This window comes from Pinus tabuliformis, chromosome 1_1 (assembly GCF_031772625.1).
Source record: "Pinus tabuliformis cultivar Carrire ecotype Pingquan chromosome 1_1, CPIR1, whole genome shotgun sequence".
Lineage (NCBI taxonomy): Eukaryota > Viridiplantae > Streptophyta > Pinopsida > Pinales > Pinaceae > Pinus > Pinus tabuliformis.
The window spans coordinates 593,360,928-593,649,285 of record NC_142297.1 but is presented as its reverse complement, the minus strand read 5'-3'; the positions used below and the strand labels follow the sequence as shown (position 1 = coordinate 593,649,285).

Sequence of the window (288,358 nt, the reverse complement as noted above, 5' to 3'; positions counted from 1 at the left end):
CTATCTCCTCTTACTCTGTTTCCTCTACCAATGGTATTTCAAAAAAAATAAATCTTCTTCTACTTCTTGTTCTTCATTAGGTACCTCTAACTCTTGTCCTATGTATTTTTCCCCTATTGAGGAAAGAAATATGACTCCTTCAGTTGGGGATGTAGGTTCTTTTACTGCAACTTTTGTAGATGAAGTTGGTGAGTCCCTAAGTTGAATTTTTGACCTATGCACTTTAAGAATTATTTTTCTACCTGCAAATGATGGAATGCATGTATCGAAAGGTGGTGCGGCACTACGTGGTCTTGTAGAGGTGGTTGGTTATGTTGGTATTGAACTACACCCTCTACTTACAAATCTACCCCTAAAATCTCATTCTCTATACATGTTTCCTAAATTATTTTAATATGAATTTAAATATGAATCTAAGGAATGAATGCAACTATTATGAAATGTAGTTGTGACAACTCTAGCTTAGAGAGAACCCCACAATCATGATCTGTAGGTTCTTATCTCTCATCTCACTGCTCACTCTAAATAAATTTATTTAAATGAAAATGAATTATATATTAAAAGTAGACACCTATGTATACTTCCCCGATAATGGTGCCAAAAATGTTGGGTAATTTAATTTTTTATTAAATTACTTACATTAAATCATCAATCTACGGTTCATGAACTTGCAAGTACAATTTTCACTATATATGCTAGGCAATCAACATTTAATTGAAAGAAAACTATTATAATTTCAAGATGAAAGTTAAACCTATTTATGACTAGAACTTAGTAAGCACACGTTCATGTTCTATCCCAAAGTCCAATATTAATTTCAAGACATGGAAATTAAATGAATTCAAAGAAAACTATGGTAATGTGACAGCTTCAAAATATATTTTATGAGACAAGGAAATGAAATATTATTCTATTGAAATTTGAAAGACAAAATTACTCTACTATGATTTGAAAATAAATCTAAACTATTGACTTTGGAAAAGAAACCTATTCTATGAAACCTTGAAGAAAATTTAATCTATGAGGCTTGAAATAAAGTCTAAACTATCAAACTTGTGAAAGAAGAACTAATCTACCAAACTTGAAATTGAAACTTTTCTAGAAAGTAGTAACCAAAAAGGCAAGGAAATATCTACAAAAAATTGAGCGCATAAGAGATTACTAGTGTGTGTGTGTGTTATGAACTTGAGCTACTCATCAGTACCTAAACATAAATATGATACTAAGCTTAAAAAAAAAAAAATCAAGGTAAATCTTTTGATGTTTTTGATTTATTATCAAGTGCTTGACCTGTAATGAAACAAAGAGAAATGAGTGCAATTCTAATTTAAAAACAAAGTATTGAAATGAAACAGAGCATCTACATAAAATGAACAACGAAGTAAAGTAGATTCTAATCTATTTGCAGAGCATAAAGAAAGTAAATAAAAATGACAAAAGACATGTATACTATCTCACACATCCTCAAGGGGGCCTCCTAATGAGTGTGAGAGGTTAAGAACTCATATCACGAGACTTGAATCGCCAAAACAATCACAAAGATACCATGAACGGAGCTTGTATTACTTGAAGTGTAAAAATAGAGTTCACAATAGGAAATGATAGTAAAATCAATTTTGAACTTAATTGACCATCTTTTGCTTCCAAAAAAAGTGTTTTTATAATCATTTCAAGGTAAACAACTTAAGGAGTTATTTCTTAGAATTGAGAACTGGAATTGACATCTAAGCTTCTAGATCAAAATAAGAGCTTCGCTTTGTTGGGTGTGGAGCCTGATTATCTTCTTGATTTAGAGGTCTTTATTTTAGCCAGATAATACCCCAATAACACTATACACCCCCTCCATCCAGGGGGGGCTTGCCTCCCCCCCCTGGCCGGGGGATCCGAGGGCCAGCAAGGGTTTGGGGGTAGCACCCTCAAAGCTAAAAATAGATAAAAAATTTCCTTGTAAAATATTATAATTTTGTAATTAATATGGGTCGTTCATTAGGTGGATGATATGACGGTAGAAGTTATGTTAATTTAGGGTTTTTTTCTCTGGAAGGCAACCCTCGGTTTATATGAGGGAATTGTATTGTAGTTGTGTATGATTATTCTGAGTGAGAAAGAAAGAGGGGACTGTATGAGAGCGAAGAGGAACTTACCATAGATCTATTGTAGGTTGTACCTCTTCATTTTTCTGGATAATATAAAATGAAGGATTGGTTGTTTCTTCATGGATGTAGCCCAAATTGGGTGAACCACGTATATCTGCGTCTCTCTTGTTTTATGTGTTTTATGTGTTTGTGTTTATGCAATATTTTATGTGTTCCATTGCTCTGTAATATATAATTTTCTAACAACTAGTATCAGATTCAAAGGTCTATTTGGTTGATAAACTCGCAGGAAAGAAGGGTTCCTAGTTCGAGTGGGGGTAATGGCAAAAGATGGTAGGATGGGGGTCGAAAATTTTAACAACCAAAACTACTAGCTGTGGAAGATGCAGATGGAAGATTATATGTATCAGAAAGATCTATACCTACCATTGGAAGGAAAATTGAAGAAGCTGAAAAGTATGACAAATGAAGAATGGGATATTCTCGACTGAAAGGCACTAAGAACAATACAGTTGTTCATAGCAGTGTTGCTAACATTCAACATTTCAAAGGAAACGACAACAAAGGGTTTAATGACGACATTGGCCAAATTATATGAAAAACCCTTAGCCTCAAAAAAGTTGTTATTATGAAGCGTTTATTTAATATGAATATTTCATAAGGTGGATTTTTTTTTAATCATGTAAATGAATTTAACACGGTTACCAAGAAGTTAAGCTATGTAGTGGTAAATTTCGACGATGAAGTTAGGGCTCTGTTATTTTTTTGCTCATTTCCAGAAAGTTGGAATGGCCTAGTTATGGATATTAGTAACTTTGTCTTTGTATCTAGTACTTTAAAGTTTGATGATGTTTTTGGTGTCATCCTTAGAGAGTAAATGCGATGGAAAACCTTTGATGAGACATCAGGTAATGCTTTGACTGCAAAGACTAGGGGAAGAAAAATGGAGAGATGAAGGAGCCCAAGAAATCATGGTAAGTCAAGAAAAGGCATATCCAAATTGAGATTATGGATAGTGTGTTGGAAATGTGGGAGGAAAGGACACCTAAAAAAAGACTGCAAATCTCAGAAGGGAAAAGAAGGAGATGGATAACAAGAGAAAAATAATGAAGCGAATGTGACAGGTGATGTGTTGCAAGGTGCTTTGATTCTTTCATTAGAAATTATTATTGATACTTGGGTGGTAGATTTAGGGGCTTGATTCCATGCCACACTTGATAGGAAACATTTATATGACTATGTTCAAGGAGATTTTGGACAGGTTCATCTGGGTGATGATAAACCCTGTAAAATCGTTGGAATTTGTAGGGTTTTTATAAAACAAAAAATGGAAACTAATGGTTATTAAAGGAGGTAAGGCATGTTCCAGATCTAAAGAAAAATCTAATTTCAATAAGGTAGTGTTGATGCCTCTAAAATTGTTGCACCAACATTGGGGATAACCACCCTGTCCGGCCCTTAATGAAATTGCTTTTTCATTTGGGATGGTGGCTCCGACTGGATAGTATGGGACCAGTTTCCCAATAAAGTGTGATTTGATGAATTGGTGTTTAATATATATAAAAAAATGATAGATGATTTGGACAATGAAATTATATATATATATAGATATATATATAACCCGGGTAATACAATATCAATGTGATTCATAATGATTTCTGGTAATCAAATGTTAATGAAAATCAATCACTTGGCTACAGAAAGTTAAGCATGAATAATGATCACTTTAAACAAAGTGATATAAGACATATCACATATCATAATAACATCAATTGTCAGCATATGTTCTTAAAAATATCAATTCCAAATTATTCAAAAGTGATATAATGCAAAATTGTATGAAAATTCACATATAACAACAATATCGAATCAAAAGGCTGTTTAATTGCATAACATGAAACAAAGAGACATTGATAAAAGTACTATATGTATTTGAATCCTCTTACGAAAGTAACAGTCCAGTTCGCTCTTCTTATTCTGAAAACTCCAAAAAGATACATAAATGAAAGTCCTCTTGAAATCCCCTTTACAACAAGTTTGAACCTTGATCCTTGTCTTCTACAAAAGTAAATTAAGAAGTGAAAAAATGCTATCTTCTTAAATCTAATTTAATACAATTTCAGGACCCTTTCTCAAATGAAATGAAAGGGTCTTTATAGTAAAAATAAAAACAAACTATTCGTAAAAAGCGCTAAAAGTGGTTGGAACAACCTTTCTCAAGATATGGGATTTCATGTTAAAAATAGAATTGCGATAACTCTTGAAAAGATGCATTGCATCTATCATTCCTCCTACAGCTTCAAGTTACAAATCTCGAGCATAGTTTGGATCTCTGGCGCATGACTCATCTTGGCATGCAATTGACTTGTATATACCGCATCCGAGAGTTCTGGCATCATGCGATCTGCTGCATCAGCAAGACATTTGATTGTCATTTGTTGGCTATGCGGTTTGACTAAATAGAACCAATATGTATCCCAATTGAGGCTTTCTAATTTTTTGAGTTGCTCCTCTTTGGTATTCAAATCTTGCTTCCATTGTTTTTCTAATACTTTTGCATTTGGAAGATTTTCTGGGGAACACTCAAAAATTAAATTTCCGTTGTGTAAGTTATTGTTTATCAGCTCAATGATATTATTTTTCACTACCTTGGCCCTTGAAGTTTCTCTTTCTGCTTTGATCAGCTGTGTCTCCCATTCTAAAAATAATATCTCTTTATGAGATGCTTCAATTACTGGCAATTTAGCAGCCCTTCCCTTTTTTGTGCTTTGCCAAGAGATATAACCTGTGATTTTGTCATCTGTATCCTCGAATTCCAACTTGGAATTGACCGCTTGATCTATCAGTGTGTTGGTTTTGATACATAGTGGATGAATGAGAGATATCTTTTGGTAGAGTTGGGTTAGCTGTTGAGATAGGAAATTATTTATTTCTAAGGCTTCCTTTATAAACTCTTCAACTTTAAGATTGTCTTTGAATTGCTCCATTGAGAGTTGTAGCTGCTTTATTTGCTCATCCATAGATTTAATTTCTTCATGATGTGCCAGTTTTAGCTGTTCAAACTCCTGAGATAACTATTGTTGCCTTTCAATAGCCTGCTGATCAATCCTCTGTTTTTATACCCTTAACTATTCTTCAAGCTATTTAATCTTTTGATCTTTTTCCTTGACCAATTGATTGACTTCGATTGCTTTACCTATCATGGCAGCTGTATACGCTCCTACAAATTGAGATAATTTGGTCAAGTCCTCAAAGGGATTGACATTTAAGTCTTTCTAGGAACTGTTGCTGATGCTTGGTCTATCTTTCTATTTTTCCATTTCCTTTTGACTATAGCTCTGTGTTTAGGGCTATAAAACACATCCAATGGTGGAATTTTTTCTATGCTCAGTGTAATCTCTGATGAAGGATACTCAGGGATTACCTCAATTTCTTTGGGAGTTGAGTCCTTGCTGGATGGTGTTTCAATCACAATATCATGAATTATGGGCTGTTGTCTTAAAGGGAATCCCGTTGCGATAACATTTTGGGTATCACTTTGTCCTTTAATCTGTTGATCAAACTGTTCCCCTTCTTTGATCAATATTGGATCAATGTGAACATCTGGATTCGTCTGTTCACTTTCCTTCTTGCTTGTCTCGGTTGCACCAGAAGTTTTCTCTATATCCTACTCCATGCTTTGCTCCGTTTGCTAGATGAACGGTGCAATATTCAATAGGTCCAGTGGTACTGTTTGAAGCCTTTACGTCCTGTATTGGATGAATTGGTCCATTTTTGCTAATCCCGGCTTGATTTTTTCCATGTGGCTCACTTGTGTGAATGTCTCTGCTGATGTAAATAAGTCATCGAATTCATCTTTCTCATGGATGAATTGTTTAACCTTTACCTGAGTAGTAAAATTAAAAGAAACTTTATTCGGGTCATATTGTCTTTTGGGAATAACAGCTAGGTTTAAACCCTTTGTTTTCTTGGCTTCAATTTGAGCATGTTTATAGACATGCAATGAATAGATGCGGCATCAAGCAGGAAAGGCAGGCCATAACTATTTCTTGGTGTCTTTGAGATTTTTCGTAAGCCCTTTTTCAACTGTCTGATAAACTATTTCCCTAGACAATAGTTTATCTGGGACATATAGAGGAAGGACATGCAGGTTGGTAATGCTACCAAAAACCCTAATATATGTGAATAGTTCTTCCCCAAACCAACTGCCAATTGAAATTAAATCAATACTAGCCTCCTCGAACAGCCGAGGAGTTGGTCTATTAAAAATGGCCTGATGAATGGGTAGGATGAAGCCATGACAAATGTTGTAGAAATGCTTCTTATATTGTTTATGCCACAGGAATTTATGGTAAACATGGATAGGGCTTGGGTCCTGGATAATCCATTTCCATCACATGATGGGAAAATCAGAATTGAAACAAATGGTATCAACTATGTAGGCACTCATATAAAATGGGGGAACAACTCGAGTGGCAACAAACCTATTTTTCCTATAATCAAGTATTTGAATGGCTATTTTGTCTGATAGGATAGTAGCCCAATCAATTACAAAAGAGTTCAATGCTGCTTCTATTAACGGAACCATTTCAATGGAAAACTTAGCAGAATCGGAGCTTCCAAATAATCTACACAACATTGCGGCAGCATAACAATATGGAGACACTAGGGAGTCCACAAAATACAGACCAGATGATTCATGCTTGTGTTTGATAGGGAAATTCATCCATTTCCTGATGGGGTCAGACTCTATTTGATTTTCCTTCAAGAAAGCTTCAAGGAATGCCTTATTGTAGTACTTCTGAGGCTCTGGAAAATGATACATTTTCTTCAATTCTTTAGGCTTGAAGGATCCAAACATTCTTCCTTCAACTGTGAAGAGCATCGTGTCCGTTATATTGATGCTTTAAATTACCCATTTTACCATGTCATTATATGGAAAAATATTTGGACGGGTTGCTATTCAATAAAGAAAAGATTCGGCTAAATCACTAAGTGTGTTTTCTGACTCTATAGGTCCATCAGTTGTTGCATGTCCCTCACTTACCTTTGGCTTTTCCATTTCTAACATATCATATATTCCTTCCCATTCAATTTTCCCACAATCTTGACATGTGGTATCCGAGATCAATACAATTTTTTCCTGCCCTTCCACCACTACAGGGGGAGATTTCGTCTTTTGAGATTTCTTTGACATTTTGGTTGGCTGCATACTCCCAGATTCAAACTGCGACAATGCAACAAAGGACAGTGATAGGATAAAACTTTCAGAGTAGCTAAATGCTTGTAAAGATAGTATTGAAATAAGTACAGACAAAAATCGAAATAGGAGCATTTGATGCGAAAGATTTCATATTATAACTTGATATTAACATGAAGGATGAAATCTTGAAGGACCACGGTCGTAACTATTCTTAATTCTTTGTCGTAAACAACGACGTGAAACTTTAATGCTCAATGAATGGATCGCATCGTAGATTTCCAAAGGTCTTATTAGAATGTGTGTCACGAAATTTCTGATTTTGCGATGACCGATTTCAATATATTATTTTAATATGTAAAGAGTGATCAGATATCACAAGTCGGGATTTATAGGTGTCATGTTTCAAGAGTCTTTTGAATTTCTGCTATTGCAATAAGTAATGACCTGGCATATAGAGTTGGGTAATTCCTCATTTAACTCGCCCAAATGGTGTTTTCCCTTTATTATTATTGAATCACTTTATTATATTTTGACATTGCATCGCGTGTTCCCAAGGTAAGTAACACTTGTCTCTACTGGTGTCGTGATATGCGATCAATGTATATCACATCGCAAGTTTTCGGGGCTAGCTTCCTTTGGTTTTCAGGGTATGCGAAATGCGAGAATCATATCACGTCGCAAAGTTTCAATGGACCGCTAAAACATATTCTTTGGAATCTGCGATATGCGATAATTTTATCGCATCACATGTTTGTTAATGGTTTGCTTAAGAGGCTCTACAATTGAGACTTTCGCATCTCAAAATGATTATTCAGATTGAATGTCCATTAACCTTAAGTGATTGCGATTTGCGATGTGTGTTGTTTTTAGAGGGTTATTTGAAGCACTTCTATTTAAAAAGAAAGAAACAGAGAAATTTATTTCTATGTAAAGATTTTATTGCTTTTTTAGAAACTAAAGGGACCCTATTTCCTATTTAGCATCTTAGAATACGATTAAGAATTTGAAATGGGGGGGTTGTTGTATAGCACAAAAATTGGCAATTCACTGAAGGAACTAGTTATCTATGAATAAAATGATGAAATTTCTAACACTTTCTCAAGTACAAACAATTGAGGCAAAGGAAACTATTTTGAAATTAGTTAGATAATTAAAATTACTCTGAATAAGAAAAATTGATCAATTTTGCAATCTCTTTTCCAAACCCTTATTATAAATCAAAACATTTTTGGTTTCTTCAAGTCTTGATTGGTTGTTAAAGATAAAGTAGGGGGCTCCTGCAACTTAGCTTTTTGAATTTACTCTTTTGTCACAGGTAGTGCCACTACTACCAGCAAACGTCTATAGTCTCGACAGGGTTACCTTTTAACCATCAATTATTCATTATCCCATCCATCTAAGAGTATAATCTTTTAAAGATAAATTCAAAAATATATTTCTATATATATTTTCATTGTTTATTTTTTTATTTTTTCTTTTTCTTTTCCGGATAAAAGGCATTGCCCTGGTTTGGGAGCAAGAAGATGACAACGACATTCACTAGTTGTAATTGAACTGAACAAGCTGGCTCGTGATGAGACCCCTTGTCTTATGATTATAAGCCATTACGCTGTTTTGGTATGCAGTATTGGTAATGTCAGTTTAATTAGTTCCATATGATCATGGTAAGCAGGCTCGTAATGAGACCTCTTATCTTTTGTATCATATATATTTTAGAATTACACTCTAAAAAATCATAAACCTGGTGGATGAGGTGAATCTTTGACTCCTTAAGAGTTATTGGATGACAATTATAGAGATGTAGATGCTTAGTTGTAGAAAGTCTTTACTTTTTTTCTTTTAAATAACCTTTCTCAACTGATAAAAATCAAAATGATTTACTATGTTTTCCAGGTTTGAAATATTTCACAATTTCAAAGAACATCTCAGAGTTTTATGATGTTTATCTAGTTTCCAAAACTGTAATCATTTCCTTGAAAGTTTCTACTTTTTGAAAGAAAATATTCACAATATATTTTCAACGAGATTTCAATAGTAAAAAGCAAATGGTATACCATTTACAACATTATTTCTGAAAGAACTCAAAATTTGCCTAAAAATATGTACAGATAAGAAGGGGTTACCTCCTTAGGGAAAGAATTTCTTTAGGATAAGCCCATTCACAGGAAGAGAATATCTCTTTCATGTTAAGTCTTGCAGTAGAAATGTTGATGAGCCTATATTTTTGACAATCTATAATGGTCCAAGCCACATCTTCTGAAATTTGGTATGCTTACCTTTGTCTTCATGTGCTTTGTCCCATTTCAAAACGAGATCACCAATCTGTAATGTTTTTGAGCCGGCTGAACTTGCATCAAAAGAGGATTTAATGACTTGCTGATGTTTAGCATGAGTAATCTTGGCTTTTTCTCTTTCCTCATCTAATTTAAGAATTTGATCAAACCTTAATTGAATAGAGGAAGAAGGAGTTTCTTCAATGAATTGTACTAGGGCTAGTGATGGGAGGGCTAGATTTGGTGGAATAACAACTTCTTTCCCATACACTAAGTTAAAAGGAGAAGTACCTATTGAGGCCTTCTGAGTTATACGATCTACCCATAGTGCAAATATTAAAGATTTATGCCAATTCTTTTGGCTTTGATCAACAGTTATTTTAATAATCCTTATGAGATTTTTGTTAGTTGACTCTGCTAAGCCATTTCCTTGGGGATAGTAATTTGCAGAGTATTTTAACTTAAAACCTCTCTTAAGAGCAAATTTGACTATACTATTTTGAAAAAAATAAGATGCATTGTCAAAGATAAGCGCATTAGGTAAACCAAACTTGGTGATGATGAAATGTTCAATAAATTCAATAATCGCATCAGAATTTTCTACCTTTAGTGGAATTTCTTCTACCCACTTAGTGAAGTAGTCTATGGCTGTAAGGATGTATCTGTGTTGCTTAGAAGAATGAGGAACAATCTCTCCTATAATATCAAGCCCCCACTTCTCAAATGGTTGCTCAATATTAATTGTTTATAAAGGAAAGGCTGGTTTCCTTTGTCTCCCATTAGTAGTTTGGCATACTTTACATTTCCTCACATAGTCATGGGTATATTTGAACAAAGTTTTCCAATAATACCCCACATGCTGTAGTGTTTCCTCCAAAGTGTCCACCAGCTAGGCCATCATGGAGTTCCTGTAAAACCATTTGCACTTCAGATTTTTCAAGGCATCTTAACATAACAGAATCATAGTTTCTTCTGAATAACACATCATCAATGATTTCATACTGTTTGGCTTTTAAACTTAGGGCACGTTTGTTTTTGTAGCTGAATTCAGGGGGTTCATATCCATTTTTCAAGTAAAAAATTGAATCAGCATATTGAGATTCAGAATCAATCATACTTATCTCATTCACTTGTGCAGTACTACATGAATCTTCATGATCTAGTATATTGGAAGCCCCTGCCAGCAACCTGCAAAAACCTTGTCCTCTAACAATTTTCATTGGTTTAATATCAATGGAATATTCTTGTAAAGTTGTTACCCAGTTAGCTCTTTTCTCTCCTACCTCTCTTTGAATTAGCAATTGCCTCACTGCAGAGAATGGGGCTATCACTTTTGTATGTGTTTTTAGGAGAAAAGGTCTAAAATGTTTAACAGACTTAAATGCAATGAATTCTTGTTTCTCGACTTCTGAATAATTAAGCTCAGCACCCTGCAAATTGGAACTAAAGAAAGATATGGGTTCTTCCACTTGTTGATCATTGATTTGTGTTAAAACAACAACATAAGATGATTGAGTGGCCAAAGTATACAAAATAAAATGACTAGAAAAATTTGGAGTATTCAATGCAAGAGCATTAATGATTGCTTGTTTGATTGAGTCAAAAGCTTCTCTTTCATTATGTCCCCATTTGAAGACTGAATTTTTCTTAATCATGGATTTCAAGGGTAGAACAATATGAGAAAAATCAAGAACAAATCTTTTTACAAAATTTATATGTCCCAAGAATGGTTGCATAGATTCCTTATTATGTGGTAAAGGGATATCAGAAATCTCCTTTATCCTATCAGGATCAATGTATATGCCATTTTTGGATACAATAAACCCTAAGAGTTTACCTTCATTAAGAGCAAAGAATGATTTTTTAGGATTTAGGGAGATCCCATACTTTTTGCAACATTCAAAGATTTGCTTTAAATCATGCAAATGGTTGCTCTTTTTCTTAGAATAGACAGTTATGTCATCCAAGTAAACAACGACCATTTTATTGATCAAACCTTTGAAAGCTATATCCATGGCTCATTGGAAAGTAGCTCCAGCATTTATCAAACCAAAAGTCATTTTCTGATAAGCGTATGTTCCCCATTTGGTTCTGAATGTAGTCTTTAATCTATCATCTGGATGTACCAAGATCTGATTATATCTTGAAAAACCATCAAGAAAAGACATTAATTTTGAGCCAGCTACTGATTGAAGTATTTGCTCCATTGTTGGTAATGGGAAATTATCCTTTTGACATGATTTGTTGAGATTTCTAAAATCTATGCAAATCCTAATATCGCCATTCTTTTTCCTGACAGGTACCAAATTTGAGACCCATTTCGAATGTCTGACAGGAAAAATTATTTTGGCTTTAAGGAGTTTATTCAACTCTACTTTGATTTGACTCTCAAGATTAGGGTGAATTTTCCTTAATTTCTGTTGTATAGGTTTCTCATCAGAAATCATTGGAATTGTATGTTGAATAATAGAGGTATCATAAGTCTTCAGATCCTCATAATTCCAAGCAAAAACATTTTTATATTTTTTCAATAATCGGATGAAAGAAAATCTTTCATCAGGTGAAAGTCCAAGTCCTAGATTGACATTTTGTGGTTTGGCATCGGTACCAAGGTTTACTAATTCAAACCTTAAAGTTGAACTTTGAAGCTTTGAATTAGTGACCTTTTTGAATCTATCCTTAATATCATAAATATCTTCCAATTTAACCATAGATTTAGGAATAGGATTTTCATTGAGTTTCTGCTTTAATTGAATATCATGATCGCTTTCATCGATGATTTGGTCATCATAAGATCCTTCAGATGTCAAGAAATTTAAGATATCCTCATCATGATTGAACACATGCCAATTGGTGACATTATCTGGGATGGATGGTCTAAAAATCTATCTGGACTATAATCCTCAGATGGAAGGAGCTTAGAAGCTACATTAGCCAGGTGATCTCTTGCTGCATTCTATGATTTTGGAATAGAAGAGATATCAAATGCCAGAAAATGAGATATAAGATCTTGAACAAGTGATTGATAATGTTTCAGATGTCCTGAAAGACAGTGAATAGTATTTCTCACTTGTTTAATGACAATTTCGGAATCACCAAATACTTTCAGATATTAGACATTCAAGCCTATTGCTTTATATAGACCTTGAATCAATGCTTCATATTCTGCAGTATTATTGGTACACTCAAATTCTAACCTACATGATAACATTTTCTTTTCTCCTTCAGGACTGACTAAATTACATCCTGCTCCTGCACCGTCATTAGATTTAGATCCATCAAAATACAAGGACCAAATTAAAGGCTTATCTACAGGTTTATCTACAATATTAACACATTTAGAAGTATTGGTCTGTGAAAAATTCTCAACTTGCAATGTGACATTACTAACTAAAAAAGGTGATTTCTGAGCATTGAAGTTCCCAAAAAATGATTCAACCGAATAGTTTCCAAGAATATTATTATTGAAGGCTACTGGTTCAATATCTTCAAATTCTGTTACTGTGTGAGTCAAGTGTTTTTCACAGTCAATTCTAATTTGATTTGGCTTCCCATTATAAGGAAGCCGCATGTGATACCAATCAGTTGAAATATAACCATGAAGTTTTTCAGACCAATCTCTGCTAAGAATTAAACCATAAAACTCAGGGATGTCAACAATCAATATGTCAATTATTTGAACAACCCTTGGATCAGCAGATAGTCTAATAGTGAGCGAATTTATTTATCCTAAAACTTGAACCTTATCTCGATCTAATTGGACAATATGAACTACAGACTTCTGGGGTTCAATATTTAATTTGGAGCAAACTGATGTTGGCATTATATTTGATGAAGCCCTTGAATCAATCAAGCAGTTATGCAAATTTCTATTGTAGATCTCATAAGTTAAAATAAAATGAGGGGTATGAGAATTTGATCTATCTATAATTAAAACGACATCGGTAGAATCTACCTTATCAGATGGTGGCCTACTCGATCCTTTGGCAGCCTTGGATAATACACTAGTTGGAAGAGGAGAAGAAGGTACTGCATTTAATTCCTTAAGTAACAACTTTTTTTGATGTTTGAGCTTGCTAAGTTCATGCAGAGAAATGTTTGCTCGAGTCTTCTTCATATCTTCAACTATGTTATAATCCATAGAATCTGTAACTACTAGAGGTTTTGATGATGATCCAGGATTGGATGAAGATGGTTTTGTTTGGGGAGATGAAATTGGATTTTTCTGGTGTTTACTGGTAGGGCTTCCTGTTCACTTTTGTTATTAGAGTTGGGTAGAATAAAATCCCACATTCCATGACATTCAACTATTTCTTCTTCCTCTATTTCTTCAGCTGATAAAACAGTACCTTCTTCTTCATCGTCATCTAAATCAGATTCTACATTTGATATAGCATTTGGGGGTTTAGCATCGGTTGGTTTATTTCTTTTAAAATTCCTAAATGGTTTTTTCGATGAAGTTTTAGCTACCTGCTTTTTAATCTCTACCATTTCATTGGACATGGTTTTAATAACTTTTTGCAGGCCTTCGATGTCATATGGATATTTGGTTACTTTATTCTTTGATTCATTTCTAAAAGTTACATTCTTGGATTTTCTTTTCTCTAATGCGTTTTTCTTTTCTACGACCAAGATACATTTTTCAACAGCTATTGCTTCTTTCATATTTTCTGCTAATGTTGGTTTGGCAGCTCTATCAACGAAGATGACTATGTTTGAAGGTAGATTAGAAATGTCCCATTCATTTCGGACCTCCTCGCTAGGCTTGGATGCCGCAGGTATTTTATTCAATAACTTATTGAAACGTGAGTTGAAGTCCGTAATGGGTTATTTTGGTTCAGCTTTCAAATTGGAGAGGTCATTTATCAAAGTTGTTGTAGACCTATCATCTCCAAATTTAGTTAGAAATTGCTCTTGAAAATCATCCAAACTATTAGTTGAGCCTAATGGTAACGAAAAGTACCATAAGCCAGCTACTCCTTATAGAGTATATGGGAATAATCTTACAATTGCATCCTCCTCCATTACTCCATTCAAATTAATGGACAACATGAAATTATTTATATGTTCTTCCGCTAACAAGCTGTTATCAGGATTGAAATTAGGTAACCATTTTTTTGGATGTGTTGGCAATTGGGTCAATGGTGCAGGCATTCTAACAACACTTGGGTTGGTCCATGGCCTTGGTTGAGGTTGATTATGTGCCATTGTTGGGATATTAGTAGAAGCGAGTGAAGCAGTGGGTGAAGGTGATCGGGTAGAGGATGGTGTAGCTCTTGTACCTGTGTGAATCACGATCTAGAGTTGGGAAGCGGGTGTGTGACCTTGCAATGATATGGATGGAATGGACGATGATGATGAAAGAAACTCACTGCTAGATTATGATGGTGTCTTCCTAGCCCTTTTACGACTTGGTAGAGGGAATTCAAATAGTGGGATTCCAAGTTTTTCACTCTTTGCTCTAGTCAACGATTGCAATGGGATATATTGAGAAGTGACACTACTCATTTTTAAAGACTTTCGGTTGTGAAGCCTTTTTCCACATTAATAAAGAAACGAGAGCAAAGATTGAGGAAAAATCAAATAAATGTACCTTTATCGGATATGGTGTTAATGTTTTTGGTTATCGATTATATGATTATGAAAATAATAAAATCATTAAAAGAAGAGATGTCATATTCAATGAAAAGTTCTTATATAAGGAACAAATGTAGGGAAAGAAACAAGAAAAGGAAAACAAAGAATACACAGTGCTTGATGAGATCACAGGAAAAGTAAAGGTGCCTGAAAATTATAATGATCAGCAACCACAAGAACAATAACAACCACAACAACAACAGGTACCTCAAACACCTAAAAGTGGAGTTAGAATATCTACAAGGATAAGTAAACCCCATGAATGATACTCTCTTGAATTATATTATGTATTGCTTACTGATTCCGGTGAACCGAAAAGATATGAAAAAACATGTAGGTTTTAACCCCGTACAGAAATTACCTACGTACGAATTCTAAAACACAGAAAATAAACAATGCGAGAGAATAACACATAAAACACATATACACAGAGTTTTTCCCTTGGATCCCAAAACCGGGACTACCAGATTGATTTTTCATTATGTTGCTTTCAATGTTACAATACATATTTATACATGCCGAAGCATCCAATACCATGGACCAAAAACCATCGCGTCCAAAAGCATGTGCGAAAAACCATGCATAAAACCATAGGTAGGTTCGCCCAACCTAATATAGGGTCCAAAAAAATTTCCCTAAGGCACTGCCCTGGACCCCGTAAAAGGGGGCTACCTGCCCCCCTCAAAACCCCCCTATGACTCCCCCGTTGCACAATCGGCACAACAAAAGGGGGGCTCCACCCCCCCCCCACTAACCCCTCGGCTGACTACGTAGGCTAGTCATGGAAGGAATATAACACAACCCAACATTCTCCCACTTGTTGTTTTCTTTCCACAGGGAGCCACAGGAGATCTTAGTCATTTATCCAGCCCCAAAACGCCCATTGTTTCTCTACACCAAGAGAACTTCTCAGAGCTCATAGATTTTTTCAATGCATCTGCAGTATTCTTCAAAGTGTCCACCTTTACCAGCAACACCTTTTTTCCTTCTATCACATCCCTCACAAAGTGATAATGAACATCAATGTGCTTTGTCTTTGAATGATAAGCAGGGTTCTTTGCCAAGAAAATTGAACTTTGGCTATCACAGTCAATCCTTATAGCTCCCTGTACTAACCCCATACTTGAACACAATCTCTGCAACCAAACTGCTTCCTTGTTTGCATGAGTGGTTGCCATGTATTCTGCCTCTATAGTTGATAATGCCACTACAAATTGTTTCTTACTCATCCAGCTGACTGTGCCTCCAAATAGGTTAAACACATACCCACTTGTAGATATTCTCTAATCCAAATCTCTACCCCAGTCCACATCAACAAAGCCATGGATATCCAAAACTCTATCCAAACCTAGTCTTCCTTGGTAGCACAAACCATAATTATTAGTGCCATGCAAATACCTGAAAACCTGCTTCACTACTGTCAAATGCTCCTTTCCTGGTTTTGACATAAACCTGCTCAATACTCCCACTTCATGTGCAATGTCTGGTCTAGTACAGACCATCACATACATCAGGCTATCGACTGCACTTGCATATGGAACACAAGACATGTCCTCTTCCTCTTCTTGTGTCTTGGGACACTATTTGGCAGATAAATTTACACCTACAAGAATAGGAACCTTCACCGGTTTACTATCCTTCATATTAAACCTCTACAATATTTTCTCGACATACTTCCTCTAGTTTAACCAGAGTTTCCTCTTTGCCCGATCTCTTTTAATTTCCATGCCCAAAATATAGCTTGCAGCACCAAGATCTTTCATGTCGAATTTGGAGGACAAATGGGTATTCAAATCCTGGATAATTTCTTTGTCATTTCCAACCAGCAACATATCATCCACATACAAGACCAGATAAATAACACGGTCACCAATTAATTTAAAATACACACAGTGATCTGCTTTGCTTTTGGTGAAGCCAAATCCCCATATAAATGTATCAAATTTATGATACCACATCCTTGGTCACTGTTTTAACCCATACAGAGACTTCTTTAACTTGCATACTAGTTCTTTCTTACCCTTCACCGTAAATCCTTCAGGTTGCTTCATGTAGATCTCCTCTTCCAGATCCCCGTGAAGAAATGTTGTCTTCACATCAATCTGTTCTACCTAAAAATCAAAAGAAGCAGCAACAGATAAAAGTAATCTAATAGAAGCTACCTTGGCAATAGGAGAAAAAATATCACCAAAATCAATTCCTTGTACCTGGGAATAACCTTTTGCTACCAACCGAGTTTTGTATTTCTCCACCTTTCCTTCTGCATTTGTCTTCTCCTTGAACACCCATTTTTTTTCCAATGGGTTTCCTTCCAGCCGGCAACTCCACCAGATCCCATGCCTCATTTTTGTGCAAAGATGCCATTTCATCAACCATGGCCTCTTTCCAAAGTTTTCCATCCTCTGAGTCTACTTCTTCCTTCACAGTTCTAGTATCATAAGCAAAATTTGAACAGAAATCAGATGGACTATGCCTTTCTGGTTGCCTTCTTTCTTGAACTGATATTCTCACACCCGAAGTTTGTGGCTCTTCATCTTCTGATTCCTCCTCTTTTGTAGAGTCTGATTCTTCCTCCTTAAGCTCAAACTCTATCTTCTCAGGTTCCTTTGGTTTGACTTCATGTTTAATAACATCTTTCACCTCTCTGAACACCACATCTCGGTTGTACACAACCTTCCTTTTTACTGGGTTCCAAAGCTTATAACCCTTTAAACCCTCCTTATACCCAATGAAGATGCACTTTTCAGATTTACTATCCAACTTAGTTCTTTTCTCCTTTGGAACATGTAGATATGCATCACATCCAAATACCCTCAGATGTCAAAGAGAGGGTTTCTTACCAGTGCATTCCTCTTGTGGAGTCGTATCCTCCAACGTTGATGAAGGTGATCTGTTGACCAGGTAACATGCTGTCTCCATCGCCTCTGCGCAGAATTCCTGTCCTAACCCGACACCACTAAGCATGCTTCTTGCCCTTTCCATCAACGTCTTGTTCATTCTTTCTGTAACTCCATTTTGCTCAGGTGTGTATGGAGTATTCTTCTGTCATGCTATACCACACTTCTTATAGAATTCCTCAAATTCCTCACTGCAAAACTCTCCACCGTTATCTGTCCTTAGCACCTTTATCTTCTTCTCTGTCTGGTTTTCCACCAGAGCCTTAAATTCTTTAAACCTATCAAAGACTTTAGATTTCTACTTAAGGAAATATATCCATGTATTCCTTGAGAAGTCATCTATAAATGATACATAGTACACAGACTTACCTAGTGATGGAACTTTCACAGGTCCAAACACATCACTGTGCACAAGCTCTAATATATGTTTCGCCCTCTTACCACTAGAGGGGAAACTCACCCGATTCTACTTCCCATATACACAATTTTCACAGAAATCAAAATCCAGAGAGCTATTACTCATACCTTCTACCATACCTTTACCATGAAGTATTCGAAGGCCCTTCTCTCTAATATGTCCAGGCCTTTGATGCCACAACATGTTCTTCTCTCTAGAGACCACTAGATTTTCTGCTCCACTTTCAGGAACCACAGAACTGTTGCACCCATCAATAACAATGCTACCTTGTAGATTGTACAGAGTTCCAATCCGAACTCCCCACATCAATACCAGTGCTCCCCGAACCATCTTGCAGGTATCCTTCTCGAACACTATTTTTACACCTCCATCATCCATCTTGCTTATAGAAATCAGATTTCTGTCCAATGCAGGAATATGCAGAACACCCGGAAATGTTGTAACCCTTCCACCTTGCAACTTCAACTTTACTTTTCCGCGACCCATGATTCTAGCCATCCTATCATCCCCTAAGAAGACATCACCACCATTGTATTTCTCATATTCGCATAACCACTCTTTATGGGGAGTGAAGTGAAAGGATGCACCTGATTCAATCAACCATGCCTCATGATCTACATGTGTACTTGAAGAGGCCAAATACACATCCCCACCTTCATTTGAGGTGGTTTTCGCCTCCGCAGAAGGAGCATCACCAGATCCCTTTCCTTTGTCAGGAGCTTTATATTTACAATCCCTTTTGTAGTGCCCTTCCTTTCCACATTTCTAGCAAACCACCTTTACAGGCTTTCCTGGAGATTTAGATCTCTCTCTAGATTTAGATCTCCCACTCGATGACTTATTTTTGTTTCTGTTCTGGGACCGTCCTCTTACAGACAAGGCATCACCATTATGGCTCTCCATATTTTTCCGTCTCATCTCCTCGTCAGCAAGGTTGAGACTATTTCATCAAACTGTAAGGTAGTTGCATTGCTACCTATTGCAATAACCAGACTATCCCACGAATCTGGTAGAGAACACAACAAACTGATGCACTTATATTCATCTGAAATTTTAATATCAATAGATAATAATTGACTTACCACAGTATTAAATGTGTTCAGATGCTCTGTTACCGAGTCTCCATCTTTCATCCTCAGGTTATACAACTTTTTTCGTAGGGACATTTTATTCACCAGAGACTTAGATTGGTACAAAGTCCCTAACTTGTCCCACAAAGCCTTCGCTGTAGCTTCCCCTGATACATTCAGCAATACTGAATCTGAGACACATAATCGTATTGTGCTCTTTTCCTTCTGATCCAACTTCTTTCATTCTTCATCAGACATTCCGATTGGTTTAGTACCCGGATCTACCACAATCCGTTGATCTTTATCCACCAACAAATCCTCCATCTTGAGTTTCCACAATTCAAAACTCTGACCATTAAATTTATCGATCTCTATCTTTCCACTACTCACCATCTTCTTTCACCACCAAAATTGATCCCATAGATCTCCCACTGAACAGGGTCTACCACAGGCTCGAGCGAAACCCCTCAACAACAAAGGCATCCCCTTGAAGCCAAAATAGCTCTGATACCAAATGTAGGTTTTAACCCTGTACAAAAATTACTTGCATACAAATTCTAAAACACAAAAAATAAACAATGCGAGAGCATAACACATAAAACACAAATACACAGAGATTTTCCCGTGGATCCCAAAAGTGGGACTACCAGATTGATTTTTCATTATGTTCCTTTCAATGTTACAATACATATTTATACATGCCGAAGCATCCAATACCATGGACCAAAAACCATTGCGTCCAAAACCATGCACCAAAAACCATCGCGTCCAAAACCATGCACAAAACCACAGGTAGGTTTGCCCAACCTAATATAGGGTCCAAAAAAATGCGAGTAGAAACCAGGAAGAAGTGGGAGAAAACCATGGAAGAAGAGATGGACTCCTTGATGCATAACCAGACTTGGGACTTAGTCAATTTTCCTACAGGTAAAACAACATTATATAATAAACGGGTTTATAGGTTGAAGGAAGAAGATGAAGGAAAACAAAGGTATAAGGCTAGACTTGTGGTGAAGGGGTTTGCACAAATGAAAGGTATGTACTTTGATGGAATTTTTCTCATGATGATAAAATGACTTCAATCAGGACTATTTTAATTGTAGTGGTAGTAGAAGATTTGCATCTTGAGCAGTTAGATTTAAAGACAACCTTTCTCCATGGGTATTTGGAGGAATAAATATATATGTAGCAATCACATGGTATGAGGTCAAAGGGAAGGAGAAATTAGTGTGAAAATTGAAGAAGAGATTGTATGGCTTAAAACATGCCCCAAGGTAGTGGTATCTAAAGTTTGACAGGTTTATGTCTGAACAAGGTTATACTAGATGTCACCTTGACCATTGTGTTTATCTTAAAAATCAAAATGATGGCAGCTATATTATAGTGCTATTGTATATAGATGACATTCTTGTTGTGGGGTCTAACATGCAAGAAATAAATGTGCTCAAGAGAAAATTGGCAAATTCATTTGCAATGAAGGATTTGGCTGCAACAAAACAAGTCCTTGGTATGAGAATAACTAGAGACAAGAAAAAACGAAAATTAACATTGTCTCAGAGTGAGTACATAGAAAAGGTGTTGGGAGGATTTAATATGCAGAATGAAAAACCAATTAGTACACCTTTGGCTATCCATTTAAAACTAAGTAAGGAGATGTGTCCTAAGACCTAGGAAGAGATGGATTATATGTGTAAAGTTCTATATACATCAACAGTTGGAAGCTTAATGTATGCAATGGTCTACACAAGGCTTGATATTTCACATGTAGTGGGAGTTGTAAGCAGGTATATGAACAATCCAGGAAAAGTGAATTTAATGGCAGTGAAGTGGATTCTTAGGTATTTGAGAGGTACCACAAATCAAGAATTATGCTTCAGTGGTTCAAACATTGTTCGACAGTGATATGTTAATGCAGCTATGGCAGGTGATAGAGATAATAAGAGAATCACCACAGGGTATTTGTTTACTGTAGGTGGAACAACTATTAGTTGGGTTTCAAAATTGAAAAACATTGTTGCACTTTCAACAACGGAAGTAGAGTATGTTGCTGCTACAAAGGCTAGTAAAAAAATGATTTGGTTACAAAGGTTTACGGATGAAATGAGAAAGAAGCAGGAGATGGGAAGGTTATACAGTGATAGCTAGAGTGCCATTCATGTTGCAAATAACTCATATTTTCATTCCAATACTAAACATATACATCTCAAGGACCATTTCATACGGTTAGTGTTGGAAGATGGATAATTGAAGCTAGAAAAGATACAAACTAACCAAAATCCTATAGATATGTTAAAAAAAGTTGTAATCAGGGAGAAACCGAGATCCTGCTCAATTTCAATTAGTATTGAAGTATGATGATGAAGATGAGAAAAAATTAGGTCCAAAGTGGAAGCATTTTCTAGTAAGTGAAGCAGCGATGGAGTTGCTATAATCAGTCTCCAGGGGGGAGATTATTGGGTGTGGAGTCTAATTATATTCCTGATTCGTAGGACTTTGTTTCACCTAGATGTATACCCCAGGAACACTGTAAACTCCTCCACGTGGGGGGAACATGTCTCCCCTGTCTGGAGGGTTTGGGGGCCAGTGGGCCCCGAAAGCTAAATATATATGAAAATTTTCCTTGTAAAATATTGTTATTTCATAGTCAATCTGTATCATTCATTTAGCAGATGATCTGATGGTAGAAGTTATGATAATTTAGGGTTTTTTCCCCTAGAAGGAAACCCTCAATTTATATGAGGGAATTGTATTACAGTTGTTTATGTTTATTCTGTGTGAGAAAGAAAGAGGGAATTGTGTGAGAGCGAAGAGGAAATTGCAACGGATCTATTGTAGGTTGTATCTCTTCATTTTGTTGGATACATAAAAGGAAGGATTGCTTGTTTCTCCATGGGCGTAGCCCAAATTTGGTGAACCATGTATATCTGTGTCTCTCTTGTTTTATGAGTTTTCAGTGTTTGTGTTTTTGCAATATTTTATGTGTTCCATCGCTCTATAATATACAATTTTATAAAACACTTCTCACGATTCACTACTAAAGGAGTGAATCATGAGAAGGCATTTATCGACACATCATCAACTCTAATTAAGGTCTTCATATTTCACTCACTCGTTATTGTCATTCTCACTTGATTGTAGAGTCAATATCTTGATACTCTCTGTGAAACAAGTATTCCATATCCATGTTGACCACAAGTTTGACCAATGAGCCACATTTATTTTGTGATCTTCCATATGCGAATAGTAGGTGGACATGCATGTAGGTAACATTTGGAAACTGATCATGTGTTTTGGTTATCCTGTAACATGTGTGAACCTGTAGAACTTAGGATTTGGCTACGAAAATTCAAGTTGGTTGTAGAAAGTGCACAATTCGATAGCTATAGTATAGTTTAAACTAATTTCATAAAGAAAAAATTAATTTTGAACTGTTGATGGGTGATTACCTTTTTAATGTAACTTGCATGACCTGGATGACCTTTAATTCATAAATTAGATCAAATGAAGTGGAAATGTGTAACAAAATGGGTGGAAAAAGGAAAAATGGATTTCCAAAAGGAGAAAAATTCGGAGATTCGACATTGACAAACCAAGGATGACCTTAGTTGACTAAGGTTGAAAATGTTTGACTTTGGTCAATCATGGTTGACTATAATTGAATATGGTTGACTGATGTTAGACTATGGTTGACCATGTGTGACTATTGTTAATCACAGATTATGTTTTGACTATGCTTAATGATTCTTTAACTATGGTTGACTATGGTTTTCCATGTTTACCCTATTTAAACAACATTAACTATGTTAATTTTGACTATAAATAATTATGTTTAACAATGGTTGACCACAATTGATTATAGTTCTCCATGTTTAAACATCGATATTTATGTTTTGACTATAAATGACTATGGTTAACAGTTTTATGACTATGGTTGACCATGGTTTGACTATGGTTGATCATGCTTGACTATGGTTGAACATGGTTTAATGGTGATTGACCAACATTTTACCATGGTTTGTCTATGTGCGACCACAATTGAATATGACTGACTATAGTTTAACATGATTTGAAAATGATTTGACCATAGTTGACCATATTTTGACTACGATTTTTCTATAGTTGACCATGACTTTCAATTATGGTTACCATTGAAATGTTGTTATTTGATGGTTAACCATGATTTGACTATGGTTAACCCTGACCATCCACTATAGGACTCCATAGTCAACTGTGGTCATCTAGTATGGTTCAATATAGTTCATTATGGTTTACTACAGGTCACCTATAGATACACCATGATGCTTCTGGTTAGTATGGTTCACCATGGTAGTCATGTTGACTGTAGTCCCCATGTGAATCAAAACCAAAGAACACCTTTTGAAATGTATTTTAAACATTTGATGATGTAAAATTATGACTAGAAAACATGTAACAAGTTTCTTGTATTCCTATGTTCCTATTTTCAATTATTTCAACAACAATTTTTTTTAAAGTATATAACAAAATTTATTTAGAAATCATTATATCTAAGAATTCTGATTAACATATTTTTTTAAAGGAACGATTAACTTTCTATTAATCAAACTACAATGTAGCCAACACCATTACATTAAGAAGCATTAGAATTTCCATGGTCCTCCAAAATCTCTCTGACCATTGTCATTGGATATTTTGAGATATATTTTCCAGATTGACTACAACATTTTTATTATAATTTCTCCAAAAAACCACATTAACCCTAACAAATTGACCTAACATATTATAACTATAGATATGAAGTTAACTACATAAATATCTCTTCGTTGTTCTTGTTGTATCCTTCCATTCCCTCCTTATCTTCTTCCTCCTATTGTGCTGAATCCACTAGCACATGCTAACCCTACACCTATTGCATCTCTTATTGGTCAAGGAACAAGGGAGGGAGAGCCCCACCGCTACCAATATCCATGTCTTTCTTAGCATGATCACTGAGGCCAGAGGATTCCTTCAAAACATTAATGACTTCGAACTCCACTCAAACCTCTGAATCCACTTTGAAGTCCAAGTTTTCTATCTTGGTTGCAATTAGCTCCACTGTTGCCTGAAATTTTCAACATCCTTTTTTAAGCTTCCAAGTTGGCCCGTGACAAGAGTGAAATGGGAATGAGCCTCATAGATAATATGCCCACCAATCCTGGAAATAATCTCCTCAAAATTCTGCTTTAATGCCCGCTCTTTCTTATATGGAGGGCCACCAACACCATTTCTTGAAGAAGAGGCCATACCATCAATACAGAGGAGCCGAATGGAGATCCACTTCACTTGAAGCCTACACAACCATCCTTTTATAACCAAACTTGGATCCAACTTAGCGAGGGAAGAGTCCCTTCATATTTAATGCCACCCTCATTTTATTGCTCTGTAGATAACTGATTTTTTATTGGTGCTTGGGTTGGACTGTAAAAACACACGATGGATAAAGATCAATCCTCCTCAGTGATGGTACTAGCAAATCCTACTCTGTTGGATGACTTTAAGACCTTTCTGATGCCATACCACCTGTCTCTATGGTTATCATTGCACCTCGCACTTCCCCACTTATTGGATAAAGGATCCAACAACTTGTAGGAACGTTCATCAAAGAACATATATACCTTGGAGTTATTGTCGTAATTATGTTGTCTGTCATATGTTAATTCCTCCTTAATGGCCTTCATCCAAATCAAGATCCTTGAATTAATTATGGTCATGGAATATGACATTTGATTATTCTACCATGTGCCTCCAGCAAATATCTTTATTCCAGATTAAACCCTATGTTAGCTTGGGTGTTTGCCAATATGTTATATTCACGCTTGATATGGTAGAACTCCAAGGCTTCAAATTTTTCCATAAGTAATTGAATTCTTTGTAAGGTTGGCCTTGAGTCATTCTCCTTGTGGTTATTCATTTTATATCATTTTTTAATAGTGATGAGAAAATATTCAAATACACTTAATTGATGGATTCCTTCAGTCACTGCAATCTTCAACCCTTGCCATGATCAAGTTCTTATGTCTGGTTGTTTGAGGCAAAATCCAACCTACATGCAAATTTTTTCTCAATTTCTCCATTGAGACGTAGGATAACCCCTCCCACTCCTGCCTCCCCCAAGATTTTTGTTAACATTTATTATTATCATTGTATGCCTTTTTAAAGTAGGGTTTGCAATTAAAATTACATAGTTCATAATAATAAAATTGTATTATGAATTTAAACTAATACTATTTTATGCAATTTATTTTCATTTTTATTTATAAAATATATTATATGATGAAATTTTATTAACACTACATCATATATATCATGAATCATGGTTAATAAGTTTTTAATAATTATGTATTCTGAATCAACGTTAATAAGCTTTTCATAATCACTAAGATAATTTGAAAAAATGACCATTATCTAATAACCAAGAGTCTTCCTGAACCAGGTGGATATTGGTGGCCACTTGCCTATTCAATTTGGACCCCCAATACTGTTTCTTTCATTTTTTCAATTTCCTTAATTGTAGCACAATTTACTATTTTTGGTAGTTTTTCGGGTCCTGAACTTCCAGAGCCATTTTGAGGCCCTAAATGACATTTTTTGGGGAAAATGAGCAAACATGAATCTTTCATTGATGTTTGCATTCGACAGATTTAGTCCTCGAATAGATATTTCTAACAAGGTATTTTGTGAGTCAAATGGAGATCGTATGCCAAAGTTACAACCCCGACAAGTTGTTGTACCAATTTACCCAAATGGGACCCGTAGGTTTCACACGTCATCTCCTAGGGTTAGGTTTTTGGATGTTTAGGGTTTTCCATTGTTTCTCAATAATAAATAGGCCTTCGAGCCTCATTGTAACACATTTCAAAGGTATGTAGCCGCCACATCTCTTCTTAGAGATAAGCTACCATCGCTCGAGCTAGTTTCCATTATATATGTAAGCATATTTCAGTTCTTTGATCTTAATGAAATGAATTTTTATTCCTGATGCATATTTGTGTTTATGTTTATATATATATTTTTTTGTGTTCCTGCATAATTCTAGATCAGTGGTATCAGAGCAGTCTGCTCTTTCTCTATTTTCTTTGCATGTCCTCGATGAGGTCAGGGTATAAGGAGTTAGGGCTTGAACTGGTTGAACCTTTGCAATACCAGCCTCGCAAACCTCGATGACCTCCCATGGTGGAGAAAAATAAATATGAGGTAGCATGAGATCCCTTCAAAATATTTCTCGAAGAAGCCCTCGAATGATAGAGGAACATGATGATGGACAACTTTGCCCAAATCTTTCGGTGGATGCCCACAGGCGATGCATCTTCATTTGGCAGCCACTCTAGAGGCACCACTCCCTTCAAGGTATAAGTCAAATTTGATATTCCCATATTTGAAGGCCAGATAGATACATATACCATAGATAGATGGTTAAATCTATTGGAAGGGTATTTTTTGGTTCATGATTTTTCCAGTAGGGAACATATTACTTTTGCACTCCTCAAATTTGCCCCCCACATCAAGGACTGGTGGGAAACCTACTGTGAGCAAAAGGATGAGAGGGAACCCTCACTGTTTTCAGCCACACCCACTTGGAACTCTTTCCGAGATGCCATCAAGGAGTAGTATTACCCTGTTGGGAGCTATGAAGATAAATACATAAATTGAACCACACTATGATAAGGAAGGGACCAAGATGTGCCAGAGTTCACAAATATTTTTCATACCCTTTGCACGAAGTTGGATATCAAGGATTCTGAGCAGCATCTGTTATTCAAGCACTGCGGTTTTCTACACAAATACATCCAAGACAAGATGGAGTTTCTGAACATCTCCTCACTTAGCGCTACCTATAGATACACTGTCAAGGTCGAGCATAAGTTAAAATAGAAGAAGCGAGACTTTGGATCTGCGAATCTAAAGCATGGGAAAGGGGCCCCCGAACCACAGAACAAGGGAAAAAGCCAAGGCAAGGTGACCCAATACAACCTGTCAAAGATGAAAGCAAAGAACAACACCACAAAGACAAAGAAGGACATCGGGAACTGGTGTGAGCTCCATAAGAGCCCCAATCACAACACAAGTGAGTGTCAAACCAAGCAGTCACTACTAGCCAAGTTGAAGGCTTCAGAATCAGATGCATGTTCTAAATCTAAGTCAAAACCCAACAAGGGGAATGATAAAGGGAATTAGATTATTGATGCGAAGCCCAGCGCCACTATTTCCACCAACAAGATCTAGAAGATTGAGCCTGAATATTTAGAGGAGGGGGAGCGCCTCTTCCACTCACAAATGTGGGTGAAGGGTTCATCGTTGCAATTCATTTTCGATAATAGGAGCCAAAAGAACCTCATTTCAGTAGAGGTCATGAAGAGGGTGGGCTTACCAAACACACCACACCCACAGTGGTACACCATGAGGTGGCTTCACCAAGGAAGACATCTTCCCGCCAGCCAGCAATGTCACATTCCATACAACAACAAGCCTTTCATGGATGAGGTATTGTGTGATGTTGGTCCTCTTGAATTTTGTGATGTATTATTAGGACAACCATACTTGTGGAAGCATCATGTTGTATATAAGTCGATGCCTCACACTATTATTATTTCCTTGGGTAATAAGTTATATAGGATACTGGAGGTATCCTTGCCTACCACCATCTCTTTGATCTCTGCTAAGAAATTCAGTAAGATCATCTCCTAGACTGGGATTTTTTTTCTTTCTGATTCACTCTCAAAGTAAGGGGAAGATCGTAGCCACATCCATGGCCCTCGGGAAGGGTTCCTCTACGAAGTAGAAGCAAGTGGATACGATCATGGAAGAATACATGGACATCTTCTCCTCACCCACAGGGGTACCCTTACACTGTCAAGTCAAGCATTCAACCGATTTGACTCCCGAAGCACCTCTACCCAATGTGCAGATATATCACCAGTCCATTCTAGAAAATGAAGAGATCAAGCGGAAAATCTAGGAGTTGCTACAAAAAGGGCACATCTAACCAAGTTCCTCACCTTGTGGGAGCTTGATTGTACTTGTACAGAAGAAGTATGCGACCTGAAGGATCTGCATTGATTATTGGGCACTAAACAAAATCACTGTCAGGAATAGGTATCCAATCCCATGGATTGATGACCTTCTATACCAACTCAAGGGGGCCAAGTATTTCAGCAAGATCGATTTGAAGTCTAGCTATCACCAGGTTCCAATAGAACCCATAGATGTATGGAATACCGTCTTCAAATCCAAGGAAGTCCTTTTTGAATGGTTGGTTATGCCCTTCGGATTGACAAATGCCCCTGCTACTTTTATGAGGCTAATGGATGACATCTTGCGGCCCTTCACCAACTCATTTGTGGTTGTTTATTTGGATGACATCCTCATCTTCAACAAGAGTTCGGAAGAACACTTGCAAGACATTCAATAGGTCCTTCAAACCCTTCGCCATCACAAACTATGTGCTAACATGGAGAAATGCACCTTTTTCATGAGCCAATTCCAATATCTAGGTTACATCATAGATGAGTGTGGCATGCATCTGGATCTGATTAAGATCCAAGTCATTTGAGATTGACCAACCCCAACCACTCTAACAGAGCTTCGCAACCTTTTGGACCTTGCAAATTTTTATCGAAGGTTCATGTTGGGATTCTCCCATATCACTTGGCCTTTGAATCATATTACCAAGGACAAAGTGAAAGTAAATTTTTTATGGTCCGAGTCCCAACATAAGGCATTCGTTGAGTTGAAGCGCCTCCTCTGCTCTGCACTAGTACTCACATTTCCAGACTTGCAACAACCATTTGAAATTGAGATAGACACCTTCGACTATGTTATTGGTGGAGTCCTCACCCAACACGGGCATCCAATGGTCTATAATAGTGAGACACTTTCTGATACAATTTAGAAGTACCCCAACTATGATAAAAATATGTATTCCATCATGCAGGCTTGCCGATAATGGAAGCATTACATTCCAGGGAAGGAAATTGTCATCCACACCGATCACTGACCTCTTCAGTTTATACAGACACAAGGGAAGTTGCAGAATGATCGCAATCAGAAGTGGTCTACATATCTGCAACAATTCCACTTGAACATTAAATACAAAAATGGAAGCACCAGTCATGTTGCAAACTGCCCCAGTTGGCCCCCAGTTGCAGCACAAACTACTGTTCTGAACTCTAGTTACCACGAGACCTCTGGATGGCCACAACTATACGAAAATAATCCGGAGTTCACCTCCACATACTATATGCTAGTAGATGGTAAGGAAGTTCATGATTTCCACCTCCAAGATGCATTATTATGCTACCTTGGACACCTTTGTGTTCCTTCAAGTGAGCGTTCCATGTTGATTTGGGAGGCACACTACAATCAGGTTGCAAGACACTTTGGTGTGGAGAAAATTGTGGTTGTACTACAAAAGTACTTTTATTGTCCAAAACTCCAACTAGATGTTGGGAAATATATCAGATCTTGCACTGTCGGTGCCATTGCCGAACCAAACATCAAGAAGCAAGGCATGTACACTCCTCTTCCTACTTCTAGCTAGCCTTGGGAATCCATCTCCATGGATGTCTAGCCTCCCTTCTACCAAGCATGGTAATGACTGTGTATTTGTGGTCATGGAAAAAAGAATTAAGATGACTATATTGGCAGCCTGCAAGAAGAGTATCACAATAAAGGAAACTGCCAAACTCTTCTTGGAATGAGTGTGGGTACATTTTGGGATCCCGTAGACCATTATATCAGATCAAGACAGCAGGTTCCTGAGCACATTCTGATCAAGCCTCTAGACACTATTGGACACCAATCTCACCAAGTTGACTGCATTCCATCCCCAGATTGATGATTAGACGGAGGTCTTCAATAGGATGATAGTGCACATACTCTGCATGTACAACTCCAAGCATCCATGAACCTGGGATGAAAGTCTTCCTTATGTGCAACACAGTTATAAAAGATATCTCCATAGCTATACTGGTCGCATTCCCTTTCAAGTGGGTGTAGGATTTCAACCATTGTGTCTGATTGATGTTGTCATGCCTCCTGCGACTACATAGAAAAAATCCACACATGTATTGTCCAACGTTGATAAAACAACCAGATTATTGAAAGCATCCAACACATCTACCAATAGTTTCACGACATCTTGAAGAAGTCAAATGCCAAGTATAAGCAATGACATGATCAACATTGGGTGCCACACAAGTTTTAGGTGGGTGAAAAAGTTTGGTTGCATTTGTAGAGAGAACACCTTATCGGAGCCCATCGGAAGCTCAAACCACTTCGATATGGGCCTTATACCATTACCAAGGTTGTGGGAGACAATTCTTTTGAGCTCAACATTCCCCCATTCCTTGGCCTCCACTCAGTGTTCAATGTGGACTGCCTTCGTCCATACTTTCCACCATTACTGGACACATCAGACATTGCAAAACATCTCACACCTACAGAGTTAAACCCAGATTGCATGGAACATGCCACAACTAATCAGATCATAGACACAAAGATCAAGAACACTCGCCAATAGAAGACCCCACTAAATCAGGTTGTCAAAGATGACCAACTCTTGCACCAAGGAAAGTGGCTCACCAGGGACCAAGTTCAGCAGAAGTTTCCCCATCAAATAGAGGTACTCAATGCAATGGGTATCATTGCTTCCTAAGGGGGGGAGACTAATCCAAGTGGATATTGGTGACCACCTACCTATTCCACTTGGGCCCCCACCACAGTATCTTTCAGTTTTTCAGTTCCTTAATTGTAGCACTGTTTACTATTTTTGGTAGTTTTTCGGGCCTTGAAATTTTGGAGCAGTTTTGAGGTCCTAAACAACGTTTTTTTGGGGGAAAACAAGAAAACATGATTCAAAGACTCACGTTTGCATTCAAAATTTGTAGTCCTATGATATATCTTTTTAACGAGGCATTGTGTGCGTCAAACGAAGATTGTATGTCAAAGTTACGACCCCAGGAAGTTCATATATCAATTTACTGAAACGGGACCCATATTTTTGGTGGTTCATCTCCCATGGTTAGGTTTTTGGATGTTTAGGCTTTTCCATTGTTTATCAATAATAAATAAGCCTTCGAGCCTCATTGTAACATAGTTCAAAGGCATGTAGTCGCCACATATCTTCTCAAAGATAAACTACCATCGTGTGAACTAGTTTCCATTATATATGTAAGCATATTTCAATTCTTTGATATTAATGAAATGAAATTTTATTCTTGTTGTATCTCTGTATTTATATTTATATCTATATTTTGTTGCATTCTCTAAATCACTTCCAATATATTAAATGAATTTTTATACTCATAATTATAATAAATATATATATTTTTCCATTTAATATTATTTTAGATATTAATATAAATAAATTATTTTATTTATGAATATTAAAAAATTTAATTTATAGAAATTTAGCAATTGCTTTTGTGCTTTCAGAACGTTGCATTGTTGTTTAATTGTGAGGATTGACAACCGTGGCCAAGCCCTCATCACCGCATCATTAGTCATTCATGATAATGACAATCATCACGTGGGTACCCATCATCATTATCAAGAGGATGACAATTGTTTCTCACTTTGGGATTTATATTTCATCGAGAGGCATCTGGCTCATCAACGGGCATATGGGAGTTGGCATCAGAGAAGGGAACTCGTCCCTTGGAATAGGAATCTTGTGGACATGAAATAATTTCTGATATTAGTTTCAATTTCAGGTTTGGAAAAATGTACGGCTGATTGGAAATTAAAGGAATGTTACGACTTAATGACACAATTGTGAGCTAATCACTCATAGATCTTATTTTTAAAGCTTAGTTTCACCCGTGTATGAACTGAATACTCACTAAATAATTATCCGTCTAAGAAATTCAAGATATGGCAGCTTTCTTGAGCTTTGATGGTGCCAAATTATTCAAACTTTTTAATCTCGTGGCATCAACAAGTTTTGAATAGAATATCGAAACTATACCATCCTTTTTCCAGTCATTCCAATCAATGGTTGGGCCACATTTAAGTAGAATGTTCAACAAAGTGATGTGGTTTGAGGTTGGATCTCGACCAAACGAAACCAACCAACCAAAAAGAACCAATTTGCTAATAGAGAATAAAGGTGGACGGGTTGAAATGGAAAAGGTTGAAAATCTCATAAAATTATGTGCATATTTTATATTTTTTAATTATCCATACATGTGTAAATATTTCTTTTTAATTATTTTATGAAATTTGTATGAAATATAAATCAAAATGATGTGTCATGGCTTATTTATGGGATTAAATAAATCTTCTTATCGTCGCCAATCTATAACCAAATTTTCATAGTGTACCTCTACCAACATAATGTTTCTTTTATGAAATTGATAAAAGAACACTTCTTTTACATGGAAAGTCAATAAGCGTGGAAGTCTACACATAAGGAGATAGAGGAAAAATTCACCAAAATAAAAATTAAGATTGTAGGTTACTTTCTTATTTTCAATGTTATTATATAATATAGATTCTTTGCAAGTCAATAAGCAAGTGTGGAAGTCTATACATAAAGAGATTAATTAATTTATTGCTATAAAAAGTAATATCCTCTCAATAAAATGTTAAAAGTAATATCCTCTCAATAAAATGTTAAATGTTTTTGTATAAAAGTTAGGTATTCTTTATGAGATTTATTTTTTCTCAAAAAGTTACTTCTTGTGATGGAATAATGGATACAAAACATGTGCAGTTGTAGCATTTCTAGGCATGTGACGACATACGACAACCTGTGTTTTGAGTGATTGGAGACTTTCACAGTGAATTATATTGTTAGAGATTTTCGGACTAACATTGTGTAATGAGTGTGATCAATCCATTACACTCATTACACAATGTTAGTCCAGAAATCTCTAACAACCTGTGTTTTATTATTGGATGGATATACATGCCACCTATGATATGGCATGTGATGAAATATGACAACCTACATTTTAGTTATTGGATGGAAGTACATGGCACTGAATTTTTGGGGAAGGGGATGAATATTTGAAAAAGTTAACGCAAAATATGTAACTTACCACACACGAGTAAAGTGTTTAGGTAGAGTTATCCAAACTATACATTCAACAGACAAAATCCCTCCTTGTGTGGCATAAATTCCACAAGTATTTGCCCCTTTTTGTTTCATTTCGTAGACATATATGGATTTTTTTCTCTGTTTGACAGTTTTTTTGATAGTTTTTTAATCTAAATCCATAGACATATATGTATTTTTTTTCTCTATTAACAATTCTTATGGCTTATTAGGGGTTGCGAACAAGTGTAGTGAGGATCCATTTAGCAATGGGATCTATTCTTGGTTAGAGAATCTTCTAAATCTTCTATTCCTTCAGTGTACCTTTGCACCTTTATGGGAAATTTCTAGTTTTAAATTTACCAGTCTAGATCTATCTTAACTCTGGATCGACCAAGCTCTGAGAGGGATCAAATCCCTTGAGATGCAAACATCTTTTAGAATGAAAATAGATCTTGGTAGATCTAGAGTTAAGATTAATCTAGGCTAGTTTAATTCCCCCATTTAAATAGGCTATATTCCTCATGAATACTATGGGTCAATACCATGGGTTCTCATACCATGATTCAATACCATGAAGTTATTTTTATTTAAATCCTATTTTTTTATTAATTTTATTTTATGTTAATCGAGCAAAAGTGTTTTCACGTAGTGTGTGTTAGCTCTGCTATACAACAATGATTTTCTAAGGTTAGAGACAAGCTTGGTCTGCTGGGTTGTGCTCAAAAGAAAGCTCATAATGATCATTGTCCCTTTTTCCTTCTAGCCCACTTTCCCTCCGCCACCTCCATTCCTCTATTTTCCTCCTAAACCCGAAAAATAACCCCTTTGGCCTTAGTTCCAATCGCCAAAAGCCCAAGCCCTCATAAAACCCTGCCATACGCCATCGCGGACTTGCTAAAAACCTTTCATCATTTCCCCATCATTGATTCCCTCCCGCAGATCCAACGGCTCCCATCGCGCCCGATAAAGCGACCCGCTCAACCTTTCCCAAGTGTCTGATCACTTCCAAAAAGATCCAATGACATTCGCTCTTATCGTGCCATCCACTCAATCGAACGTTAGCGCGCAATGAGAGTGGTTTTTCTCTCTCATCCACCGCTACGTGTCAATCGATGAGTGGAATCGCGCGGTCCTATCCTTTTACCACTCAGGGCCCGAAAGCGGTGCGATCAATACCATTACCGCCCAACCAAACTACTCCCGCCCGATAAGGAATGTGTAACTTCACCTCCTGATCACCATTCGATCTAGCTGCCTAAGATCTAATGGCCCAAATTCATCCCGCTCCCACCTTAGCCGACATCCTCCGCCGAGCCATCTCCACCATCCATTTCCCCGATCTGACGGCTATCCTTCCCACTCATCCATATCGTCCACTCGCCCATGTAGTCGACATCCTATGACCACTCTGTTTTCCCAAAGGAGGAAGGTGACTAGCTTACCATTACTAGTCATTGATAGACCCCCAACAACCATCTTTAACAGAAGGCATGGCCAAGGGAGAAAGGGACAGAGCATGACCCTGTAACTGCATTTATCAGTTATGGAACTTCACTGGTACGAGCACTCCAACTGCCTAAGAGGACAGTACAGCACCTGAGCAGATTAGATTCATCCACTGAAGCAAGAAAACAAAGTCAGAGACTTCATCAGGTAGTTAAATGCAGTTGGTGGTCAATTATGACCCCTCCATACCTAAATAGCCAAGTGCCTTTGTAATGTAAATCTATAAATACCCAAAAACAAGATGTAATCAGGGTTGGTGGTTGGCATTTTGATGTAAGGTTCAACTTCTGGAGACTATAGATATTTTGTCACTTGCAGCATCTCATCTTCATTTTTAGCTAATACAAGCTTCTTTTGTTGTTAACTGCTCACTTTCCATTTTCCTCTATTCTAAGTTTGTGCTTGATATACTGTATTCTTGATCTTTTGAGGTTTAGCACTAGGTAGCTATCATCCTATCTCTGTGTTAGATTGTTGAATGCATCACTAAATAAGTTACTCAGGTTTCTTTCTATCTGATGCAAGAGAGCTGTCATCCTGCCTGTGTATTAGTAGAACAGATTTACAAGTTTCTTTACTAGTTGCAGCCGACCATCACATGGTCTTGTGCATCTGCTGGTGTGGTTAGTATTCTCCATATTCACCCAATATCTAAACTGTGAGCATTTGGTGGTCTAAAGCCTTCTAGTTTGGGGGTGTTCATGCATGTCTAGAGTGAAACAAAGTAGAAGTGGTTATATGGCTTGAACAAGCATCAGTCCTTCCATTCAACCCACAACAATAGTTGAATTTATATGTTACCAGGCATCTCCAAGCTACAACCTAGGAGAGTTTCTTGGAGTGATAACATAATTGGCATCGTTGCCGGGGAGAGGAGATTGAAGCTCAGCTTCCTTGGGAGAACGACATAGATCCAGCTTTGATGATAGACAAAGTCTAGACACATTTTTCGTTGTAATCATCTATCTTGCGACTCTACTGGAGGACCAACCTTTGGCGACTCCACATTACAGTTCTAGCTTAGTTTGTGAGGCATACTCAGAGAAATCCCCAGAAATCACCTGTTGGCCCAGTGCCTAACCCTAAGAAGATTGTCAAGCAGAGAAAAACATCACAGAAAGGAGCATCAGGATAAGATAAGCCTAAACAATCTTATGTATCTCTGCAAGAAAGGCTTGTAGTTGAGCATGTACATGTTGAAAATATAGAGCCTAGCACTTTTAGTGAAGAAATATTCTCAGAGATTCGTAAAGCTCCTTGTCCATTAAGTTCCCCTTTGGATCTAAATGCAAAGAAAATCTCCCCTATAGTCCATCATTTTCTGTCTGCCCTATCATTCATTTCTCAGCCTTCTATCATCCAAACGACAGGTACCCATCCATCCATCCCAATCATAGTAGGCCAACAAGCACCTACCAAAATGGAAAGAACCATAGCTGCTAGGTATGGACCCTTGGTCCTGCCTGTTCCTTTGAAGGCCATGCCTGTAGGAGAATACCAGAAATACATTCCTAAGTTCACTGGTACAGAGGGAGTAACAGCCGAAGAGCAGCTTGAGTCTTTTTATAGCTATGCTGATAACCTAGATATCAGTGAGGATGATGTGTGGATGAGGGTATTTGTCCAAAATCTTGATGGAGAGGCTAGAAAGTGGTTCAGAGAGCTGACCCTTAGGTCTATAGAATACATTGAAGCATTAGATGCTGTGTTTTTAAAGCACTGGGGAGATAAGAAAGACCTGCTATATTACCATACTGAGTTTGGCAACATAAAAAGGGAAAATGGTGAATCATTGTCTGATTTTAATGAAAGATTCAATTATATGTATAGAAAGATACCAGCTGAAGTGAAGCCTACTCCCACCTCTGCCAAACTCACCTATGCTAATGCATTTGACTCTGATTTTTTCCTACTCTTAAGAGAAAGAAGATGTGCTACTCTAGCCAAAATGCAAGACGCGGCCCTAGAGGTGGAATCCAATATCATGGCTGCAGAAAAGCTCAAAGGTCATGCTAATAGAAGGAGGCAGAGAGGTGAGGCTTCTTCTTCCTCTGCTTCATCTTCAGAACCAAAATTGGATAAAATGACTAAGATGATAGAGTCATTGGCTGCTAAAATATCTAAACTGAAGGTTGAGCAGAATTCTGGGAAAGCAAGGCTTCCAAATACATTTTCTCCTAGAAATCCAAATCCATTCAGAAGAGCGAATGATCAATTGCAGATCATTCAGAGGGGCAAAGAAGCTAGTGAAGAACAAAGGGTTAAGCCTCCCTTCCAGAACGTATTCATGGAAGAGGAGCAGTTTGATGAAGAGGATGAGATTCACTGCATGGAAGATAAGGGCAGTGATGCCTTTTTGACATTATCTGCCTACGAAGAATCATTACTCCAGGACCAGACCAGTCAGGACTGGGGAAGAGAAGCTGTTCTACAATCTAAAGACCAACAAAGATATAATATGAGGTCAAGAATGAGTAATGTCAAAGAGAACGCTGCCCAAAGATTTGTTGTCCACACAGAACAATAGATTAGCAAACAGAAGAGACCAGCAGCTGATCCAGTCATCCTTAAAGTACCAGCTCAAGAGGTAAGAGGCCTTGATAAGTCCCCTTACCCTTTCAGTTTTGAATCAGAAGTCTAGAAGCTTAAAATATCTGTGCCTTTGATTGAACTTGTAAAGAGTGAGGTTTTTAGAAAACCTATCCTAGATGCCCTTGAGCTGAGAGCCACATAAGCCTCCACTGACTATGTCAATTTACAAGATGATAAACCTATAGTTGTGCTCAGCTCAATGACTAAACTTGCTGATGATAATTCTCCATCATTTTATGTCTCATTGACCATTCATGACAAAATCCTTCATAACTGCCTACTGGACACAGGAGCTAGTCATAATCTGATGCCCAAAGCTGTCATGGAGGAATTAGGCCTTGATATTCCCTGACCCTATCATGATTTATTCTCCATTGATTTAAGGAAGGTGAAATGTCTGGTGTTAATTAAAGACTTGGCTATCACCCTAACTCAGCTACCCATGAAAAGCATGATGATGGATATTGTGGTAGCAGATGTTCCCCCTAAGTTTGGAATGCTACCATCTAGGGAGTGGATTAAGAGATTGGGTGGGACATTACAAAATCATTTATATTTTGCCTCTGTCCTAGTTTAGAGGAGAAAACATAAGACTATACAGGGAAGCTTAGCTGGCCTATATCATCAGTGATGAGAAAAACCCCACTAATCATCCTATTTACGTTGTGGACACTGACTTTGGGGCATGTATTCTCCAAATTGAAGAATATCATAAGGCCCCAGTGCACCTCAAAAGACCAGTAGATCAGGGCATGGAGAAGGGGGAAACACAAGCTTGGGATATGTTCTCTGATGGAGCCTGTTCAAGAGAGACTGCAGGAGCAGGTGTCGTGCTAGTGTCTCCAAAACAAGAAAGCACACATCTGTCTTTCAAGCTGACTTTCTAGGTCACCAACAATATAGCAGAGTATGAGGCTCTGATATTGGATCTAAATGCTGCCAAAGACAGAGTAATTAGAAATATAAAAGTGTTTGGAGATCTTGATCTCATCATTCAGCAAGTGAACAAAACATTCCAAGCAAGGCACCCAAGGCTGAAAGCATATAGAGATGAGGTATGGAGACTCAAAGATGCTTTTAATAGTTTTTGTATCTCATATATCCCTAGAGTCAAAAATCAGCTTGTTGATTCCCTTGTTGTATCTGCTAGCATGTTCATCCCTCCCATGCCCCCTAAATTGGTTTATGAAGCCCGGATAAAATGTAGACCATCCTTGCCTGATAATGTCCGACATTGGAAGGTATTTGAGGATGATGATGAAGTAAATAGGTTTCTGCAAGTCATTGATGAATTCTCTGAAATGAAAATAGATCAAGAGAATGAAACCTTGGAAGAAATCCCCCAGTCCCAACTAAAGAACAAAATCAGCCGAGATAGCATTGTTCAGTTGCCTAGCAATCATATCCCTAGAGGCCTAGTTCCCCTAGAGAAGCTATTTGACCATAATGATGTACCTCATAAGGCTGCCCAAAAAGAAGATCAATCTGCAGTCAATAGGCATAACATAGGGAGTCCAGATCATCCAAAATATATAAATCTGTCCACTCATTTGTCTACTATCCAAAGTTCTGTTGGCATTATGATACAAGTGTTGTCCTTGATGGCAACTCACACAGATGACAGATCATAGTGCAGCAGGTCAGTAGCAAAGGATTGATGATTAGACAATAAAGAATGAAGAAAGAAGAGTATATACGCAGGTTCACTATATACCAAGTCGTGTACACACGCAGGTTCACTATATACCAAGTCGTGTATATACGCAGGTTCGCTATATACCAAGTAGTGTATACACGCAGGTTCAATATATACCAAGTCGTGTATATACACAGGTTTGCTATATACCAAGTAGTGTATACACACAGGTTCACTATATACAAAGGCACGTATACACGCGGGATTGCTGATCAAAAGTCGCGTATGCGTATGCACGCACTTTCATGCACAGAAAAGCGCGTACATGTGGGAAAGATTATTTTTGGGTTCATGGTATTTAGACCTATGGTTTTGGACCTTGGTATTGCGTCCGAAGTGTTGAACCCAGGTATTGGGTCCCTAGTATTGGTTCTAAATGGTTTTGGACCATGGTATTGAGTAAGGCCTAAGACTATAAAAGGAGAAGAAGATCATTAGGCAAAGGCATTGAGAAAGTCTTGAATATCTGATGAAGTATGAGATCTAGTATGCAGGTTATGGGTTCATGATGCTTTACTTGATCTAAGCTAAGGAGGAATCTCAGCTAAGGATAGATTGGGATATAATGGCTTGGAATGAATAATCTCTATAAGGTTTGATCTTGTTTAGTCTAGATTTGTATACTGACGCATGTAATGTTCTGTAAATGTTATGATCTAGGTATAACTCAAGTTTGGAATAGCTGCAAATCATGAATGAATATTTACAGACATATACGCTGGTTGACTATGATAAAAGCGCATACATACGTAGGTTAGATACATCTAAGTAGCGTATACCATATGAGCTATGATGTTTGAAGTTACAGGTGTTTCTAGTAGTTGATGAGTTCTGATGACTATTTACTAGTGTCAGTATTCTGCATATTTAGATTGGTTGATTGTGTTTAGATTCAGTGTTGATGAATGAGATCTAATAATGGATCAGGATCATAATGACTTATATTTATGTGATCTGATGGACTAGATCTGGTTGCTAACACACATATTATCCTTGTATATGTAATGATCTGGGTATGTCTAAAGTCAGGAAGCGCAACGAAGTTATAAGTAAGTATTTGATGACATATACACCGGTTCGCTTTGGTGAAGTTGTGTATACACGATGGTTCGGCTCTTCCAAGTAGCGTATGCACTTTGATGCATGATTTCTGATGATATAATTGGTTCTGAATATTGTTGCAGAGTTCTGTGTTCTGCTTTGTGTTCTGGTGACTGCATTTTTTTGACAGGGTTTCAGTGATTCAGTATTGGGTGATTCAGAGATTGATGATGTTAGTGTTGATTGATTGTGTGCTTCAATGATATTAATGGGTCCAGTATGAAAATTGGATGAAACGTGCCCTTCAGATTATGGTGTTGTGCTTCAGGAGTATCCAGTCTAGAAATGTATGAACGTGGTCCCTGAAAGAAAGAGAAGGTTGCAGCCTTCTGTAGGTCGACACCTACGTACTAGTACATAAGCTAGTACAAGAGCAAAGGGGGTGGTAGCTCCCTTCCAGAAGCAGCTGCAAAATGAGTGAGGGTTGGATCATTCAGTAGGTCGGCGCCTACGTACTAGTAAAAGGATCGGCTAGTACAAGAGCTAAGGGGGTTGTAGCTCCCTTCCAGGAGAAGCTGGAGAATGAGAGGAGGTTGTAACCTTCTGTAGGTAGAAGCCTGTGTACTGGTATAAGACTACACCAATACAAAAATATTGTAAAAATAAGTTTCTTATTAAAAGAAGATAGAGACGAATTGCAGCGGGTGGTTTTCTCCCACATTGGGTTTCCACCTTACATCTCGGTGTTCATGTGTGTTGCTTATGTGTGATGATCTGTTTTGTTTACTACTCTTGTTTACTATTCATATGATTAATAATGTTCTGATGCACTCATTAAGGATCAAGTAACTGAAACATAAGTTTACTGGATATACGTTTGTTGCTTGACACACAGTTGTGTATACACGTGGTTTCCTTAACTGAAGTAGCGTATATGAATCTCAATATGGAAATGAAAAAGTTATATTGATTTGATAATACTGATTCACCCCCCCCCCCCCCCCCCCCCCCTCTTAGTATTATTTCCAACAATTGGTTTCAAAGCAAGTCCTTTGGTAGAAGCTTGATCGCTTGAAGGAGATCTATAGAACAATGGGAAAGAAGCTTAAGAAGAAAGCGCCTAAGAAGAAGAAGACATCTCAGAAGATCTATGACAGTGGGAGAATCGATTGGGGAATATGTGGAGGAAATACTTCAGATTCAGAATCACTTCAGAATGAAGATGAACAAGCCAAAGAACTATTAGGTATGAATTGGTTATCCTTTGGTGCTACATTTATCCATCCATTTGAAGATGATGAAAGTGATAGCGAAACAACTGAATTTTCTCTTATGGGTGAGCAAGAAAGATATCAAATAGAGGTAGAATTTAAAAGACTCGCGGACAAAATTAGAGATCAACAAGATCTTTTGAGCAAAAGGGAATGTGCCTTCAAAGAAGAAGCTACCAAACTAAAAGCTCAACTAGAGGAAGGAAACAAGGTAAGGAAGTTATTCAAGGACAAGGAAGATCAATGTCAAAAGTTGCAGGATGAAGTGATATCATTGAGAAACGAAGTGAATGAAAGTGGCACAACAATCAAGAAACTCAGAGATAGATCCAGTTACTATGAGAGTCTTGAAGCTAAGATCCTCTCGCTAAAAGAAGATCTTGAAGAATCAAATAAGCAGAATAAAGAACTACTCCAAGCTCTTGAAAAGCAAGAAAACAAAGTTCTTCAATTAAGACATCAGTTGGAAGAAGAAAGAAAAGCTGAAGGAATCATGAAGAAGCAGTATCTTGAAAAGGAAGAGCAACATCAAGTTGAGGTATATATTCTAAAAGATAACTTAGAGGAAAAGGATAAGCTCTTACGATTTCAAGATAGTACTAAGATCTTGGATGATATTCTTAGTAGTCAAAGGTCTCCTACTATCAAAACTGGTCTTGGTTTTCATGAATCTGTTGAAAGTGAATCTAGTTCACAAAATAAGACAAGCAACTCTAATGCACAATCTGAAATACTCAACAAGGAGATGAGAGGTCAATCCTATCAACAACCAAGGAAAGAAATTCTTCAAAGAAAATATTTTAATCCTCTGATGAATAATGTTGAATGTTATGTATGTCATAATCTTGGACATGTTGCAGCCAGATGCAGAAGTAGAATGGTTCAAGACCATCACACAGAAAGATCATCACATTCCAGGTACTTTAAGGGATATTGTTTTTCTTGCAATATGTTTGGTCACAGAGAATTTGATTGCTATAGAAGGAATATGAAACATGTAAGATGTTATGCATGTAACAAGCTTGGACATACAACAAAGGAATGCAGGAACAAAGTACGGGCACCATACCAAAAGGAGAAAACATCATCACACTTGAAGATATGGAAGAAGAAGGAAGTAAAGTCAGAAAGATGTGGCACAACATAATATACAGACATAACAGACTCAGAGGGAGCTGAAAGTGTAAAACTTTAGTGTCCTAAATCTCATACACAAGTTTCATATAGGGAAGTCACGTATATAAGAGAGTTAATTACTACACAGTCGCGTATATGTTAATTTGAGGAAAAGCAGTAGGGACAGGCTCAGGAAAAAGGGTCTGATATGATTCAGTCCATTATTTGCTCTGATTGATAATGGTTACAATCTGCTGATGATGTGTGGAAATGTCTTGACACTTGTAGATGTTTAAAAGTGTTTTGATCCTAAATTAATGATGATGATGCCTTGATACTTCTTGCCGATATATGCATGATCAAATCTGACAGTAAGCAAGATGGCACAAGTTCAGGGGAGCGTATGCTTTTAATAATGCATTGTTGGAATTATGGTTAGTAGTCGTTGGTGATGATGATTATATGGCTAAATGATATATCTTGCAATGATATGGTTATGAGTTGTCCATGACAAAATCTCATATGATTCTTGGGGTTACATAGTTGATGTTCAGATCAGATTTGTGCTTGATTCTCTGATGATGCATATATGGTGCTTACATGGTGATCTTCATAAGGATAAGAAGAAGTACAAAGCTTGAATACACATCTTCATTACTTGATGATGAGTCACTCATATGTTGTTGTCGTCATATGCATAAAGATCATATAATGTAGTTATGATGCAGGATTCCTATAGTTCTTGGCACTCATGTGGATGAGGATTGTTGCTGTTGATGATATCAAGAAGTCTTGACAAATGATATTGAGCTCAAGATACATAGTGTTGATACATGGATGATTAATCAAAGTTGCATTGTTGGAGACATGATGATGATGAGTTCTTACCTATATGATGATAGGTTGATACTTACATATGTTGATTGATGTAGATGTTCCCAAGTGATGATACTTGGATCATGCAGATCTCGATGTTGATGAGATGGTTATGGTGTTTTTCACATATGATATAATGTGAATGATTTTGTATGTCATATGTAGAATTCTGTTCAGAAGGATGAGTTGATGCGGACATAACTTGATGACTTATACATAATGAACATATACAGGTTGCTGGTCTAGATGATATTAACAGATGCTTATGGAGCAGATCATACATTGTGTATGATAGTTGCTGATGACTATCATGATCTTATTTAGATGTTTGGTCTCTGTTATAATTGTCATATCAAGACTCATGATGTAATAGTTTGTCTCTATCTATTGTAGTCATTTGATGAATCCATTTTGGCCATATGATGTAATTTGTACCCCCACTATGCATGGGAAGGATGATGTAATATTTCAGTCATGTACAAACATTTGGTATCTGGTGTATCCCCACTTGGTTGGGTGGATGAGTCAATATTGGTATATCCCCACTGGGTTGGGAGATGGATGTATGTATGAGTCCTTGGTGAAAGGAAGGTCATTTATGATAGAGTCATGTTCTTCTTGTAGAACATATTTTTGTAGACCTTGCTTACAGTCAGGGGGAGCATGAACATCACACTTCAGCAAAGCAGAGATTTCAGCATGTACTCAAAGGGAGCATGGACAAATTGGTACACCTTGGCATATACAAAGGGGGATCTTATTCAGATATTTCAGCAAGTACTTAGGGGGAGTATGGACAGTAGAATGTTTATCAAGGAAAGAGAATATCTTGGACCGCCCTTTGCCCTTGATGTCAAAGGGGGAGAGTGATTTGGTGTTGTTGCCATCAAGTCCAAAGGGGGAGATTGTTGGCATTATGATACAAGTGTTTTCCTTAATGGCAACTCACACAGATGATGGATCATAATGCAGCAGGTCAGTAGCAAAGAATTGATGATTAGACTACAAAGAATGAAGAAAGAAGAGTATATATGCAGGTTCACTATATACCAAGTCGCATATATACGTAGGTTCACTATATACCAAGTAGTGTATACACACAGGTTCACTATATACAAAGGCGCGTATACACACGGGATTGCTGATCAAAAGTCGCGTATGCGTATGCACGCACTTTCATGCACGAAAAAGCGCATACATGTGGGAAAGCTTATTTTTGGGTCTGTGGTATTTAGACCTATGGTTTTGGACCTTGGTATTGCATCCGAAGTGTTGAACCCAGGTATTGGGTCCCTAGTATTGGTTCTAAATGGTTTTGGACCATGGTATTGAGTAAGGCCTAAGACTATAAAAGGAGAAGAAGATCATTAGGCAAAGGCATTGAGAAAGTCTTGAATATCTAATGAAGTATGAGATCCAGTATGCAGGTTATGGGTTTATGATGCTTTGCTTGATCTAAGCTAAGGAGGAATCTCAGTTAAGGATAGATTGGGATCTAATGGCTTGGAATGAATCATCTCTATATACTGACGCATGTAATGTTCTATAAATGTTATGATCTAGGTATAACTCAAGTTTGAAATAGCTGCAAATCATGAATGAATATTTACAGACATATACGCTGGTTGACTATGATAAAAGCGCGTACATACGTAAGTTAGATACATCTAAGTAGCGTATACCGTATGACCTATGATGTTTGAAGTTATAGGTGTTTCTGGTAGTTGATGAGTTCTGATGACTATTTACTGGTGTTAGTATTCTGCATATTCAGATTGGTTGATTCTGTTTAGCTTCAGTGTTGATGGATGAGATCTAATAATGGATCAGGATCATAATGACTTATATTTATGTGATCTAATGGACTAGATCTGGTTGCTAACACACATATTATCCTTGTATATATAATGATCTGGGTATGTCTAAAGTCAGGAAGTGCAGCAAAGTTCTAAGTAAGTATTTGATGACATATACGCTAGTTCGCTTTGGTGAAGTTGCGTATACACGCTGGTTTGGCTCTTCCAAGTAGCGTATGCACTCTGATGCATGATTTATGATGATACAATTGGTTCTGAATATTGTTGCAGAGTTCTACGTTTTGCTCTGTGCTCTGGTGACTGCATTTTGTTGACAGGGTTTTCGTGATTCAGTATTGGTGATTCAGAGATTGATGATGCTAGTGTTGATTGATTGTGTGCTTTAATGATATTAATGGGTCCAGTATGAAAATTGGATGAAATGTGGCCTTCAGATTATGGTGTTGTGCTTCAGGAGTATCCAGTTTGAAAATGTATGAAACGTGTTCCCTAAAAGAAGGAGAAGGTTGCAGCCTTCTGTAGGTCGGCACCTACGTACTAGCACATCAACTAGTACAAGAGCAAAGGGGGTAGCAGCTCCCTTCTAGTAGCAGCTGGAAAATGAGTGAGGGTTGGAGCATTCAGTAAGTCGGCACCTATGTACTAGTAAAAGGATTAGCTAGTACAAGAGCTAAGGGGGTTGTAGTTCCCTTCCAGGAGAATCTGGAGAATGAGAGGAGGTTGTAACCTTCTATAGGTAGAAGCCTATGTACTAGTATAAGACTGCACCAGTATAGAAATATTGTAAAAAGAAGTTTCTTATTATAAGAAGATAGAGACGAATTTCAGCAGGTGGTTTTCTCCCACATTGGGTTTCCACCTTACATCTCGGTGTTCATGTGTGTTGCTTATGTGTGATGATATGTTCTGTTTAATGCTATTGTTTACTATTCATATGGTTAATAATGTTCTGATGCACTCTTTAAGGATCAACTAACTGAAACATAAGTTTACTGGATATACGCTTGTTGCATTACACACAGTTGCGTAAACATGCTGTTTGCCTTAACTGAAGTAGCGTATATGAATCTTAATATGGAAATGAAAAAGTTATATTGATTTGATAATACTGATTCACACCCCCCCTCTCAGTATTATTTCCAACAATTGGTTTCAGAGCAGGTCCTTTGGTAGAAGCTTGATCGCTTCAAGGAGATCCGTAGAACAATGGGAAAGAAGCTTAAGAAGAAAGCGCCTAAGAAGAAGAATACATCTCAGAAGAGCTATGACAGTGGGAGAATTGAATGGGGAATATGTGGAGGAAATACTTCAGATTTAGAATCACTTCAAAATGAAGATGAACATGCCAAAGAACTATCAGGTATGAATTGGTTATCCTCTAGTGATACATTTATCCATCCATTTGAAGATGATGAAAGTGATAGTGAAACAACTAAATTCGCTCTTATGGGTGAGCAAGAAAGATATCAAATAGAGGCAGAATTTAAAAGGCTCATAGACAAAATTAGAGATCAACAAGATCTTTTGAGCAAAATGGAATGTGCCTTCAAAGAAGAAGCTACCAAACTAAAAGCTCAACAGGAGGAAGGAAACAAGGTAAGGAAGTTATTCAAGGACAAGGAAGATCAATGTCAAAAGTTGCAGGATGAAGTGATATCATTGAGAAACGAAGTGAATGAAAGGAGCACAACAATCAAGAAACTCAGAGATAGATCCAGTTACTATGAAAGTCTTGAAGCTAAGATCCTCTCGCTAAAAGAAGATCTTGAAGAATCAAATAAGCAGAATAAAGAACTACTCCAAGCTCTTGAAAAGCAAGAAAACGAAGTTCTTCAATTAAGACATCAGTTGGAAGTAGAAAGAAAAGTTGAACGAATCATGAAGAAGCAATATCTTGAAAAGAAAGAGCAACATCAGGTTGAGGTAAAAATTCTAAAAGACAACTTAGAAGAAAAGGATAAGCTCTTACGATTTCAAGATAGTACTAAGATCTTGGATGATATTCTTAGTAGTAAAAGGTATCCTGCTATCAAAACTGGTCTTGGTTTTCATGAATCTGTTGAAAGTGAATCTAGTTCACAAAATAAGACAAGCAACTCTAATGCACAATCTGAAATACTCAACAAGGAGATGAGAGGTCAATCCCATCAACAACCAAGGAAAGAAATTCTTCAAAGAAAATCTTTTACTCCTCTGATGAATAATGTTGAATGTTATGTATGTCATAATCTTGGACATGTTGTAGCCGGATGCAGAAGTAGAATGGTTCAAGACCATCACACAGAAAGATCATCCCGTTCTAGGTACTTTAAGGGATATTGTTTTTCTTGCAATATGTTTGGTGACAGAGCTGTTGATTGCTATAGAAGGAATATGAAACATGTAAGATGTTATGCATGTAACAAGCTTGCACATACAACAAAGGAATGCAGGAACAAAGTACGGGCACCATACCAAAAGGAGAAAACATCATCACACTTGAAGATATGGAAGAAGAAGGAAGTACAGTCAGAAAGATGTGGCACAACACAATATACAGACATAACAGACTCAGAGGGAGCTGAAAGTGTAAAACTTCAGTGTCCTAAATCTCATACGCAAGTTTCATAAAGGGAAGTCGTGTATATACACGAGTTAGTTACTGCACAGTCGCGTATATGTTAGTTTGAGGAAAAGCAGTAGGGACAGGCTCAAGAAAAAGGGTTTGATATGATTCAGTCCATTATTTGCTCTTATTGATAATGGTTACATTCTGCTGATGATGTGTGGAAATGTCTTGACACTTGTAAGATGTTTAAAAGTGTTTTGATCCTAAATTAATGATGATGATGCCTTGATACTTCTTGCTGATATATGCATGATCAGATCTGACAGTAAGCAAGATGGCACAGGTTCAGGGGGAGCATATGCTTTTAATAATGCATTGTTGGCATTATGGTTAGTAGTCCTTGGTGATGATGCTTATATGGCTAAATGATATATCTTGCTATGATATGGTTATGAGTTGTCCATGACAAAATCTCATATGATTCTTGGGGTTACATAGTTGATGTTCAGATCAAATTTGTGGTTGATTCTCTGATGATGCATATATGGTGCTTACATGGTGATCTTCATAAGGATAAGGAGAAGTAAAAAGCTTGAATACACATCTTCATTACTTGATGATGAGTCACTCATATGTTGTTGTCGTCATATGCATAAAGATCATATAATATAGTTATGATGCAGGATTCCTATAGTTCTTGGCACTCATGTGGATGAGGATTGTTGTTGTTGATGATATCAAGAAGTCTTGACAAATGATCTTGAGCTCAAGATACATAGTGTTGATACATGGATGATTACTCAAAGTTGCATTGTTGGAGACATGATGATGATGAGTTCTTACCTATATGATGATAGGTTGATACTTACATATGTTGATTGATGCAAATGTTCCCAAGTGATGATACTTGGATCATGCAGATCTCAATGTTGATGAGATGGTTATGGTGTTTTTCACATATGATATAATGTGAATGATTCTGTATGTCATATTCAGAATTCTGTTCAGAAGGATGAGTTGATAAGGACATACCTTGATGACTTATACACTAATGAACATATAGAGGTTGCTGGTCTAGATGTTGTTGACAGATGCCTATGGAGCAGATCATACATTGTGTATGATAGTTGTTGATGACTATCATGATCTTATTTAGATGTTTGGTCTCTATTATAAATGTCATATCAAGACTCATGATGTAATAGTTTGTCTCTATCTATTGTAGTCATTTGATGAATCCCTTTTGGTCATATGATTTAATTTGTACCCCCACGATGCATGGGAAGGATGATGTAATATTTTAGTCATGTACAAACATTTGGTATCTAGCGTATCCCCACTTGGTTGGGTGGATGAGTGAATATTGGTATATCCCCACTGGGTTGGGAGATGGATGTATGTATGAGTCCTTGGTGATAGGAAGGTCATTTATGATAGAGTCATGTTCTTCTTGTAGAACATCTTTTTGCAGACCTTGCTTACAGTCAGGGGGAGCATGAACATCACACTTCAGCAGAGCAGAGATTTCAGCATGTACTTAAAGGGAGCATGGACAGATTGGTACACCTTGGCATATACAAAGGGGGAGCTTATTCAGAGATTTCAGCAGGCACTCAGGGGGAGTATGGACAGCGGAATGTTTATCAAGGAAAGAGAATATCTTGGTCCACCCTTTTCCCTTGATGTCAAAGGGGGAGAGTGATTTGGTGTTGTTGCCATCAAGTCCAAAGTGGGAGATTGTTGGCATTATGATACAAGTGTTGTCATTGATGGAAACTCACACAAATGACGGATCATAATGCAGCAGGTCAGTAGCAAAGAATTGATGATCAGACTACAAAGAATGAAGAAAGAAGAGTATATACGCAGGTTCACTATATACCAAGTATATACCAAGTCGTGTACACACGCAGGTTCACTATATACAAAGTCACGTATATACGTAGGTTCGCTAGATACCAAGAAGTGTATACACGTAGGTTATACATGCACGTTCACTATATACAAAGGCACGTATACTGTCTAGTCAATTTAACGTCTTAAATTGCTCTACATAAATTATCAATCCGGGTATCGTAAACTGATGAAGTGTGGTGCACCATATGTGCTTAGTTAACCTTTTTCTTACTTCGTTGTTTTATAGATTTTATTTTGTTTTGGGGTTTTGTTTTTGTTGGTTTCCTAAAGTGTCTAATGCAAATGGAAATCCTATTTTAAGGTCTTAAGAATACTTTTAAAGGACAAGTATGGATAGAGATTTCAAGACAAGGCCTAAGGCCTAATTCCCTAATGGTAACTTCCAAAACTTTAGCACTTCAAAAAATCTCAAAACATGTTATTGGTGGAATTAGTACTTGAACAAAAGTGTAAATATGCAGCTACTTCAATCAAAATGGAATGCAACAACCAATCAATGAGCTAGTGACTATGAAACCCAATATCCTTGTTGCTGTATGAAAAAGAAAGTAAAAACTGAACTTAAAGCAACTCAAAGACTGAAAGCAAAACAACTAATTCATCACACTACTTCAACTCTTTTGATCCTTTACCCTTCAGCTCAATCTACCTTATGGGAAGCAATCATGAACAAGTTAAGCAATATGATATCTAAATTGCAAGAAATTAAATTGCATAAAGGAAACTAATCACACTACTTCAACTCTTCTGATCCTTTACCCTTCAGCTCAATCTACCTTATGGGAAGCAATCATGAACAAGTTAAGCAATATGATATCTAAATTGCAAGAAAGTAAATGAGCAAAACAAAACTGATTGAAATAACAATGCTGGAATTAGAACTCAAAAAAAATAAATCAGCAGAAGGACAAGATGATTCCGTCATGTCATTAGTCATTAAAAAGCTATGTGCATTACTAACCTACAATCAACCGGTTGAACACACTTGCATGAATTAAAATTGCATGAATGAAAAATCTAATCTATCAACTTGAAAGCAATCAAATGACATAATGAAATCAAAGCAAAATTACAAAATGAAATCTACTCTACCTTACATTCTAATGTGCTCCATGACATCTACTTCACATCTCCTTCCATGTTGAGAACATCAAAGCTTTATTCAAATTCTTCAAAATTACAAAGTACAACAAAGTTTTCCAAAGCTTTCAAAAGCCATCAAGGAAGAACTACAAACTCCAAGCTAAAGAACTCACAAGCTAAAAAGACTAATAAGCTATGCCCCCAAATGAAGAAGAGAGATCTCCTATTTATACAAAAAGATAAGAAGCCATCTCATTAATGAGAATCCATGAATCTCTCCCTCTACCTCTAGAGTCCTAATTAAAATAGGAACTAATAAGACACATGTCTTCTTAGAGTTACAATACAATTAGGGGATGTGACACATATCCTCATGATCCCATGATTCTTTCCACTCAAATTCGAATTTGGCCTTAGAGTGCCACATAAGAGTCTTCTAGAAGCCTCCTTTCAACCTACACATGTCAACAATCTCAACCCATTTGTTAGGTATAAGCATATGCACATTATTTTCTAATGTTTAACCACAAATTCACTTAAAAGGCTTAGAAATAATAAAGATTGGAAAAACATAAAGGTGGCCCAATGATAATGAAAGTGGGATGAATGTGGTGACATAGTAGTGAAATGGAGATGAAATGGAGGTGATATAATGGACATAATAGTGAAAGTGTAATGGAAATGAATGACATTTTCAAGACTCAACATATACACGCGAGATTGCTGATCAAAAGTCGCGTATGCGTATCCACGCACTTTCATGCACAAAAAAGTGCGTACATGTGGGAAAGCTTATTTTTGGGTTCGTGGTATTTAGACCTATGGTTTTGGACCTTGGTATTGCATCCGAAGTGTTGAACCCAGGTATTGGGTCCCTAGTATTGGTTCTAAATGGTTTTGGACCATGGTATTGAGTAAGGCCTAAGACTATAAAAGGAGAAGAAGATCATTAGGCAAAGGCATTGAGAAAGTCTTGAATATCTAATGAAGTATGAGATCCAGTATGCAGGTTATGGGTTTATGATGCTTTGCTTGATCTAAGCTAAGGAGGAATCTCAGTTAAGGATAGATTGGGATCTAATGGCTTGGAATGAATCATCTCTATATACTGACGCATGTAATGTTCTATAAATGTTATGATCTAGGTATAACTCAAGTTTGAAATAGCTGCAAATAATGAATGAATATTTACAGACATATACGCTGGTTGACTATGATAAAAGCATGTACATACGTAGGTTAGATACATCTAAGTAGCGTATACCATATGAACTATGATGTTTGAAGTTACAGGTGTTTATGGTAGTTGATGAGTTCTGATGACTGTTTATTGGTGTCAGTATTCTGCATATTCAGATTGGTTGATTGTGTTTAGCTTCAGTGTTAATGGATGAGATCTAATACTGGATCAAGATCATAATGACTTATATTTATGTGATCTGATGGACTAGATCTGGTTGCTAACACACATATTATCCTTGTATATGTAATGATCTGGGTATGTCTAAAGTCAAGAAGTGCAGCAAAGTTATAAGTAAGTATTTGATGACATATACGCTGCTTCGCTTTGGTGAAGTTGCGTATACACGCTGGTTTGGCTCTTCCAAGTAGCGTATGCACTCTGATGCATGATTTCTGATGATACAGTTGGTTCTGAATATTGTTGAAGAGTTCTGTGTTCTGCTCTGTGTTCCGGTGACTACATTTTGTTGACAGGGTTTCAGTGATTCAGTATTGGGTGATTCGGAGATTGATGATGCTAGTGTTGATTGATTATGTGCTTCAATGATATTAATGGGTCCAGTATGAAAATTGGATGAAACGTGGCCTTCAGATTATGTGTTGTGCTTCAGGAGTATCCAGTCTGAAAATGTATGAAATGTGGTCCCATAAAGAAAGACAAGGTTGCAACCTTCTGTAGGTCAGCACCTACGTACTAGTACATCAGTTAGTACAAGGGAAAAGGTGGTGGTAGCTCCCTTCCAGTAGCAGCTGGAAAACAAGTGAGGGTTGGAGCATTCAGTAGGTTGGCGCCTACGTACTAGTAAGAGGATCAGCTAGTACAAGAGCTAAGGGGGTTGTAGCTCCCTTCCAGGAGAAGCTGGAGAACGAGAGGAGGTTGTAACCTTTTGCAGGTAGAAGCATATGTACTAGTATAAGACTGCACCAGTACAGAAATATTGTAAAAGGAAGTTTCTTATTAAAAGAAGATAGAGACGAATTGCAGCAGGTGGTTTTCTCCTACATTGGGTTTCCACCTTACATCTCGGTGTTCATGTGTGTTGCTTATGCGTGATGATCTGTTCTATTTACTACTCTTGTTTACTGTTCATATGGTTAATAATGTTTTGATGCACTCATTAAGGATCAACTAACTAAAACATAAGTTTACTGGATATACGCTTGTTGCATTACACACAGTTGCGTATACATGCGGTTTGCCTTAACTGAAGTAGCATATATGAATCTTAATATGGAAATGAAAAAGTTATATTGATTTGATAATACTGATTCACCCCCCCTCTCAGTATTATTTCCAACAATTGGTTTCAGAGCAAGTCCTTTGGTAGAAGTTTGATCGCTTGAAGGAGCCGTAGAACAATGGAAAAGAAACTTAAGAGGAAAGCGCCTAAGAAGAAGAAGACATCTCAGAAGAGCTATGACAGTGGGAGAATCAATTGGGGAATATGTGGAGGAAATAATTCAGATTCAGAATCACTTCAGAATGAAGATGAACAAGCCAAAGAACTATCAAGTATGAATTGGTTATCCTCTGGTGATACATTTATCCATCCATTTGAAGATGATGAAATTGATAGCGAAGCAACTAAATTTTCTCTTATGGTTGAGCAAGAAAGATTTCAAATAGAGGCAGAATTTAAAAGGTTCACAGACAAAATTAGAGATCAACAAGATCTTTTGAACAAAAGGAAATGTGCCTTCAAAGAAGAAGCTACTAAACTAAAAGCTCAACTAGAGGAAGGAAACAAGGTAAGGATGTTATTCAAGGACAAGGAAGATCAATGTCAAAAGTTGCAGGATGAAGTGATATCATTGAGAAACGAAGTGAATGAAAGGAGCACAACAATCAAGAAACTTAGAGATAGATCCAATTACTATGAAAATCTTGAAGCTAAGATCATCTCACTAAAAGAAGATCTTGAAGAATCAAATAAGCAGAATAAAGAACTACTCCAAGCTCTTGAAAAGCAAGAAAACAAAGTTCTTCAATTAAGACATCAGTTGGAAGAAGAAAGAAAAGCTAAAGGAATCATGAAGAAGCAGTATCTTGAAAAGGAAGAGCAACATCAGGTTGAGGTAAATATTCTAAAAGATAACTTAGAAGAAAAGGATAAGCTCTAGGAAGTCGTGTTTGTTGCCTTGCAAACCGTAATGCACTGAACACAGCATTCAGGAAGATTGACTGTCGTACGGAAAGTCCTTGGTTTTCATATGATCGCCAAGGTGTATATGCAGTTTTACGGGTTGTTTGGTAAACCTTTTGCCTAGTTCTCTAGAGTAGTCACTTTCATTCCTTTTTGGACTCCTTAAAAGAAAAGGCCCATCTGAGCACTTGTTCTTTCAGTCTAATTAAACCTCGAAAGAGATAGAGTTACCTTTTCATCCTTTTCTCGACTCTTGAAACATGAAAATGTCAGGTTTTGTTCCTGTGTCATAAAATTTAATACCCAGGAAATATTCCTAGTAACAGTTAGAGTTCTTCATTACAGTTCGATTGTTTTTCAGGCTCGTTCCTGATGGCAACATTCCCCGAGTCTACCAGCCAAGGTCTTCCCCCAGATGGGAACCCTGGTCCATTTCTTTCTTTTGGAAATGTCGGCGCTCCGTATATGGCAACATTGTCTTTTCCTGGGTTAACCATCGGCTTGCCCATGTGGTTGTTTTCAACCTCGGTGGTCCCGAGCATCATGACTCCTGTTCCACCGTCTCCTTCGTCTAAACCATGACATGTTGATTCCAAGTTTGAGCCTGTGCCTTCTTCCCCTATTTCTCCACCTTCCTCTCCTCCTTCGCCTGGTGAAAGTTCCATATCTAGTAACCAGGAGACTAAGAAGAAGAAGAAGAAGACAAAGAAGAAGAAGAAGTCTAATAAGTGTGAGGCCACCTGTGCAACTATTTCTCCGAGTATATCTTAGTTCGTGACACCTTCTGCTCCTCCGCGGAAGGTTAAGTTTCCTTGTAAATTGTGCAAGGTTGACCATCTTCTTCGTGATTGTCCTGGCATTTCTAGGATCTTAGAAGTATGGTCTCATGATCTAGCTCGTCCTTCGTCATCCTCTGAAGCTCATGACAATGCTACCCTCTCAACTAGTAGTGGTAAGAAGAAAGGGAAGATTCGATTCCCCTGTAGACTGTGTGAAGGCAACCATCCCCTTCACCTTTGTCTGCTCATGGATAAAGCTTCAGCTGTTTTGGAAAGTCTTATAGCTTCTTCACCTCCACTTCCAGTTGGTTATCAGAGGCTCTCTTCAGACCCTCTCCCAGTTGACAAAGAGATTAACTTAGATTCTTCTCTTGTCCACCCTTCTCTTCCCGAACCTGGCTATGCTCAGCCCGTTCTTGACCAACCATTGGTCGGAAAGAGTGTCGACTTGGATTCACCACCAATGGTCCACTCTGTTCCCGATGAGCATCATGATTCTACTGCTCATGTTCTTCTCATCTCAATAGATTCTCTAGAGCCCAAGAATGACCCTCCTATCCTAACTGATTTAGAGAGTCATTCTTCGATTCCTGTAGAGCATGGGGGCAATCATACGATTCCCCCACTGAGTAGTTCAGTCGTTTCCTTCTACTGGAGTCATTTGACTACATTCCGCCTTCCATCCTACGTGCCTTTCCAGATCACAGTACATGCCTATGATAAGGTAGTACCTGGCACTGTCTTGGATGAAGGTGCGTCAGTTAGCCTCATGCCTTTCACTACTTGGAAAGATTTGGGCTCCCCACAGCTTGTGCCAGTCACACAGAATCTATTGGCATTTGACGAAGGAACTAGTCCACCTTTAGGGATCCTCCCGAAGTTTTCTGTTACTTTGGGAGGCAAAACCATCTATATAGACGTACTAGTTGTCCAAGGTGCTTTAGATTTTAGTCTTCTCCTTGGCCGTGACTATATTTATGCCATGGGGGTTCTTGTTTCTTCACTTTTCCGTGTGGTTTATTTTCCGCACGATGGAAGAATGGTGACTATTGATCAATTGTCATTCTTTAGTCACCTGGTGCCTCTTGTACCACCATCATCCCCCATCGGTTCTTATCCACAATTAGTACCTTCCTTGCCACAGGTCAATTATGTGGCTACCCTTTCCATCCCCACCTCTGCTGATGATCATGCAGATGGACTCGTACATCATATATTGGGGGCATTGGAACCCGATCTGTCATTAGTGCCTCATGACATGTATTCCTCCTAGAGTGCGGTTCTTCCATCCCGCGACGACCTCTTGGGAGCCATGTTCTTAGAAGGCCCATGAACAAGAGTCCTGAGGATAGTTCGTTCCTATGTTAACCTCGTTAAAAAATGAATCAAGGAGTCCTGAGGATAGTTTGTTCCTGTGTCAACCTCATTAAAAAATGAAACAAGGGTTATGAGGATAGTTCTTTTACCGTGTCAACCTCATTAAAAAAATGAAACATCTCCCTTTCCAAATCGAGTCTTTGATTAAGATCTTGTAAAATCCAAGTCAAGTCTTTCCAAGATCTCGAAAGTGAACATTCATTCCATCCACCTCGTTGAATGTAATGAAGCTTGGGGGGTATGTACCTTGATTTGCGTCATTATGCTGGGGGCATGCGAACTTATAACAAGCATATTTTTTCATTTCAAGCTTGTGTAAACATGAAACCAAATCCAAGCAGAGTTCTCCATGGTTCAAGCTTGTGAAAAAATGTACCCATACCTGATTTACATCTCGTGATTGCCGTTTTTATCTGCTAAATTCTGCTAGATGAGCCTTGGTTGTTTCATTCCATCACCACCATCTCTTTGGCCGATCATATGCTTTCACTTGGTTGTTTTTCCTTTCCTGAGGAATTGCAGTGATGAGTGGTTTTATTAGCTAGCCTCTTGACCATTACATGTTTTGAGTAGTTCCACCATCGTCGGAACCAATTGGTACCCTTTATACCACTTGTTCCTCTAGGACAAGTCTCCTTTAAGCTCTTTTCTGACTCGTAAAAGATGAAAAGATTGCTGAGTATTTTTCCCTTTTTGACTCATTAAAGAGAATAAAAATGGAGGTTTGCTTTCAGCTCTTTTCTGACCATTTAAAGACGAAAAGATTGCCAAGTTTTCCTTTTTCACTTGTTAAACGAAATAAAATGCAGTCTACTTTGAGCTCTTTTCCAACCGTATAAACATGAAAAGATCGCCGGACTTTTGTTGTTTCGAGTTCGATGCTGGTTACGAAACGACGTGTATTCGATCACTTTTTTACTTTTTCAGATCGATGTCACTAATTACGAAAAGTACTCCCTGATCGTAATGGTCTAGCGGTTCTCTCAAGTATTATTTTATACTTTTTTGGGCTCGAGGGACACAAATCTACAAAAAAGGACCTCCTAGAATTTTCTTTTCCGTGTCTTTTTCAAACTCTCTAAACATGAAAAAGACTCCGAGTTTTACCTATGTTGGACTCATTAAACCCCAACGACATTGGACTCGTCACTATGGCGAGACTCGAGCTTCTCCTCCCTAGGGCTCGTTAAACTATTACTAGGCTGGATTCAACCGAAGGTTGAACTTATATTACAAGCATATGATATCCCCTTCAAGCTTGTTTTCAAAAATAATTGGGGTACTCGCCAGTAATGGTGGGGGGAAATTTTAAAAATCATCATTGGTTATCTATGGCAGCTAATCACTCTTGAACATCGACACTTTTGCTTCTTGTCGAGTTGGGATATACATACATCATCATCTGGCCTTCTGCGGTTTTGGGTTGTCATTTTGCCTCATTCCATCTGATCCATGTTGCTTCCATCAAGCCTCCGATCCCTTGGTATCAAAATGCTGCCACGTTCCAGAGTCATGTCACCATTATGTTCAAGATTATAATCTTTCTGCAGTTTACACGCTTACCTCGTCCTCTGATCTTCTGTTTCACCATCTACTACTTGTTCCTTATCTTGTGTCATTGATGGGGGAACATCATGGCCCTCCTGTGATAGATCGTCTCCTATCAACACCAGCTCATTATCCAAGAGATTGATCTAGAGATCCCTTTCAATACCTTGGAGCTTGCATGCCTCAATGGCAAGTTCTTCATGCCTGACGACAGACTTTCCTCATTGGTCTTCAATTGGGTGATTCAACAAGTGTTCGACTTCAACTCATTTTTCACACTTAGTGGATTGTATTGGGAAGTACCTTGAGAACCATTGGCATTATTGGTGGTTTCTCTCGCGCTTGTTAACAATTTACATCATCGGTCGTGTTAGCACCTAAATCTGCCTCAGGATGAAGGAAGGAAAAAATTAGGGTAACCACAAACCATGCTCAGTCGGGTAGCTATCCCTACCAGAGCAGGAGAGGGCTCTCTCCGAGTCACGCTCAGTGAATAGATAATCGAAAACGGTCTGAGATGACTTACAATGAAATATTTACCTTAGGCTAGTAAGTGAATAGGGATTCTGGAAACAATTTTCATGAATGACCAAGCTTCTGGGATGGTATGGGACCAACGGTCAGCAAAGAACAGAGAATTTAATACAAAGGCACAAATTATTCCGTGAGGCAAGGTAGGCGGAAAATGTAACAATTTAGTTTGAGGTACCGCGACATGAATAGATTGCTAAAGAAAGTGAAAAGGGCATAGTGACATGAATCCTTTTCAATAGAAGAATAACACTGAACATGAAATTTTCCCACAGGCAGAGCAATAAAATTGAATTCTACCTAATCTCACTCAGAAAATTTCACTGGAAATGAACATGAATTGAATTATGAAACATAACATAATACATATGAAAACATAAGAGACACATTTGCTACACTCACAACCACAAGAATCTCATGAAACAGAGCCGCTGCCTTTCATTAATTCTCTGTCAAAAATAAACAGTGAAGAAACAAAGTTTCTTTCCCACAGTCTCCCAAAAGTTACAAGCCAACCAACTCTTTGAAAATAGCTTGCATATGATATATAGAATGTGTAAGGAAAAGATAGAATGCCCAAGGGTTGGGGAGTTACTCGAATCATTACAAAATGGAGATGGAGAGCCAACCATCAGCTACAGGTGCAACGCTACAAACATGACATTTGGCTTGGGGTAACCGTTTGCCTTCCTTTTCCACTTGGATAGAATCCAATCTGGAGAAAAAAACACTTTAAATGTCGCCTTTGGTGCCAAAAAACCAAAGTGTAGAGGAGCGGGCCCACTTGGAGAAGTCGCGAACCGAAATTTCGTGAAATGGAAGCAAATTGGCAATTTTTCCTCTCTGCGCCGTGCCATTTTCTCTGTGCATCACGCTATTTTGGGGCACTTTCAGGTGTCCAAAATGTGCCCAAGTGGGCTTTTTGGAAAGCCTGTCCTGTCTACTTTCTAACACCACTAGAATTTTTGAATTTGGTGCTCATTTGCCCCTCCAAATCTTCATTCTCCCAAGACTGCTTCCTATGTGTCAAAAAAGTGGCAGAGAGGCCATTTTTGGGTGTTTTTTGACCTTTTGAAGACTCATACCTTGCCCAAATTTCTTTCCCGGACACCAATAGTCGTAATTTTCCATGCTAAATCCAAAACTGCAAGCCATTCCTCATTTGGAGCTCTAGAATTTTAGCGTCGCGCCAGTGGCGGGCGCACAGGGAGAAAATCCCTGTTTTTTGCCCAAAAAATTCTAGGTCCACACTTTTTCTTCACATTACCTGCGGTCCCGCACCTAATGGTCATGGATCCTGTGGACCTAACCGCACCTTTTCTTTGTGATAGGTGCGGATCCTGTGCGCCGCACCTGTGCGCCGCGCCTTCTTGTAGACCAATTTTGGAGGCCTTCTCGGTGTCCAAATTGGGTGAAAGATAGCTCGTTGGAAAGTTCCTTGAGTCTAATTTCAAAATCAACTACAATTTTTCAATTTGGAGTTCATTTTCCCTATCAAAAGTCAAATCTCCCAAGACTGGTCAAAATGTGCAGAATGAGGCTACCTCAAGGCAGAGTGATGTTGTAGTCAACTTTTGAATGCCTTCCTCAACTCAAAATTGAGCTCATGATATCTCATTGGAAATATATTTGTGTCTAGTCATCATTTGAATTATCAAGCAAGTCATTTGGCCAACCAAGCTAGGAGAAAACTTGATTTTCGCAAGGTCACTCCAGAGGTGCATTCAATTCCCTGAGGCAACGGTATTTTTGACATTTCTCTTAAACCATGACACCTGAGTAAAACGTGAAGGAGGTTTTTCTTCCTTCATCTGTTTTGGACAAAAATCTCTCTCAGTTTTCAAAAATTCATCTTTTAGTGCTCAGAAACATCATTTGAGTGAAACCTATCCCGATGTGTGGAACAGGGGATTTGTCAAAATGAAGCGAAATGAAGGGGATAGGGAGCTTCTAAATTCTTGAGGAAATTTTTGGAAGTAGGGAGGGATGTTAGGAAGTAGGGGAAAGTGTAATCTATGAAATTGAGTGAGGGGAAGGGGTCCAAAAGGGCAAAACACAGGCCTAGCCTTGAAAATTGTCAAGTTGTAGCAAGAAACTAGGGTTTGTGTGAAAATGAGGAATTTGGGGGATCTCAGTGATGGGAAATGTTTAATAAGGTACATTAAGGATAGGGGAAGGTGGATGAACATCAGGATACAAGCTTTGCCAGTGATTTGACCATCCAAGAGAAATTGCCTTCAAAACCCTAGGAGAGGGAAATGAACCTTGCCTAGGCGCAACTGAAGCATGAACAAGGTGTAAAATGACCCAGTGGAACTTGACATGATAATGAAAACCCTCTGAATGATGGTACACTCATCTAAATAGTGACATAGACCGACATTTGGATGACTTTGGAAGGAGTGAAAGCAAACCCTAGACCTAATGCCTAGTGATCAAATTTTACTTGAAGACTCATTGAAATGACAAAATTTGACCTTGACACCTTAAAATCATTTTGTAAGAGCATGTTTGATCACTAGAGGAATGCTGCAAATATTGACACTAACATTGGCTCCAATAGGGATGGCAACTCCTTGGAGGTGCCAAGAACTGCAGATCTTTGGGTGAGCAGACAGTGCCTTCGTCCATTGGGCTATGGAGTCCATTATTCCGACAAACCAACATGACTCAATTTATTGACTGAAACTTGACTCAAACTGACTCAATGCGAACTGAAATGACTGAAAAACTTGACTCTATGCAAAAGGAAATGACTCATGATTGACTTAACTAAAACAAGAACTAACAAAACTTATTCAATGGCAGCAGTCCATCAAGATTCGAGGGTTTCAAATCATGATGACAGCCACCTGCGTACTAATGCAATATGTACAATCATGTGTAATGTGTCTTCCAATGTAACCAATCAAGTAGATGCCTCCTTGATTGATTCTCCGGATCAGATCTTCTGGTCAACAACAGATACTGGTAGCTGGGCCTCCAAAAACATAATTGACGATGATCTCCTTCATCACTGAATACTGCAATAATCACCTTCACTGCTGACTATAAAAAATCTGCCATTGGATCCTGAAAAACATGAAGATTCTCCTCCTGCTGAAGAAACAAGGTATCTTTTTCTCTTGATTCTGATCTTCCTTCATAATGTACTTCAGAAAAAGTATGGTCCTGGTCTTCAAAAAATTCTGAACAAGCAAATGAGTGGATTTCCTCTTCAAAGAACACTTCAAAACATGAAACATATGAGGAAGAGTCTGAAAGACAATCCTGAATGTTCTTCTCTTCGGTAGCTTGAATGTATTGTAGGTCACCTTCATATGATATGACAGCCATATTGTCTTTACATTCATCAATCATGAGAAAAGAAACTTCGAATGATTCTTGAAACTCAAGCATGACATTTCGGTCATCTATCATAAATTCATCCAGAGAAACTTGAACAAAGATATCCTCTTTCTATTCATGAATTGACTAGATTACCTTGTTAGGAAGGTTGTGTTCTGATGAGATGAGGAAAATTAGGTCTGTAACTCTGTCTTCTTCATTTGAGGCAGCCTCAACAATGCAATTCTCTTCTATGAGATCCAGAACAACATGTTTTTCCTCATCACAATCTGTCTCTTGATCTGGTTTATCATCATCATTTTCTGATATTGGAACATCATTTTCTTGCGTATCCTCATTTATTTCAACCGGATCTTAAATAAAACTCCTTCTTTCATCATTTTTAGCCATATGGAAATCTTCAACCTACTGATCTATAAAGCTATTCACCAGACTGTCATCCTTTTCAAAAGAGGAAGAAGTTTCACCAACACTTTCTTGACCATGTGTGCACTGCAAATCTGCTTTAGCTTGAGCTGGAACATAACCGTGCAAGAGTTGACCTATCTCGTCTTCAGACAAAGGACATAAGACCTTTTGTTTCCTTTCGCTCAAACAGTGATTGTCTTCATTAATTTCAAGTGAAAGAGTATACAAATTTTCATCATATAGCTAATCCATTTCATGTAATTCTTGTTGACTGTCAAGATGCAAAATTGTTTCCTCTTCCACCGTACTACAATCTTGATCATGCTGCAAATTTTCATGATCGTCTTTGCGCTGCTGAAAGGGATTTTCATCTAGGGCTTCCATGATCTCATCATCCATAAAATTATCATCCTCACAGTATTTTTCAAGGCTTTCAATAAAAGTAGAAGAATGCTTGCAACAATCATGAACTAGATTTAATGATGGATAAGAGTCTTTATATCTTTCAATGAACATGGCATGAAAATCCTTTAAACAGTAAATACAAGCAGGCAGAAAAATTTCATACCAAGATTGGGCTTCACCTTCTAGAGTGGCCATGAATATCTTCATTAAGCAATCTTCAGGAAAATCAACCTTCAACTTGCGAATATGCATGTGAAATTGAACTAGATGTAAAGCAGCGTCCTTCTTACCATCATCTTTAAACGTAGGAAAATTCCTTGACCAATCTACTTTCAGAATCTTATTTGGAAAGCCTGGAATGTGATCTCGGCTCATGGGAGCGTATCTTCTTGCAACCCGATCCATCTTGAAAATCTCAAAGCTACTAACCTCTCTGCAGTGGAGTCACCATGAAGCACCAATTGCTGGATTCTTTCAGTGAAAGGAGTCGCCAGGTGAATGATTTCAGCCATCTTCTTATGTCTGATCCTTTTCCACCATCAACCATCAGATCTGAGCTTGATAGGTGTACTAGGGCAAAACATTCTTCAAGCAAACCATTTTCCTTCCCCAATATGGTCGCCACGGGATCTTTCCAATACAGTGCAGAATTCAAAATACAAAACTTGGCAGCCTTCAATTTCAGTGTTCTCGGTTTGTTTCTAGTCATGCCGGGCGGTGGTGATAGATTTTTCAGCACATATATTATATCAGAATACCATGGGGACAAAGAAAACATTTTGGATACCTGAATTGACGTTCCTTCCTCATTCTCATCGAACATGGCAGCGATCAGATTTATGTCCAATGCATGCAAGTTTGATTCGCCCATCAGCTTTCCCAACCCCTGTCCTTTGACCAGCTTTGTAGGCTTTATCTCCACATCATATTCCAGCAAGGCTACAATCCATTTGCCTCTTCTCCCTTCCAGATTGGTCTGCACTAAAACATCCTTTACAACAGTATTAGGAACATAGGCCAGAATGTGAGAATGTAAGATATATACTCGGAAATCCTTCAATGCCTTCACCAATGCCAGGGCTTGCTTCTCAATGATGTTGTACTTTAAAGCTACATCCCTTATAGCCCTGCTAAAGAATGCAATGGGTCTTTCATGGTCATCTCTCTTCTGTAATAATACCGCTGCCATAGTGTGCTCAGAAGTAAATGAAAACAATATGAAATCCTGAGTGTAGTCCGGGCTGACTAGAACTGGAGCTGAAGAAAGGGTCAATTTGACCAAGTTGAAAGATTTTACAGCCTCATCTGTCCATTTCACCTCGTTGTCCTTCTTAAGCATGTTGGTCATTTCTCTTAAGTGCTCTGCAAGATTAGGCACAAAGCGACGCAGAAAATTCATCTTACCATTGAATGATTGTATCTCCTTTTTGTTCCTAAGCAGATTGATTTGCCGAATTACTTGCACACGTGCTAGGTCTATACGAATTCCATCCTTTGAAATGATGTGCCCAAGTAATTTGCCTTCATCCATGGTGAACAAGCTCTTCTTGGGATTCAGCGATAGACCATATTTCCTGCATTTTTGAAAGACAATTTTAGGTGATGCATGTGCTCTTCATCAGATTTGGAAAATACCGTCAAATCATCCAAGTACACCACCAAAAACACATCCTTCTCATTTGCAAAAGCCAAGTCCATTGCCCGCTGAAATGTGGCACCTACATTCTTTAAACCGAAGGGAATTTTGGCATAGTGAAAGGTTCCCCATGGAGTGGTGAATGTTGTCTTGTCTCTATCATCTTCATGGACGGAAATTTGGTTATATCCGAAATAACCATCAAGCAGCGACATACGAGATGCCCCCACTACTCGCTGAAGTATATGGTCCATCTTGGGCAGCGGATAGTTTTCCTTCAATGAGACCTTATTTAGATTTCTGAAATCAATGCATAGGCGAATCTCACCGGTCTTCTTGCGTACAGGTACTAAGTTAGATATCCAATCTGAAAATCTGATAGGCACAATGATACCTGACTTATACAACCTATTTACCTCCTTTTCGATAGATGGCAACAACTTTGGATTTATCCTTCTCAGCTTTTGTCTAAATGGTTTTTGATTGGGCTTGATAGGTATTGTGTGCTGAATAATATTTGTATCATAGGTCTTTAAATCAGAATAATCCCAAGCAAATACATCTGCAAATGAAGCCATCAAACTGATGTATTTGTCCTTGATCTTTGGCGGTAATGCTTTGGACAATTTTACCAACTTTGGATTGGCAGCGGTACCGATGTTGACTTCTTCTACACCCTTCTCTGTCGGCTGCAATGTTGGCTTGCGGGCTACATCATCCTGATCAAAAAGTTCCTCTAAGGGTATCAAGCCTTTAGGAATGATGTTATTCTTCAGCTGTAATATGTCCATTTGATTGATCTACACTTCATCTGTACCAATTCCTTTTCCCTCATCGTTTTCCACTTCAATCGAGGTTTCTTTGAACTTGCCTTTGTTGAGCAGAAAATCTTTAATCTCCTCATCATCTTGAAACACTTGCAAATATCGCTGATTGTCTGGAATGGTTGGACGGTGCTTGACATGGATTTCAAATTTATTGCTGGAGTTCATGGGGATCTTCAAGCTGCTCACTGCCTTAGAAAGAGCATCAGCAATACTATTTTGTATTCGAGGCACACATGTCAAGGTGTATTCTGAAAATAACTTCAAGATGTCTAAAACTGCGTTACGATAGGCCCGCATCCTAGGATGTTTTTCTTGATACTCACCTTTGACCTGTTTTATTACCAACTCGGAGTCGTTGTATACCGAAATCCTCTTTGCATTCAGCTTTCTAAGAATCTTCAGGCCAACAATCAGAGCTTCATACTCAGCTTCATTATTTGAACATTCAAAGGCCAGCTTGTAAGAGCAAACTCTCACGCTGCTAGGCACTTTGTTTGGGGCGGAGAAAGGACTGCGTACCCAAATACCAATACCAGCGCCATCATTCCCTACTGCTCCATCAAAATCCATGGTCCACAAGCCTTCTTCCTCCTCTTGTAAGTGCTGGAAATCTGTTTGTTGTGCCTTGTCTGCTTGCTGTCCATCGTTTTCAGCTGATTGCCCAATCTTTTGCTGCTTTTCTTGTCCTTCTTTCTTCAAGATTTCTCTGAAATTTTCTGTTATTTCCGGAATGTCGTCTGCTTCTACTATCTGACTATCTATCTCATTTAAACTATCTGAAAACAAAACAAAAGATTCTAAATCTGTATGTACATAGTTGATAGGATGATTCATAGGTTTCTCCTTGCTTGTGATCATATATTTCATTTTTTGTTCCCGATATAATTTCCTCATTTGTCCAAACACCAGGATTGTTGCATAGGAGAAATCCAGCTGTAGTGTCCCTTTCAATTTCACTACCCAAGACCTGGAAAGAAGAATGCCAAACCTTGGAGCAATATCTGCTACCACCACATCCATCATAACATTTTTCATAGGAAGCTGATCCAAACTCACAACCAAGTCTTTGATGAGTCCTATACATCTTACTCTGCTGGAATTGAATGAATAGAGATCATGATATTTCCGGATGATGTCCAGACCAAGCTTATCCATGATAGCCTTGGGAATGAGATTGTGAGAAGCTCCGGAATCGAACATGGCATTGTGTAACACAAAATCATGCAACCGTAAACTGATATAGAAGGGCGGCACATCGCTATCAGGAGACTCACCATTTGTTGCTAGTCAAAAAATCATTTCAAGCTGATCATCTTCTACATTTACCATGTCGGTCATTGGGTCCAAATTCAACATTTTAGAAATTTGTCCTCTATAACTGTTGTTCTTCATTATTTCAGTCAAGGGGATGGATACCTTTAACTTAGAAATCTCATTCTCTAGGCTAAAAGCGGGAGTTCTTTCTACCTCTTTGACTGAGATCTCTTTCCTTTCCTTCTCTTTTGACGTGGATGGTTGCTGTGATTGTTCTGCTGATTTTGATTTGCTGCTCTTCGGACCAACCACCTCCTTTCCTTTTCTTTGTGTAGCCGATGAATCATTATTTGTCGTCTCACCCTCCTTCTTCTTCTAAATTGGTTTGTCCGGCACATCTCTGTTTCTAAGAGAATATCACTGCTGTTGTGCAGACAAAGCATTCATATACCCCCTTTGATATTCTTCTGATTTTTCCTCCAACACGGTGTCGCTAGCTAGAATGAAATCAGTGTCTTGGTGTGTAGCTTAATTCACTGCACATTCTTCTTCTTCGGTAATGTAAGTAGGTAGCTCATCTAGAGTAAAGAGATGGTTTTCCTCGCCTATTACATTCCCATCCTCATCTGACTCTGGTCCATGTACAAAATTCTGCTGCAAAGGTGTTTGTATCGACTGTTGTGCTGTCTGCTCTTGAGTTCGCTGATCTCTCTGTCTTATCCTATATTGTGGTTGTTGTTGGCCACGAAAGTTAGGATTCCTAACTTGTGGCTCTGGCTTATCAAGTTTTACCCTTTCAAGCATCTGCTCTACCTTTTTAAGAAGTTGATCCATTGAAGAAGATTCTTCTTTCACCGTGGTTTTCTTCTCTGCTTTCGCTCTAGCTCTTTTGGACAACAGATTTTCCTCAATGCTGACTGCAATTTTTTGCATGTCTTCCATTGTAGCCGGTTCTCTCTCTCTTAATTGGTATGCCATGTCAGCATCAAAACCATCTGGAAACTTCATCATCGCTAGTCCCACAGGTGGCTTTAGATGGTTTGGAATTTCGTTGTAGACTGCATTAAATCTAACACAATAATCTTGGACTGACTCACCGGCATTCCGTTTGATTTGCTCGTATTCGGCCAGAATTTGAAGGGGATTCTTTTTCACTTCCCACCGGTTCAAAAATTGTCTTTGTAGCTCAGCCAAGGTAGTGATACTTGCAGCCGTCAAACCTCTGAACCATTTCCTCACATCACCTGCAAATGTTTGTACAAAGAGCCTCATTGCCACGTTCTCCGCATCGATCTCATGAAGTTCATAGAAGTCTACCATTTTGTATACATGCTGCTGAGCAGTAATGCTGTTAGAAGTGCCATAAAAAAATGAGATTTTACTTTGATAATCATTTGGCATGTCATCTAGGACTTGGGGCAGAACAAGGGGTGCGAAACGGGCAACCATCATTCTCGGTGGATTTGGCCTTGGAGGTGTTGGAGGAGTGTGCATAGTTTGCAAGGGGCTTGCAATTGGAGTTTGGGGCTATGTTGCAATGTAATTATCAATTAATCTATTGGCTCTTTCTGTTTCAAGGTCTACAAGAAATTGCAGATTGGGGACAGTATAGTCAACAACCCTTTCAGATTTAGACTCAAACAAAGATATTTCAAATCGTTCGTCAAACTCAAGCTCTTCAAGATACTCAAAAATGTCGGGACATGAATGGGATTTGAACACGGGAGTTATGGTGCTTTCTTGACGAAGGAGTCTTGGGATCAAATTGGGGTTTTCGTAAATATGAGGAGGGTCTGGGTCTGGATTCGCTCTGGTATATCGTCTTAAATCCATTGTGCTATTGAGAGAAATTACGGGACACCACCAACTTACTCAGCCTTTCCAATCCTAAGCTCATCATCTGAAAGCCTAGAATTATTATGAAACAAGGGGATTTGACTTTCAACTTTCTCCCCAGTGGAGTTGCCACTATGTTAGCACCTAAATCTGCCTCAGGCTGAAGGAAGGAAAAAATTAGGGTAACCACAAACCACGCTCAGTTTGGTAGCTAGCCCTACCAGAGCAGGAGAGGGCTCTCTCCGAGTCACGCTCAGTGAATAGATAATCGAAAACGGTCTGAGATGACTTACAATGAAATATTTACCTTAGGCTAGTAAGTGAATAGGGATTCTGGAAACAGTTTTCATGAATGACCGAGCTTATGGGATGGTATGGGACCAACGGTCAGCAAAGAACAGAGAATTTAATACAAAGACATAGATTATTCCGTGAGGCAAGGTAGGCGGAAAATGTAACAATTTAGTTTGAGGTACCGTAGCATGAATATATTGCTGAAGAAAGTGAAAAGGGCATAGTGACATGAATCCTTTTCAACAGAAGAATAACACTGAACATGAAATTTTCCCATAGGCAGAGCAATAAAATTGAATTCTACCTAATCTCACTCAGAAAATTTCACTCGAAATGAACATGAATTGAATTATGAAACATAATATAATACATATGAAAACATAAGAGACACATTTGCTACACTCACAACCACAAGAATCTCATGAAAAAGAGCCGCTGCCTTTCATTAATTCTTTGTCAAAAATACACAGTGAAGAAACAAATTTTCTTTCCCACAGTCTCCCAGAAGTTACAAGCCAACCAACCCTTTGCAAATAGCTTGCATACAATATATAGAATGTATAAGGAAAAGATAGAACACCCAAGGGTTGGGGAGTTACTCGAATCATTACAAAATGGAGATGGAGAGCCAACCATCAGCTATAGGTGCAGGGCTACAAACATGACATTTGGCTTGGGGTGACCGTTTGCCTTCCTTCGCCACTTGAATAGAAGCCAATCTGGAGAAAAAACACTTTAAATGCCGCCTTTGGTGCTGAAAAACCAAAGTGTAGAGGATCAGGCCCACTTGGAGAAGTCGCGAACCGAAATTTCGTGAAACGGAAGCAAATTGGCAATTTTTCCTCTGTGCGTCGCGCCATTTTCTCTGTGCATCGCGCTACTTTGGGGCTTGTTTTGGAGCACTTGCAGGTGTCCAAAATGTTCCCAAGTGGGCTTGTTGGAAAGCTTGTCCTGTCTACTTTCTAACCCCACTAGAATTTTTGAATTTGGTGCTCATTTGCCCCTCCAAATCTTCATTCTCTCAAGACTGCTTCGTGTGTGTCAAAAAAGTGGCAGAGAGGCCATTTTTGGGTGTTTTTTGACCTTTTGGAGACTCATACCTTGCCCAAATTTCTTGCCCGGACACCAGTAGTCGTAATTTTCCATGCTAAATCCAAAACTGCAAGCCATTCCTCATTTGGAGCTTTATAATTTTAGCGTCGCACCAGTGGTGCGGTGCACAGGGAGAAAATCCCTGTTTTTTGCCCAAAAAAGTCTAGGTCCGCACTTTTTCTTCATATTACCTGTGGTCCCGCACCTAATGGTCATGGATCCCACAGACCTGACCGCACCTTTTCTTTGTGACAGGTGCGTCGTGCCTTCTTGCAGACCAATTTTGGAGGCCTTCCCGGTGTCCAAATTGGGTGCAGGATAGCTCGTTGAAAAGGTCTTTGAGTTTAATTTCCAACCCAACTAGAATTGTTCAATTTGGAGTTCATTTTCCTTGTCAAAAGTAAAATCTCCCAAGACTGGTCAAAATGTGTAGAATGAGGCTGCCTCAAGGAAGAGTGATGTTGCAGTCAATGTTTGAATGCCTTCCTCAACTCCAAATTGAGCTCATGATAGCTCATTGGAAATATATTTGTGTCTAGTCATCATTTGACTCATCAAACAAGTCATTTGGCCAACCAATCTAGGAGAAAACTTGATTTTCCCAAGGTCACTCCAGAGGTGCATTCAATTCCCTGAGGCAACGATATTTTTGACATTTCTCTTAAACCATGACACCTGTGTAAAAAGTGAAGGAGGTTTTTCTTCCTTGGCATGGTTTGGACAAAAACCACTCTCAGGTTTCAAAAATTCATCTTTTATTGCTCAAAAACATCATTTGAGTGAAACCTATCCCGATGTGTGGAACAGGGGATTTGTCAAAATGAAGCGAAATGAAGGGGATATGGAGCTTCTAAATTCTTGAGGAAATTTTGGGAAGTAGGGAGGGATGGTAGGAAGGGGAAGGGGTCCAAAAGTGCAAAACACAGGCCTAGCCTTGGAAATTGTCAAGTTGTAGCAAGAAACTAGGGTTTGTGTGAAAATGAGGAATTTGGGGGATCTCAGTGATGGGAAATGTTTAATAAGGTACATTAAGGATAGGGGAAGGTGGATGAACATCAGGATACAATCTTTGTCAGTGATTTGACCATCCAAGAGAAATTGCCTTCAAAACCCTAGGAGAGGGAAATGAACCTTGCCTAGGCGCAACTGAAGCATGAACAAGGTGTAAAATGACCCAATGGAACTTGACATGATAATTACAACCCTCTGAATGATGGTACACTCAGCTGAATAGTGACATAGACCGACATTTGGATGACTTTGGAAGGAGTGAAAGCAAACCCTAGACCTAATGCCTAGTGATCAAATTTTACTTGAAGACTCATTGAAATGACAAAATTTGACCTTGACAACTTAAAATCACTTTGTAAGAGCATGTTTGATCACTGGAGGAAGGCTACAAAAACTGACACTAACAGGTCGGTAATCAAGCAACTTTCTATCATGCTCGACTTCAAGACATCTGTTCGCATGCTAGAATTTTACTATGATCAAATGGGTTTCAAGACCCCGAACTAAGATTACACATGTTCGGGCTGCGTCGATTGGTTCGTGATTACATGACTCTTTGATGGATGGATACGACCATACCTGAGTCTTCATGGATGGCTGCGACCATACCTTTATCATTGTCATGGTCTTATCAGCTGGGTGGCTACATCCATACCACAGACCAAGTTTTATATGTCCTATGGATGGCTGCGCCCATGCCTAGACTATATGTATTTCACTATTACAGATATCAGTTGTACTTGCACCTACAGGATCTTCGAGGTGGTTCCAGTTCAAACAGTTTCGTAAAGCATTTCACCCCTCCCACTCTCTCGGGCTTCACGCTTTAGGGGGCATCTGTTACACAATAATTTGTCACTGTCCTCATTTCAATCCTTCTACTGTGTCATGTGTCAAATCAACATGTTCATATCTTCCCACCAATGTAAGATGATTAAGCAAATGCTCTCTAACGCTGAAGATTGACCCTTTTTGACTAAGTTTTTGCATTATCGCTAGTAAACCCTTAAAATCCACGATGATTCTCTGTCATGCACTGTATCGTTGTGACGTCATTGCTAGTAACCAGTTCATGACCCGCAACGATCCAGATTTGGAAAATTAGTTCAAACAGTTGGCCTTTTGGATGTTTCTAGAGCTGGTTTTTGGGTCAGTTTGGGTCGCCTTTCCACCTCTGGGATGGTGGTTCCACCTTCTGTGCTACCTTCCTTGAGGATGAGCTCCTCCTTCCACATTTCATGGAGGCTCCTTCTCCTATAAAATCACTCACCATTGCTATGATCTGCTAGCTTTTTTAACTTGTTAGGAATTCCTTGAATTGAGTAGTGCTGTTAGTGCTTTCAAGTTTGATAGATAGCTGGTGTGGGTGTGGCAAGTGTGGGATTGTTGATAGCTTGTGGAAGGTTGTGGAGTGCCCTTAACTTTGTATTGAAGCTTATGAGTGAGAGAGAGAGACATTGTATGTTGGGAGATTCATCCTTGAAGAGTGAATGCTTGAGAAACATATTGGCTGGATCCTCTGAGAAGGCTTGCGACGTCAAGAATTTGGTTGTAAGCTTGCTCTTATTTCATTATTAATACAATCAATGATGTTTTCCTATGTCTTGTATGTAATGTACTTGATAGCTCATGACTTCTTGACTTTGTGAGTAAATAGATCATTGTTGTTTTCCGGCTACGTGCTTTGTTGTATTTCTTTTGCATTGTTTCAGGTTGATCACTCATTGAGGAGTAGGAAGCGGGAGCTGGAGCAGCGCAACGGAACTCCATCGACCATCGGTTGAGGTAGGCCTCCAACGATGATTGTTTAAGGAAATCAGTTGTTGATCTGTTTTTGCTGTGACTAGACCCACTCTAGGGCTAGAGGGGTTGCCTCTGTCCGCAGAGGGAACACTTTCCTACATCACACTTCCTAATGCTCAAAGAGGGCTCTCTCTTTATGTTTTAACTTTGTTTAGTTATTTGATTTTAGGCTAGTTATGATTGTACTTGGGTTTTGATTTGGATTTGGTGGTGGGATCACTTAGATGAAAAGAGAGGTGTCTTTTACGATTGGGCTATGGGGTCAAATGTCAAACAAACATGACTGGATCAAGTTCTAAAAACAATGTCTACAGGGCAAGATAACAGAGTTACTTCAGATCTCAAGGTTGGATGGTGAAGTGTTTTTAAATTGGATCCAAGGAGAAATTAAGGGTTCCTTAGGCCAGATTATGAAGAAAGTGAAAGAGGTCAACTGGGATGGGAGAGAAATTAAGGATTCTCAAATCTGGATATCAAAAGAAAACATGGAAATGATCAACTGTTCGAAACAGAGTGTACTTAAACAAATTCTAAGATAAAGTTCCAGTTAATTCATTCAACTTTAGATAACATTCAAGTTTGTGAAAAACATAAGAAAATAACAAATTTGATAAAGAAAATACTTCACTGTAATAGCTTAACACATGAATCTTGTAATGCAATCTCTTTATTACTTGGTCCAGTCTGCTGACTTGAAACATTGGTACAATAACCTTTAGGTTTATGATCAAAATAAATCTACAAATGTATAGAAATCCACCCTCAATACTTCGAATTATGAAGTATTTATACAAAAATAATTTACAAATTATCCCAAACTATCTTGGGAAATAATCTAGGAGAAAGAAATATCTTCATGCAAGAAGATATAGACAAATGTTCAAATGATGTATGCTATCCCTGTTTATTAGGTTGTGTTGTCTTTATGCTCTGATATTTTCCCTTTTATTCTCTGCTTTATTGTTGGTCTTCACACTGGATGCTCTTTTTACTCTGACCTTTCAACTGATACATTTTTACCTAATACTCTTTCATCTGGTTGGCCTATCATTATCCTATTACTGTGCTTTTTCACCCTTACTGTACATTTTTACATTGTGTATTTCTACAGTAAGTCATTCAATTTCTCCCATGTTTCTACATCTGGTAATTGGATATTTATCATTTTCCTATAAATTTCATCTACCTCTGTGTACTTGGAAAAAGTGGGCTTATTCACAAACAGGTATTTTACCTCATGCTGGAGGTAAAACAAGTTCTCAAAAGTCTGGTATAGGACCTTGCTAGTAGGCATCCCCTTCATAAATGAAGTATTTACCTGAGCTTTGGCCACTTCTCTAATTCTTTTGTTGTAGTCCTCTTGTGGCATTAATTTATCATTTATTACTAAGGGATTTGGCAGACCTCGTTGCCTCAAAACTTCAAATTTAACCATAAATCTGTTTATAGCCAGTTGCATGGTTTGGCACTTATCTTCCAGGTTTAGCATTAAGTTTCTTTTGGTGAGGACCCTTTTTACTTCTAATATTGTACCTGTCCTATCAGGTATCTCCAGCTCCTACAAGTCATGCTTATTTTTGGAGTTAAGGAAGTGAATGATCCTAGTGGCTTCCTCTGACATGTCTCCCAGTTCTGTTTTCATTCTTTGTATGGCTTTTGTAGCCTACATCACTAAGTCAAGTTGTTCAAAAATAACTTCAATGGATGGCCAAATATCATTGACAGAGTCAATGATATTGGCCCATAATTGTTCCTTAGCTTGGCCAAGGGGTTCCTCCAAAGTTAATTCCTTCTCCAAGTTTTTTATTCTCTCATTCATCCTGGTTGCTTTCTACACTCCTTCTTTGTCCATAATTTGTTGAAGCTTATAGTCAGTCTCTAGACTGGTTACCTTTTCCTTGAGCTTGTTCATTTCAGTGGTCTGAATGGACATGTCTTCCATTGCCTTGACCAATCTGCTAGCCTCATCACCTGGCTAAGCTGGTGTTGTTGACCTTGTTGCTGATTTAGATGTTGTAGACATTGGTAGTATTGTAGCCATTGGAGTCGTAGGAGCTAAGGATGCTGCCAAAGTGGAAGGTATTCCTATAGTAATTGTTGGGATAACAGTGGCAGGGGCAACCTCCATATCTTGTTTAATTGTATCAAGCTATCTAACTCCTTTTCCATTTCCTTTAGTTAATCATTCAATTGTAGCACTAGGTCCATCGTCTCCTCCTAATGTGTCTAGCTCTCCAGGACCTCTTTTGTTTGTGGGTGCTTTGAATGAGGAAGTTTCAGTTGTTTTTTGAGAGCTACAATCTCCTCATTCTTCTTCTTGATAAATTTCTCAACAACCTTGATGTCATTGGGATCATGTCCCAACTCAATTAGCAAGCCCTCCAATGACTTGATCTTGTTGTCCTTAGCCTGTGAGGAGGCCTTTTCAAATTTGTATTGAGTTGTAATGTTATCTAATGAACTCTGCAGCTTATGTGCAACCATGGCCTTTCCTGTCAAGGTGGAGTAGATCATCTCTCCTGCCTGCTTGTGGAATTCAATCTGGTCAATGGGATGAACATCCCTGGCTAACACCTCAAAGTATTTTTTTCTATAGTCAGCTGATGTCTTTGGCTGCTGGACAGTTGGATGCATGAAGGACACCTGCATTTTTCCTGCTTTGATGTCAAAAGCTGACATCAACCTGATTTTGTTTGCTGGTGTGTGCTTGAAGTATTCAACATATGTTTCAGCCTTCAACTTCTCATTTCTCAACTTGATCTCCTTGTATTTGTCCTTGATATCCTTTTCTTTATTTGCTGGTCTAGTGAAAGAACAAACCTCAACACCGAGTTGTCTCTCATTCAGTTGAGTGTTAGATGTTGAGGGTTGTTTTGCTTCTCCTGAAGATGTTGTACCTTTTCTTCTTTCCACCATTGTATCAGTGTCAGTTATTTCCATTGATTCAATGGTGTCCTCCTATTCAGTTACAGGATTCAGCTTGGGCCTCTTCTTGTAACTGATCTCGAACGGATCATCAGTGGTTTCCATAAAAGAACTGGAACCCTCCTCCCTATTTCTCTTTGGGTTTCTCTCCTTATTTGAAGGAGTCTATAAAATAGGAGGAATGTTCATTGGTTCTCCTAGTTCTTGAACCCGCAAGAAGGAACATTCATCAATCTATCTCTCTACATTAATCAATGTATTCTCTACATCCACTACAATGCTATCCATGTCAATTAGAGTGTTTTCCAACCATTTTTATTGGTTGGAAAACCTCTCAATGTCTAGTCTGGGATGTTGGATGAAAGGTCCCAATTTGACCTTAATCCTTAGTTTATTTATGACTCCATGAGGGACATACTGACACATAAAACTATTTTTGAACTTCATTTGTTGCAGAATCTTATCTGCCTCTGGTCCAGCTTCCATGGTGTTACAAATGAAGGGGCCCAATTGATTTTTCAGTTTGAATTAACTTTTATTCCTAGCTGCTAGGAAGTTGACTTCATCAGAATTGATAATCTGCTTAAAATATTCTAGTGCAAATAGCCTCATGGGGAGGTATTTGAGCAGTTTGTAAGGGGAAAGTTGGCATCCATAACTTCTTATCTATGTGTGGTTCTGGTATAGATACCAGTCTCCCACCTTACTGTTCTTGGCCGAGGGCTACTGGTTAGCATATTCATGACTGGATGGACAAATGAACCAATGAAGTCCTTATAAGTGAATGTAGTGGAGTACTTTTGGATCAAGGGTGTCCAATAAATAACTGATCTTTGACTTCCCTTGGTATCCAACTTCTGAATGATGATAGGGAATTTATCTGATTGATAATACAAGAACATATGAAATAATATAGAAGAGTACTTGAAGACTCTTTCAGTAGGTAATATGGTGAACTGTTCATGCATCCTTCCTGTAATGAACTCATCATAGTTGTAAATAATAGCAGGAGGCTTGCCTGGGCTAAAGATGGAAAGGGAGGCCAGGACAACCTCATCCACATGCTCATCTGTGGTGTATCCTAAGATGCAAGAGAGCATAGTAATAATTTGTCTGCCTCTCTTAGAAAAAATAGTGGCAGCATAAGGGGGACTATCTGTGGGAGTATGACATTCCTTAATGGTGAAAGTTTGGAAAATTTGGGCTATTCTGGGCAGGTCTAACTTGGTATAAAAGTCCAACAATTCTCCAATAGACAATGGGGTCTCATTAGGGCTTCGTTGGACCTGCAGCATTTGGTTAATGGATTCTGCAGTGATGGTAAACAATACTTTTTGGTTAGGGGTGACAATGGTCCTTTAGCTAGGATTGTAGCAAGCATGAAAAAATTGGTTAATATCTGGGAATGGATGTACTTTTGGAAACACATATTTGGGAAAATTAGACTCCCAAAGGTGGATGTCATCATTCCGGTTTAAGAATCTGTCCTTACTCAAGCAGTGGAGCTTTAGAAGGTAGGCAGGGGAGGCTGTGTCCTTTATTTGGAAATTTTTGTCTGCTAATGCAAGGTGGTCGATGTTTAGGTGAGGGGCTTGCAGAGGTCTCACGTCCAAAGAGATTTAGGAAGCCATAATTAGGTGTACATATGTGAATTAGCCTTTGAGGGGTTTTAGGATTGAGTATAGCAGTTTTGGTACAATGAGAGGGTAGTTATAGTCTTCAAAATAAGGGTTTTGGGGTATAAATAGGTTTCTTTGCAATTCAGGGAATTTTCTTTTATTAATTCGATTAATTAAGCTTCCAATTAGACTGTATGCTTTCAAATTCAAGGACCGTTTTGGTTTTCCAAAGAATACCAGGAAATCGATGGTCTGGCTTGCAAACTGGGTTCAGTGGCGATTGTAGAGGATACAGTGGCTTCAACTGTGAACTGGTTGCTTAAATTAGGTGTCCAGAGCTTCTTCAAGCGGCAGACAATGGTCAATTTGGTCGCAGAGGTCTCAGGGTGTCGCAATGGCTAAGCAGCAGCTGCAGTGAAAAATGAGCGAAAAGAGTGAATTGGGGCTTTTCTGGCCTTTTAACAGGTAATGGTCACATTTTGGCACGGAAATTATGAATGAACAATGGGCAGTTTTCGGCTTTGGTAGGGAGGTGGTTTTCTGGGCCATCGCACCGCTTTTGGAAGGTGGGCGGTATTTTTTGTGAGCACGCGATCTCACCTGGTGCCACAATGTAGCAGAATAGGGCTCAGGCAAAACCGCGAATCTCGCTTGCTCTCGGGCTGTTATCAGCCAGATAATGAACCCGCACGATATGGATGTGCATCATCGGATCCAGGGGCAAGAGATCAGACGAATGTCACGTGGTTAAGATGAACAGAGGGAATTGGGAAAGGGATTTGTAGGGCCCAGGGTTTAATTACACAGAAATGTAATTAATTAACTAACAAGGTCGAGATTTTTGACATAAGCAGCGGGTTAATAAAGTGGGACTAGGGGTTATATGGTGGGGTTTTTTAACAACACCAAGGGTTGGTGGGTTAAAAGAGGTTTGTAGGCGAAATATGAAATGGCTTGTTTAATTAGATAAAGCGGGGAGAGAAAAACTCAGGATATAGGGGTTTTTGTGGGTTGTGAAGGAAAATAGGGAAATTAATAAGGGGGGAAGGTAATATTTGCAATGGGAAATAGGTTTCACACTAGGGAAAAGGGGTTTTGGGTAAGGGGATGATTTTTGAAAGGTAATTACTAGGGAAATGTGTGAAACCAAGGGGTAAGGTTCAAAATGAGGGGAAAAAAGGGATTTATAAGTGATGAAGGGGTAATGGGGAAATTAGCAAATAAGCACGGGGGGTGAAATGAGGGGAAGTTAGTTAAACCAGCTTGTGAATATCCTTTCTTTCTCATGAATCCTCTTGCACATGAAACATAGGATTAAGCATGATAAATGTGCTCTTTGGCTTAGCAACCTTGTGCATTTGCAACCTTTCTTCTACCTACCCTTTATTTATCCTAACATTTTTTCTTCTTTTTATTGGGTGCATTTGAGCTTGCTGAGCCTTTATTTCCTTTTCTTTTGACAAGAAAACTATCTAATTCTAACCTTATAACTTCCAATGGCTCAGATTAAACTGATGAGCTCATTTTTATTCTCTACTTAACTACTGATCTGCCAAGGTTAGACAGTTTGGCCAGATGTTGATTCTCTATCTATCAACATAAAATTTAAAGCATGAATAAGTCAAGATTAAGCTATTTGACCATCATGGATTGTGGCATATCTGACAAGCTACACACAACCTTATTTTACAAAGTAAAGTAAAAAGTAGTGGCATTTGAATTTGCACACTTTCATGATCTGTTTTATTTCTTTTTGGGGTTCATATTTTTCACCTTTTTTCACTTTTTCTTTCTTTTTGTCCTTTGATTATTCTTTTAAGACATACCCTCTTTACATTTTTTAATTTTTAATATGGAAAACATTTTACAGAAAGAAAAAGTATGTACAATATTACAAGACTAACCAAAGCCAATTCAAAATTATGAATCCTATTATTATAGGACCCTAACAACATCCATCCTTGTTTGGCCTAGTGATTGGGTGGAGATAATGGTAAATCTTGTTATGATCTGTTCATTGTGCTTGCCTAGTGATCTATGATGGATTATGGTAAAGTCTGGTTTCTATTGATGAGGGTGAGGTGGTTTAACCTCGGTATGACCTGATTGGTTCTTTTGGTTTGAGTCCCACATTCATGCTTGGAATATGGCATGAGGGTGAATGGGTGAAGAGAGATTTGGCTCAACCATTCTATGGTCAGGTGGAATGTGGTAGTCACATCTTGAGTTGGTTTATTACATTCATTAATGAAAAATTCATTCACTTGATTTTCATGTGTAAATGTGTTGATGTATATGTGGAGTCTATGGCTGATATGTTTATGATATTTCTATCCCTATTATGCTGGTTAAATGTATGTTTTATGACAACATCTATGTATGGCTCTCAACATGTTTTTGCTTGTAAATGAATGGATAATGTATTTATGGCCTAATAGATGATAATGCAGCGAATGAAATGAGGGAACAATGGTTCATAGCGATTCTCAGATAAGTATGAGATCCCTACACTTAATTCTATTGTTTACACCTGTAGGTTACATGTTGAGGATATGTTTGACAAAATGTCCATCATGGCTAGTAGGGGTTTGGCTAAGGTATTGTTCAACTTATTACTTTGGCATCATTATGTCCCTATAATTTTACTGATTTTAAGATATCACTCCATTTTGGGCAGTGACCTAGGCTCTCAGCCTGAAAAAGCAGCTTAATCCCCAGGGTCACTGGCATATAACTGGCAATTTTAGTCTCTGGCAACTAGCAGGAAAACCTATGCGAGTGACTTTAGGTTTCTGGACACATTCTTACCCATAACATGGGAGTCATTGAGGCCTAAGATGTCCAGAACATCAGTGGGACCTAGGGACAAGTTGTCTGAGTGATTGACTTGCATCCTGAGGATTCTGAAGCTGATGATGGATGATTGTGTGTGATGTTTCCATTGATTCCACTTCGTTAAGGTCACATAGGAGGTTGAATCCAATCATAGTAGCCTCTTGTCTCATGCTTACCCCGGTTGGCTAGTTACTTGTGTAGATGTGGGAGGAGGGTGTTACAGTAGATGCTCCTGTACTTGGTGGGGAACCTAACAAGACCCCCAAAGTCTTGACTTGGACATGTGATATTTTATGCAAGTGGTACTATATTTGGTAGGGAACCTGGCAGACATCCAACATCTTGACTTGGGTAGGTGTTTCACTTTGCAAATGCTTGTAGTCTTGGTTGAGAACCTGGAAAGCATCTAACATCTTGAATTGGGTGGGAGCTCCATTTTGCAAACACTCTTAGACTTGATTAGGAACCTAGTGGGCCTTCAATATCTCGACTTGGGTGGGTGCTCCACTATGCATATGCTTCCAGACTTGGTTAGGAATCTAACAGACTTGGAACATCTTGACTTGGGTAGGTACTCCACTTTACATACTCTCCTAGACTTAGTCGAGTACTCGATGGCCCTCCAACTTCTTGACTTGCAAATGTGCTCCACTCTACAGACACTCCTCAACTCAGTTGTGGACTTGGCGGTCCTCCAACATGATGACTTGATTTGGTGCCCCAGTCTGCAATTTCTCCCAAATAGGGTTGGGAACCCTACGAGCCTTCAAAGTATTTCCTTGTATGGGTACTCCAATCTATAGATATTACCATACTAGACCAGGATGAACATATCAATGAAATTAATCGATGTAGGATGAACACATCGACCTAGGACGAAGAGATTGGGGCAACTAATCAAATTATTCATTCAGAGAAAGTAACAATTGTTATTCCATCGATTTCACTTTTTGTTTCATAGTCCGACGAGCCCATAAAATCATTCCATGGTGAATCATAAATACCAAAGGAACACAAGAAGGAAAAAGGAAGTGCAGTAAATGACAACAATATATTTAGCACCTTGAAGGGTTATAATTTTGCATCGATAAATATCCTGGTAACTAATAAAAATCAGAATGTCAATATGAGCCAAAGAGAACATGACTGGGAAATCATAATCACACAATTTGAGTTTGAGCCTCCATTTTGTCACACCAAAAGTGAGAAGGATACCATCATATTTTCTATACAAAGCTACAACAAATAGCAACATGAAATACATTGGTCATTTATGATTAGCTACAATTTCAACTTTTCCTTATCAATGAGAATTTAAAAATAACTGCATTTTGATAATGTTGTGCCTTTGGCTCTACAAAGTGTATGGTTATTCTATGCAATCCTATCATAACTTAATTTTCCGACAACCAGCGACCTTGCGAATACTTGGCCATGGACTGATTTTTATACTTTGTACACAATTACACAATACATGTGTTCTTTATCAACATACAAAAATAATAGGAAAAATGAAACTTTATTCATGGACAATCCCACATTTCCAATGCAACAATTAATTCATTTCAAAGATCAACTAAATCCATTATTGTTTAGTTGGCATTGAAGTGCAAGTAATTATTTTTTTCTTAATCAAAGTATGAAAATGAGAAAGGAGAAGAACTAGAGAAATATTTTTTATAAAATTAATTTTTTTATTGCCAGATGTGCACTTTAGCTTAGTATGATAGAGATGTTTTAATGCCATGTATTTTTTTGTTTAACATTGTTAATCAAATTATATAAAAATAATAATAATAAAAATTTAAATTATAAATTAAAATTAAATTAAAGTAAAATAGTGAATTTACCATCCACACTGTTATCACTCCAAGAAACTCTCCTAGGTTGTAGCTCGGAGATGCCTGGTAACATATAAATTCAACTATTGTTGTAGGTTGAATGGAAGGACTGATGCTTGTTCAAGCCAGATAACCACTTCTACTTTGTTTCACTCCAGACATGTGTGAACACCCCCAGACTACAAGGATTTAGACCACCAAATGCTCACAGTTTAGATATTGGGTGAATATGGAGAATACTAACCACACCAGCAGATGCACAAGACCATGTGATGGCTAGCTGCAACTAGTAAAGAAACTTGTAAATCTGTTCTACTAATACACAGATAGGATGACAGCTCTCTTGCATCAGATAGAAAGAAACCTGAGTAGCTTATTCATTGATGCATTCAACAATCTAACATAGAGATAGGATGACAACTACCTAGTGCTAAACCTCATAAGATCAAGAATACAGTATATCAAGCACAAGCTTAGAATAGAGGAAAATGGAAGGTGAGCAGTTAACAGCAGAAGAAGCTTGTATTAGCTGAAAATGAAGAAGAGACGCTGCAAGTGACAAAATATCTATAGTCTCCAAAAGTTGAACCTTACATCAAAATGCCAACCACCAGCCCTGATTACATCTTGTTTCTGGGTATTTATGGATTTACATTACAAAGGAACTTGGCCATTTAGGTATGGAGGGGTCATAATTGACCACCAACTACATTTAACTACCTGATGGAGTCTCTGACTTTGTTTGCTTGCTTCAGTGGATGAATCCGATCTGCTCAAGTGTTGTGTTGTCCTCTTAGGTAGTTGGAGTGCTCGTACCAGTGAAGTTCCATAACTGATAAATGTAGTTACAGGGTTATGCTCTGTCCTTTTCTCCCTTGGCCATGCCTTCTGTTAAATATGGTTTTTGGGGTCTGTCAGTGACTGGTAATGGTAAGCTGGTCACCTTCCTCCTTCGGGCAAATGGAGTGGTCAGAGGACATGGACTACATGGGCGAGTGGACGATATGGATGAGCGGGAAGGATAGCCGTTGGATCAAGGAAATGGACGGCGGAGATGGCTCGGCGGAGGATATCGGCCAAGGTGGGAGCGGGATGAATTTGGGCCGTTAGATCTTAGGTGGCCAGATCGAACGGTGATCAGGAGGCGAAGTTACACAGTCATTATTGGGCGGGAGCAGTTTGGTTGGGTGGTAATGGTATTGATCGCACCACTTTTGGGCCCTAAGTGGTAAAAGGACAGGACTGTGTGATTCCACTCATCAATCAACACATAGTGGAAAATGAGAGAGAAAAACCACTCTCATCGTGCACTAACGTTCGATTGAGTGGACGACACGATAAGAGCGAATGCCGTCGGATCTTTTCGGAAGTAATCAGATGGTTGGGAAAGATCGAGTGGGTTGCTTTATTGGGTGCGACAGGAGCCGTTGGATCTACGGGAGGGAATCAACAGCGGGGAAATGATGAAAGGTTTTTAGCAAGTGCGTGAGGGCGTATGGCAGGGTTTTATGAGGGGTTGGGCTTTTGGCACTTGGGGCTAAGGCCAAAGGGGTTATTTGTCGGGTTTAGGAGGAAAATAAAGGAATGGAGGTGGCGGAGGGAAAGCGGGGTAGAAGGAAAAAGGGACAATGACCATTATGAGCTTCTTTAATTGGTATTAGAGCCCTGTTCTAGTCCTGAGTTATAAACTACAGACAGAGTCTAAAGCCAGCCAGGAAGCCTTCGAAAAGCTTTTGTTTTACAATTGCTGAGTAGATAAACGCTGCTTTAGTCAATCTCTGGTATAGTTTGTAAACATGGCCAATCTGTTACGCTCTTTCTCTACTATTGATCGTAAAATCATTACTGAAGTGTCGTCTCGCACTCTTGAATCTGATATTGAAAATACTGAAACTCATGAGGCTGTTGAAAATCCCGAGAGTTGGAATCCTCCTGCTCTCCATGCTACTGATGTCTATAAAATGCCTCTGTCTTTTGTTTTCAAAAGAAAATCTTTTCTGAAAGAGGTAGAAGTTACTATAAAGATTTCTGGTCCCGCAGTCCAAATAATAGCTCTAAATTTATTTTCTGATGATGAGATCAAGAAATTTAGACAATATGTTAAGGATCAGAAGTATGCTTATCTTCATTTTGGTGGTATAAGAATTGGTCTTGCTCCTCTGTTCCGACATGGATTAAACACCCCCTGCATTGCTGAACTCTTTGATACCCGTCATCAAACTTATGACAATGCAAGAATAGGAACCATTATGGGTAATCTTTCTACTGGATGTCAATATGGTACAATATTTCCTGATTATTCTATCAGTTTGAATGATGTCCATCTTAAAGATTGTTGGAAACTCTTAGTGGGAGTTCAAGGTCTTCAAATGATAGAAGATAGTGAGTATCTTTCTACACTAGTTCAAGCTTCTTTTCAGCCAACCAACATAGCTTATCCTAAATTAAAACAACCTGTTTTAAAAGACTGTGTTACCATTGGTCTGTCTAATGCCCAAGTTGAAGGTGTCCTTTCTGACCCGACTGAATTGCCAAGCAACTGGTATTTTCAATACAAGTCACTTACAGATGAACGAAAGCCTAAGTCTAAGCTTAAACGAGTCTCTATTGATAATGGTCAAGTAAAGCTTATTCCTACAAAACCACAGATTCCTCAACCCATTGTCAGGCCTCGTCATTATGTAATTCATGTACCGTCAACTGAAGCATCGTCTTCCAGAAGCATTGAGCTTCCTCCACTCGAAGAAGTCCGTCTTGCCGAACCACAGTCGTCTTCAACTGATCTTTATATACCAAAATCAAAACCTTTTTTAGATGTAAATAAGATGCATCGTATCTCTCATACTCAATCTCCTCCCGTTGATGAATGGAAATATGCAAATCATTGTTTTGTCAAAGGTGGGAAATGGCCTCCCAAGACAAAGTTTTGTACTACCTCTTCTACTTCCAAACAAACAGCAACATGAGCTAACTGTGCTCCCCTGATAGAGCATAATGCTTTAAACACCACTGATTTAGATCAGACTTACCAAATCGGTAATTACCTTACAACATGGTGTGCACATGCAGAAGAAGTTCTGGATGATCTGGGATCCCAGAGTGAGTTAATCTTGGCTAATCTTAAGCTTCTACATGATGAACAACAAGAAGAAAAACACAGATGAGAAGCCAAAGAAAGAAAGAAAAAGGAAAGGAAAAGGAGAGAATCCAAGTCACCCAAGTTTGCTATATCAATGGATACTCCAAACTATTGGGATATAGATGAAAAACAAGAAGGAAGTGAAGCTAAGTCAAGTGCTCAAGCTGAACACAGAATAGAGCCAGTAAAGTCAATCAATTTTCAGAAGCCAAAAAGTGAAATAGCCACTTTGGAAAATGCTGCCTCTAAACTCCCCTCCTTCATTTTGCCATCTCTCCAAAAAGCCAATTTACTTCGTGAAGTTCATAAATACCTAAGGGTTGAAGAAGATTTGTTTGCAGCCAATTCCACTGGATATGTTCTCGATTTAGACAAATCCACAAATCCAGCTGAATCTATTAGAATTTGGATTGGTGCCCTCTATCAAATGCAAGTTGTCTCCAGATTAGATAATATTTCTATTTTTGCCTTAGCTGAGAAAAGAATGGCTGGAATTGTCCATGACTGGTGGATGGCACCATCAGAAGAAGAAAGAATGAATGTAGCTGCTGCAGGATTAGCTACATTAGAATTGCTACTCAAAACTCAGTTTGTTCCTGAACCAGCTGATGAAAGGAAACAAATCATAACAGATCTAACAAGAATGGAATTAAAAGATTTAAAGTTTTTAAATCAATTTGGTAATGATTACATGGCTAATATCTATAAAGCTAATCTTACCAATGATTCTACTCAAAATATTTCCTTCTTGTCAAAGTTGCCTGGAAATTTAGGTGACATGATAATGAAAGATCTGGAAGTTCAAGGAAAAAAGATTGACCAAACTTATTGGATAGATCTTTTATTCAGGTGTCACGAAAAAGTCAAATATCTTTGTTAGCAGAAGAAAGCCCAAGATTTTTCTCCCGGACTTGATGTTTGCCGATCTGTATTACCATGGACACCATTTAGAAAGAGAAAATCCAAAAGATATGGCAAGTTCAGACCCAAGAGAGTAGCCAATCCCAGAAGGCCATTCCGAAAATTCAAATATTTGAAAAATCACAGGCAACCCAAAAGAGACAATGCATGTTTTATATGCAAGCAAGAAGGTCACTTTGCTCGAAAATGTCCAAAATGCTCTTCGAACAAGTTGAAAGCATGTGTAGAAATTGATGATTTTGTAGATAACTGGTCCATTGTTGATTCTCAAGATGAAGTATCAGATGTATATATCTTAATTGATGCTTCCCTGTCCGATACTGAGTCAGTCCCAGACATTTGTCAGAAAATGAATATTTGCTATGATTGTTCTGAATCAGAAAATGAACCTGAATTGCACTTCAGTGATGAATATAGCTCAGATGACTATACAGATGAGATATCTGAAGATCTTTCAAATGATACTGTCTTTGCTACAACCTCTGTATCCACAGATCATGATACTAAGAATTCGATATCTATTTTAAATTCTCTGCCTCCACAATCCACGTTGAATTCTTTCTGCTCGTATCCAAAGATAGTTTCTCCCTCGTCCTCATCTTTTCCTGTTTCTACAGCTGTCAATACTGATGAAAGCTCGTTCCTCAAAAAGATTGTTAAAACTAACAATCTTCTTTATATTCCTGTTGAAATTCTCGTCAAAGGAGAATGGATCTCTGTGGATGCTTTCATTGACACATGTGGTTTTAATAATTTGGCTCGCCCATCCTTATTCAAAGGTTTATGGAAACCTTTACAGAATATTTTGATTTCAGAGACCATTGGTGGCTCCGTCAATCTCACCCATTATGTTGATAATGTCTCTTTAAAAGTTGGGGGGAGTATTGTAAAATTTTCTGCAATTCAACATTATGATGCCTCTGCAAGTTTGTTTCTTGGAATGCCATTTATTAATTCTGTATTTCCTGTTACCATCAGTGAAGATAAAATAATTTTGAATATAAAAAAGAAGGCAATTTCAGTTCCAAGATTAACCCTGGCTAATTCAGAAGCTAGACGAGAAAATAGCCAAAAGAAAGTAGGCATGAAAAGACCCCAAAATGAGTCTCATGATTGGCAAGAAGTTTTGCAGATCTATGAAAAAAGGAGTCAGAAAAAGTCCAAACAAAAAGAAAATAGAAATCCTGATTGGTCTCCTGCTCAAATGACCATTTTTGATGAATTGTTGAAATGTTGTTCTGAGAATCCTCAAGCATTCTGGAGTGTAGAGAGCCCCCAGCAAGACATAATCACTCTCCATGATAATGGGGTTAAAGGCAAATTGATACCCTGCACTCCAATAGATGAAAAGGAAATAAGAAAGCAGATTGAAGAATTATTAAATCTTCAGTTGATTGAACCTAGCTCTTCACATTATTCTTGTTCTGCTTTCCTGGTAAGAAACCACTCTGAAATAGTCAGAGGAAAAGATAGAATGGTCATTAATTATAAGCCTTTGAATGCAATCACAAAGAGCTTTAATTATCCTCTGCCATGCCAGGAAACAATTATGTAGAAGATCTAGAACAACAAGATCTTCAGTAAGTTCAACATGAAATCTGGTTATTACCAGATACAAATCAAGGAAGAAGATCGTCACAAAACTGCTTTTACATGTCCCGCAGGTTTTTACCAATGGAGAGTAGTTCCATTTGGTTTGAAGAATGCTCCAGCATTCCTTGAAAGACGCATGGATCATATCTTTGGTAAATATGATTTTATTGTTGTATATATTGATGATATTTTGATTCACAGTCAAGATCTTGAATCACATCTGAAGCATTTACAGATATTCCTTGAAGAAGCAAAATAGAATGGTATTGTTTTATCCGAAAAGAAAATGCTTCTGTTTCAAGACAGTATTGATTTTTTGGGCATTCATGTCATAGATGGAAAAAGTCAAATGCAGCCGCATGTGTTGACCAAGCTATCTGAATTTCCTGATCAATTGCATGATGTAAAAATGATCCAGCGATTTCTAGGAATTTTAAATTATGTACATAAATATATTCCTAGACTGTCAGAAAAAGCTACTCCCGTTCGCAATCATTTGCATTCTGGATTGTCACCAGAATCCACGAAAGCAGTTCAAATGCTAAAAGCTGAATGTCAAAATCTCCCAGAGCTTAAACTGCACGGTAATGGATTTCTTATCCTTCAGACTGATGCCTCTGATAATTTTTGGGCAGCAGTCCTTTTTGAATGAAAGGGAGAAAATGAAGAAATTTTATGTGCATATGCATCTAGAGAATTTTTAATTCACCAGAAAAAATATTTTCCAGCGGAAAAAGAAACTCTTGCCATTTTCAATGGCATACAGAAATTTGAGTTATACTTAGCCCTTGCCAAGTTCCTGATAAGAACAGACTCGATGAATTTCAAGTATTTCTTGTCAGCAAAAATATCCAAACAACTAGCAAGAGGACGACTCTTGGCATGGAGAATTTGGTTTCAAATGTATGATTTTGATGTTGAATGGGTTCCAGGTAATTCCAATTATTTGGCCGACGCTCTTACCAGAGAAATGAACAAAGTCCATGTTCATAAGCAAAGAACAGATATTTTTAATCTTCCTGGTAAGACTCCTGCAGATGACAATCTTGAAACCTTTGTAAAAAGATTTCAGATTCTTGAATTAATTCTTGGAGACATGGTTGATGAAATTAAAAAGGTTGTTGGACTGAGACTTCGAAGAAATTAGTGGATACAAATATGTCAATCCTGGCAGTCCAAAAATGTTGGTGTTTTGTTGGGTCTAGATGAAGAGCTGGTAAAGGTATATCCTCTACCTAGTATGAAAGTGAAGCTTTATTTTAAGACTCTTGATGATTACTGGACCAAAGAATACACTGAAGCCATGATCAAAGTTCTACAGACTTTGAATTATTATTAGATAATTGGAGGAATAGATTTCTCTTTTGTTGTTTACACATCTACTAAAATGTTAGATTTGGATAAAATTAATATGACTAAAAGAGTGGGAAGATTTTTAAAGTCTTTAAGAATTCCTGATCTCTTCGAGGAACTTGACGCTGCATTTGTTCAAAGAAATGATGAAAATTTTGCGGGAACAAATTCATTTCCCCAATATGAACTTTTTGAACCATTTGTAGGTTGGGAAATCAAAGATGGTCGTTGTCAAAAGAAGCCACAGACAAGAGCTTCTCAGTGTGTTGAAAGGACATTACAATATTTGAGAACTTTCTCTACACCATGGGATTACCAAAGTTTAGAATTCAAAAATCCTATTGTCCCAAATCTTTTTGCACAGTTATATGGCCCCGACAGAGCTGTTGCATCAGTAATAGCCAACAATCATGAAGAAATCAGGAAAATCACAATTTGGCTTAAAGAATTCCATACCCTCAGGTTGCCTGAAAAATTGTCAATGATCAGAACTCTAGAGAGCCTTCAAGGAAGATTTGGCGTAATTAAGTTGCTGATTAATGTAAAAGCATTAATTACTATTAGTGTTATGGCCAAAAATTGGAATGATGATGTAGTTTGTTTGATAAATTTATTATTGTCAACTAAGGTATGTTCATCCATGATTTTTGAATTAGGTTGGCAACAGCAAGAAAATATCAATCATAACTACAAGTTGTGGGTCCAATGCGCCATAGAACGCTCTGTCAGCATGTTTCAGATTTTCAAGTGGGAATTATTAGATGGAGTGGAAATGTCAGTCCAGACAATGCCCGACTTCCGTAAAAGAAAAAAGGATTCCTTCCTTGACATAGAAATAGACCCATTTGCCTATATTAACAGGTGGACAAAGGTTGATAATGAATACATCTTTCCACAAAAGAATCTCTATGTCACGACAGATACGATAAAGTTTGATACAAGACAATCCTCATAGGCACCACTAAAAGAAGAATCTTCTGTCATCTAGACAAAAGAAAAAGCAGCTACAACAAAAGGAAAAGAGAAGGTATCAAAGGAAAACGACACCATGTTCGTAGATCTATACCAAGATGCTCAAGAGTAACATGACCCCACATGGGAACACGAATATTTAAAGTGGCTAAATCAGTTTTGGTTAAATCAAAAGATTCCTTCTTCCTCATTCGAAGCACATGATCCCGGTTCAGATTATGATAGTGACCGAAGTCCAATGGGACCTTGGTAGTGCATTTTATTTTTAATTATTGCACTCGAGAATATTGAGCAGACACTATCTAGACTAAGCAATGTCAGACAAGGACTCTCAATAATTCTCATATGTTTCTAAACTTATAAGTATGAGTTTTGTGTGTATAGATAGACACCTAAGTGTGAGTGAGTGTTCGAAAGAGTGTTTGTATTCTGTGCTTTAAGAGAAAGCTCTACTCTCTGAGGCATAACTTGGTATGTAACATTTTTATTTGAATTAATTCTGAAGCCTGCTGAGCCGCCTGTCTGAGGACAGTTTGTTCCAAGATCACCTTGAGTCGAGACTGTAAAGCGAGTTGAAGAAGCGAAGGAGTTGTGTGTCCTCGTATTTCTCGAATGGTGTGAGGAATTTCAACATACTCTTCAGAGGTTCAAGTAAGTTTCCTTTTGAGCACAACCCAACAGACCAAGATTGTCTCTGACCTTAGAAAATCATTGTTGTATAGCAGAGCTAACATCGGATCCTTCTAGGGATGAGATCCTCCCTGTGAGGTCTCAAGAACTGTAGACCACTATCTTCATACAAAAACAAGATTAAAAACATTGCCTATCATTCCATTGGGTATGGAGTCTATTTAAGCCTACACTAAAACTTGGTAAAAATAATATATTTACAACCTTAAGGCCTGAAGACCTTAAACAATATAAACTTTCAAAAATCGCCCATTAACTGGGCCATAAAAAACTGTCTCTCCTTCCATACTTTGCAATATGAAATTGTTGTTCCCCTGGATCTGAGTGATGATAAAAGGTCCAGTCCACAGAGCATCGAACTTCTTATGGTTTCCTTTCTTCTCCTTCAGCGCATCCCACTTAAGAACCAAGTCTCCAACTTGAAAACTATCTCTTTTCACCTTTCTGTCAAAGGCTTCTTTGATCCTCTTTTGATGTGCTGCAGACCTTTCAACCAATTGATCTCTGATTTGATGCACTTTAGCCAGCTCACTAATCCTCCTAGCCATGTCATTTTCCTCATTCTTCTCTTCCTGCAAGAATTTTTCCACAGGGAGGGTTAACTGAATTGAGAATACAACCTCAGTGCCATATACCAGCTTGAATGGAGAATTCCCTGTGAATTTCTTAATGGTTACCCTGTCAGCCCACAATGCATACTTCAGCTTGGAATCCCAGTTCTTTTTATTTTCCTCCAGCAACTCTTTGACTATCCTTATTAGGCTTTTGTTGGAAGATTCTGCTAGACCATTGCCTTGATGGTAGTATGAGGTGGAATGAACTAGCTTAATGCCCATTGAGTCACACATGTCTACCAAATCTTTTTCCTTGAAGGCTTCTCAATTGTCTATAATCAATTTGTGTGGACAGCCAAACCTGGTGAAAATATTCTCTGTCAAGAATTTCATGACCACATGGTGATCAATTTTCCTAGTAGGGATGGCTTCAATCCATTTAGTGAAGTAATCAGTGGCTACTAAGATCCACCTATGCTGGCCACTAGAATGTGGGTTGATTTCCCCTATGAAATCCAAGCCCCATTGCTGGAAAGGGCCATTAGCATGTATTGGCTTCAAGGGAAAAGATTTCAACTACTGTTTTCCTTCAAACCTCTGGCACCTGTCACAAGATTTTACAAATGAAAAGACATCAGAAAACAAAGTGGGCCAGTAGTACCCAGCTCTGAGGATCTTGTGGGTTGTGGTTTTCCAATAGTGATGTCCTCCTCATGTGCTGGAATGAAACTGATGCATGACCTCCATGGATTGTTCTTTGTCCAGACACCTTGAAAGGATTCCAGATGGATCCTTCCAATACAGAAAGCTTTCATGAATGCAATACTTGGCTGCCCTAAGCTTAATAGTCTTGGCTTGGCTTGGACTAAGGTCTGGAGAAACTTCTAGCTTCAGCAAAAATTGAGCTATTGCAGAATACCATTCACAAGAAGCTATATTTTCGGCCAATGACTGGTCATGTCCTGGTTTAGTTGTTCCTTCTGTCTATCCATCTTTTGAATTTGTGCTTATCAAATTCATGTCCATCATCCTGCAATTTTCTTCAGCCATTAGCTTGGCAAGGCCCTGACCTTTGACCAGCTTGGTGGGCTTCAATTCTATGTTGAATTCAAGAAGCTCTGCAATCCATTTAGCCCTTCTTCCATCAACATCCGATTGTGTTAGGGAATATTTCATTGAATCAGAGGGAACATATGCAATTACCTTGGAGTGAAAAATGTACATTCTGAAAGCTTTCAAGGATTTGATAAGAGCATAAGCCTGTTTCTCAATGATATAATACCGCAATTCAGCATCCCTTAATGTTTTGCTGAAAAATGCCACTAGATGCTCTAAAACATCATCATCTTTCTGTAATAAAAATACTGCAAGGGTGTCACCTGAGGCAAATGAAAATATATGGAACTCCTTGTTGTAGTCTGGGTTGATTAAAGTGGGAGTTTCCATAATGGCTCTTTTGATGGCTTCAAAAGATCTTCTTGCTGCTTCAGTCCATTTGATCTCTGATCCCTTTTTCAGCATGGAGGTGATATGTTTTACCAGTTCTACAAAATTAGGAATGAACCTCCTTACAAAATTTATTTTGCCCAGTCCTTTTTTTATTTTGGTACAAACAGGGTTTGTATTGCTCTCGCTTTGTTTGGGTCAATTTTGACGCCTGCAACAGAAACAATGTGTCCTAATAGCTTGCCCTCCTCTAAAGAAAATTGAGATTTTTTAGGATTCACTGATATCCTAAACCTCCTGCACTTCAGAAACACCTTCTTAAAATGTTGCAAATGGTCTTGATGGCTGCTAGAGTATACGGTTATATCATCTAGATAGATAAGGACAAACTTATCCTTCCCTCCCACAAATGCTATATCCATAGCTCTCTAAAATGTGGCTCCAGCATTGATTAGCCCAAAAGGCATCTTGAAGTACATAAAAGTGCCCCAAGGAGTGGTGAATGTAGTCTTGTCTTGATCATCTGGATGCACAGCAACCTGGTTGTACCCTGAAAATCCGTCCAGGAAAGACATCACTTTGGTTCCTGAGACTTTCTACAACAAATGATCCATCTTGGGCAGGGGATAGTTGTCTTTCTTAGAGAATTTGTTTAGGTTTCTGAAATCAACACACAACCTGATTTCTCCACTTTTCTTCCTCACCACTACTAAGTTGGCTACCCATTTTGAGTATCTCAAGGGTACTATGATTTTGGCAGCCAACAACTTCTTGATTTCTTTTTCAATGAGGGGGAGGAGCAAAGGACTCATGGGTCTCAACTTCTATTTGAAAGGGATAGTGTCTTTCTCCAAGGGGATCTTATGCTAGATGATCTTCTTGTCATAAGTTTTGAGGTCACTATATTCGCAGGCAAAGACATCAGCAAACTACTTCATCAAGGTGCAGTACTCAGAACTTGTTGGAAATAATAATGAGAGGGGGGGTGAATCAGTATTATCAAATCAATATAACTTTTTCATTTCCATATTAAGATTCATATACGCTACTTCAGTTAAGGAAAACCGCATGTATACGCAACTGTGTGTAATGCAACAAGCGTATATACACTAAACTTATGTTTTAGTTAGTTGATCCTCAATGAGTGCATCAGAACATTATTAACCATATGAACAGTAAATAATAGCAGTAAATAGAACAGGTCATCACACATAAGCAACACACATGAACACTAAGATGTAAGGTGGAAACCCAATGTGGAAGAAAACCACCTACTGCAATTCGTCTCTATCTTCTTTTAATAAGAAACTTCTTTTTAAAATATTTCTGTACAGGTGCAGTCTTATACCAGTACACAGGCTTCTACCTGTAGAAGGTTACAACCTCATCTCATTCTCCAACTTCTCCTGGAAGGGAGCAACCCCCTTAGCTCTTGTACCAGCTGATCCTTTTACTAGTATGTAGGCGTCGGCCTACTGAATGCTCCAACCCTCACTCGTTTTCCAGCTGCTACTGGAAGGGAGCTACCACCCCCTTTGCTCTTGTACTATCTGATGTACTAGTACGTAGGTGCCGACCTACAGAAGGCTGCAACCTTCTCTTTCCTTCAGGGACCATGTTTCATACATTTTCAGACTTGATACTCCTAAAGCACAACACCATAATCTGAAGGCCACGTTTCAACCAATTTTCATACTGGACCCATTAATATCATTGAAGCACACAATCAATCAACACTAGCATCATCAATCTCTAAATCACCCAATACTGAATCACTGAAACCCTGTCAACAAAATGCAGTCACCAGAACACATAGCAGAACACAAAACTCTGCAACAATATTCAGAACAACCTGTATCATCAGAAATCATGCATCAGAGTGCATACGCTACTTGGAAGAGATGAACCAGCGTGTATACGCAACTTCACCAAAGTGAACCAGCGTATATGTCAACAAATACTTACTTATAACTTCGTTGCACTTCCTAACTTTAGAGATACCGAGATCATTACATATACAAGGATAATATGTGTGTTAGCAACCAGATCTAGTCCATCGGATCACATCAATATAAGTCATTATGATCCTGATCCATTATTAGATCTCATCCATCAACACTGAAGCTAAACACAATCAACCAATCTGAATATGCAGAATACTGACACTAGTAAACAACCATAAGAACTCATCAACTACAAGAAATACCTGTAACTTCAAACATCATAGTTCATATGGTATACGCTATTTAGATGTATCTAACCTACGTATGTACACGCTTTTATCATAGTCAACCAACGTATATGTATGTAAATATTCATTCATGATTTGTAGCTATTCCAAACTTGAGTTATACCTAGATCATAACATTTACAGAACATTACATGCGTCAGTATACAGATCTAGACTAAACAAGATCAAACTGTATAGAGATGATTCATTCCAAGCCATTAGATCCCAATCTATCCTTAGCTGAGATTCCTCCTTAGCTTAGATCAAGCAAAGCATCATGAACCCATAACCTGCATACTGGATCTCATACTTCATCAGATATTCAAGACTTACTCAATGCCTTTGCCTAATGATCTACTTCTCCTTTTATAGTCTTAGACCTTACTCAATACCATGGTCCAAAACCATTTAGAACCAATACTAGGGACCCAATACCTGGGTTCAACACTTCGGATGCAATACCAAGGTCCAAAACCATAGGTCTAAATACCACGGACCCAAAAAGAAGCTTTTCCACATGTACGTGCTTTTCCGTGCATGAAAGTGTGTGCATACGTATACGCGACTTTTGATCAGCAATCCCGCGTGTATACACGCCTTTGTATATAGTGAACCTGCATGTATAACCTGCGTGTATACACTACTTAGTATATAGCGAACCTGCGTATATACGTGACTTGGTATATAGTGAACCTACGTGTGTACACGACTTGGTATATAGTGAACCTGCGTATATACTCTTCTTTCTTCATTCTTTATAGTTTGATCATCAATTCTTTGCTACTGACCTGCTGCACTATGATCCGTCATCTGTGTTAGTTGCCATCAAGGACAACACTTGTATCATAATGCCAACAATCTTCCCCTTTGGACTTGATGGCAACAACACCAAATCACTCTCCCCCTTTGACATAAAGGGCAAAGGGTGGACCAAGATATTCTCTTTCCTTGATAAACATTCCGCTATCCATACTCCCCCTAAGTACCTACTGAAATATCTAAATAAGATCCCCCTTTGTATATGCCAAGGTGTACCAATCTGTCCATGCTCCCTCTGAGTACATGCTGAAATCTCTGCTCTGCTGAAGTGTGTTGTTCATGCTCCCTCTGACTGTAAGCAAGGTCTGCAAAAAGATGTTCTACAAGAAGAACATGACTCTATCATAAATGACCTTCCTATCACGAAGGACTCATACATACATCCATCTCCCAACCCAGTGGGGATATACCAATATTGACTCATCTACCCAACCAAGTGGGGATACGCTAGATACCAAATGTTTGTACATGACTTAAATATTACATCATCCTTCCCATGCATAGTGGGGGTACAAATTACATCATATGACCAAAAGGGATTCATCAAATTACTACAATAGATAGAGACAAAGTATTACATCATGAGTCTTGATATGACATTTATAACAGAGACCAAACATCTAAATAAGATCATGATAGTCATCAGCAACTATCATACACAATGTATGATCTGCTCCATAAGCATCTGTCAACAGCATCTAGACCAGCAACCTGTATATGTTCATTAGTGTATAAGTCATCAAGGTATGTCCGCATCAACTCATCCTTTTGAACAGAATTCTACATATGACATACAGAATCATTCACATTATATCATATGTGAAAAACACCATAACCATCTCATCAACATCGAGATCTGCATGATCCAAGTATCATCACTTGGGAACATCTGCATCAATCAACATATGTAAGTATCAACCTATCATCATATAGGTAAGAACTCATCATCATCATGTCTACAATAATGCAACTTTGAGTAATCATCCATGTATCAACACTATGTATCTTGAGCTCAAGATCATTTTTCAAGACTTCTTGATATCATCAACAACAACAATCCTCATCCACATGAGTGCCAAGAACTATAGGAATCCTGCATCATAACTATATTATATGATCTTTATGCACATGAAAACAACAACATATGAGTGACTCGTCATCAAGTAATGAAGATGTGTATTCAAGCTTTGTACCTCTTCTTATCCTTATGAAGATCACCATGTAAGCACCATATATGCATCATCAGAGAATCAAGCACAAATCCGATCTGAACATCAACAATGTAACCCCAAGAATCATATGAGATTTTGTCATGGACAACTCATAACCATATCATAACAAGATATATCATTTAGCCATATAATCATCATCACCAAGGACTACTAACCATAATGCCAACAATGCATTATTAAAAGCATATGCTCCCCCTGAACCTGTGCCATCTTGCTTACTGTCAGATATGATCATGCACATATCAGCAAGAAGTATCAAGGCATCATCATCATTAATTTAGTATCAAAACACTTTTAAACATCTTACAAGTGTCAAGACATTTCCACACATCATCAACAGATTGTAACCATTATCAATCAGAGCAAATGCTGGATTGAATCATATTAGACCCTTTTTCCTGAGCCTATCCCTACTGCTTTTCCTCAAACTAACATATACATGACTGTGTAGTACTAACTCGCGTATATATGCGACTTCCCTTTATGAAACTTGCGTATGAGATTTAGGACACTAAAGTTTTGCACTTTCAGCTCCCTCTGAGTCTGTTATGTCTGTATATTGTGTTGTGTCACATCTTTCTGATTGTACTTCCTTCTTCTTCCATATCTTCAAGTGTGATGATGTTTTCTCCTTTTGGTATGGTGCCCGTACTTTGTTCCTACATTCCTTTGCTATATGTCCAAGCTTGTTACATGCATAACATCTTACATGTTTCATATTCCTTCTATAGCAATCAACAACTCTGTGACCAAACATATTGCAAGAAAAACAATATCCCTTAAAGTACCTGGAACGTGATGATATTTCTGTGTGATGGTCTTGAATCATTCTACTTCTACATTTGGCTGCAACATGTCCAAGATCATGACATACATAACATTCAACATTATTCATCAGAGGAGTAAAACATTTTCTTTGAAGAATTTCTTTCCTTGGTTGTTGATGGGATTGACCTCTCATCTCCTTGTTGAGTATTTCAGATTGTGCATTAGAGTTGCTTGTCTTATTTTGTGAACTAGATTCACTTTCAACAGATTCATGAAAAACAAGACCAGTTTTAATAGCAGGAGACCTTTGACTACTAAGAATATCATCCAAGATCTTAGTACTGGATATAGGATGATAACCTAGTGGGGTCTCCCAACATATACTCGACGGTACTGGGAGCACAATTCTGTACTAGACCGCTATTGAGTCACAAAAGGAGGAATCACCCAACCTTGAGTGAAAACAATAGTGACTAGGTTTAATGATGCCGGAGCACGTCTCTAGCCTAGACCTCTAAATAATGTGCGTTATGTTCCAATGCGTTGTTAAGTTCATTCATTTCACTTTAGAGTTGATCTTGAATTATATTTCAATTTCCAGGCCCTACCGTATGTATATCAAAAACTCTAGGATGTAGCTAGAATGAGTTAAGCATCTTTCATTTCAATGAACGCCTACTTACAAAAAGGTAGAGAGTTCATTCCCAAACCAAGACAAGCGAATGCAAACACTAAGAAACACCATGCATTAACACACTAATCTCACGATGCATCGATACTACTAATGAAAGATTTAGAGTTCTCTTTTCAATTTCTCAAACACAAAAATTTGAAATGCACATATACTTTCACTTTCGTATATCAAATGAATGCAATCCTTGAAATTTTTTTTTTTTGAATTTAAAGAGACAAAAAAGCAAGTGTGAACTGATCGATCCAAACAATTGTGATCTATGCTTGGTAGTGAAGAAATTGAATCAACATAAAAAATTGGTTCAATAATCGACACTAAAAATCAACCAACAAGAAAACAAGCAGCGAAAAAGCCTCAAGCAAATCACAAGACGGTTGTGGATGAACCTTGAATAGACAAGTAACCCAAGCAAACGGTTTCTTGATGAAACTTCTAAAGGGCTGGGTCACATGGTCTAAAAACACAAGACTCACTCAATGAAATCAAAGAGACAATACCCTAACCAAAGCAATTAAAACAAGCTAATGAGAGATAAGAAATAACAGGGATAAACAAGATTGATGAATTCAGGAGGTAAAGTTGTAAAAACAACTTTACAGGGATCGTCACAGGTGTTACACTGACAACTAGAGACTATTCGCTAGTGTTACACTGACAACTAGAGACCGTCGCAAGTGTTACATTGACAACTAGAGACTAGTCGCTAGTGTTACACTAACAACTAGAGACCGTCGCTAAAGTACACCTATTTTCAGCGATGGTTCGATTTCAAGAGTCGTCGCGGGAATTAAACTAGAAACCCGAGACGAAAGCCAAATAGTCGTGGGTACAAAGATATAACATCAACGACGTCATCGCGACTGTTAGGTTATCTTCAGTGATGATCTTAAAAACAATGACAGATGAACAAGAAACTCCCAAACAAAAACCAGTCAATCCTTTAGACAATAGAGGGATTTTCCAAATTGACCCAGGTAATCGAAAAGACTAATAGTTTATCCCCAAAATTCAAAAGACACCAAATCAAAATCAAAACAAGAACAAACAAGAGAAGAAACATGCAAAGGACTCCCTAGCGGAGTCGCCAACTTGTGATGCAGGAAAGTGTTCCCTCTGCGAATAGAGGCAACCCCTCTAGCCATAGAGTGGGTCTAGTCACAGCAAAAATAGATCAACAACTGATTTCCTTAAACAGTCATCATTGGAGGCCTACCTCAACCAGTGGTCGATGGAGTTCCATTGCACTACTCTAGCTCCCGCTTCCTTCTCCTCAATGAGTGATCAACCTGAAACAATGCAAAGGAAATACAAAAAAGCACGTAATCGGAAAGCAACAATGATCTATTTACTCACAAAGTCAAGAAGTCATGAGCTATCAAATACATTACATACAAGACATAGGAAAACATCATTGATTGTATTAATAATGAAATAAGAGCAAGCTTACAACCAAATTCTTGACGTCGCAAGCCTTCTCAGAGGATCCAGCCAGTATGTTTCTCAAGCATTCACTCTTCAAGGATGAATCTCCCAACATACAATGTCTCTCTCTCATTCATAAGCTTCAACACAAAGTTAAGGGCACTCCACAACCTTCCACAAGCTATCAACAATCCCACACTTGTCACACCCACACCAGCTATCTATCAAACTTGAAAGCACTAACATCACTGCTCAATCCAAGGAATTCCTAACTAGTTAAAAAAGCTAGTAGATCATAGCAATGGTGAGTGATTTTATAGGAGAAGGAGCCTCCATGAAATGTGGAAGGAGGAGCTCATCCTTGAGGAAGGTAGCACAGAAGGCGAAACCACCATCCCAGAGGTGGAAAGGCGACCCAAACTGACCCAACAACTAGCTCTAGAAAAATCCAGAAGGTCAACTGTTTGAACTAATTCGCCAAATCTGGATCGTCGCGGGTCATGAACTAGTTACTAGTGACGACGTCACAATGATACAGTGCATGACAGAGAATCGTCGCGGATTTTAAGGGTTTACTAGCGACGATGCAGAAACTTAGTAAAAAAGGGTCAATCTTCAGCATTATAGAGCATTTGCTTAATCATCTTACATTGGTGGGAAGATATGAACATGTTGATTTGACACATGACACAGTAGAAGGACTGAAATGAGGACAGTGACAAATTACTGTGTAACAGGAAGGCTAGATCCTAATCTCCAAAGTAGGTTTGTGGTTACCTCCAATAATTTCTTTATAATCAACTCCACAGAAATATTGGAGTGATAATAGATGCCACTAGATTTTACCACCTACACCATGAGGAATTTTCCTGTCTCCTAGTCTCTTAGGATTTATCGCAATCCAAACCCAGATCACAATGCCCTAAACCAAAACCCACTCTCCATTATTTACCGCATATCCCAAACCTAGGATTACTAGGCCCAACAGAGAGCAAACCACCTCTTGGCTTTAACGTATATCTTTCCATTCACCAACAAGGATTCCTAGGCCCACGAAGGCAACACAATCCTAGATTTACCACAGCCCATGGTCTGGCTCAGGGTCACTAGGCCAGTGACTTTACCGTGATCCACAGTCTAGTTCAGGGACCACTAGGCCATGTGCTCTATCATTCGGAGATCCACCCCACTCAACTTCGAATCCATCCGAAATCCAACTCAACCAAAACATGAGAACCCCACCACACCATGGCTATCCGGAAATGGAAATGCTATGATGAAAAACACTGTTACACCTGGAAAAACTCATGCCATGATAAAAAATAACCACATGCAATGCCATGCATGCCAAATCTAGCAAGGAAAATACACATGAAATTCAATACCTGCAATGAAGCCAGTTGTAGTTACTTGATCCTGCCTTTCCCTGCTTGATCTTTGCTTCCTCTTGCCTTCTGTTCCTTTATTGCTCCAATTCCACAATTGCTCCAAGAAAACTCTAAGAGTCCAAAAGTGAGAGAGAGAGAGAGAGAGAGAGAGAGAGAATAATGAGAGAGCTCTAAAACACAATTGAAAAAAGGTTACCAACTCATCCTCAAAAGCCTTTTTATGAATAAGGCCTCTATTTTTTTCATTTTCCATCATTTTCGTTCAATTTCCTCCTCACATGCACTAGTACAAAATGGCTAGTTAATTACTAAAAAATGACTCAAATTTGTATATAAATGACAATTTTTCAGTCGGGTGACCAGTAGTAACTAATTTATAGTATCTTATAACATGACCAATTTTTAGTCATTTTTATTAATTGGTTGTCTCGATTTTATCGTCTAGTAGTATATTTAGTCATTAATTGCCACAATTAATGACGAAATATACAAAAGAATATATTACTATATGATCATCCGAGAAAACAATTTAATGACCAAAATGTTGGTCGTGTTATAAGATACTCTAAATTAGCTACTAATAGTAATATATATGCAAATTTTAGTTATCGTTTGAAACCAATTAATGACCAAAGAAATATGACTACATTTTGGTCGTGTTATAAGATACTGTAAATTAGCTACTAATAGTCATATATATGCAAATTTTAGTCATCATTTGTAATCACAAATCTATCGTTTGCAGTAGTCGGTTATCTTTTTTTGGTAGTTTCATATTCATTATATAAACAACTAATTTAGTAGTTTATATTTATTTCATTTACTTTAATTAATAATCATTGTAAATGACTAATTTAGTCGTTTATTCATTTTATTTGTGTTCATCATTAATCAATATAAACTACTAATTTAGTAGTTTCAGATTGATTTTATGTGTTCATTATTAATTGACTTAAATTAATTAGTATGATTTAAAAAATGTCTTACAATGTGCATGTTCATCTAATATGAAAATGCAAAGTTGCATATGTCAATTACAATACTAGACAATATGAAGGAGAACTATAAATGATTTCAACCACATAAATTATAGTATATGAAATGTTAAAGTATTACAATATACGTTTCCAACTTAACATTGGTTGGACTACAATTTACACAAGAAATTATATTTCATTATTTCAAAACTTTATCGTTGTGTTGTCAAGGCATTGCAGGTGAATTCACCAACTCTGAAGACTTGACCATCAATCTCTATGTGTGTTTCTTATGCGGGATATTGGCTCTAAGGGTATCACCAGACCAGTTCTCTTCTCTCTCTTTCTTTCCATTTGTCGCTCCAGTGTTATTTCTCTCCTCTTTCTTCAATCCTTGCTTCTTACCATCAATATTAAGTTCTTTTTCTGAAAACAAAAGAAGATACAATACATAGTGTAAGATACAAAAGAAAATGAACACTAAATTATAAACTAAAGTAGACTATAAAGAGTTTATACGACATATTCCTTGACATCAGCAATGTCAAAGCCATTTTTCCTCATACAAGTAAGAAACTCGAATAAGTTTTCTTCAGTTGGACAATAGTGGCCACTATAATGTGGCCAAATTCCCTGTATAAAAAAACAAATAAAATGTCAGCATAAAAAAGAACACCCTAGTAACTTGGTATTAAACCTTCAAGGAAACCTTAAGCACAATCATGTCAACTAAGTTACATGCTAAAAATCTCAAGTTGTAGATAACTTGTGAAAACAAATAACCTGAGGTGTGATTTTTAGTCCTAGTCATTTTATTCGCAACAAAATTTTATTTTCTAATGCATGAACTTGGTCAAATATATAAACAACATGTGCTCAAATAACAACATGAAAGTAAAATTTTTCTAATAGCCATGAAAATATTTTAACACAAACTAGCTACAAGGATTCCAATCAATATTGTGTAATACTAATTTCATCTTCAAGCTTTGGTTGTTGTTTAAATGGACACGATACCACGTATTTTCAATCTCATAGTTAAAATACAAAACAAAATCAAAAGAAACATCAAAAATACAATCAGACAACAAAAAGAGGATATCATGGAATGGACACTACAATTATAAAAATGTGTTTATCTGTCCACCGATGTCGTGTTTGGCATTCCTAAAACATTTGTTTTCCCAAAATAATCATGAGGTGAAATAATCACAACATTAAAAACCATAGGAATCCCTACTAGAAACATTTCCAAAGTCGGTGGTTCAGGTGCCTAAAGGATCTCTAACAACAAATGAATCATATCTAATACATGCTTTGCATTGTCTCCCCATCCTTTTTCCAGTCACGTTTCCTGAAACTTGCCCACAATAAATTCAAGGAACAATCAAACGAAGGCATTGACATTTTTTTTAATCTTTTATATCTATAAAATTTGAATCTGATTTGTTTCAGGAACATATTAATTCATATTTAAAGCCTTCCTGACATATGCGAATGTATCAATCAAGTAGGACATCAAAAAAATCGACATCAATGAGGTCCTCAAATAATTTTTACAATATCAATATTTTTCTTGTTGTGATATCTTGGGTAGAAAAAAAACATATCAACAAAAGAAAAATCCATATATTACTTATGTTCAAAGTTTGTATATTGTGTATTCTTATGCAAATTTTTAAGATGTTCCTCCACCTTTACCAAAGTGAACTGTAGCTTGGTTAAACTTTGTATCCTTTCATTCAGCATCAATTTCTGCAAGATAAATGTCGTACATTATTCTTTCCCATTTCTGAACATGCTACATATGATAAATTGAAAGTGACATAAAACCAAGAGCAAACCCTTTTCTAACCAAAAAGAACAAGCAAACAGTGCCTCTAATAAAACTTCATTTTAATATCAGCAGATGAAAAGGGAGTGGACCATTTTTGCTGCTTGACTTTATCTTTTTTTGTTATGAAAGTGATCGAGCTTCAAGAACCAAAAAATGTGAGGGAAGTTATAAATGTGAAAAAAAAAAATATGTTGACCTTTGTAGACTTATTCAAAATAATGTGAATGATGCCCTTTTTGGATGTGGTAAATCTCATAATAAGAAATGGCCACATTGGATGCAGCGATTAAATATAAAAACTTGTGGACGTGGCATGTATTCTAATAAATTACATTGCATTGACTACCATGGGTCTTCAGGAGTTACATGTCCTCAGTATGTTAGTATTGATGATGAAAAAGAGATGGAAACGATAAGTATGGGTGGTCCTAGTTTGTATGGTGGATATCTTCAAACCAAGGTCGTCACCTTAATGAACTTAGGTTCTGACATGGTAAACCTGGATCTAGTCCTCACCCAATTTCATTCCATCATACTTTGTCAAGACTCAAGAGGACATAATGGTCCTTCAGCTTATAATAGCGTTTCTTTTGAGGTTATAGATAAAGCTTATAAAAAGCAAATGGATTTTTTGGCTCCAAGAGATAGGGATAATTTAAATGATCACAATCATATGTTTTCTCCCCAAGATTCAAATGTAGGGATACATTTTATGGATTTTACTAATATATAGAATGAAATAAATAATCCATGAGGAGCATCTACTGGTCATTGTGATTAGGGAAATACTCAAAGATAATAAGACTCATGAATTATGATGTGATTTTCGCTGAAGACTCTTCTCATAAACCTGTTATGGATCACAGAAGCCTTAATTCAACAAGACTATTTAGATTCAAATAAAAGATGGTGTTGATTCTTGTAGCTCCTCAATTGTTGGTAGTTTTTAAGGTATGAATTTCGGTTCTTCAAGGGTAGGTTCCTTCAACTTAATTGCATCTACCTTGGTCCTATCACCCAAAAAAAAAACATAATCAACAAACAATAAATATGTTAGGTTTAGGGCTCTTCCTATTTTTATAGTTGTCAAGCTTATATTTCTTTTTTACTATGTTATAGCTCTGTTGAGAGCACCTACTCTACAGTAAAAAATAGTAGAGGATCCATTAGTCATACCTACGCATGGTCTCGTGTAGGCATGATGTTAGGTCCTTATAATACTAGTGATGCCCCCATTACTATTGTAGTTGTATCCCTTATTAATATTTTTGTGCCCCTATTGTCCCCATATTGTTATTACTGTACCCTATAGAATCCCTTTATTGTTATTTTTGTGCCTTTATATTATTATTGTTAGGTCGGCTTGGTTATATTATGACTCCTTAGACTACTATATATAGAAAGGAGGTTTTGTCATTTGTAGAATCCAAGAATTGTTCATTTGTGTAATGTAAAGGTGGTTGCCCCCTCGAAGAGGCTAAATTCTAAGGCATTCTTTTCTATCTTTTTGTGAGCTAGTTTCATAACATTTGGTATCAGAGCTTTGGATTCTAGGGTTTCACTGCTCCAAATAGGTCATCGTGGCATTTTCTCTATAATTTTTTTCTGCAACATTTTAGAAGCAAAACAAAAAACCCATTTGAGATGAAATCGCGCTAAACCTCAGGCCTGAATTTCATATATTTTCGCCTATATTTGCGGAGATAGTATCTGAGGAAGTTGGCCTTTCTGCAGATTCCTGAATTACATTCCAAATAGGTGACCTTGGGAAAATCGTCATAAATTTTGTTTTGAGCATCAGATTGAAATTTCGTAAGAAGTTGCAGAAAGAGGACAGACTGTAGTTTCTTGTATATATTTTTTAGATACTAAGGTCAAAAAATGACACGTGGCACTTCATACAAGTTCACTTCTGGAAAGGTCTATAATCAGGTCATCTTGGGAGATTGTGCATAACTCTGCGTTGGAGAATCCGAATTCAATCAGACTTGTGGCATTGGAAATAGGACACAGAGCGCTACTGTAGGTCACAATTTTAGAAATGGATGATTCGAAATTACAGAGATACATCAAATTCAATATTGAGCTCCTACAAAGTCAAAAAAGGAGTGTAGTTATTTTTTTTTTTTTTTTGCATAAGCTTGGTTTGAAAAATTAGTTTGAAGGAATTCAAAGGGCATAGTAAAGCATTATTATTGGTAATTAATGCCCCGAGGAAAGAAAATGCAAACACCTAGTAAGCAACCTGAAAGTTCTAGCATGACTCATGAAGAAGAGGAAGAAATGCAACATGATATATCAAAATTACGAGACCAAGTGCAACAAATGTCACTTGCACAAAAAGTAACAGAATCTAAGATGGATGGTTTAAAGAAAGATGTAGAAGCTAAGATGGATGGTTTAAAGAAAGGCGTAGAAGCTAAGATGGATTGTTTAAAGAAAGGTGTAGAAGCTAAGATGGATGGCATGGAAGCTAAGATGAATGGCATGGACGCTAAAATGGATGGCATGGATGATAAGATGGAAGAATTGAAGATAAATTTGAATAAGTTGCTACAAGAAATGGTCACTAATGGTGAAAGGGTAGTAAAAGAAACTCATGATGAGAACAAAAGAAATGTTAATCATGATTTCATAGACTCTAATATTGGATCGAAGACCCGCCATATTCCAAAAATCGATATGAGGAAGTTTGATGGCAAGGATCCCGCAACATGGATACTACAGATGGAGCAATTTTTCGATCTCAATAAAGTGCAAAACACACAAAAGGTACATATTGCAACTTTGTATTTGGAACCAAATCAGTTTGTATGGTATCAATGGCTTTGCTCTCGTAAACAAATTATCACTTGGGCAATTTTTACAGAAGAAATGACAATACATTATGAGGATACAAAAAGCAACACTTTTTTTAGCCAATTGATAAGTCTCAAACAAAAGGGTTAAATGATGGAGCACATTGAGGAGTTCCAAAAATTGAACATAAGGGTAAAAAATATTCCATAGGAGCATAGGATTGATGTGATGATAGGCACTTTAAAGGATAATATCCAACATGATGTTCGCCTTTGGGAACTTGATTCATTAGAGAAGGCATTCAGGTTAGCAAGAAAAATGGAAAGCAAAATTATGGAAACCAGGAAGCCTACCACTCACAACTATAAAGATGGAAGTGTTGTTGCCCCTAGCCTTCCACAACCTATAAGTTTGACACCACAAAAATTGGAAGAAAAAAGAGCAAAAGGGCTTTGCTACAATTGTGATAGCAAATACACTAAAGGTCATAAGTGTGCTGAGAAGAAATTATTCTACATAGATTGTGAAGAGGAAGAAGAAAAGGAACAAGAAAGGTCAAAAGAAGAGGATATACTCTAGGAACAAAGCCTAGATAAAGAAGAAATGAATCCGACCATATCTTGTAATGCATTGGCTGGAATTACAACTCCTCAAACCATCAAGATAGAAGGACATATCAAGAAGAGAAAGGTAATAGTGTTGATTGATTCAGGAAGTACCCACAATTTTATTCATTGTAAGATAGCAAAAGAATTGAATTGCTTCTTATATCCAGCACCAGAGTGTCAAGTGATGGTTGCAAATGGAGGAATGATAAATTGCTCTAGAAAGTGCCATAATATCAAGCTATCCATGGGAGAATATGTATTGAATAGCCCAATGCTTTCCATTCCAATGGAAGTTGCTAATGTTGTACTAGAAGTCCAATGGCTATAATCCTTGGGTAAAATAGCTTTTAACTTTCAAGAATTTTTCATGAAATTTTATGCCGAAGGAAAGGAAGTTGAATTAAGGGGTATTGTAGGGAAACCGGGAAAGATAATAAGCTCTAACGGTATGAAAAAGCTTCTAAAAAAGGAACAACGAGGTGTAATTGCACAATTATGTTCGCTAGATGTTTCCACATCGAAATCATCTATTTCTCCAGATCTCCAGAAAGTCTTGGACAATCATTCCAAGGTATTTGAGACTCCCAAAGGTCTCCCACCTATTCGTGATCATGATCATGCTATTCATTTGATTCCAGGAAGTGTTCCTCCAAACATCAGGCCATACAGATATCCCTATGCCCAAAAGAGTGAAATTGAACGTATGGTTGTAGAAATGCTTGAGGCTGGTATAATTCAACCTAGCCAAAGTTCTTTCTCTGCTCTAGTAGTATTGGTGCACAAGAAGGATGGATCATGGCGCATGTGTCTGGATTATAAGGAGCTCAACAAGCTCACTATTAAAGATAAGTTTCTCATTCCTGTCATTGATGAATTATTGGATCAATTGCATGGATCAATTTACTTCACCAAGTTAGATCTTCATTCAGGATATCATCAAATCAGAATGAAGACTCAAGACATTCCGAAAACAGCATTTAGAACTCATGATAGTCACTATGAGTTTTTGGTCATGCCTTTTGACCTTACCAATGCACCTTCTACATTTCAAGGTTTGATGAATTCCATTTTCAAACCCTTCCTTAGAAAATTTGTGTTAGTATTTTTTGATGATATACTAATCTACAGAAAATCTTGGAAGGATCATGTTGAACACATTGACAGGGTGCTACAACTATTGGAGGAGAAACAATTATATGCAAAAGGATCCAAATGTTTCTTTGGAGTACAAGAGGTGGAATATCTGGGTTATATTGTATCTCATGAAGGAGTTAAGGTAGACCCTAGCAAAATTAAAGCCATTAAGGAATGGGAAATCCCCACATCCATAAAGAATTTGCGAGGATTTCTCGGGTTGACAGGGTATTATCGCAAGTTTGTTAAGAATTATGGGAAAATAGCAGCACCTCTAACAACATTGTTGAAGAAAGATGCATTTTCATGGACTCCAGAAGCAACAAAGGCCTTCGAACATCTTAAAGAGGTAATGTGCCAAGCACCAGTCCTAGCTACACCAAACTTCACAAAAACCTTTATTGTGGAATGTGATGCTTCTGGAAATGGAATTGGTGTTGTTTTAATGCAAGATGAAAGACCCATTACTTTCTAAAGTCGTCCAATCAAGGGAAAGTATTTACACAAAGCTATTTATGAGAAGGAAATATTGGCAATACTACATGCACTTAAGAAATGGAGACCCTACCTAATGGGAAGACACTTCAAGGTAAAAACGGATCATGATAGCCTTAAATACTTTTTAGAACAAATATTATCCTCTGAAGAACAACAAAAATGGGTCACCAAGATGTTGGATTATGACTTTGAAATCATATACAAAAAAGGGAAGCAAAATGTTGTGGCAGATGCACTCTCAAGAAAGGATGAGGATGTGGAAGCATTTTTGTGTGCCATTTCTATTATCCAACCAGATTGGATAAACGAAGAAAGGGAGGAATGGAAGAATGACGAAGAAGTGTGGGAACTTATTCGAAAGTTACAACAAGATTCCAGTACATCTGATACATTTAGCTGGAAAAATGATTCGTTATGGTACAAAGATCATTTATACCTCTGTAAGAATTCCCAACTCAAACAAAATATACTTCTGGAATTGCATGCTTCTCCTTTAGGAGGGCACTCAGGATTTTTAAAAACTTACCACAGGGTTAAGAAGGAATTTTTTTGGTATGGCTTTAGATCAGATATTCAAAAGTTTGTGGCAGAATGTTTGGTATGCCAACAAAATAATGCTAAAACAATTAAGACACCGGGTCTATTACAACCTTTATCCATTCCAAGCCAACGTTGGGAGGAGGTTTTAATGGATTTTATCACAGGTTTACCCAAGTCTGAGGGAAAGAGTGTCATAATGGTGGTAGTTGGCAGACTTACCAACTATGCACACTTTTGTGCATTATCACATCCATTTAAAGCCAGTACAATTTCTACGACATTTATGGAAACAATTCAAAAGCTACATGGAAACCCAAAGATTATTGTAAGTGAAAGAGATCCCATTTTTACTGGAAATCTTTGGACAAAATTATTTTCTTGTCTTGTTACTCAGTTAGCTCATAGCTCATCATATCATCCTCAATTTGATGGGAAAACTAAGATAGTAAACAAATGTTTGGAAGGATATCTTCATTGCTTTGTATCTGCTAAACAGACACAATGGGTCAAATGGTTGCCTCTGGTTGAATGGTGGTATAACACTTCCTTCTATATTGTAACAAAAATGACCCCATTTATGGCACTTTATGGATATTAGCCACCATCCATCACATCATATTTAAGAGAAAATTCTAAGGTTCAAGCAGTGGAACATCACATCGAGGATCAACAACAAGTTCTCCAACTCTTAAAGGATAACCTCGTGTTGGCACATAATAGAATGAAACAAAAGGGAGATCAACATCGCAGCGAAAGAAGTTTTGATGTAGGTGACTGGGTATTCTTATGGCTACAACCATATAAACAAATGTCCCATAAGCAAGCTAAGAAGGATAATAAATTGTCACCAAAGTATTATGGTCCGTACAAGGTGTTGCAAAAGATTGGTACTATGGCATACAAATTGGAGCTTCCTGCAGCTTCTCGAGTGCACCCAGTTTTCCATGTTTCATGTTTAAAGAAGGTTATAGGTGACAAGATCCCAGTTCAAACAATATTGCCAGAACTTGATGAGGAAGGAAAAATTATATTGGAACCGGAAGCAGTCATAGAAAAAAGAACTCGACAGCTATGAAATCGATCCATTTCAGAGTATCTCATCAAGTGGAAGAACTTATCTGCTGAAGATTCCACATGAGAGGATGAGAATTTTATACAGAAGCATCTAGAACTACTCAAGCATTGAGGACAACACTTTTTTGAAGGAGAGGGGGATGTTAGATCCTTATAATACTAGTGATTCCCCCATTACTATTGTAGTTGTATCCCTTATTAATATTTTTGTGCCCCTATTGTTATTACTATGCCCCATAGAATCCCTCTATTGTTATTTTTGTGCATTTATATTATTATTGTTAGGTCGGCTTGGTTATATTGTTACCCCTTAGACTCCTATATATAGAAAGGAGGTTTTGTCATTTGTAGAATCCAAGAATTGTTCATTTGTGTAACGTAAAGGAGGTTGCCCCCTCAAAGAGGCTGAATTCTAAGGCATTCAACTATCTTTTCTATCTTTTTGTGAGCTAGTTTCATAACACATAATAGAAGAATAAGCTGAGCCATTAATTAGAATTGCAAAGATATTGAGGAAAGGCAATTCATTAGTTAACCAAGTGCACATTGAACCCTATATGGATGAGTAGCCCTAAATAAAGCCAAATTGTTATATCATGTGCCTTGGAAATACAAACTCACTAACATTGTTTGTAATTTCTTGGTTTGAAGTTATAAATTTCTTCTTGGGCTACTCATATTTCGTAATGGATTTGTTTCCCAGGAAGGATGCCAAATTGTTCTAAGGACATGGAATTAGCTTAGTGACTTTTGAACCTACATGTAATCATTTTTGCAATGATTTTGTAGATGCAATTACATAGTGATATGGGTCTAAAATCATCAAAAGTTTCATTCTTGTCTAATTTTTGGGATTAGTGTAGAATATTAAACAAAATTAACACGCATGAAAAATACCAGAGACATAGAAATGGTGGAAAAGGCCTCAGCTTTATTGTATTCCTCTCATAATGCAATGTACAAATAATGATAATAGTACAAATAAATACATGAGGAAGTTTGTCTCAAGATAGTATGTCTATCTTGGACACTATATTTGAGCAAATATCTCAACCAAACTGATGAGCCCCAATTTTTGGTACAATTTGGGCTCATTTGGCCTACTTGCTCTGCTCAAACCATTCATTTTTTATTGCTTATGCATTCATTTCTTGGTTTATTCGTGTTGTTTGTAGGAAGAAGGGTAGGCATTTTATCTACGTGACTAATGCATGATGCTTTCAGGTTTTTGACATTAAAAGGGAGAAAAGACCACGAGAAAGGGGACAAGGAGACAATGAGGTGGCACTGTTGGTTTTTAGGAGAGGATTTCCACGGTCTTGGGGACCTTCCTCATGATTCCCACCATAGCTCCGAGCTCCAATCCATCTCCCCACCGAGCTTAGAAGCAGCCAACTGTTCTAAAGGAACAGCAGTTATAACTGTTCTACAGGAACAGCAGTTATGACTGTCCTACAGGATCAGCAGTTTAAACTTCAGTTGGACAGCCGAGCTCCTAAAATCAAGGACACCTATTGGATGATCATTTTGCATAAATACTGAGGCCGTAGCCTTGGATAGAAGCTTTTTGAACTTTTGTATTGCTCTTGTAATTTGGAAGTACGAGCTACAGCTCGGTTTTGTAAGCCAATTTTGGCATGTCATCAGACTTTCGTTTATGAATAAAGGCAGGCAGATTTTGATCTCATTCTGAGTTTCTAAGGGAGATATAGCTCTCAGGTTAGGGTCCAACCTGAGAGCAATAGATCTCCTCGGTGTTGTAATGTGTTTGCATTTCGTTCCAGCACTTTGAGTTTTTACTTTCACATGCAATTCGAATTTACAGTTTGTTAATTTAGTCTTTTTCATGAGCTTAGATAGGATTAGTTTATGGTGAATTTGTTTCAGTTACTTAGATTCGATAGGAGGATAGTTATAAATTATTGGAGCTCCAGCAAAAGGTTGTTAAGGCTCACTGCCATCTCTCTTAGGGATTGGGGTGCAGCCCATAACCAACCACCAAAAAGAAACACAGTTCTTCTCATTTCCATTCAAGCTGCAACATAGACATTTTCGTTGAAGATCCATCCATGCACTGTTGACATTGAACCTTACTTCTACATTTCACTTCCATGCACGAGTTTCATTTCTTGGTTTTCCATTGCTGTTCATAGGTTTCATAGCACAGTTATCATAGGTTAATGAATTTCTCGTTTTTGGGTGCATAAGTCATTTGTTTCATTTACGCTGCTCCTCATCATTCCACCTTCTTCTTCTTCTTCTTGATCTCCCCTCAATCCATCTACTCAGCCTCTGTCCAAACTCATTTACCCTCCAACTCATCCATTATTCACTTAGCTCCATTTACTTCAACTTTCGTTGATCCCATCCTTCCAACCATCAAACCACTGCATGCACTCGTCCTTCCATCTGATTTCTCTACTCCTGAGCCATCACCAGCTCCATCTCCATCTCACCTATCCTCCCACACCACTCCAACACTTCACCATCTCCCAAAACTTCCACGGCCAAACATCCTGTAGAATTGCACAGACTTCCTGTAGAAACCCCTGAGTTTCCTGTAGGATCCCCTGCAGACTTCCTGTAGAAACCTGCAAACTCGGTTGCTGAGCATCCGAACGTGGTAGGCTTCTGTGGAATGATGCTGGAGACCCTCTGGGACCTCCCTTAGCCACCCTGACCTTGCCCATGCTTTCCTTCCATTCCAACCGCTCCTGCACAACCAAACCCTAATCAAAAGCATCATCACAATAAATCCAACCACTTAATGAAAAAGTACAAAAACATGACTTTCCAGATGCAAGTAGCTTAGATGCATGTATTTCAGTTCACTGCAAGTAATGGCATTAGTGGTAGTAGTTTCATTCACAGTTTTGCATTGTAAGGGTCTAGCTAGTCAAATTAGGGTTTACTAGGGTTTTCATGCTTTATTGGCTTTAAGTTTCTTTCTGCAAATCAGACTAGTCTCCTTTGAGTTAGCTTTCGTCCATCATTCATAAAGCTTCTTCTGTGAGCCTATATAAGTTGGCTTGAGCCCTAGTGGACTTGTGCCAGCTGACCAAGTGACGGCTGCGACAAGAGCTAGTACTTGTGCATACAGCACCGTCGCTTCCAAGTTTGTACGAACTACCGGGTTGATAAAATTAGAGATAGGAAGCTCCAGGAGTTGTAGCGTTATTGCTACAATACTGGAGCCCACCATATTTTTGGCGCCGTTTCCGGGGAAGCGTCAGAGTATTAGTAATTTTTGCTTTTCTTCTACTTCCTTACTCTTGCTTTCTGCTAAGTAGTTTACTTCATTTCCATTCTGAAAAAGTAGCATAGCATTTCCTGCTTTCATAGATTAGCATTTCCTGCTTTCATAGATTAGCATTTCCTGCTTTCATAGATTAGTATTTCCTGCTTTCATAGATTAATATTTCCTTTCTGCAAGCGTAGACTAGCATTTCCATTCTTGCAATTTCCTTTGAGCAACGTAGATTAGTTCTTTCCTGCTTTCAGTTTAATTTCGCATCTTTCATAGTTAGTTGTAGATCAATCTGTTTCAATTTTGCAGGTACCAAAAGAAAAGAAAAGAAAAAGCAATCAAAAGAAAAAGAAAGTCTTTTCCATTTCATGCCTCGTAGGAACCGAGATAGATCAGGCAAATTCCTACCAAACACCCCCACCACATCACTAAGTCACCCTTCTCTCTTCTTTGGTGACAGTGACCCAGAAGAACCTATAGGTGAACATCCTGAGATATCCAAAGACCCTATAGTCGAAGAAGAGTTAGAGACCACTCCATCTAGAGCTATGGCTGACAATAGAAGAGAATATGAGAGAATAGAATGTGCTTTCCCCATTCGAGAGACCAATGGAGAGATGAAAATGAAAAACATTAGCCCCTCCGCCTTACCTCACTTCCATGGGCTGACCACTGAAGATCCAGATACCTTCCTGTTTGAGTTTGTTGTCCTTTGTAGAACCTATGACTATACTGAAGATGAGCAAAAGTTGAAACTTTTCCCTTCCACTCTTAAGGATGCAGCACTACGCTGGTTCATGGGCTTACCTGGGAATAGTATCACCACTTGGGCTCAGATGCAGCAAGCTTTCAACACCAAGTACCGGGATTACTGTAGGTCCAAGGAAACAAAGGGGGAAATCTTTCGGATGTCCATGGGAAATGATGAGTCCTTAGAGGATTATGAGGAGAGGTTCCAACTAAGCTATAAGCGGGCCAGGTGCACACTTGACCCTGAATCCCTCAAGTTGGTCCTATTCCGAGGAGTCCCTGAAGACCTCTTAGATACCCTTCACATGTTAGCTGGGGGGTACATTTACCAACTGCCTTATGAGGACATCAAGACTGTGTTTAGAAACCACTCCAGGGCAGCTCGGAAACGAGGTAGAGGAAACCACCTCTCAACTAGTGTCCCTTTCTCCAAACATGAGCTTGCAAATCAATTAGAAGATCTTAAGAGTGAGCTGGACACATTCAGGATTCAGTAAAAGAAAGAACAGGCTGAGAGAGCCTTGGCTGTCTTCTGCCCTAGGTGCACAAGGAGGCACCCTAAGAACGAATGTCCATTGCATTCGGTTGAAGTGTGTTTCGTTTGTGAGGAGGACCATCCCACAAATCAGTGTCCAACCTTACCTGGGTTTAAAGCCATTTACCAAGGGACAGAAGCTCCCACAGAGCCTCTCTATTACCTCAACCAAAGGAGGCCACAGGGATCTAGACCTTATAAGCAGGGGATGCAAGGGGCATCTCAAGCTTATTATAGCCCCAACCAATCGACTCCTATGCCTTCCTAGGGTCCCCCTGCTCATCCTTCATGGTCCATGCCTCCTCCATGGTCTTATCCACCTCATTACCCCACTCAACCTACTTCTCACTCATATCACTCACATGCCCAGCCACAGCCTCAATGGAATGCACCTCAGTCGGGGTGGAGGCCCCAATACAACACTCCTCCTGCCATCTTGCCTCCACCACCAGTTCAACCTCAGCCATTACCTCCTGCTCCTCCAAGGCAACCTAAAATGCCTGCTCAACCGAACCCAAACCCCAACAATAGACAGGCCCAGCAGGTATACACTGGGGAAACCTCATGCCCTACCTATGCTGTGGAGATCCAGGAGATCAATCTTCGATCTGGAAAGACTCTACCAGATCGCCAACCTCCTCCCCCAGAGGATGAGGAAGATAAAAAGGAAAGTGAACCAAAGGCTATTCCACCCTTTCCTGAGAGACTAACAGCCACCACACAACCCAACCCAGAGGAGGATGAGCTTCTGGGTGAGCTCAAGCAGTTGTGTGTAAAAATACCACTTCTCCAAGCCATCAAGGATGTGCCAATATACAACAAACTAGTTAAGGAGAAGTGTTTCAAACACCCAGGCAGACGGAAGAAAGATGCCTCAACTATCAATGTCATAGGACAACTGTCTGACCTCATGTTAGGGCAAGTCATCTGCCCAAAGTACCTAGATCTTGGAAGTCCTGTAGTAGATGTTCACATCAATGGCACCATTATACCTCACACCTTGATCGATCTGGGGGCTGCCATTAATGTGATGACCAGGGATACCATGCTTAAGCTTAATCTTCAGGGTTCCTTGAGGAAGACCTCGACAGTACTACAATTAGCAGATCGCTCCACCGTGACTCCCGAAGGGATTGTGGAGGATGTCTTGGTCTCTATTGACTCTTGGGAATACCCTGCAGACTTCCTGGTTCTGCAACCAAAGGCCAAGCTTACTGGATATCCTCTCATTTTGGGAAGGCCTTGGTTAGCTACTGCAGATGCTTACATAAGTTGTCGTGCAGGAAACATGACCATCAAAAATGGTCCCATGTCCAAGCAGCTAGTCCTATACCCTCCTACCCAACCCTCCTTAGAGCATGACTTACCACTCTGGTTGGAAGAAGGAGAGGAAGATGAGGTGTACTCAGCACCTCTGTGCACCTTAGATACCACTAGAAGAGACCCGCCAACCGAGGATGACTTGATTGAGACCTTGATCCAGAATCCACCTTCTAGTGCATTACCCTTAGAGAAATTGGTGGAGGATGCCCAAGCTAGCACCCTAGTGGATCTTTGTACAACCAACCCTGTTACTCCCAGAGTCAAGAATGTGGAGTTCGGCCCTGAGAAAGCATTGAAGATCAGCTCCTCCCTATCTCCTTCCCAGGAAAAGGAGCTGTGTAGTCTGTTGGCCAACCACCTAGATGCTTTTGCCTGGAGCTATAAGGAGATGAAAGGAGTCCATCCTTCGGTCTGTACCCATCATATATACATCAAAGAGGACTGTAAACCAGTTAGGAAACCTCAGAGGAGAATGAATCCAGCCCTTAAGGACATTGTCAAGGAAGAATTGCAAAAACTGTTGGATGTTGGATTCATCTACCCCATCTCAGATAGTGAATGGGTGTCCCCTCTAGTGTTGGTTCCCAAGAAGAATGGGAAATGGAGGATCTGTGTGGACTACCGAGAACTGAACAAAGCTACCAAGAAGGACCATTTCCCTCTACCTTTCATAGATCAAGTGTTGGATGGACTGGCGGGAAAGAAGCTTAATCTTTCCTGGATGGGTTTAGCGGGTACAACCAAATCCAAATCAGCCTGGAAGACCAAGATAAGACCACCTTCACTTGTCCTTGGGGTACCTTTGCCTATCGAGTCCTTCCCTTTGGGCTATGCAATGCTCCTGCTACCTTTCAGAGAGCTGTTCTGAGCATCTTCTCGGAGCTGGTCCATGATGCAGTAGAAATCTATATGGATGACTTTACTCCTTATGGGGCCAACTTCCAGGAAGCATTGTCTGTTATGAAACTAGCTCACAAAAAGATAGAAAAGAGAGATCCACGCCTTAGAATTCAGCCTCTTCGAGGGGGCAACCTCCTTTACATTACATAAATGAACAATTCTTGGATGATACAAATGAAAATACCTCCTTTCTATATATAGGAGTCTAAGTGGTCCCAATACAATCAAAGCCTACATAACAATAATATTGTAGGGCACAAAAATAACAATAGTGGGCTTCTATGTGGCACAATAGTAACAATATGGGCACTACATGGGTACATCAATATAAATAAGGGGTATAACTACAATAGTAATGGGGTAATCACTAGTATTATAGGGACCCAACATGCCCCTCTCCTTCAAAAAAGTGTTGTCCTCAACGCTTGAGTAGTTCAGGATACTTCTGCATAAAATTCTCATCCTCCCATGTGGAATCTTCAGCGGATAAGTTCTTCCACTTGATAAGGTACTCTGAAATTGATCGATTTCGTAGCTGTCGAGTTCTTGTTTCTATAACTGCTTCCGGTTCCAATATAATTTTTCCTTCCTCGTCAAGTTCTGGCAATATTGTTTGAACTGGGAGCTTGTCGCCTATAACCTTCTTTAAACATGAAACATGGAAAACTGGGTGCAATCGAGAAGCTGCAGGAAGCTCCAATTTGTATGCCATAGTACCAATCTTTTGCAACACCTTGTACGGACCATAATACTTTGGTGATAATTTATTATCCTTCTTAGCTTGCTTGAGGGACATTTGCTTATATGGTTGTAGCCGTAGGAATACCCAATCACCTACATCAAAACTTCTTTCACTGCGATGTTGATCTGCCTGTTGTTTCATTCTATTCTGTGCCAACACAAGGTTATCCTTTAAGAGTTGGAGGACTTGTTGTTGATGTTCGATGTGATGTTCCACTGCCTGAACCTTAGAATTTTCTCTTAAATATGATGTGATGGATGGTGGTTGATACCCATAAAGTGCCATAAATGGGGTCATTTTTGTTGCTGTATGAAAGGAAGTGTTATACCACCATTCAGCCAGAGGCAACCATTTGACCCATTGTGTCTGTTTATCAGATACAAAGCAACGAAGATATCCTTCCAAACATTTGTTTACTATCTCAGTTTGCCCATCAGATTGAGGATGATAAGATGAGCTATGAGCTAACTGAGTACCAAGACAAGAAAATAATTCTGTCCAAAAATTTCCAGTGAAAATGGGATCTCTGTCACTTACAATAATCTTTGGGTTTCCATGTAGCTTTTGAATTGTTTCCATAAATGCAGTAGAAACTGTACTGGCTTTAAATGGATGTGATAATGCACAAAAGTGTGCATACTTGGTAAGTCTGTCAACTACCACCATGATGACACTCTTTCCCTCAGACTTGGGTAAACCTGTGATAAAATCCATTGAAACCTCCTCCCAACGTTGGCTTGGAATGGATAAAGGTTGTAATAGACCCGGTGTCTTAATTGTTTCAACTTTATTTTGCTGGCAAACCAAACATTCTGCCACAAACTTTTGAATATCTGATTTAAGGCCATCCCAAAAAAATTCCTTCTTAACCCTGTGGTAAGTTTTTAAAAATCCTGAGTGCCCTCCTAAGGGAGAAGTGTGCAATTCCATAAGAATCTTTTGTTTTAGCTGGGAATTCTTACAGAGGTATAAGCGATCTTTGTACCATAACGAATCATTTTTCCAGCTAAATGTATCAGACGTACTGGAATCTTGTTGTAGCTTTCGAATAAGTGCCCACACTTCTTCGTCATTCTTCCATTCCTCCCTTGCTTCATTTATCCAATCTGGTTGGATAATAGAAATATGCACAACAATGCTTCCACATCCTCATCCTTTCTTGAGAGTGCATCTGCCACCACATTTTGCTTCCCTTTTTGTAGATGATTTCAAAGTCATAACCCAACATCTTTGTGACCCACTTTTGTTGCTCTTCAGAGGATAATCTTTGTTCTAAAAAGTATTTAAGGCTATCATGATCTGTTTTTACCTTGAAGTGTCTTCCCATTAGGTAGGGTCGCCATTTCTTAAGTGCATGGAGTATTGCCAACATTTCCTTCTCATAAATAGCTTTGCTTAAAAACTTTCCCTTGATTGGACGACTTTCAAAAGCAATGGGTCTTTCATCTTGCATTAGAACAGCACCAATTCCATTTCCTGAAGCATCACATTCCACAATAAAGGTTTTTGTGAAGTCCGGTGTAGCTAAGACCGGTGCTTGGCACATTGCCTCTTTAAGATGTTCAAAGGCCTTTGTTGCTTCCGGAGTCCATGAAAATGCATCTTTCTTCAATAATGTTGTTAGAGGTGCTGCTATTCTCCCATAATTCTTAACAAACTTGCGATAATACCCTGTCAACCCAAGAAATCCTCGCAGATGCTTTATGGATGTGGGGATTTTCCATTCCTTAATGGCTTTAATTTTGCTAGGGTCTACCTTAACTCCTTCATGAGATACAATATGACCCAAATATTCCACCTCCTGGACTCCAAAGAAACATTTGGATCTTTTTGCATATAATTGTTTCTCCTCCAATAGTTGTAGCACCCTGTCAACATGTTCAACATGATCCTTCCAAGACTTGCTGTAGATTAGTATATCATCAAAAAATACTAACACAAATTTTCTAAGGAATGGTTTGAAAATTGAATTCATCAAACCTTGAAATGTTGAAGGTGCATTGGTAAGGCCAAAAGGCATGACCAAAAATTCATAATGACCCTCATGAGTTCTAAATGCTGTTTTCCGAATGTCTTCAATCTTCATTCTGATTTGATGATATCCCGAACGAAGATCCAACTTGGTGAAGTAAATTGATCCATGCAATTCATCCAGTAATTCATCAATAACAGGAATGGGGAACTTATCTTTAATAGTGAGCTTGTTGAGCTCCCTATAATCTGGACACATGCGCCATGATCCATCCTTCTTGTGCACCAATACTACTGGAGCTGAGAAAGAACTTTGACTCGGTTGAATTATACCAGCCTCTAGCATTTCTGCAACCATACGTTCAATTTCACTTTTTTGGACATATGGATATCTGTACGGCCTGATGTTTGGAGGAACACTTCCTGGAATCAGATGAATAGCATGATCATGATCACGCATAGGTGGGAGACCTTTGGGAGTCTCAAATACCTTGGAATGATTGTCCAAGACTTTTTGGAGATCTGGAGAAATAGATGATTCCAATGTGGAAACATCTAGCGAACATAATTGTGCAATTACACCTCTTTGCTCCTTTTTTAGAAGCTTTGTCATTCCATTAGAGCTGATTATCTTTCCTGGTTTCCCTGCAATACCCCTTAATTCAACTTCCTTTCCTTCCACAGAAAATTTCATGAAAAGTTCTTGAAAATTAAAAGCTATTGTACCCAAGGATTGTAGCCATTGGACTCCTAGTACAACATCAGCACCTCCCATTGGAATGGAAAGCATTGGGCTAGTCAATACATATTCTCCCATGGATAGCTTGATATTATGGCACTTTCCAGAACAATTTATTGTTCCTCCATTTGCAATCATCACTTGACACTCTGGTGCTGGATATAGGAAGCAATTCAATTCTTTTGCTACCCTACAATGAATAAAATTGTGGGTGCTTCCTGAATCAATCAACACTATTACCTTTTTCTTCTTGATTTGTCCTTCTATCTTGATGGTTTGAGGAGTGGTAATTCCCGCCAATGCATTACAAGATATGGTCGGATTTATTTGTTCTTCATCTAGGCTTTGTTCCTGGAATATATCCTCTTCTTTTGACCTTTCTTGCTCCTTTTCTTCTTCCTCTTCACAATCTATGTAGAATAATTTCTTCTCAGCACACTTATGACCTTTTGTGTATTTGCTATCACAATTGTAACAAAGCCCTTTTGCTCTTTTTTCTTCCAATTGTTGTGGTGTCAACCTTGTAGGTTGTGGAAGACTATGGGCAACAACACTTCCGTCTTTATAGTTGTGAATGGTATGCTTCCTAGTTGCCATAATTTTGCTTTCCATTTTTCTTGCTAACCTGAATGCCTTCTCTAATGAATCAGGTTCCCAAAGGCGCACATCATGTTGGATATTATCCTTTAAAGACCCTATGAACACATCAATCCTATGCTCCTCTGGAATATCTTTTACCCTTATGTTCAATTTTTGGAACTCCTCAATGTGCTCCATTATTGAACCCTTTTGTTTGAGACTTATCAATTGGCTAAAAAAAGTGTTGCTTTTTGTATCCTCATAATGTGCTATCAATTCTTCCGTAAAAATTGCCCAAGTGATAAATGGTTTACGAGAACAAAGCCATTGATACCATACAAACTGATTTGGTTCCAAATATAAAGTTGCCATACGTACCTTTTGTGTGTTTTGCACATTATTGAGATCAAAGAATTGCTCCATCTGTAATATCCATGTGGCGGGATCCTTGCCATCAAACTTCCTCATATCGATTTTTGGAACATGGTGAGTCTTTGATCCAACATTAGAGTCTATGGAATCATGATTAACATTTCTTTTGTTCTCATCATGAGTTTCCTTTACTACCTTTTCACCATTAGTGACCCTTTCTTGTAGCAACTTCTTCAATTCTTCCATGTTTGTATTCAAATCTATCTTCAAATTTTCCATCGAATCCTCCATCTTAGCTTCCATTCCCTTTATCTTAGATTCCACGCCATTTACCTTAGATTCCACGCCACTTATCTTAGCATCTGTTAGCTTTTGTGAGCGTGACATTTGTTGCACTTGTTCTTGTAATTTTGATATATCATGTAGCATTTCTTCCTCTTCTTCATGAGTCATGCTAGAGCTTTCAGGTTCCTTACTAGGTGTTTGCATTTTCTTTCCTCGGGGCATCAGTTACCGATAATAATGCTTTACTATGCCCTTTGAATTCCGTTAAACCAAGCTTACACAAAAATTAAAAAAAAACTACACACCTTTTTTTTTTACTTTATAGAAGCCTGATATTGAATCTGATGTATCTCTGTACTTTCGAATCATCCAATTCTGAGATTGCTACCTGTAGTAGCCTTCTGTGTCCTCTTTCCAATGCCACAAGTCTGAGCCAAATTGGATTCTCCAAGGAAGAGTTATGTGAAATCTCCCACAGTGACTTGCTTTTAGACTAGTTCAGTAGAGCGAAGTTGTACGACGTGCCACGAGTCCCTGTTTCAACCTTTGAATCTGAAACACACGTACAAGAAACTACAGTCCGTCCTCTTTCTGTACCTTCTTACGAAATTTCAATCCGATCCTCAGAGAGAAAGTTATGACGATTTTCCTCAGGTCACCTGTTTTGAATGTAATTCAGGAGTCTGCAAAAAGACCAACTTCCTCAGATCATATCTCCGCAAATATCACGCGAAAAGATCTGAAATTTGGACCCAAGGTTCAGCGTGATTTCTTCTCAAATGGGTTTTTTTTGCGACTTCTGAAACGTCACAGAAAAAAATTTATAGCGAAAATTCCACGATGACCTGTTTGGAGAAGCGAAACCCTAGAATCCAAAGCTCTGATACCAAATGTTATGAAACTAACTCACAAAAAGATAGAAAAGAGAGATCCACGCCTTAGAATTCAGCCTCTTCGAGGGGGAAACCTCCTTTACATTACATAAATGAACAATTCTTGGATGATACAAATGAAAATACCTCCTTTCTATATATAGGAGTCTAAGTGGTCCCAATACAATCAAAGCCTACATAACAATAATATTGTAGGGCACAACAATAACAATAGTGGGCTTCTATGTGGCACAATAGTAACAATATGGGCACTACATGGGTACATCAATATAAATAAGGGGTATAACTACAATAGTAATGGGGTAATCACTAGTATTATAGGGACCCAACATTGTCCAACCTGGGAAAAGTCCTAACCAAATGCACCGAGATGAACTTGTCCCTTAGTCTTGAAAAATGTGAATTCCTAATGACTGAAGGGACCGTGCTAGGCCATACCATTTCTTGCCAAGGATTGCAGGTGGATCTTAACAAAATTGCTCTCATCAAGAGGGTTCCACCTCCTCAAAAGGTCAGGGATGTCTGGAGTTTCTTGGGATTAGCAGGATACTACCGGAGGTTCATTAAAGATTTCAGCAAGCTAGCCTCGCCATTGTTTGGCCTGTTGGCAAAAGATGTGGAGTTTAATTGGACTGACGATTGTCAGAGGGCTTTAAACGAATTGAAGGACAGGTTGGTGTCAGCCCCAATCCTGAGAGGTCCAAACTGGGCCCTACCTTTCCACATCCACATTGATGCCTCGAACAAAGCCAAAGGTGCAGCTTTAGGACAAGTTGAGCAGAAACTTCCATATGCCATTTACTTTGTTAGCAAAAACTTGTCCAAAGCTGAGTTGGATTACACTGTAACCAAGAAAGAATTCTTGGCTGTGGTCCATGCATTGAACAAGTTCCGACATTATATTACTGGTTACCAGACCTTTGTACATACTGACCATGCTGCTATTAGATATTTAATGAATAAACCATATGTGAATGCTCGTATTATTAGATGGTTACTTTTATTGCAGCAGTTTGATTTGACCATTGTTGACAAACCAGGTAGAGAAAATGTTGTTGCTGACTTTTTATCTAGATTGGATTTGTCTGCAGATGAGGATGGAACAGTGGACGACCAGATGCCAGATGAACATCTTTTTGCTATTTTAGTACTCTCTCCATGGTTTGCTGATATAGCAAACTATCTTGTTTCAGCACAGTTCCCTCCACACCTATCTTCCAGAGAGAAGAGCAGAATCATCAGAAAAAGTGCCTCATTTACTTGGATCGGGGGCAATCTGTTCAAGCTTGGCCCCGATCAGATCTTAAGGCGTTGTGTAAGGGAGGAGGAAGTCTTTGATATCCTCCTCACTTGTCATGATGGGCCTTGTGGAGGACATTTTGCAGCAAAGAGAACTGCCTTCAAGATCCTGCAGGCGAGCTACTATTGGCCCACACTTCATCAATATGTCAAAATATATGTCAGTCAGTGTGACCAATGCCAAAGAATGGGGAAACCAACCCAAAGGGATGAGATGCCTCTCCAACCTCAAGTGACTCTTGAGCCATTTGAGAAGTGGGGCATGGACTTTGTGGGCCCAATCAACCCCTCTTCGAGGCAAAGGACTTACATCATTGTGTGTACTGACTATTTGACAAAGTGGGCAGAGACCAAAGCAATCAAAGCAGCAACAGAAGAAAAGGTGGCCAAGTTCCTAAGAGAAAACATCTTCTACAAGTTTGGCTATCCAAGAGAGCTGGTCACCGATCAAGGGAGCCAGTTCACCTCCAACCTGGTTGAAGATCTCCTAGCTCATCACAAGATCAAGCATAGGACTTCCACCCCTTATCACCCTCAAGAAAATGGGCAGGTGGAAGTCGCCAATAGAGCATTAGAAGGGATCTTGACTAAAGTAGTGAGCAGCAGCAGAAAGGACTGGGCAGATCGCCTGGTTGAAGCCACATGGGCTTACAACACCACTTGGAAGACCACCACCGGCTTCACACCGTATGAGCTGGTCTATGGGAAGAGAGCTTTGCTGTCCATTGAGTTTGAATACAACACTTTGAGGATGGCAGCTCAGCTGGATCTAGATCTTAGCCATGCACAACAAGAAAGGCTGCTGTAGCTGAATGGCCTGGATGAGCACCGAATGCAGGCCCTCCTTCACTCAGAAGTGGTTCAACTTCAGAGAAAGGTGTGGCATGACCAACATCTCCATGACAAGCAATTTCAGCCGGGAGATTGGGCTTTGCTGTATGACTCAAGATACAAAGATTTCAAGGGGAAGCTGAGAACCAGATGGCTAGGACCATATGCAGTGGAGAAATGCCATGACAATGGATTTGTCCTCATTCGAACCATTGATGAGGAAGCCATTCCCATGCTTGTCAATGGGCATCGTTTGAAGATCTACAGGAGACCTCTCTCAAGACAAGAGTTCATCAAAACTATGGAGAAATCTGTATTGGTCATAGAGAAGGGTTCTGCCTCTGCTTTTGGCATACCCTGAAGAAAAAATGAAAAAAATAAAAAATAAATAAAGATCCTTGGGTGAAAACCTCTCTGAGGCGCCCAAGGCAGGTAGTAGGGGTGAAAACCTCATTGAGGCGCCCCTATTGTCTTTCAAAAAAAAAGAAAGAAAAGGTGAAAAAGATCCTTGAGTGAAAACCTCTCTGAGGTGCTCAGGGCAGATGGCAAGGGTGAAAACCTCTTTGAGGTGCCCCTGTTATCTTTCAAAAAAAAAGAAAAAGAAAAAAACAATAAGCAAAATATGGTAAAATTGCATGCAGGTTGCAGATGTTCTATGGAGGAGAGGAAGCCCTTCAACTCATAGCCAAGGGTCCTTATCATGCTGTCAAGGAACCTCACCAGCACCTCCTCCAAGAGTACCCATGTTTTTTTTCAAGGAATGTGCAATTTTATCATGGTTTGAATCTTCTACAGGAAGATGCTGTCTTTCTACAGGAAGATGCAGTCTTTCTACAGGAAGGCGCGGATTTTCTACAGGAAAGTACGGATTGTCTACAGGAAGGCCGAACTTTCTACAGGAAGCTCTGTGTTCTACAGGAAACTTCCTGTAGGAGTTTTGGACGGCCAGAATTCATCTTAAAAGAAGATTTAGCGACTATGGATTGGTATGGATGCATGCAAGCCTCTGTTGGCACCCTTGCACATTGCTGTCACCTTGCTCCACCATCCTTGTCGACATGCGACCAAGTCCCTGCACAAACAAAGAAGATCGATGAGTTCTCGTGGGAAAAGCCATTTTCAAAGTTAAACAAATGTTGGGATCTCATACCACATGCATCAAGAGCTCCGGGATCGTGATTGAAAAGCCAGAACCTCCATTGTGCAGCATGCACCCAAGGAGAAAGTACTGTTACGAGACACCTCGCGGGAATCCTGTAACAGTTCAACCTGCTCGAGTGGATACCATTCACAGCACCGCCATCTGAAATGAAACGCGGGCGCATGCAAGCAAAACATCCACTCCATCGTTGGCAGCCTGTAACCACGAGCCTTCGGGTCTGTGTAAGTCGCATGCAGCAGGTAGATCCACTCACCATCGTCCAAGAACTGGAAAAATCGTGTGCAGCCACACAGGTAAGTGTCTCAACCCTTCCTTCCATCAAATCGCATGAATCTTACTTTGAAATTGTTTGCAAAGCATAAAATTGAATGGTTGAGCGGCCGTATGGCCAGTCGACTGGCCACGTCGGCTAGTTAAAGTGTAATTGGATGTTTGGGTGGCGGCCACGACAAGGAGAATGAACGGCACGCACGTGAGAACACTCTCATCAGAGCATGAGTTTAACAGGAAAAGGCGGCGGCAAATATGTGGGAATGGATGCGGCAGCAAGTGAATACGCAGGCGGATGATGGGTGACGTCGCCCAACGGTCCGGCGGGGATAGCTCATCCCCCGCGCCATGGATTGCGCCGATTCAAAATCTAATCTGCTAGATCATGCGCATGCATTTATCATCCAACACTTCAAACTCAGGTGGCTATTCTGATCTCCTCTGCACTTTGATACGCCGAGCTGTTGGCTACCAGAACGCTGGTAAAGCACACCTCAAGCGCGGGCCAACTACAGTCCTCCCCGAGAATTGCGCACTGCTTCTACAGGAACGCAGTTCTACAGGAACGCAGTCTACAGGAACGCAGTCTACAGGAACACAGTCATCTACAGGAAAGCGGGTGCCTCACGAAAAAGGTGGCCAATTAAAGAGGTAACCCTGAACTCTTCATGCAACTGGTTAGTAGAAGCGGCAAGACCATCGTCCACAGTCGGGTCATAAAGATATTAGTGAAATTGTTGTTTGATGTACCTATGCTGTCGTTCTACAGGATGTCAGTTTAGGTAGACTGTGTTGAATTTTGTGGATTATATGCATGCTCTGTCTTAATAGACCCATTCTCTTTTGCATTTGCCACCTTTAATTAAAACGACCGTGTTCATCATGCCGGGTGGGTTTATAAGACGGGAACCCACTGATTCAACTAAACTAAGGAGAAACCCGGCAGTGGTAGAGCTCTTCACCAGAGCACAATGGATGCCTTTTTGTGATAAGCTACAAGGCTACGATGATGAAGTGGCCGAAGAATTCTTGCAGGCTCTGAAGCCTAAATCTCAGACACTGGCCACAGTGAACTTCAGAGGTCTAAGCCTCAAGCTCACCCCAGAACATATCATTCGGATCACAGAACTTCCTATGGGTCTGCCGTGGGATAAAGAGGAGAGAAAGCTGAGTCAGCAGGCAAAGAAAGAATTCTTTCCACCTGAGGAAGAATTCTCGAAGGACAAAAATGGGGTGCGAAGAACGAGCCTGTTGCCACCTTGGAATGAAGTCAGTTTGCAAATCATGAAATATATTACTTGTGAAGGTCGTTTCAGCATCGTGTATGTATATCACTTTCGGCTGCTCACTGAGTTGAGGCACCGAACTGACCTTCCTGTAGAACAAAAACTGAGCATCCCTTATTACCTCCTACAGTCTCTAATGGAGTGTGCTACAAAGCTGAAAGAGGGAATACCAGATCAGATAGCCCACCATGGGTTGATCAAGCTTCTTGTGGAGGATGCATTGCATTCATATAAGGTTCCCCTCTCATGGGAATCCTTCCAGAATTTGACAAAAGATGGGGACATTAAAATGTTGATCGAAGAAACGGGTTCCTCCAGCAGTGAGGAACAAGAAGCAGTGGCCGAGAGACAGAGAGAAGAAGGCCAAGATACCCCGACAACAGTACAGAAGGAGGACAAAGGAAAAGGTGGCACACCTATCCTGTCAGCAAGGGAAAAGAGGATGAAGAGCAGAATGGACAAAGTTGAGGTGGTCCACGTCAGCCCAAGTACCCCAACAGCCCTTGCAACCAAAGCAAAAAGCAAAACTCAGGCAGGCAAGCAAGCAGAGCTAGAGACACCTGTGTCTACAGGAAAGCAAAAACAGGCTTCTACAGGAAGCCCGAAAACACAAACACGGGCTTCTACAGGAAGCCCGAAAATCATTGAAAAACAGGCTTCTACAGGAAGCCCAAAAACAAAAACAAAGGCTTCTACAGGAAGCCCGAAAGTCATTGAGAAATAGCCTCCTACAGGAAGTCTGAAGACAGAGAGAGGGCCTTCTACAGGAAGCCCGGAAGTGGCTAAAGTCGGGTCTTCTACAGGAAGCCCAAAAGCGGGAAAGAAAGAATCTCCTACAGGAGGCCCGGAAGTGGGCAAAGCAGGGTCTTCCACAGGAAGCCCAAAATCTGAAAAGGAGGGGCCCTCTACAAGGAGCTCTGAGAGAGCAAAATGCAAGAAAGAGAAGGCTGGCATTCTCGAAAAGGAGGCAGCAGCGGCGCTGGCCGCCCTTAGTACACCTCCAAAACTGAAGGAGAAAAGGGAGAGGGAGACCCCTCTACCATCTGAAGCCAGGAGAAGCAAGAGGATGACCACGGGCAAGCCACAGCCTCCACCCAGCAGCCAAACCATTTTAGGGGATGTCCCTACTTCACCCAGTGCAAGAACCCCCTCTAAAACATCAGTCACCCTTGAGAAGGGAAGCCCAAAAATAACTTCCTGGACACGAAAAATAGGTCAGTCGCCTTCCGAAGCCCGGCTCAAGGAAATAGGAAAGGGGGAAGAAGCACCACCTTCGTCACCACCAGGGGCAACAAAGGCAGGACCGCCAAAAACGGGAAAGAAAGAAGCGCCACCCTCGGTAGAAAAGGCAAGGCCACCAAAACCAGGAAAGGAAAAGCATGCTCCGGGCTCTAGTTCTCGGCCAAAGACGAGGAGCCAGGGAAAAGTTGCTCAAGGATGAGCAAATAGTTTAGCTGGGGGGTGATGATGAGCCCCAATTTTTGGTACAATTTGGGCTCATTTGGCCTACTTTCTCTGCTCAAACCATTCATTTTTTATTGCTTATGCATTCATTTCTTGGTTTATTCGTGTTGTTTGTAGGAAGAAGGGTAGGTATTTTATCTACGTGACTAATGCATGATGCTTTCAGGTTTTTGGCATTAAAAGGGAGAAAAGACCACGAGAAAGGGGACAAGGAGACAATGAGGTGGCACTGCTGGTTTTTAGGAGAGGATGTCCACGGTCTTGGGGACCTTCCTCGTGATTCCCACCATAGCTCCGAGCTCCAATCCATCTCCCCACCGAGCTTAGAAGCAGCCAACTGTTCTACAGGAACAGCAGTTATAACTGTTCTACAGGAACAACAGTTATGACTGTCCTACAGGATCAGCAGTTTAAACTTCAGTTGGACAGCCGAGCTCCTAAAATCAAGGACACCTGTTGGATGATCATTTTGCATAAATACTGAGGCCGTAGCCTTGGATAGAAGCTTTTTGAACTTTTGTATTGCTCTTGTAATTTGGAAGTACGAGCTACAGCTCGGTTTTGTAAGCCAATTTTGGCATGTCATCAGACTTTCGTTTATGAATAAAGGCAGGCAGATTTTGATCTCATTCTGAGTTTCTAAGGGAGCTATAGCTCTCAGTTTAGGGCCCAACCTGAGAGCAATAGATCTCCTCGGTGTTGTAATGTGTTTGCATTTCGTTCCAACACTTTGAGTTTTTACTTTCACATGCAATTCGAATTTACAGTTTGTTAATTTAGTCTTTTCATGAGCTTAGATAGGATTAGTTTATGGTGAATTTGTTTCAGTTACTTAGATTCGATAGGAGGATAGTTATAAATTATTGGAGCTCCAGCAAAAGGTTGTTAAGGCTCACTGCCATCTCTCTTAGGGATTGGGGTGCAGCCCATAACCAACCACCAAAAAGAAACGCAGTTCTTCTCATTTCCATGCAAGCTGCAACATAGACATTTTCGTTGAAGATCCATCCATGCACTGTTGACATTGAACCTTACTTCTACATTTCACTTCCATGCACGAGTTTCATTTCTTGGTTTTCCATTGCTGTTCATAGTTTTCATAGCACAGTTATCATAGGTTAATGGATTTCTCGTTTTTGGGTGCATAAGTCATTTGTTTCATTTACGCTGCTCCTCATCATTCTACCTTCTTCTTCTTCTTCTTGATCTCTCCTCAATCCACCTACTCAGCCTCTGTCCAACTCATTTACCCTCCAACTCATCCATTATTCACTTAGCTCCATTTACTTCAACTTTCGTTGATCCCATCCTTCCAACCATCAAACCACTGCATGCACTCGTCCTTCCATCTGATTTCTCTGCTCCTGAGCCATCACCAGCTCCATCTCCATCTCACCTATCCTCCCACACCACTCCAACACTTCACCATCTCCCAAAACTTCCACGGCCAAACATCCTGTAGAATTGCACAGACTTCCTGTAGAAACCCCTGAGTTTCCTGTAGGATCCCCTGCAGACTTCCTGTAGAAACCTGCAAACTCGGTTGCTGAGCATCCGAACGTGGTAGGCTTCTGTGGACTGATGTTGGAGACCCTCTGGGACCTCCCTTAGCCACCCTGACCTTGCCCATGCTTTCCTTCCATTCCAACCGCTCCTGCACAACCAAACCCTAATCAAAAGCATCATCACAATAAATCCAACCACTTAATGAAAAAGTACAAAAACATGACTTTCCAGATGCAAGTAGCTTAGATGCATGTATTTCAGTTCACTGCAAGTAATGGCATTAGTGGTAGTAGTTTCATTCACAGTTTTGCATTGTAAGGGTCTAGCTAGTCAAATTAGGGTTTACTAGGGTTTTCATGCTTTATTGGCTTTAAGTTTCTTTCTGCAGATCAGACTAGTCTCCTTTGAGTTAGCTTTCGTCCATCATTCATAAAGCTTCTTCTGTGAGCCTATATAAGTTGGCTTGAGCCCTAGCGGACTTGTGCCAGCTGACCAAGTGACAGCTGCGACAAGAGGTAGTACTTGTGCATACAGCACCGTCGCTTCCAAGTTTGTACGAACTACCGGGTTGATAAAATTAGAGATAGGAAGCTCCAGGAGTTGTAGCGTTATTGCTACAATACTAGAGCCCACCACAAACACTAATCTAGGAGCCTAACTAGTTGTAGAGAATCTCTCAACCAACTAGGCCTAAATTGACTCCTAACCATGAGGAACAAACTCAATCTAGAAAGGTAGGATTAAATCTAACTTTCTTGATTTTAATTAATTTAACTGTTTTGGACTTATAATTGTTTTCATCACAAGAAAGTGAGGCTAACATCCCCCCCTTGAATGATAAGTCCAAAATAAGAACTAGGAACCATCTTCCAAGTTCTCATGTTGAAACCGTTGATCTTGAAAAACGCTACCTAAAAAACTACCAAAGATGGATGCTAAAAAAACTCCAATCTAAAGAGAACTTGAATCAGCTGTAAGTCTGATACATATCTTGAAAACTACATCAGGTGCCAAGCTGCAAAATGATCCATATGTCCTTTTCTTTCAATCAACATCCTTTTTCCACTGAAAAAATGTTGATGATGCCCACTGGTGAATTTTCTTGTCCACTGACAAAATATTGAGAAAGCACACTAGCAAATTTGTTGATGTTGAAACTGCTCACTGTTGTTTGTTGAAAACTACTTACTGGCTACTTTGAGGAAGATGATGACTTCCCACTGGCTACTTGATGTTACTACTTCTTGTTGATGTTGTCGAAACTTTTAGTCTGACAACATTCAATTCCATTATTATCATTTTCCCCCCTTTGTCAGCTGAAAGGAGAGACAATCGACATTTGATTTTGGAACTCCCCCCCTTGAGATCTAAGAGAGTTTCACCATCTTCATTTTACTGTATAATTTTTCTTCATGTGAGGCTGAATCCTTCGGTAACACATAAACAACTATTTTACTATAGATGACCACTTCCAAGGATCAATCCATGAGTAATTGATCTTCACTCTAGGTGGTTGATTTCTCTTGCAACATCTTTCAGATGAATGATTTTTTTGCCACAATGGTGACAAGGATGGAGGTCAAAGGATTTACTGTCCATATGGCCATTTCATTTACAATGGTTACACTTAACCATATTCTGATCATTGTCGAGAAAACCAACACTTATAAACTGAACTAGCTTTGAGAAATATGGAACAAACAAAGTGTTTTCTTTGTTGTATCCTAGGCCATGACGGTCTTTGTTGAAGGAGATTTCTTCCCAAGGTCTAATCACTTTCTTGGAAAGACTATCCTATTGTTTTTCTTCATGCTTGTTGCTTCTGCTAACATTCTGTCCTTGATTTATTAAACCTTCTATGTCACATTGGGCATCAATCACTAACAGTTCATCGGTTTGACATGTTGCATCAAATTGATCAATTTGATCTTTGGTACTACTTGTTGCATCATTAAGTAGTACAACTGGTTGGTTGAGATCACTTGTGTCACAACTTATATCAACCTGATTGATTAGTTCATCTGTGTCACAATTTATATCAAATTTCTTGATTAGATCATTTGTGTTGCAACCTTCATTAATATGCTGAATAAGATCACTTGTATCACAACTTTCATTTGCTGTTGTGATGAGGTCTTCTGTGTCACAACTTCCATCTGTCTTCTCTACACATTTTGCATCAAGTACATCTTTCTTTTCACTTAACTTAATTTGAAGTGCATGAATGAGTTTTTCGTTCACTTTGAGCTCAATTTGAAAGTCTTTCATTGCTTCTAATGTACTGGTCATTTGATTGATTAAGGTTTGACTTTTCTTCAACTTCCATTCCATTATTTCAATTTTGTTTTGTAACTCATGATTTCAATCTTGCAAATCTTTAATCTCCAGTTTTGCACTTTGAAGACGTTTTCCTCCTTTACCCATTATGAGCTTTGACACGCTCGCTTGTACTCACTCCCTTGCTTGCTTGATTTTGCTTGATGGTTGCTTGTAACACTTGCGAGATTTGAAGATCTTGCTTGCTTGAATTCTTGACCTTGTGTGCCTAATTTAAATTATCAATGGAATGGTTGAACTCATGCTCGCTTGAACTTTGTGAATGCTTCAATCGGCTTGACGCTTGCTTTAAATTTATGTTAACAAATGAATGCATGCTTGCTTGAATTTTGTACTAGGATGAGGGTGTCGGATACCACCGAAAATGCACCCAATGTTTACAATGACAAGTTCAAATGATATTGACTCACTTATTTGACTCAGTTGAGGAGAATTGACTTACTTTACCTCCTATAAATTCACAAGTTGGGTGTCGGTTTTGATCGAAAATGCACCTTTACAATTCAACTCAATTTCATTTGAATTGTTTACAAGTTAACTTACAAATTATGATTTTTCAAGTTACACAATGATCAATTGTTGTTGAATGTTGATGTAGTCTTTTGAAATGCATGAGTTCGTAGCTGCATTAACTTGATTGCCTTGCATGAAGTTGCTTGTTGATGTAGAATGTTGATGTTGCCAACTTTGATTATGTGTTGTGGCTGCACAAATGCATGTGATTGTTTGTGCTTGATTGAATGCTCGTTGAAGCTTCTTAATTTCAAGTGCTTTTATTAATGTGCTTGTTTCATTCACTTGCTTTAGACTCCTTGTGTGTGTTAGATAAGATAATTGTAGTGTCAAAACTAGACACAAAACATGCATAATCAATCACTACACAGGGTGTACCTAAGATCCCCTTATTCAATTTTAGGCGGATATAGGACACATCAACACCACAAAAAATATGTTTTTATTAAATATTGAAGTACATCAACCTTTTATCTTTACAACATCGTCGTTGAAACTTCTCAAAATTCCAAAACTCCTTGAAAATTTTCAAAATTGCTTGGAAGCAAATTGTCTTCAAAACTGACTCACCCACTTTCTTCAACAAAATATTAAAATGACCTCCTTAACAAATACACCTTATCACTCCATTACAAGGAAATAAACACACACTTTATAAAAATCCCACTAATCACTCCGTACTAAAAAAAATGCACACTTATCTCTCCACTTTTAAAAATTGAACCTTCCTTTTACTTTAGAAACATAAACTAAATATGGGTCTCGAACCTTCCTTTCACTTTAGAAATGTTTATTACAATGCTATACACTTTCTCACTCTATTTATAAACTTAAAAAAATTTCTTTTAAATTCCCGTTTAAAAGAATTTTAATGAGTCGCTTTAATAAAGTGAGTTAAAAAGTGAATTTAGGTTTATGGATTTATTTGAAAAAATAACATGCATTCACAAAATTTGATCGAAAGCTACTATGGCACATGAAATTCTTCACTGAAAGCGCCGCCTCATTGACTGTTTACTGGAAATTCTTTGAAAGGATCAAGCACGTCCTCCATTACAACCAACGTCGTCTTCATCATTTTCTACGATTTTTATATTCTTGCCTATCAATGTAACTGCCTCCCTCGGGATTCGCTTCTTTCATATCGCTACAAGGTCTATGTGCTACAAGCATCTTCAAACTTGACCGGTGTACCTCAAATCTTCAAGAAAAGGTCTAAGTTTCCGCTCATTGAATTGGATGCTGGAAGGTCAGGAAAATTCCCATGTTAAGAAACACAACAGCGAAAATGTCCTGATCTAGTGGTTGGATCAACAATCTCTCGAATTTTTGTCTCTACAGCCTTGCCAATTCACACGCCATTTCCTATGCAATCATTAAATTGTTCGTTTGATTTCCTCCATCATTTTTCCACTAGTAATTGCACACAACTCCAAGCTCTGCACACAATGTGTCCATGCAACAACGTATTGAACTGGCCACACCATGCTACAATATCCTCACTCACATGCTGCTTTGTTCATACACAGAGTTTCATACACCTCCGTGCTCTAGCATTCCTCCCACACACAAAAGGAATTCACACAATAGGTTGCATGCTCCGTATATCTTTTTAGCTCTGATACCACATGTAGAATATTAAACAAAATTAACACACATGAAAAAATACCAGAGAAATAGAAATGGTGGAAAAGGCTTGAGCCTTACTGTATTCCTCTCATAATGCAATGTACAAATAATTATAATAGTAGAAATAAATACACGAGGAAGTTTGTCTCAAGATAGTATGTCTATCTTGGATAGTATGGTTGAGAAAATATCTCAACCAAAGACTAATCTAGGAGCCTAACTAGTTGGAAAGAATCTCTCAACCAACTAGGCCTAAACTGACTCCTAACCATGAGGAACAAACTCAATGTAGAAAAGTAGGATTAAATCCAACTTTCTTGATTTTAATTAATTTAATTGTTTTAGACTTATAATTGTTTTCATCACATGAGAGTGAGGCTAACAATTAAAGCCTAAAGTGTTGAATTGAAAGCTCCCAGATCACGCCTGTATATTTTAATTTGTCAACAATTCTTAGTTGGAATGTCTGAAGGAAGTCATAGAACCCCTAAAAGAATTATATTGTCCTATTAAGTGGTTAAGGGTTCTTATCCTTTTGGAAACGATGCATAATATTTTGTAATTATTCCTTTGATATTGGATCTATCAGTGCCTCATTACCCAGCTCACCTACAAAATTGGGGAAATATGAAGTCATCTTTAACTATCTCTCTGAAATTTATTCTATCATCTTCTTTATAAATTCCCTCAAAATGGCCTGCTGATGAGAAAATTTCTCCTCGAGATGAGACACCTTCTCATGAGGCAAATTTTGTTGATAAACAACATATTGAAGCAATTGCTAATTATAATTATGAGATGTTCTAAGAGAGAAAAGATCTTCTATTTAGTAAAGGCTATGCACGAATGTTAGTGATTTGGTATGAGGAAAGACATGAGCAGTGAGGGAATTGTGGAGATTCCCTTCAACACTTTTCTCAAATGTGACATGTGACGATGTATTCTTATTAAGCAACTATATTTGAGAACAAGCACCACTTTGAAGGCAAGATTGTTTTGGATATAAGCGCAGGAAGTGGTAATTTGGTAATCTAGTATGCACAAGATGGTGCAAGGAAAGTTTATGTTGTTGAAGAAACCAAAATGTTAGAGCATGTATGTCCACATGTAATAAAAAATGGTGCTAGCCACATTGTTGATGGAAATGAAGGATCTATGGAGGATGTCATGTTTCTTGAAAAGTTGATCTCAATTCCAAAGAAAAATAAATCCTAACTTGAATCCTCCATGTTAATGATGATTCTTACCAATAATATCATATGTTGTTAGACATATTATGTAACGTCAAGTACATTTGACGACATAATAGACAAAAAGAAAGCAGAAATACATTTGTAAAAGTCAAAATAGTTCATGAAAGACAAGATTCTAGACCAGAAATCTTCATCCCCATAAACATATTCATTCCCATGGACAACCAGTTTCTTCATGATCTAAGCACACTTTAGAAGAAAATGAGAAAAAGAAAATCATATATATGGTATTGCTAGACTTTGTCAAAATTTACAAGAAAAATATCATCGCTATCAAAACTATCAATTTTGAATACACTAAACTAGAAGAAAATAGTTTGAGGGATCTAGACTAAACCCAAAAGTTAAGGTGGAGAGAGTGTGTGATTCTTCTTAGCATGATAACTATTTGTGAGGTGTTTTCAATTTTATTCTTATTCCAATCTTCACTTATTATTATTACAGTGTATCTTCTTTAGTTCATCAAATAGCTATCAAAACAAAGAAACAAGAACACAATATGTTGGCATTATGCCAAGGCCAAAACCTCTCCCTCTTGGAGAGGAAAATCGGCACAAAATTCTTCTTATTGAGATTCCAATTGACAAATACCAAGACCATGGCCCTTGGCCTACTAAGCCACTCCAAGACCAATACACCAATCCTCTTCCTTGTCACTGATGAGATCATCATCATCATTACTATACCATGACTGCTCCTTTATCTAGATCACTGATGCACCATGACTACTCCTTCATTTAGACCTTCATCACTATTGTGCCAATGCTACACCTTAACTAAGAACTTGATGTGCCACTACTTTTCCTTCATCGAGAATCTTATGACATCAATGAGATCTCCACTTAGAGGAATATATATAGATATACCAAAATCTTCATCTTCATTAGGATAATGACTGTTATCATGCTCATAGTAATGTTGAGGACATGTTGTGTCTAGGATATATACTACACTGAGATCCTTTCTCTATCAAGAATGTCGAGATTATGATTGTATCTTTTTCTGTATTGTGATTTTCCCCGAGATTGTAACCATGTTCTCCTTGCACCGAGGTCAATTGCAACTATACCGAGATTGTATTACAATGACCTTGTAACTAGGCCAAGATTGCAGTGAGATCATTGTACTTATCATTGAGATTCTGTACCTTCTTGTAACCATATGATATTGCAGACCTGTCTGAGATTCTTGACTGTAATCATCACCGAGCACCTTTGAAGTTACAGATGAATCTGAAATTATGTCTTCTCGTTTTTTGTGCAGACCCTGACTGGGTATATATAGTGGTTTGCCCCTGTATTTGAGCCGACATGTCCACCAAAGAGATGTGTCTCCATATCTGAGTCGACTTGATGATAATATTCATTTTGAGGTCGACTTAATTGTTCTCTTCATCGTTTTGCTTATAGTCTTCTTCACTAGAGGACGATGCTTGTCTTGGAGGGCTACTTGACACTAGGTTGACCCATATTCATGCTCAAGAAGAGATATTTAACATGACTTTGATCCTTTGACTTTCCTAGACCTATGAATGAGCAAGAAACTCATTCAAATAATTTACAAAAATAATATTTCTTTTTCTTGACAAGTACAAAGATCAAAATTACATTTACAAATATGGAACCTTGTTACACTTTTGTTCAACACCAAGCTCCCCAAGATGAAAAATTTACTTTTTATTAATGATAATTACAAAGAAAAAGAATCCTTTTGATAGACCGAAAGGCTCTTCTTCTCCCAATGAGCTTTACAATAAGAGGTATCTTTACAAAGGTCTCCTCAAGAATCAAATGGGTCCACCTATGATTACAGTTTGAAAAACACTTCAAAAGAGTAGACCAGATCCTCCTTAACTCATAGTCTCCAAATAGAGATGATTTGACAACCAAGCTTGCTCACTATTTAGGAGACAAGAGCCTTTAAAAATCTGAAATCCTAGCTCAAGAATGAGTAATGAATCTCTGCAAGAGTGATGGCGTGAAACCAGTGAAGACCTTCCTGCAACAACCAAAGATTAGTAGTTAAATAAATTCACACTGGATAATAAAGATGCCCTCAAAGAAAATTGTTTTTAGGTCAGTAGGTATATTGTATCCTCTTTAATATAGCTCAAAATTTCTCCAAGGATGTGACCTCAACCGCTTTTTCTTTTCTGACAAAGTGATGACATTCATAGCAAAGATCGTTCTAGTGCCACTTTCTTCTTTTAAATATGTTGAATATCAGTCTTATAAGATGCTCAAAATTTCAATGATGATTATTTCTTCAAAACAGATATTTAGATCTTTGCAAAATATCTTTATATCAGTGATCTAGAGACTCTCACAGCCAGGGACGAAACAAGCTAGAGACACCCAGGAGAGAACCTACTACCAGCTCCAGAGATGAAATCAGACTTGAGTTAAATTTTAATTAAATGTTAAAGTTTTCAAGGATTGAAATCCTTTAGAATATTTTTGCAAATAATCAAGTGACCTCAGACCTTAGAGGCCTCTCGCAATAGGTAAAATAATGGGTCTTTAGGCTCACAATAAGGGTAAAAAATAGTGTAGTTTCCTCTAAGAAATTACAATGTAAACCCAACTTCAAAACCTGACAATTTTTTGCCTTAAAATTACAATAGAAAGCCTTCCAAAAGTTTGTTCAATTTCTGCCAATAAAACAATGTTGGTATATCAAATCCAATGCCAAAATCATATGTATAAATCCTCAAAAATATTGTTGAAAAACACCTGCAATGATCAAAGTTGGCAAGACTAATGAAATATGGAAATGAAACGATGTCCTAGAGGCTGAAAAAGGTCTCAAAAAATATATTGATGTTCAAACCCATGTGGATGTTAAAAAAAATCCTCTAAGGTAAGCGACTATGACAGAAAAACCTTCAGACTATCAAAACTATCAATTTTGAATACATTAAACTCCTAACACATCATACTCAAAATATATGACAGAAAGTACAAAGTTGAACTCTCAAACCTGAAACCTACCATTCATTAAATCTGGAAAACCAATACACTACTAAAGCTCAAAAATACCTCGCTAGTCACTAGCACATAATTCAATCTCTCACACACAAAATTTGCAAAAATATTCACCTCCACCCCACCTTCTTTATAGATAAGGAAGGCTAGGGGAGGAGACAAAAGTAGCCCATCCCTATGGGCACCAAAAGAAAAACCCCAACCTAATTCTATACAGGGAAGTGTGCCCAACTTTAACTGGAAGCTTCTCTAGCTCATACGCTTGAGCTAACATTAAAAAAAAAGCTCATTGAAAGGCCTATTTCTAAATCTAGAAGTCAAACTCCAAAAGAAGAAAAGCATCTATTATAAAGTTGGAATGCTAAGTTTGGCATAGTGATTATAAAACTGGAAGTGGACGAGACTGATGCATGCATGCTGGAGGCATGCATGTACCCTCTCAATCCTTCTCCTACATATCCGAAATGCATTATGCCAGACAACTTAGTGAATTACACCCTCATTCTCCTCATATACACCCTCATCATGATTGTACAACAACATTGCATAGGAATCCATATTGCAACACAGAATTTGTGCACTTATAAAAAGGATTTTGACTACTTATGAACAATCCAATCTTAGAAGGAAATTTCCTAGATTGGTGGCCCATGACACTTTCAAAATTTGGGCCAGTATTTCAACTAGTTGAACCCCAAGAAGTGTGCTTCCTGGGGTATTTCTAACCTAGGATATAGGCATGATCTTCTAGTGAAATTTTAGGTTCAAAGTATTATTTCTAACCTAGGGGAATGTTCTTCTACTGAAATTTCAGGCTCAAAGCATTTCTAAGTCAGTCATGATCTTTCCTTCTTTCAAAAATCTACGCATCTACGGTAGATAAAGGGAGAGTCAAAAGACTCATCTCCCATATCAGAAAAGGTCGAGAAAATGATTGTAGAAGATACACCCTCACTTCTCCTAAAATCTCAAGTTTTACTTCCTCTTCACATCGAACTAATAAGGTCCTAAAAAGGTCTTCACTATTTAAGCTACTGCTGCAAAGGGTTCAACCTAGTAACATCGGGTTAGGATCTTCAAAGCCATCTGAAACAAAAAACTGAATAAGACTAGCACAACCAAGGCCTTAACTGACTAAAAGATTGACCCTCCATTAGAAAGGGTTAATCATGACCTTATTGGATTGACTTCCCTGAGAAAATTTCAGGGGTTAATACTCACCATTTGGCTAGATTTTACAAATTCATCCAAAAAAAAATTCCAATTCAAAACAAATATTGGCCCAAATGTTTATAGTATCAAATTATTTTGCCAACATTTTTCTATAAAATAGACAGAATCTTTAAAATATTAATGAAAATTACAAAATCCTTTCTGAATATCAATACTTCAAACTTTGAGAAACATATATATAAGCTAAACTTTATACACTTACGAGCAAATTATGATTCATTAAGAACTTGACATGTGGTGATAGGAGACAGAGAAACAAGTCTTTGTGATTGTTTCCTTTGTGAGAATGAAACATTGTTCAATGATGGTGTGACAAGCGACATGAATTCAAAGCTTAGGGTATCAGAGCCAAGGGAAGATTCAAAATTTGCCCAATATTTTGGTGCCATTCCTAATGGAATTTCTGTACCTGCTGACCTAGAGATTGCTTGATACGATGAAAAACAAAATTTAGAGCATCGCAGGGAGATTTTTCACTTTGAAAACCATAACAGCTAAAGCAGAAAAAATTTCAGACTATCAAAACTATCAATTTTGAATACACTAAACTCCTAACACATCATACTCAAAATATAGGACAAAAAGTACAAAGCTGAACTCTCAAACCTGCAACCTACCTTTCATTAAATGTAGAAAACCAGTACACTAATAAAGCTCAAAAAATACCCCGCTAGTCACTAGCACATAATTCAATCTCACACTCACAAAATTTGCAAAAATATTCACCTCCACCCCATCTTCTTTACATATGAGGAAGGCTATATGAGGAGACAAAAGTAGCCCATTCCTTTGGGCACCAAAATCAAAACCCCAACCTAATTCTATCTAGGGAAGTGTGCCCTCCTTTAACTGGAAGTTTCTCTAGCTCATGCGCTTGAGCTAACTTTCAAAAAAAAAAGCTCATTGAAAAGCCTATTTCTAAATCTGGAAGTAAAACTCCAAAAGAAGAAAAACATCTATTATAAAATTGGAATGCTAAATCTAGCATAGTAATTATAAAACTGGAAGTGGATGAGACTAATGCATGCATGCTGGAGGCATGAATGTGCCCTCTCAATCTTTCTCCTACATAACTGCAGTGCAATATGCCAGACAACTTAGTGAATTGTACCCTCATTCTCCTCAGATACACCCTCATCATGACTATACAACAACCCTGCACAGGAATCCATACTACAACATGGAATTTGTGCACTTAGAAAAAGGATTTTGACCACTTATGAAGAATGATCCAATCTTAGAAGGAAACTGCCTAGATTGGTGAGCCATGACACTTTCAAAATTTGGGCCAGTATTTCAACTAGTTGAACCCCAAGAAGTGTGCTTCCTAGGGTATTTCCAACCTATGATATGGGCATGTTCTTCTACTGAAATTTCAGGCTCAAAGTATTTCTAAGTTAGCCATGATCTCTCCTTCTTTCAAAAATCTACGCATCTATGGTAGATAAAGGGAGAGTCAAAAGACTCATCTCCCAAATCAGGAAAGGTCGAGAAAGTGACTGTAGAAGATACACCCTCACTTCTCCTAAAACCTTAAGTTTTACTTCCTCTTCACATCAAACTAATAAGGTCCTAAAAAAGTCTTCACTTCTTGAGATACTGCTGCAAAGGGTTCAACCCAATAACATCGGGTTAGGATCTTCAAAGCCATCTGAAATAAGCAACCAAACCCCTAGTAAGTCAGAGTTAAGACCTTACCACCTGCTTGAAAGGACCAACTTAACTCAATAATACTGACATAACCAGGTCCTTAACTGACTAAAAGATTGACCCTCCATGAGAAAGGGTTAATCGTGACCTTATTAGATTGACTTCCCTGAGCAAATTTCAGGGGTTAATATTCACCATTTGTCTAGCTTTTACAAATTCATCCCAAAACATTAGCCAATTAAAAACAAATATTGGCCCAAATGTCTATAGTATTAAATCATTTTTCCTGCATTTTTCTATAAAATAGATAGAATCTTTAAAATATTAATGAAAATTACAAAATCCTTGTAGAATATCAATACTTCACACTTTGAGAAACAGAAATATAAGCTAAACTTTCTACAATTTCAAGCGAATTATGATTCATTAAAAAAATTTCCCTCCTACGTAGGGCCTTACCAAAGCTATGACCATTCAATTTGGTTTTGATTCCTTAGTCTTCCCAGATTTCAACATATTTTGTCCTGAAGTGGGAATGGGGAAATAGAACCAGCATTATCCATACCCAATGGAAGCTAAACTACTCCGTGATTAGTTTGAAAAACTCTAGTTTCTGACAACAAATAATGGTTATCAATTCAATGCAGATCGAACTTGAATTTTGTCCCCAGGAACAAAAACTTGAAGTATTCTCAACCTTGATTGTGAAGTTGGGCTATTATTTTGATGTAATTGGTGAGGAGGCTGACCCATTACAGGTCCATGTTCTAATGGATCTTGACTGCTTTGCAGCAAAGATGAGGTCTCATGGAAGAATCTCTAATATTTCAAGACAAAATACCTGATTACAGAAGAGAGGATGGATGGTTCTCTTTAGACTCATACATTAAGAAAAATATCATTATCCTAAATCATTTATCTTTACATGCTAAGGAAAACACTAAAAAGGCAACAATGAAAAAAAAGAAAATGGGTAATAATTTGTCATCAAACTAATTAGATCAAAAAAGAGAGCAGGTAGAAAGGAAGCATACCCTTCTAGGAGGTCGTCTCTCCTTCTCACTCATCATAGGTCTATCCACATGAGACAACGGTCCATGCATATGCCAATCACTGTTAGGAGTCTCTCTCTCTAAGGTTGACAACTTCTTTGGGTCACCAAGAAAAAAATCATCTTTCCTTGAGTTATCACTTCCTCTTCCATGATTTTCCAATCTTGGGCTCATATCTTCCCACAAGTATTCTTCTTCCTCATAATTTCACCAGTTTCTAGACACCATTCTATTTCCTATTATATCAATTTCTTGAGGTGTTTGTACAAGAGAAAGTAGCCCACGCAGAGATCTCTTGCCCTTGTAATTTTCATAAATGTCAAGGTCAAAGCACGAATTGTTAAAATAAATATCAAGCTTCACAATAGAGCACTTCATCATAAGAAATAGAGTAAGAAAAACAAAATTCAAATACTGTGGGAATGAAATTAGAATTATTTCCTTAATTAATGTTAAATGGCATTGACAACCAATATTTTTTCCTAATGCAAGTTAAATTAAACAAAATTCAGATAACAAAAATTGCAAGTGACATCCAACAACAAACCTTGTCAAGCATGACGTAAATGATCCCTATGTTACACCAAGTTTTGATGATGGGGAGCTAGGTTGACAGCTTTTGGACACATCTGGAAGTTACCCCTAGTTTCCAAGGGCAAAGAGGGATCTCTCTCTCTCTCTCTCTCTCTCTCTCTCTCTCTCTCTCTCTCTCTCTTATATATTACTAATTTTCAATTGGGTCTAGCCCAAGTTGTTCTCTTATATATATTACTAATTGTCAATTGGGTCTAGCCCAAGTTGTTCTCTTATATATATTACTAATTTTCAATTGGGTCTAGCCCAAGTTGTTGCAATGGAACATTATCCTTCACCCCACTTTCTATTCTCGTAAGTGACCTGTTGATCTCATAATATGTATTGTTGTAACAAATTTGAGCCCTGTTGTTGACCTGGATTTGGTTTCTAAGAAACATAGGGATTACCCTGCCGACCATGTTGGGAATGAGGGCAAGTGGCCCCAGGTTTTTCCCAGGATATATTACCTAGCATATATCTATATCTATATATATATATGTGTGTGTGTGTGTGTGTGTGTGTGTGTGTGTGTGTGTATCCTTCGAATGAGGGTAAGTGCCCCAAGGTTTTACCTAGGATATATTACCTGGAAAATAAATATATAAAAATTACACACACGATGAATTAAAGATGTAAAATTCTACATAAAAATGTTAAATACTAAAATTAGATAAAAGAAAATTTGTTGATATTCATAAGAGATAGAAAAATAATAGATCAAAACCAACACAAAATCCAAATTCCATAATAAAGAGAAACATACACTAGCACTTGGGCAGCGCAACTCTTGAAGAGAAAATGCCAAGATGGATGCATCCTTAAAGAGAGAGTGAGCCCAAGAACAACTGAGATAGATAGAAATAAACACAAGTACAAGAGAGTGAAACACTTGACAGGTACCATCAGGTAAAATACTTTATTAAGAATGAAAGGTAATCACAGAAGGATTAATCCCAAATGAGAGTTGTGTATTTATAATTTCATGTTGCCCCAAAACACATGATTTACTACCACTTAGACTACCCAAAAAATTGCTTGTTCATATAATGCATGTACAGATATGTTAATGAGTAGAAGACACACCTTCCTCCCCACGTGAATTAGAAATTTAACTAAAAACACATGCATGGCTTTAGAAAAATTAATTGTAATGAAACATCAGCTCACAACATCTTGCATAAGTCATCCTCAATATAGTGTTTCATTGCTTGTTAAGTTTCATGATTACTTCACCAGATGTTACTGATTAGTTATGGGTTGTGCCTCTTTCCAAACAAGGTAACCACATCCCGCTATTTATATTTGAATGTTGTGTTTGGGTACATGCATATCCCTACATATATCCTGCCATGCACCTCCTAAGTACTAAAAGAAAAAATCCACACCTAACTATGCATTTATTTTTATTTCATTCAATGCATGATCCACCCTTTGCTAGAAATATCACACCATGCATAGGTTAATTCGCTGGAGAGAAGATAAAACTATTCTAGGCACTGCAACCAACCTGTTAGAAACCTACAATAGGAACATCATTGTACTCATTCAAAGAATAATACCTATGGTAGCTTCCACCAGTATATATAAATATGCATTATTCTAACTATGCATAGGGCAGCCCCACATAATGACCAAAGAAGTTGGTTGCAGAATAATGACAAAAGGGTCAACTCCAAAATAATAACAAACAGGTCTAGCCCCTCACACTATGGAAATTCTTGACCACCCTTTGATAAAGATACTTCAAGGTTTGCTTCGGTTGACATAAATTTGACAAAGTAAATATTTTTGTTTGTGAGCCTTCAACCATCTTTCATTTGGCCAATTTTCCTCATTAAATCTAGACTGCACATTTCTTTGTTTTTAGCCTTGTAAAAGTCTTTATTGAAGGTAGTCTTCATAACTAAGTTTTACCACAGTAGAGATGCAATCCATTTTCAATCTCTTATTTTCAATAGGTATTTTGGAATAATCAAGAACGCGTACTTCATTCAGTGCCTTAACAAGCATTTCAATTAGACATTTGATTGCCATGTGTGCTGGAAAGGTGTTTTTGTCTAAATTTTCTATAGTTGGTTGTGTGCCTACATCTATCAAACACATCTCTGAAGATGCCTACAAAAACAATAATGCTTTTGGTTAAAATCAAGTAAAATGTTTCAAGCCCTAAATTTGAAATTGCTTAAACATAAACATCCAGGGGAATATTTTCTCACCCGAATTAGAACTTTTCCCATAGGTGTGGTATCAAAAAATGCCATGGGTGTCCTGAACAGTGAATATTGAATTGATCATTCCAAGGAAAAAGGCCTTTGAAGCTCACAAGATAAACAACACAACAAACTAAGCCCTAGCATAGAAAAAGGCTCCACTACATAATGAAACATTTGCATATGTTCCTATCAAAAAGAGCACCATCAATATTTGGATTTAGGATTATTGATGCAATCCAATAGTTTGATGATATTTGGACAACAGTAAATGTTCATTTTGATAGTACAATGCAGAAGAAGAGTTATTCCCTTCCTGTTACACGAATGTAATCACAATATGGTTGTCATCTTACACCTCCCATTTCCTTCTCTTCTTCTGCAATTAATTGTCTCGTGTTTCAATAAATATCTTCTACACTTTCTTCTCTAATCAGTGCATTTGCACTCTACATCCTCAGAAGTTCTAATGGGCTCATATGAGTTTGTTGAGATCACAATGAAGCAGGATAATTTATTAGATAATCAGAAAATTGGTTAAGAAATATGGACATTCAATCTAAGGGAAAGGACTCCTAGAATCAGAAACTAACTACCAAATAGGCGGAGAGTATTGGAAAAGGAAGCTCCATATTGCTACAAGTGACATTATGATAGGTATATTCAAAGGTGAGGTGGAACCAACAAGAAATGAGTACATTCAAATAATTCAAGTACAAAAATGTAAATATCTTCAATGCTCAGATTCGTGTGTCCTAAAGGTATTAAGATCACTTTCAAGACACAACGTTGGGTAAAGTGATTCTTTGAAGTTTGAAACTCCAACCCATAGGGCTCCAGATCGAAAAAATATTATAAGGGGGACATGGATGAGGTAGAAGAGACAATAGGCAGCAATAATATTATAAATCAACGCTTCAGATAGCAAAGGACCACACTATCTACAACTTTTTATGATAACATTAGCATATATATCCTTAAGGAAAGTTTGGGTGCCAAGTTTGAGTTCCAGAGGGATCCCTAGAATCTTACTGAACCTCACTTGAGAAAAGAACATTTTGCACCAACCATTTCACTGAGAAGGAAATCATGGAAAATTCATTCCCCCATTGCAGCAACAACACTAGTCTTAGATTTGCTTTATCTCTCATGCTGAAGGCTCACTGCAGATGCCCATCTAATCACATCACCCAAACTCCTTCAGATTAGAAAAGAATACTTGAGAGCCAGTTTAAAACAATCATGAAAGGACAAAGAAATAGAGTAGCGGCCAGACATCCTTTCACTGTCTTTGCCTACATGGTTTAGCAAAACACTACTTATCGAAATGGTACACCTGAGGCCTCCCAAGGCCATAAAAAGAACACTCCAAGCCCTCAACATAATAGCTCCAGCATTAAATCATACATTGAGATGTTCCAACAGCTCCATCTCTATGTCAAAAGCTGAGATGTCCCAACTGGACAAAATTGAGAAACCATTGCATGAGATCCATAGACAATTGATGATTCAATGAGGCAAGTTCTATGCCACCTGAACAATGTTAGACAAATATCATCTCAAAGTCAAGATAAAACTATCACCAAATGGGGTGCCATCCAGATTCCAGACTACCCCAGGACAGATAAAGCATGACTACAATCCCTGATAAATGGCATTAAGTGGCGAGGACAGATGGAATTGAGCAGGTTCAAGTTTGGGCATCCATTACACAGATTGATAAAGATAATTTGTACCAAATCCAAGGTAGCAGTGCTCAAATAGATCAAAGGGAGATAATCATATATAGGAGGCCAACGTAGATATTTTTAGGATGATAAAGTCATTGGAACTGTATTCCATATATAGGAACTAGCGGAGGCAATGTTTAACATATACGTGTAAGAAGTTGACATATACTGACAAATAAAAACAATGATGTGTAAGGTCCTACTTGAAAGGATCAAAGTGTAGCAAGAGATTTTGATGTATATAGACTCCATGCAGCTATAGGTGTAGAATTTGGACAACACGGTCACTCACCTCACAAAATAAGTAGCTAATCTAGGTTCACAAAGTCTCGAGAAGAGGATAAACCAAAGAAGGCTAGTGATGTCACAATATATGATTAGGCATGCACAGTATTTTCTTTTTTTGATATACTTCTATGTCATAGTATAAATGATATCTAAACTAGTATAGTTATGATGGATAGAACAAACTCTGATTATGAGAACAATTTGGAAATTATTTATTTTAGTTTAGCATCTAAATTAAATAAATCAAAGTTCAACTGTAACAAAATTCTGGAAGCTATGTTCTCTTGGACCAAAATACTTGTTTAGTTTCCCTAGTACAAGAGTAGTAGACAGGCATGTATTTTTAATCATCCCTTGGATTAATATACAATATCAAAAAGGAACTTACACCCTTAAAAAAGACAAGAAAGAAAAAATAGTCAAGATAAAATTCTATACACCTCCATTTTATTAAATTTGAATACATAATACACAAATTTGTAATTCTATGAACCAAACTATAGAGCTACAAATCTGAAAACCATCTAAACAGTTCTCAAAATAGTAGATTGTATAAACTCAATATTCTGATTTGCATATTCAAAGGTATAGACACCGCATAATACAAAAAATTAGAACACGGTAGAGAACTAAATCTGTAAAATATTGTTTTGGGAATAATGGACAACAAACAAAATGTGCAGGAACTTAATCACATAATTTTCCATTACTTGCAAAAAACAATTATAAAGCAATTGTTCATAACCCTCACTATTTCACTACTCTGTTGAAACACCTTGTCATTCTTTTGTAGATAAATAAGGCTTTAGATTACAAGGAAATTCCATCATTGTTGTGGTGCATCTTCTATACAAGATGCAAAAACACTAACTCTAGATACCTGGAAAGAGTGCACCCAACTTGCAAGAGAAGATTCCCTGTAATAGAGTGCTTCTTTACCTAGTAAAGTGTGCCCTCATCTAAATCTAACTACATTCTCTTCCATGCACTTTTCCTAGAGATGGAAACAATGCCCAAAAGGCTGAAAAAGAACTAAAGTGACACTTCTAAAAATGGAATTCCAATGCCTAACTAAACTCAGAGACATGCTAAATATGACTCTGTCAAATTTTGAAACAACACCTCACTCAAGATAGAATGGATCTGAGCATGCATGTATACATCATCCACAAGATTCCTACAAAAGTAATGTGCCTACTCTAGTGTGCATAATTAATTCACTTCAACCATCCACAAAAAACACTAATGCACAGTAACCAAGTGAACATAACTTGTTGGATATGATTCATTGGATCCTAAAGGAGAATGCCTTCTAATCTATAGGCAAACAAACACATTGCTAAAGTCAAGGACCCCTCAAAGCTCAACCACCCTTACTTTCTTTGCCTCCTTACCTGCCTTCAGAAAATGCAATAGCTAAAAATTTTCATCCAGGTTCTTCTATAATTGATGACCAGTTTCAAACCCTATTAGGCTTGCTACTGCATGTTACCGCAGACCAATGTTAATGTGGAGCAAGTGGAATGGGCAGGTGCAAGTCCTATGTGAGCCGCAATTGCTTATTAGCCCAAACAGTTCTCTAAATTTGATAGTGTGCTACCAATAGTGTTCTCCCTATTTATGGATGCCAAAGAAAATAAAATCTGAGTCCAGCCACCTATTCCTACTCATTAATACAGAGATATACACTTATTGGCCCAAAATTTATGTTGATTTCTTTTCTTTGTCCATGGTCTTGTTTGTCAAATTGATTCAACTATGTTGAAAAGATTGGATGCAACTATTATTGTAAAACATATCCGTTGTGCCAACTTCGCTAAAATACTTTTCCCAAAATTTGACAGGAGTTATGGTGCCCTGGTACTTTACAGTCCACTAAAAATGAGAAAGGACAAAGGGGGTTTCCTATATAGTTTTACTTGCCAATGGGATGTTGATTTAGTAGTGAGAAAACAATAGTTGGTTATGTCATAAGCCATACACCAAGTCTCCTATGAAGGGAAAGTCCTCCCATCACCGACTATGTAATTAGGATTGGATGAAACTTCCAAGTGACTTTGATGGAACAACTCCCCCTAATTTTTTTGAGATCTTAGATAAATATAAGTTTGACCCTTTCCCAAAGGTTGTTGATTTCAGGGTAGCTTTCATAAGATCTTTAAATTCTAAAGCTCAATTGACACAATAGAAACTTTAAAATACACAGTTTACCAGAAGTTTTCAACAACAATAGAAACTATAACCTAACTTACTACTCTAGTAGATAAATAGCTTGAATCTCAACTCAATTACACCAATTTTTAAGATCTATGAAAATAGTACCCTGAAATCTAGACTTTTCTACAGAGTTGAAGCATAAACTTAAGAAAAATGGAGCAGAACCTTTATTGCGCATTGTGCAACAAAGGAAAACAATCTTTAGTGATGCCTGCATATCCTCACACACAACATTTTACCAAACAGACGGATGATGAGTCAGTCAAACAGGATGAGATCACATAGATTAACTTTGTCATACATAACCATAATGGATACAGAACAACTGCAAGATCTGCATCCTTCAACTTTGTTGTTTACAACGTTTACATAAGGTAGTGGAGTGATGCATTGTTGAATAGTAACTATGGGTCATTCATCTGCTCTTTCTTGTAGCTTTGCAAGCCAAGAGGAGATTTTCCCTAACATCTGTAGGTTAGTCTAATATTACTTCCCTAGATTCTGAAGAATGAAATAATACACAGAATAACTGAGAAACATATTCCCCAACGAAGTGATAATATTTCAAAGGAAAATGGAGTTTCCCAAAGCCTAGCAACTTTTATCAAAGTTATATCTCTCAAGCTACTATTATAAATATACGCAGATCCAAAAATTTATTCACATTCCTGTGCACTGTGATGTTCTCCATACAAAACCCTATAGAGGCTAAGATAACATAACACCAATGACATGTAATCATACTCAGTTTTTCAATAGAGCCCATTAGGTTCGAGCGTTGAACCTAGGAGCTCTAATACCACTTGTAACACACCATCACCCTTTGTTTTTTTAGGGGGATCTTCCATAAGTGTTCAAGATGTTTCCTCACCTCTAATCTAGTGTTCTTCTCTCACATGAGTTAAAATAACAATGCTTTCTGATCCTTTAGGGTTTGTAACAATCACAAGTTTTCTTACCTCCTTTAGATCAAATATTATCCCTAGTATAATTGTGCACTACTCTAAGACCTAGTACTCCAGGACATGGAGATAAGGTGATGAAGAGTCTCAAGAGAAGGAGCAAGTCCAACGTGCTACCCATCTCTAAGATAATATGGTCAAAACAGTGTATAAGAGGTCCCTCTCCTTCCCCTATTTATATAAGAGGACAAGAAATCCAACGATGTAAGGTAAGGCTAAGCCTCTGCAGGCAACCCAGTCTTGTACAAAATCGTATGCCCTCAATAAAAAAAAGGGCTGCAGATTTCTAGGATAAATAAGGAGAATATTAAAGTACTGAGCATCAACACCCCCATCTCCGAGTAGCCATGACTCATGATAGCCACTTGTCCTCACTCTAGATTCATTCTGTAATAGTTTGTTTTAGACAATCTCTGCATTTCTTGCACATATTCCAAGGGAAACCATTATTTGTGATTGTTAAATATGTTTGATTAGCTCTTCCCCAAGAAATGAATGGAAATAGGTAAAGAGACTCGTTGCAATAGAAAAAGGTCCATTTTGGGTATTTTTCTTGGCAGCAGAAAGCCTAGAGGTGAAGATATTTGTTAAGATATTCCCTTGTTGTATTCATTAGTATGGGACCATATCTTGAGTATGGGGTGCCCATGTCTCTTTAAGGGAAATCATTTGTTTTCATGTTAAAAGAATGATGATTAGGAGCTCTTTGGAAAAGGGAACTAGATTCATTGCTACTCCAAGAATTTGGTTGGATTGATATGGAACACAAGCACTAGATTTTCAACATGGTACGATTCGTGTCCTTGGCTAGGGATCAACTGTATACATTTTGGAAGCCACTGAGGTAGCTTTAAGAAAACAAGTTTTGCATGTAGAGCACACTTTTATCTCTCTGACTGTGAAGAGTAAATCAGGCACTGTTTGCAACCCTCCCCTCAGCATCAGGAAACCATTGTCCCTTAGAATTTGAGCATTCAGAATCCCCATCTACAGTTGGCCTCTCAAAGCTTATATCATTACTGCTACGTGAGCTAGATTTGGGATCATCATCATGAAAATCACTATTGTTACAGCTCCAATCAATGTAGTAGATTTCACCTAATCTCTATAGCAGGAAACATGTTTATTAACCAGACATATATTATTATGTTCAAATTTGCTTTACAATCTAGGTAAGAGAGGGAACAATGATTTGTTTTCTATGTCTTCACATTAGAATTAAGTTATCAATGCCTTTCACATAGCACATGCTCTAGTGGTGCTATAATCTTGGTAATGCAATCTAGTGTTAATATGATACAAACAATCAACAAAGAGAAAAACTGCTACCCCTAACTTTATCAACCCTACCACAATTCATCAACTATTGAGAAGTTAATTCTACAATTGATAAAAAAACTCAAAACTAAATGGGAAACCAAGTTTGAAATGAATGCTCGTTTGTTCATTTATGTAATTCTTCTAGTTACGATGCAATTTCTGGCAATAGTTCCTCATGTTTGAAATTGAACGCATAAAAATTCCAACCCGGCTAAACCCAACAGACTCCAAAATCTAAAACAACAAACCGAGCAAACTTCATCCCATTGGAGCTTGGTTGGGTAGTAAACTAGCATCTCAATTTAAAGCTAAAGTGGGGTGTTTCATATCTAAAAAATGCGGTCTAGGGAAAATTGATTTCGGCCTTTTGATAGTTGTTGGCCCTTGGTCCTGAGAGTGGACCGGAGGAGAGCCAATGGCAACTCGAAAAAGGGCTCGACACATTAAACATCAATGTTATTGGCAAGGAGGTCTATGCGCCCATATTTGTTAATCACAGTCCACACTGTGTTGGCTACACTCTAGTCTGAGTGTTCAACACCATCCAACAAGTGCCCACCAGGATGCTTGTTAATGCCAAGGATCAAGTCATGGCTATGGTTCAGCATTTGTGCTAAGCAACCCAAGGGCCAACATGTAGTTAATACCTCCAATTGTGCATCTTGTGACTATCATCACATTGGGTTGCTCTGCCATGGAGAGAAAAGATTTAGGTTTGGTTTTTTAGTGCTATGTATATTTGAATCGCAATCAAGGGAGGAGTTTGTTATCCCCTTACTACTCTTCATTGATGCCCTCATATGGTGTTACTGATAGCTAGATCTGGTATATAAAATTCCTAACAGAGTTAACAGGGCCTTGATTCGCTAGTGAGATTGACAGAGTGTTCAATTATTTACTAGCATTCCATTCTCGTTGTGCTCTACCTTGTTCAAATGGCATGCTCAAAAGAGATGCAACCAGATTGAAGCCCTGCATGAAAATTGTGGAATAGATTTTCCTCAGATCTGGAATATAAATCAATGGAAGTATGTGTTATTTAGTGCAATGCCTTGGGGTGTGTTTTGGGAAGCAATTCTAACAAAGAAAAATAAGCCAAAAAACTTGAATCCTAACAAGGTTCCCTACCCATTAATAATTAGAGATTTGATCCTAGAAATAACATTAAATGCAAGAGTGCAAGAGGAATAATTCACCAAAAAAGTATTCTTGTTAAACCATAAAAAATGGCTATTTGTCTAACTCAACATTCATTGTTTATTCTAAAGTTGGTCCTTATAATCAATCTATTTTCAATATTCAAAGAAGACATTGAACGATGATAGAAGATTGAAACAAAAGTTGTTTTTACTTACCATGTTAGAGTTTAAAGCAGTGCCCTTGCATATAATCAATGACCGAAGAATTTCCATTGCGACATTCCCAACATTTGTGTTCATGATTACTATTGTTCCTCTCCCCAATCATTCAAACTTTGTTCCCAGGAATTCATGATAATTGGTTAGAAAGTGACACTAAACTTGTATTATAAACTTGTAAATGCAACTCGAAGTAGATATTATAAATCATAACAAAGGAGAACTATCAAATCTTCTAGGGTCCTTCAAGCCAAAGACCACAAAGGAACGAGATGACAACCAGGACTATTGAACCTTAAAGAATCATTTTCATCGAAGAAAAAAACCAAATAACATTGGATGTGGAGGTGAAATCCTTAGGATAAATGTGCAAGTCACTCTCCTTTATGAGATTAGACTAGGAAAATAATTGAACAATGTATAGTTTATGGCACTTCTATAGTACCTAAAACTCTATTTAGACAAAGAAATTTAAAAGGTGGAGGTCTATATAATTCAATATTTGGAAAGAAAAAATTATTATGAGTGAAATGTTTGCTTATTGAGGCAAAAACATTCAAATGTATTTTTTATTTGAAGTGATGTTGGGTCATTCCAGCTTTGAGGAAGAATGATTTTTCACTATGATATTGCAAGTTCGACTTTTAAACTGTCAAGATCTCTGAAAATATTATTGTGGCCATGTGCTTTTCAAATAATCTCCATTTCCCCCTTTTTTCACCTCACAAAGCAAGTGCACCCATGAGGTCAGTCTATACCCCCTACTTCACATCCAAATAATTCTTTACCGTTTTCACTTTATAAAACAAATGACGATTAAACTGCTGCAACAAATTCATTTATAAGGATGATCATGACAACAGATCTCCAACATAGAAACCCTTTCCTATATCATTAGTTTTTAGTGCAAGAAAACAAACGAAGGACAAATGGTTTGATTCTTCATAGTACCTGAACAAGACCTAACTACGAACAAAGTGTGTTCAAGAACTAATCTGCCATTTCTCCACATGTTCCATCACCTCAATCAATGTGTGGACTAGATTTAAATTTGATGCATTCCTCCTAAAAAAATTATCGAATTATACATGTAGCTCATCAATTATCCTTGACCATTTTCCGTACCAAAGACCACTTACCTTTATCTCAGTTTAAATTAACTAGTAATAATATTTTTTATAAATCAATCATAGAGCAATGATACCGAATTTGCTTGCATATTGACCAAATCCAAGGGGAAAGCATGGCTAAGGGAAGCCAGAAAGAAAACGATAAAGAATATGCAAGTGAAGAAGACTTTTTAATCTCAAAATTCCTACTGATTCGAAGTCAGAGAAACAATGCTGAAATTTTGTCCAATATTTTATCGAAGTAAACCAGAAAGTCTCAGTAGTTGCAGATCAATTCCTTAGAAATAAATGCACTTCCCACATCAAATCCATTGCAGAGTAGATTAACCATCAACAACACCAAAAGATCAAGTAATCGATCAACATTTCAACTAATTCCATCAAATAGTCTTAATATTTCCACTAATTTCACCAAATCATGTCAAGATTCTAACCAATTTATTCAAACCAGATCAAATACAGATCATCTCAAGCACAAGAAAACCAAAACAACAGTTTCCCCAACACTAAATTTGATCAAAGCATTTTCATTAGTTTCACCAAACTCCCTGAAACAACAACAAAAAGAAGCAAAATCCCTATGCACATCTCGTTAAATTCACTGCATCTTCATTTTCCCCTTGCTCCAAAGCTCAATAAACATTTTAGAGTTAGCACGCTTATTCTTTCTCTATGCATTGACTCAATTTCATATTTCAACTACATGGCGCCTAAATATGAAAAAGTTTTATTTTGTAAAAAATCATTTTAAAATAATATTTTAAAATGTTTAATTAACAGAATGAATATATATGTAATATAATTGAAAACCTTCATTATATAGCATTTTTTTTACATTACAAGGTATAATGTCATAAAGGTAGAGAGTTTGGATGTCAAACATAATATAATAGTTGAAATTGGGAATATTTTTTTCTCTAGTAGTTTATACCTTTTTTAACTCAAGATCTACTAAGTGCTAAGAAGGAACTAATTTCTTGAGGTGTAAGTTTTATTTATAGTGAAAAGATATTTGATCCTTCTAAATATTTGGTAAATCCAGAATTCAGATGGATCTAGGCTAAGATGGATCAAAATTATTTAGTAATGCATAAAATTTCTAGTAACTTGTTAACAAAAACAAAATTTACATTAGGTACCAAATTAATTTTTAAATTGTGTTGTTGATAAGCCCTTCTTGTCCTCTCATCCTTTCTTCATACAGTAAAGTCTGGGAGCATAGATAAACCTCCATGTATCTTATGCTTTTGAGCATAATGATATTCTAGTTTTTTAAGTAATCAAACATTTTATTTTATTTTGGTAACTAGGTAACGCCTAGGCTGGGGTCAGCCTACTTATTGGTTGTAAGAAGATTGGTACACCCAGAATGGGATGCTTATCACCAAGATTGTGTGAGGCTTTAGTCAAGCCCGAACACCGTTTGGAAGTTTAATTCCCCCAAAGTGGCTTCCACTCCTCAACCCCTCCCCATGAGGTTTAAAACTGTGACCAAGTGCGGACTAAACCCCACATAAACCTATTAGTTTATACCACTTGTTAGTTGGTCATATTTTTATTCTTGGACTATAGTAGTCATTTACATTAATAATTTTTAATTTTTAATTATGCGGCTTATTATCTAGTCATATATTTTAGTCCTAGACTAAATTAGTCATTTAAGTTAGCCATTTTTAGTTGGGTCACTTAATATCTAGTCATATATCTTATCCCTAGACTAAATTAGTCGTTTAAGTTAGTCACTTTTAGTTCAATCACTTAAAATTGCCCAAATTTAATAATAATTCACTTGAAATAATTGTGGTGACTAACTTTTTTAGTCGCGTAGTCACTAATCTCCCATTTTGTACTAGTGATGCAACCTGTGACCTTTCACCTCCCTTTTCTCCTAATTTCCATTATTTTCATAAATAAATGTGCCAAAAATGCCATATTGTCATTCCAAAGCCTTAGCCATTGTCTTTTCCAATTTCCTTAGCCATAAACAATCAAATGAAAACCCACTAGGATGTCTTGCCCAACATTCAACTTGGAATAAGTGTCCCATCAATCATGGTTATTATTTTTTCCTTTATTAACTTTTATTACATGGAATTTTCAACAGATTTGCTACAGAACCCTCCCCCTTGGGGAACACCATCCTCGGTGTTATACCACACCAAAACCTTAGCAAAACTATTGAAAAGAAAACATACTACCCATGGAACTTTATAACATAGCTCGATGCAATATTTAAAATGATCACCCTGTTGAAAGAAAACCATCATGACAACATAATAACATGACACCCATACCGCTAATTGGAGCTTTATAACTTAGCTCATGGTAGTATATACAACCATATACATATGTGCATATAGAAAAATCATCAAAACATATACCAGAACATATACCAAAATCACACCAAAACATTAAGCCAAAATTGTTTTGCCTCAACCAGAAAACAAGGAAGGATACATAGCCTGCATCTGATCTGTCATCTCCCATCTAGCTTCATTGGGCCCAAAGTGCTTCCATTGCACTTTAACTTGCTTAATTGCTCAGTTCCTGAGCATGAACACATTTTTTTGCAATATACACTAAAACTATGGATGGAATTCTTCATCTAGTTCCATCTCCAATACAGACCGGTCAATCACATGATCAACATCCTTAAAATTCTTCTTAAGAGAAGATACATGGAAAAAATCATGGACTTTCACTATCGAAGGCAGTGCAAGGCTATAGGATACTAGCCCAATCCTCTTAATGATATTGAAGGGTCCACAAAACTATGGTGTCTGCTTGGCACATGATCCAATCCGCAAGGAGCTCTTCTTCAGTTTGATGTGCAAGTACACCTATTCACCGACCTAAAACTCCTTGAACAACATGTTCCTATTTGCATAACTCTTCTACCTATCCTATGTTGCCTTTAGATTCTTCTTGATCACCTGCATTTCCCATTCCATGTCTACCAACATATTTGGTCCGATCAATACCCTGCTAATCGAATCACTCCAATTGATAGGAGTGTTACAACTCTACCCATACAATGCCTCAAAAGGAATCATCCTCAATGAACCCTGATAATTGTTGTTGTATGTGAACTCTACCAAAGGAAGATACTCCTCCCACTTTCATTGTTGATGCATCACATACATCCTCAACATGTCATCCAATATCCATTCGACCCTCTCTGTCTGTCCATCTATCTGCGAATGATAAGTTGTACTAAAGGCCAACTCTATGCCCAAACCTACAAATAACTCCTTGCAAAACTTGGAAGTGAACTTTGCATCCCTGTCTAACATAATCCTCTTTGGAACACCATGCAATCTAACCACATCTCTAATGAATACCTATGCTACATCGTTATCTGAGAATGCATACTTCACTGGAATGAAGTGTGCAATCTTCGTCAACCTATCCATAATAGCCATGATGTAATCATGTTGTCTCACTGTCTTCGGAAAAATTGTAATGAAGTCCATGGAAATAACTTCCCATTTAGACTCTGGAATCACAATCAATTGTAGAAGTCCATCTGGATGTTTACATTCTGCTTTCACTCGCTGACAATCAAAACATCTAGCCATGAACTCTGCTACATCTCTCTTTAGATTCAGCCAATGATAGAAATTTTTCACCGTAGTCAATATCTTTTGATAACCTGGGTGACCTGAATAAGGTTTCACATGAAACTCTCTCAAGATCACCTTCTTGAGCTCATTGCTATCTAACACATATATCCTATCTCTGAATCTGATGAATCCATTCGTTGTAAGACAATAATCCATACCCTATACACATGCACCTGTACCTATACCTATACCACTACCTGTACCTATACCTGCACCTGTACTTGTACGTGTACTACCACTTGTACCTCTACCAGTACCCTGTTGCAACGTGTGCACAATCTCCATATACCTGACATCATGTTGACTTTCTTGCAAGATCCTATCCTATAGATTTGTCCCATATGAGCTCATATCTGCCAAGTGATTTACCTGTACCCACCTATTGAGAGCATCTGCCACCATGTTCTCTTTACCTTTGATGTACCTAATCTCAAAATCAAGCTCACTGATCGTGGCCAACCATCTAGCCTGCCTGGAATTCAAATTCGATTGGTCAAACAAATACCTCAACCCAATGTTGTCACTCATAAGTACAAACCTCCTGCCAAGAAGATAGTGCCTCCACATATTCAATGCATGTATGATCGCTACTAACTCAAGATCATGTGTTGGGTAGTTCTGCTCATGGTCATTTAGTTTTCGGGACTCATAACACATCACCTGTCCATCCTACATAAGGAATCCACCAAGTCCTCTCTTGCAAGCATCTGTGCATACCACAAACTCTTTGTCTGGATATGAAATCTATAGCACTGGTGCATGTGTCAACAACTGCTTAAGCTACTCAAAGCTAGCCTCACACTCATCTGTCCATTCAAACTTCTTACCTTTCCTTTGCAATGATGTGATAGGATAAGAAATCTACGAGAATTTATTGATGAACCTCCTGTAATATCCTGCCAGACCCATGAAATATCTCACCTCATCCACACTCTTAGGAGCTACCCACTCTATGATGGCCCTTATCTTCTATGGATCGACTGCAAAGCCTTCCTTGGAGACAACATGCCCCAAGTAGTGCACCAGAGTCTGAAAGAAATTGCACTTGCTGAGCTTAGCATACAATTGATTCTCTCTCAACAACCTCAACACTGTTGCTAAATACTCAGCATGCTCTTCCTCATTTTTAGAATATACTAGTATATCATCAATGAACACAATAACAAACTTATCCAAATATGGACACAACATAATATTAATCAAGCACATAAATGTAGCTAGAGCATTAATTAAGCCAAATGGAATGACAACAAACTTGTAATGCGTCCTAAACGCAGTCTTGTAAATGTCATCCTCTTTTATGCATACCTGACGGTATCCCGATCTCAAGTTGATCTTGGAGAACATTGCTGCTCCCTTTAGCTGATCGAACAAGTCATCAAACCTCGACAAAGGGTACCTGCTCTTGATTGTCACTTTGTTCAACTCTTTGCAGTCAATGCATAATTTGATAGTACCATCTTTCTTCCTTACAAACAATACCGGTGCACCCCATGGTGATACACCTGGCCTAATGTATCCCTTGTCCAAAATTTCCTTCAATTGCAACTTCAACTCAACCAACTCAGATGTGCTCATCTTGTAAGGTTGTTTTGATGCTAGAGCTACCCCTGGCACTAACTCATAGAAATTTATACTTCCTTGTGAAGTGGAAACTATGTAATGTCCTCAGGAAATACATCCTTGAATTATTGTAAAATTGGGTACTTTTTCAACACATCCATATCCCCAACTTCCTTACCCTTATCACTAGAAATGTGCACTATGAATAACTTACACACTTTCCTACAGCTACGCTTTTCTTGCATAGTTGTCACCTTCCTAACTGCTGTGACTTTCTTCTTGTCCTGCAAGACTCTTGGTTCCCTATTGTCATCAACACACTCAATGGCTTTGTCATAACAGTCTACCTTGGTTCTATGAAGATACAACTAATCCATTCCCAACAACATACTATATGATCCCAATGGTAATATATTTAGATGTGTTGTAGTAGGCATACCATTCAAATCAAATGCACAAGCTCTTACCCAATGATGAACTCGCTTCTTTGTACCTGTAGCTAACTGCACTAACCAAGACTCTACATGCAAGTCCTTACTCAAACCACACTTATGCACCAATTCAGGACTAACATTGCTATAATTAGATCCAGGGTTAATCAAAATAGAAATAAATTGATCACAAATCTTACCATCCATCTCAATGATAGATGCATGTTTTTTTGCCTACCTGTTGTCAACTGTTGTAGAGATACGTGGAATACTCTGACCAACATCCCAAACAGTTTCCGCCTCCTATGCACTTTATATCTTAGGCCTACCACTCTAATTTTTTGGACAATATCTCTTAATTTGTTCCTTTCTACATGTCATATACTCCAACCAACCAATGCCCTCACCTCTATGCTTTTGTTGTTGTGACCCGTGTCCATGTCTAGATGCATTAAACTTATTTTGTGGTGACACGTTCTCTTTCTCATCTACATGTGGTAGAATTGTCCTCTTAGGCTACCATTTACCTTTACCTTTGTCTTTTCCCTTCCATCCTTGCTGAGATTCATTCTTACGATTTGATTGCTCATAGCAATGCTTCAATTTCCTAATAAATTCCTCAAGTGACCAAGGCTCATCATACTTGATCCGATCTCTAAATTATAATGGAAAAACACTAACGAATCACTGAACTTTAGCCTTCTCATCAGTAACATACGGTACATACCTCAATAGCTCCAGAAACTTGGTCGTGTACTCTTCATCTGTCATTGATCCCATCTTTAGCTCATAGAATTCTTTGGCCTTACTTTTGTAGTACCTCTCTGATAAGTACTTCTTCCTGAAAAGCCTCTTGAACTCTCGCCAACTCAATTCTTCTGTCATGATGTCTCTGACCCACTTAACATCTTCCCACCATATGTTTTTTCTACCTTTTCAACTGAAGATCGCTTCACTGGCCTTCATGTTATCTTTGTACTCATGAAACTCAAAGAATTTGTTCATCCCAATTATCCAAGCCTTTGCATCTTTTGACTTCTTCACATATCCATCAAAAGTAGATGGTTTTCTTTCTTGAATTGATCTAGTAAGTATCCCCTATCATTATTCCTATAAGGATGATAGCAATGATGATCATGATGTCTATCAGAACCAGAACTAGAATAGTACATGTACTCATCGCCCCTTCTATCTAGAGTGTCCAATAATATTCCATCTCTCACTGTATCAAATCTATCTGACCTATGTCTACCAGGAGACCTACTGCCATATGCCTCGTTAGTTCTATCCTCATGTCCATGGATGATCTGAAGTAACCCTTATCACCTCAAGTCTGACAAACTTTGAAGAAGTATAGCATTAACCTATGTTTGTTTCTTTTGTGCCTGTATGATTTGATCATTATCTTCCTTACAACTCCCTATCTCTTCCTTCAAGCTTCTCAGTGTATCTGTCGAATCAGAAATGTGCTCCACACCACAATGCTCATCTGATGCATAGGGAGATTCTATGTAGTCTACCACCTTGCTAGCCATTTGATATTTTTACTACAATGCATAATATGTCAGATAAACCAAATCACAATAAATCAATGCACCTTAGCATAATTCGGGGAGGATACCTCGTCTTTTTTATCAACAAATCAGCGTGATACATGTATAACATAGTCATAACATCATATAGCCATATAACAAGTAAGTGCATCAACACATAAATATCATTCTAGCTAGGTTCCAGTCATCAATGCAAGGCCATATCAACAATGCATGTTATGACCTCATGCATGACAACCATTAATCCATTGTACACATTGCCACATGCAACCATCAACATGCATAAGCAATGCATAATCAACTACACGTACGCATAAATCCATGTAGTCAAGCATAAGCGATCAATTCTTGTAATCAACCTACAAGCTGACACATGTAATCAAAACATTCAAGAATGCACTTGACATACAAGGATGTAAGTAGGTGACATACAATGAACATGTAAGTGACATCTAAAAATATGTAACCAGTCATATACTTATGATGATGCATTCCACAAAATAAATCATCAAATTCTCCATGAAAACCTTACTTTGACCATAATCAATCATCAAGAAAATATAACAAGCACATGGAATGCAAGTGTAAGAGACACACATGCAACTTGCATGCATGCATGACCAACGCACACTGCTCATCCAGTCCGAGGGGTGAACCATGCTCCGATACCACTCTGTAACACCCTCCTCCCACATTTACCCAATTAACTAGCCAATTGGGGTAAACATGAGACGAGAGGCTACTATGATTGGATTCAAGCTCCTATGTGACCTTAAGGAAGTGGAATCAATGAAAACATCACACACAGTCATCCAACATCAGCTTTAGAATCCTCAGGAGACAAGGCATCCACTCAGACAGGTTGTCACTGGGTCCCACTACTGTTATGGACATCTTAGGCCTCAGTCGCTCCCATGCTATGGGAAAAAGAGTGTCTAGAAACCCAAAGTCGCTCACAAAAGCTTGCCTGCCAGTGACTAGAGACTAAAATTGTCAGTTTTGTGCCAGTGACCCCAGGATTTAAGCCACTTTTTCAGGCCCAGATCCCAGGTCACTACCCAAAATGGAGTGATAGCTTAAAATCATTAAAAGTATAGTAAAACAATGATTCCAAAGAAATAAGTTGAACAAGACCTTAACCAGACCCCTACTAGCTATGATAGGCATTTCGCCAAACATATCATCAACATGTAACCTACAGGTGTAAACAACAAAATTAAGTGTATGGATCTCATACTTATCTGATAATCGCTATGAACCATTGTTGCCTCATGTCATTTGTTGAATTATCATCTATTAGGCCTTAGATACATTATCCATTTATTTACAAGTAAAATCATATTGAGAGCCATACATAGCTGTTGTCATAAAACATACATATACCCAACATAATATGGACAAAAATATCATAAACATATCAACCATAGAATCCACATATACATCAATACATTTACATATGAAAATCAAGGGAATGAATTTCTCATTAATGAATGCAATAAACCAACCGAAGATGGGACTACCACGATCCACCTGACCATAGAATGGTTGAGCCAAATCTCTCTTCAACCATTCACCCCTGTGCCATATTCCAATCATGAATATGGGAATCAAACCAAAAGAACCAACCAGGTCATACCGAGGCTAAACCACCTCACCCTCATCAATAGAAACCAGGCTTTACTGTAATGCATTTCGTATCACTAGGCCAACACAATGAACACATCATAATAGGCTTTACCGTGAACTCCACCTGGTCACTAGGCAAAAGAAGCATGGATGCCACCGGATTTATCCACCTACACCGTGAGGAATTTTCCTGTTTCCTTGTCTCTCAAGCTTTACTGCAATCCAAACCTGGATTGCTAGGCCCTATATCGAGACCCACTCTCTAGGCTTTACCACATATCCCAAACCCAAGATTACTAGGCCCAATGGAGAGAAAACCACCTCTTGGCTTTACTGTATATCCTGTCATTAAACGGAAAGGATTCCTAAACCCATCGAGGCAACATAATCCTAGCTTTATCGCAAACCAGAGTCTGGCTCGGGGGTCACTAGGCCAATGGATTTACCGTGATCCACAGTCTAGTTCAAGGACCACTAGGCCATGTTCTCTATCATTCGAAGATCCACCCCACTCAACTTCGAATCCATCCAGTAATCCAGCTCAACCAAAACATGAGAACCCCATCACACCATGGCTATTCGGAAATGGAAAGGCTAGGCTGAAAAACATTGTTACACTTGACAAAACCCGTGCCATGATAGAAAAGAACCACATGCATTGTCATGCATGCCAATTCTAGCAAGGAAAATACACATGCAATTCGATACCTACAATGAAGCCTGTTGTAGTTTCTTGATCCTACCTTTCCCTGCTCAATCTTTGCTTCCTCTTTCCTTCTTTTCCTTTCTTGCTCCAATGCCAAAATCGCTCCAAGAAAACTCTAAGTGTCCAAGAGTGAGAGAGAGAGAATAATGAGAGAGCTCCAAAACTCAACTGACAAAAAGTTACCAACTGATTCTCATAAGCCTTTTTATGAATGAGGCCTTTATTTTCTTCATTTTCCATTATTTTCCTTCAATTTCCTCCTCACATGCAACATGTGACCTTTCACCTCCCTTTTCTCCTAATTTCCATTATTTTCATAAATAAATGTGCCAAAAATGCCATTTTCCATTTCCAAATCCTTAGCCATTTCCTTTGCCAATTTCCTTAGCCATAAAAAATCAAATGAACACCCACTAGTATGCCTTGCCCAACATTCAACTTGGAATAAGTGTCCCGTCAACCATGTTTATTATTTCTTCCTTTATTAACTTTTATTACATGGAATTTTCACCACGACTGTTACATCTACAAAGTGGAGTTCCCATCTAGTTCAAGTGTCTAGAGGCATGTCAAGCTCTTGATTGAGTTTGGGAGTGTCTTCAAAGTGGATCACTGAACCAATTCAAGACATTGAAGGCCCCTCAAGTTCCCCAAAAATTCTAGGAGAATTTTCAAAGTGGAGCACCAACCCAATTGAAGATGTTGGAGGCATGTCAAGATCTATGAAGGCTCCTCAAGTTCCCAAAAAATTCTGGGAGAATTTTCAATGTGGAGCACCAACCCAATTGAAGATGTTGGAGGCATGTCAAGATCTATGAAGGCTCCTCAAGTTCCAAAAAAATTCTGGGAGAATTTTCAATGTGGAGCACCAACCCAATTGAAGATGTTGGAGGCATGCCAGGATCTAGACTAAGTCTAGGAGCATCTATAGAGTGGAGCACATGCTCAAGTCAAGACGATGAAGACATTGGAGACGTTGGAGGCCTGTCAGGTTCTAGACTAAGTTTGGGATTGTCTATAGAGTGGATGACATGCCCAAGCCAAGACTTCGAAGGCCCATCAGGTTCCCCACGAAGTCATTGCATGTTTTTTTATATTTGAAGTTGTCTTATAGTTTATTTGTTCTAGATATAAGGTACACATTGGAAGTTCTATGGTTATGGCCATATCCAATTCAAATCATTTTTGCTTATATGCATGGTTACATGTCAAATGCCAATATGGAGCACATTACATTGAATATGCCTTCAAATTTTTTAATTTTGAATATTGTCTAAAGTCTTTTCACCAACTTTGGGGTCATTTTGTTTCCGTTGAAGGTGTTCTCCAAATAAGCACTATAAGCCTCATTATATTGAAATTCGAAGTACTCACTTCAAATAAGGCCAATGATATTTGTTTTTTAGGATCCTATTACCTTATTTAATCCAATTGAGTGATACATTGAAATCAGGTGATATAATTTTTCAAAGTAGGTTTGATGGCTTGTTCCATCTTTCAAAATGGCCTAATCACATCTTCAAAGAAGCTCAATGTAGAGGGCCAAGTTTTCAAAAGCATTTAATGAGCAATATTTCAAAACAACCAAATGACCTATTTCCTTGTGTCAAGGAGAGATGTTGAAATCATCTAATGAGGGATCTTTCAAAATGGCTTGGCAGTCCATTTCCTCCATCATGGGGATAATCTTTTGAAATGGTGTGATGGTTTATTTCCTCGCATTTTGTAGACCTTTAGAAAATGCCCAATGGATGATTTTTCAAAATGGCCTCTTTCAAAAGTGTTTGATGGACAATCTTTCAAATGACCTAGTGACCTTTCATTTAGGGAATTTTGAAGTCTAAAATCGACCTCCTAAGAAAAATGTACGACCAAAATAAACTTTATAACAACCAATAGGATTCAATATGATGATGTCAACCATGGGGGATGATTCACCATTTTTGGAGTAAAAAATAAAAATATTAAAAAATAATAAACTAATAAAACTATTTTTTTCGACTCGTATTTTCAACTTATTTCCCTAAGGTTTTTCTCAAATTTTGAGCAGGAGTACTCGTTGTATTCAAAATTTAATTCCTCATCCAAGGAGTACCCAAGTTGCATACTTTTGATGGACATTGCTACACGAAAAATGAGAAATACATGAACAATCGTGATTGCAATCACGTTTTTAATGTATTTCTCATTTTTTGTTTAGCAGAGTCTATTGAAAGTATGGAACATGGGTACTCCTTGAATGAGGAATCAAATTATGCATCCAATGAGTGTTTCTCCCCAAAATTTGAGTAAACCCCTAGGGATATAAATCGAAAATACGAGTTGAAAAAATAGTTTTTTTCTTTTTTCTCTCTAAAAGTTGATGTAATCTAATATTATTTTATTAATTCTACTATTATTTTATAATTTCTTTAGGAGGGCCATTTTAGACCTCAAAATTCTCGTATTGTTCCTTACATTGGGTTGATCTTTCAAATATCCTTATAGAAATATTTTAAAGTAGCTCAATGACCTATTTCCTTCAATTAGACAAATATTTCGAAAGTGCCCAATTATTGATCCTTAAAAACAACCCAATGGCCTATTTCCTTTCTATCCAAAAGAACTTTCAAAAGAGTTCTTTGGATCAATCATTCAAAGGGAGGAGTCACAACTTTGTGTTATTGAAGTAATTCCTCAAATGTACCCAATGTAAGCATGACAAGGGAGTTGTGCGTAAACTTTGACCCACATAATGCGATTTAATTTGAACGGAAATGTGTATGAAACCCAAAAAATCAAATCTACAAAGAAGTGAATTTTTTTTACTATTACTCAAGTGTGATGATGAAGAGAGATGGTTACATTAAAATTTTGTAACATTGTAAAGTTGGTATAATATATATATATATATATATATATATATATATATATATATATATATATATATATTATTTTTATATTCAATTTGTTCTAATTGTGATTCAAAGGACAAATTGTTCCTCTCTACTAAGCTCAAATCTTAAACTCTTTTTGAGTTATGAGTAATACCACAACTTGGAGAGTGGGTATATATATATATATATATATATATATATATATGAAAAATTACATGTAGTTTCTATTCCACAAAGAGTGAAATGCCTACATGAAAATCTAGCTCTCACTAATTTAATTGTTAAATATAAAATCAGTTTTTGTTAAATATTTTTCAATATAATACAACACACATAATGAGTTTATTTTTCCAAATAAATATAAATTCACCATCAATATTACTAATTGGGACATTTTTATCTCTAGTAGATGGTTTTCAGGGTCAACTTCTCCCAATAAAATTTGAACTAATCAATTATTAGAAACTAAATCCCACACAAACTAATTAATCTACACCTCATAAATATCTATTTAATTAATTACATATACATATATTTATATATTTTAAAATTTTAAAATTACACTAATTTTAATAGATGGAAATACCATACTTAATATAAACCATACAAATTTTTTAATTAAAACGTTTAAAAAGAAAAGCTTTATATAATATTATAAAGTTTTTTACATTATTTATGCTCAAGATAAATTAATAATAAAAAATATAAATATACATTAAAAAATAATTAAAAATTAAAAATTAAAATAAAACTAATTCACTATTAAAGAAATTGTACAGAAATATATGTTTAAAATAAAAATTAATTTAAACATGTTAAATAGAAAAATAAATATCCATATCGAAAGCTTAAAAAAAAAAAAAAAAAATTGAACATGTTAAATAGGAAAATAAATATCCATATCGAAAGCTTTTGATTTTATGTCTTTATACGTTTGAAAAATGTATATATTAAAATGGAAATTTGTTAAAATGATAAGTCCTTAAATATAAATGGAGAGTTTCAAAGTTTGAAAATTAAAATATAAATATAATTTTTTATTTAAATTTTTTAAAATAATAATGAGTTTAGAGTTATAGATAAAGAATTAAAAAATAAAGAAAATCTTCTGAGTTAAAAATATAATTTTTAATATTTTTAATTAAACAAGTAATTGAAAAAAAATATTAAAATTCACATAAATAAATTATGGGCTGAATTTTTATTATTAGATGGATTTTTAATAATAAATTTATTTTTTTGGTACAATTAAATATCAATCTAATAAATTTATAAAACAATTCCAATAAAATCAATTATCAGATTTTATGTCGACGGTTTGAACGACTTATAGTTGTACTTACGCATCATAAAATGAACCATCTTAACATTAATAAATGAAATATTTGAAAACAATCTTAACTGCAGGACCATGTTCGGGGTCGCATCCACATATTTCAAAATGTACCTTCTCTTCTGCATCATATAATTACACCGCTAAACGCATCGTGCATTGAGCATTTGACCACTTTATGACCACCTTTCTTCACTTAGTTGCTCGGCTCCTTTAATTCACCAATTGAGCATTTGACTACTTTCTTCACTGGCCGGGTCTTCTTGCCGTTCTGATAGTTCGCGTTTGCTACTCCCGCATCTAGCATCTCCAAAGGCTGAATTTAGTCACGTTTCCGAATCTAGCAGTGCTGCAAGTAAGGGCGACTCCTATTTTCAATTTTACAGAAAAGTTAATAGTCAGATATAATACGGGTGTGGTGATGACTAGAGGAAAAAAATGACTTGTTATATCGGGCTATGGAGAGCGCATGTCAGGACTCATTAACTTTTCTATAGAGTTGGAAATAAGAGTCGCTCAAGTCAACACGTTGGAGGCCCGACAGGTTCTCCAGTGACTCTGGGAGTGTCTGTAGACTGGAGCACCAGCTCAAGTCAAGACTTTGGAGGCCCGACAGGTTCCCCACTGAGTCTGGGAGTCTCTGCAAACTGGAGCACCCTTGCAAGTAAAGGCTTTGGAGCCCCGACAGGTTCCCCATTGAGTCTGGGAGTGTCTGCAGACTAGAGCAGCAGCCCAAGTCAAGACTTTGGAGGCCACACAGGTTCCCCACTGAGTCTGGGAGTGTCTGCAGACTGGAGCACCAGCCCAAGTCAAGACTTTGGAGGCCCGACAGGTTCCCCACTGAGTCTGGGAGTGTCTGCAGACTGGAGCACCACCTCAAGTCAAGACATTGGAGGCCCGACAGGTTCCCCACTGAGTCTGGGAGTGTCTGCAGACTGGAGCACCACCTCAAGTCAAGACGTTGGAGGCCCGACAGGTTCCCCGCTGAGTTTGGGAGTGTCTGCAGACTGGAGCACTGGCTCAAGTCAAGACGTTGGAGGCCCGACAGGTTCCCCACTGAGTCTGGAAGCATCTTCAGATCGCGGCACACGGACAAGACAAGACTTTGGAGGCCCGACAGGTTCCCCACTGAGTCTGGCAGCATCTTCAGATATCGGCACCCGTACAAGTCAAGACTTTGGAGGCCCGACAGGTTCCCCACTGAGTCTGGCAGCATCTTCAGATATTGGCACCCGTTCAAGTCAAGACTTTGGAGGCCCGACAGTTTCCCAATCGACTCTGGTAGCGTCTGCAGCTGCTCGCACTTCAAGCGAAGACTTTGGAGTCCTGATAAGTTGCAAAATTCATTTGAAATAGTTTTAAGATAACGAGTGTTCAGAAAAACTTTTTCAAGGTGCTTCAGTTTTCCAATGGACGTTGGAACCTTCGAAAGGGGAGCATCAATATGCAACTCCCTCAATTGCAGAGGTGCCTGCAATGTTCACATGCATTATTAAAGTGAGTTTCAGCCTCTACAGCTTTTTCGCATTGTGGCATACGATAACAACACGCTAGTACAACAATTCATACACTATTAAAAAAGGTAAATAGATCTGTTAAGAAAACAAATGACTACCTGAAATTTATGTCGCCAGTTATGTCGCCAGAGTGTTTTCAGTCGTTTCCCGTCTATATGTAACACTCTTAAATTCTTTAATGGAATCGAGCGAGGTAAAGAGGAATTAGTACAGCGCTCCCAACGGAGATATAATAGTGGTGGTGACTGTTCACTGCTCAATACTCGTTCAACAGAATGACTTTCAGCCCTAAGCAGCTGCAACCTGCTTAGATTGAAGCTGCCGGCAAAGTTTTCAAAAGATTGTTCGGAGTCATTTTCGTCAACCATGCTAATTCCACGCACCTGAATTGTGCAACCCCAGCTGTTAGTTTTAAGAATTAAAAATTGCCAGACAATTTTGATAACACAAAGCTATTTTGAAAGTCCGTCGAAAGCTTCAGAATACTTACAAATGATTGGCCAGACATATTATGATTCTCTATGAAATGCCAAAGACGACGGGGATATTCTGGATCTTCAGCTATATCTCTGCCCAGGTCTCGAAGGTGGTCATGCATTCTGAGACAGTTTTCACCGTCCACCTCCACGAGGCATCTGTTTTCCAGCTTCCAAAGACCCAGCAACCCTTCCCAGTTGGATCCATCCCATACCCTTATAGCGGTATCCCTGTACTCCCCTATAAAGAAACAGGCGATATCTAAAAATATTTGCTTTTCCTCCTTATCTAGAGCATCATAGCTAATTCTAAGTGTGCTCCGTATATCTTCGGGAAGTACTTTGGAGGTTTTGCGCAATTGCGCATTCCAAAGCTTCAAATCGTCTTTTCCATGAAGAAGCGCCCCAAGCACCTTAAGCGACAGGGGCAAACCATCGCAGACATTCAAAAACTCCTCAACAACTTTTTCAAATCCTACAACAGGACTGGGTTGACCGAAGGCATGCCAGCAAAAGAGCTCTTGCGAGTGCTTTACATTGAGACCTTTCAGTGTGTAAATGGATGACTCTCCAATACCTGCGCTTATAAGTACATCCTTATTGCGAGATGTAATTAAAATTAAGCTACCTACATCAATAGTATCTGTAACCGGTGCACATAATGCATCCAGTTGATCAATATGATCAATATCATCTAAAATGATAAGAGACCGTTCAGAAACTGCTTTGAGCCTCTCTATCCCTTCAGCGACGCTATTTACGCTATTTATCTGTTCATTCGACTGATCCAGATCGTTAAGAAGGCTACTCTGCAGGAAAGGTAAAGATTTGGATCTGATATCAAATAAGAAGCAAGATCGATTGTATTTTAATCTCTCTCGGTTGAAGAATTGTTTAGCCAGGGTAGATTTCCCGACCCCGGCAAGACCTACAATTCCCAAAACTGTAACCTTCTCGTTTTTCCGCTGCAGTGACAATTTCCGGTCCACATCTTCAATTTTTTCATCGAGGCCAGTAGGATATTTGGCGACGTTGAGAGGCCGTTTGCCAAACTTTTTCGCAACTTGTTGGACGACCTCCTGGACGAGCTGCGACTCTTCCCTGGACAATATTCAAATCACAGTTAATCGACTAACGAGAAATATCTACATAAATAATCTGTTATATACTTATGAAGCCAGCAAAGTACAAAACTCAAATAATAGGGAGAGTTGGAGGGTCTTACTTGTCCTTCAGCTCAAAACCGACTATATCCGCCACAGCAGAAAGAGCATTCCTCCATTTTTCTATGGTCTTGGGGTCGTACCGTGGTTCCTGAGAATCAGATGCTCTCTTCCTTTCAAGCTCGCCCAAATCTCTAGCATAAACTCGATCTCCGCCGCGCGTCCACCGAAGATCTGCGGGCTCGACTTTGTAGAAGATCGGAATTATTGTGGACCTCGACAGCAACATCTGTTCCCTCATCAGTACGAGCTCGTGCAGACACCATTTTGATTGAGCATAAGTTGGTGAAAATATCGCTACATGAACAGAGGCTGTTCGAATAGCCCCTTCGATTTGGGGATCTAACTTCTCTCCTCGTTCCAGTACTTTCTGGTCCAGAAAAACTGATAATCCTAGAGATTTAAGGCGACGGTAGATTTGGGCAGCGAGTCCTTGCTTGACATCAGGACCGCGGTGATTTAGAAACACTTCATACACATAGCTGTTGGTATTGCCCTGGGAGGTGGATGCGGAGGATGTTCCGTCATGGGCGGGAGGAAAGTTAACGTTTGCCATTGGATACAGTAACAGAAAAGTAAGATCGAAGATATTTTGCAGAGATCGAGAAAGTGCGGTGAGACTGAGAAGAAGTATAGCAACTTACCAGTTATATCGTAATCTGAACGGTGGAATTTGGAAGCATGAAGTTTCGGGCCAATTTTCCCTTCGTTCAGTCACAGCAATTTCCCCTTCGTCGTGTCACAGCATTATTGACCATTGCCATCTATCAGTTCCTGTACGCGTAAAGCGTTTGAAAGGCCTGCGTTCATTTCCTTGCGCAAATTTGCTTTACCAAAGATAAGATTCCTTCAGTTGGGACCCAATAGTTTATGCAGACAAGCTTGCATCCACCAACCCATGATATGATTCGTTGCATTTGATATACATCGTGTTGAATTTGATTTAATATTTCGGGCCAATTTTCCCTTCGTCCTGTCACAGCAAGCATCAAGCTTCCTTTCAATTTCGTTACAGCAAGCGTCAAGTTTCCTGGCAATTTCCCCTTCGTCGTGTCACAGCATTATTGACCATTGCCTGTACGCGTAAAGCGTTTGTAAGGCCTGCGTTCATTTCCTTGCGCAAATCTGCTTGACCAAAGATAAGATTCCTTCAGTTGGGACCCAATCGTTTATGCAAACCAGCTTGCATCCACCAACCCATTTAATATTTAATATTTCCCCTCGTCACACCAAGTATTTAATATTTCCCCTCGTCACAGCAAGTATCAAGTTTCCTGGCAAATCTGCTTGACCAAAGATAAGATTCCTTCAGTTGGGACCCAATCGTTTATGCAAACCAGGTTGCATCCACCCACCCATGATATGATTTTTTGTGATGAGACGTTAAGTCTCCGACCAAAACAGGTGGCATCCACCGACATAAAAAGCAAGTTCATGGTAATTTCGTGGTGTAGCCATTCCGCATTTCACGCGTTTCTCCGTCGACCAAATGCTTTGGATACACCATTCATCTCTTTTGACTGCGACGAGATATTTTCTGTTCGATTCACTGTCCACGACACTTGGCATTGCCAGACTTAAATTTTCTATTTCCATAGACAACACTAGGCATGGATTTCAAATAAATGTTACGACAACTTCACATCCTAATTTAATCAATCATTAAATTATAGAGTTTAGGCTTCTGTGATCCATATTAATTTAGAGAAAGATTTTGGCGAAAATCACATGGAATGACATTTGTCACGCGTTTCGAACCAACCAGTGTGGTTCATCGTCAGAACAAGTTGAAGAACAGATATAGACCGATTAGAGCCTCCAACGGCTAGTTTGACCAGCCGCTAATAATGACCAATAGTCAAAACAAATAAATTAATTAATTAATTAATAAAAATTAAAGTTTAGTAATTAAAAATAATAAAAGAGAATAAAATAAAATAATCAAATCAAACCCAACTGAATGACCAAAGGTAAAGAATAAATACCTAAATGAAAAATAAATAATAAGAATAGAAATATAAATAAAATAATTAATAAAAAGTAATATTTGATTATTTTATTTTATTCTCTTTTATTATTTTTAGGGTTTATTATTATTTTTAATTACTAAACTTTAATTTTTATTAATTAATTAATTTATTTATTTGTTTTGACTATTGGTCATTATTAGCGGCTGGTCAAACTAGCCGTTGGAGGCTCTACTCGGTCTATATAACATGCTACGCTAGATCTGTTCTTCAACTTGTCATGACGATGAACCACACTGGTTGGTTCGAAACGCGTCGACAAATGTCATTCCATGTGACAATCATTAAATTGTTAATTTGTTTTTTAACTTAATGCTCTTACCAGCATAATTGTCGGATAAATTTCATTTCCAATATTTATAAAAAAAATAAAAAAAATTATTAGATATACATCATGTTGAATTTGATTTAATATTTTAAATATTATTATTATTATTATTATATATATTATTTAAGTTTAGAGATACTATTGTTTTACATAGATTTGATATAATTTTATGATATATAATTATAGTTTGGACATATTTTAATAATTGGTATTTATATAATTAACACAATTGCATTAATAAATATGGTTGATATACTATAAATATACATGGAGAAGTTTCGTAAAAAGGTATGGGGAAAAGAGTTGGGTAGAAAGAAGAAATATTACATTGAGGAATTCAACCTTACTTGTGATTTACAAGAAAAAGAGTTCATTGGAGCTAGCATTTCGTGGAGGGCAAAGGTTCTTGCTCAATTAAGGACCAACTTACTGGGGCTGTGGAATCGGAAAACATTTCATTTTGGAATGTGATGCATTCAAGGATATTAGAGAAAGTTATGAGAATATTTTAGTATCAGTTTCTTGGCATTGTCTTTTTAGCGAGAGAATCGTTGGAAGGTTGGGTCAACTCATCATCAATTTGAATCGGAAAAGGATTGAATTGTAAAAAGCGAAAAACAGGGATCTAATGGTCTCATAGACTATTTTTAGTCTCGTGGACCTTAAAATATCATTTCATTTTATATTAATTACATCCACAACCGCATTATTAAATTTGGTTGATATATGCAAATAAGTGTATATCATATCACATTAATAATTATTAATAATTATTAGATGTATGGTAAGGATTTAACATTAATACTAATTATTATATAATTATAATAATTATATAAGTAATAATTACGTTTTATAATATTAAAATATTGAATTTTAATATTAAAGTTTTAGTAATGAGTTTAGTATTAAGGTTTTAGTATAGGGTTTTAATATAAGTAAGTATAAGTTAAGTGTTCAACTAAGTGAGTAAGTTTTCAATTAACATTGAAACCTAATATTATAAACCTTATATATTAATATTATAATCATGTTGTGGTGTTGGACCTGTCAACATGTGAAGGGATCTCCTGGGTAAGAAGTCCCAACCAGGCCTCAGAACGTTTGGAGTAGGAGTCCTAGCAGTGGGTAGTACGATGTCCTTGTTGGAAGCAAGGGTGTGGCCTTGCACCAAATCAAGGAATGTGCATGAAAGGCTCTAACACACGGAAGGGGAGAAGAGTGTGCCCCTTAGAAGCATGTGATGGCACGCAGCTTGAAAGGGAACACACGAGCTGAAAGACATCACGATACGGAAAGCAGGATAGCCGACAATCCAAAGTGATGAGTTATACCAACAAGACACTTCGATAAGATTCATATAAACACATACAGAATAGTCCATACATACATGCATAAATTATAACTACATACATCGTTAGAGTAACCAGGATAGCCGAACTACAATAACAATATATGCATGAAACGCGTTGGATCTGTTATATTAGAAGAGTGAAAGATCCAATCACACATACAACCATTACAACCACTAGCCCCAATAGTGGAACATTAAATTCACTAATGTCTGCTCCTCCAAAGAAACGTACTCGCTCTGCACTATGGAGAAGCCAAGGCTTGTTACAATACACTCCAAGCTTTCTCTAAGTTATACCTATCAGAAGATTAGCTCCTAAAAGGTCGTACAATGAGTTATGAGGTTCTATATATAGCAAAGGGTGGGGTGACCCTTCACATTCCCCTTTGTGACTCTTACCTACCCTCATGACTCTTCAACTTACACATGATTGTTTACATTCTACTATTGACACTTGGTCTTTCACTTTACAACATGTTTACAATACAATCTACACATTTACCCATGTGAGACAAAAATGGCCTTGAGTAACCCATGCAAAACATCACTAGGACTCACACAACTATGAGAATACTAGCTCGTCGACATCCTCTTGGTGATCGATGGTGGCGAACTGATGCCAAGCTTGGTAGTTTGTTATGGTGTCCATGTACTATGTGGTGACATCCTTCTAAAAGCAAACTCTTGCCTCTATTGCATCCGAGTACACTAATTTGGCACCTCTTTCAAACTCATCATATAGCATGCGCATCATGGCCTTGAGTGCAACCGGACTAGCGACATACTAGTGCATTTTTTCCGCGCTCATCTGCAAATCTGCGTTGGTGGCTATGCACATCAACTGCTCGAAGTACATGTCCATCTCCAGTCGGACTTGCTTCTTTGCTTTTGCCTCGGTGAGTGTGTCAATGGATGGGATCACATGGGTGCGAACAATGACATCCATGCTCTTGAAAACTCGTGCATGTGAAGCCTATAAGCTGGTGATGAGCTATGAGAGTTCCTCATAATTCCATATCTGACTCTAGATGTGTGCCTTCAACTCCTAGCACAGCGCTGCTACCAACCATTAAGATGGACAACTGACTTATGCACGGTGACAAACTTGAAGTACAAATTCCACATGATTATCTCGAGAAACGATACATCATCAAGTATTTCTTTCTTCAACTCTGCTCTGGCAGATGTTGTAGCTTGCTTTTCTTTCTTCTTGGCTGCTTGCAACTCCTTAGCCATGCGCTCGTTCTCAACTATCAAGAATCTCACACTTAATCTAGTGGCTTTGGCATATGTCTTTATAGCATCAGCCAATGTAGCTGGATATTTGCGCACATCAGACACGATCACTCATTCCTGAAAATGCGCAGGAGATACATGGACATTCGGAGTGGGCACTTTGTACGACTGCACAACTTTGTGTTGTGACTCGTCGAATGATATGTTGTGCACATTTGCTTTCGGATTGTCCTCGAGGATTTCAGTGTCTCCTTCCTTGATCACTTGGGACTTGCTCTGCTCCCAGATTTGGTGAAGCCGGTGGAGTGACCTCTTGGTCCTTGGGCATAAGGTCCGTATCCTGATCTTGCTTTGGCTGAACCACATCCATGCCCATCTATTCAATCTCTTAAACAAAGTCCTGCTCCTGCGACTGCTCACCCTATTTGTGATCTGCCAGTTGTTCTGATGAATGAATACCCTGTATTGGCTTAGTTTCATCAATGTGTGCATGTTGCACCTCCTGTTGTTCCTGTTCATGTTGCGCTTCCTTTTCTCTTCTACGCGGCTCTTGTTCTTCCCTTAGTTGTTTCTTCAAATCCTACAATTTCTTCTCTGCCTCCAATTTTTTCTTCTCCCTCTACCCAACTCATCATATAGCATGCACATCATGGTCTTGAGTGCAACCAAACCAACGACACACTAGTGCATAGTGTCTATGCTCATCTACAAATCTGCACTGGTGGCTATGCACATCAATTGCTCGAAGTACATGTCCAACTCCAATCGGACTTGGTTCTTCACTTTTGCCTCGGTGAATGTGTCAAAGGATGGGATCACATGGGTGTGCACAATGACATCCATGCTCCTGAACACTCATGCATGTGAAGCTTGTAAGCTGGTGATGAGCTGTGGGAGTTCCTCATAGTTTTGTATCTGACTCTAGATGTGTGCCTTCAACTCCATTGCATTTGTCTTCATCATCTTTGGCAAGAAAAATGGGGCTCCCTTGTACCTTATTGTCTGTATCTGCATGTGATCGACAACAGTGTGTATGTCTGTCAAGATGCATGCTCTCCTAGCACAGTGCTGCTACGAACCATTAAGATGGACAACTGACCTATGCAAGGTGATGAACTTGAAGTACAACTTCCGCATGATTGTCATGAGAGACAATACGTCTTCAAGTATTGCTTTCTTCAACTCTACTCTAATAAATGTTGTAGCTTGCTTTTCTTTCTTCTTGGCCACTTGCAACTCCTTAGCCATGTGCTTGTTCTCAGCTATCAAGAATCTCACAATTTAGCTAGTGGCTTTGGCATATTCATTTGTACCATCAGCCAATGTGGATGGATGTTTGTGCACATCAAACATGATCACTCATTCCTGAAAATGCGCAGGAGATACATGGACATCTGGAGTGGGCACTCTATGTGACTGCACAACTTTGTGTTGTGACTCATCGAAGGATATGTTGTGCACGTCTACTTACGAATTGTCCTCAAGGATTTTATTGTCTCCTTGATCACTTAGGACTTGCTCTGCTCGCGAATCTGGTGAAGCCGATGGATTGACCTCGTAGTCCTTGGGAACGAGGTCCATATCCTGATCTTTCTTTGGTTGAACGACATCCGTGTCCATCTATTCCAACATCTGTACAATCTCCTAAAAAAAGTCCTGCTCCTGTGACTTCCCACCCTGTTTGCTATTTTTCAGTTTTTTGGAGTAGCATGATCTGGGTTATCCACAGTATCATGTTCATTATGTCGATGTTTCAAACCCCAAAGGGGGTCCATCATCAGGAATAATTTTTAGAATATGATTGATAGTTCCTTGAGAGAAGAATCTTGCGATTGCAGGTCCACAGTTCTCCTCTCAATTTTTATCCTTAAGATTTCGAGAAAACGGATCTCATTCCATGTATCCCCTCCGTATAGGGAAGTTATGTTAGATTTTAAGCTTCTGTGGTTGTTTTTTGGAGTAGCATGATCCGGATTATCCACAGTATCATGTTCATTCTGTCGATGTTTCAAACCCCAAAGGGGCTCCATAATCAGGACTAATTTTTAGAATATGATTGATAGTTCCTTGAGAGAAGAATCTTGCGATTGCTTCTCCACTCAATTTTTATCCTTAAGATTTCAAGAAAACAGATCTCATTCCATGTATCCCCTCCGTATAGGGAAGTTATGTTAGATTTTAAGCTTCTGTGGTTGTTTTGATGAATGAATAACCTGTATTCGTGCAATTTCATCAATGTGTGCATGTTGCGCCTCCTATTGTTCTTGTTCCTGTTGTGTTTCCTTCTCTCTTTTGTGCATCTCTTGTTCTTTCCTTAGTTGTTTCTTCAACTCCTATAACTTCTTCTCTACTTCCTCCAATTTTTTCTTCTCCCTTTGTCTTTGTGCAATCCTTCTTTTGCACTGTTGGCTTGTTGGGGCCTGACCCAGGTTTGGAGTGATTTATCCAAACAAATCCTAGTACTACTGGCCCTTTCGGCAATAGTCCATGAAGCATAGACTGAGGTCTCACCTGAAGTAGTATGGGATGGTGCAAGAACCAGGTTTCCACACCCTGGAGATGTTTGATGAGTTCAAGTGGTCTGCGGTTTGACCCTGCGTGCAGCACTACACGCACTTTCCCGTACCTCGCAGCCTAAGATGTTTCCTTCGCGCAACCCTACTCGGGGGTCGAACGCTATTATTACCCCAGTCCTTACTAGTATTCCAATGTTAGTTGATCATTTTAGCCTACTTGTGTGCTTTAAGTTATACTTAACAACATAAATTGTTCATACAGGTGCGCGCAGTAAATAACTAGTATATTTGTAATTTACATAAAACATGCATTAACCCCATAAAAAATACACGGAATTAAGATAAAAATTATCTTTATTAATCTCTTTTTCGGTTACAAACTCGACTCCGCCCTGCGCACTCAGCTACACAGGCCCGCACACTCAGCTGCGGACTACTAGGCCTCTGCACACTCAGCTGTAGAGCCTTCTCCTAATCTACGACTCAAAGACACACTTAATCACTTAGAATCTTTCTTCTCTCTATTACTCCGCTATCTCCATTGCCTTCTTTTACAATTAGAACCTCGCTCTATTTATACAATCCCATGGTCCGCGGACCATGGGCAGGTCGACATTACATTACAAAAATAGTGCAGACGACCCTGTGACTCTATCATACATTTTGCGCTCCACGCCCACAATTCCCGTAGTCTTTACAATAATATCGGGTCAAAACTTGGGCTTTGAGCCCCAAAACATGCCATGGGGGGATTCCATGCCAAACAGACCCCCAACACAAACATCATGACTCGCCCTCGAGTCACTCTATCGCCGCGGCGATGTTTGCACGGAGTCCTTCCAACTATTCGCGAACTGTGTTGAGGTCAGCAGCACACTGAGATGCTACTTGCTAGATCTGCTGCATTCACTGTTCTGAGACCTCTGTGTCCGGAGTGCTTCTATGCATCAGTGCGTACATCCCCTATATATATGCGTGAGCTTTCCTTCGATGGTTGTCGTGATAGTGAAAGCCTCGTCAATCCAAGGCTGGACATGCGCTTTTAGAACTACCTCCTTATGTCGAGCCGCGTCCACCTGCTCCTTTAGTGCCTTAGCCCGCTGCATCCTCGCAAGACGTTGGGTGAGGACCACTGTCTGCGTAGTTCCTCAGACACTGTCATATTGCTATTGGAGTTCTCGCGCTTCTATTTCCAAGTGCTAGATGTTGGGGTCCTCTTGCAGAGTCGTGAGAACCTCAAGTGCTTCTTCCAACATGCTAGTGTAGTCTCGCACTACACCTCCCATTTCCTCCAATCCCACTGAGATAGTGCCAACGCGCTATTCTCTAACTTCCGGGGGAGTGGATGGCTGTGCCTTTAGCCGCAACTTGGCGATCTAAAGATTCAGCTCCAGCTGAACCTTGGTCGTTTCTTCCCTGGCCTCATGTACTCCTCTCACTAACCTATGGATCCGCACCTCCACTAGTAGATCTGCTGGAATGGCCAACTCCAAGACGCTTTGGCAAGTGTCTTCTACCACTTGCACCAATCATTGATATTATGACACCAATTCGTCGTGCTGCAAGCTGAATTGTTCCATGTTTATCTTTTTCTCACTAAGGACTTGGATCGCGCGACTCTCCCTAGCGCGCAGCTCTGCCGTTATCCCCTCCTGTAATAGATATAGTGTCTCACACAGAAGCGCAACCAGATTAAGACCACGGCCTTTCATTATGCTAACCGAAAATCTATCGGCCTCTTTCGCTGTCACTAGGGCCCCTTTAGGCACTTGTCCATACTAATATATGTGGTCCAACTAGGAAGAGGTCACCTCGAGGACAAGAGTACTTCATATTGTTCATTGAAGACTTTTCAAGGATGTGTTGGATAGGACTCATGAAGTATAAAGATGAAGCTTTCGAAAAGTTCAAATCATTCAAAGCATTGGTGGAAAACTAATCAGATCATAAAATCAAATGCCTCATGTCTGATCGAGGAGGGGAATTTACCTCAGATGAATTTTTCGATTTTTGTGAAGAACATGGGATAAGAAGGGAATTTTCTGCTGCAAGGAATCCTCAACAAAATGGAGTAGTGGAAAGGATGAATAGAACAGCTCAACAAATGGCTCGGGCTATGCTTGATGAATCAGGAACTCCCGCAACCTTCTAGGGTGAAGCCGCATTTGCCGTTGTTACTATTATCAACAAGACAAACGTCTGGGTAAATAGCACTCAGACTCCTCATGAACTTTGGTATGGTAAGACTCCCATGGTAAAATACTTCAAAAATTTTGGAAGAAAATGCTACATTAAGAGGACTGATGAAAATCTTGGCAAGTTTGAACCTAGAGCAGATGAAGGCATTCTCCTTGGTTACTCTCCTCACAGCAAAGCATATAAGTGTTACAATAAAAGACTTGGAAAAATCATTGAAAGTAATGATGTAGTGGTTGATGAAGAAGGAAATACCCCTAGGCAGGAAAAATCTGAAGTTTTCGAAGATGATGAGGACTCTCCTTCAACGTCTAATCATATTCATGATGAAGAAGAAACCCATGAGGCACTAGAAGAACAAATAATAATAGAAGAAAAGACCCCATCCAGATACGTTCAGAAGAATCATCCAAAATCTCAAATTTTGGGGTAGAAAGAGGCAGGTGTACAAACAAGGAGAACCATTTCAGAAGCTTCAAGCTATCTATCATTGCTCTCCTCCACCAACCCACAAAATGTAAAAGAGGCATGCAAAGATGAATGCTGGGTCAAGGCCATGGAGGAAGAACTTGAACAGATTGAAAGGAATAACACTTGGGAGCTGGTTCCTAGACCAAAAGATAAGAATGTCATAGGGACAAAATGGATTTTCAAAAATAAGCTGAATGAAAATGGAGATGTGGTTAGAAACAAGGCAAGACTTGTTTGTAAAGGGTATGCGCAACAAGAAGGCATAGAATTTGAAGAAACTTTTGCACCAGTTGCTAAACTTGAGGCTATAAGAATGTTCCTTGCTCTCTCTAGCTTTCAGAAGTTCAAAGTATTTCAGATGGATGTAAAATCTGCCTTTCTGAATGGAGACTTGAATGAAGAAGTGTACATTGAGCAACCATATGGGTTTATCCTTGGAAATGATCCAAATCTTGTATGCAGACTCAAAAAGGCTCTCTATGGCCTTAAACAGGCTCCAAGGGCTTGGTATTTTTGGTTGGATGAGTACCTTCATCAATAAGGTTTTGCAAAAGGATCAACAGACAACAATCTATATATAAAATTTGACAATGATAAATTGCTAATACTTGTTGTATATGTTGATGATATCATCTTTCGCAGCAATGAAGAAGCCATGAGTCAAAAATTTACTTTGGTGATGCAGAAATAATTTGGAATGTCCCTGCTTGGTGAGCTCACATATTTTCTTGGTTTACAAGTTCAACAAAACAAATATGGTATCTTTCTATCACAAACCAAGTATCTCAAGCAGATCTTGAAGAAATATGGGATGGAGGATTCGAAACCAGTATGTACTCCTATGGTAACAGGATGCAGCCTCAGCGCAAATGATGAATCAGCAACTGTACATCAACCAACCTATAGATCCATGGTTGGTAGTCTACTCTATCTAACAGGTACCCGACCAGACATTATGCATGCAATAGGGATAGTTGGAAGGTTTTAGGAAAATCCAAAGGAAACTCATCTTCAGGCAGTCAAGAGAATTTTCAAGTATCTTCAAGGGACTCAAAACTATGGTTTATGGTATCCTAGAGATACAGATCTCACACTTCATGCATATACAGATGCAGATTGGGCAAGCAGTGTGGATGACAGGAAAAGCACTAGTGGTGGTGCATTCTTCATGGGTCCTAGATTAGTATCATGGTTCAGCAAGAAACAAAGTTCCATTGCATTATCTACAGCTGAAGCAGAATATGTAGCTGTTGCATCTTGCTACACACAACTCCTTTGGATGATGCAAACATTGCAATATCTTCAAATCACTTGTACTCCACCTATTTCCATTTTTGTGATAATACAAGTGCAATCAGTATTTCAAAGAATCCTGTCATGCATTCAAAGACTAAGCACATACCTATCAAGTATCATTTTCTCCGGGAACAAGTGATTGAACAAAAGGTTAAGTTGGAGTATGTTCCATCTAAGGTACAAGTCGCTGATATACTCACCAAACCACTGCCCAGGGAGACATTTGAATACCTCAGAAAGAAGCTCGGGGTAGTCGATGCATCACCTTGCTATTGAATCTTGTCTTTTTTCAGAGATTAATGGCTGTACGCGAGTTTCGAGTGGATAATCCATGTACATACGCCTGTTTCTATGGGTACAGTCATGTATATGCTGGTTTGAAGAAAAGCATTGGGGCCAGACTCAGGATGAAAACAATCTGCTATGGGTCTGACAGAGATCATCTAGCACAGGTTCAAGGGGAGCATATATTCTTCTAATAATGCATTTTTGGCATTATCTTAGAAGTTCTTGGTTCATTTTCACAGTTGTTTTGGTTTCAGGAGGAGCAGGTGCAGAACGAAATCGTGGTTGCTGGTCTGATTGATGATTGATAGATGCTGCTGATATTGGTTGTTGATAACTGTCTTAGTCTTGTTGTAGATATTTCATCTCTATGTCATGTATTTCTTTTCTTATCAAGGTCATGTAATGACCTATCTTGGTTTCCCCACTATGCCTGGGATGGATGAAGTAATTTTCTTGTTCTATCATGTGTAAATTCTTGGTGTATCCCCACTTGGTTGGGTTGATGAGTCAAATTCTCACTTGGTTGGAAATGGATGTATGTATGAGTCTTTGGTGGTAGGAAGGTCATCTATATTATAAAGTCATGTTTCTTGCAGACTTTGCCTACAGTCAGGGGGAGCTTGGACATCACAACAGAACAGAAAATTCAGCATGTACTCAGGGGGAGCATAACCCTTTGCCCTTGATGTCAAAGGGGGAGAATGACTTGAGTGACTTGGGGTTGCCATCAAGTCCAAAGGGGGAGATTGTTGGCATTATGACACAGGTCTGGTACTCTGGCACAGGTGTTGTCCTTGATGGCAACTCACTTAAAGGGCAGATCACCGTTCAGGTTCTCAGAAAGGAAGAAAATAAGGTATATGCAGGTTCATCTTAGCAAATACGCGTATATACGTGGGATCACCGATTAAAAGGCACGTATACGTATGCATGCACTTTCATGTAGAGAAAAGTGCGTACATGTGGGAAAGTTTATGTTTGGTCCATGGTATTTAGTCCGACATATTTGAACCTATGGTTTTGGTCGTTGGTATTGCATACAAAGTGTTGAACCCTGGTATTGGGTCCCTAGTATTGGTTTCCAATGGTTTTGGACCATGGTTAAGAAAGGCCTAAGACTATAAAAAGGGAAGGAGATCATTTGGCAAGGGCATTGATGGAAGTATTGAATATTTGAAGAAGAGCAAGATCGGGAACACTGTGATTAGTTTATGGTGCATTGCTAAATCTGATCCAAGGAGGAACCTGAGCGCTACAAGATGGATAAGTTCTATTGATGAATCAAGACCTTAAGGCTTAAATAGGAATATCATTGTATGGTTTAGATCTGTTATATTTGGCGCATGTTTAGATCTCTAAATCTGATAAACTAGGTATATTTGATGTCTGAAACTTGAAAAGAGAAAATTGCCTTGTATAGATTTGTACGCAAGTTCCGCACATCAGAGGCACGTATACACACAGGTTCAGCGAGAGAAGACGGTGTATTATCTGGTTGGAAATAATACAGATGCATATATACACATGTTTCTACAGAGTGAAGTAGCGTACATTTTATGAAATATGCTTTAGCTGCTTTTGCTTATTACTACAGTGTTCTGGGTTTAGAATTGGTGTCTGGTTACTGTTACTATTTTCTGGTTGCAACATTCTAAGAAGTGTTTGGTTGATTCTATATTGGGTTGTACAAAGGAGATTGATTGTTGCAGACATACTTGATGTATGATTGATATTATTCATGGATCCAGTCTGAAAATTTATGAAACGTGGTCCCTGGAAGAAAAGAGAAGGTTGTAGCCTTCTGCAGGTAACAGCCTACGTACTAGTACCTCAGCTAGTACAAGAGCTAAGGGGGTTGTAGCTCCCTTCCACGTGACGCTGGAGAATGAGAGAAGGTTGTAGCCTTCTGCAGGTAGTAGCCTGCGTACTGGTATAAGACTACACCGGTACAGAATCATTGTAAAAATAAGTTTCTAATTGAAAGAAGATAGAGACATATTGCAGCAGGTGGTTTCACCCACATTGGGTTTCCACCTTATATCTTGTGTTCTTGTGTGTGACTGTCTGCACTATTTTTCTGTTCCTGGTTGATCTCTATATGGTTCTGCACACACAGATTTAAGATTAACATCTGAAGAATAATTAAATTACAAGTCTGTGAGTTACACGCTGTTTTCCTTAACTGAAGTTGCGTATATACGATGATTTCTCTAACTAAAGTAGCGTATACAAATCTGTGGTTGAATTGAAAAATAATTGACTTGATAATACTGATTCACCCCCCCCTCTCAGTATTATTTCCAACAACCCGTACCTCAACTGTTGTTGTTCCCTTCCGCCTTTTATCGGTCAATTGTGTGACGTGCAGCTTGGCATCATCCTTCTTCTTTTGCGTTGCCACCCTCTCGAGTTCTGCAAGATCTGGGGCGTGCCATTCCGGGGGCCATGCCTCCAAGACAGTGAAAATGGCGTCGTCAGTGGCTACAAATGGTAGCTTCATCCACTACTTTTCCAGATCCTTGCATGCCCTGATAAAGATGTTGTGCATATCAGCCTTAAAGTCTACAAAAATCTACAAACTATTGTACACCATGGGTGACAAGCGTGGCTTCTAATTGATCCACATTCGGATGTTCATCTCCATGAGCACCCAAAAGATCTTGTTGTCGCGTATCCTTTTCGCATCCTTCATGGCCTAAAGCGAAGCGTACTTTAGGGCCTCCGATAATTCTCTGTCAATTATGGGGAATTGACTATCCTCTGGCAATTCCCCCGCTACGAGCACTATGGATAGCAAAAACCATTCATATTGGAAGGTTTTACACTGCTCTTGGGCTTCAGGATAATTTTCCAAAAATTCTATGCAGAGGAATTCGAACCAGTTAAACTGGACCCCCTCCGCACACTACTCGGCCAGTGCGATCACCGGTGCAGGTACCTCATCCGCGCGGCACTTTCGCACAACTTTTTTGACCAGGATTTGGGTTGCCATGCATACCGCTTTATCCTTGATGCTAGAGATGGCGTAGCCCCTATTCTTCTTCTCCAACTTGTACTTCGTCTTCATGGCCTCCGCGAGGGCGAAATCACTACCCTTTCTTTCTGATATGGTCGCGGGGTCCTTTCCTTTGTAGGGGAGTAGGGAAATGCAGTGAATTAGGTCTTCCATGATGGGGATAGGCTCCTCCAGCCATAGATACCCATCATGCACCAAGCAGAGCAGCTTCCTAATGATGAAAATGGTTATTGGTGCACAGTGGAAATGCGAAAACCATAGTAAGTTCAACAGCCTGACCTTTTCCACTCCGCGCAGCCACTTCTGCGGCTTTAACGTTGTCACCATCCCTAAGGTGTTTTGCTTCATGAGGTTCTCGGTCTCACGGTGAGGGAACTTCTCACAGTCAGCGAGGTCCCAATCTTCAAACTTCATGGTTGGCATGCGGCCTAGGTGCATGCCTTCAAACATAATGTCATCTGGGAGGAGCGGGATCTGGAGTGAACTCTTAGTTTCATCCAGGTCCTTGGGCACTTTGGCCTTCCCTTTCCGCTAGGTAGTTCGCGAAGACTGGATAATGGTCCTTGTCATGTTCCTAGACTTTGCACTTTATGCAGCATACCTCCTCGTGCGCTTTTGGGCGAGCTGTCCTGTCTTGTTTTAGGCTCTACATCTCAAGACACAAGTTATTCAACTACACTGGATCTGTTGGACTCCAAAATTAGGATCTTGTATCGTGGTCTCGTGCAATCTCATTGCGATCTCCAAGGCCTTGGCCTGAGTTGATAGCTTTTGTTGTGATAACGCGTTCCTTAGATGCAATGTTAGCGACGCTACAAACCATGCGCGGTGTTGCCCATCCGTCAAGGTCATGTTGGATTCACGAATCAAACACTTCAGTCTCTAATCCAGCTCCCAAGGGGTTTCACCTGGAAGCATTGCGATTAAGTCTCTTTTAATATTAAGTCTCTTTTAATATTAATTCACACTAGACCAATATTATTAGTAATTAAGCCTCTTTTAGTAATTAAGTCTCTTTTAGTTGGAAATAATAGTTGATCTAATAGGATCGCCAGGATTCTTAAGAAGCACAATATTCCCTTGACCTTTAGACCTCTTAACACCATCCATAGCTCTCTTAGATCTGTTAAAGATCATGTCGACTCTAAAGACATGAAAGGGGTCTATGTCATTCCCTGTTCCTGTGGGGCCCCATACGTTGGTGAAACTGGTCATTCTATTAATCAGAGGATTAGTGAGCACTCAGCGAACTTAAAGCATGGAAGGGCCAAGTCTTCAACCCTTGCAGAGCATGCCAAGAAAACTAAACATCATGTCTGTATCGAAGAGGCTCAAGTTATTGCAAGAGTTGCGCAGTTTCACCATCATAAATTTAGGGAAGCCCTTAAGATCGAGAAAAGACATATGAATCTCAATAGGGATGACGGCTGGAAGATTAGTAGGTGTTGGATCCCAGCCCTTTTACCTTAGCCTCTTCTTCACCTGACCCCTCTCTATTTGTTTAGCTGTACGTTGTTTTCTTATGATAACATTGGTTTAGTAATAATAATTTCGCTCTTTTAATAACATTAGTCTCTTTATTAATTAATAATCTTTAATTATTCACACTAGACCAGTATTATTAGTAATTAAGTCTCTTTTAATATAGCGAGTATCATCAAATGACCAAGTAGCAATTGTAATATTATTCATATTACTCATATATTAGAAAATTTACCCTAGGCTAATATTATTAATAATATTAATTTGAAGTCCGCATGGGGTAGCTCAAGTGGCAGTGGCCGTGGAAATGAACTCTCACCAAACCGGAAGTCTTGGGTTCAAATCTTGGGCTACCCTTCCCCCGTAGTGGCGTATGTAATGGACATGAAAATCAGAGAGTCCTACCAAAGTTTACAAAAAAAAATATTATTAATTTGAAATTAATATAATAATATTACTATTAGCTTGAAGTTAATATAATAATATTACTAAAAGTTAATACATAACAATATTTTGTAGGAATTTACAGGGTAAGTTCCTCAGACAGAACACCAAAGGACACCGCTCACACACAGATCACAGATCAATACACCAATATTTTGACATGATTAAAACCCTCAAAGAGGGAAACAGTCCACAGCCTGAGCCAACGCAACCACTTCAGGCAATTTATTAATAAAAGAATGAAAATTTACATAAGCTTCTCTCATGGACGGTTAACCTACAAACGACCCTCCATGCTCTTTAAATAGAGATCATGGACCAATCGGGTGTTAAGCCACGAATCAAGTGTCAGTAATACCGAGGAGAGAATGAACCGTCGGATCACTACATATCATGACCGTCGGATTGTAAGTTACAAAATGTACATAGTAAAGAAACACACTTTACCTAACTCTACACTAGACCAAGTTATACTTAACTATTTCCTATGTGTCGGAATATCCTAACATCCCCCCTTAAGAACAACTAGGGATAGGATTGAAGGATTTACAAATATGACATAATAGGAGAAGGAAGGAGGCACTAGAGCCTATCCCCCCTTAGTGACAACTTCCTGAACTCCAACCATAAATCGAAGTTTAGTGAACTTCGCCTCTGTGAGAGCCTTTGTAAAGATGTCCGCAACTTGATCATCTGTTGAACAATATTGCACTTCAAGAACATGGTCGTGGATGAGCTTTCTGATGAAGTGCATGTGCAGTTCAATGTGTTTGCTACGCTGATGTTGGACTGGATCTTTGCATAGTTGAATGGCACTTTGATTATCACACCAAAGTGTAGTCGGATGTTGCTGCTGAAAGCCAAGCTCTAACAGGATCTAACGAAGCCACAAGGCTTCCTTACTAGCTTCTACGGCACCACGATACTCTGCTTCTGCTGAAGAAAGAGAAATGGCACCTTGTTTCTTGCAAGCCCATGTAATAGGTCCTAAACCAAGAGTGAACACATAACCTGCAGTAGGCTTCCGATCATCAGGGTCACCAGCCCAATCGAAATCAGTGAAACCAACCAATAGAGGAGCTGCTTTGGCATTGTAATGAATCCCAAATTGAACTGTACCTCAAACATATCGAAGTATTCTTTTAGCTGCTTTCCAATGACTTTCATGTGGGTTTTGCATAAACCGAGCAACAAGGCCAACGGCAAAGGAAATATCAGGACGAGTATGGGTTAGATAAAAAAGTTTTCCTACAAGTTGACGGTATAAGGTAGCATCAATTTCAGGAGAAGTACAAGTGACTGAAAGTTTGACTCCATACTGAAAGGGAGAAGGGGCTGGCTTACAGTCTTCCATGTGAAAATGGTGTAGAATGTCACAGGCATACTTGGACTGGGAAAGGGAAATACCTTCCTTGGATTGCAAGACTTGAAGACCAAGAAAATAATGTAAGTGTCCTAAGTCTGTCATTTCAAACTTCCTTTTAAGGCTAGTCTTCACATGGTTTATAAGGTTGGGATCACTACTAGTCAGGATAAGATCATCAACATAAAGAACAAGAATGATAAGAGACTTGCCCACTTTCTTGGTGTAGATAGTATTGTTAGAATGACACCTAGAAAAGCCATTTTCTAAAATAAAGTTATCCATTTTGGCATACCAAGCTCGAGGAGCTTGCTTGAGACCATAAAGGGATTTCTTAAGCCGACATACAAGGCTGGAGTCTGTTTGTATAAAGCCAATAGGTTGTTCCATATAGATTTCTTCATGCAAGTCCCCGTGCAAGAAGGCAGATTTAACATCCATCTGATGGACTTCCCATTTGAAAGAGGCAGCAAGGGAAAGAACAAGGTGGATAGAGTTCATTTTGGCAACATGGGAGAAGGTTTCAGTGTAGTCAATGCCTTCAACTTGTGAAAAACCCTTAGCAACAAGACGAGCTTTATGTTTATCAACTTTCCCATCTGGTCCATACTTGGTTCTCTAAACCCATTTGCATCTAACAAGTTTTCGTCCCTTTGGTAGAGGAACAAGATCCCATGTATCATTTGCCAATAATGAATGATATTCTTCATTCATAGCTACTTCCCAATCTGGATGGCCTGAAGCTTCTGCAAAGGTGTCAGGATCATAATTCACTGAAGCTTGAGCCAAAAAAGAAGAGGCTCTATCAAACTAAGAACGTGTACGTCGCTGATCTGTAGGATCACCGGCAAGATCACTTACTGCATCCCGAGTAGCACGGACCCATTTTGGAAGCTGAGGAGCTGAAGGAGGATCCTGAGAAGGTGGGGGAGGATTTTCATCCTTGCTTTCATCATCTGAAGAAGAAATATTTTCAAAAGTAGAAGAGATAGGGAGAGGTGGCACATCCGCCGAACTAGGCTCGTAGGTCGATATATTTTCAGCAAACTTTACATCTCTTCTAATGATAACATTTTTGGACTTAAGTGGAATAAGTCTATATCCTTTGACTTCAGAATATCGAACAAAAATACATTTTTCACTCTTAGGTTCTAAAGCTTTATGTTTATCATCTGGAATACGGGCCCATGCTTTACTTCCAAAAACACGAAAGTGACTTACATCTGGTTTAATTGAGCTCCATGCTTCTTCTGGAGTGATATTCTTTAAAACCTTAGTAGGAGTGCGATTTATTATGTAATTTGCACAGTTAATTTCTTCTGCCCAATAATTAAGACTAACTCCTTTAGATTGAAGCATACAATTAGCCATTTCCTTTAAGGTGCGATTCTTCCTTTCAGCTACACCATTTTGTTGTGGAGTATATGGAATAGTATGTTGCATTTGAATTCCATTCTCAGTGCAAAAGTTGATGAATTTGTTGTTAACATATTCTCCGCCATTATTAGATCTTAGCTTAAGAATTTGATGTCTAGATTGTTTTTCAACAAAGGCCTTAAAGGCCAAGAACATGTTAAATACTTCACTCTTGAATTTTAAGAAGTATACCCAAGTGCATCTGGAGAAATCATCAATGAAAGTTAAGAAATACTTGTAGCCAGAGAATGAAACAACTGGAAGTGGACCACATAAATCACTATGCACAAGCTGTAAAGGAGTTGAGGCGTGCCAAGAGGTACGTTTTTCAAAACTGTCCCGATGATGTTTTCCGAGTACACATCTGGAACAAACACCATCTCTGTAAGATACCATTGGAAGACCTGTCACCATATTTTCTTTACATAGATTCTGAAGAGAGTGATAGTTTAAGTGACCAAATCGCTCATGCCAAAGTTTGCTCACTTCATCATTATGAGCAACAAATACCGAGGGAATATTTGATGACCCAAAGTTGTGAAACTTATACAACCTTGTAGAATCATCAGCAATGCTAGTAGCTAAAATCTGTCTAGGATCTCTTAGGTCCTTAATTACAACATCGTGAGGTGAAAATTCAACGATTTTACCTTCACCTGAATGAGTTATCTGATATACAGATAGAAGGTTGCAGGATAAGGTTGGAACACATAATGCATCATTAAACTGACCATTGTCTATATGAACAGTTCCAGTCCGTACAACACTAAGAGATATATCATCACCAACATATATATTTTTGGTGTTACAATCATTTAAAGAAGAAAACATGGCTTTGTTTTTGGCCATGTGATAAGAAGCTCCAGAATCAATGAGCCACTCATGAGAATGAGAAGAAGAAGATACATTTAGTGCATATCCAGACCGAGATGCTTGACAGCCACATGCAGAAAGTGCCATTCCTGAAGATGAAGTTGAAGTTGAAGAGTGCTCCAAATGGATGTTATGCTTCTTCATTGCTGCTTCCAAGGCTTCCATATTCTTAAAGCATTTGGATTCTAAGTGGCCATCTTGATTACAAAAGTTGCAATGTCTATCAGTCTTCTTCCCTTTGTTTTTATTTGTCTTATCATTTTGTTGAAATGATTTTTCATTTTGAGGCTGAAATTGCTTAGGACCCTTGTTTGGTTTAGGACCATTCCTTTTAGGATACAACTTCTTAGGATTCTTTGAATTTGGTTGCTGCTGGGCGGCTAACGCTTTCTTAGAAGAGTTTCCAAGATTAAGAAGACCAAGGTGTAAGAGTTTTTCTTGTTCTCTTATTAAAAAATCACAAAAAGAATCAAAGGAAGGGGACTTGTAGTCTTGTCCTTGAGAAATGAAGGCTTCTCTTGTAGAATGGAAGGTGGAAGCAAACACAGAGTAGGCTGGTCCCAACTTAGTAAGAATGGAATAGATAAGGTTACTATCTTCTTTCTTAACCTTAACACCTTCCAAGAGAAGTCTAAGGGTCTTGAACTTGGACAAAAATTCTTCAATGCAAGAAAAATTATTGGGGTCCAATGTAAGCAACTCATTTTCAAGTTGATGGGCTCCAAGCTCATTTTTTATTCTAAAAACTTTAGTAATCTGTTTCAATGCTTCATCAGGAGTATCAAGTTCTGCAATATGGAATCTAAGATCTGGAGAAATAGACATCCCTATCAACCCACATGCTTGATCTTGCCTATTTTCCCATTTAGCTGCCTTATCTTCATCTTTTGGTTTGGTTTCTTGGTGAGGCTATTCTGTAGAGACCTTTACTTCTAAGTAAATCCACAATTTAGGACCACCATTGGAAGTAGTTGGTGCTGTCAAGAATAACTTGGCATGGACTTTCCATTTTAACATAAATTGAAGCTATAGATGTTGAAACTAAGTGTTTCAATGGAAAGATCTCGAAAAATTAGGCTGGTTAAAAAAAAGCGGCTCTGAAAACGGCTTCCGGATGAAGAAGTTATGGCTTTTTGAAGAAAATTTGATGAAGATGCCGACGAAGTACGGGAATGTGCGGAAATGAAAAATCCACCCCCACAAAAAGGAGACTTGAACTAAAGACCTCTACTCTCATAAATTAGCTTTGGACCAAGTGAGCTAAACAAAAAGTTTGAGAGAGAGAGAGAGGGGGGGTGGAGCTTTGGGTTGCGTGCTTGCTTTGAGAAAGCTCTTTTTCCCTACAAAACAAAAAACAAAAAACCCAACACGGAAATACAAAAAAAAAAACGAACCTTGCGGCTCGAAGTTAGCTTTAGCCGGAAACTAAATATTTTCCTCAATGTTTCTGATTTTTCGAGATCACACTAAGGCGCAGCGGAAAAGAGCATACGCATGAGAAAAATCCTTCCTTTCTGTTTCTGATTTGCCCAAATCGCACAGAGTCGTGGGGCAAAGAGCATACGCAGAAATGAAAGGTATAGATCCGGTAATAAAAAAAGGCTAAATAAACCGAAACCGAAATAAACAGAGAGAAAATAACTGTAAACTGCAAATAAACACTGTATACCTCCAGATCTTAAAAATGACGTAGCTAGGGCTACCAAAAACCTTTTCGCATGAAACAAAAGGGGTTCCTCACTGGAAAAGATGCTCCCAACACAATAGAGCAGTTCTCTCGGCTCGAAAGTAGTTAGAAATAGTAGATCTAGGAAACGATAGTCGGATGCAGTTCTACTGGCTTCAGATTTGGATCACCAACGGACGCGACCCTCAAATAGCTCTGATACCATGTAGGAATTTATAGGGTAAGTTCCTTAGACAGAACACCAAAGGACACCGCTCACACATAGATCACAGATCAATACACCAGTATTTTGATGTGGTTAAAACCCTCAAAGAGGGAAACAGTCCACGGCCTGAGCCAACGCGGCCACTTCAGGCAATTTATTAATAAAAGAATGAAAATTTACATAAGCTTCTCTCATGGACGGTTAACCTACAAATGACCCTCCATGCTCTTTAAATAGAGATCATGGACCAATCGGGTGTTAAGCCACGGATCAAGTGTCGGTAATACCGAGGAGAGAATGAACCGTCGGATCACTACATATCGTGACCGTCGGATTATAAGTTACAAAATGTACATAGTAAAGAAACAAACTTTACCTAACTCTATACTAGACCAAGTTATACTTAACTATTTCCTATGTGTCGGAATATCCTAACATATTTTAATAAAAATTTGATGTTAATAGAATAATATTGCATATATATATAATTATTAATAAATAAATAAATAAAATAGAATAAAATAAGATAAAATTTACCCTAGTCTATTATTAAATTAATAATATTTATTTTAGAAGTTAATAATTGTGGTAATAAATTGAACCATGGTCTCTTTAATTATGATTAGAAATTATTATATTATTTGAATAATTTAACGAACCTTGACCCTTTCCCCTAGGCCCTGGTCTAATCTAGATGTTAAGGGTCTTTTTAACCGTTGCCCGTTCATATAGCCATTGAAGGACCTGCATGCACTATTTAACTGATTGCTCAGAATTGTTCCTCAACTTCTCCTGACGATGAACCACACTAATTGGTTCGAAACACATCGACAAATGATTCTCTATGTGATTTTGCTAAAATCATTCTCACAATCAAAGTATGGATCACAGAAGTCTAAACTCTTTAATATTTTTTCTATAGTAGTTTATATCGTTTTTAACTCAAGATCTACTAAGTGCTATGAAGGATCTAATTTCTTGAGGTGTAAATTTTATTTAGAGTGAAAAGAGATTTGATCCTTCTAAATATTTGGTAAATCTAGAGTTAAGATGGATCTAAGCTAAGATGGATCAAAAGTATTTAGTAATGCATAAAATTTCTAGTAACTTGTTAACAAAAACAAAATTTACATCAGGTACCAGATTAATTTTTAAATTTTGTTGTTGATAAGCCCTTCTTGTCCTGTCATCCTTTCTTCGCAAAGTGAGGTCTAGGAGCATAGATACACCTCCATGTATCTTATGCTTTTGAGCATGATGATATTCTAGTTTTTTAAGTAATCAAACATTTTTTTTTGGTAACTAGGTAACGCCTAGGCTGGGGTCAACCTACTTATTGGTTGTAAGAAGATCGGTACACCCAGAACGGGATGCTTATCACTAGGATTGTTCGAGGCTTTAGTCAAGCCTGGACACCGTTGGGAAGTTTAATTCCCCGAAAGTGGGTTCCACTCCTCTGCCCCTCCCCATGAGGTTTAAAAATATGACCAAGCGGGGACTAAACCCCATGTAAACCTACTGGTCTATACCACTTGTTAGTTTGTCATATTTTTATTCTTGGACTATAGTAGTCATTTACATTAATCATTTTTAATTTTTAATTATGTCGCTTATTATCCAGTCATATATTTTAGTCCTCGACTAAATTAGTCATTTAAGTTAGTCGCTTTTAGTTGAATCACTTAATATCTAGTCATATATCTTATCCCTAGACTAAATTAGTCATTTAAGTTAGTCATTTTTGGTTCAGTCACTTTAAATTGCTCAAATTTATTAGTAATTCACTTGAAATAATTGTGGTGACTAACTTTTTTAGTCGCGTAGTCACTAATCTCTCATTTTATACTAGTGATGCAACCTGTGACCTTTCACCTCCCTTTTCTCCTAATTTCCATTATTTTCATAAATAAATGTGCCAAAAATGCCATATTGTCATTCCAAAGCCTTAGCCATTTCCTTTTCCAATTTCCTTAGCCATAAACAATCAAATGAAAACCCACTAGGATGTCTTGCCCAACATTCAACTTGGAATAAGTGTCCCATCAGTCATGGTTATTATTTTTTCCTTTATTAACTTTTATTACATGGAATTTTCACCAGAGTTGTTACGAACCCTACCCCTTGGGGAACGCCATCCTCGATGTTATACCACACCAAGACCTTAGCAAAACCACTGAAAAGAAAACATACTACCCATGGAACTTTATAACATAGCTCGATGCAATATTTACAATGATCACCCTGTTGAAAGAAAACCATTATGACAACATAATAACATGACATCATAATAACATGACACCCATACCGCTAATTGGAGCTTTATAACTTAGCTCATGGAAGTATTTACATCCATATACATATGTGCATATAGCAATATCATCAAAACATATATATGAACATATACCAATATCACACCAAAAAATTAAGCCAAAACTGCTTTGCCTCAACTAGCAAAAAAGGAAGGATACATAGCCCGCATCTGATCTGCCATCTCCCATGTAGCTTCATCAGGCCCAAAGTGCTTCCATTGCACTTTAACTTACTTGATTTCTCAGTTCCTGAGCATGAACACCTTTTTTTGCAATATACACTAAAGCTATGGCTGGAATTCTCCATTCGGTTCCATCTGCAATACAGACCGGTCAATCACATGATCAACATACTTCTTAAGCAAAGATACCTGGAAAAAATCATGGACTTTCACTATCGAAGGCAGTGCAAGGTTATAGGCTACTGGCCTGTTGTAGGGAAAAGTATCCGACTCGGATGACCCTATCCCACTCTAAGGGTGATAGTACCTTAGCAACAACTGTAAAACAAACTACTTAAGGTTTACTTCTTTATGAAAGCAAAAGAGAATGGAGGAATGCACTAACCGTTGCCTTGCGCTTAATGTCGAATCCAAACTCTTCTTTATGGTTGCTTGCTCCCAGCTCCTTGCTCTATTGCTAGCCCAGCTACAGTGAGATCCTGCAAAATAGCAAAGAAGGAAACTACAAGCAACATGCAATCATAACTGATTCATAGATTAGTGTAAATCAAATATACAATCATCACAATATATCATTGAAACAAGAGCATATAGAAGAACCTCAATAGCTTTTATTAATGAAGAAGTAAAGGTTCTGAGAGTGTTACAACCATTGAAGGTCCTAATCCAGCAACACCTCCCAGCAGGAAGAATTTCTCCTCTTCACCTCTCTCAAGCAATCACCCAATAGCTCTATAGTGAAACCAACAGCATATCATTACTTTGCACAAAATTCCAGCCCCCTGAGCTCATAGGAGAGAGCTCAATATATAGATGAATTGAGAAAGGATGAGTCAGCTTGCAACTGATGTGTAGCTGCCTTGTGTCCTCTCTCTCTTCAGTTAATCTTTAGTTGATCTTCAGTTCTTGAGTCCACTTGGAGAACCTTGCTTCCACTTGGAGAAACAGAGCCTCTGACTCATCACAAGGCGAAATCCCTGATCCAAGTGTCATTTTTGGAAGATTCAAGAGCAATGACTCATTGTGCCACTTGTCCCATCTCGCTCAGCGCAGGTGGCCTTTGTTCCACTTGCTTTGCAACGCAGGTACACCATGGAGCAACTGAGTTTCAGCGCAGAAACCTAGTGGAGCACCTGCTTTGATTTCAGGATTGCTTGTTTTTGAGTGTTTTCAGGTGGAGAACTGATCTGAGAGCTGTTGGTTTGCTGACCTTGTTCCTCTAGGGGTAGGAACATCATGTTTAGGGAACTTTGGATCCCTTGGATTATTGACAATTCATGCTTGTTGCTGTAAGGCACAAAATTGTCTATAACAGATGCCCCCTAAAGTATGAGGTCGTTTATCGGGTGAAATGCTTTATTGAGAGGATCCGAAGTTCATTCAATCTGCTGAGAAGTGTCCTGTAATAAGATACAATACAATTCATTATTTTTCATACATTTTCATGATCTAGCTAAGGCGGGCATTCCCATGCTCAGCTTTATAAATACATTTTGGTACATAGAACAGACGATCGTCTGATTGTAGACTGATAATTCTCTGCTGAAATTATCATCCTTTGAGAAGGATGATCATCTGCTGTAATGATGTACATATCAAATGTCTTTATGTCCTGAATATATATCGCAGCCCGGATGGATGAAACTAGATCCGGGGTCTTCAATCTCTTTTGATCTTCACTCGATGTACAAGTCGATCCATGTGAGAATTTTTTGAAGTCGAACATGGAAAGACATCGCTTGATTACCGGTCAATGATGTAAACCGTTAACAAGCGCGAGAGGAATCACCGATAAGGATGATGACCCTCAAGGTACGGCAGTACAATTCACATGGTGGGAATAAAGGACTTGGCGTCGACCACCATGCAAAATCTTCTGGTCAAAGGTCATTGATGTATACCTGTCGCCGGAAGTGAGAAACTTGCCATTGAGGCATGAAAGCTTCAAAGTACTGAAGGGGGTGTTCCTAGATCAACTCCTTGGATAATGAGCTGATGTCGACAAGGAGCGATCTGTCAAAGGAGGGCCTTAACGAATCCCACATCAGTGACACGGAACGGAGCTAGTGATTGTGATGAGGTGAAAACAAACTGTGATGTATGATTCAGGGTGGCGGTCATGAAATGGATGAAGGACAATTTATGGCAGTGGATGGGACACGGTTGACTCTTTGCAGAACCACATCTCTTGAACATATAACGACACTGATGTGATGGATTGGTAGCATTACCCCAATTGTGGATGGTGTGGCGAGGACCATGGTTATGAGACCGGTGAATGAAACAACCCAACCCGATGTGATGCGGAGGACAAAGTGTCATGTTCAAGAGCGACTTGCTACCATTAATGCTGTGAGGTTCTCCCAATTTTTCCCCAGTCATTGCTGACCAGTACCTCTTTATTTTTGTCAAGCTTGAGGAGGATAACATATGCTTGTTCTATAACCTGCCCTTCGGGCAAGCCCATCGCTATGTTTTAACGAGCCTAGCGATAGGGAAACTCGTTCTCGTCTAAAGACAAGTTTGTCGCTATTTAATCATTTTAACGAGTCTAACGACAAGGAAAACTCGGTCCTTTTCATTTTTAGAGAGTCTGAAAAGGTACGGAAAGTTAACTCCAAAATTCCTTTTTCGTCTTCTAATCCCTTAAGTCCGAAAAAGTATAAAACAATACAGAAGGGATGGATTTTCGATTTCTTTAACGAGCCGAACAAAACAAGCGCTCGATCTTTTTGTGCAATAATCCCTCAGGTCCAAAAAGATTAAAATCTAGAGGAGGGATAGCTCTTCCGGTCCTTTTAACGAGCTGGAAGGCCAAAACTCGGCAAACTTTTCATATTTTACGAGTCAGTGAAAAGAGCTCAAAGAAGACTCGTCTTTCGAGGAACGAGTGATAAACAGGGATAGCAGCAGATTCCAGGTACAGGTTGGAATTTTCCAATCACGGCAGTGTCACAAGGATGGCTAAGTGAAATCACTCTTCGCAGCTGTTCCTCAAAATGGGTAAACACACATATGGAGATGAAAGATTGGCCAAATGAACGGATGGAGGTGAGACTGCAAGAACACGACCAAAGGTTTTTAAAACGGCTTTCAAAGGTTACATTTCTCCAGGTTATTTACCGGTTCATTTTTCTGGATGAGCTTGAACTGTAGGGGAAGATTGCTCACAACTTATGTTTATTTTTTTTAACGAGCATGAACTATGTATCAAAACTGCTCGGATCTTGCGTTTATTTTTTAACGAGCATGAACATTGCTAAAACTGCTCGAAGATACGCTTGCATGCCCCCAGCATAATAACGCAAATCGAGGTGCATGCCCCCCAAGCTTCATTGCATTCAACTTTGTTGGTTGGAATGAAGGTTTACCATTGAGATCTGGAAAGGGGATTGTTTCATTTTTTAATGAGGTTGACATAGTAAAAGAACTATCCTCATAGCCCACTGTATTTACAGTATTCGATAGAAAATCGAAAACTGAAGGATGATAAAGGTCATCTTGAGTATCTTCTCCACAACCCGGGAGAAGGGAACAATGGTGGGGATCATTCCATGGTGCCCCGTCAATTACCATTGATTGGACTATTCCTTTGTCGGTTTCATGCACTCGCGACCAAGGACATGAAGGGGTGCCATATTCTCTAGACCTATCTATCCAAACGCTTGATGAGCGTTGATTTGGGGTTGCCCCCCAGGCCAAGAAAATTGATTGCTACAATACTTCCATTAGGCTTGGGGACAAAACCTTTGCATGATCCATGCTGATATCGTTTTCTGACATCTTTTGTGCGGAAGATATCATATTGCAGGTTCCTACTGTCGCCACTTCTCCCACAATGAACGTTGGCGGAAGGGTGAAAGTTCCCATTAATGTAGGATCTTTTAGTAGGCCTACTCCGATATTTTGAAACGAATGGTCGCTTCCATGGATCAGAGGAACGCTTCCTGTAACTTGTGAACCATTAGGGAGGAAATTTTGTTGGTCAATGATCGTAATCTCTCCTTGAAAGGGGAATGCGATTTTCCTAAAATAGGTCGACACAACAGCTTCCATGGCATAAATCCATGGTCTTCCCAGTAGGATGTTATAGTCAAGATTGCCATCGATGACTTCAACATCTATTTCTACTGTTTTGCCCCCTAGTTCAACTTTCAAGTTACTAAGGATACCGTAAGGGGTATATGTCCTTCCGTCGAATGCTTTTAATGTTGTCGATGATCGCGACAAGGTTGTAGATCCTAAAGTTTTCCAGCAACTCATCGACATAATACATGTCGATGCCCCCTCATCGATAATCGTTCTATGAACTGTTTTGTTGAGGGCTTTCACTTGGACGAGGAAAGCTAGTTGAGCTGGTAACTGAGGATCATAACCTTTGTGATCAAAGGACACTAGATTGGAATCTTTAGGATCCACCCCACCAATTGCTGATAACAATGCCTGCCTTTGGGATGGGCAATGTTGTAGTACCTCAAGAGTCGACACAGCAGATGGCGATTACGCCAAATCTTCCACTATGTTATAATGTTGTGCCGCTCTTGCACGAGGATTAAAGGTCGACTTGTGCACTACTCCCTTTGGCGGTTTTATTGTTAATTCATGCGTGATGGGGGGTACGACTTCTGTCGAAGTTGTTGTTGAACTGCTAGGTTGATCTTTACCTTTATCGTTCGACACCTGTGGGTTCCCGTAATCTTTGTTCCTTGTCGAAATCAAAGCATCATTTTGCTGTTTTGAAACCGACAACATAAGCATTTGAGATGGGGAAGCGTTTCCACTATCAACCAGATTTTGACCTGGGTTAGGAAATTGATCACTTGACACAGTTGAGGTATGAGGACTTTTAAAGAACCTCTTTAGCTCAGCTTTGAATGGGCAATCCTTAGTGTTGTGATCTTTGTCATCGCATATTTGACATGGATACCGTTTCCTATTCCCAGGAGGGTTTGAAGAATTTTTCTTAGGAGATGACTCACCTTGTTTATTCTTCTTCCCTTGGTTTTGTTTCTTCTTACTTCCTGGTTGATTGGTTTCTTTGCCCTTATCTGTCGATATGGAATTTACTTCCGAAGCAAGAACTTCTTCATGCGCATTTTGATTCGAATCCTTACGGGCCTTCTTTTGATGGGTCTTTTTCGGATTCGTGTTTTCCGTGCCAATCACGCCATCACCGGCATGAGAGTCACTATTTGATTTAGGAGGAGGAGGGATTGAAAACTCTGGTCTAGGGGCGTCTGGTATTTTGTCATAGAGCGTGCCGGACTGAGTATATACTAAGTCCAAATATTGTGCACGAGCGATAACCTGCTCTTCTGTTACGACTCCTCCCTTTGCCACATCTTCCGTTATGGCCGGAAGTAACGACTTTATAAACCACTCAGCTAAAAGCTGATCAGGAACGTATGTTTTAACCATTCTTCGTCGACGTTGCCACTCATGTATATGATCTGATATATGAGTTGCGGTTGTCTGTTTGAAGTTGGTCAATATCTCTGTTCCTGTTTCATACCTTATTGGTAATTGAAAGTGGGTTAAGAATGTCGTGGCAAGGGAGCTAAAATTGTCGAACGAAGCTCTAGGCAATTCTATATACCATTTTTCTGCTGGACCTGTCAATGTCCTCTGAAAGAGGCGAAGCCTTATCGAATCGTCATTTAAAGTGTTCGACGAACACCATAGATGAAATGTCATCACATGATTCGACGGGTCTTCGCCTGGATTTCCATTGAATTTAGGAATGTCGGATGGAAGTTTGTGCGGAATCACTAGCCACCATGGGGCGTAAGTAATTGGATCATTGGTTAACCGATGTAAATCAGGAAACTCTAAAGTCGCCACGAATGGTAACTGTTGATTTAAGTTAGGTGAAGCGTAACCAGGATACAATGGAATCGCCTGAACAGTTGGTCTTTGCATACCAGCATAATGGAGTTGATGTTGGTATGATTGATACGGTTGATGGACTTGACCACTATAAAGTGGTTGATTTTGACCATTTTGAATATATGGTTGTCCCGTATTCGCAAAGATTTGCTGTTCAGAACCTTGGTACACTTGTTGGAATTGCGGTTGTTGGTATTGCACCATCCACGGTTGCGACACCATGGGTTGTTGCGTTATACTAACCATTGGACCAAGATGTGGGGTAGTTGTACCCGACTGTACTTGTTTTGCCCCACCAGTAGGCGATTGTGGTTGGGTCGCAGGGTCAAAGGGTTGTTGCATGGGAACCTGAGAAACCTGAGGTTGACATACAACAGGCATTGTTTGAACTTGCGACATGGTCACAATAGCCGGTGTAGTTGGGATGTTTGTCACAGGTACACACTGTTGCATAGAATATACAACTCTTGGTGGCTGGGATAGCATAGGTACCCAACTACTCGTTGCAATTCCACCATAACTTGAATAAGGTTGAGAACTCCCGTATGGGTACCCTCCCGGAGGGGGTAATGAAAGGGCATACTGCCCCCCATACGGTAGCAATCCAGAACTCAAGGCAATTGATTGTCCTGGAGGACTGGATGGCCTAATTAGATTCCCAAAAGGGTCAATTTGATGAGTCTCACCATGAGAGTTACCAGACATTACTCCGGAACAAACAGGAACAGACCATACTGTCGAGATAGTCTCTTGGTGGACTCCTTCTAGCGATTGAGAGCTAGTTGGGACAGATGGTATGCCGGCGAACATTGTTGGATTTGCAGCAGGTAATTCTGTCGTCGCCATGTCATTTGACACAGTCCTAGATGTTGACGGTTGTTCAGACATTTTTAGTCTATCCAATTGATCACCTAGTGATTCTACAGGAACTTCCACTGGTGATGGACAAACTTTTGTTGTAGCAGGAAATACAGTGACCCCTACTCCAAACTGAATTGGAGTGGATACTTGCGGTTCCTCTATAATTTCCTCTATCGCAATCAGACCAGGTGGAAGAGGAAGACCGTCAGGTCCGTAAAAAATTTCCGGTGCCGAAGAAGGGGTTGTATTAAAAGCGACAGATGTTTGAGGAACAAAACTCTCTGGACCAGTTACAGATGGAACTGGTTCAGTCATACAAGTATTTGCCCCCAGACTAGGATCAGTATTACTGTCCCTCTGTGACGGTTGAACTTCTTCTATGGAGGCAGGGTTTCCGGAAATGTTTGGAGTGACCAGAATCTCAGATGTTGTTGGAACACTTGTTCTAACTTTTAAAGGAGATTTTGAACTGGTTCGACGAGTTCGCTTTGCCCGAATTGTTTTCGATTCCGGAGACAAAGACGGTTGACTCGCAAGCCTCCGAGAACGACGGATATTCAATTGACTTTCTTCCACGATTGCGGATTACTCGATCAACTAAAATATAAAGGGGAAAATTTGTGTTTCCGATTTGAATGAATTTTATTAGACGCTTTTAGACATAACTTTGCTTTTTCATGTTTTAAGAGTCGAGAAAAAGCTAAAGATGACTCTAGTCTCCTTCGATGTATTAATGAGCCCGAAGTGACAAATGCTCGGTTGGACCTTTTCAGTTATAGAGTTTGAAAAGGACCAAAAGAAACTGCTCTGGAGATCTAGGCAGAGGGTGTGCCAAACCTTTCGCGAAACCACAGAATACGTTTTACGGTATGGGTGGTCGATCTTCGTGAATGTTGTGTTCACTGCATCGCGATCAGTAGGGCGGCCGACACGGCTTCCTATGGATAAAGGATAATTGCCTATAGGGGTCTCCCAATATATACGTGACGGTACGTTGGAGCACAAGTCCGTATTAGTGCCACCGACTCTCAGGAGGAATCACCCACCTTCGTAGAGATCGACAGTCACTATGTTTAACGACGCCGGAACACGTCTCTACCTAGACCTCTAGATGTTTGCGTTATGTTTCAAATGCGTTGTTAGGTTCATTCAGTATATTTTAAGTTGATCTTTTTAAAGTTTGCCTTTCAAGGTTCACCACGAGATGTATATGACAAATTCCTAAATGCAGCCTAAGATGAGAAGCAAGCTTTTTTCAAATCTTTTTGACTGATGAAAACCTTAACTACTGAGGGAGAAGAAAGGCAAATTCTTTTCACACAGTTCATACAGCACAAACTAATGCACTTTCTCCTAAATCATCATGCAAACTTTTTCAAATGCAAAATGCACAATGCATGTATTTTCTTTTCCCTTTCTTAATGTCGATGGATTACAAAAAGAAAGTGGTTATATAACTTTGATTTCGATTTAGAGCGAAAACAAACAAGTTTGTCCAAAATCAAAAGACACCTTAAGATTCACTTGTTTAATCACTGGAAATACATGAAATCAAACCATAATGACGAAAGTAAAATGACTAATCAGCTATGGACAGCAAACAAGCTAACTCTTTAGACCAGCAAAATGCCTAACACAGGTTCAGATCTAAGAGGCCAAAAGCAAGACTAGTTTACTCTTCGTTATGGGAAATTGTAAATGAGTAAGAAATACAAAGAACAAGTACAATTTCGTTATATAACAGAGGCAGAATGATGGCAAGTAATATTGGTTTCAGAACAGGTACAAGACTAACACCTAGCAGCAAAATCTAAGTGAAAACAGGCAAGAGAAAGTGAGGAAACCCCAAATGCACTAGGCAAATTTGGGCCAACGCAGGTTCTGCACAGCCAATCTGGCTCTCAGCGCAGGTAGTCCCTTCGGGACCTGCGTTGCAAAGCAGGTAGCCTGTGTACTACCTGCTTTGGAAAACGAAACTTGCGTTTTTCACAGTTTCCGGGTCATAATTTTCTCAAAAATGCACAGTTTTTGTTCAAATTAGAAGCAATCAGTCAAGCACACTCAAAGGGATGATTAGGAAGGTGAAAAGCTATCACTAAGAGCTTACAAGGATCCTTGTAGATCAGCTCTTCAAATCATGAACTTGCTCAGAAATGAGCTGGAGTAGCTGCCCTCTACTTCGCTTTTGATATAGTCAAAAGCTTTTCGATTTGGTACTCTTTTGTTCAGGAAATGAGTAGCAAAATACTACAAACACAATCAAACGGATATGTTCCCCAGCGGAGTCGCCATTTTGTTGTAGGGAAAAGTATCCGACTCGGATGACCCTATCCCACTCTAAGGGTGATAGTACCTTAGCAACAACTGTAAAACAAACTACTTAAGGTTTACTTCTTTATGAAAGCAAAAGAGAATAGAGGAATGCACTAACCGTTGCCTTGCGCTTAATGTCGAATCCAAACTCTTCTTTATGGCTGCTTGCTCCCAGCTCCTTGCTCTATTGCTAGCCCAGCTACAGTGAGATCCTGCAAAATAGCAAAGAAGGAAACTACAAGCAACATGCAATCATAACTGATTCATAGATTAGTGTAAATCAAATATACAATCATCACAATATATCATTGAAACAAGAGCATATAGAAGAACCTCAATAGCTTTTATTAATGAAGAAGTAAAGGTTCTGAGAGTGTTACAACCATTGAAGGTCCTAATCCAGCAACACCTCCCAGCAGGAAGAATTTCTCCTCTTCACCTCTCTCAAGCAATCACCCAATAGCTCTATAGTGAAACCAACAGCATATCATTACTTTGCACAAAATTCCAGCCCCCTGAGCTCATAGGAGAGAGCTCAATATATAGATGAATTGAGAAAGGATGAGTCAGCTTGCAACTGATGTGTAGCTGCCTTGTGTCCTCTCTCTCTTCAGTTAATCTTTAGTTGATCTTCAGTTCTTGAGTCCACTTGGAGAACCTTGCTTCCACTTGGAGAAACAGAGCCTCTGACTCATCACAAGGCGAAATCCCTGATCCAAGTGTCATTTTTGGAAGATTCCAGAGCAATGACTCATTGTGCCACTTGTCCCATCCCGCTCAGCGCAGGTGGCCTTTGTTCCACTTGCTTTGCAACGCAGGTACACCATGGAGCAACTGAGTTTCAGCGCAGAAACCTCGTGGAGCACCTGCTTTGATTTCAGGATTGCTTGTTTTTGAGTGTTTTCAGGTGGAGAACTGATCTGAGAGTTGTTGGTTTGCTGACCTTGTTCCTCTAGGGGTAGGAACATCATGTTTAGGGAACTTTGGATCCCTTGGATTATTGACAATTCATGCTTGTTGCTGTAAGGCACAAAATTTTCTATAACATGGCCCAATCCTCTCAATGATACTGAAGGGTCTACAAAACTATGGTGTCAGCTTGGCACATGATCCAATCCGTAAGGTGCTCTTCTTTGGTTTGATGCGCAAGTACACCTATTCCCCGACCTAAAACTCCTTGAACAACTTGTTCCTATCTTCATAACTCTTCTGCCTATCCTATGTTGACTTTAGATTCTTCTTGATCACCTGCATTTCCCATTCCATGTCTACCAACATATTTGGTCCAATCAATACCCTGCTAATCAGATCACTCCAACTAATAGGAGTGTTACAACTCTACCCATACAATGCCTCAAAAGGACTCACCTTCAATGAACCCTAATAATTGTTGTTGTATGCGAACTCTACCAAACGATGATACTCCTCCCACTTTCATTGTTGGTGCATCACATACATCCTCAACATGTCCTCCAATATCTAGTTGACCCTCTCTGTCTGTCCATCTTTCTGTAAATGATAAGTTGTACTAAAGGCCAACTCTATGCCCAAACCTAAAAATAACTCCTTCCAAAACTTGGAAGTGAACTTTTCATCCCTGTCTGACACAATCCTCTTTGGAACACCATGCAATCTAACCACATCTCTAATGAATACTTATGCTACATCGCTAGCTAAGAATTTATACTTCACTGGAATAAAGTGTGCAACCTTCATCAACCTGTCCATAATAACCATGATGGAATTGGTTGTAGAAGTCCATATGGATGTTTACATTCTGCTTTCACTCACTGACAATCAAAACATCTAGCCATGAACTCTACTACATCTCTCTTCAGATTCATCCAATAATAGAATTTTTTCACTGTAGTCAATGTCTTATGATAACCTGGGCGACTTGAATAAGGTTTCGCATGAAACTCTCTCAATATCACCTTCTTGAGCTCATTGTTATCTAACACATATATCCTGTCTTTGAATCTGAAAAATCCATTCGTTGTAAGACAATAATCCATACCATGTACACATGCACGTATACCTATACCTGTACCTATACCTGCACATGTACCTGTATGTGTACTACCACTTGTACCTCCACCAATACCCTATTGCAACCCATGCACAATCTCCATATACCTGACATCATGTTGACTTTCCTGCAAGATCCTATCCTATAGATTTGTCCCATATGAGCTCATATCTACCAAGTGATTTACCTGTACCCACCTGCTGAGAGCATATGCCACCCTATTCTCTTTACCTTTGATGTACCTAATCTCGAAATCAAGCTCACTGATCGTGGCCAACCATCTAGCCTGCCTGGAGTTCAGATTCGGTTGGTCAAACAAATACCTAAACCCAATGTTGTCACTCATAAGTACAAACCTCCTGCCAAGAAGATAGTGCCTCCACATATTCAATGCATGTATGATCGCTACTAAATCAAGATCATGTGTTGGGTAGTTCTACTCGTGCTCATTTAGTTTTTAGTACTCATAACACATCACCTGTCCATCCTACATAAGGAATCCACCAAGTCCTCTCCTGCAAGCATCTATGCATACCACAAACTCTTTGTCTGGATATGAAATCTGTAGCACTGGTGCATGTGTCAACAATTGCTTAAGCTACTCAAAGTTAGCCTCACACTCCTCTGTCCATTCAAACTTCTTACCTTTCCTTTACAATGATGTGATAGGATAAGAAATCTACGAGAACTTCTTGATGAACCTCTTGTAATATCCTGCTAGACCCATGAAAGGTCTCACCTCATCCACACTCTTAGGAGCTACGCATTCCATTATGGCCCTTATCTTCTCTAGATCTATTGCAAAGCCTTCCTTGGAGACAACATGCCCCAAGTAGTGCACCAGAGTCTGAAAGAAATTGCACTTGTTGAGATTAGCATACAACTTATTCTCTCTCAACAACCTCAACATTGCTGCTAAATACTCGACATGCTCTTCCTCATTTTTAGAATATACCAATATATCATCAATGAACACAATAACAAACTTATCCAAATATGGATGCAACACACTATTAATCAAGCACATAAATGTAGCTAGAGCACTAGTTAAGACAAATGGAGTGACAACAGACTTGTAATGCGTCCTGAACGCAGTCTTGTAAATGTCATCCTCTTTTATGCGTACCTGACGGTATCCTGGTCTCAAGTCGATCTTGGAGAATATTTCTGCTCACTTCAGCTGATCGAACAAGTCATCAATCCTCAACAAAGGGTACCTACTCTTGATAGTCACTTTTTTCAACTGCCTACAGTTAATGCATAATCTGATAGTACCATATTTCTTCCTTACAAACAATACCGATGCGCCCCATGGTGATACACTTGGCCTAATGTATCCCTTGTCCAAAATTTCCTTCAATTGCAACTTCAACTCAACCAACTCAGATGTGCTCATCTTGTAAGGTTCTTTTGATGCTAGAGCTACCCTAGGCACTAACTCAATAGAAATTTATACCTCTCTGTGAAGTGGCAACTCTGTAATATCCTCAGAGAATACATCCTTGAACTATTGTAAAATTGGGTACTTTCTCAACACATCCATATCCCCAACTTCCTTACCCTTAGCACTAGAAAAGTGCACTGCGAATAACTTACACCCTTTCCTATGGCTACACTTTTTTTGCATAGTTGTCACCATCCTAACTGATATGGCTTTCTTCTTGCCCTGCAAGACTCTTGGTTCCCCATTGTCATCAACACACTCAGTGGCTTTGTCATAACAGTCTACCTTGGTTCTATGAAGATACAACTAATCCATTCCCAACAACATACTATATGATCCAAACGGTAATACATTTAGATGTGTTGCAGTAGGTATACCATTCAAATAAAATGCACAAGCTCTTACCCAATGATGAACTCGCTTATTTGTACCTATAGCCAACTGCACTAACCAAGACTCTGCATGCAAGTCCTTACTCAAACCACAATTATGCACTAAGTCAGGACTAACATAGCTATAATTAGATCCAGGGTCAATCAAAATAGAAATAAATTGATCACAAATCTTATCATCCATCGCAATGATAGATGTGTGTTTTTCTTCCTACCTATTGTCAACTGTTGTATAGATACATGGAATACTCTTACCAACATCCCCAACAGTTTCCGCCTCCTATGCACTTTATATCTTAGGCCTACCACCCTAGTTTTGTGGACAATATCTCTTAATTTTTTCTTTGCTACATGTTGTATACTCCAACCAACCAGTGCCCTCACCTCTATGCTTTTGCTGTTGTGACCCGTGTCCATGTCTAGCTGCATTCAACTTATTTTTCGGCACCACATTCTCTTTCTCATCTACATGCTGTAGCCTTGTCCTCTTAGGCTGCCATTTACCTTTACCTTTGTCTTTTCCCTTCCATCCTTGCTGAGATTCATTCTTATGATTTGATTGTTCATAGCAATGCTTCAATTTCCTAATAAATTCCTCAAGTGGTCTTGGCCACTTGCAACTCCTTAGCCATGTGCTTGTTCTCAGCTATCAACAATCTCACAATTTAGCTAGTGGCTTTGGCATATTCCTTTGTAGCATCAGCCAATGCGTATGGATGTTTACGCACATCAAACACGATCACTCATTCCTAAAAATGCGCAGGAGATACATGGACATCTGGAGTGGGCACTTTGTTCGACTGCACAACTTTGTGTTGTGACTCGTCGAAGGATATGTTATGCACGTCTACTTACGAATTGTCCTCAAGGATTTCAGTGTCTCCTTGATCACTTAGGACTTGTTCTGCTCCCGAATATGGTGAAGTCGGTGGATTGACCTCTTGGTCCTTGGGAATGAGATCCATATCCTGATCTTTCTCTGGTTGAACCACATCTGTGTCCATCTGTTCCAACATCTATACAATCTCCTAAAAAAAGTTCTGCTCCTATGACTTCCCACCCTGTTTGCTATTTGTCAGTTGTTCTGATGAATGAATAACTTGTATTCGTGCAATTTCATCAATGTATGCATGTTGCACCTCCTATTGTTCTTGGTCCTATTGCGTTTCCTTCTCTCTTTTTCGCAACTCTTGTTCTTCCCTTAGTTGTTTCTTCAACTCCTACAACTTCCTCTCTGCTTCATCCAATTTTTTCTTCTCCCTTTGTCTTTGTGCAATCTTTCTGTTACACTGTTGGCTTGTTGGGGCCTAACCCAGGTTTGGAGTGATTTATCCAAACAAATCCCGATACTACTTGCCCTTTCGGCAATAGTCCGCGGAGCGCAGACTAAGGTCTCACCCAAAGTAGTATGGGATGGTGCAAGAACCAGGTTTCCACACCCTGGATATGTCTGATGAGTTCAAGTGGTCTGCGGTTCGACCGTGTGCGCATGTCGTTACACACACTTTCCTGTACCTCGTAGCCTAAGATGTTTCCTTCGCACAGCCCTACTCATGGGTCGAACACTGTTATTACCCCAGTCCTTACTAGTATTCCAATGTTAGTTGATCATTTTAGCCTACTTGTGTGCTTTAAGTTATACTTAATAACATAAATCATTCATACAGGTGCGCGCAGTAAATAACCAGTGTATTTGTAATTTACATAAAACATGCATTAACCCCATAAAAAATACATATAATTAAGATAAAAATTATCTTTATTAATCTCTTTTTCGGTTACAAACTCGACTCTGCCCTATGCACTCAACTGCACGGGCCCGCACACTCAGCTGTGGACTACTAGACCTCTGTGCACTCAACTGCAGAGCCTTCTCCTACTCTACGACTCAAAGACACACTTAGTCACTTAGAATCTTTCTTCTCTCTACTACTCCGCTATCTCCATTACCTTCTATTACACTTATAGCCTCGCTCTATTTATACAATCCCATGGTCCGTGGACCATGGGCAGGCTAACATTACATTACAAAACTAGGGAAAACAACCATGTGACTCTATCATACATTTTACGCTCCATGCCCACAATTCCCATAGTCTTTACAATAATATCGAGTCAAAACTTGGGCTTTGAGCCCTAAAACATGCCTAGGGGGGATTCCATGCCCAACAAACCCCCAACACAAACATCATGACTCGCCCTCGAGTCACTTTCTTGCTGCAGCGATCTTTTCACGGAGTCCGTCCAACTATTCGCGAACTGTGCTGAGGTCAGCAGCGCACTAAGATGTTGCTTGCTAGATCTGTTGCATCCACTGTTCTGAGACCTCTGTGTCTAGAGTGCTTCTCTACATCATTGCGTACATCCCCTGTATATATGCATGAGCTTTCCTTTGATGGCTGTCGTGATAGTGAAAGCCTCGTCAATCCAAGGCTGGACATGCACTTTTAAACTACCTCCTTATGTCAAGCCGCGTCAACCTGCTCCTTTAGTGCCTCAGCCCACTGCATCCTCACAAGACGCTGGGTGAGGACCACTGTCTATGCAGTTCCTCAGACACTATCATATCGCTATTGGAGTTCTCACGCTTCTATTTCCAATTGCTAGATGTTGGGGTCCTCTTGCAAGGTTGTGAGAACCTCAAGTGCTTCTTCCAACATGCTGGTGTAGTCTCGCACTGCACCTCCCATTTCCTCCAATCCTGCTGAGATAGCGCCAGCGTGCTATTCTCTAACTTCCAGGGGAGTGGATGGTTGTGCCTTTAACCACAAATCGATGATCTAAAGATTCAACTCCAGCTGAACCTTGGTCGTTTCTTCCCTGGCCTCATGTACTCTTTTCACTAACCTATGGATCCACACCTCCACTAGTAGATCTGTTGGGATGGCCAACTCCAGGACGCTTTGGCAAGCGTCTTCTACCACTTGCACCAAGTGTTGATTTTATGACACCAATTCGTCGCGCTGCAAGCTGACTTGTTCCATGTTTATCTTTTTCTCGCTGAGGACTTGGATCGCGCGACTCTCCCTAGTGCGCAGCTCTGCCGTTATCCCCTCCTGTAACAGATATAGTGTCTCACACAGAAGGGCAGCCAGATTAAGGCCAAGGCCTTTCATTATGCTAACTGAAAATCTATCGGCCTCTTTTTCTGTCACTATGGCCCCTTCGAGAAACACTATTGTGTTTTCCATCCGTGCGCACAGCATCTCCTCTGCCGCTAAGGATCCTACTGCGAGGTGGGCTGAAAGGGTACCCACTTGAGGGGGACGCACCTGTAACTCCTGCAACTGCACTCTGAGGGTCCGCAACACAATCTGGTGCACCTACATAAAATCTTGAAGGGCCTTATTGGTGACATCGGGCACCGTCTCACTGATTTCATGCAGATCACTCTCAGTTACGGTGATCAGGTCAATGGCCAATTTCGAGGCTTTGACCTTCCTCCTTGACCCTGCTCGTTCTATTGTGTATGGGTGATTCAACTGTGTGGGTGCGGTCCCTGGCTCTGTGCTTCCTTTTACCGTTTCTGCTTCCTCTGCCTCTTGCCCCTGTGAGGGCGTTGTTTGGCCCTCGTCTGCCTTCGCAGTTGCTTCCTCTACCTCCTGTGCTACTGCTACTACTTCTGTAGCCTTTTCTGCTCGGCGGCTTTCTGTGCCGCTTCCTACGTTTCCCGTACCTCAGATGTTGTTGCTTCCTTCTGCCTTTTATGGGCCAATTGTGGGACGCACAGCTTGGCATCATCCTTCTTCTTCTGCGTTGCTACCCTCTCGAGTTCTGCAAGATCCGGGGCACGCCATTCTGGGGGCCATGCCTCAAAGACAATGAAAATGGCATCGTCAATGGCTACAAAAGGTAGCTTCATCCACTTCTTTTTAAGATCCTTGCTTGCCTTGATAAAGATGTTGTGCATGTCAGCCTTAAAGTCTGCAAAAATCTACAGACTATTGTACACCATGGGTGACAAGCACGACTTTCGGTTGATCCACATCCGGATGTTCATCTCCATGAGCACCAAAAAGATCTTGCCATCGCGTATCCTTTTCGCATCCTTCATGGCCTAGAGCAAAGTGTACTTTGGGGCCTCCAATAATTCTCTATCAATTATGGGGAATTGACTATCCTCCGGCAATTCCCCCACTACGAGCACTATGGATAGCAACAACCATGCATAGTGGAAGGTTTTACCCTGCTCTTGAGCTTCGTGACAATTTTCCAAAAATTCTATGCAGATGAATTCAAACCACTTAAACTGGACCCCCTTCGCGCACTGCTCGGCCAGTGAGATCACCGGTGTAGGTACCTTGTCTGCGAGGCACTTTCGCATAACTTTGTCAACTAGGATTTGGGTTGCCACGCATACCGCTTTGTTCTTGATGCTAGAGATGGTGTAGCCCCTCTTCTTCTTCTCCAGCTTGTACTTCGTCTTCATGGCCTCCGCGAGGGCCAAATCACTACCCTTTCTTTCCAATATGGTCGCGAGGTCCTTTCCTTTGTAGGGGAGCTGGGAAACATGGTGAATTAGGTCTTCAATGATGGGGATAGGCTCCTCTAGCCATAGATACCCATCATGCACCAGGCAGAGCAGCTTCCTAATGACAAAAATGGTTATTGGCGCACGGTGGAAATGCGGCAACCATAGTAAGTTTTGCAGCCCGAACTTTTCCACTCTGCGCAACCACTTCCGCGGCTCTAACGTTGTCACCATCCCTGTGGTGTTTGCTTCATGAGGTTCCCGGTCTCATGGTGAGGGAACTTCTTGATGAGCCCCAATTTTTGGTACAATTTGGGCTCATTTGGCCTACTTGCTTTGCTCAAACCATTCACTTTTTACTGCTTATGCATGCATTTCTTAGTTTATTCGTGTTGTTTGTAGGAAGAAGGGTAGACACTTTATCTACGTGACTAATGCATGATGCTTTCAAGTTTTTGGCATTAGAAGGGAGAAAAAGACAACGAAAAAGGAGACAAGGAGACAATGAGGTGGCACTACTGGTTTTTAGGAGAGGATGTCCACAGTCTTGGGGACCTTCCTCGTGATTCCCACCAAGAACTCCGAGCTCCAATCCATCTCCCCACCGAGCTTAGAAGCAGCCAGCTGTTCTACAGGAACATCAGTTATAACTGTTCTACAGGAATAGTAGTTATGACTGTCCTACAGGATCAGTAGTTAAACTTCAGTTGGACAGCCGAGCTCCTAAAATCAAGGACACTTGTTGGATGATCGTTTTTGCATAAATACTGAGGTCGTAGCCTTGCAGAGAAGCTTTTTGAACCTTGGCATTACTCTTGTAATTAGAAAGTACGAGCTAGAGCTCAGTCTTTTTTCCTTTTTGTAAGCCAATTTGGCATGACATCAGATTATGAATAAAGAAGGTAGATTTTGATCTAGTTCTGAGTTTTCTCAAGGAGCTATAGCTCTCAGGTTAGGGCCCAACCTGAGAGCAATAGATCTCCTCAGTGTTGTAATGTGTTTTCATTTCGTTCCAGCACTTTGAGTTTGTTTATTTTCACATGCAATTCGAATTCACAGTTTGGTAATTTAGTCGTTTTCATGAGCATAGATAGGACTAGTTTATGGTGATTTGCTTTCAGTTGCTTAAGTTTGATAGGAGGATAGATATAATCTCTTGGAGCTCCAGCAAAAAGGTTGAGGAAGTCTCCATTGCCATCTCTGTTTGGAGATTGGAGTGCAGCCTATACCAGCCACAAAAATACGCAGTTCTTCACTTTATACATGCTGCAACATAGTCTCGTTTATGATAGATCTTTCCATGCACTTCACTCTTGCACCATACACCTTCATCACCGCTTCATGCACATTCCTCTACACGCTTTATATTGCTGTTCATTGAGTTCAGGTAGCTTAGGTTAATGAATTTTCATCTTGGTGACAGTCATAAGCCATTTGTTTTATTTACACTGCTTTTCATCGTTCTATTACCTTCTTCTTCGTCTTGATCATGCATACAACCACATCCTTGACCTCTGCTCCGCTCTGTTATCTCCCAAACTCCTCCACTCCTCACGTAACTTCATTCTTTAGACATTTCGTTGTTATAACCCTCCATCCATCAACCCACTTCATACACTCGTTCTCCATCCTACTTCTCCACTCCTGAGCCATCACCAGCTTTATTCCTACCTTACACATCTCCCCCTACCATTCCATCACTCCACCATCACTTCAAACACCCACGGTAGGTCATCTTGTAGCAATTTGTAGACTTCCTGTAGAAACCCCTGCGTTTCCTGTAGAATCCCCTGCAGACATCCTGTAGGAGACCACTCACTCGGTTGCTGAGCCTCTGAACGTGAGGAACCTCTGTGGACTGATGCTAAGGATGTCTGGGGACCTCTCCTAGCCTCCCCAACCTTTCCCAAGCTTTCCTTCCTTCCGCATCACATCTGCACAACCAAACCCTAATAAGCACAAAGTCACAATCACTCCATCCACTTAAAAAAAAAATACAAAAACATGTCTTTTAAGATGCAAGTAGATTAGATTCATGCATTTTCACTTATTAGAAGTAATGGCATCATTGGTAGAAGTTTCCTTCACATTCTTTGCATCATAGAGGTTAGACTAGTTAAATTAGGGTTTCCTAGGGTTTCCATGTTTTTATTTGCTTTCAGTTCATTTTTGCCAAGTAGATTAGTCTTCTTTGAGCTAGCTTTTGTCCATCATTTAACAAGCTTCTTCTGAGAGCCTATAGAAGTTGGCTTGAGCCCTAGCGGACTTGTGCCAGCTGACCAAGTGACAGCTGCGACAAGAGCTAGTACTTGTGCATACAGCACCATCGCTTCCAAGTTTGTACGAACTACCGGGTTGATAAAAGTAAGAGACAGGAAGCCCCAGGAGTTGTAGCATTATTGCTACAATACTGGAGCTCACCATCTTTTTGGCACCGTTGCCGGGGAAGCGTCAGAGTATTAGCAATTGTTGCTTTTCTTCTACTTTCTTACTCTTACCTTCTGCTAGGTAGTTTACTTCATTTCCATTCTGCAAAAGTAGCATAGCATTTCCTGCTTTCATAGATTAGCATTTCCTGCTTTCATAGATTAGCATTTCCTGCTTTCATAAGATTAGCATTTCCTTTCTGCAAGAGTAGACTAGCATTTCCATTCCTGCAATTTCATTTGAGCAAAGTAGATTAGTCCTTTCCTGCTTTCAATTAATTTTGCATCTTTCATAGATAGTTGTAGATCAATCTGTCTCAGTTTTGCAGGTACCAAAAGAAAAGCAAAGCAAAAGCAATCAAAGAGAAAAAAGAAAGTCTTTTCCATTTCATGCCTCGTAGGAACCGAGATAGATCAAGCAAATTCCTACCAAACACCCCCACCACATCACTGAGTCACCCTTCTCTCCTCTTCGGTGACAGTGACCCAGAAGAACCTATAGGTGAACATCCTGAGATATCCAAAGATCCTATAGTAGAAGAAGAGTTAGAGACTACTCCATTTGAAGCTATGGCTGATAATAGAAGAGAAGATGAGAGAATAGAAGGTGCCTTCCCCATCCGAGAGACCAATGGAGAGATGAAAATGAAAAACATTAGCCCCTCCGCCTTACCTCACTTCCATGGGTTGACCACTGAAGATCCAAATACCTTCCTGTTTGAGTTTGCTGTCCTTTGTAGAACCTATGACTATACTGAAGATGAGAAAAAGTTGAAACTTTTCCCTTCCACTCTCAAGGATGCAGCACTACGCTGGTTCATGGGTTTACCTGGGAATAGTATCACTACTTGGGCTCAGATGCAGCAAGCTTTCAACACCAAGTACCGGGATTACTGTAGGTCCAAGGAAACAAAGGGGGAAATCTTTCGGATGTCTATGGGAAATGATGAGTCCTTAGAGGATTATGAGGAGAGGTTCCAACTAAGCTATAAGCGGGCCAGGTGCACACTTGACCCTGAATCCCTCAAGTTGGTCCTACTCCGAGGAGTCCCTGAAGACCTCTTAGATACCCTTCACATGTTAGCTGGGGGGGACATTTACCAACTGCCTTATGAGGACATCAAGAATGTGTTTAGAAACCACTCCAGGGCAGCTCGGAAACGAGGTAGAGGAAACCACCTCTCAACTAGTGTCCCTTTCTCCAAACATGAGCTTGCAAACCAATTAGAAGATCTTAAGAGTGAGGTGAGATAAACCATTGCCATGCAGCTTGATACATTCAGGATTCAGCAAAAGAAAGAAGAGGCTGAGAGAGCCTTGGCTGTCTTCTATCCTAGGTGCACAAGGAGGCACCCTAAGAACGAATGTCCATTGCATTCGGTTGAAGTGTGTTTCGTTTGTGAGGAGGACCATCCCACAAATCAGTGTCCAACCTTACCTGGGTTTAAAGCCATGTACCAAGGGACCGAAGCTCCCACAGAGCCTCTCTATTACCTCAACCAAAGGAGGCCACAAGGATCTAGACCTTATTAGCAGGGGATGCAAGGGGCATCTCAAGCTTATTACAACCCCAACCAGTCAACTCCTATGCCTTCCTGGGGTCCCCCTGCTCATCCTTCATGGTCCATGCCTCCTCCATGGTCTTATCCACCTCAGTACCCCACTCAACCTACTTCTCATCCATATCACTCACATACCCAGCCACAGCCTCAATGGAATGCACCTCAGTCGGGGTGGAGGCCCCAATACAACACTCCTCCTGCCATTTTGCCTCCACCACCAGTGCAACCTCAACCATTACCTCCTGCTCCTCCAAGGCAACCTCAAATGCCTACTCAACCGAACCCGAACCCCAACAATAGACAGGCCCAGCAGGTATACACTGGGGAAACCTCATGCCCTACCTATGCTGTGGAGATCCAGGAGATCAACCTTCGATCTGGAAAGACTCTACCAGATCGCCAACCTCCTCCCCCAGAGGATGAGGAAGATAAACAGGAAAGTGAACCAAAGGCTATTCCACCCTTTCCTGAGAGACTAACAGCCACCACACAACCTAACCCAGAAGAAGATGAGCTTTTGGGTCAGCTCAAGCAGTTGTGTGTAAAAATCCCACTTCTCCAAGCCATCAAGGATGTGCCAATATATAACAAGCTTATTAAGGAGAAGTGTTTCAAACACCCAGGAAGACGGAAGAAAGATGCCTCAACTATCAATGTCATAGGACAACTGTCTGACGTTATGCTAGGACAAGTCATCTGCCCAAAGTACCTAGATCCTGGAAGTCCTGTAGTAGATGTTCACATCAATGGCACCATTATCCCCCACACCTTGATTTATCTGGGGGCGGCCATCAATGTGATGACCAGGGATACCATGCTTAAACTCAATCTTCAGGGTTCCTTGAGGAAGACCTCGACAGTACTGCAATTAGCAAATCGCTCCACCGTGACTCCCGAAGGGATTGTGGAGGATGTCATGGTCTCCATTGATTCTTGGGAATACCCTGCAGACTTCCTGGTTCTGCAACCAAAGGCCAAGCTTACTGGATACCCTCTCATTTTGGGAAGGCCTTGGTTAGCTACTGCAAATGCTTACATAAGTTGTCGGGCAGGAAACATGACCATCAAAAATGGTCCCATGTCCAAGCAGCTAGTCCTATACCCTCTTGCCCAACCTTCTTTAGAGCATGATTTACCACTCTGGTTGGAAGAAGGAGAAGAAGACGAGGTGTACTCAGCACCTCTGTGCACCTTAGATACCACTAGAAAAGACCCCCAAACCGAGGATGACTTGATCGAGACCTTGATCCATAATCCACCTTCCAGTGCACTACCCTTAGAGGAATTGGTGGAGGATGCCCAAGCTAGCACCTTAGTGGATCTCTGTACAACCAACCCTGTTACTCCCAGAGTCAAGAATGTGGAGTTCGGCCCTGAGAAAGCATTGAAGATCAGCTCCTCCCTATCTCCTTCCCAGGAAAAGGAGCTGTGTAGTCTGTTGGCCAACCACCTAGATGCTTTTGCTTGGAGCTATAAGGAAATGAAAGGAGTCCATCCTTCGGTCTGTACCCATCATATATACATCAAAGAGGATTGTAAACCGGTTAGGCAACCTCAGAGGAGAATGAATCCAGCCCTTAAAGACATCGTCAAGGAAGAATTGCAGAAACTGTTGGATGCCGGATTCATCTACCCCATCTCAGATAGTGAATGGGTGTCCCCTCTAGTGTTGGTTCCCAAGAAAAATGGGAAATGGAGGATTTGTGTGGACTACCGAGAACTGAACAAAGCTACCAAGAAGGACCATTTCCCTCTACCTTTCATAGATCAAGTGTTGGATGGACTGGCAGGAAAGAAGTTCTTCTCTTTCCTGGATGGGTTTAGCGGGTACAATCAAATACAAATCAGCCCGGAAGACCAAGATAAGACCACCTTCACTTGTCCTTGGGGTACCTTTGCCTATCGAGTCCTTCCCTTTGGGCTATGCAATGCTCCTGCTACCTTTCAGAGAGCTGTCTTGAGCATCTTCTCGGAGCTGGTCCATGATGCAGTGGAAATATACATGGATGACTTTACTCCTTATGGGGCCAACTTCCAGGAATCATTGTCCAACCTGGGGAAAGTCCTAACCAAATGCACCGAGATGAACTTGTCCCTTAGTCCTGAAAAATGTGAATTCCTAATGACTGAGGGGACCGTGCTAGGCCATACCATTTCTTCCCAAGGATTGCAGGTGGATCCTAACAAAATTGCTCTCATCAAGAGGGTTCCACCTCCTCAAAAGGTAAGGGATGTCCGGAGTTTCTTGGGATTAGCAGGATACTACCGGAGATTCATTAAAGATTTCAGCAAGCTAGCCTCGCCATTGTTTGGTCTGTTGGCAAAAGATGTGGAGTTTAAATGGACTGACGATTGTCAGAGGGCTTTAAATGAATTGAAGGACAAGTTGGTGTCAGCACCAATCCTAAGAGGTCCAAACTGGGCCCTACCTTTCCACATCCACACTGATGCCTCGAACAAAGCCATAGGTGCAGCTTTAGGACAAGTTGAACAGAAACTTCCATATGCCATTTACTTTGTTAGCAAAAACTTGTCCAAAGCTGAGCTGAATTACACTGTAACCGAGAAAGAATTCTTGGCTGTGGTCCATGCATTGAACAAGTTCCGACATTATATTACTGGTTACCAGACCTTTGTACATACTGACCATGCTGCTATTAGATATTTGATGAATAAACCAGATGTGAATGCTCGTATTATTAGATGGTTACTTTTATTGCAGCAGTTTGATCTAATCATTGTTGATAAACCAGGTAGAGAAAATGTTGTTGCTAACTTTTTATCTAGATTGGATTTGTCTGTAGATGAGGATAGAACAGTGGACGACCAGATGCCTGATGAACATCTGTTTGCTATTTCAGTACTCTCTCCATGGTTTGCTGATATAGCAAACTATCTTGTTTCAGCACAGTTCCCTCCACACCTATCTTCCAGAGAGAAGAGCAGAATCATCGGAAAAAGTGCCTCATTCACTTGGATCGGGGGAAATCTGTTCAAGCTTGGCCCCGATCAGATCTTAAGGCGTTGTGTAAGGGAGGAGGAAGTCTTTGATATCCTCCTCACTTGTCATGATGGGCCTTGTGGAGGGCATTTTGCAGCAAAGAGAATTGCCTTCAAGATCCCGCAGGCAGGCTACTATTGGCCCACACTTCATCAAGATGTCAGAAGATATGTCAGTCAGTGTGACCAATGCCAAAGAATGGGGAAACCGACCCAAAGGGATGAGATGCCTCTCCAACCTCAAGTGACTCTTGAGCCATTTGAGAAGTGGGGCATGGACTTTGTGGGCCCAATCAACCCCTCTTCGAGGCAAAGGACTTACATCATTATGTGTACTGACTATTTGACAAAGTGTGCAGAGACCAAAGCAATCAAAGCAGCAACAGAAGAAAAGGTGGCCGAGTTCCTAAGAGAGAACATCTTCTATAAGTTTGGCTATCCAAGAGAGCTGGTCACCGATCAAGGGAGCCAGTTCACCTCCAACCTGGTTGAAGATCTCCTAGCTCATCACAAGATCAAGCACAAGACTTCCACCCCTTATCACCCTCAAGCAAATGGGCAGGTGGAAGTCACCAATAGAGCTTTAGAAGGGATCTTGACTAAAGTGGTGAGCAGCAGCAGAAAGGACTGGGCAGATCGCCTGGTAGAAGCCACATGGGCCTACAACACCACTTGGAAGACCACCACCGGTTTCACACCATATGAGCTGGTCTATGGGAAGAAAGCTTTGCTGTCCATTGAGTTTGAATACAACACCTTGAGGATGGCAGCTCAGCTGGACCTAGATCTCAGCCATGCACAACAAGAAAGGCTGCTGCAGCTGAATGGCCTGGACGAGCACCGCATGAAGGCCCTCCTTCACTCAGAAGTGGTTCAACTTCAGAGGAAGGTGTGGCATGACCAACATCTCCATGACAAGCAATTTCAGCCGGGAGATTGGGCTTTGTTGTATGACTCCAGATACAAAGATTTCAAGGGGAAGTTGAGAACCAGATGGCTAGGACCATATACAGTGGAGAAATGCCATGACAATGGATCTGTCCTCATTCGAACCATTGATGAGGAAGCCATTCCCATGCTTGTCAATGGATATCGGTTGAAGATCTACAGGAGACCTCTCTCAAGACAAGAGTTTATCAAAACTATGGAGAAATCTATATTGGTCATAGAGAAGGGTTCTGCCTCTGCCTCTGGCACACCCTGAAAGAATATCTGAAAAAAAAAAAAAAGAAAAAAAAATAAAGATCCTTGGGTGAAAACCTCTCTGAGGCGCCCAAGGCAGGTAGTAGGGGTGAAAACCTCCTTGAGGCGCTCCTATTGCTTTTGTTTAAAAAAAAAAAAGAGAAAAGGTTGAAAAAGATCCTTGATTGAAAACCTCTCTGAGGCACTCAGGGTAGATGGCACGGGTGAAAACCTCCTTGAGGCACCCCTGCTATCTTTCAAAAAAAAAGAAGAAGAAAAAAGAGAAAAGAAAAAAAAGAAAACACAATAAGCAAAATATGGTAAAAATTGCAGGTTGCAGATGCTCTATGGAGAAGAGAAAGCCCTTCAACTCACAGCCAAGGGTCCTTATCATGCTGTCAAGGAACCTCATCAGTACCTCCTCCAAGAGCACCCATGTTTTTCAAGGTATGTGCAATTTTATCATGGTTTGAATCTTCTACAGGAAGCTGCTGTCTTTCTACAGGAAGGCGCAGTCTTTCTACAGGAGGGTGCAGTCTTTCTACAAGAAAGTGCAGACTTTCTACAGGAAGGCTGAACTTTCTACAGGAAGCTCTGTGTCTACAGGAAACTTCCTGTAGGAGTTTTGGACGGCCAGAATTCATCTTAAAAAAAGATTTCGCGACCATGGATTGGTTTGGATGCATGCAAGCCTCTGTTGGCATCCTTGCACGTTGCTGTCACCATGCTCCACCACCCGTGTCGACATGCGGCCAAGTCCCTGCATAAACAAAGAAAATCAATGAGTTCTCGCGGAAAAGCCATTTCCAAAGATTAACAAATGATGGAATCTCATACCACATGCATCAAGAGCTTCGGGATTGTGATCGAGAAGCCAGAACCGCCATCGTGCAGCATGCACCCAAGGAGAAAGGACTGTTACGAGAACCCTGCGGGGATCCTATAACAGTTTAACCTGCTCGAGTGGATACCATTCACAGCACCGCCATCCGAAATAAAACGCGGGCGCATGCAAGCAAAACCACCCACTCCAGCGTTGGCAGCCTGTAACCACGAGCTTCCGGGTCTGTGTAAGTCGCACGCAACAGGTAAATCCGCTCACCATCGTCCGAGAACTGGAAAAATCGTGTACAGCCGCACAGGTAAGTGTCTCCACCCTTCCTTCCATCAAATCGCATGAATCTAACTTTGAAATTGTTTGCAAAGCGTAAAATTGAATGGTTGAGCGGCCGTATGGCCAGTCGACAGGCCACGTCGGCTAGTTAAAGTGTAACTGGATGTTTGGGTGGCGGCCACGACAAAGAGAATGAACGGCATGCACGTGGGAACACTCTCGTCAGAAGCATAAGTTTAACAGGAAAGGCGGCGGCAAATCTGTGGGAATGAATGCAACAGCAAGTGAATACGCAGGTGGAGGATGGATGACGTCGCCCAACGGTCCGGCGGGGACAGCTCATCCCCCGCGCCACGGATTGCTCCGATTCAAAATCCAATCGGCTAAATCATGTGCATGCATTTATCATCCAACACTTCAACTCGGATAGCTATTCTGATCTCCTCTACACTTTGATACGCCGAGTTGTTGGCTACCAGAACACTGGTCAAGCACACCATGAGCGCGGCCAACTACAGTCCTCCCCGAGAATTGCGCACGGCTTCTACAGGAACGCAGTTCTACAGGAGCGCAGTCTACAGGAACGCAGTCATCTACAGGAAAGCGGGTGCCTCGCGAAAAAGGTGGCCAATTAAGGAGGTAACCCTGAACTCTTAATGTAACTGGTTATTAGAAGTGGCAAGACCATCGTCCACGGTCGGGTTATAAAGATATTGGTGGAATTGTTGTTTGTTGTGCCGTTGCTACCATTCTACAGGATGTTGGTATAAGTAGTCTGTGTTGAAATTTTGTATGTGCATGCTCTGTCTCCATAGACCAAATCCCTTTTGCATCTGCCACCTTTTGTTAAAACGACCGTGTTCATCATGCCGGGTGGGTTTATAAGACGAGAGCCCATGAATTCAACTAAACTAAGGAGAAACCCGACAGTGGTAGAGCTCTTCACCAGAGCACAATGGATGCCTTTTTGTGATAAGCTGCAGGGCTACGATGATGAAGTAGCCGAGGAATTCTTGCAGGCTTTGAAGCCTAAATCCCAGACACTGGCCACAGTAAACTTCAGAGGTCTAAGCCTCAAACTCACCCCAGAACATATTAGTCAGATCACAGAACTTCCTATGGGTCTGCCATGGGATAAAGAGGAGAGAAAGCTGAGTCAGCAGGCAAAGAAGGAATTCTTTCCACCTGAGGAAGAATTCTCGGAGGATAAAAACGGGGTGAGAAGAACGAGTCTATCACCACCTTGGAATGAAGTCAGTTTGCAAATCATGAAATATATTACTTGTGAAGGCCGGTTCAGCATCGTGTATGCATATCACTTTCGGCTACTCACTGAGTTGAGGCACCGAATTGACCTTCCTATAGAGCAAAAACTGAGCATCCCTTATTATCTCCTGCAGTCCCTAATGGAGTGTGCTACAAAGCTAAGAGAGGGCATACCTGATCAGATAGCCCACCATGGGTTAATAAAGCTGCTTGTGGAAGATGCATTGCACTCATATAAGGTCCCCCTCTCATGGGAATCCTTCTGCAATTTGACCAAAGATGGGGATATTAAAATGTTGATCGAAGAAACGGATTCCTCCAGCAGTGAGGAACATGAAGCAGTGGCCGAAGAACAAAGGAAGAAGCATGAGGAAAAGAAGGACCAAGAAAAAGGTGGCACGCCTATCCTGTCAGCAAGGGAAAAGAGGATGAAGAGCAGAATGGACAAAGCAGAGGTGGCCCACGTCAGCCCAAGTACCTCAACAGTACCTGCACCCAAAGCAAAAAGCAAAACTCAAGCAGGCAAGCAGGCGGAAGTGGAGACACCTGTATCTACAGGAAAGCAAAAGCAGGCTTCTACAGGAAGCCCGAAAACACAAACTCAGGCTTCTACAGGAAGCCCAAAAATCATTGAAAAGCAGGCTTCTACAGGAAGCCCAAAAGCAAAGACCAAGGCTTCTACAGGAAGCCCACAAACCATTAAGACACAGGCTTCTACAGGAAGCCCAAAATTGCAGAAACAGGCTTCTACAGGAAGCCCGAAATTGCAAAAACAGGCTTCTACAGGAAGCCCCACAAAGGTAAAACCCAAAGAGAAGAAGGTGGATATTCTGGCACGGGAAGCAGCAACGATATTAGCTGGCCTCAGCACGCCACCTAAGCAAAAAGACAAGAGGAAGAGGGAGACCCCTCTGTACTTTAAAGTTCGGAGAAGCGTTAGGATAAAAACGGGCAAGCCACCACCTCAATCCAGCAGCCTGATTGTCATCGAAGATACACCTGCTTCTCCCAAGGAAAAATCACCCTCCAGGATCACAGTTACCTACGAGAAGGGGAGTCCAAAGAAGAATACATGGCAAGAGAAGTTAGAACAAACTCAGCTACAGGAAGTTGAAAATGTTCTACAGGATACTCTGGCCCGGCTACAGGAAACAGAAAAGAGGGAAGGAGAAGGGCCCTCATCACCAAGGGAGGATGAGGCAGAACCGCCTGAAGAAACAACAAGAGAACATATACCAGAACCTAGCCCTTCGCCCAATCTGAATTCATATTACACCTTTTTAGAGGCAGGCAAAATCATACCACAAAAATTTACTTTACCTCTATTTTTTGAACTAGAGAAAGAAAGAGTCTGTTCCCACACATGGATGCAAATCGCCAGATCAAAGGGGGTGGCGGACATAGGCCCTCTACAGGATCAACTCAGGGAGGTCAGGAGTGAATTCACCATGGCTAAACATGTGGCTAGTTGCCAGCAGGCGCTTCTACAGGAAGAAAATCAGAAGTTATGGTTACAGCTACAAGAACTAAAGGCAGGGGCAGGAACATCCTCCAAAGACATCACAAATGAACAAGAAGGAAAAAAGGAGCTGACCATCAGTCTTGAAGAGCCAATGACACTTCTACAGGAAGCAGAACAACAGACAAGAATTGAAGTGCAAGCCTTAAAGGAACAACTGCAACAAAAGGAAGCACAATTGGCCTGCATGGCCAGTTGGGCCATGGAAGAAATTTAGTGCAGAACGCCCGCAAAATCCTATGGATTGTTTTTAAAGGATCAATGGCTTCAGTTGCAAATAAACACCTTGGCCCAAAGAGGTATTGCACACATCCAAAACCCACAACAATTTTCTGAATTATGCACTGATAGTTCGGCAGAAGACAAAGCCAAATTGGCAGAGTTTTACCTCCACAACTTGGCTTTGCCTAATGAAGTCTCATGGGATCCCAACATTGCCTTGGGTGATATGCAATTGATGGCCCTTGCCTCATGGTTAAACCATGAAGATCAAAGAGTAGCTGAAGCAAAATCGGTCATGAACCGAGAAGTGAGCGAACCACTGTTCATTAGGCCGGAACTAGAGGACCCGGTGGCACTCATCTCAACCCACCAACAGTTGGCTACGGATCCCACAACTTCCTTGAGGTTTATGGACCAACAAGCCCAGGCCATAGCTCACTTTGACGACATGGAAAGGTTGTTGGGAGAAAGTGCTGCCCAGGCTTGTGCACGCAGATGGAATACCATGGCCCACAGCTTGAAAATCCGAGAGTACCATACCCCCATCCGGACGAGAGAAGCTTTGGCAAGGGTTGACCTTTACAAGAAGTCCATGCAAAAGCCTCCAGGCCAGCTGGATTGGCCTTAAACTCAGCCCACCACTATTGCTGGGATTGACTGAAGGAAATACAAAGGAAGATGACAATCAACAATGGGAAGAGGTAAACAGAAAAGCAGGGTTTCACATCTACAGAGAGGACCCTACCACAGAGCCTTGGGATGCAAGAGAAGCAGTGAAAGCAATGAAAGATGAGGACTTGGACTAAGTTGCTCAAGGATGAGCAAATAGTTTAGCTGGGGGGTGATGATGAACCCCAATTTTTGGTACAATTTGGGTTCATTTGGCCTACTTGCTTTGCTCAAACCATTCAATTTTTACTGCTTATGCATGCATTTCTTAGTTTATTCGTGTTGTTTGTAGGAAGAAGGGTAGACACTTTATCTACGTGACTAATACATGATGCTTTCAGGTTTTTGGCATTAGAAGGGAGAAAAAGACAACGAAAAAGGAGACAAGGAGACAATGAGGTGGCACTGCTGGTTTTTAGGAGAGGATGTCCACGGTCTTGGGGACCTTCCTCATGAATCCCACCAAGAACTCCGAGCTCCAATCCATCTCCCCACCGAGCTTAGAAGCAGCCAGCTGTTCTACAGGAACAGCAGTTATAACTGTTCTACAGGAACAGTAGTTATGACTGTCCTACAGGATCAGCAGTTAAACTTCAGTTGGACAGCCGAGCTCCTAAAATCAAGGACACTTGTTGGATGATCGTTTTTGCATAAATACTGAGGCCGTAGCCTTGCAGAGAAGCTTTTTGAACCTTGGCATTACTCTTGTAATTAGAAAGTACGAGCTAGAGCTCAGTCTTTGTTCCTTTTTGTAAGCCAATTTGGCATGACATCAGATTATGAATAAAGAAGGCAGATTTTGATCTAGTTCTGAGTTTTCTCAAGGAGCTATAGCTCTCAGGTTAGGGCCCAACCTGAGAGCAATAGATCTCCTCAGTGTTGTAATGTGTTTGCATTTCGTTCCAGCACTTTGAGTTTGTTTATTTTCACATGCAATTCAAATTCACAGTTTGGTAATTTAGTCGTTTTCATGAGCATAGATAGGACTAGTTTATGGTGATTTGCTTTCAGTTGCTTAAGTTTGATAGGAGGATAGATATAATCTCTTGGAGCTCCAGCAAAAAGGTTGAGGAAGTCTCCACTGCCATCTCTGTTTGGAGATTGGAGTGCAGCCTATACCAGCCACAAAAATACGCAGTTCTTCACTTTATACATGCTGCAACATAGTCTCGTTTATGATAGATCTTTCCATGCACTTCACTCTTGAACCATACACCTTCATCACCGCTTCATGCACATTCCTCTACACGCTTTATATTGCTGTTCATTGAGTTCAGGTAGCTTAGGTTAATGAATTTTCATCTTGGTGACAGTCATAAGCCATTTGTTTTATTTACACTGCTTTTCATCGTTCTATTACCTTCTTCTTCATCTTGATCACACATACAACCACATCCTTGACCTCTGCTCCGCTCTATTATCTCCCAAACTCCTCCACTCCTCACGTAAATTCATTCTTTAGACATTTCGTTGTTATAACCCTCCATCCATCAACCCACTTCATACACTCGTTCTCCATCCTACTTCTCCACTCCTGAGCCATCACCAGCTTTATTCCTACCTTGCACATCTCCCCCTACCATTCCATCACTCCACCATCACTTCAAACACCCACGGTAGGTCATCCTGTAGCAATTTGTAGACTTCCTGTAGAAACCCCTGCGTTTTCTGTAGAATTCCCTGCAAACATCCTGTAGGAGGCCACTCACTCGGTTGCTGAGCCTCTGAACGTGAGGAACCTCTGTGGACTGATGCTAAGGATCTCTGGGGACCTCTCCTAGCCTCCCCAACCTTTCCCAAGCTTTCCTTCCTTCCGCATCACATCTGCACAACCAAACCCTAATAAGCACAAAGTCACAATCACTCCATCCACTTAAAGAAAAAATAAAAAAACATGTCTTTTAAGATGCAAGTAGATTAGATTCATGCATTTTCACTTATTAGAAGTAATGGCATCATTGGTAGAAGTTTCCTTCACATTCTTTGCATCATAGAGGTTAGACTAGTTAAATTAGGGTTTCCTAGGGTTTCCATGTTTTTATTTGCTTTCAGTTCATTTTCGCCAAGTAGATTAGTCTTCTTTGAGCTAGCTTTCGTCCATCATTTAACAAGATTCTTCTAAGAGCCTATAGAAGTTGGCTTGAGCCCTAGCGGACTTGTGCCAGCTGACCAAGTGCCAGCTGCGACAAGAGCTAGTACTTGTGCATACAGCACCGTCGCTTCCAAGTTTGTACGAACTACCGGGTTGATAAAAGTAAGAGACAGGAAGCCCCAGGAGTTGTAGCATTATTGCTACAATACTGGAGCTCACCACTTCTCATGGTTAGCGAGGTCCCAATATTCAAACTTCATGGTTGGCACGCAGCCCAGGTGCGTGCCTTCAAACACAATGCCGTTCCGGAGGAGCAGGATCTAGAGTGAACTCTTAGTTTCATCTAGGTCCTTAGGCACTTTGGCCTTCCCTTTCCGCTAGGTAGTTCGCGAACACTGGATAATGGTCCTTGTCATGTCCTTGGAATTTTCACTTTATGCAGCATACCTCTTCGCGTGCTTTTGGGCGAGCTGTCTTGTCTTGTTTCAGGCTCTGCATCTCAAGACACAAGTTCTTCAACTACGCGTGGATCTGTTGGAATCCCAAATTAGGATCTTGTATCGTGGTCTCATGCAGTCTCATTGCGATCTCCAAGGCCTCGGCCTGAGTTGATAGCTTCTGTTGTGATAACGCGTTCCTTAGATGCAGCATTAGCGATGCTACAAACCATGCGCGGTGTTGCCCATCCGTCAAGGTCATGTTGGATTCACGAATCATACACTTCAGTCTCTAATCCAACTCCCAGGGGGTTTCACCTGGAATCATTTTGATTTCCTTAAATCTAATAATCAACTGTGTCTTTCATTTTGGCCTACTAAATTCTCTGTTTAGCGCAGCTTGGATATCCGTGATTCCTACATTTGGATTGTCATTGGAATGCTTAATGTACCATGTCAGTGTGCGATCTTGCAAAGCGTTAGCCATTGTTGCCTTCTTTATATTATCATTTGTGACTCCTTGCGCTTCCCATATAGCCTTTACCACAAACCAAAATTGGTCTGGGTCTTCATTCCCTACTCCTTTGAAAACCACAACTTTATTGTGCTCGCCATATTGAACTGTGGTGGTGGCGGAGGTGGTGTGGGTGAAGATGGGGGTGAGGATGGTGAAACTGGTGGTGGTGTGGGTGGGGGTGGTATGTACGGAATTCGCTGTCTTATCAGATTGATCGCACTTCTTGGTGAAACTTTCGCAAGCTCCTCCTTGCTTTCCTGTGGAGGTGAAATCAATGGACTAGTCTTTAATTCTTCACTACCTTCGTTTCTGTAGATCCTCCCACTTTGCGTAGCCCCAAACATCGATTTATTTGCATAAATTGCTTTTCACACAGTAGAATTTTAATCCAAGTGTTCAAAGATTTAATGTACTTACCTCACGGTCCTTTGAGGAAGCGTCGTCCCGCCTCGCTGTAGCTAACTGACGTATCTACCGTGAACTTGGTCATAAACCCTCCTATAATTCGATCGAGCCCATGGTCCATAGTGTGCATGATCTTATCTCCTGATGCTTCTAGTCTGTGCACCAACTCTAGAGTCCAGACAATAGGTTTTTCTAGCCTACACCTTCCTTGATTGTCTGCTAGCTTCGTGATCCACTCGTACAACTCAGAGGGGAAAGATGGAAATAAAATTTTGTGAATTTCTATATATAAGTAGTGCTCTAACCACTATTCCTTCGATACTCATGGATTCCTGTTTTCTTGCACCACGAACTCGTGAATCTTTCTGTCCAACCACTCTTCAATTTATTTCTTTTTCAGATTCCAGTGAACGACATCAGACATCTTTTATGCAGATCCTGGTCCTAGCAATGGAACCATTTGTTGGCTTGTTGGGGCCTGACATATGTTCAAAGGTGATTTAGCCAAAAAAATCCTGGTACTACTAGCCCTTTCGACAACATTCCGTGGAGCGCAGACTGAGGTCACACCCAAAGTAGTATGGGAGGGTGCTAGAACTAGGTTTCTGCACCCTGTAGCTATCTGATGAGTTCAAGTGGTCCACGGTTCGACCCTGCGCACATGTCGCTACACGCAATTTCCCGTACCTCGCAGCATAAGATGCTGCCTTCTCAGGGGTTGAACGCTGTTATTACCCCATTCCTTACCAGTATTCCAATGTTAGTTGATTATTTTAGCTTACTTGTGTGCTTTATATTATACTTAACAACATAAATCGTTCACACAGGTGCGCGCAGTAAATAACCAGTATATTTGCAATTTACATAAAACATGCATTAACCCAAGAAAAAATACACAGAATTATGATAAAACTTCTCTTTATTAATCTCTTCTTTGGTTACAGACTCGACTCCGTCCTGTGCACTCAGCTGCAGGGGTCTGCACACTCAGCTGCGGACTACTAGGCCTCTGCGCACTTAGCTGCAAAGCCTTCTCCTACTCTACGACCCAAAGACACACTTAGTCACTTAGACTCTTTCTTCTCTCTACTACTCTGCTATCTCCATTGCCTTCTCTTACATTTAGAGCCTCACTCTATTTATACAATCCCATGGTCCGCAGACCATGGGCAGGCTGACATTACATTACAAAACTAGGTGTACAACCCTATGACTCTATCATATATTTCACACTCCACGCCCACAATTCGCAGAGTCTTTACAATAATATTCGATCGAAACTTGGGAATTGAGCCCCAAAACAAGCCTTGGGGAGATTCCATGCCCGACATGCACTGTCACATCTTTGCCTTAATCTCCAAATTTTCTCCTAATAAAAGTGGATATGCTTTGAACTTGCAGCTTTTCTCTGCCTTTGCACTGTCGACAACCTTTCTCTTGCCTTTGTCATGCACAATTCTGGTGCCCTCTGTGGTTGTTGATGTTGCTGCCCTCTAAGATGTTGTTTCCCATTACACTGCTAACCATTCTACAGCCACTTTGAATGGTTCATTGAGCCTTGAGGAGTTATAGAAGTATCTCCACGGGGCCTCCCTTAGGCTAATGGAATGCCCTGTGGATCCATGGATGATACACTCTCACGCAATAGTCTTCCACAAAGCGATGCGAGTCATATGGATTGAAACTTATGGTGTCTAAGGTGAACTTCTTGAATTCCTCCATCTCGGCCTTGCATGCTTGAGATTCTAGATCTCATACAACATGATCCACAATGGAAGATCGGGCCAAGATGTCTTCTTCTTCATGTGCAGTTTCGCTAACAACCCTCTCGAGAAGTGGTATGCAACCACTTGCATGGCCAAATTTTCCATGGAAAAATTCGATTAAACATGCGGAGCCTTCTCCGCAATGTACATCTGGATGAAGGTGCTAAGGGGTGAGGCATACTAATCTGTTATGTTAACCAATGCCTCCATCATTGCTTGTGACATGCAAGGCGGATCCTGCTCAAAGATCATCCTATACACCGGGGTGACAAAGTGGTCTAATAGCTATAGTATAACTCCACGGAAGCTGCACTCGAAGAACAACCTGCAATATGTGTGCACAGAGGTTTCTGAAGGTGTCCATGCCAAACCCAAGCCAGGGAATTACTAATGGGCATCAAGAATGTAGGCGAACATAAATAGCTTTGCTTGCTAACACTTGGGTGGATTCCAGGCATCTATTACTGGCCCCTTTAGTTGGAGAGCCAACATATTGGACCAATTGAAAGGTCTTGCTTCATTCGCCAGTTGATCCAATACAATCACCCAAATTTGTGGGAATGTATCTGTACTTTCTTGGTCATATAAGCGACATGAAAAGATGACCAAGAACTAATAAGCCTTTTGTAGTATATTTGTCTTGTATACCTGGTTGGGTGTTATCCTAAACTTACATGGATATCTCACCCAGCTCTTCAAGATGTCTCTTGAGTTTGCAATGTTGTTTGGATTGGTGAAGGGTGCATCCATTGTGTTCACCGACTATGGAAAGTGATATATCTCCTGAAATTTCTCTTCCCTGAAGATAGAAATTTTTTTTCCACTGGCACTGCTCAACACCATTGCCTCTGGATCAGTTTGCGATACAATCCAATGGATCATGTCTGCGCATGGAAATGCGGGATACCACATGCAACCCAATACAAGCCAGACTTGTGTACGTTGACATAGACTCTGCGGTCCTCCAAATTCTCCTCAAAGGTGCCTGAAAAGATGTCATTGATGTCCTACCATTTGATCTTGATCTCCTACCATTACAAGATATGGTCGGATTCATTTCTTCTTTATCTAGGCTTTGTTCCTGGAGTATATCCTCTTCTTTTGACCTTTCTTTCTCCTTTTCTTCTTCCTCTTCACAATCTATGTAGAATAATTTCTTCTCAGCACACTTATGACCTTTAGTGTATTTGCTATCACAACTATAACAAAGCCCTTTTGCTCTTTTTTCTTCCAATTGTTGTGGTGTCAACCTTATAGTTTGTGGAAGGCTAGGGGCAACAACACTTCCATCTTTATAATTGTGAGTGGTATGCTTCCTGGTTACCATAATTTTGCTTTCCGTTTTTCTTGCTAACCTTAATGCCTTCTCTAATGAGTCAGGTTCCCAAAGGCAAACATCATTTTGGATATTATCCTTTAAAGTCCCTATGAACACATCAATCCTATGCTCCTATGGAATATTTTTTACCCTTATGTTCAATTTTTGGAACTCCTCAATGTGCTCCATTATTGAACCCTTTTGTTTGAGACTTATCAATTGGCTAAAAAAAGTGTTGCTTTTTGTATCCTCATAATGTGCTGTCAATTCTTTCATAAAAATTGCCCAAGTGATAATTTGTTTACGAGAGCAAAGCCATTGATACCATACAAACTAATTTGGTTCCAAATATAAAGTTGCAATACGTACCTTTTGTGTGTTTTGCACATTATTGAGATCAAAAAATTGCTCCATCTTTAATATCCATGTTGCGGGATCCTTGCCATCAAACTTCCTCATATCGATTTTTGGAATATGGTGGGTCTTCGATCCAACATTAGAGTCTATGAAATCATGATTAACATTTCTTTTGTTCGCATCATGAGTTTCCTTTGCTACCCTTTCACCATTAGTAAGTATTTCTTGTAGAAAATTTGTCAAATTTGTCTTCAAATCTATCTTCAAATCATCAATCTTAGCTTCCACGCCATTCATCTTAGCTTCCATGCCCTTTATCTTAGATTCCACGCCATTTATCTTAGCTTCTGTTAGCTTTTGTGAGAGTGAAATTTGTTGCACTTGGTCTTGTAATTTTGATATATCATGTAGCATTTATTCGTCTTCTTCATGAATCATGCTAGAGCTTTCAGGTTGCTTACTAGGTGTTTGCATTTTCTTTACTCGGGGCATCAGTTACCAATAATAATGCTCTACTATGCCCTTTGAATTCCTTCAAAATAAATTTTCACTTTGTGGGAGCTCAATATTGCCTTTGATGTATCTCTGTAATTTTAGATCATCCAGTTTTGAAATTGTGACCTGTAGGTGACCTGTAGTAGCTCTCTTTGTCCTCTTTCCAATGCCACTAGTTTGATCCCAATTGGATTCTCCAAGGAAGAGTTATGTGAAATCTTCCACAGTGACTTGATTATAGATTAGTTCAGTAGAGCAAACTTGTATGACATGCCACGTGTCCTTGTTTTGACCTTTGGCTCTAAAAAAGATATACAAGAAACTACAGTCCGTCCTCTTTCTGTAAATTCTTACAAAATTTCAATATTATGCTCAAAGATAAAGTTATGACGATTTTCCCCAGGTCACCTATTTGGAATGTAATTCAAGAGTCTACAAGAAGACCAAATTCCTCAGATCATATCTCCGCCAATATAGCACGAAAAGCTCTGAAATTCAGACCCGAGGTTCAATGCGATCTTGTCTCAAATGGGTTTTTTTTTTCGCTTCTGAAACATCACAAAAAAATGTTATAGTAAAAATTCCACGATGACCTATTTGGAGCAGTGAAACCCTAGAATCCAAAGCTCTGATACCAAATGTTATGAAACTATCTCACAAAAAGATAGAAAAGATAGATCAACGCCTTAGAATTTAGCCTCTTCGAGGGGACAACCTCCTTTACATTACACAAATGAATGATTCTCTGATGATTCAAATGAAAAAACCTCCTTTATATATATAGGAGTCTAAGGAGTCACAATATAACCCAACCGACCTAACAATAATAATATAAAGGCACAAAAATAACAATAGAGGGATTCTATGGGGCACAGTAATAACATGATGGGGACAATAGGGGCATAACAATATTAATAAGGGGTACAAATACAATAGTAATTGGGTAATCACTAGCATTATAGGGACCTAACATTCTCAGCTATCAAGAATCTCACAATTTAGCTAGTGGCTTTGGCATATTCCTTTGTAGCATCAGCCAATGCGGATGGATGTTTGCGCACATCAAACATGATCACTCATTCCTGAAAATGTGCAAGAGATACATGGACATCTGGAGTGGTCACTCTGTGTGACTACATAACTTTGTGTTGTGACTCGTCGAAGGATATGTTGTGCATGTCCACTTACGAATTGTCCTCACGGATTTCAGTGTCTCCTTGATCACTTAGGACTTGCTCTGCTCCCGAATCTTGTGAAGCCGATGGATTGACCTCTTGGTCCTTGCGAATGAGATCCATATCTTGATCTTTCTCTGGTTGAACCACATATGTGTCCATCTGTTCCAACATCTGTACAATCTCCTAAAAAAAGTCCTACTCCTGTGACTTCCCACCCTGTTTGCTATTTGTCAGTTGTTCTGATGAATGAATAACCTATATTCATGCAATTTCATCAATGTGTGCATGTTGTGCCTCCTATTGTTCTTGTTCCTGTTGCGTTTCCTTCTCTCTTTTGCGTAGCTCTTGTTCTTCCCTTAGTTGTTTCTTCAACTCCTACAACTTCCTCTCTACTTCCTCCAATTTTTGCTTCTCCCTTTGTCTTTGTGCAATCCTTCTGTTACATTGTTGGCTTGTTGGGGCCTGACCCAGGTTTGGAGTGATTTATCCAAACAAATCCTGGTACTACTGGCCCTTTCGGCAATATTCTGCAGAGCGCAGACTGAGGTCTCACCCAAAGTAGTATGGGATGGTGCAAGAACCAGGTTTCCACACCTTGGAGATGTCTGATGATTTCAAGTGGTCCAGGCTAGACATGTGCTTTTAGAATTACCTCCTTATGTCAAGCCGCATCCACCTGCTCCTTTAGTGCCTTAGCCCGCTGCATCCTCACAAGACGCTGGGTGAGGACCACTGTCTGCGCAGTTCCTTAGACACTATCATATTGCTATTAGAGTTCTCGCACTTCTATTTCCAATTGCTAGATGTTGGGGTCCTCTTGCAGAGTCGTGAGAACCTGAAGTGCTTCTTCCAACATGTTGGTGTAGTCTCGCACTGCACCTCCCATTTCCTCCAATCCCGCTAAGATAGCACTAGCGCGCTATTCTATAACTTTTGGGGGAGTGGATGGCTATGCCTTTAAGCGCAAATCGGTGATCTAAAGATTCAGCTCCAGCTGAACCTTGGTCATTTCTTCCCTGGCTTCACGTACTCCTGTCACTAACCTATGGATCCGTACCTCCATTAGTAGATCTGTTGGGATGGCCAACTCCAGGACGCTTTGGCAAGCGTCTTCTACCACCTACACCAAGTTTTGATATTATGACACCAATTCGTCATGCTGCAAGCTGACTTGTTCCATGTTTATCTTTTTCTCGCTGAGCACTTGGATCGTGCAACTCTCCCTAGTGCGCAGCTCTAGTGTTATCCCCTCCTGTAACAGATATAGTGTCTCACGCAGAAGGGCAGCTAGATTAAGGCCAAGCCCTTTCATTATGCTAACCGAAAATCTATCGGCCTCTTTTGCTGTCACTATGGCCCCTTCAGGAAACACTATTGTGTTTTCCATCTGTGCGTGCAACATCTGCTCTGCTGCTGAGGATCCTGCTGCGAGGTGGGTTGAAAGGGTACCTACTTGAGGGGTATGCACCTGTAACTCCTGCAACTGCGCTCTGAGGGCCCGCAACACAGTCTGGTGCTCCTACATAAAATCCTGAAGGGCCTCATTGGTGACATCGGGCACCATCTCGCTAATGTCATGCAAATCACCCTCAGTTAGGGTGATCGGGTCAATGGCCAATTTTGAGGCCTTAACCTTCCTCCTTTATCCTACTCGTTCTATCATGTATGGGCACTTCAACTGTGTGGGTGCGGTCCCTCGCTCTGCGCTTCCTTCTACTGTTTTTGCTTCCTTTGCCTCTTGCCCCTGCGAGGGCGTTGTTTGGCCCTCGTCCACCTTCGTAGTTGCTTCCTCTGCCTCCTGTGCTGCTACTGCTACTTCTGCAACCTTTTCTGCTTGGTGGCTTTCTGTGCCGCTTCCTGCGCTATCTATACATCAGCTGTTGTTGTTTCCTTCTGCCTTTTATGGGCCAATTGTGTGACGCGTAGCTTGGCATCGACCTTCTTCTTCTCCATTGCCACCCTCTCAAGTTCTACAAGATCTGGGGAATGCCATTCCAGGGGCCATGCCTCCAAGACAGTGAAAATGGTGTCGTCAGTGGCTACAAAAGTTAGCTTCATCCACTTATTTTTTAGATCCTTGCATGCCTTGATAAAGATGTTGTGCATATTGTTAGAGTCGGTCTAGTCATCCCTCCGTCAGAGATCAAAACTCTTTTTTGCATTTCATGTTTAGGCGTCTCGCTCGACTCACTTCGTTGCATTTCGCTAGGGGCATGCCATTGTCTGACAGAAGGGTTTGGTGTTATTGTTTCCCTCATGCTTGTACCTGCCCGGGCTAGTCAAAATTTCTCTATGTTCATCAAAGTTCATTTCAGTCATTCATAGTCATTATGTTATTTTGGTCAAAAAGTGTTAGGATATTCCGACACATAGGAAATAGTTAAGTACAACTTGGTCTAGTTTAGAGTTAGGTATAGAGTTAGGTAAAGTGTGTTTCTTTACCGTTGTACATATTGTAACTTACAATCCGACGGTCACGATATGTAGTGATCTGACGGTTCATTCTCTCCTCGGTATTACCGACACTTGATCCGTGGCTTGACACCCGATTGGTCCATGAGTTCTATTTAAAGCGCATGGAGGGTCATTGTTCGGGTAATCCGTGCATGAGAGAAGCTTATGTAAATTTGCATTCTTTGATTAATAAATTGCCTGTAGTATCCACGTTGGCGCAGGTCGTGGACTGTTTCCCTCTTTGAGGGTTTTAACCACGTCAAAAATACTGGTGTATTGATCTGTGATCTGGTTGTGAGCGGTGTCCTTTTGGTGTTCTTTCTGAGGAACTTACCCTGTAAATTCCTACATGGTATCAGAGCTTGGACCCAGGTTCGATTCCCCCAAGTTGCGTTTGAGGGGGGTGTTGGAAGAATCACTGCACCTCTATAGAATTCGTAATTTCCACCCTAGAGATCCTAGTTACTGACTTGTAATGTTTACCAACACCTGCGGGTTTTGGTGTAACGACAAACCTCCACATGGATGATAATCCTCCCCCACCTTCTCAGGATCCTCAACTTCCAAGAGGGGTCCGTGCTACTCGGGATGCAGCAGGTGATCTTGCCGGTGATCCTATAGATCAGCGACGTACACGTTCTCAGTTTGAAAGAGCCTCTTCTTTACTAGCTCAAGCTCCAGTAAATCATGATCCTGACACTTTTGCAGAAGCTTCAGGCCATCCACATTGGGAAGTAGCTATGAATGAAGAATATCATTCATTGTTGGCAAATGATACATGGGATCTTGTTCCTCTACCAAAGGGATGCAAACTTGTTAGATGTAAATGGGTTTACAGAACCAAGTATGGACCAGATGGGAAAGTTGATAAACATAAAGCTCGTCTTGTTGCTAAGGGCTTTTCACAGGTTGAAGGCATTGACTACACTGAAACCTTCTCCCCTGTTGCCAAAATGAACTCTATCCGCCTTGTTCTTTCCCTTGCTGCCTCTTTAAAATTGGAAGTCCATCAGATGGATGTTAAATCTGCCTTCTTGCATGGAGACTTGCAGGAAGAAATCTATATGGAACAACCCATTGGCTTCATACAAACAGACTCCAGCCTTGTTTGTCAACTTAAGAAATCCCTTTATGGTCTCAAGCAAGCTCCTCTGGCTTGGTATGCCAAAATGGATAGCTTTCTTTTAGAATCTGGCTTTTCTAGGTGTTATTCTGACAATACTGTCTACACCAAGAAAGTGGGCAACTCCCTTATCATCCTTGTACTTTATGTTGATGATATTATTCTTACTGGTAGTGATCCCAACCTTATAAACCATGTGAAGTCCAGCCTTAAAAAGAAATTTGAAATGACAGACTTAGGACACTTACACTATTTTCTCGGTCTTCAAGTCTTGCAATCCAAGGAGGGTATTTTCCTTTCCCAGTCCAAGTATGCTTGTGATATTCTTCGTCATTTTCACATGGAATACTGTAAGCCAGCCCCTTCTCCCTTTCAGTCTGGAGTCAAAATTTCAGTCTCTTGTACTTCTCCTGAATTTGATGCTACCTTATACCGTCAACTTGTAGGAAAAATCTTGTATTTAACCCATACTCGTCCTGACCTTTCCTTTGCTGTTGGCCTTGTTGCTCGTTTTATGTAAAACCACCGTGAAAGTCATTGGAAAGCAGCTAAAAGAATACTTCGTTATGTTCGAGGTACAGTACAGTTTGGGATTCATTACAGTGCCAAAGCAGCTCCTCTATTAGTCGGTTTCACTGATTCTGATTGGGCTGGTGACCCTGATGATCGAAAGTCTACTGCCGGTTATGTCTTCATTCTTGGTTCAGGACCTATTACATGGGCTTGTAAGAAACAGGCTGCCATTTCTCTTTCTTCAGCAGAAGCAGAGTATCGTGGTGCCGTGGAAGCTAGTAAGGAAGCCTTGTGGCTTCGTCAGATCCTATCAGAGTTTGGCTTTGAGCAGTAGCATCCAACCACACTTTGGTGTGATAATCAAAGTGCCATTCAGCTATGCAAAGATCCAGTCCAGCATCAGCGCAGCAAACACATTGAACTACACATGCACTTCATCAGAAAGCTCATTCATGACCATGTTCTTGAAGTGCAATATTGTTCAACAGATGATCAGGTTGCAGACATCTTCACAAAGGCTCTCACAGAGGCGAAGTTCACTAAACTTCGATATATGCTTGGAGTTCAGGAAGTTGTCACTAAGGGGGATAGGTTCTAGTGCCTCCTTCCTTCTCCTATTGTGTCATATTTGTAAATCCTTCAATCCTATCCCAAGTTGTTCTTAAGGGGGATGTTAGGATATTCCGACACATAGGAAAATTTGACCATTAAGTTTAAAGGATAAAATTTGATTTACCAATATTATTGGTTATACTATTATGAATTAACTTGGACTTTACCCTTAATTATGGCATTTACCTAGGATAACAAAACTCTAGGAATAATAATGTTTTAACAATTTGTTTGGGATTAGAAATTATTAAGTAGTTATAGAGTATTCAATAAACATATATTATTTTATATAACTTATTATTTTAATGACCATTATATTTAAATAATGAATATGATATATTTTAAAGAACTAAATAATGAAAATCTAACTTACCAATGGACCATTAAGTAATTATTACATAATTACCTAATGTAACTAAATTATAAAAATAGTAGTGATTTATTACCATTCACTTGTATTTAAATAATAATTGAATAATAATAAATCATTTAATATATATTATATAAGGACCATTATAATTAAAATATTAATATTATACTATTTGAAATAATATTAATAATATATCTATTTATTTTTTAACAAATGAATTCCTTTATTTACCAATTTTAACTATTTCTAGAAATATTAATTAACTATTTTAGTAGTTTGACCGGGTTCATTAGGTCAAATTAGCCGTTAGCATTATAGCTGTTGGAGTCTCTGCACACTCTATTTAATCTAGCTAAACTGGATTGGTTCTTCAACTTGTCCTGACGATGAACCACACTGGTTGGTTCGAAACGCGTCGACAAAAGATTGGTTATGTGATTTTGCCGAAGACTATCTTAACAATGTTATGGATCACAGAAGTCTAAATTCCTTAACATAGGAAATAGTTAAGTACAACTTGGTCTAGTTTAGAGTTAGGTATAGAGTTAGGTAAAGTGTGTTTCTTTACCGTTGTACATATTGTAACTTACAATCCAACGGTCACGATATGTAGTGATCTGACGGTTCATTCTCTCCTCGGTATTACCGACACTTGATCCGTGGCTTGACACCCGATTGGTCCATGAGTTATATTTAAAGCACATGGAGGGTCATTGTTCGGGTAATCCGTGCATGAGAGAAGCTTATGTAAATTTTCATTCTTTGATTAATAAATTGCCTGTAGTAGCCACGTTGGCGCAGGCCGTGGACTGTTTCCCTCTTTGAGGGTTTTAACCACGTCAAAAATACTGGTGTATTGATCTGTGATATGGTTGTGAGCGGTGTCCTTTTGGTGTTCTTTCTGAGGAACTTACCCTGTAAATTCCTACAAAAAGAGTTATTTTAAGAGTCTAGGTCTAGTAGTTGGTCTTCAAACATGTTGAATAATGCCCGCAGGCCATGAGGATATTTTTCGAAGAGGTTCTTAGTTCAAAAGTTCATCATCAAACACATTTGAGGACATTTCTTGTTCAAAACTCTGTTTTGAATAAGAAATTGTCGAATTCATTTTTTGTAATAATCATGTATTTTTTCCGCCATGGAGTTTTCAAAGCGGGCTCTGGGTTTCCCTTGCCAAACATCAACGCCTATATCCCTACAAAAAAAAATCAACCAATATCATCATTTTGAGTCCAGAAAATCAATGAGAAAGCCAAAAGACAGAGTTTCATTAAATGACAAAGTGTCATAGTCAAAAACATTATGGAGGGAGTTTCTTGAAGAAGTAAAACTTTAAACCATCTCTTGTCAAGATATTTCAAAACTATTTATCCCTTTGCAACAAGTGTCTTTCATAATCCAAGGGAGAAATTGTGTTTTGAAAGTGCAAGAGAAAAACAGTGAGTGGAAGAGGCCTATTGTGTGACTTGGAGGCAACGTGGCGCATATAGCAGGTCGCGCGACATACATAGAGCACGCGGCGCACTGGGAGTTTTCACCCAGTGTAATTTATAATGGGCGCAGCGCATATAAAGAGCTTGACGCATTGGGTTTTGAGCGCGGGGCGTATAGCCTCAAGCCTGAAACATGCTTAGAATTTCACCAATTGGCCCATACCTTGCATGAATTCGTCAGGTAGGCCCTCATTCTTGCTATTGCTTTGAATTTGGTGATAAGTGTGAGTGGTTTATGGGTGGCAGCATTTGGAACAAAATCTAAACCCTCCCTTTAAAATACATTCAAAGGAAATTTGCTGTGGGGTCTTGAATTATTGATTGGTCACCAAGGACTCCCCCCTTTCCCCATTTCCCTTTTGTTTCATCATTTCCTACCCCCCCCCCCCCCCCCCCCCATCAAGCTCATCAATCCAACATTGCATTCAAATCCCAAAACTACTAAACCCCTATTCCCTATCCCTCCACACATTTGTCAACTATAAAACCCCAAAACCCTACCTTATAAAATCCCCAAACCCTCCTACATATCCTTGAACAAAATTTCCCCAATAACCCCTATTCCCATCATATTATTCCCCTTCCTAACACTCCCTTTTTACATTGTTCCCCTTGGTGGCAGATATCACAACAACACCTAGTTTCACTACCATCATCAAAGGATGACAAATTTTTGGGCACAACACAGGTTTTTTCTCCCTGTGCAGCGCTTAGGATTGGGAGCTCCAAATCACAAATGGTTTGTATTTTTGGATTCAACATGGAAAATAATGACTGTTGGTACTTGGACAAGAAATTTGGGCAAGTATTGAGTCCTCAGGAGGTCAAAAACACCCTAAAAATGACCTCTTTGCCCCTAATTTGACACACAGGAAGCAATCTTGGGAGATTGAAGTTTTGGAGGGGCAAATGGGCACCAAATTAAAAAATTCCACTTGGGTTGGAAAGTAGACAGGTAGGGATTTCCAACAAGTACACTTGGGCTCAATTTGGACTTCAGAAAGTGGCTCAAAATCAGCACCAAAGTAGCGAGGCGCATATAGAAATTGGCGCGGCGCACAGAGGTTTTTTGCCCAATTTTTCATCTTCGAGCTCAGAAATTCAGCCAGTTTGATGTAATTTTTGACTTATCTTGATGTAATTGAGTGAAAATGATGTAATTTTGACACTTAGTTACTTTTTCTAGAGGATTCATTCACCAAAGAGTGAAAATTTAATGAATGAATCAGTTTCCTACCTTATAGAGGCAAGTTGCTTTGATTGCCTAGATTTTAGTGCTTTGTTTAGAATTGGTTGAAACAGCTCCTAGAAGGATGAGCTCGACCCCTAGAGGCAAGGGAAGAGGGTGGCTTGTCTATATTATGTATTTTCTAAGTCATTTTCAGGGTTGGACTCTTGGGAAAAGCTTGGCACTCTATTGTACATTGTATCTCTGCATTTTTGGTAAAGGAAAGACCAGGGTTTTGCAGTACTGTTTGGGATCCATGTGGCTTTATGTTTTGATGGTGTGCCTCTCTGAGTAATTATAAGTTTATCTAGTGTTATGTGTATCATTTTCTTGTTTCTTCTTCTGAATTTGAAACAAATGAGTGATTAAGGTGGAATCCATAACTGTTATGCTCTGCCTTTGAATTTGTTTGAATTTTCATGTTTTCTTCAGTTTAAGGAGAATTCTTGAGACTCTCTTGCTCTCCTTAGCTCCTCACCTGTCTGATCTACCCATCTCACTTGCTTTAAAGCATCAAAATGATCACCTTCCTTGCCCCAATCAAACCTCTGCAGAAACTGTGCCTCATCCCCGAGCCCAAAATTTCCTTTCCATCTTTTCAACAAAACTCACAAAAAACCAAATCAAATCCCTGCACTTAATACCTAACCTAAGATCAATTGAAAATTTAGTCATCTCGAGCCTCATTGATTACCTTTTTCCGAGATTGACCTAGAGAGAGCCCTCTCCTGTCCTCGTAGGGCTAGCTACGAGGCTGAGCGTGGTTTGATGTGGACCTATAACCTTGTCTTTTCAGCCTGAGACAAATCTACGCTCTAACATAGTGGCGACCATACTGGGGATTGAACCCAGAATCTCTAGTTTCACAGACCAGGCGACTCCACTGGGGAGTCTAACATTGGCTCCAGTGTGAAGACAGATCAGAATCAAAGGAGAAAGACACCTTGCTCTTTCAGCAGGAGGAAAGACTTCATGTTTTTCAGGATCCAATGGCAGATTTGTTGCAGTCAGCAGTAAAAGTCATTATTGCAGTATTCAGTGATGAAGAAGATCATGGTTGACTATATTTTTGGATGCCCAATTACAAGTATCTACTGTTGACCAGAAGATATTTTCAGGAGAATCAATCAAGAAGGCATCTGCTTGATTGGTTGCATTGGAATTTTGATATAGTTTGATGGTATATTGTCTTGTAAGAAACACAGGTGGTAATGTACTACCACCAAGCTTTAAGTTTTAAGTTTAGGTATTAGTATTTTGAGTTAGTTTGTTAGAGTCAAGTTTTTTCAGTCATGTCAGTTTGCATTGAGTCAGTTTGAGTCAAGTTTCAGTCAAATAAATTGAGTCAAAAGTCTTGTATTGTTTGTCGAAATAATGACTCCATTGCCCAATGGATAAGGCACTGGTCTGCTCTCCCGGAGATCTGTCATTCTTGGCACCTCCAAGGAGCTACCATCCCCATTGGAGCCAATGTTAGAGTCGGTCTAGTCATCCCTCCGTCAGAGATCAAAACTCTTTTTTTCATTTCATGTTTAGGCGTCTCGCTCGACTCACTTCGTTGCATTTCGCTAGGGGCATGCCATTGTCTTACGGAAGGGTTTGGTGTTCTTTTTTCCCTCATGCTTGTACCTGCCCAGGCTACTCAAAATTTCTTTATGTTCATCAAAGTTCATTTCAATCATTCATAGTTATTATGCTATTTTGGTCAAAAAGAGTTATTTTAAGAGTCTAGGTCTAGTAGTTGGTCTTCAAACATGTCGAATAATGCCCGCAGGCCATGAGGATAGTTTTCGGAGAGGTTCTTAGTTCAAAAGTTCATCATCAAACACATTTGAGGACATTTCTTGTTCAAAACTCTGTTTTGAATAAGAAATTGTCGAATTCATTTTTTTGTAATAATCATGTATTTTTTCCGCCATGGAGTTTTCAAAGCGGGCTCTGGTTTTCCTTTGCCAAGCATCAACGCCTATATCCCTACAAAAAAAAATCAACCAATTTCATCATTTTGAGTCCAAAAAAGCAATGAGAAAGCTAAAAGATAGAGTTTCATTAAATGACAAAGTGCCATAGTCAAAAACATTATGGAGGGAGTTTTTTGAAGAAGTAAAACCTTAAACCATCTATTGTCAAGATATTTCAAAACTATTTATCCCTTTGCAACAAGTGTCTTTCATAATCCAAGGGAGAAATTGTGTTTTGAAAGTGCAAGGGAAAAACAGTGAGTGGAAGAGGCCAATTGTGTGACTTGGAGGCAGCGCGGCGCATATAGCAAGTCGCACGGCGCATATAGCAGGTCGCACGACACACATAGAGCACGCGGCGCATTGGGAGTTTTCACCCAGTGTAATTTATAACGGGCGCGACGCATATAAAGAGCGCAGCGCACTGGGTTTTGAGCGCGGCGCGTATAGCGTCAAGCTTGAAACTTGCTTGGAATTTCACCAATTCGCCCATACCTTGCATGAATTCGCTAGGTAGGCCCTCATTCTTGCTGTTGTTTTAAATTTGGTGATAAGTGTGAGTGCTTTATGGGTGGTAGCATTTGGAACAAAATCTAAACCCTCCCTTTAAAATACATTCAAAGGAAATTTGTTGTGGGGCCTTGAATTATTGATTGGTCGCCAAGGACTCTTCCCTTTCCCCATTTCCATTTTGTTTCCTCATTTCCTACCCCCCCCATCAAGCTCATCAATCCAACATTGCATTCAAATCCCAAAACTAATAAACCCCTATTCCCTATCCCTCCACACATTTGTCACTATAAAACCCCAAAACCCTACCTTATAAAATCCCCAAACCCTCCTACATATCCTTGAACAAAATTTCCCCCATAACCCCTATTCCCATCATATTATTCCCCTTCCTAACACTCCATTTTTACATTGTTCCCCTTGGTGGCAGATATCACAACAACACCTAGTTTCACTACCATCATCAAAGGATGACAAATTTTCGAGCACAACATAGGTTTTTCTCCCTGTGCACCGCGCCAGTGGGAGCTCCAAATCACAAATGGTTTGCATTTTTGGATTCAGCATGGAAAATCATGACTGTTGGTACTTGGACAAGAAATTTGGGCAAGTTTTGAGTCCTCGGGAAGTCAAAAACACCCTAAAAATGACCTCTCTACCCCTAATTTGAGACACAGGAAGCAGTCTTGGGAGATTGAGGTTTTGGAGGGGCAAATGAGCACCAAATTCAGAAATTCCACTTGGGTTGGAAAGTAGATAGGTAGGGTTTTCCAACAAGTAAACTTGGGCTCAATTTTGACTTCAGAAAGTACCTCAAAATCAGCACCAAAGTAGCGCGGCGCATATAGAAATTGGCGCAACGCACAGAGGTTTTTTGCCCAATTTTTCATCTTCCAGCTCAGAAATTCGGCCAATTTGACTAGTTTTGCTTTGTGATGTAATTTTTGACTTATATTGATGTAATTGAGTAAACATGATGTAATTTTGACACTTAGTTACTTGTTATAGAGGATTCATTCACCAAAGAGTGAAAATTTAATGAATGAATTAGTTTCCTACCTTATAGAGGCAAGTTGTTTTGATTGCCTAGATTTTAGTGCTTTGTTTAGAATTGGTTGAAACAGCTCCTAGAAGGATGAGCTCGACCCCTAGAGGCAAGGGAAGAGGGTGGCTTGTCTATATTATGTAATTTCTAAGTCATTTTCAGGGTTGGACTCTGTTGTGGCCACCAACAACCCCCCTCCTTATTTAGTATTAGCAATAACACTAGATAAGTGGGGACCCTTAGTAAAAAATTCAAAAATTCATTTAAAACTCATGTATTAAACTCCATAAGAAAATATCGCATCGCGCGAAGAAGATAGGACATTTCCTTGTGAGTAGAATGATAAACTGCGAGAATGCGATGCAAAATCCATCGCATCGCATGCATTAAGAAACGATCATAAACGAAAACTTTAAGAAATCGTCGACGGCCAATATGCAACATCGCATATTGCAACATCGCAAAAATAGCACATAACTATTTAACAAATTGTAATAATCTGCGATCTTGCGATAATGCGATAATGCGATCGGCGATCCTGCGATCGCGCGAAACAGCAACCTACAATCCTGCGATTGGCGTGATCGGCTAACCCTGCGATAACACATATTGAGAAAATGCGATAATGCGATGATGCGATGTTGCGATGCGAATCGCAGAAATCGTCCATCGCAGATTTTCCCCGGCTCAACATTCAAGAAAAATTGAATACGCGCATTAATGAAAATTAATGAATGTACGCCAAGTGTTAATGAAAGACAGTTTTGTGTTTTTCGAAGAGTTAGTTCACGTCAAATGGCATGTTTTTGTACATCTGTAGAGCTTAGAGCTTTCTTGTCAATTTTTATTATCATTACGCTCTCCTTATGTGTGAACTGCAAGAAGGAAAGACAGAAACAATATGAAGCAATGTGCAGGTAGCGATTAAGGAAAAAGGTAAAGCACCAACGCTCGGAAGCAAAGAAGAAATGCCCTCATGAATAGATGCCACATGCAACAAAGCCGCAAATTTCAGACCGCTACTGAGCTATTCATTACAGATCTATCAGTCAGAGCCATGGTTCAGTGAATGGTTGAACAATGCTGCTATCAACATGCGATTTAACGCTCAAGGGTAGAAGTTCACAAAAGCAATATGTTTGCAAAATTTTAAAGCTTATACCCAATAAAGGAAAGGCGCTAAAGGCGAAAAACGCACCAGAAAGGCCTGGATCAAAAAACGGAGTCATTTTTCAATGCGCGATTAGCGCTAGCGCTAATCGTGCATCGCTGAGAAAATTGCCCAAAAAGCAAAGTCCTTAACTGCTTAGTCACTCGTAAGCCTAGAAACGGAAGAAAGCAAAGGCAGAGGCAATTTAAGGGTTAACCAAGTGGAATTTGGGTTATTACTAAGCATACACAGTAAATCCACATAGCCAGAGATGATTCTAAAGCATATCTGCTATTTTGCTGGAAAAAATGGTGCCAGCACTTGCCATTTTTGTTTGTTTAGCTCAACCAAAAGTGGAAGACAGTCAGCCGACTCTACCCAGGAAAATATTGAATGCTCGCAACATTAAGGAGCAAATACAGAAATAGTTAGATATTATATTTAATTTTTAGAAATAATTTTGCTTAGAAGAAGGGCGGTCATTTAAACCGTATCCTGAATATGTGTAATTAAGTTATTTAGTTAGTAGTATTTAAACCCTTCTCATGCATTTAGAGAAGGGACCAGAAATTTATCAAAAACTTGTCCTCAAAACATGCACTTTTGCACCCTCAGGGGAGGTTTTGGTGAATGAATGGATCAAGATTTGTTGATGTTTGCATTTGATATCTGCTACTGACGTTTCACTTCTGTACTCTTAGTAGATGTTAGAGCAAGCAGAAATAAATCATTATTGCTTAAAGCTTATGAGTAGGACCAATCATAAATTGTACTTTTATTTCTTGACCATTTCTGTTTATATGTTAAAGTGATATACAGATTTTAGTTGTTTATATGTTATTGCATGAATGCTTGAGTTACCATTTGGCACTTTTGTACGGTGGAGCTATTTATTTATGTTTAATGTATGAATAGCTTATTATGCGATATGTTGTTCACAACTGTTTTGCCTAACTTTTTATGCGAAATAGTTCATCTTAATTGATTTCCTTTCTTATAATTACTGAATGATCTTTATTACCAATTGTTATATGAAATCTCTTTAGATCGCATAATAGAAGAGTTACATCCCAGGTTAGCATAGATTAGATGTGTTGTTTTCATTAGATTACCATAGCATAGAATTAGATTAAAGTTTGAATTAGAATAGCTTAGATAGTTACTGTTAGATCAGCAACATCCAATTCTACACACACACACCCATAGATTGGGAAACTGGTCCCATTTTCCCCAGTCGGACCCGCTATACCAATTGATAAGGAGCTGCCAACCAAGGTCCGGACCGGGCGGGTATCCCCCTTGTTGTCGACCCGATTTTCGGGGCTTCAACATATTTAGCGCTAGAAGGAGGGCCTGAACTATGAATGGCAAGTAAATCCAAATCTGAATACCATTTTGAGAGTAAATCACCCTCATCATCTCCCCCGACTTCCCCATTACATTTAAATCCAGAGTCAGAAGTCGCTCGAGTATCAACCGCTGCTACCCACCCTGATATTTCAGACCAATTTACCATTGAACCTCCTGAAGTTGAATCCCTCATTCACAAACTTCAGCGATTTTCCATCTCCCCTCAGAGGTCTGATAAATCTCAAGGTAGCGTGACTTCATAGTACAACCCTGCTCATCCCCTGACTAGGTTAAAGAGTGAAAAGTTTGGCGCTAAGCCAACCGAATTACCTCTTCCCACCGAGAAAAGAGCAAGGAAATCACCGCAAGAGTCTGACAGTGAGACTCTTTTGTCCGCGTCATCCATCTCAACTACTTCACCACGAAGTCAACCATCCACACCTCCACTCCAGATCATCGTTCATCCATCCACTGGAACTCCCACAACCCCTCTTCAATCATCTACGATCATAGTATCCTCATCCTCCTAGCCACAGGCATCATCTTCTACACTTTCCTCTATTAGCAGTTCAACGATGGCCCAGTCTCCATGGAACAACCCTGGGGCAGTCTTAATGCCTGCACCCTTGAGTCAAATACCAGCCCATCCTGAGAAATGGTTGCCCAAATTCAATCCCGAGGCAGGTATGCTATCAAAAGAGCACATAAATAACTTCATGCTTTCCATTAATCTCAATGGGGTTACTAATGAAGATGCTATTGTTCGGCTTTTTCCCTATACACTGCAAGGGACAGTGGGGTCATGGTACTTTTCATTACCCTCCGGATCCATTACAAGTTGGGATATCTTCCAGGACCAATTCCTAACCAAGTTTGGTGATGATAGATCAACGGAAACGTTAATCAATGACCTATCCAATCTTAAAGTCGAAGCTAGAGAGCCTATCAAGGATTTCAATTTACGGTTCAACAAAATTTTCAACAAAATTCCTACTGCTTCTCAGCCCAGCGAAGAAGTACGATGTGAATGGTATATTACTGCTCTGCCATCGAACATAGCCATCTTCGTGGACAGGGAAAATAAAACAACCTTAGCTGAAAACATGAAAGAGGCGATAGCAATAGAAAAACAAATAATAGCCCTGGAAAAGAGATCCGCGATAGAGGAACGTGAGTCCAAAAAAGTCACCTTCAAGGAAGACTCCAAGAAGAAACAGCCAAAAGATCCTTTTGATTTAGAAGGACTGCAGAAAGTTCTAAAGACCATGTCCAATGAGATGGTTGACATAAAAAAGAAAGTAGCGGAAACTTCTTCGAAAAAGCCCTACAGAGCTTTTAAAAGAGGTCCTTCAACGGATGCAAAGCCACCCAATGCCATTTCAAATGTTGAATCCGAGGAAGAGGAAGAGGAAATTGCTACTGAAGGGCAGACCAATGATGAAGAAGTTGTGGAATTACAAGGAATGTGGGACTTCATCCTCCCACAAGAGGAAGATCAAGAAGTATTTCCAGTTAGCACACGAAGTAAAAATCAGCTTGATCCTCCCCAAACTACCCCTAAGCAAAAGAGTGCAAGCTCTACAACAAAAGATAAAGTCGCAACAAAGAAAACGACATCCAAAGCGACTCAAACTAGCCCAGTCCAAGCAGATGAGACGACTCCATCAAAAACACTGATAGTGTCGGATGAAATGGAGTACAATATTATTGATGACATGAAAAAGACTAGGGCTAATATCACCCTTTACGAACTGAGCAAATTGAAACATCAACAGAAGATAATGATGAAAGAATTACATGCCGTGCCAGTTGCACCTTTGCCTGCCACTGTACTTTCTCAAGCTTCCCACAACATGGGAAGACCTCCAACGAATGCGATCAGTAAGATTGACCCAAATGACATCGCCTTGATTGGAGGAAGATCAAGATCTCACACTCCCCCGTTTCTCCTTATGAAATCTCCAATAAAAATGTTAAAAATTTTTTAGTAGATTCTGTTGCTTCATCGAATATTTTACCCAAATATATATGTGCCAAATTAAATGTTCAACCGCAGAAATCCGCAGTGCGCATAGTTCAGCTCGATCGATCTCAAGTCGAAGTGATCGGAAAACTAAATCAAGTAACCATAAGATTGTCATCCAACTCGAAGGTATGTCAGGTTATTGACATTCTAGTTGCTGACATCCCAGAATTCTATGGCTTAATCCTTAGCAGAGATTGGTCAGAGAAACTCCATGGATACTTCGCAACTGATTAGCCGCACATGTGGTTGCCCTACAACAGTAAACTGAATCAAATAAAAGTTGAACGAGAGCTACACCAGAAGTACATAGTAACAGAGTTAGAGGGAGAAAATGAACCGGTAGCATATAACAACAGTATCATTGGCAATTACTCGGTAGATTCCTTCCTCGGCAATTTCAATGCTCATGCGTCACCTTATTTAGAAAATTTTGTTTTGTCCCAAGTTGAGAATTTTTCTCGAACTGATAGTTCGAAATGTATTAATTTTTTAGATAAACCTGTAAATACATCTTTGTTTTGGAAATTATTTTTTGATGGCTCTAGATCTAACAAAGGAGCAGGAGCAGGATGTGTTTTGATTAGTCCAGAAGGAGAAAAGATCATGCTCACATGCAGACTCGAATTTGATTGCACAAACAATACAGCAGAATACGAGGCTTTGGTTCAAGGCCTGTACAAGGCAATCGGGTTAGATGTCAAGTATCTTCAAGTCTTTGGAGACTCTGAGATTGTGGTTAAGCAGGTACGTAACACTATACATTGCTTATCAGGTCACTTAAAACACTATCAATCTTTAGTACAAGATCTGACTGAGCATTTCATAGCGTTTAATATTTCTTCAATCCCCAGACTCCAAAACACAAGTGCAGACCTTTTGGTTAACGTAGCTTCTAAGATTATTCCCTCCGAAGATTTTAGTCCAAATAGATTCTCAATAGAATTAATCTTTAGACCATCCATTCCTGACAACATCACAAATTGGAGAGTATTCAATGATGATCCAGATATCATAAATTTCCTCACATCTGAAGGATCCTACTCCAATCAAATAATCGACGAAGACCAACACGATCGACAATTGCAACAAAATAGCACTAATAATGCTATACCAAAGTCGGTGGTTAAGTTAGAAGACTTATACGATTTGAAAGATCGGTTTAAAAGGTCTACCAATTCAAAACTCTACAGTTCAACTTTGAACTACGAATTAGTAAACCTAGGGACCGATGCTAAACCACAAAACATTAATCTAGGCCTCGACCTAGCCCCTGAAGAGAAACTAGCGTATATTCGTCTTTTGAGACAATATAAAAATGTTTTTGCCTGGAATTATGATGAGCTGAAAACATACGACACTTCTATCATCCAGCATACTATTCCTATGATTGATAACGAAAAACCTGTCCAACAAAAACTGAGAAAAATCCACCCCAATTTAGAAAATCAGATAAAAACCAAGCTCAACAAGTTACTGAAAGCCAGGATAATCTTCCCCGTCAGACATTCCAAATGTGTCTCCAATATGGTACCCGTTAGAAAGAAAAACGGAGACATTAGTACTTGCATTGACTTTCGGAATCTTAACAAAGCGTGTCAAAAAGACAATTTTCCTCTTCCACCTATGGAGCAAATACTGCAGGCGGTGGCAGGTTCAGAGCTAATGTCTTTCTTGGATGGATTTTCAGGGTACAATCAAGTGTTGGTACATCCTGATGATCAGTTGAAAACCACATTCAAAACTAAATGGGGCACATATGCATATCGGAAGATGCCATTTGGTTTGATTAATGCTGGTGCTACATTTCAGAGAGCCATGGACATCGCATTCAAAGTTTTAGTCAATAAATCTGTAGTAATTTATTTGGATGATATAACAATGTACTCCAAGAAGCGAAGCAACCATCTCAAAGACTTGAAACAAATCTTTCAACGGTGTCTAAGGTATGGAATTTCACTTAACCCAAAGAATTTTTTTTTTCGCATTAAGTGAAGGGAAACTTCTAGGATTCATAGTGTTAAAGTCTGGTATTCACATTGATCCCGACAGAATCAAAGAAATTTCTGAAATATCCCTACCTCATAACAAAAAAACCATGCAATCTTTCCTTGGTCAAATCAATTTTGTAAAGAGATTCGTTCCAGATTTTTCGCGAATTGTGTCTCCTTTGCAGACCATGATTAAAAATAATTCAAATTTTAAATGGGGTCAAGATGAACATGAAGCATTCAACCTGATTAAGCAAGCTATTATTAATGCTCCATCTTTAGCAACCCCGAATTTTTCAGAATCTTTTATTTTATACACATTTGCCTCAGATAAGTCATATGCCGCGATACTAACTCAAGCAAATCAAGAAAAAGCGGAAGCTCCAATTGCGTTTTTTAGCTCAAATTTACAAGGTGCTGAACTCAATTATTCTGACGTGGAGAAATAGGCTTATGCTGTTTTCAAAGCGGTCAAATACTTCAGACCTTTCTTACTTAAAACCCATACTAAGATCATAGTACCGTTTCCAGCGGTAAGGAATCTTCTAGTACAGAAGAATGTGGGTGAGAAAAGGGCCAATTGGGTTACTGCCTTACAGGAATACAACCTTGAGATAAAACCAACAAACATTGTAAGAGGTCAAGGCTTTTGCAAAATGTTGGCCAGAGCATCGCAAATTTCTGAAACTCCATCTGAAGAGGTACAAATGGGTGAGGTAAGCCTAAACGAAGCAGAATCATTATATGTTGATACCATTTATTATCTTAAGAACGGGTGTGCTCCTTCACACCTTGATCATACTAAGAAAAGAGCTCTAAGATTGAAAGCTAAACAATATCAGCTCATAAATGATTTTCTTTTTAGAAAAAATTATGATTATGTTCTTCTTAGGTGTCTTAAAAAAACTGAAGCTGAAAAAATTTTGCAGGAACTCCATGATGGGCCAGCAGGCGGACACTATGCTGGAAATGCTACTGCACATAAAATCTTACGCATAGGATATTACTAGCCCACGCTGTTCAAAGACTCACACAGTTACATGAGAAGATGTCAAGTCTGCCAAACTACTGCTGGGAGACAAAAGAAGCCGTCCCTGCCACTACAGCCGGTAAACATCGACCAACCTTTTAGTCAGTGGGGCTTGGACATGATAGGTGAGATCGTTCCTCACTCTTCTAAGCAGCATAGATACATCCTCACGGCAACATATTATTTCACAAAATGGGTAGAAGCAGTTCCGCTCAAGACAGCTAATTCTGAAAATATTATTGAATTCATAGATCAATTTATAATCACTAGGTTTGGATTGCCATCTGCTTTAATGTTTGACTATGCATCATACTTTTCTGGAAATGCAATTACTGATTTTGCACTTAAAAGAGGATTCAAACTTAAATATTTGGCCAATTACTATCCGCAAGGTAATGGGTTAGCTGAGTCAACAAATAAAAACCTAATTAGGATTATTAAAAGAACAGTTGACCAGAATCAAAAGAATTGGCACAAATCTTTGGTATATTCTTTATGGGTAGATAGGATAACGCAAAAAGCTCCAATCAGCACTTCTCCCTTTAATTTAGTTTATGGGAAAGAAGTGGTTCTTCCAACTCACTTAGCCATTCCCTCTTTGTCTTTAGTACAATACATTGATGAAGTACCCACTTCCTCCTTATAGCTGAGACAAATGGAAATAATTAAATTAGAAGAACAATGAGAACAAGCTAAGAAAACACATGCTCATCATCAATCGCTTGTAAAATCTTCTTTTTATTCAAACATAATGACCAGAAAAGATTTTCAAATGGGAGATTTAGTTTTAAAATGGGATAAGGCTCATGAAGAAAAGGGCAAACACAAAAAATTTCAAAGGATGTGGCTTGGTCCTTTTCAGATTGTTGAAGTCATACGTCCATCAACATTTGTGTTACAGGATTTAGCAGGTAGGAGGGATCCTTTGCCTGTTAATGGACAAATTCTCAAGAAATATTTTCCATAGACGATTATTCTTCTATTTTTTGTAGAATATTTTTTCTTTTCATAATAAAACCAGTTGTGAGTGGTTACATTAGGTATTTACGAAAAAGACACCAATTCTCTTTCAGATTTTGAGCTTTTCGCTTGTATAAATAGCAAATCTTTTGGAAAATTGGTCTTTATTATTGACAGATATAGTTAAAAACTTTAGCCTAGATATGATACGAGTTTCAGCTTCAAGGAATTTGATGAAAGCAATCTTTAGTGAAGAAATTGTTTTATATCAGCATAATGAAAGGTATCAATAACAAAATGAAGATTCTCTGTAGAACAGTTGTTTCCAAAAACTCTATTATTGTCGTCCAGGGCCATCTTAAGGAAACAATGACTTCCTCCCTGCTAAAGGAGAATCGCAGCTTCTAGAGGGATAATCCAAGGATACACTATATCTTGAAGAATAAGAGGTCTCATCACGAGCCGGCTTATCATGATCACAAATATCATAACTTGCTGACTTTGCCAATACTGTCTACCACAACAGGGAAATGACTCAAGATTGTTGCAATCAAAAGACAAGGGGTCTCATCACGAGCCAGCTTGTTCAACAAAGTTATGAATCAAGTGAGTGACTGTGTCATAATTTGGCTACCAAACCAAGACATTGTTCTTTAAGAATAAAAAGAAAATCAAAGCAATAAGTGTAAATATGGATTTTTCTTTGAAAGTTGTAGGTCACCTTAAGTAGGATACAGGATCATTGCTGGGTAACAGGTAACCCTGTCGAGGCTATAAACGCCTGCTGGCAGCAGAGGCTCTACCTATGACAAATGAGCATATTTAAAAACTGGTTTACAGAGGAGACTTTATTTTATCTTTACAAGACCAACTAATGACTGATGTAAATACAAGGACTAGCCTAAGGAAGCAAATAATTAGAATGAAAAGAGGTTGAAACAAAATATCATTGACAGTTTAAAGCATAATGTACTCTATCTGTCCATAACAAAGTTTAATCTTTTGGAAAATTTTCTGTTTTGGAAGTTTGAAAAATTCAATAGGAAAACAAAGATAACTGGTTCTTCCAAGTGAATCACCAATTTTTGTGGCCACCAACAACCCCCCTCCTTATTTAGTATTAGAAATAACACTAGATAAGTGGGGACCCTTAGTAAAAAATTCAAAAATTCAATTAAAACTCATGTATTATACTCCTTAAGAAAATATCGCATCGCGCGAAGAAGATAGGACATTTCCTTGTGAGAAGAATGATAAACTGCGAGAATGCGACACGAAATCCATCGCATGGCATGCATTAAGAAACACTCATAAACGAAAACTTTAAGAAATTGCCGACGGCCGATATGCGACATCGCATATCGCAACATCGCAAAAACAACACATAACTATTTAACAAATTGTAATAATCTGCGATCTTGCGATAATGCGATCGGCGATCCTGTGATCACGCGAAACAGCAACCTGCAATCCTGCGATCGGCGTGATCGGCTAACACTGCGATAACACATATTGAGAAAATGCAATAACGCGATGATGCGATGCTGTGATGTGAATCGCAGAAATCGTCCATCGCAGATTTTCCCTGGCTCAACATTCAAGAAAAATTGAATACGCGCGTTAATGAAAATTAATGAATGTACGCCAAGTGTTAATGAAAGATAGTTTTGTGTTTTTCGAAGAGTTAGTTCACGTCAGATGGCATGTTTTTGTACATCCGTAGAGCTCAGAGCTTTCATGTCAACTTTTATTATCATTACGCTCTCCTTATGTGTGAACTGCAGGAAGGAAAGACAGAAACAATATGAAGCAATGTGCAGGTAGCGATTAAGGAAAAAGGTAAAGCTCCGATGCTCGGAAGCAGAGAAGAAATTCCCTCATAAACGGATGTCGTATGCAACAGAGCCGAAAATTTCAGACTGCTACTGAGCTATTCATTATAGATCTATCAGTCAGAGCCATGGTTCAGTGAATGGTTGAACAATGCTGATATCAACATGCGATTTAACGCTCAAGGGTAGAAGTTCACAAAAGCAGTATGTTTGCAAAATTTTAAAGCTTATACCTGATAAAGGAAAGGCGCTAAAGGCGAAAAACGCACCAGAAAGGCCCGGATCAAAAAATGGAGGCAGTTTTCGATGCGCGATTAGCGCTTAGCGCTAATCGCGCATCGCTGAGAAAATTGCTCAAAAAGCAAAGTCCTTAACTGCTTAGTCACTCGTAAGCCCGGAAACGCAAGAAAGCAAAGGCAGAGGCAATTTAAGGGTTAACCAAGTGGAATTTGGGTTATTACTGAGCATACACAGTAAATCCACATAGCCAGAGATGATTCTAAAGCATATCTGCTATTTTGCTGGAAAAAATGGTGCCAGCACTTGCCATTTCTGTTTGTTTAGCTCAACCAAAAGCGGAAGACAGTCAGCCGACTCTACCCAGGCAAATATTGAATGCTCGCAACATTAAGGAGCAAATACAGAAATAGTTAGATATTAGATTTAATTTTTAGAAATAATTTTTCTTAGAAGAAGGGTGGTCATTTAAACTGTATCCTGAATATGTGTAATTAAGTTATTTAGTTAGTAGTATTTAAACCCTTCTCATGCATTTAGAGAAGGGTCCAGAAATTTATCAAAAACTTGTCCTCAGAACATGCACTTTTGCACCCTCAGAGGAGGTTTTGGTGAATGAATGGATCAAGATTTGTTGATGTTTGCATTTGATATCTGCTACTGATGTTGCACTTCTGTACTCTTAGTAGATGTTAGAGCAAGGAGAAATAAATCATTATTGCTTGAAGCTTATGAGTAGGACCAATCATAAATGGTACTTTTATCTCTTGACCATTTTTGCTTATATGTTAAAGTGATATACAGATTTTAGTTGTTTATATGTTATTGCATGAATGCTTGAGTTACCATTTGGCACTTTTGTATGGTGGAGCTATTTATTTATGTTTAATGTATGAATAGCTTATTATGCGATATGCTGTTCACAACTGTTTTGCCTAACTTTTTATGCGAAATAGTTCATCTTAATTGATTTCCTTTCTTATAATTACTGAATGATCTTTATTACCAGTTGTTATATAAAATCTCTTTAGATCACATAATAGAAGAGTTACATCCCGGGTTAGCATAGATTAGATGTGCTATTTTCATTAGATTACCATAGCATAGAATTAGATTAAGGTTTGAATTAGAATAGCTTAGATAGTTACTGTTAGATCAGCAACATCCAATTCTACACACACACACCCATAGATTGGGAAACTGGTCCCATTATCCCCAGTCAGACCAGTTATACCAAATGGATAAGGAGCTGCCAACCAAGGTCCGGACCGGGCGGGTATCCCCCTTGTTTTCGACCCAATTTTCGGGGCTTCAACAGACTCTTGGGAAAAGCTTGGCACTCTATTGTACATTGTATCTCTGCATTTTTGGCAAAGGAAAGACCAGGGTTTTGCAGCACTGTTTGGGATCCATGTGGCTTTATGTTTTGATGGTGTGCCTCTCTGAGTAATTGTAAGTTTATCTAGTGTTATGTGTATCATTTTCTTGTTTCTTCTTCTGAATTTGAAACAAATGAGTGATTAAGGTGGAATCCATAACTGTTATGCTCTACCTTTGAATTTGTTTAAATTTTCATGTTTTCTTCAGTTTAAGGAGAATTCTTGAGACTCTCTTGCTCTCCTTAGCTCCTCACCTGTCTAATCTACCCATCTCACTTGCTTTAAAGCATCAAAATGATCGCCTTCCTTGCCCCAATCAGACCTCTGCAGAAACTGTGCCTCATCCCTGAGCCCAAAATTGCCTTTCCCATCTTTTCAACAAAACTCACAAAAAACCAAATCAAATCCCTGCACTTAATACCTAACCTAAGATCAGTTGCAAATTTAGTCATCTCTAGCCTCATCGATTAACTTTTGCCGAGATTGACCTGGAGAGAGCCCTCTCCTTTCCTCGTAGGGCTAGCTACGAGGCTGAGCGTGGTTTGATGTGGACCTAGAACCTTGTCTTTTCAGCCTAAGACAAATCTAGGCTCTAACACATATCAAACTTAAAGTCTGCAAAAATCTATAGACTATTGTACACCGTGGGTGACAAGCGCAACTTCCGGTTGATCCACATTCGGATGTTCGTCTCCATGAGCACCAAAAAGATCTTGCCGTCGTGTATCCTTTTCACTTCCTTCATGGCCTAGAGTGAAGGGTACTTCGGGGCCTCCGATAATTCTCTATCAATTATGGGGAATTGACTATCCTCTGACAATTCCCCCGCTACGAGCACTATGGATAGCAACAACCATGCATAGTGGAAGGTTTTACCCTGCTCTTGGGCTTCGCAACAGTTTTCCAAAAATTCTATGCAGAGGAATTCGAACCACTTAAATTGGACCCCCTCCACGTATTGCTCGGCCAGTGCAATCACCAGTGCAGGTACCTCGTTTGCGTGGCACTTTCGCATAACTTTGTTAGCAAGGATTTGGGTTTCCATTCGTACCACTTTGTGCTTGATGCTAGAGATGTTGTAGCCCCTCTTCTTCTTCTCCAGCTTGTACTTCGTCTTCATGGCCTCCACAAGGGCCAAATCACTACCCTTTCTTTCCAATATGGTCACGGGGTACTTTGCTTTGTAGGGGAGTTGGGAAACATGGTGAATTAGGTCTTCCATGATGGGGATAGGCTCCTCCAGCCATAGATACCCATCATGCACCAGGCAGAGCAGCTTCCTAATGATAAAAATGGTTATTGGCGGACGGTGGAAATGCGGCAACCATAGTAAGTTCAGCAGCCCGACCTTTTCCACTCCGCACAACCACTTCCGTGGCTCTAACGTTGTCACCATCCTCACGGTGTTTTGCTTCATGAGGTTCCCGGTCTCACGGTGAGGGAACTTTTCATGGTTAGTGATGTCCCAATCTTCAAACTTCATGGTTGGCACGTGGCCCAGGTGCGTGCCTTCAAACACAATGCCGTCCGGGAGGAGTGGGATCTGGAGTGAACTCTTAGTTTCATCCAGCTCCTTGGGCACTTTGGCCTTCCCTTTCCACTAGGTAGTTCACGAACACTAGACAATGGTCCTTGTCATGTCCCTGGACTTTGCACTTTATGTAGCATACCTCCTCGCGTGCTTCTAGGCGAGCTGTCCTGTCTTGTTTCAGGCTTTGCATCTCAAGACACAAGTTCTTCAACTACATGTGGATCTGTTGGACTCCCAAATTAGGATCTTGTATCATGGTCTCATGCAGTCTCATTTTGATCTCCAAGGCCTTGGCCTGAGTAGATAGCTTCTGTTGTGATAACGCGTTCCTTAGATGTAGTGTTAGCGATGCTACAAACCATGCGTGGTGTTGCCCATCCGTCAAGGTCATGTTGTATTCACGAATCATACACTTCAGTCTCTAATCCAGCTCCTAGGGGGTTTCACCTGGAAGCATCGTGATTTCCTTAAATCCGATAATCAACTGTGTCTTTGATTTTGGCCTGCTAAATTCTCTGTTTAGCGCAGCTTGGATATCTGCGATTCCTACGTTTGGATTGTCATTGGAATGCTTAATGTACCACGTCAGTGCGCGATCTTGCAAAGCATTGGCCAGTTTTGCCTTCTTTATATTATCATTCATGACTCCTTGCGCTTCCCATACAGCCTTTACCACAAACCAAAATTGGTCTGGGTCTTCATTCCCTACTCCTTTGAAAACCACAACTTTATTGCGCTCGCCATATTGAACTGTGGTGGTGGCGGAGGTGGTGTGGGTGAAGATGGGGGTGAGGATGGTGAAACTGGTGGTGGTGTGGGTGGGGGTGGTATGTGTGGAATTCACTGTCTTATCAGATTGATCACACTTCTTGGTGAAACTTTCGTGAGCTCCTCCTCGCTCTCCCGTGGAGGTGAAATCAAGGGACTAGTCTTTAATTCTTCGCTACCTTTGTTTCTGTAAATCCTCCCACTTCACGTAGCCCCAAACATTGATTTATTTGCATAACCCGCTTTTCACACAGTAGAATTTTAATCCAAGTGTTCAAAGATTTAATGTACTTACCTCACGGTCTTTTGAGGAAGCGTCATTCCGTCTCGCTGTAGCTAAATGATTTATCTACCGTGAATTCAGTCATAAACCCTCCTATAATTCGATCGAGCCAATGGTCCACAGTGTGCATGATCTTATTTCCTGATGCTTCTATTTTGTGCACCAAAACTGGAGTCCACACAATAGGTTTTTCGAGCCTACACCTTCCCTGATTGTCTGCTAGCTTCGTGATCCACTCGTACAACTTAGAGGGGAAAGATGCAAAGAAAATTTTGTGAATTTCCGTATATAAGTAGTGCTCTAACCACTGTTCCTTTGATACTCGCGGATTCCTGTTTTCCTGCGCCGTGAACTCATGAATCTTTCTGTCTAGCCACTCTTCAATTTATTTCTTTGTCAGATTCTAGTGAACGACATCAGACATCTCTTATGCAGATCCTGGTCCTAGCAATGGAACCATTTGTTGGCTTGTTGGAGCCTGACGCAGGTTCGAAGGTGATTTAGCCAAAAAAATCCTGGTACTATTAGCCCTTTCGACAAAATTTCGCGGAGCGCGGACTGAGGTCTCACCCGAAGTAGTTTGGGAGGGTTCTAGAACTAGGTTTCTGCACCCTGGAGATGTCTAATGAGTTCAAGTGGTCTGCGGTTCGACCCTGCACACACGTCAGTACACGCAATTTCCCCTACCGCGCAGCATAAGATTCTGCCTTCTGAGGGGTCGAACACCATTATTACCCCAGTCCTTACTAGTATTCCAATTTTAGTTGATTATTTTATCTTACTTGTGCGCTTTAGAATATACTTAACAACATAAATCGTTCACACAGGTGCGCGCAGTAAATAACCAGTATATTTGTAATTTACATAAAACATGCATTAACCCAACAACAAATACACAGAATTATGATAAAACTTCTCTTTGTTAATCTCTTCTTTGGTTACAGACTCGACTCCATCCTGCACACTCAGTTGTAGGGGTCTGCACACTCAGCTGCAGACTACTAGGCCTCTGCACACTTGGCTGCAAAGCCTTCTTCTACTCTATGACCCAAAGACACACTTAGTCACTTAGACTCTTTCTTCTCTCTACTACTCTGTTATCTCCATTGCCTTCTTTTACATTTAGAGCCTCGCTCTATTTATACAATCCCATGGTATGCAGAACATGGGCAAGCCAACATTACATTACAAAACTAGGTGTACAACCTTGTGACTCTATCATATATTTCACGCTCCATGCCCACAATTCGCGGAGTCTTTACAATAATATTGGATCAAAACTTGGGAATTGAGCCCCAAAACATGCCTTGGGGGGATTCCATGCGCGACATGCACTTTCACATCTTTGCCTTAATCTCCAAATTTTCTCCTAATACAAGTGGATATGCTTTGAACTTGCAGCTTTGCTCTGCCTTTACACTGTCAGCAACCTTTCTCTTGCCTTTATCATGCACAATTCTGGTTCCCTCTATGGTTGCTGATGTTGCTGCCCTCTAAGATGTTGTTTCCCATTGCACTGCTAACCATTCTACAGCCACTCTGACTGGTTCATTGAGCCTTGAGGAGTTATAGCAGTATCTCCATGGGTCTCCCTTAGGCTAATGGAATGCCTTGTGGATCCATGGATGATACACTCTTACACAATAGTCTTCCACTAAGCGATGCGAGTCATATGGATTGAAACTTATGGTGTCGAAGGTGAAATTCTCCAATTCCTCCGTCTCGGCCTCAACATGATTGAGATTCTAGATCTCATACAACATGATCCGCAAAGGAATATCGGGCCAAGATGTCTTCTTCTTCATGTGCAGTTTCATTGACAACCCTCTCAAGAAGTGGTATGAAACCTCTTGCATGGCCAATTTTTCCATGGAAACATTCGGTTAAACAGGTGGAGCCTTCTCCGCAGTGTACATCTGGATGAAGGTGCTAAGGGGTGATACATACTAATCTGTTATGTTAACCAGTGCCTCCATCGTTGCTTGTGACATGCAAGGCGGATCCTGCTCAAAGATCATCCTATACACCAGGGTGACGAAGTGGTCTAATAGCTATAGTATAACTCCACGGAATTTGCAATCGAAGAACAACTTGCAATAGGTGTGCACAGAGGTTTCTGAAGGTGTCCATGCCAAACCCAAGCAAAGGAATTGCTAATGGGCATCAAGAATGTAGGCGAACATAAATAGCTTTGCTTGCTGGCATTTGGGTGGATTCCAGGAATCTATTACTTGCCCCTTCAGTTGGAGAGCCAACATATTGGACCAATTGAAAGGTCTTGCTTCATTCGCCAGTTGATCCAACACAATCACCCAAATTTGTGGGAATGTCTCTGTACTTTCTTGGTCGTATAAGCGACATGCAAAGATGACCAAGAACTGATAAGCCTTTCGTAGTATATTTGTCTTGTATACCTGGTTGGGTGTTATCCTAAACTTAGATGGATATCTCACCCAACTCTTCAAGATGTCTCTTGAGTTTGCAATGTTGTTGGGATTGGTGAAGGGTGCATCCATTGTGTTCACCGACTACAGAAAGTGATACATCTCCTAAAAGTTCTCTTCCCTGAAGATTGCAAGTTTTTTCCCACTGACACTGCTCAACACCATTGCCTCTGGATCAGTTTGTGATACAATCCAATGGATCATGTCTGCGCATGGAAATGCAGGATACCACATGCATCCCAATACAAGGCAGACTTGTGTATGTTGACATAGACTCTGCGGTCCTCCAAATTCTCCTCAAAGGTGCCTGAAAAGATGTCATTGATGTCCTACCATTTGATCTTGATCTCCTTGTCTATGAACAACTTAGAGTCTTCGTAGATGGGCAAGCTCATAGAAACTTGCTCGACCACATCTCTAGTTGTGCTCTCAACCGTGTCCTTTGACTCTTCTCTCTTTAAAGCCATAGTACTTGTATTGCTGAGAGACCGATGAACACCTGTGATACCTGGAGATAGAGAAACACTCATGGCAAGAAAACTATCGTGAAAACCAAAAGCAACTTGAGGGCTAACATGCAACACACTTGGGTGACTGACTGGAAAGTTTACAAAATTTTCTCTAAGAGGATGTGAGACTGACTACCAAAACTGTATAGAGCACAGTCCCAACTGTTAGTGAGCTGATTGACTTCTGAAACTGCGAAGAGCACAATCCAACTTGGCCTACTGATGACTAGAACTATGCAATGCACAGTTTCAGTTAGCATGACTGCAACCTGGGAAAATTGCATTGTGTAATTATGGGAGCCACTTGAGGCACTACCTCTCAGAATTGTGTAGAGAACATCCTGGCATGCCAATGTGAGGTAGGCTCTACGTAATTTCTGGGAGCACGCAGTGCAAGCCCGGCAAGGCAAGGTCCAGGCCAAGGCAGCTCAAACCTACCAACGGGTGACTGAAAATAGTAAGGACTGAATGCATGTGCAAAGTTGGGTGAAAGAATGAGTGAATGAACATGCATGCAATCAGTGAGTGCAGGATTCAGTAAAATGGGAAAACGATGACGTGTGTGAAGCGAGTCGCCTCAACGACGACCATAAGTGCAGAAACAATGTTATGCGTGTTACAACAAGGAAATGCAATGAAAAACTTGAAAAAATGCTTATACAAACTAGCATGCATTAAAATGACAGCAAGCATTCAAAAAAACCAAGCAAACAACACTCACACAAACCGAAATACAAAAAGTGACAGAAAAGTAGCAAAAGACATGAAAAGTAGAGTAACCCAGAAAAATGTGCAATAAGTGTGTCGAAGGTTCCTAAATGCATTGGGAATGCCAGAGCTCAAAGAACGAAGTGAATAATGAGTTTTAAAGCATCGAATAAATAGTTTTGACAAGATCGAGGCTTATGAAATGCATGCCATAATTCTAGGAAAAAGTGACACTTGGTGGGAGGTTTCTAAAATGACTTTTGCATGTAACCTCCAACTGTTAAAAATAGATCCCTAAAATCTAAGGATTCTTTTTTCTTTTTTAGGAAAAAGCTACCCATGCATGCAAGGCAAGTGTTATAATCATATTTTCCACTCCATTGTAGTGAGAGAAACCCAATATCAACTTACCTCGGTTGTTTGGCTTAAATGCATCCCCTTTTCACCTTTTCTTTTACTTATGTGAGATTTATCCCATGTTAAAAGGGTTAAATTATATAATTAAGCAATTTCTCATAATTATTTTGCCAAAATATTATAATTATGATATAATATTTATTTATAATTGAGAAAAAACTCATAATTGTGCAAAAGGTTTCTAGAGTTTGTCATTCCCAAGGAGATCAAATTGACCCACTTGTGTATGAGTTGGCTAGGGGCCCATTATTGTAGAAGTTTCCTAACTTCTCAATCCCCTAGGTATCTAGATACATTCTCCTGGAGGATGGAATGAGCCTTTATAATCTCACCAAAAGGGAATAGGGGGGAGGACCAAAAATAACAGTGCGAGAGCTCTGCTACCTTGGGAGAGGAGGTCATACTGCAAGTTGGAGGAGATGATTTTCTTTGTGTTGATGGTATACATTTTATGTAGCTCCATTTATATGGTTAATAAAAATTTGTGTTCCCTTCCTTACATGAATTTGTGGTCAATATATTATATGATAGTATCTATTGCTTTTGATCTAACAATCTTCCAAGGAAGATCAACTATTTTCCTTGTTTAGTTGTGTTTGTGTGCATGGATAAAGATCTCGTGCATACATGTTGGATCGCTCAAGTGGAGTGCAAGATCTGCATCGAACTCAAAACCCTTCCCCGACATGCAAGGATTCCAGGTGTGATCTCTTATCTATAACATAGATCTGATTACTTGCTGCATGCATGACCTTTTGGATTGAGGGGCCATTATTAGATCACGTTAGCCATTATATTTATTGTCTAGTGATTTTAATTGAGCATGAGATCACAGAGTAATAGCTCCTTGCAGATCTAGTTGCAATAGAACTGGTGCTTTCAATGAGATCATTTTTATTTTTCCCTCTTTGTTTGAGATCTCCTCTTCTTCTTTATGTTTTTTGGTTTTCCCTTGTTCCCATTGAGTTCTCTATAATCTTTTGGATTCATTTTGATCTCCTTTCATTTTACTTGCTTCAGATCTAAGCTGATGTTATATCTAGAGTTTTATTTTTGTTTTTTGTATGAGGGAATAACAAATCCGAGAATTGAAATCAAATTCTTGAATGTTCTGTATATAATTTGATTTAAATAACCACAGATCTGAATTCCTCTTAGATTTTTACCCCCCTAAAATAAATCACAAAAAACGGACTCTGTATGAGGAAGTTATGGCCAATTGAAAATTGGGCAATTTGTTTTTCTTCCGCCCTCGCGTGCAACTGATTTTTTCTATTCATTTATGTTCTTTTCTATACATAATTAAGTGAAAATAACGACATATTTGTAATCCTCTTGATTTTTTACCTAAAAAAAAATCCATCTGAAACAGAAGACTTTGTATGAGGAAGATATGGCTGGTTGAAAAATCAGCCTGTTTTCTATCCGTTTTCCCCAATTTTTGGGTTCTCTTTGAACTTATTTTCTTGATTTTTCAAGTGTGTTCTTCAAAACTTGATGCTATTTGTTGGATCTATTTATTTTTGTTTCTATTCACTGCTAATCTCTATCAGATATGAGCCATTTCTTATTTATTGGTTGGGATCATCCATTGCTTATGTTCTTCAAGGTTTCTCTTAAAGAATTCTTTGGTTCAGGACTAGTGTTCTCATCTTTGGATATTTGTTTCAGATCTGTTTGGCTACTTTTGGTAACCACTTAGATCTCTTTGATATCCCACTTTGGTCTCTCTTTACCTTTGTGTGGCTTGGTCACTTGTTTTTAAGTTACCTATTCTTTCTCTTGTTTGTGTTCATCACAATTAGTGGTGTTGTGATTGGTTGTGCAATTGTCATCTAGGAAATTTATTTTGAGTGTGTTTTCATTGTTTTGTATCACTGTCATATGATATTTTTTACGCCTTCCTATATCTAGGGTCTGGTTTTGATCCTTGTAGAACATAGGTCTTTCTTGAGCCATTATACTATAGCCCTAGCTTGATGACATTTCCCCCCTTTCTTCACTTTTTTCTTTCGATTTGATTTCTTTCAGTGTTTTTCTTTGACTGGGCTTTGTTTTTCCTAGTTGTGACACTTCTATAGTGCTTTTGCATTCTTTCTTGGGAGTCTTTTCCTTTGGTTTTTTTTCAGATTGTTTTGGTTTGCCTTCCTAGTTTGTTTTAGGTCATTAATTCACAAAATTTGGGATAATTTGCTTTCAAGAAGATTTAGAGGTGCATCATAATAGCCACTGGTGTGTTAGAAGGATCTTACCCTCCTATTGTTAGCATTCATCGAATTGAAAATTGAAAATTGCATATAGTTGCACTAGGGTGACTAACTAAGATTCATTCACACCATCTTAGTTTCACGCCGCATCCCACTTGTGTAAACAACAATGACTAAAATCAACGTGATAATAAAATTAACTAAATTTGTCTTTTATTTTCACTGGTAGTACACCAACACTAGCTTGGGCTAGGGTCTTGGAGATAGGAGTGTGAGTTAACTACTCCAAGACTACAAAATTAACTTAGCATCTTGCAGTAGGGAGTTAAATCCATTTGCAGTAGTGCAGTCTGGGAAGCCCTCCTCACAAAAGGGTCAAGCATGAGGTAACACTTGGGCTAGGCGAATTGGCACAACCCCTTTCGCTTAGTTTTGGGTGGCGCAGTATAGCGGAATCTCCATGCATACAAACAGTGTCATCTCACTTGGGGACAAATTGGGAGGAAACTCTCAAGGGGATTTTGGTCTTAGCTCCTTTTGGGGTTAATTTTCCTACCCTTGCGTGTGGATTTGTCCTTCGACTGGCCCCCCAGGTCGTGTTATTGTACATGGTGAACATAGTGACCTATCCTCTTAGGGATTATACATTGGTCCAGGGTCGGGTTCGTTTTCTCTATACCTGAGACATATATTAGTCATACTCTCTCAGTCCTCTCAGAGGGTGCCCCATGGAAAATAAGGGCACTTGTATCGAGTTCGTAGATATAAGGACTAGGAAGCTGGTCGCTAGTATCACTGTTCCACCACCAACTTCTTTGTATTTTGGTTTGCATGTGCTATCTTCTAGGATGTTTCTAGTGTTTGCTCTTTGGTCTGAATCAGTAGTTTTAGCCTTAGGGTGTTTGTACTAACATAATTGTACCCAAATCATAAGTTACCACCCAGGCTAAATTTGTTCATCGACGGTCACGTCGTATTCATTGTTTGCCTCCTGAACGAGGTTGAATTGTTACCCCTACATAGAGAGTACCCATCGGTTCTCAAGACTTAGACCACCACATTGTCATGGATTTTATACATGGTCCTTCTAGTACTGATTTAGTTTCTATCAAGATTTTGGCAGACGACTCCGATGCTCCTGCCAACACACATTTGACTGATCCATTGGGACCTGATTTATTGTGATTGAACCCTGACAGTTCCACACCTACCTAGATTCACGTGCCTTTTTCTGTACTTTACGCTATGGTGGATTCTGGGATGTCCTTACCCTTCTGCATCAGCAGTATCAGCTGCCATGACATCATTGCCACCTCTTAGTGTGCCTATACCCACTCCTCCGTCCACACCTCTTACTTCTTCTTGGGGCAATCCACCAGTTTCTTCTATGAATCTTGGAAATTTCTCGAATGTTTCCATGTCCAAACCATCTCCTATGTTGACCATGGCAGCCCAGACTAGTCAACTGGTAGGTTAAGGAATCTTTACACACGTTTTGCCCAACTAATTGTTCTTGTCCCTCAGTTAAGCATGGTTACATCCAATAATATGTGGGGAGGATCATCCATTGTCCTTACTCATCTTGGGGGCAATTCCACTTCTATTATGTCACAAGCTTGGTACAGTTCTCTTTTTGGAGGGGCACCACCTACCAGTACTTCTACTGGGGGGCTAGTTTACCTAGGGGCAACCCTGTTGCTAGTACCGTTTCTCACACAGGGTATCCTCCTTATGTCGGTCATACTGCATAGATTGGTCCTTTTCCCATACTTGGGTACAACCCCATTAGCATCCATGCTTTTAGGGGTCATTTTCTCTCTAGTAGTACTTACCCTGGGGGGAAACCTCCATTTACTAGTCATGTTGTCCCGCATCAGTCCTATGATGGGGTGAACCCTTCTCTTCACAAGTAAGTGCATCTTTCCACTCCTCATATGGGGGGACCACATGGTTGGTTAGGGGCCTCTCCCTCCTATGACCCATTTAGTCAGCTCCAAAATCCTTTCTTATCTTCTCTCGATTTACTGGATTTGGTGAAACTGACTAATGAACTCATACATCATTATCCTTGGTGGCCACCTATGCTCGCCAAATTACCATCCGATATTCCCAAGTTTGAAGGAAAGCCTGGGGAGAATCCATCCACACACATTACCACTTATCATTTGCAGTATTCATCTAATTCTTTAGTGGATGATTTTTTTAAACTTCACTTATTCCAACTTGTGTTGACCGGGGATGCCGTAAAGTGGTACATTAAGCTAGATACCACATCCTACAATGACTTTGTCTCCCTTGCTCAAACTCTCCTGACACATTTCCAGTTACCTACTCGGTATGATATCGACTCTCACCTCTCGTATAATTTCAAACAAGATGATGCTACATTAATCTCTGATCATATTCATGAGTGGCACCATCGCAAGAGGTTGGTGAGAACCAAGTTACCTGATGAGATCTTATGTAAATGGTTCATTCTATCTCTCTGACCTCAAATTTCCAAGGATGTGTCTATGTTTCGAGCCCTTACTGAGGAACATGTTATTTTAGTTGCCCAACAGTTGGATCTTATCTATTCACAGTTGGGTACACTTTATGAAATGCTGCCTAACACCCCTATGCTTTCTATTGACCCTTAAAACATGTTCTTGACCCACATGCCGATGGTGTGATTGGGTCTGTTTCCAATTTCGTGAGCCAACTTGCCGCCCAACTTGGGAAATTGATTGTTACATCTCAAGCCCCAGCAAATGCGTCTGGCTCTGCTAAAGCAATCGCTCCTGAGCTATCCACTAATGTTCTCACTGTGAATTCCACTCAACCGAAGAAAAATCAACAATCTAGTGGTAAGAAGAATAATACGTGAAATAAACAAAAGAATCAAAATGCTTAGGAGTCTTAATCCAACCCTCAGAGTCAGGGAGGGGGCACTAGTGAACTTCATTGTAATGTCAAGTTCCCTTGTAAAATTTGTCAAGGTGACCATCTTACTCACGAATGCCCATGAATGGATGAGGTCCGTATTCTTATTTCACCACCTTGGACTCAATAGCTTGCTATTTTAACCCATCCATTCCCTACGCAACCCCAACAATAGATGGTTGCTCAACCTTCTCGCCCTCCACAAAGGGGCAACAAGGGGTCATCTTCTCATAATTAATCCGTCTTCATGTGCAAGGAAGATCTTAATACGACCATGTGAGCCAAGTCTAATGATGTTCCTTATTCGAGTCCCCCATCTAAGGACTCATCAAATCCACTACCCTCCACTGGACCTCTCACTCTAGATAAGCCTGTGGAACCTGTCTATCACCCTCCCAAGGGTGTTCTTCAAAATACAACACAATCCTTCTACCAAGGCTGCTCAACACTACAATATTGTTGAAGATGTAGCCCAGGCTCCTTGTGCCATGTTTTCCATGGAGGTATTGCAAAGTTGTCCTCAGCAGCGCAAAGCCTTGTTGTGTGCCATTGGTGCAGTTGACCTATTTGAATCTAGTCTCGTTGCTTTTAATGCTAATAAAGTCGCGCCTCGACTTTCCCATCAGATTTCTTTCCAAATCATCATGTGTGTTTCCCATAGGAATATTCATTGCACTTTAGTGGATGAGGGATCTTCCACATGCATCATGTAAGCATCATGATGGAAGGCTTTTGGCTCTCTAACACTCACCACAACCAACATGACTCTTCAAGCTTTTGATGGACACAACTTTGTTCCAAAGGGAGTTCTTCCAAATTTTTCCATTGAGTTAGGAGGGAAACTATCCATGTTGTTGTCCAGGTTGTCAACACCACATTAGATTATGACTTGGCCATAGTTGGTTTTATGAAATGACCGCAGTTGTCTCATCTATTTTTCATGTACTTTTCTTTCCTCATTAAGGCAAAATTGTCACTATTAATCAACTTGACTTTTGTGTGCCATCAGCTCATATTTCCACCACTGGAAATTTTGTACCACTCGTGAGAGAAAACCTTGGTCAGTATGAGAGTGTTGGCATGGGATTATTTAAAATCTCATCCCTTATGGGAATCCTTCCTCAACTCCCTCCACCCAACACTCCTTCTACTTCTACCACAACTCCTAAGTATATTATCTCTTCCAGCACCCGTAGACCCCATAGACCTCTTGATCCTTGGGTGGTGCTGCTTGATTCTATGGAAGTTGAACAAGCTAATTAGCACCCTCTGCCACCTATTTTGGAAGAGATTGACTCTTTGGAAATTCTATCAGTACCTCCTGACACTGGTAAGAAACTCCATCCCAATATGGAATATGATCATGTTCTTTTTCCCACACACATCGCCTCTCTTCTTGTTTCGCATGACTCCCTTGATAATGAGCCTCCTTGGTTAGTCAAGTTGGTGGTCATGGATCTACCCACTGATAATCATAGGTAGGTTATGCCTCTTTCTACCTCTAGTCTCCCCGATGAAGAACGAGTAGAGCCTAGCAACTTAAATCTTGAATCGACTTAGGGGGCACCTTCCTAGAGTTCCTTGGAGTTTCCACCCATGAGCCAAGTCAAGTCTTGGGATTCTAATGTTTAACTTGCCACTGAATTGCCCACTTCCTTTCCACATGTTGACAAGCATCTTATACCCCCTTTATGTCAACCTTTCGGATTGAGCAGTTTGATTTCCTTTGGCATGGCCCCACATTGGTGAGACATATGGTATATTTACCTTCCATGAGTTCACGTATGGAAAACCTTGGCCTGTGCCCAGTTGTGGGCATACTTTGGCGTAACCTACTGGACTGTGTTGCACTTGTACATATTGTACATAGAAATGTGACTCTTTACCCGTTTTGGTTTGGTGTGTAATGCGAGTATTTTCTATTCCTTATTTATGCCAAAATTCTGAAAACTTATAAAATTCAAAAAACAAACCAAAAAATACATGGTCCTGTTTTTATCTTGTTCATGTTTATGTCTTTCATTATGTGATTTAACCATGGGCTAGTCTTTCTGGATGGTTTTTATAGGACAAGGTGGTGCTTCTATTGCGACATCCATTGGACCTTAGGTGTGTTTCTCTTGAGCTTGCAATATAGGGGTCGATCATATATCACTATCACCATTGCATTTTGACCGTGAGTACCATATTTATGCCTTAGGTGTAACCTCGTCAAGTTGTGACTTTCGCCACTTCCTTTATGCATGTCATAACTTGGTGGTAGATCTTCCCTGGTCATGGATACCCTAGTTAGCACCTTTTTGCCAAGGTGGTTTCCATGCAAACATTCTTTACTCCTTCTTGGAATTCCTCCTTCTGACCCTCCATGAATTAGAATCTGATCCTCATGTCCTCTTCTTCGTCATATTTCTGTGTTTACCCCAAGAGGATTCCACCATTTTTCTCCCTTGTGATTGCCATTTTTTATCAGTTTACTTTTGCATGATGGGCTTTGGTTTCTCTCTTCCATCATCATCATCTGCTTGGGCTACCACCTGCTTTCACTTGGTGTTTACCCTTTCCTAGAAGAACCGCTACAATGAGTGGTCCTATTATCTCACCTATTGTCCTCTTTATGTCATGAGCAATTCCATCATTACTGAAACCAATTTCTACCCTCTATGCCACTCATTCCTCTAAGAGGAGTATCCATTAAGCTCTTTTCAGACTCCTTAATTTGTAAAATATTGTCGAGTGAACTTGTCTACTTCACGCTCGTTAAAGTATCAAAAGTGTCATCTACCTAGTATAAGTTTAACCCTTTTCTGGACTAGGATAGACTAGTTACGAAAAAGGAATATCCTAGTCCATTGTGGCTAGGAGGTTCCCCCTTATATACTTGTATCTCTTTTTTGGGCTTGGGGAGAACTTTACGAAAAAGGAACTTATAAAAAATAGAAGGGGGGGAACATATTTTTCCATTAGTCATCAAAGTGGTAGAATTAGTTGTGTCACCCTTGAACATGACACTTGTCTGTCCCATTATCTTACTGTTGGTTTTTAGCTTGCCCAGAAGCCATACCCTCCATATGAGTCTCTTTACTTGTCTGACTAGTTACTCTTCTAGTCATATGGAGCATGCTTCTATGTCTCCTACATCGTTTCATGATATCACCAGGTGATCATATAGTCATGCTGCCAAATCATTCTTGTTTTGTGCTGCTATGTGTTCAAGGGAAATCTCAACCTGTTTCGGCCATCTATAGTAGCATGTAGCCCTTTTTGAGTCGACCATCCTCGTGTCAATTGTACTTCACTGCTTCATGACTTCATCTATTCATCACATCATCTTGGTTTGTTCTGTGTCAATTGATGGGGGATACATTAAGGCCCTCCTTCAATGGATCTTCTCTTTTCGACTTTAGCTCATTATCCAGGAGCTTGATCTAGGAATTAGTAGTACCTTGGAGCTTGTAGACCTCAGTGGCAGGCTTCCTCATGATCGAAAATGGGTTTTCATCATTGTCTCATGATTGATCGAGTTCACTAGTTTTCGACATCAACTCATCTATTCACACTTGGTGGATTGTACTAGATACCTTGGGATCCATTTTCCTCATTGGTGGATTGCCCCATGTCTGTTACTGGTTTACCTCATTGACTGGTAATCAGGCAGTTTCTACCATGCTTAACTTCAGCTCATCTATCCGCATGGTGTATATTCGTACCATCAAGGTTATGTTAAAAACCCCGGGTTAGAGTCATCTCACTCTTATATGGCATCCTTCCTAGGTTGCGTTGGAGTTATGTATCATTTATGTACTTTGAGGGTTATCTTGAGACACTTCTCTGTCTGTCATGCATCCATAGTCCTACTGATGTATACTATGACATAGATCCACGATTGTATTTGTTAGTAGCTATGCTTTATCTGTTGAACCACATGGATCCATTGTGTATGTCTTCGTGGCCATGTTTTAGCATTTCATGTCATGGATTTGTAGTGTATTTTATGGAGGCCATGTTCAGTACTTTCTTATGACTAAGCATTGGTATGCCCACCTTGGGGATGTTTTCAACGAAGTTGAGCCTTCAACACTTGAGTTCCTCCAATCCAACTTCATAGTCTTGGATCCTTCCTCCCATTTTGGGAATTGAGTATTATTGTAATGCATTTTGGCCATCAGTTTCTCTTATGACCTCATGCATTAGGGGGCATCTGTTATAACCCTATTTGCCACTCCTTTATAATGAGAGAAACCCAATATCAACTTACCTCAGTTGTTTGGCTTAAATGCATCCCCTTTTCACCTTTTATTTTACTTATGTGAGATTTATCCCATGTTAAAAGGGTTAAATTAGATAATTAAGCAATTTCTCATATTTATTTTGCCAAAATATAATAATTGTGAGATAATATTTATTTCATAATTGAGATAATTGATAAAAATATCATAATTGTGCAAAAGGTTTCTAGAGTTTTTCATTCCCAAGGAGATCAGATTGACCTACTTGTGTATGAGTTGGCTACGGGTCCATTATTGTATAAGTTTCCCAACTTCTCAATCCCCCTAGGTGTCTAGATACATTCTCCTCAAGGATGGAATGAGCCTTTATAATCTCACCAAGAGGGAATAGGGGGGAGGACCAAAAACGACAGTGTGAGAGCTCTGCTTCCTAGGGAGAGGAGGCCATACTGCAAGTTGGAGGAGAGGATTTTCTTTGTGTTGATGGTATACATTTGATGTAGTTCCATTTAAATGGTTAATAAAAATTTGTGTCCCCTTCCTTACATGAATTTATGTTCAGTATATTATATGATCGTATCTATTGTTTTTTATCTAACAATCTTCTGAGGAACATCAACTGTTTTTCTTGTCTAGTTTTGTTTGTGTGTAGGGATAGAGATCTCGTGCAGATGTGTTGGATCGCTCAAGTGGAGCGCAAGATCTGCATCGAACTCAAAACCTTTTCCTGACATGCAAGGATTCTAGTTTTGATTTCTTACCTATAGCATAGATCTGACTGCTTTCTGCATGCATGACAATTTGGATTGAGGGGCCATTATTAGATTGCATTAGCCATTATATTTTTTTGTCTGGTGATCTCAATCAGGCATGAGATCATGGAGCAATAGCTCCTTGAAGATCTAGCTGCAACAATAAGATTGCACAGTCCTAGAGGGAACCCGTCAACCTGTGAGCACATGCAACAGACAACAAGTCTCAGGATGACTTATGCATAGTTTATGGGTTGAGTGGCTTTGGCTATCCCTCAAGCTCTACGCAATTTCTGGACTAAAGCCAAGGCTTCCATCTAGAGCTATGCAAATTATGAGAGCAAGCTTGGTGATGGGCTGCTCTGTGCAATTTTCAAGGGGAAGGTAGCCTACATGCTCTGTGCAATTTTCAAGGGGAAGGTAGCCTGCATGCTCTACGCAATTTTGGAGAGCAGTTGAATGCCTTGATGCACTGCACAATTCTGAAGAGAAAGGTTGGTTTCCCTCCAGTGCTGTGCAATTCTCCAAGTCAGCACAAGAATCAGTTGAAGACCAAGTCACGGGAGGTCAACTTGTGGGTGAAAGGGAAACAAGTTAGCGAACACAAGATGATAAGCTAAAGAAACTCAACTGAAACCACAAGTACCTGGGTAGTGCAAGACATGCTGCAAAGGATGGTTGGTAGGGAGGCTTCAAAACAAAGCTAAGGCAAAATTTTGGAGGATGGTTGTAGCCGCTACAACAAATCCCAATATTAATATTAATGTGATAAACCCTAATATTACAAATTCAATATATATATATATATATATATATATATATATATATATATATATATATATATATATATATATATATATATATATATATATATATATATATATATATATATATATATATATATATATATATATATATATATATATAAACTTGATTTGTGTTTATATAATTAGAGCTTAGATATATATCATTAGAGTTTGGATATATAATTTTTTCACATAGATTTGGCACAATTTTATGATTAAGTATTAGTGTTTATACAATTATACTTTGGGTATATATTTCATCATCGGGGTTTACACAATTAGATTTTTAATATACATTTGATTTGTGTCCATGATTTTTGGATCCATGATTCTTTTACAAACAATTTAGACAATTTTCTGTAGAAGGCATTTTAATGAGATGGTGATTTCTTGTTTGTGGTTCTTCTAACTCGTCATCAATACCTTTTTTAAGTGATTGTACATTACAACATATTAATCATGATATGCATGCTTTAATATTTGATTTCTTAATTTTTCTTATTTGATCAATTTTTTTATATATTTCCTATCCCATTATCTTTAAGATTACAACTCATAGAGCTAAGCAAATCCAATTCCTCTACAATCTTCAAATTTACAATACCTTCAATTTTAGTTATACACAATGTATTGCAATAAATGAAAGGCATATTTCAGTAAGTAGCTTGGCCTTTGCCCAATTGATTAATCTAATACCATTTATTTCGTTCAAGATACCATGGAGAACACAAATTACACTTCAAATAAGAAACTACTATGATAGTATTGAATTAGATGTTTCTTCAAGATGTATTTATATGTTCATATCTTAAGAGGATGATAAGGGGTTTCATCTCAATCCTCCTTTGTTTTGTATCATCATAGACCTTCTGTTATGTTGACACCTAATCTTTGGGATTAGGTAAGTCCATGTAAATATTGTAAATAGAAAATAAGGAGAATTAGAAGACGAAGAGACACTAGGATATGAAAACCCAAGAGTCTCTCTCTCCATGAATATATCTATGATCCATCTTAATGCAATAACACAATTTGATTTGAGGAGTTACCTCCTGGCCTGACATGGTATCATATTCAACATCAATTTTGGCTTCCTTTCTACCTTTGTTCTACATCTTTTGCAAACTAATGCCTCTATCATATCCTTGCAAAATCCCATGCGTTGTTGTTGAATGCATTGGTAGAGATTGCATGTCGTATTCTATCCTCCTATTGAAAAGGTTGTATTTTTGCATTGAGGCATTGATTTGCAACCTAGTGTAAAGAATGGTGTGCCTTCCTCGAGGTGTTGTGTTTAATGGTGTGATTGTAGTTCAAATTATGTGATGTCTAGAGTGTGGTAAGTCTTTTAAGAACTTGAAAAGTTTGATGATTGATGAATGTCGTATATGTGGAAAATATTTGATTGATTGCAAAAAAGTTATAGTTGATTGAATGAGGGAAATATTTTGAAGTTGGTGGCAGTATTGTGTCTGTGTGGATTTTTTTTTATAAAAAACTCATGTGGTATGCTTATCCCCTCATCTCCAAGTGAAGCTTGCACCGATCCTTTGTCCCTTTACCTAAACCCAGTTGAATGCATTAAATCCATGAAACCTGTGATAGCTAGTCCATTAAAAAATTGGTCTTTGCTTTGTTTAAATTGTATGTAGGAGCAACATATTGTGTGTTAAAATATTATGTGTCCAAGACCGTTGCAACAACGTATGTCTCCCATTAAAATATGCATAGTCTCCCATTAACTGCACAAAGAGAATTTGTGACAACAATGGCTGTCGGTATACTTCCTGGAGCTGAGTTGAATGTTTTGTGAGTGTTGGTTAACTGTGGTAATATTCCACAAAGAGGTTTCCTCCACAGTGCAACGTAATTGTGGCTTGGTGCAATCTTGTTCTTGACCGATCAAGGTATAGCCGTATGACCATGTGTTTTATTTGTTTAATACTCCACATGTATGGTATGAAGTGCATTATTTGAAAGTGCATTGGCTCTTTTATAAATGCATTGTTTTTTTTTTTAATAAGTAATATATGGTATGGTTAAGCTTCATATAATAAAATTACACATATGGTCTACAAAAGGTATATGATGGAAGTATATTGAGAGCCTACACTCTTAATTGGTTTTTTTTTAAGAAAACAAATTATTTTACAAAGACTTGCAATTACTGTAATTATTTTGAAGCACATAGTCATTTTTTAAGATTGCATTCACTCATATCTGTTGTGGGAGTGGTTGTCACTAGTAAGGAGAACTATCCTGAGTGGTCCTAGAAGATAAAAAACATTCACATTTTCAATGAGTTTTGGAAAGGAGTCTATGAAGGTGTAGGAGACAATTCACTTGAAAAACCCACTTCAAGCAAGGAGCTTGCCATTTGGGAAAACAAGAACAACAAGGCCTACGCCTTGATTATAGCATCAGTAAATGAAGATGTGAGTCGCCATATCTCTCCATTTTCAAATGCTTTTGAACCCTTAAAGAAGTTGAAGGAATTGTCTCACACTCTAAACTTGAAATTGTTCAATTGGTGATTAGGTTATTTAGTCTTGAATTGAAAAATGATGACCTTGTTGCCTTAGAATTAGAGAAGTAAGATCCATTATGGATGATATAAAATCCACTAGTGTTGAGATAGATATTCCTCTCATAGCTTATGTCAAGGCACTATATCCAACTTGTTCACATTATCTTGAGTCATTGAAAGCAAGTGGAAACCTTAAGGAGAGTACCTTTTACTCCCTTCAGAAGAAGTTTGCTGAGAGAGAGAAGGCCTTTGGGAAGAAGACAACTCATCATTCTACTAAAGAAATTATATGCCTGGAACAAAGGAGAAGAATCTTGCACAAGATTCTTCTATGGGAAGAGGGGGCTGAAGACAAAGAGGAAGGAGGAATTTTAGAGGAAGGGGGGTAGACAATTCCAAAGAGAAAAGTTTGATCTTCATTGCATACAATGCAATAGAGATGGACATGAAGCTTCCACTTGTAAGTTTCCTTGGGACCGAATTAAGCAGGAAAGAAATGAAGGGAAAGGTAAAGCAACTGACAAAGGGAAAGGTAAGGCACCCGAGTCCACCCATCATGGTGTGGCACATTGCAACATTGGAGTAACCAAAGACTTATTCAATGCTTCACTTGCTTCATAGAAATATGATTGGTTTCTTGATTTAGGAGCAACTTGCCACATGAATTTCAGGAGATATTTCTTTGAAGAATTCACTTACAATGTTGATGGAGCACTATATTTGTAGACAAGTCAAAACTCAAGCACTTGACACCATCATGCTCAAATTGCTTGGTCTTCCAAACTTTCTTCTACATGATGCTCTATATCTCCCAAAGTTAAGGAGAAACTTGTTGTCTTTGTTCCACATCTACGAGCAAGGACGCTCCATTCATATGTTTGATGGCAAGGTTGAGGCCAAAAAAGCATCAAATTACTCAGTTGTCATGACGGGGATAGAAGAACAAAGACTTCTGAAGCTGCAAGGAACCTCTGCTTGTGCACAATGTTATAACTTATTTTTACCCTTGTAATATTTTGTATTTTTTCTTTTATTCTCAAAAGTAACATATATATATATATATATATATATATATATATATATATATATATATATATATATATATATATATATATATATATATATATATATAGATATATATATATATATATATATATATATATATAAGTAGAGAAAAGGAAAAGATAGAAAAATAAATAAAGAGATGAAAAGGAAAGAGAAATAAAAGATAAAATCAAAAGAAAGAAAGAATAAGAAAGGGATAAAAAATAAAATAATAAAATAATATCCCTAGTATTGTGTTCACATTCAAGTGCCGCATCATTTTTATTTTATTTTAAATAATACTTAGTATTTTTAAAAGGATTATTTATATGTAATAAATTGATTTGATCGATTTTTCGGATAACATTTAAATATTGTTTGCATTTGAACGGATAAGATTGGGCCCACCCAGATCAACGACCCCCGATCATTTGCGAGACCCCCAACATTGTCGACAATTAATGGAGGGGGGGGGGTGGGGTTCCAAAGTGATTTTCCCGATCCCACCTTCGGGTAGGTGGTAGCCTCACATCCATTGCGGTAACCCCTGCAAAAATCCATAAACAACCCCCCTCGATAAACCACCATTATTCCACTCAAACCTTCCGCTATTGCTCCTGCCAATTTCTCCTATTGCTAGAACCTTCACTACATTTAACCATTACCATCTCCCTGATAAATTTATTAGGTAACCATTATGCATTAATTTCCTGCCAACGTTCAAAATATTTAATTCCCCCTCGCCATTTCCCATTAGCCAATTTTGCCTATTATCAGCATTTGATTTAAGGCCTGTCCCTTTTGCAAATTACCTTCTTTGTTGCATTATTCTTATAGTCAATATTTCCAACTCGAATCTGCAAGTGAACGACATCAATTTTCCAGCGTACGATCATCCTATTTCCGGGTAACTATTCTACTAATCCCCAACAATTATGTTTTCTTTAATGGGTTCTCATAAAGGAAAATCCAAAGTATTTGTTGACAGTCCAATGATTCCTTCTATAATAAATTTAGATGAATTACCTTTAGTTGACACTAAATTTAAAACAGTAGAGACCAATTGCGAGTTTGACCTCTATGAACTGCACAATTAGGCCTTTCAAAAATACCAGGATGCTAGTGATGAATTTTCATTCTAGGAATCCCTATTACCTTAATTTGTCTTCCCTCATACCTACCATTTTACATATTTCACTACCTAGTGTGAAGCTCACTCTCTCCTAAGTTAGAGATCTATCATTGCTCAAAATAATGAAACCTTGTTTTATGTAACCCCTGAGTCAATTTTCCAATCCCTTCAATTGAATTCTCAAGAATCCCTACTTATGTTTTCTAATGATGCATTAATGGAGATTTACCAAAAACTTTCATTTTCTAAAAGAGCTCATATTTTTTAATCTTTTATTCCTGAGAATTCTGAATTACCCAGGACCAATCCTCCATATTCTAATGCCATGTTCCTTGAGATGTCTAGGAAGGTCATTTCCTTAGTTTCTTGTCTATTAGGATACCCCAGTGACCAATGGGTCGAGGAAGTAATTTTAGGATTGTTATCAGTATTTTCCTCTAGTAAAAAGCCTTCAGATGTATTCAATTACAGTCAGATCCTTTAAGACATTATTCATGAGTAGTTTTTTAAGTTCAGTGTTGAAGGTTCTTTGAAGCATCAATCAATTTTAATCTACCTGTTCCTATATCATCAATAAAAAATATTCAAGTTTCCTTTGCAGAAGATGGATATTACAGGCATCCCACAGTTAGTTATTCACTAGACTTCACTAGTCAGAAATACTTCTGAAGATTTCTCCTTTAGTGATTTTGTCAATCAATTCTTGTATGTAGAAAATTGTTTATTAAATGCTGACGTTGTTCCTAGGACTTCTACTAAAATTAAAATAATTTTACATCTTAGTGAATAGTTAAAGGTTGGAGACTGGTATTTATACCAGAATTTTATAGAAATTAGGATTTATGGATGTGAGCTACAACCATACAAGTTTCCTATCTTCCTCCCAATGAGAATTTTTTCTCTTGAATATATTAGACAAATGATGAATGTAGAAGATGTTCATTTTGTTTCTAGAAAACAAAAAGATCAATTTAAATTGAAAGCACAGTTTGTCCCATTCATAACCAACACAAGAGCTGCAGGGAGAGAGGTATATAATTTATTGAAACAGATGAAGTTCAAGTTGAGTTTCAGTTGGTCTTATGACCCACTGCAGATTATATCAATAGTTAGAGTTGCATAGAAATCAACACCTTATGTTCATGTGGCTAAACTAGAGATTGAGAAATTTTCCAATAAAGAAGAATGCAAGGAAAATATTTTATAGGAAGTCGGGGAATAAATATCCATTCAGATAGTGTTAGAGACTCCAAAGACCATAGAGAAAGAATTAAAATGACCAAGGAAAACTTAGTCACCATTAGGATCAGATTTACAACAAAAAACTTTCAAGGTCATGAAAAGAAGAAAGACAACAACTAATAAGGAAGAAGAGTCCTCATAAGTTCAGAATTATAAAGGGCCTTCTAGAATTGTTCTCATAGGAGAATCACCATTTTCACGGAAGCATATTGAAGAAACCGTATTAGCTTCTCCTTCTCCTGCTTCCCCTTCTTCAAGGCAACAAATTACTAGGGAAGCAGTTGAGAGTATGCCAATAAACTTGTCAGTGTATTCAGACACTCAACTATTTGTGGAAAAGGAATCATATCTTACAAGGCAGAAAATGAATGAAGTTTTTTAAGCAAAGAGGTTCAAAGCAGATCTAGAGGATTGGTAGGTATATGTCATTGTTTAGAAATCTGGACTACACAAGGTTGCATGCAAATATCCAATCTTCCCATGTGTAGATGTTATCAGGTAGATTGTTTCACATATTGATGTGAAGACTATGAATTTGAGCAATGCCAATGGATAGAATCTTGCTACTTTTCTGGCACCAGATTACCATCTTATGTACCATTTTCCCAAGCCAGAAACACTCATGTATTCATACTTCTATGCCACCAACAACTATGTGAGCATGAGTGACATTGTTAAGGGATGGGTGAAAGAGCCATCAAATTTTTGACACACCCACCAACACATACAAGAAAAAGTATCTCATGAGGCCTTATTAGCTCTTGGTTATCCTAGCTTGCAGAATTTACAGTCAGTAGAGCATGGAGAGATTTCCTAAAGGGTGGGAAATATTTTGAACCAGGTGGTGAATGAGGGGAGGTCATTCAACTGGTCATACTTTTTGGCTCAACATTTAAGTATGCAAGTAGTGAATGCCTGAAATCTTACCAAGGGTGGGAAAACAAGATTCTACATGTCTTCATATTTACCGGATGCAATATGTGCACACAATTCATTCCCTGGCATAGATTGGACTTGGACACCACGGGACCCTGTCGTGGAAATATATTGTAATATTTTCTCGGATTGCATCCACAAAGGAGTTATGGAGAAGATAGCTGACACTTCCTCATTCGGCTATATAAGGTGATATTTGAGGAAGAAGCACCTTGCATGTCACGTGGGGCAATGGAAGTAGTACCAAAGATCACAGATTGGTTTGCCTCATTGGATGACACCTTCCTTAGAGTGTTCGATGGATAGAAGTCACCACATATTTTACCAAGGTATGCCACTGATAAGCTTGTCATGCAAGAATTTGCATATCATCTCTCCACAGGGTTTTCAGTAGCTTTTCACAGGAATAAGAAAGCACCTTGGCCAACTCTTCCTATAAAAATTGGATTGTACGAGATCAAGAAATTGTAAGTCACGAATTTCGAAGGAAAGGTGATAGATAAGTTTTCATTCGGTACTAGAGACTTTAATTCGTATGATTCCCATGGTATTTTCAAAGACCACTATGCGAGAATCCATTTCAGTGGCTAAGCGGGACATTTCACTGGCCAAAGGAGGATCCATGGAAGAATTGTTATAATCCCTTCAAGTCCCATGATCTGATTAGTTTTGCAATAAATTCATGGGTGACTCCACAGAATGAAGCTACTCTGGAAGCAGTACCAGTAGAAGGGAGAAACCCCACGCATGACAAGGGAAAAATGAAGGTTGCATACAATCTAGGGGGAGAACGAAGTAGCAATATGAAAGCGGATCTAGCTATTATGAAAGTGACTTTAGCAATAAAGGCAAGGAGGAAACAAAGGATGCAAGGAGAAGAACGAGGGAAGAGGGAAGAGCAGAAGAGATTGGAGGAAGAAAATCATAATCAAGAACAATAAGAAAAGAAGAAGCAAGAGGAAGAAGAAAGGTGAAGTGTAATAGCAAAAGAAATAACACAGAAACAAGCTGAAGAGAAAGAATAGAATCGAAATCCAAAGGAGGAGAGTAGAAGGATGCAGGACCAGGAGCTTGCTCAATAGATTGAAGAATTTATTGATATCATAGACATGGAGGAGGAACCAAAGCCACAGAATCAAGATGTTGACATGATTCCTAGCACATAGTAGGTCATCATTTAGTCTCCAACCTCTCCAGCAGCAAAGTTAGCTCCAAGCATGGAAGAGGAAGGTGTTCCTCTTAATGATGATCTAGTTGTGGACATGTACAATATGTTATACGATGAACTCCAGAATAATATCGTACAAGAGCGTAGGAATTATTTTTCGGATGACCTCACATCACATGCATTTATTAGAGAAAGGGTGATCGTGGTGGACACCAGGAAGAATCTCAATGCCATTTCCGCAACCAACTTGGTCTTTACAGGTGTAGAAAATGCGAACACTGAGTATTTGATGGTCAATGACAAGAAATTGGCAAAGAACTTGCACGCTCCCACGCAAGAGGTTGAACATCTCTGCATAGCATCTCAAAACACAACTTACACACAGGCCTATCTAGAGGAAATAGAGGCAATGATACTGGGTGAATTATAGACACTTGGAGATACCATGAGGAATCTTTATGAGGATATTGTTAGCGTGGGTTGTTGTCCACTTGTATGGCTTGCAACAAAAGTGTAAAGACTTTTTCTAAACTCTCAGGAAATTTCAAGCTGCCATCATTTCCAGACATGAATTTTCAATGCAATGCAAAGGGGCATCGCTTGACTTGGGAAAGAAAACAAAGAAATGGGCAGAGTTGTAGAAATTGAGAGTTCGGATGCTCATCCAAAACAATAAAACATCTCGCCTCGTTCATTGGTAACATTTAGAACTCATAGCACGGTTATAAAATAGTATGGATTTCTTTGTGAACTCACACAGGATCCCATCACTTGGCTCAATCATTGAAGCAAAACCGATGAACCAGGTGAGGCAGTAGATCAAAGAATACTTGGAGCATCATAGGCAGATTTCCACCAAGGAAGATTTGAAGTTGAACAAACAGATCATACAGAAGTACATCAGTGGTCATGTCCAAATGAACACAATATTTCTCCTACTCTAAAAGCAAGCTCAAATGGGTTCCAAATCATTTTACCTGGATTCCATGGAGGCAAGATTCTGCTTCCAACAAGACACCATTGCACAATTTAGGGTTCCATCGCACAATACCAATCTTAGCACTGATACGTGATCGAAAGACATCAAGTGGAAGTTGTTGAGTTAGATTTTCCCCAAATTCAAACATGATAGTGTTTTTTCTTATAAGGTTGTCTAGTGGGCTCAACCCAATATTGTCTCATATGCGTACGAGTAATTGTAATATTATTTGTAATTAAATTGTAGGTGAAATTCCAAGTGTCAATTGTGGAATGTGAAGAGTCATGATGTAATTGAAAAGTTATTTTGTAAATAAGTTGAAGAGTTAGGAGGGAAGTCTAAGAGTCACAAAGGGGAGTTGAAGAGTAACACCCTATTTTTATAAATATAACCTCATAAGTCATGTAAATGGATTTTGGGGAGCCAAGATTTTGACTAGAATTAGGGTTAGAATTAGGAGCTTGGGATTTTTGTGAGAGCCTTGGCTTCTCCATAGCATATAGCGAGTATCTTTGTTTGGAGGAGTAGGAGATGTTGCCTTTACGTTCCACTATTGAAACTAGTGGTTCATTTATAGTGTATGTGTGAATGGAAGTTTCACTTAATAAAAGCTCTGAGCTGACATGTTTTCATGCATATGTTGTAAATATAGTAGGACTATTATTATTGTATTTGTGATGTATGTTATTTCGCTTACGCTTATGCTTATGAACTATTTCGTTTGCATTGGTATGAATCTTGTTGAATGTGTGTTGTTGTATAATTCCATGACTATTAAATTGTGAACTATTTCGCGTATTAGATTGTGATGTCTTTTAAGCTTGTGTGATCCTTTCAAGTTGTGTATTATTACAGGCTTATAAGGGGCTTGCTTGTTTCCCTTTTGTGTGTTGATCAGCTTGATTATTCATATATAAAGATGTCTTTAGCATGCCTCCCTTCTTCACCTCTTTCTCCATCATCTTTCCATGGTATGATAAGGTACCTACATCTACAATTCACTCATGACAAGATGACATCAGTTCGACCTACAAATATATGAAATGATACCAATATACCCAATAACTGTAAATAATCACACAAAAAAAAACGAGATCTGAATATAGATAGAAATGCTTCTTTATTTATCAAACCCTTGAGGTAGGGCAACACCATACATTCACTCCTTAAGGAAGGAGAACACTCCACAGGCCATATGCTTGTCCATACAATATTCCTTCACATCTCTCAATGGGGAGTCTCTAGCCTCTATATAGGACTCATACATACAATACCATGGGTCATTACCATGGTTCCCTCAATACCATCTATATAATACAATGGGCTTATTACATTATTGCTAAGTACTTGTGGTCCCTTACATGATACGAGTTAACCACTTTATTTATTACTATGGCCCATTCCATTATTACATTATTCCCTTGGGTACCTCCCTCTATATCCCATACTATTCCCCCTAGGTATACTACATTCCACCCCCCTTAAACATGTTTCATCCCTGAAACATAAGAAGAACACAAATAATAAGATCTACTCAAAAGAGTAGTCCACTGGTACCATGCACGTGCATCTAGCCATCCAAGAGAAAGGTGAACCCTCGATCTAGCTGGTGCCTCGCTCACTTGAGAAAGGTGAACCCTGGCAGCTCTTCTGTGTTGATTTGTTGTGGGTGGATCATTACCCCTCGCTATCTGTCATGCGGGGGTTGTTGTCCTTGTTGCTGATTTGTTGCCATCTTGTGGGTTGTTTTCTTACGGGGTGATGTGGATGGTGATATGCTGAAGTTTTAACCAACATTGTATCTTTCTTTAATTCACCACCTAATGGAGCCTGATTTGTATTCAGTACATGTTGTGGCATCTATTGTTGTTTCTTATCTTCCAATATTACTTCAACCACGGATTCCTCATCTGATGTATCCGTACCTATAACATTTTCTGCTTCAGCCTCCTTGGACTCTACCTGATTTTCTCATACCTGGTTTGATGTTTGTGTTTGGTTGTCGACCCTCAAGGGCTCATCATCTGATGTGTCAATCCCTGGAACATCTTCTGCTTCAGCCTTCGTGGACTCTACCTGTTTATTGATGGAAATATCCTGTAATGTAATTTTCTTCTTTTTATACCAGAGCTTCAGGAATTTCTTCTACACATTAATATTGATAGTACCCATAGATTCCATCCAAGGGTATCCAAAAACAACATCCACATTAGCCATATCTGAAGCATAAAAATCAGAACGAAATACATACTTGTCCATAGAAATCTTCAAATCTTTATAAACTTGCACCTGCTCATTATTAACCTGTGTGTGCTCCATTTGTTTAGCTGGAATTTGCAATCTTTTTGCCAAATTAACATTTATAAAATTTTGCTTGCAACTAGGATTTATAGACACAATGATCTTTTCCTTCTAAATATATCCATGAACCTGTAATAAGGAGATACCAGTAAAAAATAACCCCTTACATGTCTCATTCCCTTGTTTTCTAGTATGAGACCATTTGTCCAAAAGGACTTTTTCAAATTCTTCATCTGAAAATTTGAACACCTGGGTGCCAAGTGAGTGCCACCATATGGCAGCATATTCTTTCAAAGTAAGACATAGGAAACTTGTCCAAGATTTCAGATGGTGTTTCTTAAGATCTTTTATGAATTCTTCAATAGTAGGACCATTATCTTTTCCTATAAAAATAAGATATTTTCTAGGTTTTTTGGTTGTCTTCTTTCCAGTATGAGACCATTTGTACAACAATAGTTTTTCAATTTCATCAGCACTACATAACTTCATAAACTCACTGTCAAGTGATT

General features: G+C 39.1%; 2 protein-coding genes across 2 annotated transcripts; both read right to left on the bottom strand.

The window, feature by feature from the left end:
* Positions 1–169,285: 169,285 nt before the first annotated feature.
* Positions 169,286–170,866, bottom strand: LOC149214661 (uncharacterized). Its single transcript, XM_089390941.1, has 2 exons — positions 170,479–170,866; positions 169,286–170,334 (listed from the first exon to the last, which is right to left on the bottom strand). Exons 1-2 carry the CDS (start codon positions 170,746–170,748, stop codon positions 169,336–169,338), a joined length of 1,269 nt encoding a protein of 422 aa, XP_089247067.1. The 5' UTR covers positions 170,749–170,866; the 3' UTR covers positions 169,286–169,335.
* On the bottom strand, positions 170,799–269,260 carry LOC149214660 (disease resistance protein RPV1-like). The gene is made up of 3 exons (XM_089389463.1): positions 269,085–269,260; positions 172,082–172,699; positions 170,799–171,957 (listed from the first exon to the last, which is right to left on the bottom strand). Exons 1-3 carry the CDS (start codon positions 269,258–269,260, stop codon positions 170,799–170,801), a joined length of 1,953 nt encoding a protein of 650 aa, XP_089245589.1.
* Between the last annotated feature and the right edge of the window lie 19,098 nt (positions 269,261–288,358).

Bases quoted from the DNA above. Each gene is read 5' to 3' on its own strand.
- LOC149214661 (XM_089390941.1), bottom strand. From the start codon at position 170,748: ATGGTTGACGAAAATGACTCCGAACAATCTTTTGAAAACTTTGCCGGC. The intron at 170,335-170,478 runs GTAGTCATTTGT...TGAACATTGCAG, and splicing joins ACTGGCGACATAAATTTCAG to GCACCTCTGCAATTGAGGGA.
- LOC149214660 (XM_089389463.1), bottom strand. From the start codon at position 269,260: ATGGTCAACATAGGAGATGGTTTGGACATGGAAACATTCGAGAAATTT. The intron at 172,700-269,084 runs GTAAGGACATCC...ACTTCTTCTCAG, and splicing joins GATACTGCTGATGCAGAAGG to TCTCACCGCACTTTCTCGAT. The intron at 171,958-172,081 runs GTAAGACCCTCC...AATATTGTCCAG, and splicing joins GGTTTTGAGCTGAAGGACAA to GGAAGAGTCGCAGCTCGTCC.